The sequence below is a fragment of the Pseudophryne corroboree genome, chromosome 1 (assembly GCF_028390025.1).
Source record: "Pseudophryne corroboree isolate aPseCor3 chromosome 1, aPseCor3.hap2, whole genome shotgun sequence".
NCBI lineage: Eukaryota > Metazoa > Chordata > Amphibia > Anura > Myobatrachidae > Pseudophryne > Pseudophryne corroboree.
The window spans coordinates 310119059-310407416 of record NC_086444.1 but is presented as its reverse complement, the minus strand read 5'-3'; the positions used below and the strand labels follow the sequence as shown (position 1 = coordinate 310407416).

General features: G+C 46.5%; 1 protein-coding gene and 2 pseudogenes across 1 annotated transcript; 1 reads left to right on the top strand and 2 right to left on the bottom strand.

The window, feature by feature from the left end:
* The first annotated feature begins 84779 nt into the window (after positions 1-84779).
* On the top strand, positions 84780-267597 carry ATP6V0A2 (ATPase H+ transporting V0 subunit a2). Its single transcript, XM_063964483.1, has 20 exons — positions 84780-85188; positions 86736-86814; positions 124733-124830; positions 150993-151127; positions 151519-151619; positions 153827-153953; positions 154965-155047; positions 170732-170825; positions 172272-172484; positions 200739-200889; positions 202000-202139; positions 203070-203227; positions 203388-203469; positions 221312-221430; positions 237314-237536; positions 244754-244873; positions 246936-247058; positions 247146-247263; positions 260477-260651; positions 265080-267597. The coding sequence occupies exons 1-20, from the start codon at positions 85072-85074 to the stop codon at positions 265180-265182; spliced, it is 2559 nt and encodes an 852-aa protein (XP_063820553.1). The 5' UTR covers positions 84780-85071; the 3' UTR covers positions 265183-267597.
* LOC134936637 (5S ribosomal RNA) lies at positions 96535-96653 on the bottom strand (annotated as a pseudogene).
* Positions 102547-102665, bottom strand: LOC134936633 (5S ribosomal RNA; annotated as a pseudogene).
* Positions 267598-288358: the final 20761 nt, after the last annotated feature.

Below are 288358 nucleotides of genomic sequence, written 5' to 3'. Positions count from 1 at the left end.
CCCCTGAGTCCGCTTGTAAGGTCCCAGCGTCATGCTGAGGCCTTTGCAGAAGCCGGGGAGGACTTCTGCTCCTGGGAAGGGGCTGCTTGCTGCAGTCTCTTACCCTTTCCTTTGCCTCGGGGCAAATATGAATGTCCTTTTGCTCGCTTGTTCTTATAGGAACGAAAGGACTGCGGCTGAAAAGACTGGGTCTTTTTCTGCTGGGAGGGGACTTGAGGTAAAAAGGTGGACTTCCCGGCTGTTGCCGTGGCTACCAAATCCGATAGACCGACCCCAAATAATTCCTCCCCTTTATACGGCAATACTTCCATATGCCGTTTGGAATCCGCAGCGCCTGACCACTGTCGTGTCCATAGACTTCTTCTGGCAGATATGGACATCGCACTTACTCTTGATGCCAGAGTGCAGATATCCCTCTGTGCATCTCGCATATAAAGGAATGCATCCTTTAATTGCTCTATAGTCAATAAAATACTGTCCCTATCCAGGGTATCAATATTTTCAGTCAGGGAATCCGACCAAGCTACCCCAGCACTGCACATCCAGGCTGAGGCGATTGCTGGTCGCAGTATAACACCAGTATGTGTGTATATACTTTTTAGAGTATTTTCCAGCCTCCTATCAGCTGGATCCTTGAGGGCGGCCGTATCAGGAGACGGTAACGCCACTTGTTTGGATAAACATGTGAGCGCCTTGTCCACCCTAGGGGGTGTTTCCCAGCGCGCCCTAACCTCTGGCGGGAAAGGGTATAACGCCAATAACTTCTTTGAAATTAGCAGTTTTTTATCAGGGGTAACCCACGCTTCATCACACACGTCATTCAATTCCTCTGATTCAGGAAAAACTACAGGTAGTTTTTTCAGACCCCACATAATACCCCTTTTTGTGGTACTTGCAGTATCAGAGATATGCAAAGCCTCCTTCATTGCCGTGATCATATAACGTGTGGCCCTACTGGAAAATACGTTCGTTTCTTCACCGTCGACACTAGATTCGGTGTCCGTGTCTGGGTCTGTGTCGACCGACTGAGGCAAAGGGCGTTTTACAGCCCCTGACGGTGTTTGAGACGCCTGTACAGGTACTAACTGGTTTGCCGGTCGTCTCATGTCGTCAACCGACTTTTGCAGCGTGCTGACATTATCACGTAATTCCATAAACAAAGCCATCCATTCCGGTGTCGACTCCCTAGGGGGTGACATCACCATTACCGGCAATTGCTCCGCCTCCACACCAACATCGTCCTCATACATGTCGACACACACGTACCGACACACAGCAGACACACAGGGAATGCTCTGATAGAAGACAGGACCCCACTAGCCCTTTGGGGAGACAGAGGGAGAGTTTGCCAGCACACACCAAAGCGCTATAATTATATAGGAACAACCTTATATAAGTGTTGTTTCCTTATAGCTGCTTAAATATATATATCGCCAAAAAATGCCCCCCCTCTCTGTTTTTTACCCTGTTTCTGTAGTGCAGTGCAGGGGAGAGCCTGGGAGCCTTCCTAGCAGCGGAGCTGTGTAGGAAAATGGCGCTGTGTGCTGAGGAGATAGGCCCCGCCCCCTATTCCGGCGGGCTCTTCTCCCGGTTTTTCTGAGACCTGGCAGGGGTGAAATACATCCATATAGCCTCATGGACTATATGTGATGTATTCTTTTTAGCCAGAAAGGTATTAACATTGCTGCCCAGGGCGCCCCCCCCAGCGCCCTGCACCCTCAGTGACCGCCGGTGTGAAGTGTGCCTGAGCGCAATGGCGCACAGCTGCAGTGCTGTGCGCTACCTCATGAAGACTGAAAAGCCTTCAGCCGCCGATTTCTGGACCTCTTCTTACTTGGGCATCTGCAAGGGGGTCGGCGGCGCGGCTCCGGTGACCCATCCAGGCTGTACCTGTGATCGTCCCTCTGGAGCTAGTGTCCAGTAGCCTAAGAAGCAAATCCATCCTGCACGCAGGTGAGTTCACTTCTTCTCCCCTAGGTCCCTCGTTGCAGTGAGCCTGTTGCCAGCAGGACTCACTGAAAATAATAAAACTATCAAAACTTTTACTCTAAGCAGCTCTTTATGAGAGCCACCTAGATTGCACCCTGCTCGGACGGGCACAAAAACCTAACTGAGGCTTGGAGGAGGGTCATAGGGGGAGGAGCCAGTACACACCACCTAGTGGTCAAACTTTTAAATTTTGTGCCCTGTCTCCTGCGGAGCCGCTATTCCCCATGGTCCTGACGGAGTCCCCAGCATCCACTAGGACGTCAGAGAAAATTGACAGGGATCCCCCGTATTTTTAAAACCAGCACCGGGCTCTGCACCTGATGCTGGTGCAAAAAATATGGGGGACAAAAAGAGTAGGGGTCCCCCGTATTTTATACACCAGCATCGGGCTCCACTAGCTGGACAGATAATGCCACAGCCGGGGGTCACTTTTATACAGCGCCCTGCGGCCGTGGCATTAAATATCCAACTGGTCACCCCTGGCCGGGGTACCCTGGGGGAGTGGGGACCCCTTCAATCAAGGGGTCCCCCCCCCCAGCAACCCAAGGACCAGGGGTGAAGCCCGAGGCTGTCCCCCCCATCCAAGGGCTGCGGATGGGAGGCTGATAGCCTTGAGTAAAATGACAGAATATTGTTTTTTTTCCAGTAGTACTAAAAGTCCCAGCAAGCCTCCCCCGCAAGCTGGTACTTGGAGAACCACAAGTACCAGCATGCGGGAGAAAAACGGGCCCGCTGGTACCTGTAGTACTACTGGAAAAAAAATACCCAAATAAAAACAGGAGACACACACCTTGACAAGTACAACTTTATTACACACTGCCGACACACACATACTTACCTATGTTGACACGCCGACTGCCACAGTCTCCGACGATCCGAGGTACCTGTGAAAAAAATTAGACTCACCTCAATCCAGTGTCCGGGAGATAATCCACGTACTTGTTAAAAAAAAAACATGAACACCCGTACCATGCCGACTGAAAGGGGTCCCATGTTGACACATCAGACCCATTTCCCCGAATGCCGAGACACCACGTGACTCCTGTCACTGAGGTCCCTTCAGCCAATCAGGAAGCGCTACTTCCGTGGCGCTCACCTGATTGGCTGTGCGCGTGTGACCTCAGACAGCGCATCGCAAAGCCTCTCCCATTACTTTCAATGGTGGGAACTTTGCCGTCAGCGGTGGGGTTACCTGCGGTCAGCCGCTGACCGGCGGGTGGCCCCACCGCTAGCCGCAAAGTTCCCACCATTGAATATAATGGAGAGGCTTTGCGATGCGCTGTCAGCTCAGACGCGCACAGAGCCAATCAGCAGAGTGCAAGGACGTTGCGCTCGCTGATTGGCTTACGAGACCTTGCAGTGACAGCTGTCACGGGGGGGTCTCTCTGCATTCGTGGAAAGGGGTCCCATGTGTCAACATGGGACCCCTTTCAGTCCGTGTGGTACGGGTGTCCGGTTTGTTTTTTTGACAAGTTCGTGGATTTACCTCTGGACCATGGATGAGGTGAGTGTATTTATCTTTTCTTTTCAGGTACCCCTGGATTCTACTTGGAGAAGAGGACCGATGTCGGCGTGTGAACATAGGTATGTGTGTGTCGACGTATGAAATAAAGTTTTACTTTCACGGTGTCGGTCTCCTGTTTTTATTTGGGTATTTTTTTTCCAGTAGAACTACAGGTACCAGCGGGCCCGTTTTTCTCCCGCATGCTGGTACTTGTGGTTCTCCAAGTACCAGCTTGCGGGGGAGGCTTGCTGGGACTTGTAGTACTACTGGAAAAAACAATATTCTGACATTTTTCTCAAGGCTATCAGCCTCCCATCCGCAGCCCTTGGATGGGGGGGGGGGGGGACAGCCTCGGGCTTCACCCCTGGCCCTTGGGTTGCTGGGGGGGGGTGACCCCTTGATTGAAGGGGTCCCCACTCCCCCAGGGTACCCCGGCCAGGGGTGACTAGTTGGATATTTAATGCCACGGCCGCAGGGCGCTGTTTAAAAGTGACCCCCGGCTGTGGCATTATCTGTCCAGCTAGTGGAGCCCGATGCTGGTGTATAAAATACGGGGGACCCCTACTCTTTTTGTCCCCCGTATTTTTTGCACCAGCATCAGGCGCAGAGCCCGGTGCTGGTTTTAAAAATACGGGGGAACCCCTGTCAATTTTTTCCCCGCATTTTTAGAACCAGGACCAGCTCGAAGAGCCCGAGGCTGGTTATGCTTTGGAGGGGGGACCCCACGCCATTTTTTTCAGGGATTTTACCATTCCATCCAAAAAAAAATATATATATTATTTTTAAAAATATATAAATAATACTTGTGCCTCCAAAAAAGACAAACCAAGTACCTAATCCCTTCTAATATAAATAGATATGATATTACCAAGAAAAAAAAACACAAAAAAAACATGTTTTAATTTTTTTTTATTAGTTTCACCCTCCAAAGTGTGGCGGATTGAAAATTACGAATTTACTGTCTAAAAGCACTGTTGTCGAATTTCCAAACTTCCATTGAATAGACTTTGGTCGAATTGCAGCATGTGTATCATTGCAAAAAAGTTGAATTTGTCAAAAGTCGAATTTCAAAAAGTCGAATTTTGAAATTCCGTTTTTTTGTCGGAAAGTACTGAATTGCATTGTCGATTTTTTTTTTTTGGCGAAAAATTCCCGAAATTCGACAATTTCGGGAATTCGACCGCAATTGCATATACCCCATAGACACTAACATACTTTTGGTAGTCCCAGCACTTTTAATGCCAGTGAAGGAGAATAAAAACCTGCAGCAATGTATTGCTAGTGGAACAATAAAATTAATATATAGTTTCAACATTAAATACATCCACATGATTACATGTTCTTAATACTGCTGTCAAAACCCAGAAGATTGTAAGAAGCAGATGACATAAACAGTTCAGTGTGAAGTACAGTTTACCAGAGTCTAGGGAGCCTAATCCTGCACTTGATGGCCCATCTGTTTGGCGGCTGCTCATAAATACTTGTGAGATGTGGCTGCTGAACTGTTATGATAATATCCATCGAAGCTCCACAGAGGTAAAATGACAGTGTTCTCAGGCTAAGCTGCTGTAAGCCGGGCTATATATTATAGTTTATCTCCCCAGAGTCAACACAGAAGTAACAAACTAGTTTATCCCTGTGGGCCACCAGACACAAAATAGTGGAGTAAGGGCCTAATGACACGAAGGGGGACGCCCAGCACAGGGCTCCCCCCCGCAGAAGTACATGCACTTCAGGAGTAACTCCCGCCAGTGCAGTTTTTGCGTGCTGGACGGGACTACTCGTCGATGCCTGGGTCGCAAGCGGCTGCGTGTAACGTCACGCAGCCGCTGCGACCCGCACAGTCCGGCCATGCCTGCGTTGACCGGACCGCGCCCACAAAACGGCGGCCAAATGCCGCCCCCTCCCACCCAGCGACCTGTCAATCAGGTAGTGGCGATCGCTAGGCACCGACAGCTGTCGGCTGTCAGCCATGCGCCGCCACACTGCGGTGCTGGTGCATGCGCACTTCTGACCTGATCGCTGCGCAGAGCGGCAGCGTGCGATCAGGACAGAATGACCCCCTAAAGCCGCTCCAATTATATGCGGCTAGGCTGACTGCCAGTGATAGCAGTCATGGAGCCAATTAATGCCAGTTAATGCCTAGGTAAGTGGTAATTAATCAGACCCTATATGCCCATATTTTGAGTAAGATGCATCTTTACGATCATCTGTGAGAACAGTCATCATCAATAGCATTTACACCTATCCCATACTAGGTGCAGAAGATGTCACTGAAAATAGCCTGCACTGTGCACATGCATGGCTCACAAGAGGTTACAACTCTGGCTATGTATCCACAGGACATTCCTCTTACGTGCGAACACCCCATTGTCACCCAGTAAGGTTGATGCGTACAAGTCAATCACTCAGAATAGCTATGACCAAGCAGTCTCAGTCACACAGAGAATGGTCTCCTGAGGCCACCCAAGCTTTTCATCAAATCTGCTTTTGTGTCAGCTCCTATTTTACAACAACATGCTCGAAATATTATGTTTTACTTGGAAGTAGATCATACAGTAGTAGGAGCTGGGGCAGTTCTCACTCCAAGGGGGAATTCAATTAGCTGCAATAATGTGGTAATATACCGCAATCTTTTTGCAGACATCACCAAAAAATGACAGCAAAAAGTATTTTATCGTTGTGTTGTGCACTCCCAGGACTCGCCCTATTCGATGCAATTTTGCCTCAAACGGGATACTTGCGATCAGTGGCGGCTACATAGTGCAGGGGAGCACCCGGAACGTCGCATTAGGCATAACTCTCCTTCTAAATCCACCCCCAGACTAACATTGCCTAGATTTCACAGGTGTCCGGGGAGCGGGGCTTTGAAGGAGGGTGAAGCCGAATGCTGCTTACAAGGTGCAGTGATGGCTGTGATAGATGCAGCACTGACTGCAGCCAGCACATATGTTACAACATCTCTGCAAGTACTGTATGTTTATATGTGCTAAGTAGCTGCCCCCCTGCAAAGTGTGGTGTGAGCTGCAGCCCAGGGGCTAAAGCCGCCCGCCACTGCTTGAGATAATTCTTGCCATCAAAACCAGAGAAAAATGTAGGAGAAAATGGGGAATTCTGCCTGTACCCACCAATAAGCCAAACTAATATAGGAAAAGAGTATAGAAGTCTATTAGTGGTCATAATAAAAAGATTTAGGGTTCTTACAAATGGCTGTTATAAGCATATCTCTAAAAAAGTAAAAAAAAAAAAAGAATACAAAGCAAGTGTTTTTTGGCAAAATATGTCCTCAAATTAAAATGGGAGTATGTGGGTCATTTTAAGCCACTTCTAGGAAAACAAACAAAAACGGTTACTCCCACCTGCAAGTTAAATCACTTGTCCCAATCATAAAGCACCCTAATATACCTGTCCCATACCCAGGGCCGATGCAAGGTCTCTCTGCACCCTAGGCAAAGCTTCAGCCTGGCGCCCCCTATCCTACACACACAACACCCCCCCCCCCCCTTCCCACACACACACAAAAATCCATCTCCAAGTGAGGAGATGCAGATGGCCACTAGGGGGAGGGGCTGGGGTTAATTGCATCATTATACATATACAACACTCAGGCATTTTTAAAGTGATAAAGTATATTGTAAGCAAGTCACAAAATTTTGTGACTTTGTTCACAATATACTTTGACATTAAAAGTCCTTTGGCTGGATGTAATGGCTTGTGAGACAGCCGGAGCTCTGAGACTCCGGACGAACTTGTAGGTTTTTTTCAAGCAGCAAACATTTACAAGGCAAAACCTGGTTGGTTTTGCTTTGTAAACGTTTGCTGCTTTAAAAAAATGTACAAGTTCAACCGGAGTCTCAGAGCTCCGGCCATCTCGTAAGCCACTACATCCGGCCCCTTGAGTGCCATCTATTCTTGATATACTGTATAATACTGTATTTGGGGTCTGCTGGGAATATTGGGGTTGGGTATGGGATGCCGCTGGTCAGAATACCTACAGCAGCATCCCGACCACCATAATACCAACATTTTGAATGAAATATATTAACCCTTGAAATTACTGATCCCTTACCCTAACCTTCCCTGGTATACTAAAATTCAGGATACCGGCTGTCGGGATTTTGGCACCAGTATTCTGAACGCCAACATCCCATCCACTGGGATGCCATCTACATCTCTTTAATTGTATGTGTATACATACATATACTGTATACTCACAGACATATATTTGTATGCTCCATACCCCCATCTGTAAGTTCATTACCAACCCGCATAAAGAGACATCCTTCAGTTTTTTGCTAGATGAAATCAGTGGTGCCCTCCAGTGGCCGGTGACCCTAGGCAGTCGCCTAAAGCTGCCTAATGGTAGAGCCGGCCCTGCCCATACCTTATACCTCAATTTCCATCATTTCTCTAGCATCCATAAGGGATATTGGGGAATCTAGTACGATGGGTATAAACGGGGTCCAAAGGAGCCAGTGCACTTTAAACTTCTTCAACTGGGTGTGTGCTGGCTCCTCCCCACTATACCCCCTCCCACAGGCAGTTTAGAAAAAAGTGCCCTCAGGAGAGGATGCACATCTCTGAGCTCCAGAGAGTTTTCTTCAATTTCTTTTTCATGTTGTTATTTTCGGTATGCTGTCTGGGCAACAGCATACCTGCACCGTGGGAGTTAGGGGGGGCAATCACCGGCCTTACAGAGGTGCAGGTCCGCTTCCCCACTGCAGGACCACCGTCCTGAGGGGTTGTTGTTCAGCGGGGCACTGCACCTTGGCTCTCACAGCCACAGCACACCCCTCACTTTGCGGCTGACCACGGGCGCGACTTACGGGACCCTCCCAAGGAGGAGGGGTCCCGCTAAGAACCCCTGTGTAGACTGGCACAAAACCGCTTAGACTATCACTTGTTGTGATGTTTTTAAGCTATAAGGAGACTTTGCCAGTATAATATCTAACTGTAGCTCCGACGCCATTGGAGGGGGCGGAGCTACCTCAGAGCAGGGCCAGAGCCATTTTGGCACCTTCCTCTGCTTACTGCCGCCATCCACAGCACACACAGCGCTTCCTGACTCCTCAGTCACGCTAGATATCTGGTACAGGGTGTAGCAAAGGGGGAGACCCGCTATTGTACACTATCTGGGTACTGTACAGGACAGGCATTATTAGTGTTTACTGTGATATAGTTAGCTGACAGCCTCACTGGGGCTGTACAGCTAGGGGTGTGCTGGAGTCCTTCTCTCTGTGTGTCTCCTCTCACATACAGTAGGGCAGGATTGCAATATAACTGTCTGGGTGTATGTGTAGGTTATTGTGCTTACTGTGAAACATGAGTAAACAGAAGCTGTGCAGTGTATGCCACACTAGATACTCTCCATTATCATCTGATTCTATTTCATGTGAACAATGCAGCCAATCTTCACAAATCAGTGAAGGGGCTGGGGGAGAGGGTCCAGAGCCCCAATGGCTAGGGTCTCTTAAAACTATGATGTCAAATATGTCATCCCAGCTCACTGCCAATGTGCAGTAACTTCAGCTACTGCAACAAGCTATTGCAGATTTAGCTGCTAGGGCAGATGCGGCACTGCCCTCTTCCTCTCATGCAGGACCACAAAAACGTGGTTTACCTGATACAGATGAGGATATACAGGAGGATGGGGAGGACTTAGACCAAGTTAGTGGGGATCCCGATTCTGCTCAGGGTATTGAACCCCTAATTCTGGCTATATGGGTCGTGTTAAAGCTCCCTCTAGAGGACGCTGCATCACAGCAGTCGTATTTCTTTATACAAAACAAGCCTAATGTCACTTTCCCTGATTCTACAGAGTTAGATGACCTATTCAAGCTGTCCTGGAAAAATCCAAGAGTCCAAAAATTTTTTGCGCACTTTCCCATTCGCTCCTGAAGGTAGGACATTTTGGGAGGAACATCCAAGGGTTGATGTCTCAGTCTCTCGTCTGTCCAAATAGGCGGTGCTGCCTGCCCCGGGCTCCTTTACCATAAACGATCCCGGAGATAGGAAAACAGAGTCTGCACTCAAATCTATTTACATGGCAGCAGGTGTATCGCAAAGGCCAGTCATTGCGGGTTGCTGGATGACACATGCCATTCATTCCTGGGCTTCTCAAATTCAGGGGGGGCTCTCAGGGGATATGCCCTTGGTCACTATGGTGACCCTCCTAAAACACATTCAGGACACTACACGTGTCCTCTGTGATTCGCTCAAGGAGATGGGGAACATTAATGATAGGACTTCTGCCATGGCAGTGTCGGCGCGCAGGGCCTTGTGGTTGCATCAGTGGATTGCGGACTCAGAATCCAAAAGTAGTGTGGAATCCCTCCCCTTTTCTGGGGATTGGCTCTTTGGGGTTAAATTGGATACCTGGATTTCCAAAGTTTCGACTGGTAAATCCATGTTTCTCCCTCTGGGGCCCCGCCGGCGAGACGTTCCTACACGGGGCCGTCTGTACAGTCCTTTCGGTCTCACAGATTTCGAGCTAAGGCCAGAGGTGCCTCCAATGTGACTAGAGGCACCAGAGGTAAGTCTAAAAAGCCTGCAAACACCAGCTCTCAGGAACAGACTACCAGTTCTGCTTCCACTAAGGCCTCAGCATGATGGTGCCCACCCACTCAGAGGGGATCTCGAGGTGGAAGCTCGACTGCGCCACTTCAGCCGCATCTGGGAGGCTTCATGCCAGGATACCTGGGTCAGAGATCTCGTTTCTCAGGGTTACAAGCTGGAGTTCGACTGTACTCCTCCCCAATGATTTTTCAAATCTAGTTTACCACCTTTAGAGGCTATGCAAGTTACGTTGCAACAGGCCATCCTGACATTGGTCCAGTCCCACGTGATTGTTCCAGTACCAATACCACAATGCGGAATAGGGTTTTACTCAAACCTGTTCATGGCGCCGAAACCGGACAGTTCGGTAAGACCCATTTTGAATTCTTACCTGAAGGTGTTCAAGTTCAAAATGGAATCCCTGCGAGCAGTGATTGTGGGCCTGGAAGAATGGGAATTCATGGTCTCCTTGGATATCAAGGATGCCTACCTCCATATTCCGATTTGACCACCTCATCAGGTGTACCTGCGGTTTGCCCTGCTGGACAATCATTTCCAATTCCAGGCACTGGCCATCGGCCTGTCCACAGCTCCGAGGGTGATGGTGGAGAGGATGTTCCAGCTCCGGGTCAAGGGAGTCAACATTGTTCCTTACCTGGATGACCTTCTGATCAAAGCAAGATCCAGGGAGCTTTTGTTGCTCCATATCGACTACACTATCCAACTTCTGTCACGCCACAGGTGGATTCTCAACTTAGAGAAATCCCACCTGGAGCCAACTCAGCGGCTTCTGTTCCTGGGGATGTTGATGGATACTATGGCCCAGAAGGTGTTCCTACCAGAGGACAAGGCAAGAACACTTCAGGAGACGGTCCGCCTGGTACGCCAACCTGCTCGAGTGTCCATCCATCTTTGCATAAGCTTGTTGGGGAAGGTGGTCGCTTCCTACAAGGCGATCCAATATGGCAGGCTCCATGCCAGAACTTTTCAGTTTATTGATTTATGGAATAAGATATACACAGTAGTGATATATATACTAATTATTTATCTAATGCTTCCTTAGTTATATAACATAAAACAACATGACATAAGTTTCACAAACAGTTTCAATTACTATCATAGTTTATACTTGCAAGTTACATGGTTGCCATCTCAAGGATCATGTCTCCTTCTCCTCCTGCTCCTTCTCTCCTTCTGACTGACTTCCTTCTCCTTCTTCCTTCTAACCCCTAACTATCAGACCTACCTCTTTTTATCCTATATTTTACCAATTCAAACTATCATATTCTCATAGTTCTCAGTGCAAAATATAATTATAGGTGTGCCATTTACATTCCAAGGTGTCGTAAAACATGCTCTGCTCCAAATTGGATATTCTGCTCAAGCAGGTTTGGTGCCATAAAACGTGTCCTTTCCTTATACTGTACATCAAAGACCTTCCTTTGGTTATTTGAAGTGTAACAATATTTGTTTGCCTGAAGCATGTTTTATCAATGGATGTGATCTCTTTTTGTAGTAGCTAATGTAAGCTACTGTTTTATGACCCATGATCTGACCTACAACTGGACCATTGACCAGCTAGTTTTATAATTACTAGAGGTATTGCAAATCTTGATTCTGATCTAAATGTACAACTGTGGATTCTAGTGTCCATTTGATTGTAAATGCTTTCTTTGTTATACTGTGACCTCTCTAGCCTTATTTATGGTTAGAGCAGAATAAACCTGTTCCCTACACTATGTTTTACCATCTTGCAGTAAAACACAAATATACAGTTAAATATATAAACACATATACAAACCTAATTTCTTAAATCAGCTACACATTACCTCATACATTCAAACTTATTTCATATCTATTCCTTACTATATATATCCAGTATACTGTTCACTATGGTTATATCGCCTATTTATAATGAATTATATTTTGATTCAGACAACATCTATTGGCCTAATATTAAACTAAGTGCAGACAATTACCCATATGGCAACAGTCGCCCCCTTGTGGCCATGAGAAATTATTTTGATTGGCCACACATTAAACTAGCGTAATTGCTTCCAAATACATTTCAAAATATTTCTTCAAAACATAACTTTTGTTGTAACCATAATATAAACCATAAGTGTAATAATAATAACCATTGTGATTTTAAAAATCTCAAAAAATTCTTAGCTTACCTAACCTTATTTTACTTTTTAACTAAAGCAGACAAGACTGAGGTTTTTATTCAGTATTCATGAGGAAAACTAATTTCTACAGACATTTGGAATACCATAGCCCAATTGTAGACCTTTTTTCTGTATCTGGATCAGTACGTTTGGACATTTTTGCTGTTCTTGGCTGTAGCAATTTACTGGGATAAGACTGTCATCTGCGTGGTTTGCTTGTCATTGGGGACGCCTTGCGTTTGCATTATGGAGGCAGTTGAAGTGGAATTCTTCATAGCAGCTGCTCCTTTGCTTGCCATTTCGCTGTTTGAGGCAGAGGGCTGTGTACGTCGAGTGCTGTGTCTTGAACATTCAGTACTTGTGACGACCCTCGGTAATGGTCTTTATACAGTCCTTAGCAGTTCTGTTTCCTTTGCGTTTATCCAATGCCGCAGTTGTGACAAGTGTCCATATTGCTTTGCACAAAACAGGTTGTGATTTTGAATAGAACAGGCATATATGAACCAGTCTTTTTTTTTCTTTCTTTCTTTCCTTGCTTGTTAATAGTAGGTCTTAATTGTCTTCGGGCAATAGTACTACAAATGGCTGTGAGTAGTGCACCTACTCTGTTTACTGTATTTCCTCACTGAATTAATTACCATGCAGTCTTAAGTCTCCTTATTCTACCTTGAACCTATTTATACATCTCAATCTTAAATAACCTTATACCAGTTTAACCCATATAAAGGCGTTTCCTATCCTACCTATATTTTGACTAATAATGCTATTTAAATGATTTGACATGTCTATGGCAACATCCTATCAATACAATAAATGAATACAATTTTGCTTCAAACAGATATTAAATATCATTTAGGAATGGCTTTGACTATATCTAATTCCATCCAGTATCATTTTATATGCAGCCATGTGCATATACAGAGACCCTGTTATGCTACAATTAATTCTCTTAGACATGTTACAGTCTGTATTAAGAGAATTAATCATCCCACTTAATAATCTTGTCCCAATTTGTTACAACGGGGTATGCCATCCTTTATTAGATATTTAATTACTTTTGAAGCTTTGTGAAGGAAGCATAGGTAGTATCTACTGTGTAATATAAAAGAAAAACAAAAAATATTTACAAGGTATATAATACAATTATATAATATATATATATATATATATATATATCAGACAAATGTTTACATATATTTGATTAAGGTATATGAAGGGATGAGACAGTTCTGTATAATCACAGTGATGAGATGTGCTGTACACTGTTGTGGGGGTGTACATGTAGTTTGAAAGACAAGTAATGATTACTTGTGATGAAAGGTTTAATGAAAACCTTCCCCTTTCTTGTGAAACTGGAAAACTCCTTGAGGATTTGTCCATATATCAGTCTTTAGGGATGCTATGTAGATTTTGCTGGATAGCAGTGATGAAAGGGTTAATGAAGACCTTTTCCCTTGTAAATTGGAGTCTTGCACCAGTCTGTATACAGGTTGCCAGGATTACTATGAATCAAACAAAAAGACATACAATGAATATCACAGATATTTATACAGTGATTTAACATAGCTTGCTATGCATTCTGTCCTATCTGCTGCATGTTATCAGGTACAGAATTTACAAATGTGTCTTTAAAGATTGAATAACAAACAAACAATTGTTTCTGGCCTGTGCCAATCTTTCCTGTCACATTGTGTGTCAATGACAGCACAATTGTCGCTGCAGATATGATGCAGGTTTAATTTGGAAACTGTGGCTGTTTGAACATCAAAGCAAACAATGGCTACATTGGATCTAACAAGTAAAGGAATGATACTACCGTATTCACTTGTGACCATACTCCCTTGTGACGCAGCCTGGGCCCAGACTGTCTTCAACCATAGCATTTGCTGCTTGGTGTGGCTCCTTAGTCTGGAAGAATCTTGGAGCTTCTGAAAAATATTCTTGTGGGGGGAGAAACTTGTTAGACTTTGCCAAATATGTTTTGTAGGTTCCAGGGCCTTCTGTTTGTCCATACTTTTGATAAAATGGTTATGGCACCAGTGCATAAAAACATTTTCATCCTGGTGATCCTTTTTGTCATTGTTAATTGGTGTGTGGTTTGCAGAATGACACTCTGCATGTGGTCTCTCTGAGAGCCTGCAAACATTTGCACCATCACTAGATGTCTCTGAGTGTTGTGTGGGGGTTACAAAAGTTTGGGAACTTTGGCCCTCATTCCGAGTTGATCGGTCGCAAGGCGAATTTAGCAGAGTTACACACGCTAAGCCGCCGCCTACTGGGAGTGAATCTTAGCTTCTTAAAATTGCGACCGATGTATGCGCAATATTGCGATTACTAACTACTTAGCAGTTTCAGAGTAGCTTCAGACTTACTCTGCCTGTGCGATCAGTTCAGTGCTTGTCGTTCCTGTTTGACGTCACAAACACACCCAGCGTTCGCCCAGGCACGCCCACCGTTTCTCCGGCCACTCCTGCGTTTTTTCCGGAAACGGTAGCGTTTTCAGCCACACGCCCCTGAAACGCCGTGTTTCCGCCCAGTAACACCCATTTCCTGTCAATCACATTACGATCGCCGGAGCGAAGAAAAAGCCGTGAGTAAAAATACTTTCTTCATAGTAAAGTTACTTGGCGCAGTCGCAGTGCGAACTTTGCGCATGCGTACTAAGCGGATTTTCACTGCGATGCGATGAAAAATACCGAGCGAACAACTCGGAATGAGGGCCTTTGTTTGTAAACATGCATTCTAGTGATGAGCGGATTCGGTTTTACTCGGTTCTCAAAACCGAATCTTATTGGCTATCCAAAACACGTGACATCAGTGAGCCAATAAGGATTTTCCCTTTAAACATGTTCCCAGGTGAATACATTTCAGGGTTTTCAACTCTGGTTACCATTGGATTTTTCACCATGGAGAACTTCTCCACCCCTGTGTGCACTGTACTGCAGCTATCCGTGTTTAAGTCTGCTGACAATTCACCTTTGCCTAAGGGCATAACAAATTCTTCATCCACATTGGGAACTCTGAGAGTGCATTCAATAGGACACTCATAATCTGAGTTACACTGATCTTCCCCCTTGCTAGAAAAGGTATACGGGACATCTCCTATTGTTACCTCCTTTTCATTAGTGGATAATTCCTGCACATTGTTAATTTCTTCCTTTATCAAAGAGGCTGTTCTGCTTGTGGTCTGTGTGACCATAGCAGACTCTGTGTGCTGTACATGGACAATGCTGTCCTGAGTCTCACCTACATCTACAATGTTCTCCCTTGTACTTTCTTTTATCTCCTCCTGAGAGGTCATGACAGTTTGCTTACAATCTGCCAGGCTTTTTGCTTCTGCCCCAATCTTTTTCTGTTTATTTTCCTGTTTAAGGGACTTAAATAATGAATGCATTTTTGCATTAATGGTCAGGCACGCCTTACGAAGACGCGAACCTGATTCTTCTTTACATTTCTGTTTGGCTTCTAAAGCCGCAGTTCTGCGCATTTTCCTTAATGCTACAGAAAACTTTTGCATTTTTAACAATGTAATCATTTACAATGCTAAATTTTTATATTCTTTGTTTTTAGTACCCACGGTATCCTCTCCTTAAGATTGACCGGTGTCTTAAGGTTAAACTCTAATACCTGGTACATATATTCATTTATTTGGAAATACTCATTTCCACTGTGCACATTTTCTATTCTAGGCCTTTAAATTCTTTATTCTCATTTGTAACCTATTCCACTGTGATCTTGTAATTTGCCAGCGAGCTTATAGCCCTTGGTGCTGCTTCCTAATAAATGTTATGTTAGTTAAAATAATGTATATTGCACTAACACATTTATCCTAGGTTATACAGAATACAAGATAACATTATACAATGGTAATACGTGTTCATAGATACATCCCCACCGTGATTCTGCAGATTTGGTAGCCAGCTTATAGCATTTGCTACTCCTCATAAATATTATAATCAGATACTCAGATACAGTAATAACAAGTCCAATTCGTGGTCGCCAATATTGATTTATGGAATCATATTATGAATATTAATATTTAATATATCATATATGGTATTTAATATATGGATATATTTTAATTAATATGTGTTAATCATATATATCTGCAAATATATTATGTCAGGCTTACAAAGTGGCTGATAAATATATGCAGTTCTTATACATATGACTTATGAAGTTAAGATTCCTTAAAGAGAGTTCAAGCTTGAATATTACCGCTCTTTTTATATGATTATTTATTTACAGGCAGATCAAATCGTACAGAATAAGATATACACAGTAGTGATATATATACTAATTATTTATCTAATGCTTCCTTAGTTATATAACATAAAACAACATGACATAAGTTTCACAAACAGTTTCAATTACTATCATAGTTTATACTTGCAAGTTACATGGTTGCCATCTCAAGGATCATGTCTCCTTCTCCTCCTGCTCCTTCTCTCCTTCTGACTGACTTCCTTCTCCTTCTTCCTTCTAACCCCTATCAGACCTACCTCTCTTTATCCTATATTTTACCAATTCAAACTATCATATTCTCATAGTTCTCAGTGCAAAATATAATTATAGGTGTGCCATTTACATTCCAGGGTGTCGTAAAACATGCTCTGCTCCAAATTGGATATTCTGCTCAAGCAGGTTTGGTGCCATAAAACGTGTCCTTTCCTTATACTGTACATCAAAGACCTTCCTTTGGTTATTTGAAGTGTAACAATATTTGTTTGCCTGAAGCATGTTTTATCAATGGATGTGATCTCTTTTTGTAGTAGCTAATGTAAGCTACTGTTTTATGACCCATGATCTGACCTACAACTGGACCATTGACCAGCTAGTTTTATAATTACTAGAGGTATTGCACATCTTGATTCTGATCTAAATGTACAACTGTGGATTCCAGTGTCCATTTGATTGTAAATGCTTTCTTTGTTATACTGTGACCTCTCTAGCCTTATTTATGGTTAGAGCAGAATAAACCTGTTCCCTACACTATGTTTTACCATCTTGCAGTAAAACACAAATATACAGTTAAATATATAAACACATATACAAACCTAATTTCTTAAAATCAGCTACACATTACCTCATACATTCAAAGTTATTTCATATCTATTCCTTACTATATATATCCAGTATACTGTTCACTATGGTTATATCGCCTATTTATAATGAATTATATTTTGATTCAGACAACATCTATTGGCCTAATATTAAACTAAGTGCAGACAATTACCCATATGGCAACAAGTTGGATCTCCTGGGCAAATGGTCCGGTTCACATCTTCAGATGCATCGGATGATACAGCTGTCGCCTCAGGCCAAGATTTCCCTTCTGTGATTGGTGCAGTCCTCCAATCTACTGGAGGGCCGGCGTTTCGGAATTCAGGATTGGACCATCCTCATGACAGATGCGAGTCTACGAGGATGGGGAGCTGTCACCCAAGGGGCACAGTTCCAGGGCAGGTGGTCAGCCCACGAAAGTCTTCTCCCAATCAACATTCTGGAACTTTGGGCGATCTACAATGCTCTGCTTCAGACCTCTCCTCTGCTCAAGGATCACGCAATCCAGGTGCAGTCGGACAACGTCACAGCAGTGGCGTACATCAATCGACAAAAAGCAGAGCCTGCATCCGAGAGGTGTCAAAGATACACCTCTGGGTGGAAAGAAATGCAAGAGTAATGTCAGCAATCTTCATTCCGGGTGTGGACAACTGGAAAGCGGACTTCCTGAGTCGTCACAATCTCCACCCGGGGAGTGGGGACTGCACCAGCAGGTCAACAACCGGTGGGGCTGCCCAAAAATGTACACGATGGCTTCTCGTCTCAACAAGAAAATTCCCTGGTATTGCTCACGAACCAGAGACCCTCAGGTGAGGGTAGTAGACGCACTGACGTCGCCTTGGCCTTACCGGCTGGTCTACTGTTTCCTCCAATTCCGCTGCTCCCAAGGGTACTCAAGCGCATCAGAAATCAGGGAGTCCAGGCAATTCTAATTGCCCTGGATTGGCCTCGGAGGGCGTGGTACGTGGATCTTCTGGACATGTCCGTCAAAGACCCTTGGCCACTACCACTACGAAGAGATTTTCAACAAGGACCGTTCGTCTGCCCGGACTTACGGCGTCTTTGTTTAACAGCATGGAGGTTGAGCGGAACATCCTAGCTCACAAGGGCCTTTCCAAAAAGGTTATTGCTACCATGGTTCAGGCCAGGAAACCTGTGACGTTAAAACACTATCATCATATCTGGAGAAGGACTGTCTCCTGGTGCGAGAAACGCATGTATCCACCTGCCGAGTTCCACTTGAGATGTTTCTTACGTTTCCTGCAGGCTGGTGTGGGTAAGGGCTTACGTCTGGGTTCCATTAAGGTCCAGATTTCTGCTCTCTCCATTTTCTTCCAGAATGAATTGGCACTGTTGCCAGAAGTTCAGACCTTCTTGCAAGGGGTACCCCACATATAACCTCCTTTGTGCCGCCTATGGTGCCCTGGGATTTGAATGTAGTGTTGGAATTTCTACAGTCCTCCTGGTTTGAACCTCTGATGACAGTAGAAGACAAGTACCTCACATGGAAGACGGTGATGTTACTGGCCCTGGCTTCTGCTCGACATGTCTCGGAATTGGGGGCTTTGTAGTGTAAATGTTCGTACTTGGTCTTTTACGAGGACAGAGCGGAGCTCCGGACTAGGCAGCAGTTCCTGACTAAGGTTGTCTCTGCGTTTCACTTGAATCAGCCTATTGTGATTCCGTCCAGTTCTGGCGCTTCTGCTCCTCCAGAGGCATTGGATGTTGTGCGAGCGTTGAAGATCTATGTCAAGAGAATGGCTTGGATCAGAAAGACGGATTCTTTGTTCATGCTCTATGATGCAGAGAAAAAGGGTTGTCCTACTTCAAAGCAGTCCATTGCTCGTTGGATTAGGCTTACTATTCAACAGGCCTATGTGTCGGCAGCCTTACCTGTTCCTAAGTTTCTGAAGGCCCACTCTACAAGATCAGTGGGTTCTTCCTGGGCGGCTGCCCATGGATTCTCGGCCTTCCAACTTTGCTAAGCTGCTACCTGGTCGGGGAAGAACACTTTTGTGAAGTTCTACAAGTTTGATACCCTGGCCAAAGAGGATACCCAGTTTGGGCATGCGGTGCTGCAGCAGTCTCCGCACGTTCCTCTCCGTTCTGGAAGCTTTGGGACGTCCCCATCGTACTACATTCCCCAATATCCCTTATGGATGCTAGAGAAAATAATAAGATTTTACTCACCGGTAAATCTATTTCTCGTAGTCCGTAGTGGATGCTGGGAACTCCGTAAGGACCATGGGGAATAGCGGCTCCGCAGGAGACTGGGCACAACTAAAATAAAGCTTTTAGACTACCTGGTGTGCACTGGCTCCTCCCACTATGACCCTCCTCCAAGCCTCAGTTAGGATACTGTGCCCGGAAGAGCTGACACAATAAGGAAGGATTTTGAATCCCGGGTAAGACTCATACCAGCCACACCAATCACACCGTATAACTTGTGATACTATACCCAGTTAACAGTATGAAATATAACTGAGCCTCTCAAGAGATGGCTCAACAATAACCCTTAGTTAGGCAATAACTACATACAAGTATTGCAGACAATCCGCACTTGGGATGGGCGCCCAGCATCCACTACGGACTACGAGAAATAGATTTACCGGTGAGTAAAATCTTATTTTCTCTGACGTCCTAGTGGATGCTGGGAACTCCGTAAGGACCATGGGGATTATACCAAAGCTCCCAAACGGGCGGGAGAGTGCGGATGACTCTGCAGCACCGAATGAGAGAACTCAAGGTCCTCCTCAGCCAGGGTATCAAATTTGTAGAATTTTGCAAACGTGTTTGCCCCTGACCAAGTTGCAGCTCGGCAAAGTTGTAAAGCCGAGACCCCTCGGACAGCCGCCCAAGATGAGCCCACTTTCCTCGTGGAATGGGCTTTTACTGATTTAGGATGCGGCAATCCAGCCGCAGAATGCTCCAGCTGAATTGTGCTACAAATTCAGCGAGCAATAGCCTGCTTAGAAGCAGGAGCACCTATTTTGTTGGGTGCCTACAGGATAAAAAGCGAGTCAGTTTTCCTGACTCCAGCCGTCCTGGAAATATAAATTTTTAAGGCCCTGACTACGTCCAGTAACTTGGAATCTTCCAAGTCCCTAGTAGCCGCAGGCACTACAATAGGTTGGTTCAAGTGAAAAGCTGATACCACCTTAGGGAGAAACTGGGGACGAGTCCTCAATTCTGCCCTATCCATATGGAAAATCAGATAAGGGCTTTTACATGACAAAGCCGCCAATTCTGACACACGCCTGGCCGAAGCCAAGGCCAATAACATGACCACTTTCCACGTGAGATATTTCAAATCCACAATTTTAAGTGGCTCAAACCAATGTGATTTTAGGAAACTCAACACCACGTTGAGATCCCAAGGTGCCACAGGAGGCACAAAAGGGGGCTGAATATGTAGCACTCCCTTTACAAATGTCTGAACTCCAGGCAGTGAAGCCAGTTCTTTCTGGAAGAAAATCGACAGAGCCGAAATCTGGACCTTAATGGAACCCAAGTTTAGGCCCATAGTCACTCCTGACTGTAGGAAGTGCAGAAAACGACCCAGCTGAAATTCCTCTGTTGGGGCCTTCCTGGCCTCACACCACGCAACATATTTTCGCCAAATACGGTGATAATGGTTTGCGGTTACTTCTTTCCTGGCTTTTATCAGCGTAGGAATGACTTCCTCCGGAATGCCCTTTTCCTTTAGGATCCGGAATTCAACCGCCATGCCGTCAAACGCAGCCGCGGTAAGTCTTGGAACAGACAGGGCCCCTGCTGTAGCAGATCCTGTCTGAGCGGTAGAGGTCATGGGTCCTCAGATATCATTTCTTGAAGTTCTGGGTACCAAGCTCTTCTTGGCCCATCCTGAACCACGAGTATCGTTCTTACTCCTCGTTTTCTTATTATTCTCAGTACCTTTGGTATGAGAGGCAGAGGAGGGAATACATAACCCGACTGGTACACCCACGGTGTCACTAGAGCGTCCACAGCTATTGCCTGAGGGTCCCTTGACCTGGCGCAATATCTAGTTTTTTGTTTAGGCGGGACGCCATCATGTCCACCTGTGGCCTTTCCCAACGGTTTACCAACAGTTGGAAGACTTCTGGATGAAGTCCCCACTCTCCCGGGTGTAGGTCGTGTCTGCTGAGGAAGTCTGCTTCCCAGTTGTCCACTCCCGGAATGAACACTGCTGACAGTGCTAAGACGTGATTTTCCGCCCATCGGAGAATCCTTGTGGCTTCTGCCATCGCCATCCTGCTTCTTGTGCCGCCCTGTCGGTTTACATGGGCGACCGCCGTGATGTTATCTGATCGGATCAGTACCGGCTGGTTTTGAAGCAGAGGCCTTGCCAGACTTAGGGCATTGTAAATGGCCCTCAGTTCCAGAACATTTATGTGTAGGTAACGACTCCTGACTTGACCAAAGTCCTTGGAAATTTCTTCCCTGTGTGACTGCCCCCCAGCCTCGAAGGCTGGCATCCGTGGTTACCAGGACCCAGTCCTGTATGCCGAATCTGCGGCCCTCTTGAAGATGAGCACTCTGCAGCCACCACAGTAGAGATACCCTGGTCCTTGGAGACAGGGCTATCAGCCGATGCATCTGAAGATGCGATCCCGACCACTTGTCCAAGAGGTCCCACTGAAAGGTTCTTGCATGGAACCTGCCGAATGGAATTCTGCTTCGTAAGAAGCTATCATTTTTCCCAGGACTCGTGTGCAGTGATGCACCAATACCTGTTTTGGTTTCAGGAGGTCTCTAACTAGAGATGACAGCTCCTTGGCTTTCTCCTGCGGGAGAAATACTTTTCTCTGACGTCCTAGTGGATGCTGGGAACTCCGAAAGGACCATGGGGATTAGCGGCTCCGCAGGAGACTGGGCACAAAAGTAAAAGCTTTAGGACTACCTGGTGTGCACTGGCTCCTCCCCATATGACCCTCCTCCAAGCCTCAGTTAGATTTTTGTGCCCGGCCGAGAAGGGTGCACACTAGGGGCTCTCCTGAGCTTTCTTAGTGAAAGTTTTAGTTTTAGGTTTTTTATTTTCAGTGAGACCTGCTGGCAACAGGCTCACTGCATCGAGGGACTAAGGGGAGAAGAAGCGAACTCACCTGCGTGCAGGGTGGATTGGGCTTCTTAGGCTACTGGACACCATTAGCTCCAGAGGGACCGAACACAGGCCCAGCCTCGGAGCTCGGTCCCAGAGCCGCGCCGCCGGCCCCCTTACAGAGCCAGAAACAAGAAGAGGTCCGGAAAAATCGGCGGCAGAAGACATCAGTCTTCAACAAGGTAGCGCACAGCACTGCAGCTGTGCGCCATTGTTACTCAGGCACACTTCACACTCCGGTCACTGAGGGTGCAGGGCGCTAGGGGGGGGCACCCTGAGCAGCAATGTAAAACACCTTGGCTGGCATAAATACACCACATATAACCCCCAGGGCTATATGGATGTATTTTAACCCCTGCCAGAACTTACAAAAAAGCGGGAGAAAAGGCCGCCGAGAAGGGGGCGGAGCCTATCTCCTCAGCACACAGGCGCCATTTTCCATCACAGCTCCGCTGGAAGGACGTCTCCCTGACTCTCCCCTGCAGTCCTGCACTACAGAAAAGGGTAAAAAAGAGAGGGGGGGCACTAATTTGGCGCAGTTTTGATACTAACAGCAGCTATAAAGGAAAAGCACATTTTATAGTGGTATTCCTGTTTATATATAGCGCTCTGGTGTGTGCTGGCATACTCTCCCTCTGTCTCCCCAAAGGGCTAGTGGGGTCCTGTCCTCTATCAGAGCATTCCCTGTGTGTGTGCGCGGTGTGTCGGTACGATTGTGTCGACATGTTTGAGGAGGAAAATGAGATGGAGGCGGAGCAATTGCCTATTATACAGTTGTCACCCCCTGGGGAGTCGACACCTGAGTGGATGAGCTTATGGAAGGAATTGCGTGACAGTGTCAGCTCGTTACGACAGACAGTTGACGACATGAGACAGCCAGCTACTCAGCTTGTGCCTGTCCAAGGGTCTCAAACGCCATCAGGGGCTTTAAAACGCCCGTTACCTCAAATGGCAGACACAGACACGGATACTGACTCCAGTGTCGACGATGATGAGACAAACGTGACTTCCACTAGGGCCACACGTTACATGATTGAAGCAATTAAAAATGTATTGCATATCTCTGATAATACAAGTACCACTAAAAAGGGTATTATGTTTGGTGAGAAAAAACTGCCTGTAGTTTTTCCTGTATCCGAGGAATTAAATGAAGTGTGTGATGAGGCGTGGGTTTCCCCCGATAAAAAACTGATAATTCCTAAAAGGTTATTGGCATCGTACCCTTTCCCGCCAGAGGATAGGGCACGTTGGGAAACACCCCCTAGGGTGGATAAAGCGCTCACACGTTTGTCAAAACAGGTAGCACTACCCTCTCCTGATACGGCCGCCCTAAAGGAACCTGCCGATAGAAAGCTGGAGAATATCCTAAAATGTATATACTCTCACACGGGTGTTATACTGCGACCAGCAATCGCCTCAGCCTGGATGTGCAGTGCGGGCCTGGCGTGGTCGGATTCCCTGACTGAAAATATTGATACCCTAGATAGGGACAGTATATTACTGACTATAGAGCATTTGAAGGATGCATTTCTATATATGCGTGATGCACAGAGGGATATTTGCCGACTGGCATCAAGAGTTAGCGCGCTGTCCATTTCTGCTAGAAGAGGTTTATGGACGCGGCAGTGGTCAGGTGATGCGGATTCTAAAAGGCACATGGAAGTATTGCCTTATAAGGGGGAGGAGTTATTTGGGGTAGGTCTATCAGACCTGGTAGCCACGGCAACTGCTGGAAAATCCACATTTTTACCCCAGGTAGCTTCTCAACCTAAGAAGACGCCGTATTATCAGGCGCAGTCCTTTCGGCCCCATAAGGGCAAGCGGGCAAAAGGCGCCTCATTTCTGCCCCGTGGCAGAGGGAGAGGAAAAAGGCTGCAACAAACAGCCAGTTCCCAGGAACAAAAGCCCTCTCCCGCCTCCGCAAAGTCCTCAGCATGACGCTAGGGCTTTACAAGCGGACTCTGGCACGGTGGGGGCCCGTCTCAAGAAGTTCAGTGCGCAGTGGGCCCACTCGCAAGTGGACCCCTGGATCCTTCAAGTGGTATCTCAGGGGTACAAATTGGAATTCGAGACGTCTCCCCCTCGCCGTTTTCTAAAGTCTGCTTTACCGACGTCTCCCTCAGACAGGGAGGCAGTAATGGAAGCCATTCACAAGCTGTATTCCCAGCAGGTGATAATCAAGGTACCCCTCCTACAACAGGGAAAGGGGTACTATTCCACACTATTTGTGGTACCGAAGCCGGACGGCTCGGTGAGACCAATTTTAAACCTAAAATCCTTGAACACTTACATACAAAGGTTCAAATTCAAGATGGAGTCACTCAGAGCAGTGATTGCAAACCTGGAAGACGGGGACTATATGGTGTCTCTGGACATCAAAGATGCTTACCTACATGTCCCAATTTGCCCTTCTCACCAAGGGTACCTCAGGTTTGTGGTACAGAACTGTCACTATCAGTTTCAGACGCTGCCGTTTGGATTGTCCACGGCACCCCGGGTCTTTACCAAGGTAATGGCCGAAATGATGATACTCCTTCGAAGGAAGGGAGTTTTAGTTATCCCTTACTTGGACGATCTCCTGATAAGGGCAAGATCCAGGGAACAGTTGGAAGTCGGGGTAGCACTATCTCAGATAGTGCTGCGCCAGCACGGTTGGATTCTCAATATTCCAAAATCTCAGCTGATCCCGACTACCCGACTCCTATTCCTAGGGATGATCCTGGACACAGTCCAGAAAAAGGTGTTTCTCCCGGAGGAGAAAGCCAGGGAGTTATCCGAACTAGTCAGAAATCTCCTAAAACCAGGCCAAGTCTCAGTGCATCAATGCACAAGGGTCCTGGGAAAGATGGTGGCTTCTTACGAAGCAATCCCATTCGGCAGATTCTACGCAAGAACCTTCCAGTGGGATCTGCTAGACAAATGGTCCGGGTCGCATCTTCAGATGCATCAGCGGATAATCTTGTCACCAAGGACAAGGGTGTCTCTCCTGTGGTGGTTGCAGAGTGCTCATCTTCTAGAGGGCCGCAGATTCGGCATTCAGGACTGGGTCCTGGTGACCACGGATGCCAGCCTGAGAGGCTGGGGAGCAGTCACACAGGGACGAAATTTCCAGGGCTTGTGGTCAAGCCTGGAGACATCACTTCACATAAATATCTTGGAGCTAAGGGCCATCTACAATGCTCTAAGCCTAGCAAGACCTCTGCTTCAAGGTCAGCCGGTGCTGATCCAGTCAGACAACATCACGGCAGTCGCCCACGTAAACAGACAGGGCGGCACAAGAAGCAGGAGGGCAATGACAGAAGTTGCAAGGATTCTTCGCTGGGCGGAAAATCATGTGATAGCACTGTCAGCAGTATTCATTCCGGGAGTGGACAACTGGGAAGCAGACTTCCTCAGCAGACACGACCTCCATCCGGGGGAGTGGGGACTTCACCCAGAAGTCTTCCACATGATTGTGAACCGTTGGGAAAAACCAAAGGTGGACATGATGGCGTCCCGCCTCAACAAAAAACTGGACAGGTATTGCGCCAGGTCAAGGGACCCTCAGGCAATAGCTGTGGATGCTCTGGTAACACCGTGGGTGTACCAGTCAGTGTATGTGTTCCCTCCTCTGCCTCTCATACCCAAGGTACTGAGGATCATAAGAAGGAGAGGAGTAAGGACTATACTCGTGGCTCCGGATTGGCCAAGAAGGACTTGGTACCCGGAATTTCAAGAGATGCTCACAGAGGACCCGTGGCCTCTACCTCTAAGAAAGGACCTGCTTCAGCAGGGACCCTGTCTGTTCCAAGACTTACCGCGGCTGCGTTTGACGGCATGGCGGTTGAACGCCGGATCCTGAAGGAAAAAGGCATTCCGGATGAAGTTATCCCTACCCTGATCAAAGCCAGGAAGGATGTAACCGTGCAGCATTATCACCGTATTTGGCGTAAATATGTTGCGTGGTGCGAGGCCAGGAAGGCCCCTACAGAGGAATTTCAACTGGGTCGTTTCCTACATTTCCTGCAAACAGGACTGTCTATGGGCCTAAAATTAGGGTCCATTAAGGTTCAAATTTCAGCCCTGTCGATTTTCTTCCAGAAAGAACTGGCTTCAGTTCCTGAAGTTCAGACGTTTGTCAAGGGGGTACTGCATATACAGCCTCCTTTTGTGCCTCCAGTGGCACCTTGGGATCTCAATGTAGTTTTGGGGTTCCTAAAATCACATTGGTTTGAACCACTCTCCACTGTGGACTTAAAATATCTCACTTGGAAAGTGGTAATGTTGTTAGCCCTGGCTTCAGCCAGGCGTGTCTCAGAATTGGCGGCTTTATCCTATAAAAGCCCTTACCTAATTTTTCATACGGACAGGGCAGAATTGAGGACTCGTCCTCAATTTCTCCCTAAGGTGGTTTCAGCATTTCACTTGAACCAGCCTATTGTGGTGCCTGCGGCTACTAGGGACTTGGAGGACTCCAAGTTGCTGGACGTAGTCAGGGCCCTGAAAATATATGTTTCCAGGACGGCTGGAGTCAGGAAATCTGACTCGCTGTTTATCCTGTATGCACCCAACAAGCTGGGTGCTCCTGCTTCTAAGCAGACTATTGCTCGTTGGATTTGTAGTACAATTCAGCTTGCACATTCTGTGGCAGGCCTGCCACAGCCAAAATCTGTAAAAGCCCATTCCACAAGGAAGGTGGGCTCATCTTGGGCGGCTGCCCGAGGGGTCTCGGCTTTACAACTTTGCCGAGCAGCTACTTGGTCAGGGGCAAACACGTTTGCTAAATTCTACAAATTTGATACCCTGGCTGAGGAGGACCTGGAGTTCTCTCATTCGGTGCTGCAGAGTCATCCGCACTCTCCCGCCCGTTTAGGAGCTTTGGTATAATCCCCATGGTCCTTACGGAGTTCCCAGCATCCACTAGGACGTCAGAGAAAATAAGAATTTACTTACCGATAATTCTATTTCTCATAGTCCGTAGTGGATGCTGGGCGCCCATCCCAAGTGCGGATTGTCTGCAATGCTTGTACATAGTTATTGTTACAAAAATCGGGTTGTTATTGTTGTGAGCCATCTTTCAGAGGCTCCTCTGTTATCATGCTGTTAACTGGGTTCAGATCTCAGGTTGTACGGTGTGATTGGTGTGGCTGGTATGAGTCTTACCCGGGATTCAAAATCCTTCCTTATTGTGTACGCTCGTCCGGGCACAGTATCCTAACTGAGGCTTGGAGGAGGGTCATAGGGGGAGGAGCCAGTGCACACCAGGTAGTCCTAAAGCTTTTACTTTTGTGCCCAGTCTCCTGCGGAGCCACTAATCCCCATGGTCCTTACGGAGTTCCCAGCATCCACTACGGACTATGAGAAATAGAATTATCGGTAAGTAAATTCTTATTTTTTCTGTTCTGTGTCCAGAACCATCCCCAGGAACAGTAGGCGTGTGGTAGGAACCAGCTGTGACTTTGGAATGTATAGAATCCATCCGTGCTGTTGTAGCACTTCCCGAGATAGTGCTACTCCGACCAACAACTGCTCCTTGGACCTCGCCTTTATAAGGAGATCGTCCAAGTACGGGATAATTAAAACTCCCTTTTTTCGAAGGAGTATCATCATTTCTGCCATTAACTTGGTAAAGACCCTCGGTGCCGTGGACAGTCCAAACGGCAGTGTTTGGAATTGGTAATGGCAATCCTGTACCACAAATCTGAGGTACTCCTGGTGAGGATGGTAAATGGGGACATGTAGGTAAGCATCCTTGATGTCCAAGGATACCATGTAATCCCCCTCCTCCAGGCTTGCAATAACCGCCCTGAGCGATTCCATCTTGAACTTGAATTTTTTTATGTATGTGTTCAAGGATTTCAAATTTAACATGGGTCTCACCGAACCGTCCGGTTTCGGTACCACAAACAGTGTGGAATAGTAACCCCGTCCTTGTTGAAGTAGGGGCACCTTGACTATCACCTGCTGGGAATACAGCTTGTGAATTGCCTCTAGCACAGCCTCCCTGCCTGAGGGAGTTGTCGGCAAGGCAGATTTGAGGAAACGGCGGGGGGGAGACGCCTCGAATTCCAGCTTGTACCCCTGAGATATTACTTGAAGGATCCAGGGATCCACCTGTGAGCGAGCCCACTGATCGCTGAAATTTTTGAGGCAGCCCCCCACCGTAACTGGCTACGCCTGTGGAGCCCCCGCGTCATGCGGTGGACTCAGAGGAAGCGGGGGAAGAATTTTGATTCTGGGAACTGGCTGACTGGTGCAGCTTTTTCCCTCTTCCCTCGTCTCTGTGCAGAAAAGAAGCGCCTTTGACCCGCTTGCTTTTCTGAAGCCGAAAGGACTGTACCTGATAATACAGTGCTTTCTTAGGCTGTGAAGAAACCTGAGGTAAAAATTTTTCTTCCCAGCTGTTGCTGTGGATACGAGGTCCCAGAGACCATCCCCAAACAATTCCTTACCCTTATAAGGCTCTATGTGCCTTTTAAAGTCAGCATCACCTGTCCAGTGTCGGGTCTCTAATACCCTCCTGACAGAATGGACATTGCATTAATTCTGGATGCCAGCCGGCAAAATATCCCTCTGTGCATCCCTCATATACAAGACGACGTCTTTAATATGTTCGCAAAATAGTATCCCTGTTTGACAGGGTCACAGACCACGCTGCAGCAGCACTATCTGCAGGTCTCAGTCTAGTACTTGAGTGTGTAAATACAGACTTCAGGATAGCCTCCTGCTTTTTATCAGCAGGTACCTTCAAAGTGGCCGTATCCTAAGACGGCAGTGCCACCTTTTTTGACAAACGTGTGAGCGCCTTATCCACCCTAGGGGATATCTCCCAGCGTAACTTATCCTCTGGTGGGAAAGGGTACGCCATCAGTAACTTTTTAGAAATTACCAGTTTCTTATCGGGGGAACCCACGCTTTTTCACACTTCATTCACTCATTTGATGGGGGAACAAAACACTGCCTGCTTTTTCTCCCCACACATAAAACCCTTTTTTAGTGGTACTTGGGTTAATGTCAGAAATGTGTAACACATTTTTTATTGCCGGGATCATGTAACGGATGTTCCTAGTGGATTGTGTATATGTCTCAACCTCGTCGACACTGGAGTCAGACTCCGTGTCGACATCTGTGTCTGCCATCTGAGGGAGCGGGCGTTTTTAAGCCCCTGATGGCCTTTGAGACGCCTGGGCAGGCGCGGCTGAGAAGCCGGCTGTCCCACAGCTGTTACGTCATCCAGCCTTTTATGTAAGGAGTTGACACTGTCGGTTTATACCTTCCACCTATCCATCCACTCTGGTGTCGGCCCCCCAGGGGGCGACATCACATTTATCGGCATCTGCTCTGCCACCACATAAGCATACCCTCCAACTGTACCTTTTTAATAGGTACAGTACCTTTTTTTCATGGTCTGTACCGATTTTTGCCTCTCCAAACTTCCATTGAAAGTATAGGAAAAGGGACGTGGCCACGCCCCCTTTACACGCGGCCACGCCCCTTTTTCGGATTTGTACCGATTTTTCTGTGTAAAATGTTGGAGGGTATGCATAAGCCTCCTCATCAAACGTGTCGACACAGCCGTACCTACACCCGCACACACACGGAATGCTCTGACTGAGGACAGGACCCCACACAGCCCTTTGGGGAGACAGAGAGAGAGTATGCCAGCACACACCAGAGCGCTATATAATTTAGGGATTAACACTATATTGAGTGAATTTTTCCCAATAGCTGCTTGTATATACAATATTGCGCCTAAATTTAGTGCCCCCCCCCCTCTCTTTTTAACCCTTTGAGCCTGCAAACTGCAGGGGAGAGCCTGGGGAGCTGTCTTCCAGCTGCACTGTGAAGAGAAAATGGCGCCAGTGTGCTGAGGGAGATAGCTCCGCCCCTTTTTCGCGGACTTTTCTCCCGCTTTTTTATGGATTCTGGCAGGGGTATTTATCACATATATAGCCTCTGGGACTATATATTGTGATATATTTGCCAGCCAAGGTGTTTTTATTGCTGCTCAGGGCGCCCCCCCCCCCAGCGCCCTGCACCCTCAGTGACCGGAGTGTGAAGTGTGTATGAGGAGCAATGGCGCACAGCTGCAGTGCTGTGCGCTACCTTGGTGAAGACTGATGTCTTCTGCCGCCGATTTTCCGGACCTCTTCTTGCTTCTGGCTCTGTAAGGGGGACGGCGGCGCGGCTCCGGGAACGAACACCAAGGCCAGTTCCATGCGGTCGATCCCTCTGGAACTAATGGTGTCCAGTAGCCTAAGAAGCCCAAGCTAGCTGCAAGCAGGTAGGTTCGCTTCTTCTCCCCTTAGTCCCTCGATGCAGTGAGCCTGTTGCCAGCAGGTCTCACTGTAAAATAAAAAACCTAAAATAAACTTTCTTTCTAGGAGCTCAGGAGAGCCCCTAGTGTGCATCCAGCTCGGCCGGGCACAGAAATCTAACTGAGGCTTGGAGGAGGGTCATAGAGGGAGGAGCCAGTGCACACCAGGTAGTCTAAAAGCTTTCTTTTAGTTGTGCCCAGTCTCCTGCAGAGCCGCTATTCCCCATGGTCCTTACTGTCAAAGTCAGAAAAATATCACACTACACACTGCCATATTTGCACCTCATGCGAGTGCCTGTTGCACGTTCATAAGCCCTGCCGTGCGTGCGCATACTCGCCGTTGCGGGCACCCGCAGGCGCGCGGTGTGCGCATTTACGGTAAAGTTTATGTGCGTCTAGCGGGCGACTCGTTCATAACATATTTTAGCTGTATAATGTATTTTGTAGATCATGGTCCCTTTGATAGATTCTGAAAGTTTAGTTAATGTAAGAAGTTTATGTCCATTTACTATTATTTGCACTTACTTATCCATGCGGCGGGAAACCTAGTTTCCCACCCATCTGAGCAGTTGGAAGTAGACTCAGCCCACCTGTATGAATCAACCTATGACCTTTTGTATTAGTGCGAAGACGAATTCCTGTGTCCAATGAACAATGAGATTGTAGGGACCATTGAATTGTATTGTGTGTGGGGCATAAATAGACAAGCCGATCACATCCAGCTCACTCTTCAACGGTTCTCATTGCTGATAATCGGGAGCTGGATGTCCAGAGGCGCATGCGATCGTTCCCCTTTGTGCGTAAGTTTTTCTCCGCAATCATATTGTCTTTTCTTATTGTTCTGAGCCATCTCTCTCTCTCTTCTCTTTCTCTCTCGTTTCTCTTATATAGTTATTGTACTGATATTGTATTTCATGTTTAGTTATCTGGTTAGGTAGTCTATGTTATATTGGTAGTGTATGACTTGTATTGTATCATTCTTTTGAACGTTCATTCATTTCCTTAAAAGGCGTTGGACCCTTAGACCGGTATTGTGTGTTCATTATATTGCAGTGGGTAATAGGAGCGTCTCTATCGCTCAAACAGCTTTAGTGTGAACCCGCTTACATTGTGTTGCATCTACACCCCACCATTACACCAAGGTTTACTGCATAATACACTGTTTTATGGTATAGTTATAAAGGTTTAACATTGTGAGCGTTAGCGCCGCTGGTGATCTCCTCGTGGTCCCGAGCGTTCGCTACGCTATAGCGAACCATTACATTAGTCGGCAGCCAATAGCGTGCCTGTCTGTGATCTCTTGGCCGTGAGCGAACGTAACGCGTGAGCGTCTCGACTACGGCTAAGCGATTGTTACGCAACGTGCGTACCCTTACGGTACTCCAGACGTCAATAGCGTACAGTGTTCTTAGGCCTCTTAAAGGGTTTTAAGTAAGATAAATATTTAGCTTTATCAATTGGCGGCTCGTCCGTCCTTCACATATCTCTGCTAGGTAATTTCAGCAGACATTATCCATCAGCAAAGGGCGGGAGATCATATTCCTCGTAGTGCTGTCTGGATAAGCGTCTGCTTCACTTAGTAAAGGGTGCTGAGGGAATCCGGAACCGGAGGTAAGAACAACACGCTAGTGTCTTTTAAAACTGTTTATTTCTGTCTTGCGTACGCACGCACGCACATATCTGCATTTCTTTTCATTCGTGTATTTTCATATATCACTCTCCTGTTTGCCATTCTATAATTGATAAACGTGCTAAGAGAGATTTGCCGCTATTTCATAGTTAAAGTGTAAAAGTAATACATTAAGGGATAAATTGCAAAGCACGCACGCAGCTCTACCTAAAGATACAAGGAGAGATTGGTGTGGTGTTCGGTAGATGATCGAGGATCATCTACATTGATAAACGTGTAAAATTGTGTTACGGTGGATATTTGCTTTGCGTACACGTGTCTCTAACAAAGGGTGAGACTCGCGTACGCAACTCAAAGGCCGACGCACGCAGCGTGTATTACGCAACGTAGCATCCGGGTACGCCCACGTAACTCAAATCACACGCTAGTATTATTGTAACAGGCGAAAAGCTGGCAACGCGATAAATAGCGCAAGTCTATTTTAGTGTCCGAAATTTAGACTAACAGATCCTTCTCCAAATTTACAACACATCTGGTCTAAAGGAAAGAAAATTTCTGCGCAGAAATAGAAATAGAAACAAAAGTGTACATGTGGTGAGTGAGTGTTTGTATATATAAGTTTATACAATTTTTGAGGTTGAACCACAAGAAGTCGAGTTCTCGCAGGGTACATACATGTAAGTGACGTGCATGGTGGCAAGGGAGGCATCCTTTGTTAAACATAAAATCTGAGCATTAGAGTATAGCAGACCAGGAGGTCTATTGTAGCACAGACCAGGAGGTCCGGAATTGACCAGGAGGTCCAGGTACAGCAGACAAGGAAGTCCGCTATAAATAGAGAAAAGAGCACAACCCAGGGGGTTGGTGCAGAACCCATATAGGCCAATAAAGCTCATGCTGAAGGAATTCGCAGCCGCAATTTTCGATTCCACTGGTCACTCCGCACATAAGATTAGTTGCTTATGTGCTGAACGATTGTACCGCACGTAATTGTGTGCATTAGTTAATCTGACCAGTACCATTTGTGTACGAAACGGGTCACAAACACTATTTGTACATTCTGACGTGATTTGTGTAATTTTTTCTTTTCTAAAGGGAAGTTCGCTGGTCACTCAGGAATTATCCAACAGCCAACAGTTACTGGAAAGGGTCAATGCTCTGCGAAACACACTCACATGTTCCAGTAAACGAAGGTTCATAGGGGCCCTGGGTCGAGTACGCCAGCACTAGGGCAGTGTGTAGGTCGTATTGGTCGGCGTGGGCGAGTGAGTGGGGTACTCGGTAAACCGCCACCATCAGCCTATCTTGAACATTTTGGTTTTGTAAGGGTTCGCTGAAGACCCTGATTGAAGGTCAGAGGTGGTGAAAGCAACACCTACAGGTATGGGGGCCAATTGTTCAGGTAGGGGGCGATCAACCTCGGTTCGGGTTGATTCAGTAAACCGACCAGTCGGGTCGGCAAGGTACGTAATGTGTGAAAAATACGGTTCACACACAGAGGTTTTATGTGATGAATGGGAGAGAATGACTGTACATGACGGGGAGAAATTCCCAAGAGTAGATAGCTTTAGCCCAGAAGTGTTACAAAATCTAAGGAGGAGGATATGTCTCATTAAATCAACAAAGAGACGAATCAAACATTATGATTATTTGCAGTTGTGGCAACAGGAGGGTGAAATACAGAGAGGATTGGCTCAGGCGGCGGGATCTAATCCTATCAAGAAACTGATAGCCACGGCCCCGCCGCCACCATACATATCAGGAGAGAAATTGGTTGCGGAGAATGACGCATTAGGGTGTAACAAACAAACACTTAGCAACTGTGTAAATGTTAATAAGTTAACCAATGCAAGTATTAACCCGTGCAAGTTGTACCCTGTTTTGAACTTTCCCCAGGAGTGTGATCAAGAGGACGAATCGGCAACAATATCGGCTCTCTCTCTAGCAGCCACCATATCAGAAACTACAGTAGGCACGGCCCAACCCTTAAGATTAGTAACAAAGGCCCCTAGCGGAGGGACAGGTGAGGTCGTATCTACGGGTAAGTACGGCACCATACACTATGCTGAAACCATTTCACCACAGGCTGTAGAATCTACACAGAATGATGTTGCTAGACTTAATCCTGTTAGGGTGATAGCTGTTCCAAATGGGAAAACAGACACCACAGGAGTCACTCCCATTAGGAACATTGCCATGTATAGCCCATTTTCCCGAATGGAATTAAGAACCTTAGTGTCTGAATTCCCTGACCCTAGGAAAGACTTAGTTGCTAGCCAGAAATACATCAGAGACCTAGGGAACACTTTAGAGCCCAATAACAAAGACTGGCAGGTATTGCTGAGGGCTTGTTTACCCTCCAATGTCGACTCGGCTCAATTTTTAGCTGACTGTGGATTGGATCAGGATGTACCTCTTACAGATGTGTACAACAAAGACAATGTAAAAAGGATAAGTTTACAGTTAAAGGAGTATTTTCCAGCTGTAGTTAAATGGAACAAGATATTCTCCATTAAACAAAAGGAGTCAGAAACAGCTGCAGAGTATTTTCACAGGGCATTACTAGATATGGCTAAATACACAGGCATAGAGGACATTAAAACAAACATAAACCATCGAGAAGTAGCAGTATCTGTACTAATGGATGGTTTAAAAGAGGCATTAAAGACAAGGGTACAGACCACGCAACCATGTTGGCGAGGTCTGTCGGTGGCTACTTTGAGAGAGGCAGCTGTGGATCACGATCGGAATATCACCAGACACAGGGAGTCACAAAGTGATAAGTTAATGGCCGTAAGTATACAGGCCCTGACCACAAGGCAGCCTTTGTATAGATCACCAAACCCTGTGGGTAAGTCAAATGTGGTAACCTGTTATTACTGTCATAGAGAGGGACACTTTGCACGAGACTGTAAATCGAGAAACATACTAAAGTCTTATCAACCCCCTAGACAACGACACGACACACGACACTGGGAGCAGGGTCCGCAGAAACGGAGTTATGAGCCACATGCAGGGGAAACAAAAAGATACCCCCCGAACAGAGACTGGCAAGCCTCTGGTAGTTCCCATTTAACCCCTTCACAAGTAGTTGCTGCCAGCGGGATTCAGGGAGGTCACCATACCCAATAGGGGTGTGGCCATACCTGTAATCTGCAGCCAGTAAAATTGATTGCAAGTCTTGGTAGTGAACCCGAAATTGCAATTAATGTAGCTGGTAAATCATTAAACTTTCTTGTAGATACGGGGGCGGCCAAATCAGTGATAAATTCGACAGTAGGCATGAGAACCACTGGTAAGAAAGTTCCAGCCATAGGGGTAACGGGAGTAGTCCATCATTACCCTGTTAGCAAACCAGCCGAGATTACAGTAGGGCCTTTACATACCAAGCATTCCTTTTTGCTGGCTGCATCGGCACCGACTAATCTCCTGGGAAGAGACTTATTGTGTAAAATGGGGTGCGTCATTTATTGTACTCCTGAAGGTGTATTCTTGGATATACCTGAGAATCACGCTCAGGAAGTGCGAGACATGTTAGACTCCCCATCAAAATTAATGTCACATACCATTATGACAAATAGGACTCCATCCCAAGTAGAAGAAATGACATCCCAGATACCAGAGTCACTTTGGACTAAAGATGGACAGGACACTGGATTAATGGCAAACGTAGCTCCGGTAGTTGTACAAGTAAAAGATGGTAGGATAGCTCCAAAAATCCCACAGTACCCTCTGAAGCCAGAGGTGGAGTTAGGAGTATACCCAGTAATAGAGCGCTTGCTACAACAGGGCATTCTGGTAAGAACATCCAGCACTGCCAATAGTCCCATCTTCCCTGTGAAAAAGAGTGGGGGGAGGGGTTACAGGCTAGTGCAGGATCTAAGGGGGATTAACAAAATAGTCGAGTCAGTTCCCCGTAGTGCCAAATCCAGCTGTCATCCTTATGCAAATCCCTCCCACTGCGAAATTTTTCACTGTTATTGACCTCTGCTCTGCTTTCTTCTCGGTACCTCTGCACCCTGACAGCCAATATTTGTTTGCATTTACATACAGAGGAGTCCAATACACATGGACTCGATTACCACAAGGTTTCATAGATAGTCCAAGTATATTTTCTCAGGCTTTGCATGATTGTTTACAGTCTTTCCAACCAGAGAGTGGATCAATATTGATACAGTACGTGGATGATTTACTACTGTGTTCAGATTCATTGGAAGCATCCCTGAAGGATACGAAACAGCTCCTGTTTCATCTTTCAGACACAGGACACAAGGTTTCCAAAGACAAGTTACAATTATGCCAAACTAAAGTAAAATATTTGGGACACTGTCTAACACAAGGACTGAGACACCTGACCGTTGATAGAATTCAAGCAATTAGAGACATGACTCTGCCACAAACCCAGCAACAGATCAGAACGTTTTTAGGAATGTGTGGGTATTGCCGTAACTGGATCCCAGGGTTTTCCATTCTAGCGTTACCTTTGCAGGAGATGGTCTCCTCAAACAAACCGGATCGGATTTCGCATACAGACGAGTCCGAGATGGCATTTGAGAGACTTAAACAGTGCCTAACGCAGGCGCCAGCATTAGGTATGCCAGACTATGGGAAACCCTTTGAGCTGTACGGAACAGAAAGTGCTGGTTGCGCGGCAGGCGTCCTAACCCAAAAGCACGGTGATGCCAGCAGGCCAGTAGCATACTACAGCGCTCAGCTAGATACGGTAGCGCGATCCCTCCCCACATGCTTGCGAAGCGTTGCTGCGATAGCATTGCTAGTAACGAAAAGCGAAGATGTAGTGCTAGGACACAACCTCACAATTCATACACCACATGCAGTGTCAGCCTTGCTAAATTCTGCCCAAACCAGGCACGTCTCATCAGCGCGGTTTACAAGATGGGAATTGGCACTAATGGCCCCCGTAAACATCACCATAAGGAGATGCAGCGCATTAAATCCTGCAACATATCTCCCAGGTGTGCCTGGACAGGCACAAAGGGTGGAGGATGAGAGTGGTGGGGAAGGAGGATTTAATACAAAGGAGGACACACATGATTGTATGGAATATTTGACCCAAAATTTTACCGCAAGGCCTGACATCAGTGACAACCCACTGGAAGATGTAGATCTGACCTTCTACACGGATGGTAGTTGTCACAGACAGTTGGACTCGGGAGACTTGTGTACTGGATACGCAGTCGTAGATGACCAAGGCACCATAGAAGCAGAACCGCTAGGCCCACCTCACTCAGCCCAGGTTGCTGAACTGGTCGCCCTAACCAGAGCATGTGAATTGGCTAAGGGCAAATCAGCCAATATCTACACCGACTCTAGATACGCTTTCGGGGTAGTCCATGATTTCGGAGCCCTATGGCGCCTCAGAAATTTCATGACGGCAGCTGGTACACCGGTAGCGCATGCAGCTCACATCAAAAGGCTTCTAACAGCGATACAGGAACCCGACAGAGTGGCTGTTATCAAGTGTAAAGCACACACATATAGCCAGGACCCAGTATCACTTGGTAACAGCCGAGCAGACGAAGCTGCTAAGTTAGCAGCCGGTACCCCCAGACAGACAGACACCACACAATTGATGGTATTCAATACCGTCAACACACAGAAGTTGTGTGAGATGCAAAATTTGTGTTCCACACAGGAAAAGGCAGTCTGGAAGGCAAAGGGATATGGCCAGGAGTCCTCAGGACTCTGGACGGATGGACAAGGTAAACCAGTGGCCCCCAGAGCATATCTTCCATGTTTAGCTGAGGCAGCACACGGGCTGACTCATCTGGGCAAGGAAGGAATGTGTAAGTTGGTAAGAGCATATTGGTGCGCCCCAGGATTTTCATCTCATGCAGGTAAGAGAGCAATGTCATGCCTTACCTGTTTGAGAAAGAATATCGGAAAGGCAATACCAACAGAACCATCTCATATCCCACCTACAGGCGGACCTTTTCAGGTAATACAGATTGACTTTATCCAATTACCCCCTTGTCGAAATTTGAAATATGTACTTGTTTGTATAGATGTATTCTCAAACTGGGTCGAAGCATCTCCTGCGGCCACAAATACCGCTATGTTTACTGCTAAGAAAATTGTGCAGGAATTTGTATGTAGATATGGTATCCCTAGAATAATCGAAAGTGATAGGGGTACCCATTTTACAGGTGATGTCTTTCAAGGAATGTGTAAGTTGATGGGAATTGATAGCAAGCTGCACACTCCATACCGTCCACAGGCGAGTGCGAAGGTGGAAAGAGTGAACAGCACTATTAAAAATAAACTGAGCAAAGTTATGGCAGAAACAGGATTGACATGGCCAGAAGCTTTACCCATTGTACTGTACAGCATCAGAACCACTCCCAGGTCCCCTCTTAATCTGTCTCCCTTTGAAATCTTGTTTGGTCGACAACCGCATGTTATGATTAACCCTCAGGATGATTTGAAGTGTAACAATGAAGTGACTGTAAAATACTTGATTAACATGAGTAGACAGCTAAGGAATCAAAATGATAATTTGAAGTTAGTGATTCCTGATTTACCAGATAGTAATTGTCATGACATTGAACCTGGGGATTATGTAATGATACGGAATTTTCTACGCTCAGGTTGCCTTATTGACAGATGGGAAGGACCATACCAAGTCTTATTGACTAGCACTACAGCATTGAAGGTTGCCGAGAGAGAGACTTGGGTTCATTCGTCCCATTGTAAGAAGGTTGCTGATCCAGAGAGGTCCCGTGATAAGGAACAGACGGTAGAGGAAGTTGTATCACTGGAGTGTCTGTTCCAGGAGGACTGAGGCGGCACCTGAGCTTTGAAAAATCATAAGATCAAAAGCAGTTGTCGATTCCCTGTTCCCTTTTATTGTTTTTCTCCACTTCCCATCCCCTCTCCCTCAAATTATTTTTCCCCCCTTCTCATTCTTCTCCGTTTCCTCCTATAAGATGGACTTGCCCCAAGAGACTGTGATCCGGATTTTCCTGTTGACCATGATGTTGACCAGAGCAGTCTGTTCCGGCGAGAGTACCATGGAGGTCGAGAGAGGTTCTGGAATGGGTTCTGATGACAAAGATGGAGGCGTAGTTTTCCAAGACCAACTTAACCAACAAGTAAAGGCGAGTATCAGAAAACGATCCGATAGCATTGACAATAGAAGGAATTGTGAAGGATTGTTAGCGGAAGAAAACTGTATCTGCAGGCTCTGTGACAATGTGGTTGAGGACGGGTGTATCAAGAAATGTCAGTCCAGTTTTAATATCCACATGGACCGGCATCCATTGAGTGACTATCACTCCTTAGTGGGTAATGTGTTAAATCAGACAGATTGTTGGGTATGCTCTCAAGTACCTCAAGGCCATAGTAAATCAGGACTAGTACCGTTTCCTTTAACGATAGGGGAGGTACTTGAGCTAAGTGGTGGGAGGCCGGTGGACAGGAGGTTTAATATCTCCAGTCCTCCTAGTTTGAAGCTCCACCAATACCATGTGGATAGATCCCTAATATGTTTTAACATTTCCAATCCCCGAAAGCCGGGAAATTGGGAAGTGTCATGGAGTAACCAAACCATGGCCTTTTCATATAGAGCAGATAGAATGCCGACAGATACAGAGCTTATACGCCACATAGCCAGTAGAGGAAAATCTTTCCGATATAGGTATACCCTAGGAAGTAGGATTACGAGAGTTGGAGAGGTATCACCAGGATACTGTGCACATATCGTACAAGCTGATACGTGTACTAGACAGATGGGAGAATTAGGGTTAGGAGATTTCACATGGAAGATGTGTAATATGGTTATGTCCTACTCCGTCCCATATGTTCTCCCCGATGATGCATATTTCATATGCGGGAGGAAGGCGTATAAGTGGCTTGCCCCAAACTCTGAAGGATTGTGTTATATTGGAAAGGTACTGCCTGAAGTAATGACTGTATCACATGCCAAAATGAAAGATATACACCGTGTTGCCCAAGCTCCTTATACTCACACTCATTACGAGCACGTAGTTAAACGGCACCTGATAGAAAGAACAGAGCATCCGGCCTCTGACATGATCCATGAATCCACCGGGATTCAGGTTCTACTCGCGTTAGACATCACTCGCATCGCCAGAGGAGTGTTGAATTATAAATACATATCCGCGCTCGCAAATTTGTTAGACAATATCACAGAAATGTATGATGACACGTTTAGGTATACTGGAAGAGAGCTTCAAGCTTATAAAACAGAACTGGTTCAGCATAGAATGGTTCTCAATTATCTCACGGCAGTGACAGGTGGATATTGTGTCACACTGGCAACGCAGTACGGCGTGAAATGCTGCACATATATAACGAATAGCACCGAGGACCCGGTCGAGGTCATAGACCAAAAGATGGACGATATTCTCCAATTAAAGTGGGAATTTCGCAGGAGACACAATCTCACCCTTGCTGCTGTGGGTAATGAGCTGACTGGTTGGGTGTCATGGTTGAACCCGCGAAATTGGTTCTCTGGTTTAGGAGAATGGGCTCAAGGAGTCATAATGGATGTAGGGAAGTTTCTCCTATGTATCTTAGGTGTTGTCATATCGATTGGCTTGATATTTAGATGCGGTCAGGCTTTAATGAAGTGCAAACGTAGTACCAGGGTAATGAGTCTAAGGAGTGAGGAAATTGTAATTCCAATGGATTTGATTTATGACCCAACGGTAGAAACAATGATGAGATGAAAATGCGATTATACGGTCCGTTTCTTTCACCTGTTTTTCCGTTTTCTCCAAGGTAAAAAGACCCACTTGGACGAGAAGTTTGACGAGCCTGTATACAGACAACTGATGGATTAAAGAAGAAGTTTTGACAACCTTATACACAGATATTTGATGAACTATGCCATAGACCCCCAGTTTCCCTAGAAATTTTAAAATTACGCTAGCCCAACACTTTTGTAAGTCTATGGACATTGACAAAGCTTTTTGCCCACACCTTTTTGGCAAAAGCCCAAAGAAGACTGCATTCAACAGACACCGAACAAGACTTCAACCGACAAATGTTCATTAACCTGACATAGAATACCACTGCATTTACCATAAGTGTTCTTTATCTTCATCTCTACAACCTTCAGGTAATGACACACATAGTCGATAGGGAATACAGGCACAGATATCAGCAATCACATATTCCCCCATTCATGTATCATCAACTAAAATGTGCTTCCCCATTTTGTTACAACCACAGCCGAAAAGAGCTCGGTAAAGTTTGACAGCCCATCCACAGACCCGTACCACGGGATAAGAAGGAATTCAAATGTATACTTCGCAATACCTCGAAGCTTGATCTAAAACACGTACGGCACGATGATACGTGACCCCCCCCCCCAAAACATGGATTCATACACACATGCTTCTGCTATCTCACTAGGTCATACCCTTTTCCTACCTTCTCCTCTCCACCCTTACCCAATCATGGAAATGTATTTACACTAGACATATATTTTTCTCGTTTTGAAATGTTTTAGGAAGTGGCAGTTATTGTTGACTGCCAAAGGGTGGACTGTCAAAGTCAGAAAAATATCACACTACACACTGCCATATTTGCACCTCATGCGAGTGCCTGTTGCACGTTCATAAGCCCTGCCGTGCGTGCGCATACTCGCCGTTGCGGGCACCCGCAGGCGCACGGTGTGCGCATTTACGGTAAAGTTTATGTGCGTCTAGCGGGCGACTCGTTCATAACATATTTTAGCTGTATAATGTATTTTGTAGATCATGGTCCCTTTGATAGATTCTGAAAGTTTAGTTAATGTAGCATGTTCATGGACAGAGAGATCCCTCTTTGTCTGATACAAAGGGTCAGACAGGGATTATACAGTGGTGTTTAGTATCCATCGGAAGAGTATTTAATTAGCAATATTCCGGTGTTAGTTTGGAGCGGATTAATCGCTCGTGCGAATAGTTATGGACATAAGAAGTTTATGTCCATTTACTATTATTTGCACTTACTTATCCATGCGGCGGGAAACCTAGTTTCCCACCCACCTGAGCAGTTGGAAGTAGACTCAGCCCACCTGTATGAATCAACCTATGACCTTTTGTATTAGTGCGAAGACGAATTCCTGTGTCCAATGAACAATGAGATTGTAGGGACCATTGAATTGTATTGTGTGTGGGGCATAAATAGACAAGCCGATCACATCCAGCTCACTCTTCAACGGTTCTCATTGCTGATAATCGGGAGCTGGATGTCCAGAGGCGCATGCGATCGTTCCCCTTTGTGCGTAAGTTTTTCTCCGCAATCATATTGTCTTTTCTTATTGTTCTGAGCCATATCTCTCTCTCTCTCTTCTCTTTCTCTCTCGTTTCTCTTATATAGTTATTGTACTGATATTGTATTTCATGTGTAGTTATCTGGTTAGGTAGTCTATGTTATATTGGTAGTGTATGACTTGTATTGTATCATTCTTTTGAACGTTCATTCATTTCCTTAAAAGGCGTTGGACCCTTAGACCGGTATTGTGTGTTCATTATATTGCAGTGGGTAATAGGAGCGTCTCTATCGCTCAAACAGCTTTAGTGTGAACCCGCTTACATTGTGTTGCATCTACACCCCACCATTACACCAAGGTTTACTGCATAATACACTGTTTTATGGTATAGTTATAAAGGTTTAACATTGTGAGCGTTAGCACCGCTGGTGATCTCCTCGTGGTCCCGAGCGTTCGCTACGCTATAGCGAACCATTACATTAGTCGGCAGCCAATAGCGTGCCTGTCTGTGATCTCTTGGCCGTGAGCGAACAAAACGCGTGAGCGTCTCGACTACGGCTAAGCGATTGTTACGCAACGTGCGTACCCTTATGGTACTCCAGACGTCAATAGCGTACAGTGTTCTTAGGCCTCTTAAAGGGTTTTAAGTAAGATAAATATTTAGCTTTATCAATTACGGAGTTCCCAGCATCCACTAGGACGTCAGAGAAAGGATTTTAATTACCTACCGGTAAATCCTTTTCTCGTAGTCCATAAGGGATATTGGGCACCCGCCTCATTGCGTGGACCTTTCTGCAGGTTCTTGTTATGTGATTAACTGTGCAGCTGATGCTGTTGTTGATACCGAACCATTGCTGGTTGTTATATGTGGCGGGAGTGGGCAGAACGGCAGCATTAAGCCGCCGTTTAGAGGGAGCGGTCCGGCCAACGCAGGCATGGCCGGACCATTGGGGTGGCGGGCTGCGGTGGCTGCGTGACATCTCACGCAGCCGCTGCGGCCAGCGGGAGCGACGAGCAACTCCCGGCCAGCTGCAGGAGCTGCGCTGGCCGGAAGTTACTCCTCAAATACAAAGGCATCGCCACTGTGTGATGCGTTTGTATATGTGCGGGGACGGGAGCCGGACTGACATGCGGGGCGGACTAGCCCTGTGCTGGGCGTCCCCCCGCATGTCAGGGAACATGATCGTAGCTGTGCTAAATTTAGCACAGCTATGATCAACTCGGAATGACCCCCCAAATCATGTCATTTTTACTTTAAAATAGGGATTTTCCCCAGTCTTATCGCTTGCACAGAGGTAGTGAATTGAAGTTAGCTGTAAACCTATGTAGAATTATTGCCATAAATTTATGCCCCATTTTTACAGCAAAAACAGGTTATAGCGGCTAATTGAATTCCCCCCTAAAGCTGTTACTGGTAAATTCCAGCCATGTAGTGTTTACTTCCAAGCTGCTGATTAATATTATGCTACTGTTAATAAGGAATTGTTGGCCACTAAAGTGGCATTAACCAAACAGAGACCCATTCTGGAAGTAGCAAGACAACATGTGGTGTCTATAAAGAACCTGCTATACCTTCAATCTGCTAATTGTGTAAATCCAAGCCAAGCCTGCTGGTGCCCACCTCAAAAGACTACCTTCCAACAAGGGGAAAAGACCCCCAAAAAAACCCAGATGTTCATTCACACTCTTTTGATTCACATTCTGAAGATCCTCCAGATAAATGTAAACCATTCCTGTCCCCGGAGTGCCTTGCATCGGTTACTTCAGTGACCAACTAGAAGATACTTGTGGGTAAAACTTTTGTTCTGTAGAGGTTGCACGCCAAGATCATATATTGGGGGCACGCTTCTCATTCTTCGGGGCACTTCAGGATTAGGAAGATAACAGAATTTATTCTACCAATATATTGGTGGCCAACGGGCCAACTGTAAAGATTCTGTATCAGCATATACAGGTTGAGTATCCCTTATCCAAAATGCTTGGGACCAGAGGTATTTTGGATATGGGATTTTTCCGTATTTTGGAATAATTGCATACCATAATGAGATATCATGGTGATGGGACCTAAATCTAAGCACAGAATGCATTTATGTTTCATATACACCCTATACACACAGCCTGAAGGTAATTTTAGACAATATTTTTTATAACTTTGTGCATTAAACAAAGTGTGTCTACATTCACACAATTCATTTATGTTTCATATACACCTTATACACACAGCCTGAAGGTCATTTAATACAATATTTTTAATAACTTTGTGTATTAAACAACGTTTGTGTACATTGAGCCATCAAAAAACAAAGGTTTCACTATCTCACTCTCACTCAAAAAAGTCCGTATTGCGGAATATTTGGATATGGGATACTCAACCTGTACTTCATGTGCACAGCACAAAGAAGCCAGACATTCCCCTGAGGGTACGTCACATGAAAGTTCCAGAGCATCCATGAACTTAATGGATTTTATAACATCTATCATTGCTTCTAAACTATTTAATGGATATATTTTCCAAGGCTGCTCACTTTGTACCCTTCAAAGGACTTTATTTGGGTCTCAAATTAGGTGCATGTTTTATATTGTATGGGCTTTCAATTGAGATAATATAAGACCTAGGCCAGTATTTACTAAAAATCCGAGTTTGCCCGATTTGTGTTTTTTTTTTCTAAGTCCCAATCCGGGAATTCACTAAGCACCAATCTCGGCAGTGTTTGGACTATTCGTAATGGTTTGAATGACAACGTTCACAAATACGAATGAATAGACCATCGGTCAAACGCGGCTGTTATTTCATAGAATACGGGCATTCACTATTCATTCGTATTTGGGTGTTAGTTTCTGAGTGCTCAAGTGCGGGTCTGTTTTTTTTCGATTCGTAAAAAAAAGCAGCAATAAAATAGACCTGCTTTTTCCAGTCGAGTTTGGATAACCATGCACGGATCAGTGAGATCTGTGCATGGCTATCTATGGGAAAGGGTCTGTTTAGTGTAAAAACGGGAAAAAAAATTGCGTGGGGTCCCCCCTCCTAAGCATAACCAGCCTCGGGCTCTTTGAGCCGGTCCTGGTTGAAAAAATATGGGGGAAAAAATGACAGGGGTTCCCCCATATTTAATCAACCAGCACCGGGCTCTGCGCCTTGTCCTGGTTCCAAAAATACGGGGGACAAAAAGTGTAGGGGTCCCCCATATTTCTGAAACCAGCACCGGGCTCCACTAGCTGGGGAGATAATGCCACAGCCGGGGGACACTTTGATATCGGTCCCTGCGGCCGTGCCATTAAAACCCCAACTAGTCACCCCTGGCCGGGGTACCCTGGAGGAGTGGGGACCCCTTCAATCAAGGGGTCCCCCCCTCCAGCCACCCAAGGGCCAGGGGTGAAGCCCGAGGCTGTCCCCCCCATCCAAGGGCGGCGGTTGGGGGGCTGATAGCCAAGTGTGAAATTGTGAATATTGTTTTTAGTAGCAGTACTACAAGTCCCAGCAAGCCTCCCCCACAAGCTGGTACTTGGAGAACCACAAGTACCAGCATGCGGTGGAAAACCGGGACCGCTGGTACCTGTAGTACTACTACTAAAAAAATACCCCAATAAAAACAGGACACACACACCGTGACAGTACAACTTTATTACATACATGCACACCAACATACACACATACTTACCTATGTTCCCACGAGGCTCGGTCCTCTTCTCCATGTAGAATCCTAGGGGTACCTGTGTAAAAAATTATACTCACAAAATCCAGTGAAGAATCCGGCCTTTGAATAATCCACGTACTTGGCAAAAAACAAAACGCAAACCCGACCACGCAAACCCGACCACGCACTGAAAGGGGTCCCATGTTTACACATGGGACCCCTTTCCCCGACTGCCAAAGAGGGTCCCTTCAGCCAATCAGGGAGCGCCACGTCGTGGCACCCTCCTGATTGGCTATGTGCTCCTGTAGTGTCTGTCAGGCAGCACACGGCAGTGATACAATGTAGCGCCTATGCACTCCATTGTAGCCAATGGTGGGAACTTTGCGGTCAGCGGTGAGGTTACTTTCGGTCAGCCGCTGACCGCAAAGTTCCCACCACTGGCTACAATGGAGCGCATAGGCGCTACATTGTATCATTGCCGTGTGCTGCCTGACAGACACTACAGGAGCATACAGCCAATCAGGAGGGTGCCACGACGTGGCGCTCCCTGATTGGCTGAAGGGACCCTCTTTGACAGGAGTCAGGGGGGGTCCTGGCAGTCGGGGAAATGGGTCCCATGTATAAACATGGGACCCCTTTCAGTGCGTGGTCGGGTTTGCGTTTTGTTTTTTGCCAAGTACGTGGATTATTCAAAGGCCGGATTCTTCACTGGATTTTGTGAGTATAATTTTTTACACAGGTACCCCTAGGATTCTACATGGAGAAGAGGACCGAGCCTCGTGGGAACATAGGTAAGTATGTGTGTATGTTGGTGTGCATGTATGTAATAAAGTTGTACTGTCACGGTGTGTGTGTCCTGTTTTTATTGGGGTATTTTTTTAGTAGTAGTACTACAGGTACCAGCGGGCCCGGTTTTCCACCGCATGCTGGTACTTGTGGTTCTCCAAGTACCAGCTTGCGGGGGAGGCTTGCTGGGACTTGTAGTACTGCTACTAAAAACAATATTCATAATTTCACACTTGGCTATCAGCCCCCCCATCCGCCGCCCTTGGATGGGGGGGACAGCCTCGGGCTTCACCCCTGGCCCTTGGGTGGCTGGAGGGGGGGGACCCCTTGATTGAAGGAATCCCCACTCCTCCAGGGTACCCCAGCCAGGGGTGACTAGTTGGGGTTTTAATGGCACGGCCGCAGGGACCGATATCAAAGTGTCCCCCGGCTGTGGCATTATCTCCCCAGCTAGTGGAGCCCGGTGCTGGTTTCAGAAATACGGGGGACCCCTACGCTTTTTGTCCCCCATATTTTTGGAACCAGGACAAGGCGCAGAGCCCGGTGCTGGTTGATTAAATATGGGGGGACCCCTGTCATTTCCCCCCCCATATTTTTTCAACCAGGACCGGCTCAAAGAGCCCGAGGCTGGTTGTGCTTAGGAGGGGGGACCCCACGCAATTTTTTTCAGATTTTTAAAGACTTTAATCAACTTTTTAAGGTACACAATGAAGCCCTGCACGGATCTCACAGATCCGGACGGGATTCCTTGTGTTTTTTCAGGCAGTGTTTTACTCATCACTCCCGTAAAACACTGCCTGATATTACGAATCACATCGACATCGGAAAAAACGATTGTGCAAAACTCGGCAGCTTAGTGAATGATCGTATCAGGATTCAAAAAGTTGCAGTAAAATGCACCCGATACCATTCGAGTTCAAACACCCTGCAAAACGGCCAAAACACGAATATTAGTAAATATTGCCCCTAGAGTACAGTTGATTCAATATTCTTGTGGGTTCTGTGTAAATACTTTAATTTCAAACTGAACTATTCATCTGCCTGCAAACCTCAGTCAAATGGTTGGTACAGTACAGAAGTAAATCCATTTTACAGCACACTATTCAACAGTACAACACAGAAATAATACATTTCATCATAGCAGAATAATAACATGTTGCTTCAAAGGGTTAAAGTGTTAAATAGTGTAATTGCCCCCTTGAAACAGCTGGGAAAGGAACACACGAAAATATTTAAACAGCTTTGGCAGGGAGAGTGAGAGTCTAGTGAGCACCTTGTTACATCATCTATGAAACCGGAAGTGAACTTTGGTCATTATGGTAGGTGTTATGAATTCCTGATGAACCTTGACGGGGGGATCAGTTATATTAACTTAAATAAGGTAGAGGAGATACATATGCAGTGAGGTTAAAACATTGAATTTAGAAAGTCCAGATTGCAAATAGTTAGTAAATGAGTTGCCAAGACTATCTCTCTGCCTTCCTGCCCTATCTGACTCAAGATGAGAACTAGAACACCAGACCCATCTGTTTCAATCTGTGTCCAGGACACACACCTGGTAGCAAAAACAACATTGGGATCTGGCTCAAATCGAATAGCATAATAATATTTGTTATTTACTGGAAGACTACTGTCTCTACTTACAAAGTTCCTAAATAGAATTGAAAATTTTAATCTAGCTTTATCTAGACAGATACATTTAAAAATAAGTTTCTGCACTTGATACAGGACATCTTTTAGGACATGTACAGGGATTGACTGATAAAACTGTAAAATAATAAGATTTTACTTACCGGTAAATCTATTTCTCGTAGTCCGTAGTGGATGCTGGGGACTCCATAAGGACCATGGGGATAGACGGGCTCCGCAAGAGACATGGGCACTTTAAGAAAGAATTTAGGTTCTGGTGTGCACTGGCTCCTCCCTCTATGTCCCTCCTCCAGACCTCAGTTAGAGAAACTGTGCCCGGAAGAGCTGACAGTACAAGGAAAGGATTTTGGTAATCCAGGGCAAGATTCATACCAGCCACACCAATCACACCGTATAACATGTGATAACAACCAGTTAACAGTATGACAAATAACAGAGCATCAGGTCAAACCCTGATGCAACCATAACTTAACCCTTATTGAAGCAATAACTATATACAAGTATTGCAGAAGAAGTCCGCACTTGGGACGGGCGCCCCCGCGTCCACTACGGACTACGAGAAATAGATTTACCGGTAAGTAAAATCTTATTTTCTCTAATGTCCTAGTGGATGCTGGGGACTCCGTAAGGACCATGGGGATTATACCAAAGCTCCCAAACGGGCGGGAGAGTGCGGATGACTCTGCAGCACCGATTGAGCAAACAAGAGGTCCTCCTCAGCCAGGGTATCAAACTTGTAGAACTTTGCAAAAGTGTTTGAACCTGACTAAGTAGCCGCTCGGCAAAGTTGTAATGCTGTGACCCCTCGGGCAGCCGCCCAAGAAGAGCCCACCTTCCTAGTGGAATGGGCCTTAACTGATTTTGGCAGCGGCAATCCAGCCGCAGAATGAGCCTGCTGAATCGTGTTACAGATCCAGCGAGCAATAGTTTGCTTTGAAGCAGGAGCACCAAGCTTGTTGGATGCATACAGGATAAACAACGATTATAGAAAAGGTTTGTCAGTTCCGCACTAGCCGTGAGCTATATAGCCACACCTAAGTATCGATACGTCTGAAAATACCAATATACACAGTGCTAATAATCAAATCTTTAGACAGCACTTTACTTATTGGTGGTGCTCCCAAATACTTTTGTAGATTAACTACACACACAGAGGGAAAGAAAAGACAAAAGAAATCCTTTTTGGGAGCACTCTTATTTGAAAATTATTGCAGTATTAAATCATGATATGCAGTAAAATGATGTAAAAATGAATAATCTAAAACTTAACATTTATTCTGTTCCTTAAGATATTGACCAGTGTGGTCTTCTGTTCATAGAAATATCGACCTATGTGGTCCAAATAATTAATATCTCTATCTAAATTTTTAAATAAGGAGATAGGAAGGTGAAAATATAGATTAAAATAGTGAAAGTGAGCAGCATAGAGTTGCTCCACCAGTGTTGTTCAATTGAAAATATAGGTGATCATCTTGGTGATATCCACAGTGCCTGGTATTCCTGAGTGGTCCCCCTTCAGAGTACTAGCCAGGTCTATCCTATCAGCTTCCGAGGTTGAAGATCTGGCTACTTTCAGGATAGTACGACCTTGAATAGTAAAGATGATATATGAAGGAAGAAAGAACCCACTTCTGCTGTCTGTACTCTGCCTGCTATGCGTCACTGGAAAAATTGTCCCCAGGCTTTTCCAGATGAGAGAGTGTTGGAAAGAAGAACCAAAGGCTGTCTTTAAGTGAAATAGGATTGAGTACAGAAATTTTCTTCCCTCTTGAATAGGAGATAGAAAAAGGGAAGGAAGAAAGAAACACTTCCGCTTTCTGTTGTGACAGTAAAATGTACGCTGAAGAGGGCGGAGCCCTTGCCAGCACTACTGTCAGCCAGATGAGAGAGTGATGAAAAAAGGAAAAGGTATAGCACAAATGGATTCATTTTATTTAATACTAAATAGTATGGAGAACAACAATGATTGGTCTAATATTTCTGAATGAGGAACTGGCCAATATTCACACACTATTAAGTTCAGTTGTGTTGCCTAGGTATTGGTCATTCAGCAATTAGTAGTAATCCAGTTAATAATCAAGGCAAGAGTAATGATATCTGTGGAGATGAATGAGCTAATGTTCACCTAGAACGCATTAAAATGGTGGATCATTTGTAAAAACTCTGGTCTCTCACATAAAAATGAGACAATGGGGTATATTTACTAAGGTCCCGATTTTGATCGAGATGCCGTTTTTTCTTCAAAGTGTCATTTCGGTAATTTACTAAGCAAAAATCTCGGCAGTGATGAGGGCATTCGTAATATTTTGGAAGTGCTAGGAAAAAATCACGAATCAATACACCATCGGTCAAATACGCCTGCAATTTGGTAGAAATCGGTACTTTACTAAAAAGTGCAAATCACAAACACTGCCGACAATAGCCAAACACTGCCGTGCAGAAATACAATTCGTGAAAAAGTGCTAAAAAAACCAGACCTGCTTTTTTATCCCGTGTTTGGATAGGCATGCAGGGATCCATGAGATCCGTGCATGTTTATCAGTGGGAAGGGGATGGGAAAGTGTTTATTTTTTGAAAAAAAAATTGCGTGGGGTCCCCCCTCCTAAGCAAAACCAGCCTCGGGCTCTTTGAGCCGGTCCTGGTTGCAAAAATATGGGGGAAAAAATGATAGAGGTTCCCCCATATTTAAACAACCAGCACCGGGCTCTGCGCCTGGTCCTGGTTCCAAAAATACAGGGGGACAAAAAGCGTAGGGGTCCCCCGTATTTCTGAAACCAGCACCGGGCTCCACTAGCCAGATACATAATGCCACAGCCGGGGGACACTTATGTAGCTCCCGGCGGCCCTGGCATTACATAACCAACTAGTCACCCCTGGCCGGGGTACCCTGGAGGAGTGGGGACCCCTTCAATCAAGGGGTCCCCCCCCCTCCAGCCACCCAAGGACCAGGGGTGAAGCCCGAGGCTGTCCCCCCCATCCAAGGGCTGCGGATGGGAGGCTGATAGCCGTTTGGAAAAAAAATGAATATTGTTTTTAGTAGCAGTACTACAAGTCCCAGCAAGCCTCCCCCGCAAGCTGGTACTTGGAGAACCACAAGTACCAGCATGCGGAGGAAAACCGGGCCCGCTGGTACCTGTAGTACTACTACTAAAAAAATACCCCAATAAAAACAGGAGACACACACCTTGAAAGTATAACTTTAATACATACATACACACCTCCATATACACATACTTACCTCATGTTCACACGAGGGTCGGTCCTCTTCTCCATGTAGAATCCATGGTGTACTTGTGGAAAAAATTATACTCACATACTCCAGTGTAGAAGCCTCTTCTTCTTGTAATCCATTTGTAATCCAGGTACTTGTCAAAATAAAAAAAACGGACACCCGACCTCGCACTGAAAGGTGCCCCATGCTGTCACATGGGACCTTTTTCCCCGAATGCCAGAAACCCCCTCTGACTTATGTCTAAGAGGGTTTCTTCAGCCAATCAGGGAGTGCCACGTTGTGGCACCCTCCTGATTGGCTGTGTGCTCCTGTACTGTATGACAGGCGGCACACGGCAGTGTTACAATGTAGCGCCTATGCGCTCCATTGTAACCAATGGTGGGAACTTTGTGGTCAGCGGTGAGGTTACTTTCGGTCACCCGCTGACCACAAAGTTCCAACCATTGGTTATAATGGAGCGCATAGGCGCTACATTGTAACACTGCCGTGTGCCGCCTGTCATACAGTACAGGAGCACACAGCCGATCAGGAGGATGCCACAATGTGGCGTTCCCTGATTGGCTGATGGAACCCACTTAGACATAAGTCAGAGGGGGTTCCTGGCATTCGGGGAAAGGGGTCCCATGTGAAAACATGGGGCCCCTTTCAGTGCGAGGTCGGGTGTCCGTTTTTTTATTTTGACAAGTACCTGGATTAAAAGAAGAAGAGGCTTCTACACTGGATTTTGTGAGTATAATTTTTCCCACAGGTACACCATGGATTCTACATGGAGAAGAGGACCGACCCTCGTGTGAACATAAGGTAAGTATGTGTATATGGAGGTGTGTATGTATGCATTAAAGTTATACTTTCAAGGTGTGTGTCTCCTGTTTTTATTGGGGTATTTTTTTAGTAGTAGTAATACAGGTACCAGCGGGCCCGGTTTTCCTCCGCATGCTGGTACTTGTGGTTCTCCAAGTACCAGCTTGCGGGGGAGGCTTGCTGGGACTTGTAGTACTGCTACTAAAAACAATATTCATTTTTTTCCCCAAACGGCTATCAGCCTCCCATCCGCAGCCCTTGGATGGGGGGGGGGACAGCCTCGGGCTTCACCCCTGGTCCTTGGCTGGCTGGAGGGGGGGGACCCCTTGATTGAAGGGGTCCCCACTCCTCCAGGGTACCCCGGCCAGGGGTGACTAGTTGGTTATGTAATGCCAGGGCCGCCGGGAGCTACATAAAAGTGTCCCCCGGCTGTGGCATTATGTATCTGGCTAGTGGAGCCCGGTGCTGGTTTCAGAAATACGGGGGACCCCTACGCTTTTTGTCCCCCGTATTTTTGGAACCAGGACCAGACGCAGAGCCCGATGCTGGTTGTTTAAATATGGGGGAACCTCTATCATTTTTTCCCCCATATTTTTGCAACCAGGACCGGCTCAAAGAGCCCGAGGCTGGTTTTGCTTAGGAGGGGGGACCCCACGCATTTTTTTATTTAACACTGATTTTTTTTTAAAAAAAAGTGCACAATGAAGCCCAGCACGGATCTCTCAGATCCTGCCGAGATTCACTGTATTAAAGTCGGCAGTGTTTTACAATTCACTCACGTAAAACACTGCCTAAAAAAACGAATGACATCGACATCGGTAAAACCGAAAATGCAGAATACGGCAGCTTAGTAAATTAGTCGTACTAAATTCAAAAAGTTGCATATTTACACTTTCGATGTCATTCGTGATTGAACTTTGACCTCAAACGGGAAAATACGAACTTTAGTAAATATACCCCATTGTTGCAAAAACATCCTCAATCATTTGGTATGTAGACTTAATTCATTGATCAAATGCAATAGATCTGTGTTGATTCCACAAAACAGTATCCACATATGCAAAAAATGTTTAATTGAACTCGTTGAATAGCACAGTATGGTACAAGATGTATCATCAGAAATAATTAATTAGGTTAAATTAATTCAATTCAAAAATTAATTTATCCTCTGATGAACCAAATATAAATTTATACAAGTTCAGACACTTTGGAAATGCTGATCAATATAGAGGTATCAATGTACATGAACTCTGGTCTCTCACATAAACATGAAGCACTGTTGCAAAAGCATCCTCAATCATTTAATATGCAGAATAAATTCATTGATCAAATGCAATGGATCTGTGTTGATTCCACAAAAAAGTATCCACATATGCAGAAGTGCTTAATTGAACTCGTTAGATAGCACAGTACAGCAAAAGATGTATCATCAGAAATAATTAATTAGGTCAATTAATTCAGTTCAAAAATTAATTTATCTTCTGATGAACCAAATAAATCTATACAAGTTCTGACACTTTGAAAAATGCTGATCAATATAAAGGTATCAATGTACATGTATCCTTAAATTGTATTCATGAAATATCACTTTATTGCTAAAGGTATATAATCAGAGATCATAGGGCTAATTGATTCACATAATTCATTCATCAGATAACAAATTAGGTCTGTAGGGATTCGGGCGCTTTTTAAATGCTGATCAACAGTGTAAACAGTTCTAAACCAGAGTCTCTTGCAAGGAGAATTGCAACATATGTACCAGTATAATAAAGCACCTCAGTGGTGATAAAGGGATATGTGTAAATAAACATAAATCCCAGGTGGTGATCCTGAGCATAGAGTAAGGGAGGAGGGAGGAGGGAGCAAGGACAAATACAGCCGTGAATGAGCACTACATGGTGACAAGCATTACGTTACCAATCGCAGCTCCAAGCACGTTTGGATGCTGGCGTTTAGTCAGTCTCCTCTGCTGCTTCGGCGTGGCCTACTTCCACTTGACCTCACACACCTCTCACGTACACAGAGGTGCAGCGGCTACCCGAACCGGAGAGGGGGGGCGTGGCCGCACGACGTCCTTGCTGTGGTGAAACTCTCATCTAGCGCCTGAGTAGGTATACCTTAGGGTATTTCTTTTCTCTGCTTGCCATACACATAGTCATACTCTAGGCTGCAAGGATGGGGAGTTTCTCCACATATAATGACAGACATACTAGGAGGATGGGATTTCTCAAGAAATGGGATAATCCCTCACAAACTGAATGTATAACTAGGACTAATCATTTGAAAGATGAATTTTACAAATTAGAAGACCTTATGAAATCAGAAACTAAACACTGGCTTGATGGGATTAACTTACAGAAATACTTGGACAAAAATATGATACCTCGAGGCCTTAGGCTATTCAAACCCTCCATTTTCAATGGTAATAGGGAGTTTGAGGAACTTTGGGAAAAGACACTTGACAAGTGCTCCCTTAGTCTTATGGAACTTGTGATTACATACAGAAACCAGAAGACTAAGGAAGTAGAACGAGAAATTGAAACTCTCAAAGCTAAATTAGAACCTCAAAGTAATACTAAAGAATATAAAGAGAGGGATCAGTTAGTCATGGAAAGAATGACCAAATTTGAACAGATGGTGGTGGATAATAAATGTAAAAAATGTCAAAGAGATTTAGAAGATTATAGTACAGGTCATGTCAGGAGTTACAGAACGCTCAACCGAGAAAGAAATAGAGATAATGCCCCTAGGGGTAGAGAAGAAAAACCCAGAGGCACCTATAGACCTTACCATACCAAACCCCAAGCGATAAGAAGAGACAGCTTTGATCATAGGCCCTATAGAACAGCCAAAGACAGGTCTGACCCCACAGACCGTAATGAATCAGTCTCCGATCTAGGAGCCAGACCCCGAGAGTCCAGAGTAGACCAACAACAGAATACCGAAGGATCTGAAGTTTTTTTAGAACAGAGGTACGAAAAAGGACGAGGGCCATCCCCCAAAACCAACTGGGGAATCCAAACACCAAAGAGGAGAAGATCAAGAAGCACCGAGGGTGCAGAGGGGGGAAAAAGAAGACAACCAAGAGGGTGGGAATAAGTAATAAGAGCAAGAAACCCACAAATATTTTTAATTTGTCCTCAAGAAATCTCACTGAGACTGAAAAATCGTTACTTACGAAGGGTCTAGGTTATGCTCCCACTAGCAATCCCAACATGTTTAATTTGTTTGTGGAACTTAATCGTTTTGTCCGTACATTGTGCAGGAAACGCTATTTTATACAGCGTAATATGCACAAACATAATGAAGAGGGTCTGGCCATAACCTTGGATTCAGGAGATGACCCGGCCCTCAATATTTTACAACAACTACTTGATGAAAATCCCAGTGGAACAATTGATGTTCCAAATAAGGTATTCGATATAAATAGGAATGTGTTCAGACAAAAGTCTGAATTTTATCCTCTCACATACAAGAGTAATATGGTGGAATGCTTTTACAAAAACACACTCAGTGATTTAAACAAATTGTGTCACCAAGAGAAGTAAAAAAATAGAAAACTTAAGACGAACCTCAATAAATGGGAATATAAAGCTCTGTTAGGTCTTACTAAAGACACCTCTTTAGTTTTTAGAGAGGCAGATAAGGGGGGCGGCCTGGTAGTGCAGGATAGGAGGGACTACATCCGTGAGGCAAACAGACAATTGGACAACAAGGAATTCTATACAAAATTAACTAACGATCCTACATCAAAATATTTGAAAGAATTACAACATATATTGGATGAAGCCTTGGCTGATGGAGTTATCTCCAAGGAGGAATTTAATTTTTTGTTTATTAAACACCCTACTATTCCTATCTACTACCACCTTCCCAAAATACACAAATCACTTGTTTCACCTCCCGGGCGTCCTATCATTTCTAGTATTGGTTCTCTATCTTCTAATTTATCTTTCTATGTGGATTCCTTTCTCCAGCCCCGTGTCTCGACTCTGAGGTCACACATCAAAGATACAACTCATTTTCTTCAGTTATTACAAGGCTTTGTTTGGAAAGAGACATATGCCTTTATGACATTAGACGTACAAAGTTTGTACACAAACATTCCACATGACCTGGGCCGTGATGCAATTGCAACCAGACTACAGGCTGATGGTGACCTCACAGCGAGACACGGGGAATTCCTACTGGATGCAATTTCGTTTATCCTTCAACACAATTATTTTCTTTTTTCTAACACATATTATTTACAGGTGATGGGAACGGCCATGGGGACCAGATTTGCGCCGAGCTATGCCAACCTGTACATGGGTGTATTTGAAGACATCCATGTGTGGGGCAGGGGCTTCGGCGCGAGTCTGGTCCTCTATGGCCATTATATAGATGATCTTTTTATCATTTGGGATGGGGATTTCACGTCAGCACAACAATTTGTTTCCAGTCTCAATTCTAATCACTTTAATCTTCATTTTACACATTTATATCACCCTTCCACCATTAACATTTTGGACATAACTCTAGAAGCCAGAGAAGGAAAAATCCACACCTCAAACTATATTAAGGAGGTTGCCACGAACTCCTACCTGCACTACCGGAGCGCCCATTATCCTCCGTGGAAGAAAAACATCCCTCGAAGACAGTTTCTGCGTTTACGACGAAACTGTACTGATAGAGAAAAATATATAGAACAAGCGGAATCCATGATAGAAGCATTTATCCTGAGAGGCTATCCAAGATCCCCTCTAAAAAAAGCCATGAGAGAAGTGGCCGATTTAGATAGAGACTCTTTACTTTGCTCAAAAGAATCATCTGTTAAAAATTCAATCAAGACAGATTGGACTACTGATCAACAAGACAATCTAGCCTTTATATCCACATTCAATAGGGACAGTATGCAAATTAAAAAAATCATTTGCAAGAATTTCAATATATTAAATCAAGATAACATACTCAGGGGTCATATACCATTAAAACCTAGATTTATTTTTAAGAAAAATCGTTCTCTTAAGAGTATCCTTGCACCTAGTTTCCTGAAAGAAGTTCACGACACCACACAAGTGGTCGAGACACAGGATACTTGGTTACCATCTAGACCAAAAGGTTTTTTTTGTTGTGGGGCCAACAGATGCACAACATGTAAATATATCCCGAGGAAAACGACACATATCCTCGTTGAAAATGGAGAAAAATATACACTAGCTAGCTTTATGAATTGTAACACGAATTACGTAATTTATCTCCTCACATGTGGCTGCAATCAGAGATACGTGGGACGTACTACCAGAAGTATTAAGGTTCGGTTTATGGAACACCGCCGCAATATTCTTAACAGACTCCCCACACATAGTGTCTCCAGACATTTTAGAGACAAACATGAAGGTGATCCCAGTTCCCTCAGTTTGGTAACAATTGAACAAATTATAATGACCAAAAGAGGGGGGGGGACCGATATAAAACCCTCTGCAATCAGGAACTATATTGGATGTATAGGTTAGATACCATATATCCATCAGGATTGAATGAGGTGGTGGAACTTAATTCAGTATTATAATTCTTCTTTATGAGTAGTGTTATATGTATATTTATACATGTGAAAAATATTAATTAGCCGTAATTTATATTTGCAATCCATCATATATATGTAGATCTTCTTGCTTTTGGAGACTTTTTTCAACATACATACATATTGTTGTTATTTATTTATATCCATTTATTTACTTACTTTCTTGGTTATTCCAGATAATATTAATTCATTTAAAGAATTAATGATATATAATAATGAATATTTTGATTGTATTTCCATTTGATGAATAGAGAATGATGTCAGATAGGATATATCCATTTATCACCATGTTTTACAGATAAATTTATTATTAATTATTATTTTCTTATTGTTCATATTTATTTTGATTTTACTCTCCAGTTATATAATTTTCTTTCTGCATTTATGGATATGTTTTTTTTTAGTATGCCAATTACCCCCTTGACGATTTATTATTGTTATCAATCAGATGGATTTGCGAACTATCCCATATATGAATGGAGTACCATTGGGGGTCGCCTGTTGCCCTGGCGACGCCTAACAATAGGCGTCGCCATGACAACTGGTTTGTCTCTGAGGATGTGTTTTGCCGGGACTTCCGGATGCGGGGAGACGACGCGACACATAGTCCACAGTGCCGCGTCGCTTCCGGGTCCGGCGGCAGATGGATGACGCGGTTACGTTGTCCTAGTAACAGATGTACATCGAGTGTGGGTTGACGCAGATGGATGACACAGCGAAGTGCCGCGCTCCATCCCCGTCATACACGTACGGACCATAAAGGGGAGGCGGGCCGGACTAAAATAAATTGGTATAATCAATCACAATAGCCTTCCTACTCCCGCGAGATTACAGGAGAGAGGGGGGATGTCCTCTGACCTCTGATGTGGCCTTCAATATATGGAGTATAATCCGGAATTTCCATACATGGTATTCACTTGCCAGTTAGATTCTACCATCTCGGGTTTTTTAAAAGACCAAAACTAATAGTAGTCAAGTGATTTTTTTCTTATTAAACCATCTCTGTAGATTTATTAAAAATTGATCTACAAAATAGATGTATACTTATAAATTTTAATTACTATAGATATGAACCTCCGTTGTCTGTCATTTTATGGTCACAAAATGCTAACAGGTGGTCACATGTAATTACATATGCTAATGAGCAACCATATTGGTAGGGTATATAAACCATTACCAGCAGGACTAATAGCACCTTGAAAAAGTTGCTTTAATGCAACGAAACGCGTTGGTGAGACCTGCCTGACTGTGTCAACTCCCTTCTTGTGGACGCTCTGGACCTGGACCAAGTCCCCGTTGGAAATTTCCATTGGATATACAAGGACATTCCCAATTCATCGTGGGAAGCCCATTTCCACCACATCACGAGGAACAGCCCTTTGCGGACGCAGATTCGCTTAATACCTCTGAAGATTCCGGTGGTAATTATGATCCATGGATAAGACATTGGGCCCTATGAATTAAAGGGGACTGTTATAGGAACAGGTCCATTACACCAGGCATTTACAATTAGAACACCTGCCATTGGGAGTTACGCAATCCATTATACGCTTGATTGATTTTATTTAGAATTTTTATGTGGTATTGACCACTTATATGCATTGCAGTTTGATGTTTTATGCTCATATATATATAATCTTTATTAAATTGTGAATTTACTTGTGATCCACCTTTGCATTTGTGACCACAATTTAGCGCTATATTTCTTTGTTTCTGCTATTATATCCAGGTGTCTGACCAGCCCCGGTTTTTATAGCTGCTGTGGTGAAACTCTCATCTAGCGCCTGAGTAGGTATACCTTAGGGTATTTCTTTTCTCTGCTTGCCCCACAAACTGAAACCCTTGGAGGAAAGAGGGGGGGGGGGGGGGGTGGACACTCTCTGCAAATTACCCAACCTTAACTTTTCGGCCAGGTTTGTGGCTCTGGATTCCGGGGCCTCTATGTTGTAGCTCAGAAGTGCAGCGTACACTTCATGACATTGTTACTTAGGGCCTAATTCAGACCTGATCACAGCAGCAAAGTAGTTAGCTAATGGGCAAAACCGTGTGCACTGCAGGTGGGGCAGATATAACATGCTGAGAGAGATTTGGGTGGGGTGTGTTCAAAGTGAACTTTAAATTGCAGTGTAAAAATAAAGCAGCCAGTATTTACCCTGCACAGAAACAAAACAACCCACCCAAATTTAACTATCTCTCTGCAAATGTTATATCTGCACCACCTGCAGTGCACATGGTTTTGCCCAACTGCTAACAAATTTGCTGTTGCGATCAGATCCGAATTAGGCCCCTAGTTGGGCAAGTCCTTCACTTTGCCAGGGGAGCACTGATCCCTTTATACACTACTGGTCTAAGGCAAAGTCAGAAATACAGTATCATCTACCATGTGTAGCGATTGGTCTGGCAGTCACACTTTGGGGTCGATCCTATTCGCTGCAATGATATTATGGGTGCAAATCATAGCGGCAGTGGATGCACATTACGGTGGTCCAAATTTGCATAAAAATGCTTGCTGCCCCATAGGGCTCCGAGATCTTTGGTGCGAATTCAGCCCGAAACCAGCCCGCAAAGGGTGCGAGATCAGGTGCTGTTGCTGGCATTTAAATGCAGCGGCAATGGCACATTGCACCCTTCGCAGGTAATAAGATCGACCCCTTTAAACTAGAGACCAGCATTGGGGATTGAGAACAAGCCAATAAATCTAAAGCCTTTTCAGGTCGCACAATACTGAGTAGAGCATACTTTCCAACATGGGGCCTAATTCAGACCTGATCGTAGATGTGCTAAATTTAGCACATCTACGATCAGTGACACAGACATGCGGGGGGAAGCCCAGCACAGGCAGGCCCGGCGGAACCCGCTCAGCAAAGGGATGCAGAGCAGGTATGCGCCGGACCGGGAAGGCGCTGTCAGTGTCTCTGCTCTGCATACCTTTGCTGTCTGTTGGTGCTGCCGGCTGCCACTGCGCCTGTCACACTATTACAGGCAGCGGCACCGGCAGCTATGTGTGATATGTATTTATTTATTTTTTTTAACAACAAACTATGTACAGTCAGTGGTGTCCTCTCCGGAGTCCAGAGTGGGCCAGGTCAGGATTCAGCAAACCCCACCGCACCAGCCCACCCAGTGTGATTGCAGCAAGCACTGCCCCCTCAAGCACTTCATATTGCTGCTGCTGCAATCAGCCACACTGTGCCCCTCCGCTGCCGCCATGAAGCACCCCCCCAGAGTCTTTATAGCTGCGGTGATCTCGCACAAGGGGAAACGTGCTCGCCTTGCCCCCAGTAAGTAGACCAGCAACATTGTGGTGGCTGCTATGGACAGAGAGAGACAGGCAGAACTGAGGCAGATATCTTTTATCCCGAGTTGGCGGCTCTGAGCGCTGCCCAGTAGGTCAGGTCATTCGGCAGGGGGAAGGTACGGCCCGGACTGCAAGTTCCTAGGGTAACATACCCACTGAGACTCCAGGATCTCGTGATATTACAGACACCCTGATGTCACGCTGTACCCCCTCCTTCTGTGTTCTGTCACTGTGTCACCCCCCCGTGTTCTGTCACTGTCACCCCGCGTTTTCTGTCGCTGTGTTACCCCCCCCCGTGTTCTGTCACTGTGTCACGCCCCCCGTGTTCTGTCACTGCGTCACCCCCCCTGTGTTTTGTCACTGTGTTACCCCCTCGTGTTCTGTCATTGTGTTTCCCCCCCATGTTCTGTCACGGTGTCATACCCAGTGCCGTAACTAGACATTTTAGCGCTGTGTGCAAGAAACAGTATCGCCCCCCCCCCCCCCCATCCTTACATACAAAGCAGGGCTGCTGCGCGCCTAAAATATATGGGGGCGTGGCTTCATGTGAAAGGGGCGTGACCACAGAGCTCCCTTTTACACATTACAGCAGGCAGGGCTCCCTTTTTTAATATTACGGCAGGCAGAGCTCCCTTTCACATATTACAGCAGGCAGAGCTCCCTTTCACGCATTACAGCAGGCAGAGCCCCGTTTTTACACATAACAGCAGGCAGAGTCCCCCTATTTTACATATTAGGCAGGCAGTCCCCATTTTTTACACATTTGGGATGGTTAGAGCAGGTGAGAGGAACGTGGGGGGGAGGGCTAGGGTGAGAGCAGGTGAGAGGAACGTAGGGGGAGGGCTAGGGTGAGAGCAGATGAGAGGAACGTAGGGGGAGGATTAGAGAGAGAGTGAGTGAGAGGAAACGCAGGGGGAGGATTAGAGAGAGCGAGTGAGAGGAAATGCAGGGGGAGGATTAGAGAGAGCGAGTGAGAGGAAATGCAGGGGGAGGATTAGAGAGAGCGAGTGAGAGGAAATGCAGGGGGAGGATTAGGGAGAGAGTGAGTGAGAGGAACGCAGGGGGAGGATTAGAGAGAGCGAGTGAGAGGAAATGCAGGGTAAGGATTAGGGAGAGAGCGAGTGAGAGGAACGCAGGGGGAGGATTAGAGAGAGAGCAGGTGAGAGGAACGCAGGGGGAGGATTAGAGAGCAGGTGAGAGGAACGCAGGGTGAGGATTAGAGAGAGAGCGAGTGAGAGGAATGCAGGGGGAGGATTAGGGAGAAAGCGAGTGAGAGGAACGCAGGGGGAGGATTAGGGAGAGAGTGAGTGAGAGGAACGCAGGGGGAGGATTAGGGAGAGAGCGAGTGAGAGGAACGCAGGGGGAGGATTAGAGAGCAGGTGAGAGGAATGCAGGGGGAGGATTAGAAAGAGAGCGAGTGAGAGGAATGCAGGGGGAGGATTAGGGAGAAAGCGAGTGAGAGGAACGCAGGGGGAGGATTAGAGAGCAGGTTAGAGGAACGCAGGGGGAGGATTAGGGACAGAGCAGGTGAGAGGAACGCAGGGGGAGGATTAGAGAGAGACTGAGTGAGAGGAACGTAGGGGGAGGATTAGGGAGAGAGCGAGTGAGAGGAACGCAGGGGAAGGATTAGGGAGAGAGCGAGTGAGAGGAACGCAGGGGAAGGATTAGGGAGAGAGCAGTTGAGGAACGCAGGGGGAGGATTAGGGAGAGAGCGAGTGAGAGGAACGCAGGGGAAGGATTAGGGAGAAAGCAGTTGAGGAACGTAGGGGGAGGATTAGGGAGAGAGCGAATGAGAGGAATGCAGGGGAAGGATTAGGGAGAGAGCAGTTGAGGAACGTGGGGGAAGGATTAGGGAGAGAGCAGGTGAGAGGAACGCAGGGGAAGGATTAGGGAGAGAGCAGTTGAGGAACGTGGGGGAAGGATTAGGGAGAGAGCAGGTGAGAGGAACGCAGGGGGAGGATTAGGGAGAGAGCGAGTGAGAGGAACGCGGGGGGAGGATTAGGGAGAGAGCAGGTGAGAGGAACGCGGGGGGAGGATTAGGGAGAGAGCAGGTGAGAGGAACGCGGGGGGGGCGGATTAGGGAGAGAGCAGGTGAGAGGAACGCGGGGGGAGGATTAGGGAGAGAGCAGGTGAGAGGAACGTGGGGGGAGGGCTTGGGATAGAGTTGAGCGGCATACAGAAGGGAGGAGAGGTATGGAGAGCAGGTGAGAGGCCCACAATGGGGAGGGAATGGGGGGGGGGGGCTGTAATAAATCCCTAACCTGCGGTGGTGGTATGCCCTCGTGTAAATTCGACTCCTGGTCCTGCGCTGACAGGTGCTGGTGTACGGGTCCCTCTGCTCCATGCCTTCCCCGGCTCTTCCGCGGCTCCAGCTCCCATGTCAGGCGCCGCACGCTGGCTGGGCTGGCTTAGTCAATAGAGGCTGTTTCTGGCTGCTCTGGGCGCACATGATGACGTCACGCCCGGCGTTGGGCAGCGCAGATGAGGGGGAGAAAGGATGCTCAGCGCCTCAGCCTCCTCCCCTCAAGATCAGCTGCTGCTGCCTGGTGATGCCTCCAGCCCTCCACAATAGTAAAGCTGGTGAGCGGAGCTTCGGCGGAGCGGCGCAGCCCAGTCGGGGGTGGGGGCGGGGGTGGTAGGAGGGGGAATGTAGAGGCGATCACAGCGCCTACCGAACTAGCAGTTCTCCATCTCCACCATGCTCCTCGGGCAGCAGGCGGTAGTGTCGCGTAGCCCTGCGGGTGCATGTGGAGATTTTTCCGCCACACAGCGCATAGCGCTGTGTGCAATGCCCCTCTTGCCCATACCTAGTTACGGCACTGGTCATACCCCCGTGTTCAGTCACTGTCAGCCCCCGTATTCTGTCACTGTGTCACACCCCCCCTCTGTGCCCTGTCATGTCACTGTGTCACCCCCCTCCCCCAGTTTGTGTTATGTCATTGTGTCACAATACCCCCCTCTGTGTTCAGTCACTGTGTAACTCAGTTGCTGTGTCGAACCCAGCCCCACGTGTTCTCTCAAAGCCACTGTGCCGCCCTCCCCTAGATACCCTGCACAGGGCCGTAACTAACACCGTGCCAGTGGTGCCTGGCACAGTGCATATGCATTGTGGGCACAGAGCCGCTGGCAGCAGCCTCACGGACTGCCACCGCTGCTCCATCAAACACATGGGAGGGACGGCGCAAATTAATAGTTTGCAGGTAGGCGCCGAACACCCTAGCACCGGCCCTGAGCACAGGGCTAGTCCACCTTGCATGTCAGGCCTGACTCCCGGCACAGCGGCGATGCTTTTGTACTTTAGGAGTAGCTCCCTGCCAGTGCAGCTCCTGCACGCTGGCAGGAGCTACTTGTTGCTGTGAGGGTCGCAGCGGCTGCGTGTGACATCACACAGCTGCCGCAGCTCGACCCCCCAATGATCCGTGCATGCCTGCGTTGCCCCGGACGGCGCCCCCTAAATAGCGGGCAAATGGCGCCGGTCCGCCCAGCGACCGCCTCTGCCTGTCAATCAGGCAGAGGCGATCGCAGGGCTGAGACAGCCGTCGGCGCATGCGCAGTTCAGACCTGCCAGCGCATGTGCAGTTCAGACCTGATCGGCTGCTGTGCAAAAACGCACAGCAGCGATCAGGTCTGAATTAGGCCCTTTACCCTCTCCAGGAGGTACAAAATGTTCTGTTCCTGGATTTCCCTCTTAATTTATGATTGCCATCACCTATGTTGAACTAGTTACTTGATAAGAAAGGTGTTTCACCACAGGTGATGGCAAATTGAAATTAAGAGGGGCGTCCAGGAAGAGCATTTTGTCCCTCCTGGAATTGGTTATGTTGGCAAGTATGTGGTAGAGTAGTAGAAAGGAAAAAAGAGAAATGGCCAACATACACAACGGGTGTGATACAGAAGTTAGACAGTATAAAGATAGACAGTCATTAGGTCTACACCATAGAGTCGACAGTCAAAAGGTCGACACAAATAAAAACATTTTGGGGGATTATTTTCTGTTTGTAAACATTTTTACCCAAATTTGTTGAAATGCTTCACTCACCGCGCTTCAGGCTCGGCGGCTCGCTCCGCTCCGCTTGCCACAAGGTTACTAAAGGTATTAGTTTGTGACATGGATAGTAAATGCAGCAAAAGTTGTAAAAACATGAAAAAAAAATCCTGAAAAACGTGTCAACCCTGTCAACCTTTTGACCCTGTCGACCTATTGACTGTCCACCTTCTGTCTATCGATCAACCAACTCCCATACATAACACAAACTCTCTAACTTCACGAACAATGCTCAAGGAGCAAATTAATATAATGTTTAGACGCACAAAGCATGACTGCAGCATCTGTAGACACTGAAAGTGGGTGTCTCAGTCCTTGCATATTCTGACGCATGGATGTACACCAGGGAAGGGCATTGAAGTGGCATCAGCTTGAAGTCGCAGACGCAACTGTAGCGAAAGACGCAAGGTTGGCCGTAACTGTGTCCAACTCAGAATCAGGCCCTGCAAGGAGGGATCTTGCCCCCAACAGACCCCACCCCCTCTACAGACCCTGCCCCCTCTACAGACCCTGCCCTTATTAGGGCTGCTTCTATAAGTTTCCCGGGCTGGTTTTCCATCCCAATCCGCACCTGGTAGTTCCCAAACTCAGTCTTCAAGGCAGTCCATTGTCCAGGTTTTAAGAATATCTACGGTTCCGCACAGATGGTTATTTCAAATTGAGTGAGGTACTAATTAAGCAAGGATATCCTTAAAACATGGACGGTTAGGGTACCTTAATCATACCTCCCAAAATGACCCTCTCCAGGAGTGACTGAATGCTCTGCTTCTGGACTTCCCTCTTAATATATGATTGCCATCACCTGTGAAGCACCTTTCTTATGCTGGATACACACTAGTAGATCTGCAGATATATCTATGGACGGACCGGACAGTGTGTTGAGCATACACACTGCCCGATCCGTCAGAACTTACGTCATGAACTGGGCGGGCGTTTACATGCACCCGCCCAGTTCAGCTGTCAGTCACTGCCGGCTGCTGCAGCATGTCTACGGGCAGTCGGCTGACTGCCTGTACACACACAGCGATGCACTCTCATCCACACGCATTACTTGTTCACACTCAAAATTACAGGACTTTATCCGGGCTTCACCCACTCTGTGGAATGCCCTCCCATGCACAATAAGACTCACCTCTAGTCTCCAAACCTTTAAACGTTCCCTGAAAACTCACCTCTTCAGAAAAACCTATCAAATTCCAGACCCACCCCCATAACCTTCAGTGATTCCCTATCTAATTTCATCCTCTCTATACAGTCCACATAACATCACATATCTTGTCTTTCTTTACTCTCACACCCTCCTGACACTTGGCCAACATTGCGGGGTGATCATATCATACAACCCATTAAGAACCTAGCAATCTGGTGGACCATTATGCAATAGGTAGCATCTATCCTTGTGTATCAATGCCTATTTCCCTATAGATTGTAAGATTGCGAGCAGTGCCTTCCTACCTCTGTGTCTGTCTGTCTGTTTTTACCCAGTTTTGTTCTATTACTGATGTTCTAATTGTAAAGTGCAACGGAATATGCTGTGCTATATAAGAAACTGTTAATAAATAAATATATCGGTAGAAACAGTATATTGGCCATCGGCTGTGCTGCAGGGCCAACATGATATTTCTGTGAATGATGGTGTTCGCAGACATATCGTTCGCACACACTGGCCAATGGACCCACGATATATAGGCCATTCAATAGAACGGCCGATATATCGGGCAGTGTGTATGCACCCATCTATTAACCTGTTCAAAAGAGGTCCTGGCAATCATACATTAAGAGGAAAGTCAAGGAACAGCGCATTTTGTCCCTCCTGGAGAGGGTCATGTTGTGAGGTATGATTTAATGACGAGGCTGAAGTTAGCTTCTTATTTGGCCGGTTTCAAATTCATTTCTTATTCAGCTCGTACCTAAGGACTGGGGTCCTTATTCAGAGATGGATACAGATCGCTGCAGATACAGCCAGATCTGTGTCATCTCACATGCTGGGGGCCGCCCAGCAAGTGTGAGGCCGCCTCCCGAAGCGTCTGCAATTAGATTGTGGACGCATCAGAACTACGGTTGACCACTGGCAGCACAGCCGCCATTTCTCTAACGTCCTAGTGGATGCTGGGGACTCTGTAAGGACCATGGGGATAGCGGGCTCCGCAGGAGACTGGGCACTCTAAAGAAAGATTTAGTACTATCTGGTGTGCACTGGCTCCTCCCTCTATGCCCCTCCTCCAGACCTCAGTTAGAATCTGTGCCCGGCCGAGCTGGGTGCTCCTAGTGGGCTCTCCTGAGCTTGCTAGAAAAGAAAGTATTTTGTCAGGTTTTTTATTTTCAGAGAGCTTCTGCTGGCAACAGACTCTCTGCTACGAGGGACTGAGGGGAGAGAAGCAAACCTACTCACGGCAGCTAGGTAGCGCTTCTTAGGCTACTGGACACCATTAGCTCCAGAGGGATCGAACACAGGTACCTAACCTTGATCGTCCGTTCCCGGAGCCGCGCCGCCGTCCCCCTCGCAGAGCCAGAAGAACAGAAGCAGCAGAAGCAAGAAGACATCGAAATCGGCGGCTGAAGACTCCTGTCTTCACTTAAGGTAGCGCACAGCACTGCAGCTGTGCGCCATTGCTCCCACAGCACACCGCACACTCCGGTCACTGTAGGGTGCAGGGCGCAGGGGGGGGGGGGGGGGGCGCCCTGGGCAGCAATTAAGTACTTTTTTGGCAAAAAGAGGCATATATACAGTCTGGGACTGTATATATGCCCGAGCCCCCGCCATTTTTATACATTAAAGCGGGACAGAAGCCCGCCGCTGAGGGGGCGGGGCCTTCTTCCTCAGCACACCAGCGCCATTTTCTCTTCACAGCTCCGCTGGAAGGACGCTCCCCAGGCTCTCCCCTGCAGTATACAGGTGCATTAAAGGGTAAAAAAGAGAGGGGGGGCACATAAATTTAGGCGCAGTATATATATATATTAACAACAGCTACAGGGTAAACACTAAGGTACAGTGTAATCCCTGGGTTATATAGCGCTGGGGTGTGTGCTGGCATACTCTCTCTCTGTCTCCCCAAAAGCCTTTGTGGGGTCCTGTCCTCAGTCAGAGCATTCCCTGTGTGTGTTGGGTGTGTCGGTACGAAACCTGTGTCGACATGTTTGATGAGGAAGGATACGTGGAGGCAGAACAAGTGCAGCCGCCGACGGTGCCGACACCTGATTGGATGGATATGTGGAAGGTGTTAAATGATAATGTAAACTCCTTGCATAACAGATTGGATAAAACTGTAACCGGGGGACAGTCAGGGTCTCAACCCATGCCTGATCCTACAGCGCAGAGGCCGTCAGGGTCGCAAAAGCGCACACTATCCCAGATAGTTGACACATATGTCGACACGGAATCTGACTCCAGTGTCGATGACGATCAGGCAAAGTTGCAGCCTAAAATGACTAAAGCCATCCGCTACATGATTGTAGCAATGAAGGATGTATTACACATTTCTGAGGAAAATCCTGTCCCTGACAAGAGGATTTATATGTATGGGGAGAAAAAGCATGAAGTGACCTTTCCCCCCTTCACATGAATTAAATGAATTATGTGAAAAAGCGTGGGATTCCCCTGACAGGAAGGTGATAGTTTCCAAGAGATTACTTATGGCGTATCCTTTCCCGCCAACGGACAGGTTACGCTGGGAATCCTCCCCTAGGGTAGACAAGGCGTTGACACGCTTGTCCAAGAAGGTGGCCCTGCCGTCTCCGGATACGGCCGCCCTAAAGGATCCTGCGGATAGAAAGCAGGAAGCTATCCTGAAGTCGGTTTATACACATTCTGGCACACTGCTGAGGCCAGCAATTGCTTCGGCCTGGATGTGTAGTGCGGTAGCTGCATGGACGGATTCTCTGTCTGAGGAGTTAGATACCCTGGACAGGGACACTGTTCTACTGACCCTGGCACATATCAAGGACGCGGTCCTATATATGCGGGATGCCCAGAGGGACATTTGCCTGCTGGGCTCTAGAGTTAACGCAATGTTCATTTCTGCCAGAAGGGTCTTATGGACTCGGCAATGGACAAGGGATACCGACTCTAAAAAACACATGGAGGTTTTACCGTATAAGGGTGACGAATTGTTTGGGGACGGTCTCTCGGACCTAGTTTCCACAGCTACGGCTGGGAAGTCAAATTTCTTGCCTTATGTCCCTCCACAACCTAAGAAAGCACCGTATTACCAAATGAAGTCCTTTCGTTCTCAGAGGAGCAAGAAGGTCAGAGGTGCGTCCTTTCTTGCCAAAGGCAGGGGTAGAGGAAAAAAGCTGCACCATGCAGTTAGTTCCCAGGAACAAAAGTCTTCCCCGGCTTCCACTAAATCCACCGCATGATGCTGGGGCTCCACAGGCGGAGCCAGGAGCCGTGGGGGCGCGTCTCCGACTTTCAGCCACCAGTGGGTTCGCTCACAGGTGGATCCTTGGGCTATACAAATTGTGTCTCAGGGATACAGGCTGGAATTCGAGGTGATGCCCCCTCACCGTTACCTAAAATCGGCCTTACCAACTTCCCCCATGGAAAGGGAGATAGTGTTGGAGGCAATTCACAAACTTTTTCTCCAGCAGGTGGTGGTAGAGGTCCCCCCCCCTTCAAAGGGGAAGGGGCTACTATTCCACTATGTTTGTGGTACCGGAACCGGACGGTTCGGTCAGACCCATTTTAAATTTAAAATCCCTGAACATTTATCTGAAGAAATTCAAGTTCAAAATGGAATCGCTCAGAGCGGTCATTGCAAGCCTGGAGGAAGGGGATTTTATGGTGTCTCTGGACATCAAGGATGCTTACTTGCACGTCCCCATTTATCCGCCTCATTAGGAGTACCTCAGGTTTGTGGTACGGGACTGTCATTACCAATTACAGACGTTGCCGTTTGGCCTGTCCACGGCACCGAGAGTTTTTACCAAAGTGATGGCGGAAATGATGGTGCTCCTTCGGAAGCAAGGGGTTACAATCATCCCATACTTGGACGATCTCCTCATAAAGGCGAGGTCCAGGGAGCAGTTGCTGATCAGCGTAGCACACTCTCAGGAAGTGTTGCGTCAGCACGGCTGGATTCTGAACATTCCAAAGTCGCAGCTGATTCCTGCGACGCGTCTGCCCTTCCTGGGCATGATTCTGGACACAGACCAGAAGAAGGTGTTTCTCCCGGAGGAGAAGGCTCAGGAGCTCGTGACTCTGGTCAGAGACCTCCTAAAGCCAAAACAGGTGTCGGTGCATCGCTGCACGCGAGTCCTGGGAAAGATGGTGGCGTCTTACGAAGCCATTCCCTTCGGCAGGTTCCATGCGAGGATCTTTCAGTGGGATCTGCTGGACAAGTGGTCCGGATCGCATCTTCATATGCATCGGATGATCACCCTGTCCCCCAGGGCCAGGGTGTCTCTTCTGTGGTGGCTACAAGGTGCTCACCTCCTCGAGGGCCGCAGATTCGGCATACAGGACTGGGTCCTGGTGACCACGGATGCAAGCCTCCGAGGGTGGGGGGCAGTCACTCAAGGAAGAAACTTCCAAGGGTTGTGGTCAAGTCAGGAGACTTGTCTGCACATCAATATCCTGGAACTAAGGGCCATATACAACGCCCTGAGTCAAGCGGAGCCTCTGCTTCGAAACCAACCAGTGCTGATTCAGTCAGACAACATCACGGCAGTGGCCCATGTAAACCGCCAGGGCGGCAGACTCGACCTCCACCCGGGAGAGTGGGGACTTCATCAAGAAGTCTTCACGCAGATTGCAAATCGATGGGAACTGCCACAGGTGGACATGATGGCGTCCCGTCTCAACAAAAAGCTAAAAAGATATTGCGCCAGGTCAAGGGACCCTCAGGCGATAGCTGTGGACGCACTAGTAACACCGTGGGTGTTCCAGTCGGTCTACGTGTTTCCTCCTCTTCCTCTCATACCAAAGGTGCTGAGAATTGTAAGAAAAAGAGGAGTGAGAACAATACTCATTGTTCCGGATTGGCCAAGAAGGACTTGGTACCCGGAATTGCAAGAAATGCTCACAGAGGACCCATGGCCTCTGCCTCTCAGACAGGACCTGTTACAACAAGGGCCCTGTCTGTTCCAAGACTTACCGCGACTGCGTTTGACGGCATGGCGGTTGAACACCGGATCCTAGCAGCACCGTATATGGCGAAAATATGTTGCTTGGTGTGAGGCCAGGAAGGCCCCTACAGAGGAATTCCAGCTGGGTTGATTCCTGCACTTCCTACAGTCAGGTGTGACTATGGGCCTAAAATTAGGGCCCATAAAGGTCCAGATTTCGGCCCTATCCATTTTCTTTCAAAAAGAACTGGCTTCACTGCCTGAGGTTCAGACGTTTGTTAAGGGAGTGCTGCATATTCAGCCTCCTTTTGTGCCACCAGTGGCACCTTGGGATCTTAACGTGATCTTGGCTTTCCTGAAATCCCACTGGTTTGAGCCACTTAAGACGGTGGTGCTAAAGTATCTCACGTGGAAAGTGGTCATGCTGTTGGCCCTAGCCTCAGCTAGGCGTGTGTCAGAATTGGCGGCTTTGTCATGTAAAAGCCCCTATCTGGTTTTCCATATGGACAGGGCAGAATTGCGAACTCGTCCGCAGTTTCTGCCGAAGGTGGTGTCATCTTTTCATCTGAACCAACCCATTGTGGTGCCTGCGGCTACTCGTGACTTGGAAGATTCCAAGTTGCTTGATGTAGTCAGGGCTTTGAAGATCTATGTTGCCAGGACGGCGGGAGTCAGGAAGACTGACTCGCTGTTTATCCTGTATGCATCCAACAAGCTGGGTGCTCCTGCTTCAAAGCAAACCATTGCTCGCTGGATCTGTAACACGATTCAGCAGGCTCATTCTGCGGCTGGATTGCCGCATCCAAAATCAGTAAAAGCCCATTCCACAAGGAAGGGGGGCTCTTCTTGGGCGGCTGCCCGAGGGGTCTTGGCATTACAGCTTTGCCGAGCTGCTACTTGGTCGGGTTCAAACACATTTGCAAAGTTCTACAAGTTTGATACCCTGGCTGAGGAGGACTTAGTGTTTGCCCATTCGGTGCTGCAGAGTCATCCGCACTCTCCCGCCCGTTTGGGAGCTTTGGTATAATCCCCATGGTCCTTACGGAGTCCCCAGCATCCACTAGGACGTTAGAGAAAATAAGAATTTACTTACCGGTAATTCTATTTCTCGTAGTCCGTAGTGGATGCTGGGCGCCCGTCCCAAGTGCGGACTTTCTGCAATACGTGTATATAGTTATTGCTTAATAAAGGGTTATGTTATGTTGGCATCCATTGGTTGATGCTCTGTTGGTTATTCATACTGTTAACTGGGTAAGTTTATCACAAGTTATACGGTGTGATTGGTGTGGCTGGTATGAGTCTTACCCGGGATTCCAAAATCCTTTCCTTGTAATGTCAGCTCTTCCGGGCACAGTTTCCTTAACTGAGGTCTGGAGGAGGGGCATAGAGGGAGGAGCCAGTGCACACCAGATAGTACTAAATCTTTCTTTAGAGTGCCCAGTCTCCTGCGGAGCCCGCTATCCCCATGGTCCTTACGGAGTCCCCAGCATCCACTACGGACTACGAGAAATAGAATTACCGGTAAGTAAATTCTTATTTTTTTTTATTGGATCGGCTGTGTGCGACGTCATGCAGCCGCCCCCGAAAACGGTCCTGGTCCGCTCCTATTCGGCCTGCCCTCCCAATGCCACATTGCCACCCCGCGAATGCCTGCCGCTGTCAATCACATTGCGGTTGCATCCGCAATAAGTGGAGTCACGCGCCCGCTATGCATGCGTGGTTTGCCTCCAACGGGTCTAAATTTGTAAACCTCTGTCTCAGGGCATATCAACTGAAGTCCTCTGTGTTACATGTTCTTAGTGCTACAAGGTCCACTACTATGCTGTTACATACATTAGAATAAGGTTCGCATATAAGTAGGCATACCATAAAGTAACGAATATAAAAACAGTGATTACGTGTGGCAGCTTCAAACATATAGTAAATTATCAGTAATCAACAGTTCTAATATATGTTATTAATATATAATCTAAATCAAACAGCAACTTTGAGACAGAATAAATCTAAAGCACATGTGACCATTTTTTAGCTATCGATTATTCTGGCAAAATGTTATATTTAGAAATCCATACCTCTCAACTATCCCGATTCCATCGGAACAGTCCCACTCTTTGGACACTGGGGGTTATTCCGAACTGATCGCACGCTGACGTTTTTCACAGCACAGCGATCAGGTCACTACTGCACATGCGTATATGCCGCAATGCGCAGACGCATCGTACGGGTACAAAGCGGATCGTTGCTGGGCGATGGATTTAACAAAGAATCCATTCGCACATCTGATTGCAAGAAGATTGACAGGAAGAAGGCGTTTATGGGTGTCAACTTTCCATTTTCAGGGAGTGGTTGGAAAAACGCAGGCGTGTCCAAGCGTTTGCAGGGCGGGCGTCTGACGTCAATTCCGGGACCGGACAGGCTGAAGTGATCACAGCGGGTGAGTAAGTCCTGGGCTACTCAGAGACTGCACAAACTGTTTTTGTACTGCTCGGCTGCATAGGCGTTCGCACACTTGCAAAGCTAAAATACACTCCCCTGCGGGCGGCTACTATGCATTTGCACGGATGCTAAAAACAGCTAGCAAGCTATCAACTCGGAACGACCCCCACCCCATCGAGCTGTGCCACCTCCGGCCACAATGTCCTACGGGCAGGGAAGGCCAGGGGAGCCTTTATCACCGCTGCTCAGCTCTGCAAAGCAGTGAGTGATTTCTGAATAGATCACACGCACGGCATCTAAACAGTGCAGAGAGATGAGCAAGGGGCTGTCCAGATGGTCCAGGAGTGCTGGGTGTGCCCCCAAAATGCCCAAAATAGGTCTGTGTTATGAAACCAAATCCCCTTTTTGGGCGCGTGGGGGTCCCGTCTCTGCAGTAGCAAAAGTTAGGAGGTATAGATATCTATGAGTGCATACAATAAAGTTATTATTTTTAGAAATAAAGATACTCAATTAGTACCGCAGTCAATTTGACGTAACCGTCTGGACTCGAGCATGGATATTATTAAAACCTGGACTGTAATGGCAGAGTTTGGGAAACTCTGCACTGTGGTGTAATCTACACCTATGGTCAGCTCACATTATACAGGTCACCTAGCAGGTGCTCAGGTAAATTCATTTAAAAGATACACGTGGAGCTATCTCACTTGTAATTTACGGGTCTATTCATAAAGCAGAGAAAAGTCCTGTTTTGCAGAAAACAGGGCTTTTCTTGGCTTTCTGCTACTCATTAAGCAGGATACCGTGGAGAAGTCCCTGGCTTCTCCAGCGGCACCGCCCCTCCGTGGATGAATCGCATTACCATACCTTAGCATGGTAAGTGCGATTCATGGAGCAATGGAAAGCACTACTTTACGCTTCTCCATGGAGTTCAGGTTCGCCATCTCAGGATGCGGTGCGGAGAAAGCTCAATACTTCCCTGCTCTCTGTTAGGCGCCTGTGCTGGCTCTGCCCCAAGCTACCAGCAGCCCCTGCGACCTCCCGGGAGGTCAGCTGGTGGTGCATGCACAGATGTACCCGCCAGCTGACTCCAATAATCGCAGATGAGACCGCCTAGAGAAACCCTCACTGCTGGATCCCAGAATGTAGGATTGCATCGCTGGAAGGGTAAGTATACATGAATTGCTACTTATTGCAGCTATATATCGCATAGAACCAATGCAGTGTATAGTGATAAGTAACAATTCATTTTTCATTTTTTACATGAATAGACCACTCTGTGAGGGTACCTGGAAACATATTTGTGATCCTTATACCCTTTTCAGACAGAAATGTCTGAATTACCCAGCAAGTGAGCAAGTGGATAAGTCGTCCATGGCTACTTATAACTTTATAGAATGCACTTTATAAATAATACGATTTTACTTACCGATAAATCTATTTCTCGTAGTCCGTAGTGGATGCTGGGGACTCCGTCAGGACCATGGGGATTAGCGGCTCCGCAGGAGACAGGGCACAAAAATAAAGCTTTAGGATCAGGTGGTGTGCACTGGCTCCTCCCCCTATGACCCTCCTCCAAGCCTCAGTTAGGATACTGTGCCCGGACGAGCGTACACAATAAGGAAGGATTTTGAATCCCGGGTAAGACTCATACTAGCCACACCAATCACACCGTACAACTTGTGATCTGAACCCAGTTAACAGTATGACAAACGTAGGAGCCTCTGAACAGACGGCTCACAACAATAACAACCCGATTTTTTTGTAACAATAACTATGTACAAGTATTGCAGACAATCCGCACTTGGGATGGGCGCCCAGCATCCACTACGGACTACGAGAAATAGATTTATCGGTAAGTAAAATCTTATTTTCTCTGGCGTCCTAGTGGATGCTGGGGACTCCGTCAGGACCATGGGGATTATACCAAAGCTCCCAAACGGGCGGGAGAGTGCGGATGACTCTGCAGCACCAAATGAGAGAACTCCAGGTCCTCTTTAGCCAGGGTATCAAATTTGTAGAATTTTACAAACGTGTTCTCCCCCGAACACGTAGCTGCTCGGCAGAGTTGTAATGCCGAGACCCCTCGGGCAGCCGCCCAGGATGAGCCCACCTTCCTTGTGGAATGGGCCTTGACAGATTTAGGCTGTGGCAGGCCTGCCACAGAATGTGCAAGTTGAATTGTGCTACAAATCCAACGAGCAATCGTCTGCTTAGAAGCAGGAGCACCCAGCTTGTTGGGTGCATACAGTATAAACAGCGAGTCAGATTTTCTGACTCCAGCCGTCCTTGAAATATATATATTTTCAATGCCCTGACAACGTCCAGCAACTTGGAATCCTCCAAATCGCTAGTAGCCGCAGGCACCACAATAGGCTGGTTCAGGTGAAACGCTGACACCACCTTAGCCAGAAACTGAGGACGCTTCCGCAGTTCTGCCCTGTCCGAATGGAAAATCAGATATGGGCTTTTATACGATAAAGCCGCCAATTCTGACACTCTCCTGGCTGAAGCCAGGGCCAGTAGCATGGTTACTTTCCATGTAAGATATTTCAAATCCACCGATTTGAGTGGCTCAAACCAATGGGATTTGAGAAAATCCAAAACTACATTAAGGTCCCACGGAGCCACTGGGGGCACAACCGGGGCTGTATATGTAGTACTCCTTTTACAAAAGTCTGGACTTCAGGAACTGAAGCCAATTCTTTCTGGAAGAAAATCGACAGGGCCGAAATTTGAACCTTAATGGACCCCAATTTGAGGCCCATAGACAATCCTGTTTGCAGGAAATGTAGGAATCGACCCAATTGAAATTCCTCCGTGGGGGCCTTCCTGGCCTCACACCACGCAACATATTTTCTCCAAATGCGGTGATAATGTTGTGCAGTCACCTCCTTCCTGGCTTTTACCAGTGTAGGAATGACCTCTTCCGGAATGCCTTTTTCCCTTAGAATTCGGCGTTCAACCGCCATGCCGTCAAACGCAGCCGCGGTAAGTCTTGGAATAGACACGGTCCCTGCTGAAGCAGGTCCCGTCTTAGAGGTAGAGGCCACGGATCTTCCGTGAGCATCTCCTGAAGTTCCGGGTACCAAGTTCTTCTTGGCCAATCCGGAGCCACGAGTATCGTTCTTACTCCCCTTTGCCGTATAATTCTCAGTACTTTTGGTATGCGAGGCAGAGGAGGAAACACATACACTGACTGGAACACCCACGGTGTTACCAGAGCGTCCACAGCTATTGCCTGAGGGTCTCTTGACCTGGCGCAATACCTGTCCAGTTTTTTGTTGAGGCGAGACGCCATCATATCCACCTTTGGTTTTTCCCAACGGTTCACAATCATGTGGAAGACTTCTGGATGAAGTCCCCACTCTCCCGGGTGTAGATCGTGTCTGCTGAGGAAGTCTGCTTCCCAGTTGTCCACTCCCGGAATGAACACTGCTGACAGTGCTATCACATGATCTTCCGCCCAGCGAAGAATCCTTGCAGCTTCTGCCATTGCTCTCCTGCTTCTTGTGCCGCCCTGTCTGTTTACGTGGGCGACTGCCGTGATGTTGTCCGACTGGATCAACACCGGCTGACCCTGAAGCAGGGGTTTTGCCAGGCTTAGAGCATTGTAAATCGCTCTTAGCTCCAGTATATTTATGTGAAGAGACATCTCCAGGCTTGACCATACTCCCTGGAAGTTTCTTCCCTGTGTGACCGCTCCCCAGCCTCTCAGACTGGCATCCGTGGTCACCAGGACCCAGTCCTGTATGCCGAATCTGCGGCCCTCTAACAGATGAGCACTCTGCAACCACCACAGAAGAGACACCCTTGTCCGTGGCGATAAGGTTATCCGCTGATGCATCTGCAGATGCGATCCGGACCATTTGTCCAGCAGATCCCACTGAAAAGTTCTTGCGTGAAATCTGCCGAATGGAATCGCTTCGTAAGAAGCCACCATTTTTCCCAGGACCCTTGTGCAATGATGCACTGACACTTTTCCTGGTTTTAGGAGGTTCCTGACTAGCTCGGATAACTCCCTGGCTTTCTTCTCCGGGAGAAACACCTTTTTCTGGACTGTGTCCAGAATCATCCCTAGGAACAGCAGACGTGTCGTCGGAAACAGCTGCGGTTTTGGAATATTTAGAATCCACCCGTGCTGTCGTAGAACTACTTGAGATAGTGCTACTCCGACCTCCAACTGTTCTCTGGACCTTGCCCCTATCAGGAGATCGTCCATTTTCTTTGAAGAAGAATCATCATTTCGGCCATTACCTTGGTAAGGACCCGGGGTGCCGTGGACAATCCAACCGGCAGCGTCTGAAACTGATAGTGACAGTTCTGTACCACGAACCTGAGGTACCCTTGGTGAGAAGGGCAAATTGGGACATGGAGGTAAGCATCTGTCCCGGGACACCATATAGTCCCCTTTTTCCTGGTTCGCTATCACTGCTCTGAGTGACTCCATCTTGATTTGAACCTTTTTATGTAAGTGTTCAAATATTTCAGATTTAGAATAGGTCTCACCGAGCCGTCTGGCTTCAGTACCACAATATAGTGTGGAATAATACCCCTTTCCTTGTTGTAGGAGGGGTACTTTGATTATCACCTGCTGGGAATACAGCTTGTGAATTGTTTCCACTACTGCCTCCCTGTCGGAGGGAGACGTTGGTAAAGCAGACTTCAGGAACCTGCGAGGGGGAGACGTCTCGAACTTCCAATCTGTACCCCTGGGATACTACTTGTAGGATCCAGGGGTCCACTTGCGAGTGAGCCCACTGCGTGCTGAAACTCTTGAGACGACCCCCCACCGCACCTGAGTCCGCTTGTACGGCCCCAGCGTCATGCTGAGGACTTGGCAGAAGCGGTGGAGGGCTTCTGTTCCTGGGAATGGGCTGCCTGCTGCAGTCTTCTTCCCTTTCCTCTATCCCATGGCAGATATGACTGGCCTTTTGACCGCTTGCCCTTATGGGGACGAAAGGACTGAGGTTGAAAAGACGTTGTCTTTTTCTCCTTTATACGGCAATACTTCCATGTGCCGTTTGGAATCTGCATCACCTGACCACTGTCGTGTCCATAAACTTACTTCTGGCAGATATGGACATCGCACTTACTCTTGATGCCAGAGTGCAAATATCCCTCTGTGCATCTCGCATATATAGAAATGCATCCTTTAAATGCTCTATAGTCAGTAAAATACTGTCCCTGTCAAGGGTATCAATATTTTCAGTCAGGGAATCCGACCAAGCCACCCCAGCGCTGCACATCCAGGCTGAGGCGATCGCTGGTCGCAGTATAACACCAGTATGTGTGTATATACTTTTTAGGATATTTTCCAGCCTCCTATCAGCTGGCTCCTTGAGGGCGGCCCTATCTGGAGACGGTACCGCCACTTTTTTGATAAGCGTGTGAGCGCCTTATCCACCCTAAGGGGTGTTTCCCAACGCGCCCTAACTTCTGGCGGGAAAGGGTATACCGCCAATAATTTTCTATCGGGGGAAACCCACGCATCATCACACACTTCATTTCATTTATCTGATTCAGGAAAAACTACAGGTAGTTTTTTCACACTCCACAAAATACCCTTTTTTGTGGTACTTGTAGTATCAGAAATATGTAACACCTCCTTCATTGCCCTTAACAAGTAACGTGTGGCCCTAAAAGAAAAATATGTTTGTTTCTTCACCGTCGACACTGGAGTCAGTGTCCGTGTCTGTGTCGACCGACTGAGGTAAAAAGACGTTTTAACGCCCCTGACGGTGTTTGAGACGCCTGGACAGGTACTAATTGGTTTGCCGGCCGTCTCATGTCGTCAACCGACCTTGCAGCGTGTTGACATTATCACGTAATTCCTTAAATAAGCCATCCATTCCGGTGTCGACTCCCTAGAGAGTGACATCACCATTACAGGCAATTGCTCCGCCTCCTCACCAACATCGTCCTCATACATGTCGACACACACGTACCGACACACAGCACACACACAGGGAATGCTCTGATAGAGGACAGGACCCCACTAGCCCTTTGGAGAGACAGAGGGAGAGTTTGCCAGCACACACCAAAACGCTATAATTATACAGGGACAACCTTTATATAAGTGTTTTTCCCTTATAGCATCTTAATATATATATAATCATATCGCCAAATAAGTGCCCCCCCTCTCTGTTTTAACCCTGTTTCTGTAGTGCAGTGCAGGGGAGAGCCTGGGAGCCTTCCCACCAGCATTTCTGTGAGGGAAAATGGCGCTGTGTGCTGAGGAGAATAGGCCCCGCCCCCTTTTCGGCGGGCTTCTTCTCCCGTTTTTCTGAGACCTGGCAGGGGTTAAATACATCCATATAGCCCCAGGGGCTATATGTGATGTATCTTTTAGCCAGTATAGGTATTTCATTGCTGCCCAGGGCGCCCCCCACAGCGCCCTGCACCCTCAGTGACCGCTGGTGTGAAGTGTGTGACAACAATGGCGCACAGCTGCAGTGCTGTGCGCTACCTCATGAAGACTGAAAAGTCTTCTGCCGCCGGTTTCTGGACCTCTTCACTTTTCGGCATCTGCAAGGGGGTCGGCGGCGCGGCTCCGGGACCGGACTCCATGGCTGGGCCTGTGTTTGATCCCTCTGGAGCTAATGGTGTCCAGTAGCCTAAGAAGCCAATCCATCCTGCACGCAGGTGAGTTCACTTCTTCTCCCCTAAGTCCCTCGTTGCAGTGAGCCTGTTGCCAGCAGGACTCACTGTAAAATAAAAAACCTAAAAACTTTTTCTAAGCAGCTCTTTAGGAGAGCCACCTAGATTGCACCCTGCTCGGACGGGCACAAAAACCTAACTGAGGCTTGGAGGAGGGTCATAGGGGGAGGAGCCAGTGCACACCACCTGATCCTAAAGCTTTATTTTTGTGCCCTGTCTCCTGCGAAGCCGCTAATCCCCATGGTCCTGACGGAGTCCCCAGCATCCACTAGGACGTCAGAGAAAATAACAGAATTCACCAAGCGCTTGATCTAATTAATTCCTGTTGCAGCCAGTAGTTCAAGGGTTATTCAGCCCTTGAAAAATAAAGCATATAAAATGAAATTGTTACCAGGGCTGGCAACAGAAATCTTGGGGCCCCATACAGTGACATCTCTGGGGTACCTTCAAATTATAAATGTGCAACGGAATTTGATGCACTATATAAGAAACTGTTAATAAATAAAAATATACTTATCCAAATATATCAATACCAGTCTGTCTTCCTTGCTCCTTCCTCCCATACACCCCACGGTCTGTCTCTCCCCAATGACTCCATGCTGCATTTTCAGCACCCCACATAATCCCAAAGCCCTGTTTCTCCTCTCCAATCCACTCTTATAGGCCCTACACACTGGCCGATCCGCCGCTGAGCTGCCCGACGGCGGATACAGCCGACGGGCGACCCGGCGGCGGGGGGGCAGTGACGGGGGGAGTGAAGTTACTTCACTCCCCCGTCACACGGCTCCATAGAACTGCAGGCAAATATGGACGAGATCGTCCATATTGGCTTGCACGCACAGCCGACGGGACACCAGCGATGAACGAGCGCAGGGCCGCGCATCGTTCATCGCTGGAGCCTCCACACTGCACGATATGAACGTTATCTCGTTCATTAATAAACAAGATCGTTCATATCGTACAGTCATGTCGGCCAGTGTGTAGAGCCCATTACCTTGGGGAGAGAACCTGATCTCCATTGAGAAGCGAAAAGCAGACCTTTCTGCTCCTTCGTGAATCTCACTCACCATACAAAAGTATGGTGATGCGATTCAGTCATAGGGGGTCATTCCGAGTTGTTCGCTCGCTAGCTGCTTTTAGCAGCATTGCACACACTAGGCCGCCGCCCTTTGAGAGTGTATCTTAGCATAGCAGATTTTCGAACGAAAGATTAGCAGAATTGCGATTAGAAATTTCTTAGCAGTTTCTGAGTAGCTCGAGACTTACTCCTACACTGCGATCAGCTCAGCCCGTTTCGTTCCTGGTTTGACGTCACAAACACGCCCTGCGTTCGGCCAGCCACTCCCCCGTTTCTCCAGACACTCCCGCGTTTTTCCCTGACACGCCTGAGTTTTTTAGCAAACGCCGGGAAAACGCTGAGTTGCCACCCAGAAATGCCCCTTTCCTGTCAATCATTTACCGAACACCAGTGCGACTGAAAAGCGCCGCAGACGCTACAGCAAAACAGCTAAGTTTTTAGTAAAATAACTAAGCGCATGCGCTCTGCGTACCATGCGCATGTGCAGTTTGCGACTAATCGCAGTATAGCGAAAATCGGCAACGAGCTAACAACTCGGAATGACCCCCATAGAGCGTGGGTGCTGTTGGAGAAGTCAGGGACTTCTCCACGTAACCCACTCTGTGAATTGGACTAGGCAGAGGAAAGCCCTGTTTATGCAAAATACTGAACGTTTGTTTATGGATCAGTAAAATTATATGTGGAAACTAAAAATCGGTCACAGTGGATCCAGATTACAGCGCTGACTTTATCAGCAGTTTCATGCGCGCTACATAAACGAGGATTTTAGTTTAATTGATCTAAGCAATTTGATACAAATTGGATGTAACATTTTCCTGTACACAACTATCAGTGGGGGTAATTCCAAGTTGATTGCAGCAGGACTTTTTATAGCAATTGGGCAAAACCATGTGCACTGCAGGGGAGGCAGATATAACATGTGCAGAAAGAGATAGATTCGGGTGGGTTATTTTATTTCTGTGCAGGGTAAATACCGGCTGCTTTATTTTTACACTGCAATTTAGATTGCAGATTGAACACACCCCACCCAAATCTAACTCTCTCTGCACATGTTACATCTGCCTCCCCTGCAGTGCACATGGTTTTGCCCAATTGCTAACAAAAATCCTGCTGCGATCAACTTGGAATTACCCCCGTGTACGGACAAAGCCGGCCCTAACCAATATGATGCCCTAGGCAAGATTTTGGCTAGTGCCCCCTAGCACCACTGCTGGTTCTGCCTCTGACCTTGCACTTCTTTCCCAGAACCATCACCCCTCAGCCATAGCAGTCCTTATTTTGGTGTTTGTACCCCCTATATTTTAAATAGGAACAGTTCGCACATTTGGCGCACAGCCCAAAAAGGGGTGTGTTTTTGCTGGCAAGGGGCATGGCCACACAATAGTAACCCCAATTCCAAATACGCCACACAGTACTGCACTTTATTCACATTTGATCATGCGATAGTTTCCATAATTCATATTTCATCCCACAGTAGTATCACTTTACCTTATAAACGTTACTCCTCACAGTAGAGCCCCTTATTCACATTACATCACACTGAATTGCTACTTATTCACATTACACTACACCCTATTGCTCTTTATTCATATTAGACGACACAGTAGTGCCCTTTCTATACGCAACACCACATAGAAGAGCACCTTAAACACATAATTCCACACAGTAATGCCCCTAAGACATATGAGACACATTATTAATGTCCTTCTAAACATAATGTGCTTACACATTATGACAACCTTTATTAATGCCCTTTTACACATAATGTCCCTTACACATATGCCGCACATTATTAATGCCCTAATACACACAATGACACACATAGTGCCCCCTACACATTTGCTGCACATTGTTAGTGCCCCTATACACATAATGACACATACATTAGTGCCCTGTTACACATACAGTATGCCACACATTATTAATGCCCTTATACACATAATGACACACATAGTGCCCCTTATACATATGTTGCACATTATTAATGCATTTTTACATGACACACATAATGCTCCTTACACATATTCTGAACACTACTGCACAACCAACCCACTCACACACAGCACTCATACTGCCACTAACACTGTGACCTCTGCCTCTGCTTGGATACAGATGTGTCCTCATAAATCTTGCCTCAGTGCTAACGTTGGGAATTTTTTTAATGAAAATGCATCTTATTTGCATTATGTGGCTAGAATTCACAAGCAGCTTCTGCTGATTAAAATGATATGCAGCATGCCTATATACTGTGTGAGACTGTGGCTGTATCTGCATATGAAATGCTACACACAGAATATAGGCATGCCGCATATCATTTTAATCAGCAGAAGCTGCTGATGCCCCTGGGCATATCAAATGCCCTAGGCAATTGCCTAGTTTGCCTATAGCTATGGCCGGCTCTGTGTACGGAGATCAATTACAAAATAGCAAGCAAAGTGAAACTGTTGTTAATTGTGTTACAACTGCTACACCTGCTGCTGGATCAATTGCTTTATTTGTAATAAATATACAGGGTAAGAATCCATTTGTTTTAAAAAAGTGAATCTATACATATTTTATTTTTATCGTGTCTATGTAAAGATACCGGCCAGTGGTTGTTCTTTAAAGTACATGTGTATCTTAAATAAATTAAATAATATGGTTAAAACTTCATTCCTGTGCGCTGTAACAATTTCCTTTTATATGCACTTTATAAATGTTACCTCAACACTGGTGTCTATGGACAACTTCTTCACTGGCTCACTTTTCTGCCCTTTTCACTGCTTCATGAATAGAGGGTGTGCCAAAGACGTGGAGCACAATGACAGTATTCGATTTATTTTTATTTTTATGGGAACATTAACAAATTCAAAGCAGTTTACTACAATGTGAAATCAGTGCGCAAAGCAGACACAGAATAATAATAGCTGGTAGAGACGTGGTAGATGACCAGCAGAGCAGGTACAGCATGTACAGTACATACGACACTAGTATAACCATACCGCCCCGGATCCTGCACAAGTGCACACACAGGCAGGCAGTACACGGCGCAGCAGCGACCCACATGGTCTACACTCTCGATTCGCTGCTTCCTCTACACGTGAGCGACGGAGCCGGAACTTCGCAAGTCCCGGAAACACGGCGCTGTCAGTCAGTGTCCGTGGGTAGAGACTAGAGAGCCGGAGAGGGGAAGCGACGTGTAGACAGCAGCAGCAGGAAGTGAGACGGCCGGTAGTCACTGTGACAGCGCTGCTGATGCCACTGGCAGGGACTCCAGCCCGGATATACCTACAGAATGGGGTCTCTGTTCCGCAGCGAGACGATGTGCTTGGCACAACTCTTCCTCCAGGCAGGCTCTGCTTATGACTGTGTCAGCGAGCTGGGGGAGATGGGTCTGGCTGAGTTCAGAGATGTGAGTATTCCTTATGGTCTTCTTTGATGAAACTTTCTGTCTTTGGGAGACAACTTTTTAAAATGATTGTGGCCACTCACATTTCTATGTTATGACTGAGGATCTTCTCCATCATATGTGATATCTGCTGCAATCCGCCGGTTTCTACTTTCTACTGCAAAAGAAACATAATATAGAGCTCATATAGGGGCGGCTTTCTTGTTGACTTTACTAAGTGCCAGAATGCAAAACATACGATACCTTGTGCCATCTAAAGGTGCGTACACACTATGCAATATCACTTAGGATCTGGCTGATATCGGCCGGTTCCTAACGATATTGTATAGTGTGTACACTAGATATAGTGTACGATGCGTGCTCCCGCGGGTCGTATGCTACATCGGACCTGCATGCAGGTCTGATGTGCAATGTTGCTTACGAGGGCAATGCTACCGAATGCAGCATGGCCCGAATCCTCAACCCGCCGCCGCTTGTCGCAGCCGACATCGGCAAGTGTGTATGCACTTGCTGTAGTCGGAGTCCCGTCACGGGTGATGTTGCATTGTGCGGACATCGCACTGATGTGTACATAGCCTAAGATGGCGTTAGCCATTGCAGCCTATGGGCTACGCTCTGGAAAAGTACTCTCCGCAGCCCGCCACTTGTACATTCACGGTCATTTTTAGGAATACCCCTTTTCCACTAGCTGTTTTTGCACGGGGGCGCGCATCGACACGGGTTTTTAGTAGGTGGAAACGGGTCAACACTGGTTGAGTGACCCGGGAATCCAACCCGGCTATTTACCTGGGTAGAACACGGTAATGACACGGATAGCGGTGCAGTGGAAACGGTCATTACACGTGTTTTCAGACCCGAGTAACGCTCTGAGACGCTGATTGGTGCTTCTGGGGCACTGGAAGATGATGTCATCCCTGGGAGACACGCTGGGCACATGCAGGCAGCGCAGCAGCAAACAACACTACGCTGGGCACATGCAGGCATTGAGGCTGCATCAAGCTGTCTGTAGCAGAAAGCAGCAGTAAACTGCAAACAGTCTGCGACTCCATGCTAGACACAGCTACTGCACCGGCGTCCATTGCTGCAATGCTGTGAGCAGGCCCCACCACTCCGTTTTGGTCCTTTTGATGACATCATCTTGATGAGACAGTAAAAAGTCCATTTGTAATGACGGCAATAGGCTTTTACAGAGCTTACCCGGGTTAGGTGGAAACAGATCAGACACGGGAATAACCCGTGTCGAAGTGTAGTGGAAACGGGGGAGCCGACACGGGTTGTAGCCGTGTTAAACATCCCGGATCGGACACGGTACGTAGGTGGAAAAGGGGTAGAAATATGACTCAAGGTATACAAAAGTTCAGATGTGAATACAAAGAGCCCTGTTTGTGAGCGCTTACAATCTCATGGTGTGGTACTACCTAGTGTAGGGATGTCATCAGTGTGGTGGTTGGGCCAGAATATCTGACCTATTCTTATTTTTCTTCTGGTTATCAGGAAAACCCTGTATCTGTTACTAATAGTTTTCTTTTTTTTGCCTCTTTTTATTACAGCTCAACCCTCATGTAAGTGAGTTCCAGAGAAAATTTGTTGGTGAAGTAAAGAAGTGTGATGACCTGGAACAAATATTACGTATGTGCTGTAGACAGAACACTGTTTTGCATAATGTTAGGTGATTGCACCTAGTTTGTAATTATGTGGGTCCCAGGGAGCTATAATTAACAGAAATAAATTATCATGTTGACCTCCCCAAGTACCCTTTAAATCCCCATCAGACCACTTCACATGACTCTTAAATGCCCATCAGACCACCCCATATACCTTTTATTTGTCCAGCAGATAGCATATTCCTCCAGGTTTCCCCAAGTAGCTATTCTAATACAAGGGTGGTTCAGTAAGTACGGTAACAAGACCTTGTGTAATGTTCTCTATTTAATTCTAAATTACCGCCAGGCCAGAGCAAGTAGACCACTACTTACCCTCACAGTCATTACACTGCGCTTTGTACCAGTCATATTGTCCCATCATCAGCAACAGATGGTGGGTGTGGCGGAAACATGGTCAAACATTGAGATCCATAATGTGATCAGATTTATGCGTTTAAAGGGCACATCAGAAGCAGCAGAAATGAATTGTCAACTTGTTGAGGTTTACGGTGATTGCGTCATGTCACAGACACAGGTTTGGTTTTGGTGGCATGCTTGGCTGGCCAGATCACTGCTCATCTTGAACATCTGTCCTACCATTATCAAAGTCAGTGCACTAAACCCAAACCTGTTTCCGTAACATGAAGTTCTCACTGTACATGCCCCCAATATGGTATCAAACATTCTCCACATGCCCTCAAGTTCTTCCAGTTACAAGATTGATTAGTACTCTCTATGAGGAAAGCGCCACATAGACTCTGCATTTGTATTTTTCGAGAAACCATGGAAACGTTATAATGTTAACACTTTAGAACAGTTGAACTATTTCCTGCACAGCAAATGCTAACTAAACGGCACTTTTATTCCGAAGTGGAACGCACTGTGCGGCATTGCATCTGCTGTTGCAACAAAACTATATACTCAAAATGAAATACAATTAAGTGCTTAATAAAGGATTTGAAGCCCACATATAACCATAAAAAGGGTGCTGCAGAATCTGGCTTAGTGTTTAATTGTAAATTCTACTATTGAATCTATGTATGAACATATATGTAGTTGATAAACAAGGTATAAAATAATGCCTCAAGAGAATACTTACGGTAAGTACATCAACAGTAGTAGTGATCTAGCTTGGTCACAATACATATCCATAAGTACTTTGCTTGTTAGTGTTAGAGGCTTGGTATGTTGTGTCTATAGTTACAATGATGACAGCATAGATCCGACACAGTAGTAATATTATTTAAAGCATTTAACTGTGTCGGCACTAGAATTATTTTTTCTTGTTTAAAGATCTGTTTATTATGTTTTGTTAAACGAGTTGGGAAAGGACTACAGCAGTGGTTCTCAAACGTTTTTAAATCGCGGCACCCTAGAGTATCAGAATTTTTTCACGACACCCTTAGGCCAAAAGTTTCTTATTGAGAAATTTAGAAAGAAATATTAAATTAAGTAAATTGTGTTTCTATGTCATCATTAAGGTGTGTACACATGGTGAGATCCCTGCTATGCTCGATTTTGACTATGCGATTTCCCTTGATCTCCCCCAGAGCCCAGATAGCGCAGATTTTGACTATCTGTACTTTCGATTTTGTCTATGTATGATTTTGACTAAGTGCCAATTTTGACTATACTTTGTACTAGATAGTACACTAGATAGTCAAGATTGACTTGCCTGCACAGTTTATCTAGCCTTACGATACCGACCCCACGGGAGCGCGCATCGGGATCGAATCGGTATCACAAGCTGCCTAACACCTTGAGATGCGCACTAACTTTCTTTAACATTTTGACTATATAGTCAAAATGTTACAGATTTATCTCACCTTGTGTACACACCATTAGGGTCAATTGTGTGGTGAGGGACAAGATTTGCTTCTGTTTATCCACATATTTTATGATTGGCAGCCACCAGCACTGGTTTTATCTATTACATTGACCATAAATGATTTTAATTGGTCCCTGACCACCAACCTAGGGCACCCCTGCAAGTGTCCTGTGGCACCCAGTTTGAGAACCACTGGACTACAGACAGATGTCAAAAACATAAAAATAGAACATTAGGTGGTTGTTCAATGACAAATTAAGGCCACCATGTGTGTGTGTGTGTATGTGTAGAGATATATATATACACACACACGTGGTAAAGAAATCAGTCTAGGAAACAAAACATTAGTCCCCATTCAAATGATGGTCTTATAGTACCACAAATAAAATCAAGAAGTAATTCCATAACATCAAAGTAATCGTGCATAGAAGTGTCTAAACCAGGACAAGGGGAAAATGAAAATGTGGGTGAGGGAGGGGAGAGAGGTAGAGAGGCAGCATCGCAGTGTAATTGATACAAAAGTTAGGCAATCATGACTAGGCAGAGGGACTTGATCAACGATTATACATAAATAAAGACCTCCAAGCCTAGAGCTTACTTAAAACAAATTCTGTTTTAAGTCTCACAATATGTAAATTTCAAGAAGTAGTTTCAAACACGTTTAGGATCTGAGATTGTGTAGGGGGGGGGGGGGTCGAGCGATTCAGTATATGCGCCCCACTTCTTGTAGACGGATGCAACTCCAGCCTCTTACGCAGCGGTGGCCAACCTGTGGCTCTTGAGCCGCATGTGGCTCTTTCTTTATTCAAATGTGGCTCCCAAAACTCTAAAACATGTGACCACAACAGATATAGAAACCGCTGCACTCCAGCCAGACACGCAGCAGCACTACAGGGACTGAAAACTGAAGGAGCCAGAAACTAGAGGTTAGACACCCACAAGCAGAGCCGTAACTAGGTGTGTGCCGATGGTGCCTTGCCCACAGCGCAAATGCACTGAGGGCGCACCATCGGGCATCACACATGCTAGATCCGAGCCCAGACTGCTGAAGGCGGCGCCGCCTGTGTCCCGCCGCCACCTGCCCACCTGTGTTCTGCAACTTCCTCTGAACTTGAAGCTGCCACCGCCCGCCCGCCTGTGTCCAGCTGAAGCCGCCGGCTTCAGCTGGACACAGGCGGGCGGCTTCAAGTTCAGTGGAAGTTTTCAAGCCGCTGCGGTGTCTGTGTGACAGGCAGGCTTCTCAATGGGCCAGTGGCAGCCCGGCCCCCCTTCCCTGCAATTCGGAAGCCGCTGCCGCCCACAAGACTCCTGCTGCTGAAGCCCCTACCCGACCTCCCGTGTCCCGGTGAAGCCGCTGCCGCCCGCCCTCAACAGCACGTAAGTGACTACACTACACTACACTATACTATACTACACTACACTACATTTCACTACAGTACACTACAGCACAGTACACTTTACTACACTACACTACACCCTAAGGGTAGGAGGGGGTGTAAGTGGGAATCTGCCTGCCGTACTGTGTTAAAGGGGGACTCTGCCTGCCATAATGTGTAAAAGGAGGAATCTGTCTGCTGTAATGTGTAAAAGGGGATGCTGTCTGCCGTAACGTGTAAAAGGTGGACGCTGTCTGCTGTAATGTGTATAAAGAGGACGCTCTCTGCCGTAATGTGTAAAAAAGGGGACGCTCTCTGCCGTAATGTGTAAAAAAGGGGACGCTGTCTGCCGTAATGTGTACAAAAGGGGGACGCTGTCTGCCATAATGTGTAAAAAAAAAAAAAAAAAAAAAAAGGGGACTTTGCCGTAGTGACACATGGGAGACCTGGCTTGAGTGAAATGAGGGAGCTGGCTGGAGTGACATAGGACGGTGCTAGCAGGAGTGACACATGGAAGAGCTGGCTGGAGTGACAGGAGGGTGTTGGCTGGAGTGACACATGGGAGAGCTGGCTGGAGTGACAGGAGAGTGTTGGCTGGAGTGACACATGGGAGAGCTGGCTGGAGTGACAGGAGGGTGTTGGCTGGAGTGACACATGGGAGACCTGGCTGGAGTGACACAGCAGGGTCTTGGCAGTAGTGACACATGGGAGAGCTGGCTGGAGTGACATAGGAGGGTGCTAGCAGGAGTGACACATGGAAGAGCTGGCTGGAGTGACAGGAGCGTGTTGGCTGGAGTGACACAGCAGGGTCTTGGCAGTAGTGACACATGGGAGAGCTGGCTGGAGTGACACGAGGGAGCTGGCTGTAGTGACATAGGAGGGTGCTAGCAGGAGTGACACATGGGAGAGCTGGCTGGAGTGACACGGGGGAGCTGGCTGGAGTGACAGGAGGGTGTTTGCTGGAGTGACACATGGGGGAGCTGGCTGGAGTGACACAGCAGGGTCTTGGCAGTAGTGACACATGGGAGACCTGGCTGGAGTGACACGAGGGAGCTGGCTGGAGTGACATAGGAGGGTGCTAGCAGGAGTGACACATGGAAGAGCTGGCTGGAGTGACAGGAGGGTGTTGGCTGGAGTGACACATGGGAGAGCTGGCTGGAGTGACAGGAGGGTGTTGGCTGGAGTGACACATGGGAGAGCTGGCTGGAGTGACAGGAGGGTGTTGGCTGGAGTGACACATGGGAGACCTGGCTGGAGTGACACAGCAGGGTCTTGGCAGTAGTGACACATGGGAGAGCTGGCTGGAGTGACATAGGAGGGTGCTAGCAGGAGTGACATTTGGAAGAGCTGGCTGGAGTGACAGGAGCGTGTTGGCTGGAGTGACACATGGGGGAGCTGGCTGGAGTGACACAGCAGGGTCTTGGCAGTAGTGACACATGGGAGACCTGGCTGGAGTGACAAAGCAGGGTCTTGGCAGTCGTGACGCATGGGAGAGCTGGCTGGAGTGACACGGGGGAGCTGGCTGGAGTGACAGGAGGGTGTTTGCTGGAGTGACACATGGGGGAGCTGGCTGGAGTGACACAGCAGGGTCTTGGCAGTAGTGACACATGGGAGACCTGGCTGGAGTGACACAGCAGGGTCTTGGCAGTAGTGACACATGGGAGACCTGGCTGGAGTGACACAGCAGGGTCTTGGCAGTAGTGACACATGGGAGACCTGGCTGGAGTGACACGAGGGAGCTGGCTGGAGTGACATAGGAGGGTGCTAGCAGGAGTGACACATGGGGGAGCTGAAGTTTATTATGTGAAAGTGGCTTTTTCAATGGATTTGGCTTAAAAAAAAATTATTTTATGTCATTCTGGCTTTTCCAATGTATTTTATACCAGGGGTGTGGTCTAGCAGGCACAAGGCCACATTCCATTTTTGCATGCGCGCCATTGGCTCGATGTCGGCTCTTTGACGTACCTAACAAGGTTTTTTGGCTCTTTGTCACTGACTGGTTGCCACCCCTGCTCTAACGCAAGAAAAACTGCTTGCCTGTCATAATATAAAGTATAATTTCTCTGACGTCCTAGTGGATGCTGGGAACTCCGTAAGGACCATGGGGAATAGCGGCTCCGCAGGAGACTGGGCACAAAAGTAAAAGCTTTAGGACTACCTGGTGTGCACTGGCTCCTCCCCCCATGACCCTCCTCCAAGCCTCAGTTAGATTTTTGTGCCCGAACGAGAAGGGTGCACACTAGGTGGCTCTCCTGAGCTGCTTAGTGAAAAAGTTTAAGTATAGGTTTTTTATTTTCAGTGAATCCTGCTGGCAACAGGTTCACTGCACCGAGGGACTAAGGGGAGAAGAAGCGAACTCACCTGCGTGCAGAGTGGATTGGGCTTCTTAGGCTACTGGACATTAGCTCCAGAGGGACGATCACAGGCCCAGCCATGGATGGGTCCCAGAGCCGCGCCGCCGGCCCCCTTACAGAGCCAGAAGACAGAAGAGGTCCGGGAAATCGGCGGCAGAAGACATCCTGTCTTCAATAAGGTAGCGCACAGCACCGCAGCTGTGCGCCATTGCTCTCAGCACACTTCACACTCCGGTCACTGAGGGTGCAGGGCGCTGGGGGGGGGCGCCCTGAGACGCAATAAAAACACCTTAGATGGCGAAAAATACATCACATATAGCTCCTGGGCTATATGGATGCATTTAACCCCTGCCAGTTTTTCCTTAAAAAATTGGGAGAAAGGCCGCCGAGAAGGGGGCGGAGCCTATCTCCTCAGCACACAAGTGCCATTTTCCCTCACAGCTCCGTTGGAGGGAAGCTCCCTGGCTCTCCCCTGCAGTCCTGCACTACAGAAACAGGGTAAAACAAGAGAGGGGGGGCACTAATTTGGCAGATTAATCAATACAGCAGCTATATAAGGGAAAAACACTTATATAAGGTTATCCCTGTATATATATATATATAGCGCTCTGGTGTGTGCTGGCAAACTCTCCCTCTGTCTCCCCAAAGGGCTAGTGGGGTCCTGTCCTCTATCAGAGCATTCCCTGTGTGTGTGCTGTGTGTCGGTACGTTGTGTCGACATGTATGAGGAGGAAAATGGTATGGAGGCGGAGCAATTGCCTGTAATAGTGATGTCACCCCCTAGGGAGTCGACACCTGACTGGATGGTCTTATGGAAGGAATTACGTGATGGCGTCAGCACTTTACAAAAGACTGTTGACGACATGAGACAGCCGGCAAATCAGTTATTACCTGTCCAGGCGTCTCAAACACCGTCAGGGGCTCTAAAGCGCCCGTTACCTCAGATGGTCGACACAGACCCAGACACGGACACTGACTCCAGTGTCGACGGTGAGGAAACAAACGTGTTTTCCAGTAGGGCCACACGTTACATGATCACGGCAATGAAGGAGGTTTTGAACATTTCTGATACTACAAGTACCACAAAAAAGGGTATTATGTGGAGTGTGAAAAAACTACCCGTAGTTTTTCCTGAATCAGATGAATTAAATGAGGTGTGTGATGAAGCGTGGGTTTCCCCCGATAAAAAACTGCTAATTTCTAAAAAATTATTGGCATTATACCCTTTCCCGCCAGAGGTTAGGGCGCGTTGGGAAACACCCCCTAGGGTAGATAAGGCGCTCACACGCTTATCAAAACAAGTGGCGTTACCGTCTCCTGATACGGCCGCCCTCAAGGAGCCAGCTGATAGGAAGCTGGAAAATATCCTAAAAAGTATATACACACATACTGGTGTTATACTGCGACCAGCAATCGCCTCAGCCTGGATGTGCAGTGCTGGGGTGGCTTGGTCGGATTCCCTGACTGAAAATATTGATACCCTGGACAGGGGTTCACTACGGCTGGCCGGCGGTCGGGCTCCCGGCGACCAGCATCCCGGCGCCGGGAGCCCGACCGCCGGCTTACCGACAGCTTGGCGAGCGCAAATGAGCCCCTTGCGGGCTCGCTGCGCTCGCCACGCTACGGGCACGGTGGCGCGCTACGCGCGCCACACTATTTTATTCTCCCTCTATGGGGGTCGTGGACCCCCACGAGGGAAAATAAGTGTCGTATGCCGGCTGTCGGGCTCCCGGCGCCGGTATACTGAGCGCCGGGAGCCCGACCGCCGGCAAACAGAAGACCACCCCCTGGACAGGGACAGTATATTATTGACTATAGAGCATTTAAAGGATGCATTTCTATATATGCGAGATGCACAGAGGGATATTTGCACTCTGGCATCAAGAGTAAGTGCGCTGTCCATTTCTGCCAGAAGAGGGTTATGGACGCGGCAGTGGTCAGGGGATGCGGATTCCAAACGGCATATGGAAGTATTGCCGTAGAAAGGGGAAGAGTTATTTGGGGTCGGTCTATCGGACCTGGTGGCCACGGCAACGGCTGGGAAATCCACCTTTTTACCCCAGGTCACCTCTCAGCAGAAAAAGACACAGTCTTTTCAGGCTCAGTCCTTTCGTCCCCATAAGGGCAAGCGGGCAAAAGGCCACTCATATCTGCCCCGGGGCAGAGGAAGGGGGAAAAGACTGCAGCAGGCAGCCTCTTCCCAGGAACAGAAGCCCTCCCCCGCTTCTGCCAAGTCCTCAGCATGACGCTGGGGCCTTACAAGCGGACTCAGGTACGATGGGGGGTCGTCTCAAGAATTTCAGCGCGCAGTGGGCTCACTCACAAGTGGACCCCTGGATCCTGCAGGTAGTATCTCAGGGGTACAAATTGGAATTCGAGACGTCTCCCCCTCGCCGGTTCCTGAAGTCTGCTTTACCAACGTCTCCCTCCGACAGGGAGGCGGTATTGGAAGCCATTCACAAGCTGTATTCCCAGCAGGTGATAATCAAGGTACCCCTCCTACAACAGGGAAAGGGGTATTATTCCACGCTGTTTGTGGTACCGAAGCCGGACGGCTCGGTGAGACCTATTTTAAATCTGAAATCCTTGAACACTTACATACAAAGGTTCAAATTCAAGATGGAGTCACTCAGAGCAGTGATAGCGAACCTGGAAGAAGGGGACTATATGGTGTCTCTGGACATCAAGGATGCTTACCTCCATGTCCCAATTTGCCCTTCTCACCAAGGGTACCTCAGGTTTGTGGTACAGAACTGTCACTATCAGTTTCAGACGCTGCCGTTTGGATTGTCCACGGCACCCCGGGTCTTTACCAAGGTAATGGCCGAAATGATGATTCTTCTTCGAAGAAAAGGCGTCTTAATTATCCCTTACTTGGACGATCTCCTGATAAGGGCAAGGTCCAGGGAACAGTTAGAGGTCGGAGTAGCACTATCTCAAGTAGTACTACGACAGCACGGGTGGATTCTAAATATTCCAAAATCGCAGCTGATTCCGACGACACGTCTGCTGTTCCTAGGGATGATTCTGGACACAGTCCAGAAAAAGGTGTTTCTCCCGGAGGAGAAAGCCAGGGAGTTATCCGAGCTAGTCAGGAACCTCCTAAAACCAGGCCAAGTGTCAGTGCATCAATGCACAAGGGTCCTGGGAAAAATGGTGGCTTCTTACGAAGCGATTCCATTCGGCAGATTCCACGCAAGAACTTTTCAGTGGGATCTGCTGGACAAATGGTCCGGATCGCATCTTCAGATGCATCAGCGGATAACCCTGTCTCCAAGGACAAGGGTGTCTCTCCTGTGGTGGTTGCAGAGTGCTCATCTTCTAGAGGGCCGCAGATTCGGCATTCAGGACTGGGTCCTGGTGACCACGGATGCCAGCCTGAGAGGCTGGGGAGCAGTCACACAGGGAAGAAATTTCCAGGGCTTGTGGTCAAGCATGGAAACGTCTTTTCACATAAATATCCTGGAACTAAGGGCCATTTACAATGCCCTAAGTCAAGCAAGGCCTCTGCTTCAGGGTCAGCCGGTGTTGATCCAGTCGGACAACATCACGGCAGTCGCCCACGTAAACAGACAGGGCGGCACAAGAAGCAGGAGGGCAATGGCAGAAGTTGCAAGTATTCTTCGCTGGGCGGAAAATCATGTGATGGCACTGTCAGCAGTGTTCATTCCGGGAGTGGACAACTGGGAAGCAGACTTCATATGCAGAAGAAAAAGTATGACTCTTGTTTGGGCGCACTCTTGTTTTAACTATCTAACAATAGATAAGTAAATTCATATAGGAGTAATAACAGTGTAGTAATTGTTTCTACTCTTTCAAGCGCATGAAGGTTGGACATGACTGGTTGGAGATAGGATAGGTGTTGAATGATCAACAGGAGACAACGGTCTCGTAATTAAATGTTCAGATCTTAATATTCCTGGATAATTGCATGTCGGAAGTTGGCTATAGACTGAGCCACTTCCCTCTGCCCAAGATCTGTACAAACTGTGTTTGTATTAATGCAGCCCTGATTGAGGTACGATCGTGAAGTGGGAAACCCATATGCTAGGTCCCACTTCTGAACGATAGTCTGGGTGAAGAAGAAAGAGATATTGTGGTGTAAGTGGTGATACTGCTGTTGGTATCTTATCCACAGGAAGGAGAGTTTCCTACTTCACTGGGTATTCCCTAGTGGTCGCCCATCTAGGTACTGACTCAGCCCACCTGCGTTTAGCTTCCAAGATCGGACGAGATTGGGCGTGAACGCAGGGGTATGGTCGTAGGAAAGTTCAGACCTGCAGTGCCAATGAGAGTGCACCGAAATGGGAGGATAAAATCCACCTAGGAAGGATATTGGTGGGAAATGCGTGCTGGGACAGAAAGATTGAAAAAGAGGAGATACCAGAAAAAGTTGAGGAAAATGTGTGAATCTGCTGTCCACGTTAGACCGAAGAAGCGTGTCTCCTGTGGGGACACGCTCTTCTGAATCGTGGATGAGAGTTCACGGAAGAAAGGACAGTGGGAGAGATGAGGGAGAAAAAGGAGGCAAAGGAGGAGAAGGGTCCCTAGGGGGTTGCCTGGGTGTATGACTACTGCTGGAACCAGGTCCAATGAGTCAATTAATGCCAAGCCCCAGAATATTTTAATTTTACACAGATGATATGGGCAAAATATCCCAATGAGGACAGGACTCAGTGGTTGGCACAGGGTTGAACCTGAGGCTGAGAAAAGAGATGTCACAGAACACTTCACAAGAACATCCAATGCATTTTGGAGATAGCCTATAACAGAGTGGTTGTAAAATCACACAATGTCTTTCTGATTGATTCCACTCCGATTATCAGAGAGGTCAAGTGCTTACAGGGATGCAAGAGAAGCGTGTGTTTATCGTTAATGGTACATTTGAGATGTATAACGGTCAACAGTGTCAGATATCAGGACATATCTCTAGTAATAAGAATACAGAGTTATAACTGAGGCAAAGTATAATGACGTGCAAGAAAATAAGACGAGAATATGCTGCACACAGTTTGGGATTACCAAGGGCAGGGTACATATAGGATAATATCGCACCTATACCTGTTATTGGTTGGGTATTGGAGAGAAGTTGTGGAAATTATATACTGGGGCTGGAGGCACCAATTAAGGATTTGGGGCAGTTACTGCGTTATGATAATGGTGCTTGCCCTAAGTATTGATTATAACATAACAACAAACGCCTCTCCAGATATGAGGCAGGTTTAGGTGTAAGCAGGAATACAAGAAAGATCACAGTGTATCTATCGGTAATTTATGCTAAGGCTGATAGCACCAGTTTAATAACTGGGGACAAATCTCTGCACTCAAGCAAAAAGTGCAAGGTTTTAGCAATAAATATAAGAAGAATTATTAATGTCACCAATCCGAGTATCAGACAAGTTAAGTGCTTGCAGGATTGCAGGAAAAAAAATTTTTCTGCACTAAAGCAAAAGTGCTTGGTTTAAGCAATAAGCTTGGTATAAGGAAAATTAACGTCACCAATTCGAGAATCAGGCAGGTTAAGTGTTTACAGGATTGCAGGAAAACGCGTTTCACCCGGTCTCGGGCTTGTTCACTTCCATCCTGAACAGCTGCTTGGAGTCTCCATACCTTGGTGTTTAAAAGCCCTGAATGATTAGCGTCAGCCAATGCCTGATTGTGTGGGCGGAAGTATTGTGGGCATATGGTCCAATCCAGGGCCTTGGAAATGGGTCATGTGGACGGGTCTTACTGGGGAAGGTAAATTGAACTAAGTGGGGCGGAAGTGCCGCTTCTCGGTTCCGCCCTGGTTGTGGATCGCATAAGAGACATACGTGGGAATAAAGTCACTAACAATGTTAGACTGGGCAGGCTGATTAGTATGAGTATAGCGGGATATGATCCCATCTGGTTGGCGTGATCGTATGTTGCTGTTGGCGTAGCGTTAGCCAGTGTGGGCGGAAGCTGTCATCCGAGCTTCCGCCTGCTGGGAGTTTATCCCGTTGCTAGGATACCCATGTACGTGCGGCCGGAGCGAAGGTGTGGGGGAGGCTGGATTGGATTAGTGACGTATTCGCCCAAACATTGAGAGGCATTTGGAAAGGAGTCAGGGTTCCTCGTCCACCCTCATTATTAGAGATTAGGTGAAATGAAAGGTTTGAAAAATGAGTGTGCCATGATGTGAATGACATGAATGACAGAGGGGTGTTGATCCTGAATGGGGGTGCAGGTGTATTGAATGAGATTGAGGGATGTGCAAGATGAGTAGATAAGGGAAGCTTGACAATTAAAGAAAAAAAGGGGGAAATAGAAAAATATATAAAAATATGTAAAAATATATATGAAAAATGGTAAATGAATATATAAAGAAATAAAAATGAGAATTGAAATGACACACAGTTATCACGGTAATAAGAATGAATATACAAGAATAATGAAATAATAAAATGAAAATATATAATGAAAATTGTTGAAAATAATACATAAATTGGAAAAATATATGTGATGCTTGCTGTTATAAGTGGAAGGATACAAATAAAAATGAAGATTAAGGAAATGTATAAATATGAGAATGTGTGAAATGTGAAATGAAACAATGTGTGAAATAGGTGAAGGTGGTAGTGAAAGTTGGGATTGGGGATGATAGGCTGGATGAACGATTGTGAACTAATGAATGAATGGGAGTGTGAATAGAAGGAGTGTGGTAGCAGCGGTGTGGCAGGAGATTGGGTTGAGTAAGAGAAAAAAAAAAAAAGTTGCATTTAATTGGGTGCAAATGAGGGCTGGGTGTGTTGGTGAGTGTGTATATAATTGCGTGTGTGAAAGAATGGGATGGCTGGGAGGTGAATGGGATGCTGGTTGCTGAAGGTATAGGTTGGGGGGGGGGGGAGGAGGGGGGGTGGAGAGGGAAAAAAGGTGGAAGGGAGGAAGAGGGATGTCATGGGATTAAGGATGATTGTGATGGAGGAGGGGAAAAGAATGAGGTGAAATGGTGGGTGTTTTACCTGGGTGGGGATGTGGTATTAGTGGGGTGAAGGTGGTGGGGGACAGTTAGAAGAAGGAGGGAATTGAGAAACCCTATTGATGAGGAGGTTATCTGAGGTGCAACCCTCAGGGGTGTTATAATAAATGAGGGAATAAAAGGGGAGGGGAATCAAGAAAGGAATTGAGGGAATGGGATGGGTAAAAAAATTTAATTTGGGGTAGGTAGGGATTATAAGAATACACTGTAATTGATACTCTCATTCAGGCCTTTTGGTCGGAGTCCGTTGAGTTTAAAGGTCCACTCGCTTTCTTTCTTCAGGAGTTCTTTGGTAATATCACCTCCCCTGATACCCAGATGGATTTGCTCCAGACCAAAAATCTTAAAGTCCTTCTGATGATCCTTATGTCGGGTATGAAAATGTCTAGCAACTGTGGTTATCTGCTTCATCCGGGCAAGATCCGTGGCGGCGTTGCGGCAGTTACCAAGATGTTCCAAAGCTCTTTCTTTGAGTTTGCGAGTTGTCATTCCTATGTATCTGATGTCGCAACTGCAGGTGACGCAATAAACGAGTGCTTGCGTGTCGCAATTAAAGAATTGTTTGATCCTGATGGTCTTGCCATATTTGTCCTCCACTGAGTTGGTTCTCAGAATATGGGGGCAGGCTTTGCACTTGCCACAAGGGAAGGAGCCCGTCACAGTTGTGTTTGCTGGTATTCTGCTTGCCATAAAGTCCGTAATATGGCTTTGGGTAGGTGTCTTTTTGATGAAGTGACTCCTCACCAGATGGTCTTTAATATTTTGCGACCTGCGCCAACTCATGTTGACTTTTGAGTCTATGAATGGCGATAAGTCCTCGTCTGTCTGTAAGATAGGGAGATGTTTTTCAATCGCCTGTTTGAGAAGTTTCCATTCAGGACAAAAGGTTCCGATAAACCTGATTTTATTCTCATCCTTCTTACTCTTAGGTAGGCGTTGTGAAATTAGAGTATCTCTGTTGGTGTCGAGTGCTTCTTTGCGGGCCCATTTCAACGAGCGCTTACTGTATCCCCTCTCATGGAGCCGGTTGATCAGTTGAAGGCTCTTCACCTTGTAGAGCTCTAGCTCCGAGCAGTTCCGCCTTAATCTCAAAAATTCCCCTTTGGGAATGTTCTCTATGGTAGGGGGAAAATGTGCACTTGTTTGAAGGAGAATACTGTTTGTCGCTGTTTCTTTTCTGTAGAGTTCCGTTGCTACCGTGCCATTTGTGGACTTGTAAACCCTTAGGTCCAAGAAGGCAACCATGTCTTTGCTGATTGTGTGTGTTAGTTTGATGTTCAGGTTATTATTGTTAAGAAGGTGAAAAAATGATAGCAGAAGTTCCTCTGTGCCGTCCCAGATAATAAAGATATCGTCTATGTATCTGAGCCAGATTAGCACATGTTCTGTATATTTGTCATTTTGTTCATTAAAGACATGCGTTTGCTCCCATCTCCCCAAAAATAAATTGGCATACGTCGGTGCACACGCTGCGCCCATGGCGGTGCCCCTAACCTGTAGGTAGAACCGATCCTGAAATGTGAAATGATTTTTCTCCAGTACAAATTTCAACAGATTGTAAAGTAGTAGGTTGAAATTACCGTCATTCCCGCTGGAGTCCAAGAAGTATTCAACTGCTTGTAGGCCCATCTGGTGATCGATGCTCGTGTATAGGGCTTCCACGTCCAGTGTGGCTAGCAGGAAATGTTCCTCGAAGTTGATATCTTGAATCTTACGAAGCAGATCCGATGTGTCCTGTAAATAAGATGGTAGTAGTAATACAAACTCCCGAAGATGCAAGTCCAAGAAACGACTTGGTTGCTCCAGCAACCCTCCGTTACCAGACATGATGGGTCTTCCTGGTGGTCTACGGATGTTCTTATGGACCTTGGGAAGAAAATAAAAGGTGGGCATCCTGGGGTTGGTAACGGAGAGATATTTGTGTTCCTGCTTGGTTAGGGTACCAGTGGACACTGCTTCATTGATCAGCTGAGAATATTCTCTCAGGAACTGTGGGATCGGATTATAGGGAAGTTTTTTGTAACAGGTCGTCTGATTCAATTGGCGAAGTGCCTCAATTGTATACATCTCTGTTGGCCAAAGGACGATGTTACCGCCCTTGTCGGACGGTTTGATGACCACGTCATTCCACAAATGCAGTTCCTTAAGTGCTAGTCTTTCTTCTTTCTTCAGATTATCCGGGAATGCAGATCTTCTGTTGATATTTTGCATATGGATGTGGTCAAATTCCTTGGCAACCAAGTTCAAGAAAACTCGCACCTCAGGACTGTGGTCATCGGAGGGAAAAAATGTCGATTTGCCTTTGCAAATTGGACGTCGGTCTGTTGTCAAATCTGTATTGGATTCCGCATAGAGATCTTCCAGGATGCTAAGTGTGTTCCTGTCTTCCTCTGTTAGGGGCGCATCCATGGTACCCTCATTGAGTTGGGTCCTTTTTGAAAAAAATTTTTTTAATAGAAGCTTACGACCGAAGAGTCTTAAATCTTTTTCCCACTGGAACCTGTCAAAGGACTTTGTGGGAGAGAAGGAAAGGCTCAGCATAGGAGACTGCTAGCACAAAAACGAAAAAGGTTTTTGATCCTGCACCGACTTAGGTTTGGAAATAAGTATCAATGTCAATATATAAACCACATAGTGGACAATGATGCTAACTAGTAGCAATGATATCAGTCCGTGTGGCGGTGCGCCCAGAGTCAAAGAGAGGAATGTACATATGCAGAAGAAAAAGTATGACTCTTGTTTGGGTGCACTCTTGTTTTAACTATCTAACAATAGATAAGTAAATTCATATAGGAGTAATAACAGTGTAGTAATTGTTTCTACTCTTTCAAGCGCATGAAGGTTGGACACGACTGGTTGGAGATAGGATAGGTGTTGAATGATCAACAGGAGACAACGGTCTCGTAATTAAATGTTCAGATCTTAATATTCCTGGATAATTGCATGTCGGAAGTTGGCTATAGACTGAGCCACTTCCCTCTGCCCAAGATCTGTACAAACTGTGTTTGTATTAATGCAGCCCTGATTGAGGTACGATCGTGAAGTGGGAAACCCATATGCTAGGTCCCACTTCTGAACGATAGTCTGGGTGAAGAAGAAAGAGATATTGTGGTGTAAGTGGTGATACTGCTGTTGGTATCTTATCCACAGGAAGGAGAGTTTCCTACTTCACTGGGTATTCCCTAGTGGTCGCCCATCTAGGTACTGACTCAGCCCACCTGCGTTTAGCTTCCAAGATCGGACGAGATTGGGCGTGAACGCAGGGGTATGGTCGTAGGAAAGTTCAGACCTGCAGTGCCAATGAGAGTGCACCGAAATGGGAGGATAAAATCCACCTAGGAAGGATATTGGTGGGAAATGCGTGCTGGGACAGAAAGATTGAAAAAGAGGAGATACCAGAAAAAGTTGAGGAAAATGTGTGAATCTGCTGTCCACGTTAGACCGAAGAAGCGTGTCTCCTGTGGGGACACGCTCTTCTGAATCGTGGATGAGAGTTCACGGAAGAAAGGACAGTGGGAGAGATGAGGGAGAAAAAGGAGGAGAAGGGTCCCTAGGGGGTTACCTGGGTGTATGACTACTGCTGGAACCAGGTCCAATGAGTCAATTAATGCCAAGCCCCAGAATATTTTAATTTTACACAGATGATATGGGCAAAATATCCCAATGAGGACAGGACTCAGTGGTTGGCACAGGGTTGAACCTGAGGCTGAGAAAAGAGATGTCACAGAACACTTCACAAGAACATCCAATGCATTTTGGAGATAGCCTATAACAGAGTGGTTGTAAAATCACACAATGTCTTTCTGATTGATTCCACTCCGATTATCAGAGAGGTCAAGTGCTTACAGGGATGCAAGAGAAGCGTGTGTTTATCGTTAATGGTACATTTGAGATGTATAACGGTCAACAGTGTCAGATATCAGGACATATCTCTAGTAATAAGAATACAGAGTTATAACTGAGGCAAAGTATAATGACGTGCAAGAAAATAAGACGAGAATATGCTGCACACAGTTTGGGATTACCAAGGGCAGGGTACATATAGGATAATATCGCACCTATACCTGTTATTGGTTGGGCATTGGAGAGAAGTTGTGGAAATTATATACTGGGGCTGGAGGCACCAATTAAGGATTTGGGGCAGTTACTGCGTTATGATAATGGTGCTTGCCCTAAGTATTGATTATAACATAACAACAAACGCCTCTCCAGATATGAGGCAGGTTTAGGTGTAAGCAGGAATACAAGAAAGATCACAGTGTATCTATCGGTAATTTATGCTAAGGCTGATAGCACCAGTTTAATAACTGGGGACAAATCTCTGCACTCAAGCAAAAAGTGCAAGGTTTTAGCAATAAATATAAGAAGAATTATTAATGTCACCAATCCGAGTATCAGACAAGTTAAGTGCTTGCAGGATTGCAGGAAATTTTTTTTTTCTGCACTAAAGCAAAAGTGCTTGGTTTAAGCAATAAGCTTGGTATAAGGAAAATTAACGTCACCAATTCGAGAATCAGGCAGGTTAAGTGTTTACAGGATTGCAGGAAAACGCGTTTCACCCGGTCTCGGGCTTGTTCACTTCCATCCTGAACAGCTGCTTGGAGTCTCCATACCTTGGTGTTTAAAAGCCCTGAATGATTAGCGTCAGCCAATGCCTGATTGTGTGGGCGGAAGTATTGTGGGCATATGGTCCAATCCAGGGCCTTGGAAATGGGTCATGTGGACGGGTCTTACTGGGGAAGGTAAATTGAACTAAGTGGGGCGGAAGTGCCGCTTCTCGGTTCCGCCCTGGTTGTGGATCGCATAAGAGACATACGTGGGAATAAAGTCACTAACAATGTTAGACTGGGCAGGCTGATTAGTATGAGTATAGCGGGATATGATCCCATCTGGTTGGCGTGATCGTATGTTGCTGTTGGCGTAGCGTTAGCCAGTGTGGGCGGAAGCTGTCATCCGAGCTTCCGCCTGCTGGGAGTTTATCCCGTTGCTAGGATACCCATGTACGTGCGGCCGGAGCGAAGGTGTGGGGGAGGCTGGATTGGATTAGTGACGTATTCGCCCAAACATTGAGAGGCATTTGGAAAGGAGTCAGGGTTCCTCGTCCACCCTCATTATTAGAGATTAGGTGAAATGAAAGGTTTGAAAAATGAGTGTGCCATGATGTGAATGACATGAATGACAGAGGGGTGTTGATCCTGAATGGGGGTGCAGGTGTATTGAATGAGATTGAGGGATGTGCAAGATGAGTAGATAAGGGAAGCTTGACAATTAAAGAAAAAAAGGGGGAAATAGAAAAATATATAAAAATATGTAAAAATATATATGAAAAATGGTAAATGAATATATAAAGAAATAAAAATGAGAATTGAAATGACACACAGTTATCATGGTAATAAGAATGAATATACAAGAATAATGAAATAATAAAATGAAAATATATAATGAAAATTGTTGAAAATAATAATACATAAATTGGAAAAATATATGTGGTGCTTGCTGTTATAAGTGGAAGGATACAAATAAAAATGAAGATTAAGGAAATGTATAAATATGAGAATGTGTGAAATGTGAAATGAAACAATGTGTGAAATAGGTGAAGGTGGTAGTGAAAGTTGGGATTGGGGATGATAGGCTGGATGAACGATTGTGAACTAATGAATGAATGGGAGTGTGAATAGAAGGAGTGTGGTAGCAGCGGTGTGGCAGGAGATTGGGTTGAGTAAGAGAAAAAAAAAAAGTTGCATTTAATTGGGTGCAAATGAGGGCTGGGTGTGTTGGTGAGTGTGTATATAATTGCGTGTGTGAAAGAATGGGATGGCTGGGAGGTGAATGGGGTGCTGGTTGCTGAAGGTATAGGTTGGGGGGGGGGAGGAGGGGGGGTGGAGAGGGAAAAAAGGTGGAAGGGAGGAAGAGGGATGTCATGGGATTAAGGATGATTGTGATGGAGGAGGGGAAAAGAATGAGGTGAAATGGTGGGTGTTTTACCTGGGTGGGGATGTGGTATTAGTGGGGTGAAGGTGGTGGGGGACAGTTAGAAGAAGGAGGGAATTGAGAAACCCTATTGATGAGGAGGTTATCTGAGGTGCAACCCTCAGGGGTGTTTATATATTGACATTGATACTTATTTCCAAACCTAAGTCGGTGCAGGATCAAAAACCTTTTTCGTTTTTGGGAAGCAGACTTCCTCAGCAGACACGACCTCCACCCGGGGGAGTGGGGACTTCACCCAGAAGTCTTCCACATGATTGTGAACCGTTGGGAAAAACCAAAGGTGGACATGATGGCGTCCCGCCTCAACAAAAAACTAGACAGATATTGCGCCAGGTCAAGGGACCCTCAGGCAATAGCTGTGGACGCTCTGGTAACACCGTGGGTGTACCAGTCAGTGTATGTGTTCCCTCCTCTGCCTCTCATACCCAAGGTACTGAGAATCATAAGAAGGAGAGGTGTAAGGACTATACTCGTGGCTCCGGATTGGCCAAGAAGGACTTGGTACCCGGAACTTCAAGAGATGCTCACGGAGGACCCGTGGCCTCTACCTCTAAGAAAGGACCTGCTCCAGCAGGGACCCTGTCTGTTCCAAGACTTACCGCGGCTGCGTTTGACGGCATGGCGGTTGAACGCCGGATCCTGAAGGAAAAAGGCATTCCGGATGAAGTCATCCCTACCCTGATCAAAGCCAGGAAGGATGTAACCGTGCAACATTATCACCGTATTTGGCGTAAATATGTTGCGTGGTGTAAGGCCAGGAAGGCCCCTACAGAGGAATTTCAACTGGGTCGTTTCCTGCATTTCCTGCAAACAGGACTGTCTATGGGCCTAAAATTAGGGTCCATTAAGGTTCAAATTTCGGCCCTGTCGATTTTCTTCCAGAAAGAACTGGCTTCAGTTCCTGAAGTTCAGACGTTTGTCAAGGGGGTACTGCATATACAGCCTCCTTTTGTGCCTCCAGTGGCACCTTGGGATCTCAATGTAGTTCTGGGGTTCCTAAAATCACATTGGTTTGAACCACTCACCACTGTGGACTTAAAATATCTCACATGGAAAGTGGTAATGCTGTTAGCCCTGGCTTCAGCCAGGCGTGTCTTAGAATTGGCGGCTTTATCCTATAAAAGCCCTTACCTAATTTTTCATACGGACAGGGCAGAATTGAGGACTCGTCCTCAATTTCTCCCTAAGGTGGTTTCAGCGTTTCACTTGAACCAGCCTATTGTGGTACCTGCGGCTACTAGGGACTTGGAGGACTCCAAGTTGCTGGACGTAGTCAGGGCCCTGAAAATATATGTTTCCAGGACGGCTGGAGTCAGAAAATCTGACTCGCTGTTTATCCTGTATGCACCTAACAAGCTGGGTGCTCCTGCTTCTAAGCAGACTATTGCTCGTTGGATTTGTAGTACAATTCAGCTTGCATATTCTGTGGCAGGCCTGCCACAGCCAAAATCTGTAAAAGCCCATTCCACAAGGAAAGTGGGCTCATCTTGGGCGGCTGCCCGAGGGGTCTCGGCTTTACAACTTTGCCGAGCAGCTACTTGGTCAGGGGCAAACACGTTTGCTAAATTCTACAAATTTGATACCCTGGCTGAGGAGGACCTGGAGTTCTCTCATTCGGTGCTGCAGAGTCATCCGCACTCTCCCGCCCGTTTGGGAGCTTTGGTATAATCCCCATGGTCCTTACGGAGTTCCCAGCATCCACTAGGACGTCAGAGAAAATAAGAATTTACTTACCGATAATTCTATTTCTCATAGTCCGTAGTGGATGCTGGGCGCCCATCCCAAGTGCGGATTGTCTGCAATACTTGTACATAGTTATTGTTACAAAAATCGGGTTATTATTGTTGTGAGCCATCTTTTCAGAGGCTCCTCTGTTATCATGCTGTTAACTGGGTTCAGATCACAGGTTGTACGGTGTGATTGGTGTGGCTGGTAATGAGTCTTACCCGGGATTCAAAATCCTTCCTCCTTGTGTACGCTCGTCCGGGCACAGTATCCTAACTGAGGCTTGGAGGAGGGTCATGGGGGGAGGAGCCAGTGCACACCAGGTAGTCCTAAAGCTTTTACTTTTGTGCCCAGTCTCCTGCGGAGCCGCTATTCCCCATGGTCCTTACGGAGTTCCCAGCATCCACTACGGACCATGAGAAATAGAATTATCGGTAAGTAAATTCTTATTTTTAAGCTGATGGTAAAGCATTATGTTTAAAGCTATAATGGTGACACTGTTAAAATGCTTTAATTAGCATTAGTAGTGCATCTGCATTAAGTTGTCCACAATTGTGAAATCAAAAGTTTTCTCACTGTTAGTAAATAAGCATAATTAAAGTGAACCCAAAAGATGGTGATTACTTTTTAGGGTACTTGTGAGATCTCTCGTCAAAACCTCTCTTTAAATTATTATTATTATTATTATTATTATTATTATTATTATTATCACTTTCTTATATGGCATAGCAAATTCCATTACGCTTTACAATGGGATACAACAGTGACAGAACAAAACTGGGTAATAACAGACAGTCACAGAGGTAGGAAGGCTCTGCTTGCAAGCTTACAATTTATAAGGAATTAGGCACTGATACACAAGGACAGGTGTTATATATTGCATAATGTACTTATCCACCAGATTACAAAGGTTCTTATTTTCTTATTTGGCTGTATGATATGGTCACACAGCAATGTTGGCCAGTGGTCCGGAGGATGTGAAAGGAAAGAAAGAGAAAATATGTGAGGATATGAGTCAACTGTACAGTAGGGATGTAATTGGATAGGAAAGTTTATGAACGTTATGTGGGCAGTTCCAGAATTTGATAAAGCTTGATTGAAGATGTGAGTTTTCAGGGAACGCTTGAAGGTTTAGAGACTAGGGGAGAGTCTTATTGTGCTTGGTAGTGCATTCCACAGAGTGGGTGCAGCCTGAAAAGTCCAGCAATCATGATTGAGAGAAAAAAATGAGTATGGATTAGAGACCTGGGTGGTCATTCCGAGTTGTTCGCTAGCTGCATTCGTTCGCTGTGCAGCGATGAGGCAAAAAAAGTCACTTCTGCGTATGCGGCGCAATGCGTACGCGCGGCCTACTATTACAACAAACGACGTAGCTTCACACAGGGTCTAGCGAAGCTTTTCAGTCGCACTGCTGGCCGCAGAGTGATTGACATGAAGTGGGCGTTTCTGGGTGTCAACTGACCGTTTTCAGGGAGTGTTTGAAAAAATGCAGGCGTGCCAGGAAAAACGCAGGCGTGGCTGGGCGAACGCAGGGCGTGTTTGTGACGTCAAAACAGGAACTGAACAGTCTGAAGTGATCGCAAGCGCTGAGTAGGTATTGAGCTACTCTAAAACTGCACAAAAAAACTTTGTCGCCGCTCTGTGATCCTTTCGTTCGCACTTTTGCTAAGCTAAAATACACTCCCAGTGGGAGGTGGCATAGCTGCTAAAAACTGCTAGCGAGCGAACAACTCGAAATGACCACCTTAGTTCTTCTGAAAAGTGAAGAAGTTGGGTTGGGAGATATTTTGAGATAAGCGAAGAGATGTACGTTAAAATCAAGAACAGAAAGTGTTAAGGCAGAGGTTCCCAAACTGTGTGCCGTGGCTCCCTGGGGTGCCTCGGGACACTTGCAGGGGTGCCCTGGATTGGTGGTCCAGGACCAATTCAAATTATTCATGGTCAATATAATAGGCAAAACCACTGCTGGTGGCTGCCAGTCATAAAATATGTGGCCAAACAGAAGCAAATCTTGTCCCTCACCACACAACTGACCCTAAGGATGATATATAAACGCGATCTACCTAATGTAATATTTTTTTCTAAATTTCTCAATAAGAAATTTTTGGCCTAGGAGTGCCGTGAAAAAAAATTCTGAAATTCTAGGGCGCCGTGATTCAAAAAAGTTTGGAAACCACTGTGTTAAGGGGATTCTGGCCCAGCAGAAAGTACTCTGAGAAGTGTTGGTTATAAAGAATGTTATTCCTGTTAAATAGCACCGTAAGGGAGTTTAACTGTTGGTTATAATACCAATTTGTTTGACCATTTTTGTGTTTTTTAGTGTTTGAAAACAAATGGTCAATTGTCATTTGCTCCCATACATTACCAGATTTTCGCTCCAACCAGCCAGATTGGACAATAAATCTTTAGCCGTATGGGCAGCTTTAGCCTTACTGTAAAATTGGAAAAAAATGGGTGTCATCATTATGTAATTATGTTCACAATGTATGAAATTATGTTCACTGTCGATCTCTCATTCATGTTGATATTCTGATGTATCCTTTTGTGTCAGTGGTGCCCTTTTCCAATTAGATTGCAACCTTTCTGAATTACAGGGCCCTCCCTACTCTTTGTTACGTTCCTGGTGCTCAGAACAGGAGAGATGTTGCGTAGTGAGTCCAGAGCACCAGGACGTGACGCTGAAATAAGGTGTGGTATGGAAATAGCCCCTAGCACCCTACCTCCATTGTTTCACCCGTGTGGTCAGTTCACGCCTGCGTGACTATGGTTTCTTGGGCCCACGGCAGCCGCGTTTGAAGGGCGGATTAGGTCTGCCCAACTCCGATGCCCCCAGGTCTTAGAGTGAGACAAGGCGTGAACCGAGACAGGATAATAACAAGGGGACCTCTAACTAAAGCAAACAGAAGGCTAAGGGCTACTAACTACCCTAAAACTAAATATATGTGCGGCACGCCGCCAAAGGAAAAGAACAACAAAAGATACCACTGTCCACACCCCACACGGCACCGTCGTGTACCGGGGAGGACAGTGAAAAGCGGAAACCTCCGCAAAAACACCATTACGAAACAAACGCTAGGATTAAGCGGCCTAGGCCGCAACACGCGGCAGAAGCCGCTACTCACGGAACCGGGAGAGAAGCCCAATCAACAAGAACCCCCAGATGACTGCAACAGGTTCACTTGGACTGGAAGGATTCCCAGGACCGGCTTTAGAACTCCAGGACTCAGGAGCACGGGGAGCAGGATCGACCAGATACAGCAGACCAGGAACAAACTTTGCATGGCAGGAACAGCGTACAGGAAGCTATCACCGGCGAGGCTGCAGTGTGCTGGCTCCCATAAAAAGGCCCTGCTGGCTGTCACGATCCAGGTAATTCCTTATTAGTATTTACCTTCCAAATGCCTCCTGAGACTGTCCCAGTGTCCCAAGCCTGGATTCCATCTGCGCTGTCTGTGTGCAGCATGCTGCATCTCATTGTCTCAAATCTCTTTACTATGATTCTGGCAGCTTCATGGTTAAAACTCACATGCAAGTTACAAACAGTCTTTCCCTCCAAGTTCAAACATGGGCGCAGCCATGTTTGTTTTAATCACATGTTACTTTTCAGCCAATCAGCTGCACTCTGCTCTCAGCCTGATTACACAGCAGCTGCACTCTGGTCTCTGTATAATTGCCCACCAATCCCTGCTAACCTGTGGGTTTAAATAGCCTGTCCCAGCACTGAAGGATGTCAGTGCTTCAATGGTCTTCAGTGTTTCCAGTGAGCAGTTCTTCCATGGACTTTCTCTGCAGTGCTTCATTTGTCTCCAGTGGTTTCTGTGTGCAGTCTTCTACAGATTCTCCAGTGAACTCTCCTGCATTCAAGCCTGACTCCTCTGTGTTACACTCTGTGGTGTAACACGACACCTCTGTGATTAACCGTCTACAACATCACATTACTCATCTGTGTCTGTATCCCGGCTTTCCAGCAGCCACTCTTCAACAACTACAGTTTTCCAGCGAACCCTAGTTCATTTACAGTTTACAGAACTTTTCTCTACATTCCAGGTTACTGGTATTAACCAGTTGCACGCCTAAATTTCCACTTGTGACTTTCTATTGTTTTTGCAAGTTTTATGACTTTTCATTTAATAAAATCACTGAAAGATATTTCCAGTTGTCGTGGTCACGCCTTCGGGCATCCTTGCTACTGTCTTTACGCATGTCCAGGAGTCACATGGCTCCTCCTAAGTTCAAGTACCCGTCAACCCCTACAACTGAGGCTCCCAGTCACGGTCATCAGCCCTCAGTTGTGACAGTAAGCACTGACCTAATGGATCTGGCCAGAGACCAGGCCCAAGCGTTTAACCCGATGCAACGACTTGCAGCACGCTTAGAACTTCTGGAGGCTGCACAGGGTCAAGTTTTTCGCTGTCTCCAGGGCCTTTCCACCCGGCTGGATGGAATCCAAGTTACCCTTAATGGTTCAGGGGCATCCAGTGTCCTGACTCTCAGTCAACTGTTGGTTCAGTTACAAGACCTTCTTTCTAGCATCGTTCCAGTTATTTCAAAGTGTCTCTGTGATACTCCTATTATCTCTGCTCCCGTCTCCATGAAAGCCTTCCCACAGTCTGCTGAGAACACAGATGCAACAGCTGCCAATCTCTCTATGTCCAAGTCGTTTCCCCTTGCTCCAAGTAAAGATAAGTTCCGGAGTAAGCCACGGTCTAGACTTTCTGAAGAGGAACGCAAGCGTCGCATGCAGTTTCAACTCTGCTTCTACTGTGGGGGTTCTGATCACTTTATTAAAGACTGTTCTCTCCGTAAGCCGAGGAAGTGGGATAGATCTCCACATCACAGCATTCATAGTTACAAACCTTCCTATGTGGAATCTTCAGCTCCTTCTGAGCCGGTCAAGAAAAATATAAAAGTTGATAAAAAAAAAAACCCAATTCTACAATTGGGGTCCTGTGTCCAGGAGCCGCATTTCCAATTCCGGGAAACAAAAGAGATTTAATGAGACTTTCTTCACCAAAGGAAAATCTAATTCTGCAACCCAAGACGTGGCGTCTGTTTCTACAGCTCCAGGAAAGGTATCCAATGTTCAAGCTCTACTAGGGGCATATGAGTCTTCTCAAAAAGGAGTTTCTGATCTGTCAACCCCAGGAGGGGTGCTGGAGATAACAACCCTGAGAGAGGTGTCTGATTTGTCAACCCCAGGAGGGGTCACCGAAATTTCAGCCCCAAGGGAAGTATCCAGAGCCAAGTTCCCAGATGGAAATTGTTGTGCTACAGATGCAGTTATGAACTCCTGTTTGCCATTTTCAGAGAGCACCACCCTGTTGGCATCCAGCATGGACCAGGTCCAGGATGGTCTAACTGAACACTTGGATACCACTCATTCCGGTTCCAACCGGATTCTGACTCCTTCGGTTCCAGCCGATTCCAGCACCTTCGAATCTAATCAAGTCCTATCCGTCAGTCCAAAGACTCCTCTGGTTCCAGCCAGTTCAAGTTCATCAGGATTCAATTCAGGTTCCGAAGGTGAATTTGTTGATAACTCAAGCTACATTATGGGAGGTCCTGCTCTTTCCTGTTACGCTTTCACGCATGAAGAGGTTCCAGAATTACCAAAAAGCTCTACAGGTCTCTGTATGAAAAGTCCTCGTTCTAGAACAAGATTTAATTTAAGACTTATTGGAGTGCTAGCTTCAAAAGCACGATTTTCTCGTACTTCTAATCCAGGAAAGGGACCTTCTACATGTTATTCCTCAGTCCTTTCAGATGAAGAAGATTGGGAGGACTTCTAGCAATCCAGTTGCTTCAGGCTTTCCACGCCAGATTTCCTCCTCAAGCCCAAGAAGTGTCCTGGGGCCACTCCTAAAGGGGAGGGTACTGTCACGATCCAGGTAATTCCTTATTAGTATTTACCTTCCAAATGCCTCCTGAGACTGTCCCAAGCCTGGATTCCATCTGCGCTGTCTGTGTGCAGCATGCTGCATCTCATTGTCTCAAATCTCTTTACTATGATTCTGGCAGCTTCATGGTTAAAACTCACATGCAAGTTACAAACAGTCTTTCCCTCCAAGTTCAAACATGGGCGCAGCCATGTTTGTTTTCATCACATGTTACTTTTCAGCCAATCAGCTGCACTCTGCTCTCAGCCTGATTACACAGCAGCTGCACTCTGGTCTCTGGATAATTGCCCACCAATCCCTGCTAACCTGTGGGTTTAAATAGCCTGTCCCAGCACTGAAGGATGTCAGTGCTTCAATGGTCTTCAGTGTTTCCAGTGAGCAGTTCTTCCATGGACTTTCTCTGCAGTGCTTCATTTGTCTCCAGTGGTTTCTGTGTGCAGTCTTCTACAGATTCTCCAGTGAACTCTCCTGCATTCAAGCCTGACTCCTCTGTGTTACACTCTGTGGTGTAACACGACACCTCTGTGATTAACCGTCTACAACAGCGGTGGCCAACCTGTGGCTCTTGAGCCTCATGTGGCTCTTTCTTTATTGAAATGTGGCTCCCGACACTCGAGGTCCACAACAGTTCCAGAAACCGCTGCACTCCAGCCAGACACGCAGCAGCTCTATGGGGACTGACAACTGAGGGAACCAGATACTAGAAGTGAGACACCCAACGGCAAACAGAGGACAAATAAGGTGCTACTGCAATGGCAAGAGTTGGGGGGCTGTAGTGACACATGGGGGAGCTGGCTGGAGTGACACAGGAGGGTGCTGGCTGGAGTGACATATGTTGGAGCTGGCTGGAGTGACACAGGAAGGTGCTGGCAGGAGTGACACATGGGGGAGCTGGCTGGAGTGACACAGGAGGGTGCTGGCTGGAGTGACATATGTTGGAGCTGGCTGGAGTGACACAGGAAGGTGCTGGCAGGAGTGACACATGGGGGAGCTGGCTGGAGTGACACAGGAGGGTGCTGGCAGGAGTGACACATGGGGGAGCTGGCTGGAGTGACACAGGAGGGTGCTGGCAGGAGTGACACATGGGGGAGCTGGCTGGAGTGACATAGGAGGGTGGTAGCAGGAATGACACATGGGGGAGCTGGCTGAAGTAACAAAGGAGGGTGCTGGCAGGAGTGACACATGGGGGAGCTGGCTGAAGTGACACAGGAGGGTGCTGGTAGGAGTGACACATGGGAGAGCTGGCTGGAGTGACACAGGAGGGTCCTGGCAGGAGTGACACAGGAGGGTCCTGGCAGGAGTGACACAGGAGGGTCCTGGCAGGAGTGACACAGGACGGTCCTGGCTGAAGTGGCACATGGGGGAGCTAAATGGAGCGACACAGGAGGGTGCTGGCAGGAATGACACATGGGGGAGCTGGCAGGAGTGACACAGGAGGGTCCTGGCAGGAGTGACACAGGAGGGTGCTGGCTGGAGTGGCACATGGGGGAGCTAAATGGAGCGACACAGGAGGGTGCTGGCAGGAATGACACATGGGGAGCTGGCAGGAGTGACACAGGAGGGTGCTGGCAGGAGTGACACATGGGGAGCTGGCTGGAGTGACACAGGAAGGTGCTGGTAGGAGTGACACATGGGTGGAGCTGGCTGGAGTGACACAGGAAGGTGCTGGCTGGAGTGACACATGGGGAGCTGGCTGAAGTGACACAGGATGGTGCTGGTAGGAGTGACACATGGGTGGAGCTGGCTGGAGTGACACATGGGGAGCTGGCTGAAGTAACACAGGAAGGTGCTGGCTGGAGTGACACATGGGGAGCTGGCTGAAGTGACACAGGATGGTGCTGGTAGGAGTGACACATGGGTGGAGCTGGCTGGAGTGACACATGGGGAGCTGGCTGAAGTGACACAGGAAGGTGCTGGCTGGAGTGACACATGGGGAGCTGGCTGACGTGACACAGGATGGTGCTGGTAGGAGTGACACATGGGTGGAGCTGGCTGGAGTGACACATGGGGAGCTGGCTGAAGTGACACAGGAGGGTGCTGGCTGGAGTGACACATGGGGAGCTGGCTGAAGTGACACAGGATGGTGCTGGTAGGAGTGACACATGGGGGAGCTGGCTGGAGTGACACAGAAGGATGCTGGCAGGAGTGACACAGGAGGGTGCTGGCAGGAGTGACACAGGAGGGTGCTGGCAGGAGTGACACAGGAGGGTGCTGGCAGGAGTGACACAGGAGGGTGCTGGTAGGAGTGACACATGGGGAGCTGGCTGGAGTGACACAGGAAGGTGCTGGCAGGAATGACACATGGGGAAGCTGGCAGGAGTGACACAGGAGGGTGCTGGCAGGAATGACACATGGGGGAGCTGGCTGGAGTGACACAGGAGGGTGCTGGCAGGAGTGACACATGGGGAGCTGGCTGGAGTGACACAGAAGGATGCTGGCAGGAGTGACACATAGGGGAGCTGGCTGGAGTGACACATGGGGAGCTGGCTGAAGTGACAGGATGGTGCTGGCTGGAGTGACACATGGGTGGAGCTGGCAGGAGTGACACATGGGTGGAGCTGAAGTGTATTATGTGAATCTTTTTCAATATATTTGATTGTGGATCTGGTTTTTAAATGTATTTTATGTGGATCTAGCTTTATAAATGTATTTTTTTTTACCAGGGGTGTGGCCTAGCAGGCACAAGGCCACACCCCATTTTTGTACACGCAAGTTTGGTTCGATGTCGGTTCTTAGGTGTACCTAACAAGATTTTTTGGCTCTTCGTCTATGACTGGTTGGCCACCCCTGGTCTACAACATCACATTACTCATCTGTGTCTGTATCCCGGCTTTCCAGCAGCCACTCTTCAACTACTACAGTTTTCCAGCGAACCCTAGTTCATTTACAGTTTACAGAACTTTTCTCTACATTCCAGGTTACTGGTATTAACCAGTTGCACGCCTAAATTTCCACTTGTGACTTTCTATTGTTTTTGCAAGTTTTATGACTTTTCATTTAATAAAATCACTGAAAGATATTTCCAGTTGTCGTGGTCACGCCTTCGGGCATCCTTGCTACTGTCTTTACGCATGTCCAGGAGTCACATGGCTCCTCCTAAGTTCAAGTACCCGTCAACCCCTACAACTGAGGCTCCCAGTCACGGTCATCAGCCCTCAGTTGTGACACTGGCCAATGACAGGAGGGCCAGCAAGACCAGCCCCCAGACACTAATTAATAGTTGTCGTGCAGCTGCCCTGCTGCACGAACAACTAATCAGTCTTATCTGGCAACGGGGAACGCGGTCCGCCAATGGCGTCCCCGTTGCCATGGACCCGGCGGCTGAGGACGCCCGACGTCCTAGCGTTGCCAGGGACCCGGCAGCTACAGTACGCACGGCGTCCTGGCGTTGCTAGGCGCCGGGCGGGCAGCGTGGGAGGTGCGGCGGCCGTGAGCGTCGCCCGGAAGCAGACCGAGCGGCGCCGCGGACCGCGGCACCTAACAGTACCCCCCCTTGAGGAGGGGTTAAAGAACCCCTAAAGCCGGGTTTCTGAGGAAATTCCTGAAAGAATAATTTCTTAAGTTTAGGGGCATGTAGATCCTTATCCAGGACCCAAGACCTTTCCTACGGGCCATAGTCTTTCCAGTGAACTAAAAAATACAGCCGGCCTCGAGAAACTTTGGAATCTAAAACCTTCTCCACCAAAAACTCTTGTTGCCCCAGAACATCCACCGGAGGTCTACCCTGAGAAGTTTTCCGAGGGAATCTCCTGGAAGAAATATATTGCTTCAGAAGGGAACAATGAAAAGTATTGCCAATTTTGAGTGATTTAGGCAAGCGTAGCCGAAAAGCAACTGGATTGACCTTCTTTACGATAAGGAACGGTCCAATAAATTTGGGTCCCAATCTAGCCGAGGGTTGTCGGAGCTTGATGTTGCGGGTTGACAACCACACCTTATCTCCCACCTTAAAAGTGCATGGGCGTCGGAACCTTTCTGAAAAAATCTTTCCTCGGAAGGCAGCCTTCTTAAGGGCAAGGTGCACCTTTTTCCAAATCATTCTGAGACGGGAAGTTAAGGTCAACGAAGAGACTGGAAAATGAGGGTAAAAAGAATTGGCTCTAGGATGAAAGCCCAGGGCCGAAAAGAATGGAGACTCCTTGGTGGAAGAATGACAAGAGTTATTATAGGCAAACTCGGCCAAAGGAAGAAATTCAGACCATTCTGAAGTTTGGACGAGTATAGTCGTAAATACTGTTTTAATGACTGATTAACACGTTCAGTTTGTCCGTTAGACTGTGGATGATACCCAGATGTTAAAGAGAGTTTCATATTTAAAGAGGCACAAAAACGTTTCCAGAAACGGGCAATGAATTGTGGTCCCCGATCAGAGACAATATCCATGGGTAAACCATGGAGCCTGAAGACATGGCGGAGAAACAAAACTGACAACCCTTGAGCGGAGGGTAATCGGGGAAGAGCAATGAAGTGGGCCATCTTACTTAAACGGTCTACTACCACCCAAATGACTCTGAACCCAGCTGAAAGCGGAAGGTCCACCACGAAATCCATGGATATATGTGACCATGGCCTGAGAGGAATGGCTAGAGGCATGAGTTGCCCGACCGGCAACGATCGAGATACCTTGTACTGAGCACAAACCTGACAGGAACGGACAAATTCCCTCACATCTTTAGAAAGATTAGGCCACCACACTGAGCGAGAGATAAATTCCAAGGTCTTAGAGATACCCGGATGACCAGAAACCTTATTATCATGAAACTCAGCTAGAACAGTGCCTCTCAGAAATTCAGGGACGAAGAGACGATCTGCAGGAGTGACACTGGTAGCCTGCTGCTGAAGCTGGACTAGCTGTGTAAATAAATCCTGAGTGAGGCCAGCCCGGATGACAGACGATGGAACTATGGGGGTAGTAGCCGAGTGTTTATTGTGAACCGGAAGAAAACAACGTGACAGGGCATCAGCTTTCGTATTCTTGGAACCGGGCCTGAAGGTGATGATAAACCTGAAACGAGTAAAAAACAGCGCCCAACGTGCCTGTCGAGCATTAAGCCGTTTAGCTGACTCAATATACTGCAGGTTCTTGTGGTCAGTGAACACAGTAATGGTATGCCTTGCTCCTTCCAACCAGTGCCTCCACTCCTCGAAAGCCCATTTAACTGCCAACAATTCTCGATCACCAACATCATAGTTGGATTCTGCGGAGGAGAATTTTCTGGACATGAAGGCACATGGGTGTAATTCCCGTGACTCCGGGTCTTCCTGAGAAAGAATAGCCCCACTTCAACCTCTGAGGCATCTACCTCGACAATAAAGGGGAGATCCGGGTTAGGGTGTCTGAGTACTGGAGCTGAGACAAAGGCCTGTATCAAGGCCAGGAAGGCAGACTTGGCTTTAGGCGACCAATTGGAAGGGTCCGCTCCTTTTTTAGTCAATGCCACAATAGGAGCAACCAAATCTGAGAAGGTATGAATAAAACGCCTATAATAATTTGCAAACCCTAAAAAGCACTGGATTGCTTTTAAGTTTGTGGGTTGTGCCCAATTTAGGATTGCCTGGAGTTTTTTTGGTTCCATAAAAAACCCCTTTGGAGAAATAATATACCCCAGGAAGGACACTTCTGTGATGTGGAAATCACATTTCTCCAGTTTGGCGTACAAATGATTTTCCCGTAACCTCTGAAGGACCAGTCGCACATGGGTAATATGTTGTTCAAAGGACTCCGAGTAAATCAAAATGTCGTCTAAATAAACGACTACGAACTTTCCTAGAAAGTCGTGAAGGACGTCGTTAATAAGATCTTGAAATACAGCAGGAGCATTAGACAGCCCAAACGGCATCACCAGGTATTCATAATGTCCCGACTGTGTGCTGAAAGCCGTCTTCCACTCATCCCCAGATTTTATTCGGATGAGATTGTAAGCCCCTCTAAGATCAATTTTGGAGAAGATAACGGCAGTACGGAGCTGATCAAATAGTACCGAAATCAGTGGCAAGGGGTAGGTGTTTTTAACAGAGATCTTATTCAGAGCCCGATAATCAATACATGGTCTGAGCGACCCATCTTTCTTCTCAACAAAAAAGAACCCTGCACTCAATGGAGATCTTGAGGGCCTAATGAAGCCCTTCTTCAGACTCTCCTGTACATACTCATCCATTGCCGTTTCCGGCCCAGACAGGGCATATAGTCTCCCTTTAGGCCAGGCCTGGCCAACCTGTGGCTCTCCAGCTGTTGTAAAACTACACATCCCAGCATGCCCTGCCACAGTTTTTGAATTCCCTAATAGCAAAACTGTGGCAGTGCATGCTGGGATTTGTAGTTTCACAACATCTGGAGAGCCACAGGTTGGCCAGGCCTGCTTTAGGCAAAGAGGCACCGGGAACTAAGTCAATGGCGCAGTCATAGAACCGATGAGGGGGCAGAATATCCGCATTACCCTTGGAGAAAACAACGGCAAAGTCCTGATATTCCAAAGGAATAAGATCTGGGGTGACTGCCGCAACCCGGACTGGACGGGAAATACATTCCTTAACACAAAAGGGACCCCATCGGGAAATCTCCCCAGACCGCCAATCTATGGTGGGATTATGAAAGGCAAGCCAGGGGTGACCCAAAACTACGGGGACTGCCGGACAATGAGTAAGGTAAAACTCTATTTTCTCCGAATGTAGGGCCCCCACTGTCAGTTGTACTGGAGGTGTGCGGTGAGTGATTACCCCATTAGAAAGCGGACCACCATCCAATCCGTGCATGGTGATACGTTTATCCAAAGGTATCTGTGGAACGCCCAATGCCTGAGCCCAACCAAGATCCATGAAATTTCCCGCAGCTCCACTGTCGACAAAGGCCGACACCAACGAACTGAGACTACCAAAGGAAATTTTTACAGGAACTAATAAGGAAGTGAACCCCCTCACAATTCACTTGGTCAGAGCGTTTCCCTGCTTATTCGGGCAATTGCGTGCGACATGTCCCTTGCCACCACAATACAAGCAGAGACCAGAATTTAGCCTTCTGGTTCTTTCCTCTGGGGACAGCCGGGAGAGACCCATTTGCATGGGCTCCTCAACGTCCTCAGGGAAAGTATACACACATGGACTAGGCCTGAAACTAGCTCCTCTTTCAGCCCTCCGCTCCCGGAGACGACGATCAATTTTAATAGCAAGCTCCATGAGTTTGTCTAAAGTCTCTGGAGCGGGGTACTGAAGGAGACTGTCTTTAATAACTTCAGACAAACTGAGGCGAAACTGACTGCGCAGGGCCGGGTCATTCCAGCCACAGTCGTTCGACCAACGGCGAAACTCAGTACAATACGCTTCTGCTGGATTTTTCCCTTGCTTTAGTGCACGCAGGTGGCTCTCAGCCGATGCTTCTCTATCAGGGTCATCATACAAAAGGCCTAAGGACTTAAAAAAGGCATCTACCGATAGCAAGGCTGCGTCATCGGCTTTTAACCCAAAAGCCCAGGTTTGCTGGTCGCCTTGAAGCAAAGACATCACAATCCCGACCCGTTGAGACTCAGTACCAGACGATCGGGGCCTTAACCGAAAATAAAGTTTACAAGCTTCCTTAAAATTAAAAAAATCCTTTCGGTTACCCGAAAAACGGTCAGGAAGATGCATCTTTGGTTCTGGAATCATACTCGGGGAGGCTCGCAAAAGATCTTCCTGCGATCTCACCCGAAGAGTAAGATCCTGAACCATCTGAGTTAGTTCCTGAATCTGGTTGGCCAAAAGCTGGCTGGGATTCGGTCCTAATACTGCCGGATTCATGAGGCCGAATCCCAAGGCCCACCAAATACAAATAACTCTTTATTCTTTTTGGGCCGGTGATAATGTTACGTTCTTGGTGCTCAGAACAGGAGAGATGTTGCGTAGTGAGTCCAGAGCACCAGGACGTGACGCTGAAATAAGGTGTGGTATGGAAATAGCCCCTAGCACCCTACCTCCATTGTTTCACCCGTGTGGTCAGTTCACTCCTGCGTGACTATGGTTTCTTGGGCCCACTGCAGCCGCGTTTGAAGGGCGGATTAGGTCTGCCCAACTCCGATGCCCCCAGGTCTTAGAGTGAGACAAGGCGTGAACCGAGACAGGATAATAACAAGGGGACCTCTAACTAAAGCAAACAGAAGGCTAAGGGCTACTAACTACCCTAAAACTAAATATATGTGCGGCACGCCGCCAAAGGAAAAGAACAACAAAAGATACCACTGTCCACACCCCACACGGCACCGTCGTGTACCGGGGAGGACAGTGAACAGCGGAAACCTCCGCAAAAACACCAGTACGAAACAAACGCTAGTATTAAGCGGCCTAGGCCGCAACACGCGGCAGAAGCCGCTACTCACAGAACCGGGAGAGAACCCCAATCAACAAGAACCCCCAGATGACTGCAACAGGTTCACTTGGACTGGAAGGATTCCCAGGACCGGCTTCAGAACTCCAGGACTCGGGAGCACGGGGAGCAGGATCGACCAGATACAGCAGACCAGGAACAAACTTTGCAAGGCAGGAACAGCGTACAGGAAGCTATCACCGGCGAGGCTGCAGTGTGCTGGCTCCCATAAAAAGGCCCTGCTGGCCAATGACAGGAGGGCCAGCAAGACCAGCCCCCAGACACTAATTAATAGTTGTCGTGCAGCTGCACGAACAACTAATCAGTCTTATCTGGCAACGGGGAACGCGGTCCGCCAATGGCGTCGCCGTTGCCATGGACCCGGCGGCTGAGGACGCCCGGCATCCTAGCGTTGCCAGGGACCCGGCGGCTACAGTACGCACGGCGTCCTGGCTTTGCTAGGCGCCGGGCGGGCAGCGAGGGAGGTGCGGCGGCCGTGAGCGTCGCCCGGAAGCAGACCGAGCGGCGCCGCGGACTGCGTCACCTAACATTTGTGGTCGTGGCTGCATTTAATTTGTCTACCTTGTCTACATGTGTTATGTTTGCCTTGTTTTCCCCGATTTGGCAAGAACAATAATAATCAGGAACCCTACACAGGTCTCCAATTCTATAGATTCAGCAAAATACTTTGCTAGTTTGAGTGTTCTCACTATTTTTCAATTAATCTTTTCATATGCCTTTAGTATAGAAACGGCTTCTTTGTCAGTGGTTCACTTGATGTCATTGGTCACAAGTTCTAGCTTAAGCTCTGAAGCCGACTCATGACCTGTGTTATCTAATCTCTTCCGCAGCAACTTGGAAGCAGTTATATGATATGGGTTATTTTATCAGTGTGGAAATTATTTAGGCAGTAATTCATACCTTAGGAGATATGTTAACTAGTTTTAATACTATGAGCATCAACTAGCGTATTGTATGTGTGCATCTTTAAAGCACTAACTTATAAAAGATGCATATCACAGAAGAACTGTTGCTTTACATAACACATCTACAAACTGTTACTGTTTTTTACTTTTCAGAATAGTACACTGATCAGCCATAACATTAAAATTACTGACAGGTGAAGTGAATAACACTGATTATCTCGTTACAATGGCAACTGTCAAGGGGAGGGATATATTGGGCAGCAAGTGAACACTCAGTTCTTGAAGTTGATGTGACAGAAGCAGCAAAGTGTAAAGCTGGGTACACACGGTACAATATTTCTTTAGATTTTGACTATATAGTCAAAATCGTAAGAAAATATAGGGCCTAATTCGGACCCGATAGCAGCAGCAAATTAGTTAGCAAATGGGCAAAACCATGTGCACTGCAGGGGGGCAGATGTAACATGTGCAGAGGGGTGGTCTTCAGTATGCCGACTGTCGGGGTCCCGGTGCAAAGTATACCGGCGCCGGCATCCCGACAGCCGGCATACCGACACTTTTTCTCCCTCGTGGGGGTCCACGACCCCCCTGGAGGGAGAATAAAATAGCGCGCCATCGTGCCCGCAGCGTGGCGAGCGCAGCGAGCCCGCAAGGGGCTCATTTGCGCTCGCCACGCTGTCGGTATGCCGGCGGTTGGGCTCCCGGCACCGGTATGCTGGTTGCCGGGAGCCCGGCCGCCGGCATACCATACTACACCCGTGCAGAGCCAGTTAGATTTGGGTGGGGTGTGTTTGAACTGAAATCTAAATTGCAGTGTAGACCAGATGGAAGCTCCAAGAGACCAACCTGGCGCTTACCAAATATGTCTTTGGATCCCTTCCATCTTGCAGTTAACAGAGGGTCTAATTCATGATTGCACGTAATGCTGATGTTCATGCCACGGAGAAGTTATCGTCAGACTACGCATGTGCCGCGATCACACAGTGCACGTGCCAAGGTGCTGTTGCGCTTGCGCTGAGTAATTGACAGGAAGGAACTGTTTGGGGGAGGTAATGGGGAGTGGCAGCGAAAACGCAGAAGTGTCATGGCCGTTTACGGGGTGTGTATATGCCATCAGCTGCAATTATGTACGTAGAAAAGCAAAGAGTCTGTGTCGCTATTGCCATGTCCAGTTTGCAGAGCCGGAGTGCATACTCTTTAACTAGCACTGAAGAGTGACAGGCTCCCCCCAGTCTGGATAAAGGAGCATAGACATCTAGTAAGAACACCCTCTGGACAGAGGTAGGATAAAAAATCCCAGGGTGAACATCCATTGGGAAGGTGTTTAAGCTGGAGTTCTTAGATGAACTAACCATTAGGCAGTGTTCGGAACCTGCGCTTGAAAGCGAAGTCAAGAATCCTGCCTTGATCAGCAGCTTATTTATGTAATATATAATCGTCGCCCCACTGGAACGGAGAAGGGAAGCCAGCACTACACTGATCATTGTGAACTCCCACCCAGTAGCCCGGCCAAGAGGCGGAGCCCAAGAGGTTTAAAGAATAAAGAGAAAAACTTAATTCTCCTATTCATCTGAAACTGAAATAACTACCCCACTGAATTGTTTCTCTTAAAGCCAAAATGCAAGGTATGTTTCCAGAAAGACTGGAGAAAAAGTCTGCTTGGGGACTGCATATCTATGATGTAATCCTAACTTACAGTTCCTCCCAATCAGGTGCTTGTTCTGTAATAAAAAAAAACAACAACCCAGAAACCCACTGGACTTTAAAGAGAAAGAGACAGGCTTTCTCTATAGGAAATCCGGGCAGGTGGCCTGCCAAAAAGCAGATGGTTTCATTTGAAGACTTGGAAGCTGTATACAGCTGCTCCCTGTGGACCACCATGAAGATCAGAGGATGGTCTTCACCTTACTGCAGATAGAAAGACGTACCAAAGGCTATTAGGTCTGAGAACATAGCAGGTAGATAGAAACCCTTCTCTTCACATGGCCAGTAAAATAATGTAAATATCCCAAATAAGTTACCTCCAGAAAATGGAGAGTACTTTGCACTCTGTGTGCAGCTTCCAGGCCCTGAGCATGACTCTAAGGATGATTTGCGCCATTTTATTGTTCAGCCGTGTGACTGTAGAAGATCCACTGTTACTTGTAACCTGTGCAGAGAGTTAGATTTGGATGGAGTGTGTTCAAACTGAAATCTAAATTGCAGTGTAAAAATAAAGCAGCCAGTATTGACCATGCACAGAAACAATATAACCCACCCAAATCTAACTCTCTCTGCACATTATAGCTGCCCCACCTGCAGTGCAACATGGTTTTTCCCAATTGCTAACTTCTCTAGTTTGCTAACAACTCTGAATAACCCCCATAGACCTATCTTGACTTGAGAAGTAATAAAGTTGTAAGAGTTTTAAAAAGTTTTTTAGTAGGTATTCAGAATCATATGTTTAAAAGCGCTCCTTTCTCCTAATTCTAGGATATCTAGTCCAACAAATCCTCAAAGCTGACATTCCTGTCCCAGAGGGAAGTGTGTTGCCAGCAGCCCCACTCCCGAAACATGTGATGGAGATTCAGGTAATCTGCCTTCGGAAGAATTTTCCTAGTTACTGTACTTTTATGATGCATGTGTGGAATGTGACTCGTGATTAGAGACTGATCACCTGACTTGCACAAATGACTGTAAAGGTAAATCTGTGACATATTAATCTTCTTTTTTTTTTCTACTTGCTATTAAACATGGGATATTGTTAGATATTGTATTGGTTATTTTTATGTTTACGATATTCTTCTACTACTGGAAGAGCATTACAGGTTGAGTCTCTTATCCGTAATTCCAGAATATTCCAAAAACCTTAGTTTGTGGGCAGCCGTGGCATCTTCTGCTTTCAATAACATAGGGAACAGGCTCTTGACTGTTGCATCTGCTGGTTGTGCCCATCACCTCATGTGCCATGTCTCCTGCCCGCCCACCTTCTCCTGTGGCCCCTCCACGCAGACTACTCCCTCCCAGAGCCGGACACAAACCGGCTCCCTTAGTCTACCAACACCGCTGGCGCCTGATCTTGGGGCTCCTGGCTGGGGGCAAGGCAGCACACTGTCTGCAATTTCTTGTAACTACCTTACAGTTGACTGACCCCTGGAGGTTTTAGCACCCAGGAGCATGAGACTACACTTTTTACTCCAACCCACACCATACACCTCTAAGATGGAGACTATTGCTATATCAGACCATGCCGGTACTTTGTTTACTTTGTCCCTCTATACCCCTTAAGTTTCCTCTTCTAATTGGCATTTTCCCACATTCTTATTCACGACACCTAATTTGAAATTGTATTTAGAAAGACAATTTTTTAATTATGTAGAATGTAATATTCAGTACACTGAAGATGTGAATTTTTGTTTTGGGCGGCTTCAAAACCTGTATTGTAAGGACATATAATTGCATATGTTGCTGGTAAATGAAAACATCTCAACCAAAGATTTCAGGAATTAAAATCTGGCGGCGTCAAAATTTTATGCAGATCTGTTAAGGTTTGATACTCCTGACGCTTGTCAGATGTATACTGACACTAAACAGTTGTACGACACTCTATGTACTGAATTTTCAAAAGCCTCGTTATTTCAGGCGGGCTAATAAGGCTGATAAATTATTGGCTAATGTAGTTAGGTGCCAATGCCCTCTCATTGTGCAGCCTTTAAGGTTTCTTTTGATTACCTTTGTTCGAGATGCATGTTTGCTATGCTGCTAAGTGGTGCACTTGCAGTTCTCTCACTTCATATGTTTATTTTTGTGTTATGTGGATAATACTACTTATTTCTCTGACGTCCTAGTGGATGCTGGGACTCCGTCAGGACCATGGGGAATAGCGGCTCCGCAGGAGACGGGGCACAAAATTTAAAAGTTTGACCACTAGGTGGTGTGTACTGGCTCCTCCCCCTATGACCCTCCTCCAAGCCTCAGTTAGGTTTTTGTGCCCGTCCGAGCAGGGTGCAATCTAGGTGGCTCTCCTAAAGAGCTGCTTAGAAAAAGTTTGTTAGGTTTTTTATTTTCAGTGAGTCCTGCTGGCAACAGGCTCACTGCAACGAGGGACTTAGGGGAGAAGAAGTGAACTCACCTGCGTGCAGAATGGATTTGCTTCTTAGGCTACTGGATACTAGCTCCAGAGGGACGATCACAGGTACAGCCTGGATGGGTCACCGGAGCCGCGCCGCCGACCCCCTTGCAGATGCCGAATAGAGAAGAGGTCCGGAAACCGGCGGCAGAAGACGTCTCAGTCTTCATGAGGTAGCGCACAGCACTGCAGCTGTGCGCCATTGCTCTCCGCACACTTCACACCAGCGGTCACTGAGGGTGCAGGGCGCTGGGGGGGGCGCCCTGGGCAGCAATGTAATATACCTATTCTGGCTAAAATATATCACATATAGCCCCTGGGGCTATATGGATGTATTTAACCCCTGCCAGGTTCCAAAAAAAAACGGGAGAAGAAGCCCGCCGAAAAGGGGGCGGGGCCTATTCTCCTCAGCACACAGCGCCATTTTCCTGCCCAGCTCCGCTGCGAGGAAGGCTCCCAGGACTCTCCCCTGCACTGCACTACAGAAACAGGGTAAAAACAGAGAGCGGGGGCACTTATTGGCGATATTTATAATATTTGAGCTGCTATAAAGGGAACACACTTATTAAGGTTGTCCCTATATATATTTATAGCGCTTGGGTGTGTGCTGGCAAACTCTCCCTCTGTCTCCCCAAAGGGCTAGTGGGGTCCTGTCTTCTATCAGAGCATTCCCTGTGTGTCTGCTGTGTGTCGGTACGTGTGTGTCGACATGTATGAGGACGATGTTGTCGTGGAGGCGGAGCAATTGCCTGTAATGGTGATGTCACCCCCTAGGGAGTCGACACCAGAATGGATGGCTTTGTTTATGGAATTACGGGATAGTGTCAGCACGCTACAAAAGTCGGTTGACGACATGAGACAGCCGGCAAACCAGTTAGTACCTGTCCAGGCGTCTCAGACACCGTCAGGGGCTGTAAAACGCCCTTTACCTCAGTCGGTCGACACAGACCCAGACACTGACACTGAATCCAGTGTCGACGGTGAAGAAACAAACGTATTTTCCAGTAGGGCCACACGTTATATGATCACGGCAATGAAGGAGGCTTTGCATATCTCTGATACTGCAAGTACCACAAAAAGGGGTATTATGTGGGGTGTGAAAAAACTACCGATAGTTTTTCCTGAATCAGAGGAACTGAATGAAGTGTGTGATGAAGCGTGGGTTACCCCAGATAGAAAACTGCTAATTTCAAAGAAGTTATTGGCATTATACCCTTTCCCGCCAGAGGTTAGGGCGCGCTGGGAAACACCTCCTAGGGTGGATAAGGCGCTCACACGCTTATCAAAGCAAGTGGCGTTACCGTCTCCTGATACGGCCGCCCTCAAGGATCCAGCTGATAGGAGGCTGGAGAATACATTAAAAAGTATATACACACATACGGGTGTTATACTGAGACCAGCAATCGCCTCAGCCTGGATGTGCAGTGCTGGCGTGGCTTGGTCGGAGTCACTGTCTGAAAATATTGATACCCTGGATAGGGACAGTATTTTACTGACTATAGAGCAGTTAAAGGATGCATTTCTTTATATGCGAGATGCACAGAGAGATATTTGCACTCTGGCATCAAGAGTAAGTGCGATGTCCATATCTGCCAGAAGAAGTTTATGGACGCGCCAGTGGTCAGGTGATGCGGATTCCAAACGACATATGGAAGTATTGCCGTATAAGGGGGAGGAATTATTTGGGGTCGGTCTATCGGATCTGGTGGCCACGGCAACGGCCGGAAAATCCACCTTTTTACCCCAGGTCACCTCCCAGCAGTAAAAGCCGCAGGCTTTTCAGCCGCAGTCCTTTCGTTCCTATAAGAACAAACGAGCAAAAGGACATTCCTATTTGCCCCGAGGCAAAGGAAAGGGTAAGAGACTGCAACAAGCAGCTCCTTCCCAGGAGCAGAAGCCCTCCCCGGCTTCTACAAAGGCGTCAGCATGACGCTGGGACCTTACAAGCAGACTCAGGGGCGGTGGGGGGTCGCCTCAAACATTTCAGCGCACAGTGGGCTCACTCGCAGGTGGACCCCTGGATCCTGCAGGTAGTATCTCAGGGTTACAGGTTGGAATTCGAGAAGTCCCCTCCTCGCCGTTTCCTAATGTCTGCTTTGCCAACGTCTCCCTCCGACAGGGCGACGGTATTGGAGGCCATTCACAAGCTGTATTCTCAGCAGGTGATAGTCAAGGTACCCCTCCTACAACAGGGACAGGGGTATTACTCCACGCTATTTGTGGTACCGAAGCCGGACGGCTCGGTAAGACCGATTCTAAATCTAAAATCTCTGAACCTGTACATACAAAAATTCAAGTTCAAGATGGAGTCACTCAGAGCAGTGATAGCGAATCTGGAAGAAGGGGATTTTATGGTGTCCTTGGACATCAAGGATGCTTACCTTCATGTTCCAATTTGTCCTTCACACCAAGGGTACCTCAGGTTCGTGGTCCAAAACTGTCATTATCAGTTTCAGACGCTGCCGTTTGGATTGTCCACGGCACCCCGGGTCTTTACCAAGGTAATGGCCGAAATGATGATCCTTCTTCGAAGAGAAGGCGTCTTAATTATCCCTTACTTGGACGATCTCCTGATAAGGGCAAGATCCAGAGAACAGCTGGAGGTCGGAGTAGCACTAACCCAAGTAGTGCTCCAACAACACGGGTGGATTCTGAATTTTCCAAAATCCCAACTGATCCCGACGACACGTCTGTTGTTCCTAGGGATGATTCTGGACACTGTTCAGAAAAAGGTATTTCTTCCGGAGGAGAAAGCCAGGGAGTTATCCGATCTAGTCAGGAACCTCCTAAAACCAGGAAAAGTATCTGTGCATCAATGCACAAGAGTCCTGGGAAAAATGGTAGCTTCTTACGAAGCGATTCCATTCGGCAGATTCCATGCACGAACTTTTCAGTGGGATCTGCTGGACAAATGGTCCGGATCGCATCTGCAGATGCATCAGCGGATAAAATTGTCCACAAGGACAAGAGTGTCTCTGCTATGGTGGTTGCAGAGTGCTCATCTGTTAGAGGGCCGCAGATTCGGCATACAGAACTGGGTCCTAGTGACCACGGATGCCAGCCTGAGAGGCTGGGGAGCGGTCACACAGGGAAGAAACTTCCAGGGCGTGTGGTCAAGCCTGGAGACGTCTCTTCGCATAAATATACTGGAGCTAAGAGCAATCTACAATGCTCTAAGCCTGGCAAAACCTCTGCTTCAGGGTCAGCCGGTGTTGATTCAGTCGGACAACATCACGGCAGTCGCCCACGTAAACAGACAGGGCGGCACAAGAAGCAGGAGGGCAATGGCAGAAGCTGCAAGGATTCTCCGCTGGGCAGAAAATCATGTGTTAGCACTGTCAGCTGTGTTCATCCCGGGAGTGGACAACTGGGAAGCAGACTTCCTCAGCAGACACGATCTGCACCCGGGAGAGTGGGGACTTCATCCAGAAGTCTTCCACATGATTGTGGTCCATTGGGAAAGACCAATGGTGGACATGATGGCGTCCCGCCTCAACAAAAAACTGGACAGGTATTGCGCCAGGTCAAGAGACCCTCAGGCAATAGCTGTAGACGCTCTGGTAACACCATGGGTGTACCAGTCAGTGTATGTGTTTCCTCCTCTGCCTCTCATACCAAAAGTACTGAGAATTATACGGCAAAGGGGAGTAAGAACGATACTCGTGGCTCCGGATTGGCCAAGAAGAACTTGGTACCCGGAACTTCAGGAGATGCTCACGGAAGATCGGTGGCCTCTACCTCTAAGACGGGACCTGTTTCAGCAGGGACCGTGTCTATTCCAAGACTTACCGCGGCTCCGTTTGACGGCATGGCGGTTGAACGCCGAATCCTAAGGGAAAAAGGCATTCCGGAAGAGGTCATCCCTACCCTGGTAAAAGCCAGGAAGGAGGTGACTGCACAACATTATCACCGCATTTGGAGAAAATATGTTGCGTGGTGTGAGGCCAGGAAGGCCCCGACGGAGGAATTTCAACTGGGTCGATTCCTACATTTCCTGCAAACAGGATTGTCTATGGGCCTCAAATTAGGGTCCATTAAGGTTCAAATTTCGGCCCTGTCGATTTTCTTCCAGAAAGAATTGGCTTCAGTTCCTGAAGTCCAGACTTTTGTAAAAGGAGTACTACATATACAGCCCCCGGTTGTGCCCCCAGTGGCACCGTGGGATCTTAATGTAGTTTTGGATTTTCTCAAATCCCATTGGTTTGAGCCACTCAAATCGGTGGATTTGAAATATCTTACATGGAAAGTAACCATGCTACTGGCCCTGGCTTCAGCCAGGAGAGTGTCAGAATTGGCGGCTTTATCGTATAAAAGCCCATATCTGATTTTCCATTCGGACAGGGCAGAACTGCGGACGCGTCCTCACTTTCTGCCTAAGGTGGTTTCAGCGTTTCACCTGAACCAGCCTATTGTGGTGCCTGCGGCTACTAGCGATTTGGAGGATTCCAAGTTGCTGGACGTTGTCAGAGCATTGAAAATATATATTTCAAGGACGGCTGGAGTCAGAAAATCTGACTCGCTGTTTATACTGTATGCACCCAACAAGCTGGGTGCTCCTGCTTCTAAGCAGACGATTGCTCGTTGGATTTGTAGCACAATTCAACTTGCACATTCTGTGGCAGGCCTGCCACAGCCTAAATCTGTCAAGGCCCATTCCACAAGGAAGGTGGGCTCATCTTGGGCGGCTGCCCGAGGGGTCTCGGCATTACAACTCTGCCGAGCAGCTACGTGGTCAGGGGAGAACACGTTTGTAAAATTCTACAAATTTGATACCCTGGCTAAGGAGGACCTGGAGTTCTCTCATTCGGTGCTGCAGAGTCATCCGCACTCTCCCGCCCATTTGGGAGCTTTGGTATAATCCCCATGGTCCTGACGGAGTCCCAGCATCCACTAGGACGTCAGAGAAAATAAGATTTTACTTACCGATAAATCTATTTCTCGTAGTCCGTAGTGGATGCTGGGCGCCCATCCCAAGTGCGGATTGTCTGCAATACTTGTACATAGTTATTGTTACAAAAAAAATCGGGTTGTTATTGTTGTGAGCCGTCTGTTCAGAGGCTCCTTCGTTTGTCATACTGTTAACTGGGTTCAGATCACAAGTTGTACGGTGTGATTGGTGTGGCTGGTATGAGTCTTACCCGGGATTCAAAATCCTTCCTTATTGTGTACGCTAGTCCGGGCACAGTATCCTAACTGAGGCTTGGAGGAGGGTCATAGGGGGAGGAGCCAGTACACACCACCTAGTGGTCAAACTTTTAAATTTTGTGCCCTGTCTCCTGCGGAGCCGCTATTCCCCATGGTCCTGACGGAGTCCCAGCATCCACTACGGACTACGAGAAATAGATTTATCGGTAAGTAAAATCTTATTTTCTCTGACGTCCTAGTGGATGCTGGGAACTCCGTAAGGACCATGGGGAATAGACGGGCTCCGCAGGAGACTGGGCACTCTAAAGAAAAGATTAGGTACTATCTGGTGTGCACTGGCTCCTCCCTCTATGCCCCTCCTCCAGACCTCAGTTAGAATCTGTGCCCGGCCAGAGCTGGGTGCTCCTAGTGGGCTCTCCTGAGCTTACTAGTAAAGAAAGTATTTATTAGGTTTTTTATTTTCAGTGAGCTTCTGCTGGCAACAGACTCACTGCTACGTGGGACTAAGGGGAGAGAAGCAAACCTACCTGCTTGCAGCTAGCTTGTACTTCTTAGGCTACTGGACACCATTAGCTTCAGAGGGTTCGAACACAGGCACCTGTCCTCGATCGTCCGTTCCCGGAGCCGCGCCGCCGTCTCCCTCGCAGAGCCAGAAGAACAGAAGCTTGAAGATGACGAAATCGGCGGCTGAAGACTCCTGTCTTCATTGAGGTAGCGCACAGCACCGCAGCTGTGCGCCATTGCTCCCAGCACACTTACACACTCCGGTCACTGTAGGGTGCTTGGGGGGGCGCCCTGGGCTGCAATTGAAGTACCTTTTGGCATAAAAATACATATATACAGTCTGGCACTGTATATATGTAAAAACCACCGCCATTTTTTCACACAGAAAGCGGGACAGAAGCCCGCCACTGAGGGGGCGGGGCCTTCTTCCTCAGCACACCAGCGCCATTTTCTCTTCACAGCTCCGCTGGAAGCAGCTCCCCAGGCTCTCCCCTGCAGTATCCAGGTACAAGACGGGTTAAAAAGAGAGGGGGGGCACATAAATTTAGGCGCAAATAAGACTTATAAAGCAGCTATTGGGTAAATCACTTATTATCAGTGAGAATCCCTGTGTTATATAGCGCTGTGGTGTGTGCTGGCATACTCTCTCTCTGTCTCCCCAAAGGACTTTGTGGGGTCCTGTCCTCAGTCTGAGCATTCCCTGTGTGTGTGCAGTGTGTCGGTACGGCTGAGTCGACATGTTTGATGAAGGTTACGTGGAGGCGGAGCAAGGGCAGATAAGTGTGGTGTCGCCCCCGTCGGGGCCGACACCTGATTGGATGGATATGTGGAAGGTATTAAATGACAATGTAAACTCCTTACATAAAAGGTTTGATGACGCTGCAGCCTTGGGACAGCCGGGGTCTCAGCCCGCGCCTGCCCAGGCGACTCAGAAACCGTCAGGGGCTCATAAACGCCCTCTATCTCAGATGTTTGACACAGATGTCGACACGGAGTCCGACTCCAGTGTCGACGATGATGAGGCACATTTACAGTCTAAAATGACCAAGGCCATCCGATACATGATTATTGCAATGAAAGATGTATTACACATTTCTGAGATTAACCCTGTTAATACCAAGAGGGTTTATATGTTTGGGGAGAAAAAGCAGCCAGTGACTTTTCCCCCATCTGATGAATTAAATGAATTGTGTGAAGAAGCGTGGAGTTCCCCTGATAAGAAATTAGTGATTTCTAAGAGGTTACTGATGGCGTACCCTTTCCCGCCAACAGACAGGTTACGTTGGGAAACATCCCCTAGGGTGGACAAGGCACTGACACGCTTATCTAAAAAGGTGGCCCTGCCGTCTCAGGATACGGCCGCCCTAAAGGAGCCTGCGGATATAAAGCAGGAAGCTATCCTGAAGTCAGTGTATACACACTCTGGTACTCTACTGACACCTGCTATTGCTTCAGCCTGGATGTGTAGTGCTGTAGCAGCGTGGACAGATACTCTGTTAGACGACATAGATTCCCTCGACAGAGATACTGTTTTGCTAACCCTGGGCCATATCAAAGACGTCGTCTTATATATGCGGGATGCTCAGAGGGACATTTGCCTGCTGGGCTCTAGAATTAATGCTATGTCCATTTCTGCCAGGAGGGTCTTATGGACTCGGCAATGGACAGGAGATGCTGATTCTAAAAAACACATGGAGGTTTTGCCTTATAAGGGTGAGGAATTGTTTGGGGACGGTCTGTCGGACCTCGTGTCTACAGTGACAGCTGGAAAGTCGACTTTCTTGCCTCAGGTTTCCTCACAGCCTAAGAAAGCGCCGTATTATTAAATGCAGTCCTTTCGTTCCCAAAAAGGCAAGAGGGTCAGGGGCGCATCCTTTCTTGCCAGAGGCAAGGGTAGAGGTAAGAAGCTGCACCATGCAGCCAGTTCCCAGGAACAAAAGTCCTCCCCTGCTTCCACTAAGTCCACCGCATGACGTTGGGGCTCCACAGGCGGAGCCAGGTGCGGTGGGGGCGCGTCTCCGAAACTTCAGCAACCAGTGGGTTCGCTCACAGGTGGATCTCTGGGCTATACAAATTGTATCTCAGGGATACAAGCTGGAATTCGAAGCGACTCCCCCCCGCCGTTACCTCAAATCAGCCTTGCCAGCTTCCCCCATGGAAAGGGAGGTAGTACTGGCAGCAATTCACAAGCTGTACCTCCAGCAAGTGATTGTCAGGGTCCCCCTCCTTCAACAGGGAAGGGGTTACTATTCCACAATGTTTGTGGTACCGAAACCGGACGGTTCGGTGAGACCCATTCTGAATTTAAAATCCTTGAACACTTATATAAAGAAATTCAAGTTCAAAATGGAATCGCTCAGAGCGGTTATTGCAAGCCTGGAAGAGAGGGATTTTATGGTGTCGCTGGACATCAAAGATGCTTACTTGCATGTCCCCATTTACCCACCTCACCAGGAGTACCTCAGGTTTGTGGTACAGGACTGTCATTACCAGTTCCAGACGTTGCCGTTTGGCCTGTCCACGGCACCGAGAATATTTACCAAGGTAATGGCCAAAATGATGATACTCCTTCGGCAGAAGGGAGTTATAATTATCCCGTACTTGGACGATCTCCTCATAAAGGCGAGGTCCAGGGAGCAGTTGTTGATCAGCGTAGCACTCTCTCAGGAAGTGTTGCAACAGCACGGCTGGATTCTGAATGTTCCAAAGTCGCAGCTGATTCCTACGACGCGTCTGCTTTTCCTGGGCATGATTCTCGACACAGAACAGAAGAAGGTGTTTCTCCCGGTGGAGAAGGCCCAGGACTTAGCATCTCTGGTCAGGGACCTCCTGAAACCAAAACAGGTATCGGTGCATCACTGCACGCGAGTCCTGGGAAAGATGGTGGCTTCATACGAAGCCATTCCCTTCGGCAGGTTCCATGCGAGGATCTTTCAGTGGGATCTGTTGGACAAGTGGTCCGGATCGCATCTTCAGATGCATCGGCTGATCACCCTGTCCCCAAGGGCCAGGGTGTCTCTTCTGTGGTGGCTGCAGAGTGCTCACCTTCTCGAGGGCCGCAGGTTCGGCATACAGGACTGGGTCTTGGTGACCACGGATGCAAGCCTCCGAGGGTGGGGGGCAGTCACTCAGGGAAGAAAACTTCCAAGGGCTGTGGTCAAGTCTGGAGTCTTCTCTACACATAAATATAGTGGAACTAAGGGCCATTTACAACGCCCTGAGTCAAGCAGAGCCCCTGCTTCGAAACCGGCCTGTACTGATTCAGTCAGACAACATCACGGCGGTCGCCCATGTAAACCGCCAGGGCGGCACAAGAAGCAGGATGGCAATGGCGGAAGCCACAAAGATTCTTCGGTGGGCGGAGAATCACGTGCAAGCACTGTCAGCAGTGTTCATTCCGGGAGTGGACAACTGGGAAGCAGACTTCCTCAGCAGACACGACCTCCACCCGGGAGAGTGGGGACTTCATCAAGAAGTCTTCACACAGATCGCAAAGCGATGGGAACTGCCACAGGTGGACATGATGGCGTCCCGCCTCAACAAAAAGCTAAAGATATTGCGCCAGGTCAAGGGACCCTCAGGCGATAGCTGTGGACGCCCTAGTGACACCGTGGATGTACCAGTCGGTATATGTGTTTCTACCTCTTCCACTCATATCCAAGGTACTGAGAATAGTAAGAAAGAGAGGAATAAAAACAATACTCATTGTTCCGGATTGGCCAAGAAGGACTTGGTACCCAGAACTACAAGAAATGCGCACAGAGGACCCATGGCCTCTGCCTCTCAGACAGGACCTGCTGCAACAAGGGCCCTGTCTGTTCCAAGACTTACCGCGGCTGCGTTTGACTGCATGGCGGTTGAACTCCGGATCCTAGCTGAAAAAGGCATTCCGGATGAAGTTATTCCTACGCTGATAAAGGCTAGGAAAGACGTGACAGCAAAGCATTATCACCGAATATGGCGAAAATATGTTGCTTGGTGTGAGGCCAGGAAGGCCCCAACAGAGGAATTCCAGCTGGGTCGATTCCTGCACTTCCTACAGTCAGGGGTGACTATGGGCCTAAAATTGGGGTCCATAAAGGTCCAGATTTCGGCCCTATCCATTTTCTTTCAAAAAGAACTGGCTTCACTGCCTGAGGTTCAGACGTTTGTTAAGGGAGTGCTGCATATTCAGCCCCCTTTTGTGCCACCAGTGGCACCCTGGGATCTTAACGTTGTGTTGGATTTCCTGAAATCCCACTGGTTTGAGCCACTTAGGACCGTGGAACTAAAGTATCTCACGTGGAAAGTGGTCATGCTGTTGGCCTTAGCATCGGCTAGGCGTGTGTCGGAATTGGCGGCTTTGTCATGTAAAAGCCCATATCTGATCTTCCATATGGACAGGGCAGAATTGAGGACTCGTCCCCAATTTCTCCCAAAGGTGGTATCATCGTTTCATTTGAACCAACCTATTGTGGTGCCTGCGGCTACTCGGGTCTTGGAGGACTCCAAGTTACTGGACGTAGTCAGGGCTTTCAAAATATATGTTTCCAGAACGGCTGGAGTCAGGAAGACTGACTCGCTGTTTATCCTGCATGCACACAACAAGCTGGGTGCTCCTGCTTCAAAGCAAACTATTGCGCGCTGGATCTGTAGCACGATTCAGCTAGCTCATTCTGCGGCTGGATTGCCGCATCCAAAATCAGTAAAAGCCCATTCCACAAGGAAGGTGGGCTCTTCTTGGGCGGCTGCCCGAGGGGTTTTTGCTTTACAGCTTTGCCGAGCGGCTACTTGGTCGGGTTCAAACACATTTGCAAAGTTCTACAAGTTTGATACCCTGGCTGAGGAGGACCTTGTGTTTGCTCATTCGGTGCTGCAGAGTCATCCGCACTCTCCCGCCCGTTTGGGAGCTTTGGTATAATCCCCATGGTCCTTACGGAGTTCCCAGCATCCACTAGGACGTCAGAGAAAATAAGAATTTACTCACCGGTAATTCTATTTCTCGTAGTCCGTAGTGGATGCTGGGCGCCCGTCCCAAGTGCGGACTTTCTGCAATACGTGTATATAGTTATTGCTTAAATAAGGGTTATTGTTATGAGCCATCCGTTGAGTGAGGCTCAGTTGTTGTTCATACTGTTAACTGGGTAAGGTTATCACAAGTTGTACGGTGTGATTGGTGTGGCTGGTATGAGTCTTACCCTGGATTCAAATTTCCTTTCCTTGTAATGTCAGCTCGTCCGGGCACAGTTTCCCTAACTGAGGTCTGGAGGAGGGGCATAGAGGGAGGAGCCAGTGCACACCAGATAGTACCTAATCTTTTCTTTAGAGTGCCCAGTCTCCTGCGGAGCCCGTCTATTCCCCATGGTCCTTACGGAGTTCCCAGCATCCACTACGGACTACGAGAAATAGAATTACCGGTGAGTAAATTCTTATTTTTCTTCAATATCCCCATGTACACGTTTACTTTTTTAGACTGAACACTTTCTTATGTGATATACAGTTCTCCAAGAAAATAAATATCTGTCTATCTAGAGATATATAATTTCTTATACGTCCTAGAGGATGCTGCGGTCCACTTCAGTACCATGGGGTATAGACGGTTCCGCAGGAGTCATGGGCACTTTAAGACTTTTCTAGAGTGCGATCTGGCTATTCCCTCTATGCCCCTCCTCCAGACCTCAGTTTAGAAAATGTGCCCATGCAGACTGGTCGCACTCGAGTGGAGCTCTACTGAGCTTCACTAAAAGACTTTATGTTAGTTTTTTTATTTTCAGGGAGACTGCTGGCAACAGTCTCCCTGCTTTGTGGGACTTAGGGGGAAGAAGTAGGAACCAACTTCCTAAAGAGTTTCATGGCTCTGCTTCTTGCTGACAGGACACCGTTAGCTCCTGAAGGGTACTGAACACTAGCTGCAGCTACGCGCTCACTCCCACAGCATGCCGTCACCCCCCTAACAGAGCCAGAAGTCAGAAGACTGGTTAGTATTATTACCGGTGGTCTGCAGAGAGGGATCTCCGGTCATCGTTACGGCTTAAGGTACTGCGCAGCGAGCGGGAACGCTGCGCGAATATGCTATCCATAACACAAAACACGGGGGGAAGGGGGGTGGGCACCCTGGGCAGCATGAAACCTACTCGCACTGGCAAAAGGTAGCATACTTTGTGTTTACACTGTCCTACATCCCCGCCAGTATAAATATCTATTCTAAAAGCTGAGGAAAAACGCGCCATTCCGGGGGGGCGGGGCTCCTTCCTGCTCAGCGCCATTTTCTCTTACGTCCTAGAGGATGCTGGGGACTCCGTAAGGACCATGGGGTATAGACGGGCTCCGCAGGAGATAGGGCACCTAAAAAGAACTTTGACTATGGGTGTGCACTGGCTCCTCCCTCTATGCCCCTCCTCCAGACCTCAGTTAGGTCTTGTGCCCAGAGGAGAATGGGTGCACTGCAGAGAGCTCTCCAGAGTTTTCTGTGGAAAAAGAATTTTGTTAGGTTTTTTATTTTCAGGGAGTCCTGTTGGCAACAGGCTCCCTGCATCGTGGGACCGAGGAGAGAGAAGCAGAGCTGGCTTGTCAAGTTGGGCACTGCTTCTAAGGCTATTGGACACCATTAGCTCCAGAGGGAGTCGGAACACAGGTCTCACCTGGGGTTCGTCCCGGAGCCGCGCCGCCGTCCTCCTCACAGATGCCGAAGATAGAAGCCGGATAGAGAAGGCAGAAGACATCTTAGGCGGCAGAAGACATCAGATCTTCATGAGGTAAGGCGCGCAGCGGTCAGCTGCGCGCCATTGCTCCCAGTCACACACACACAGAGCAGCACTGAAGGGTGCAGGGCGCAGGGGGGGTGCCGTGGGCATCAATAAACCTCACATTTTGGCACAAATACAGTTGGATTAGACTGCGGAGGCAGTAAATCTATGATCCCCCTCCATTTTATTGAAAAATCACTGGGACTGAAGCCCGCCGTCGGGTGGGCGGGGCTTGATCCTCAGCACTAACCAGCGCCATTTTCTCCACAGAAGCTGCATGAGAGAAAACGCTGGCTCCTTGGTCTCTCCCCTGCTGAACTCACAGGCTGGAATAAAGAGGAGGGGGGCACATTAGCGACGCAGTGAGTGGGAATTGGCATAATATATATAAAAAAGCGCTATCTGGACATATTTTTTCCAGTGTTTTTAAGCGCTGGTGTGTGCTGGCATACTCTTTCTCTGTCTCTCCTTAAGGACCTGGTTGGGGTTTTGTCCCCTTATAGGGTAATCCCTGTGTGTGTGGGGTGTCGGTACGTGTGTGTCGACATGTCTGAGGCGGAAGGCTTCTCCAAGGAAGAGGTGGAGCAAATGAGTGGTGTGTCCCCGTCGGTTGTGCCGACTCCGGATTGGATGGACATGTGGCATATGTTGAATGCAAGTGTGGCATCTTTACATAAAAGGCTTGATAAGGCTGATTTAGGGGGGACATCAGGGGGTCAATCTTCAGATTGGACCGACTCACAGGGCCCTTCGGGGTCTCAAAAGCGTCCCTTAACACAAGACACTACTACCGACACGGATTCTGATTCCAGTGTCTACTATGACGAAGTAAAATTGCACCCTAGGGTGACTAAAACCATTCAGTGTATGATTGTGGCAATAAGGGATGTGTTGCATATTGTGGATGAACCCTCGGTCCCCGACACAAGGGTACACATGTTTAAGGAAAAGAAACAGATTATTAACTTTCCCACATCTCATGAATTAAATGAATTCTTTGGAAAAGCTTGGGAGACTCCGGATAAGAGACCGCAGATCCCCAAAAGAATTTATATGGCATACCCTTTCCCTAAGCAGGACAGGGAGATTTGGAAATCACCCCCCACTGTGGACAAGGCCCTGACGCGCTTGTCCAAGAAAGTGGCGCTACTGTCTCCTGACACAGCGGCCCTTAAGGACCCTGCAGATCGCAGGCAAGAAACTACCTTAAAGGGTATTTATTCTCATACGGGTGCTGTGCTAAGACCGACAATTGCGTCGGCATGGGTGTGTAGCGCAATTGCAGCTTGGACAGATGAGCTGACAGATCAATTTGATAATATGGATGAGGATTCTATATTCCTAACTCTAGCCCATATTAAAGACGCAGTCTTATTTATGAGGGATGCTCAAAGGGACATTGGATTGCTAGCTTCTAGGGCCAATGCCATGTCTGTCTCAGCGAGAAGATCCTTATGGACTCGCCAATGGACGGGTGATGCGGATTCCAAGAAACATATGGAAGTACTACCCTATAAAGGGGATGTATTGTTTGGGGATGGGCTGAGGGACCTGGTTTCCACAGCTACAGCAGGTAAATCAATTTTTTACCATATATTCCCCAACAGCAAAAGAAAGTAACACCCTATTAGATGCAGTCCTTTCGGTCGCACAAGTCCAAAAGAGGTCGGGGATCCTCTTTCCTCGCCAGAGGTAAGGGCAGAGGCAAGAGAGCACCTGCTTCGGCAGGTGCCCAGGAACAAAAGTCCTTCCCGGCTGCTCCAAAACCCACAGCATAACGCTGGGGCTCCCCTGAGGGAGTCCGCACCGGTGGGGGCACGTCTTCGACTTTTCAGTCAGGCCTGGGTCAGTTCGGACCTGAATCCCTGGGTGTTGGAAATAGTTTCCCAGGGTTACAAATTGGAATTCGAGGAGGTGCCCCCGCGCCGATTTTTCAAATCGGCCCTACCAGCTTCCACATCGGAAAGGGATGTAGTGTTAGCTGCAATTCAAACGCTGTGTATACAGCAAGTGATAATCAAGGTTCCCCTGCACCAGCAGGGAAGAGGTTACTACTCAACCCTATTTGTGGTCCCGAAACCGGACGGTTCGGTCAGACCTATTTTGAATCTGAAATCCCTAAATCTGTACATAAAAAGATTCAAATTCAAAATGGAATCTTACAGAGCGATAATAGCCAACATGGAGGAGGGGGAGTTTATGGTGTCTCTGGACATAAAGGATGCGTACCTTCATGTCCCCATATATGCCCCCCATCGGGAATACCTGAGATTCGCTGTACAGGATTGTCATTACCAATTTCAGACGTTGCCGTTTGGACTCTCCACGGCCCCGAGGATTTTCACCAAGATAATGGCGGAAATGATGGTGGTCCTGCGCAAGCATGGAGTTACAATTATCCCATACTTGGACGATCTCCTGATAAAAGTGAGATCAAGGGAGAAATTGCTGAGCAATGTGGCGCTCTCTCTAAGGGGTATATTTACTAACATTCGTAATTTTCGGAAAAAGGTCAAAGTTCAATCACGAATGACATCGACAGTGTAAAATTGCAACTTTTTGAATTGATTACGACTAATTTACTAAGCTGCCGTATTTTGCCTTTTCGGGTTTTCCGATGTCGATGTCATTCGTGTTTTTTTTCTGTTTTTTACGGCAGTGATTAGCAAAACACTGCCGACTTTTTCAAAATGAATCTCGGCCGGATCTGTGTGATCCGTGCTGGGGTTCATTTTTTTTTTTTAAATAAACACTGTAAAACTTTTAAAAAAATTGCGTGGGGTCCCCCCTCCTAAGCATAACCAGCCTCGGGCTCTTTGAGCCGATCCTGGTTGCAGAAATATGGGGGGAAAAATGACATGGGTTCCCCCATATTTAAGCAACCAGCATCGGGCTCTGCGCCTGGTCCTGGTTCCAAAAATACGGGGGACAAAAAGCGTAGGGGTCCCCCGTATTTTTAAAACCAGCACCGGGCTCCACTAGCTGGACAGATAATGCCACAGCCGGGGGTCACTTTTATGTAGTGCCCTGCGGCCGTGGCATCAAAAATCCAACTAGTCACCCCTGGCCGGGGTACCCTGGGGGAGTGGGGACCCATTCAATCAAGGGGTCCCCCCCCCCAGCCACCCAAGGGCCAGGGGTGAAGCCCGAGGCTGTCCCCCCCATCCAATTGGCTGCGGATGGGGGGCTGATAGCCTTTTGTGAAAATGAAAAGATATTGTTTTTAGTAGCAGTACTACAAGGCCCAGCAAGCCTCCCCCGCATGCTGGTACTTGGAGAACCACAAGTACCAGCATGCGGCGGAAAAACGGGCCCGCTGGTACCTGTAGTACTACTACTAAAAAAATACTCAAAAAAAGACAAGACACACACACCTTGAAAGTAAAGTTTTATTACATCCATCCACACAAACATACATACATACTTACCTTATGTTCACACGCAGGTCGGTCCTCTTCTCCAGTAGAATCCAAGGGGTACCTGTTGAATAAATTATACTCACCAGCTCCAGGGTCCCAGGCTCCTCGTAGCATCCATTTGTAATCCACGCACTTGAATAAAATAAAAAAACGGACACCCGAGCCTCGCACTGAAAGGGGACCCATGTTTGCACATGGGTCCCCTTTCCCCGACTGCCAGAAACCCACTCTGACTTCTGTCTAAGTGGGTTTCTTCAGCCAATCAGGGAGCGCCACGTTGTAGCACCCTCCTGATCGGCTGTGTGCTCCTGTACTGACTGACAGGCAGCACGCGGCAGTGTTACAATGTAGCGCCTATGCGCTCCATTGTAACCAATGGTAGGAACTTTCTGCCCTGCGGTTGACCGAAAGTGACCTCACCGCTGAGCAGAAAGTTCCCACCATTGGTTACAATGGAGCGCATAGGCGCTACATTGTAACACTGCCGTGTGCCGCCTGTCAGTCAGTACAGGAGCACACAGCCGATCAGGAGGGTGCTACAACGTGGCGCTCCCTGATTGGCTGAAGAAACCCACTTAGACAGAAGTCAGAGTGGGTTTCTGGCAGTCGGGGAAAGGGGACCCATGTGCAAACATGGGTCCCCTTTCAGTGCGTGGCTCGGGTGTCCGTTTTTTTATTTTATTCAAGTACGTGGATTACAAATGGATGCTACGAGGAGCCTGGGACCCTGGAGCTGGTGAGTATAATTTATTCAACAGGTACCCCTTGGATTCTACTGGAGAAGAGGACCGACCTGCGTGGGGCCATAGGTAAGTATGTTTGTATGTTTGTGTGGATGTATGTAATAAATCTTTACTTTCAAGGTGTGTGTGTGTCTTGTCTTTTTTTGGGTATTTGTTTAGTAGTAGTACTACAGGTACCAGCGGGCCCGTTTTTCCGCCGCATGCTGGTACTTGTGGTTCTCCTTAATTTTGCTTAAATATGGGGGAACCCATGTCATTTTTTTCCCCATATTTCTGCAACCAGGATCGGCTCAAAGAGCCCGAGGCTGGTTATGCTTAGGAGGGGGGACCCCACGCAATTTTTATTTAGAAAATAACAATTTTCCCACCCCTTCGCACTGATATACATGCACGGATCTCATGGATCCCTGCATGCCTATACAATCACGGATTAAAAAAGCAGGTCTGTTTTTTTTTAGCACTTTTTTACGAGTTGTAATTTTTCACGGCAGTGTTTTATTTTTTTTTGCTTTGCACTTCTTAGTAAATGACCGAGATTCATACTTACACAGCCGCGTTTTGACAGATGGTGTATTCATTCGTAATTATTTTCATGGACTACCCAAAAAATACGAATGCCCTCATCACTGCCGAGATTTGAGTTTAGTAAATTCCCGAGATGACACTTTGAAGAAAAAACGGCATCTCGGTCAAAATCGGGACCTTAGTAAATATACCCCTGAGAGTGCTCCAGCAACACAGTTGGATTCTAAATCTACCGAAGTCACAGTTGATTCCGACAACTCGACTACCGTTCCTAGGTATGATACTGGATACGGAACAAATGAAGGTCTTCCTCCCAATAGAGAAAGCCCAAGACATCCAGAACATGGTCAGAGACCTGCTAAAACCGAAAAGGGTGTCAGTTCACCAATGCACTCGAGTTCTGGGGAAAATGGTGGCGGCCTACGAGGCCATTCCCTTCGGAAGGTTCCATGCAAGGACTTTTCAATGGGACCTTCTGGACAAGTGGTCCGGGTCCCATCTGCACTTACATCAGAAAATAACTCTGTCCCCAGGGACCAGAGTGTCCCTCCTGTGGTGGTTGCAAAGTGCTCACCTTCTGGAGGGTCGCAGGTTCGGAATTCAGGATTGGATCCTGGTTACTACGGACGCGAGCCTCCGAGGATGGGGAGCGGTCACACAGCGAAAGACGTTTCAGGGTCTTTGGTCAGACCAGGAGTCCTGTCTACACATCAATGTGTTGGAACTCAGGGCCATTTACAACGGCCTTCGACAAGCGGAGAGTTTTCTTCGAAACCTACCGGTTCTGATTCAATCAGACAATGTCACAGCAGTGGCTCATGTGAACCGCCAAGGCGGGACAAGAAGCAGAGTCGCGATGGCGGAAGCCACAAGGATCCTTCGCTGGGCGGAAAATCATGTAAGCGCTCTGTCGGCTGTCTTCATTCCGGGAGTGGACAACTGGGAAGCAGACTTCCTCAGCAGACACGATCTCCATCCAGGAGAGTGGGGACTTCATCAAGAAGTCTTTGCAGACATAACACGTCTTTGGGGAACTCCTCAAATAGACATGATGGCGTCACGCCTCAACAAAAAACTTCGGAGGTATTGCGCCAGGTCGCGGGACCCTCAGGCAGTAGCAGTAGACGCTCTGGTAACAACGTGGGTGTTCAAATCGGTCTACGTGTTTCCTCCTCTTCCTCTAATCACAAAAGTGTTGAGGATCATAAGACGAAGAAGAGTACAGACGATACTCGTTGTCCCAGACTGGCCTTGAAGGGCCTGGTACTCGGATCTACAAGAGATGCACACAGGAGATCCCTGGCCTCTTCCTCTGAGGGAAGAACTGTTGCAGCAGGGGCCCTGTGTATTTCAAGACTTACCGCGGTTACGTTTGACGGCATCGCGGTTGAACGCCGAATCCTAGCGAAAAAGGGGATTCCGGAAGAGGTCATCCCTACTTTAATAAAGGCTAGGAAGGAGGTGACGGTAAAACATTATCACCGTATCTGGCGAAAGTATGTGTCTTGGTGTGAGACCAAGAATGCACCTACGGAAGATTTTCATCTGGGTCGTCTTCTCTACTTCCTACAGACAGGAGTGGATATGGGCCTGAAATTAGGCTCTGTTAAGGTACAGATTTCGGCCCTCTCGATTTTCTTTCAGAAGGAATTGGCTTCTCTTCCAGAAGTCCAGACGTTTGTAAAGGGAGTGCTGCACATCCAGCCCCCTTTTGTGCCTCCAGTGGCACCATGGGACCTGAACGTGGTGTTGCAGTTCCTAAAATCACACTGGTTTGAACCGCTTAACAAGGTTGAGTTGAAATTTCTTACCTGGAAGGTGGTCATGCATCACCAAGGCGAGTGTCAGAATTGGATCGAGCTGAATTGAGGACACGTCCGCAATTTTTGCCTAAAGTGGTTTCTTCGTTCCATATGAATCAACCTATTGTGGTACCTGTGGCTACTAGTGACCTGGAGGATTCCAGATCCCTGGACGTAGTCAGGGCCTTAAAAATTTATGTAGCCAGGACGGCTAGAATTAGGAAAACAGAGGCTCTGTTTGTCCTGTATGCGGCCAATAAGATTGGCGCTCCTGCTTCCAAGCAGACTATTGCTCGCTGGATCTGTAATACGATTCAGCAGGCTCACTCTACGGCTGGATTGCCGGTACCAAATTCGGTTAAGGCCCATTCCACTAGGAAGGTGGGCTCTTCTTGGGCGGCTGCCCGAGGTGTCTCGGCATTACAACTTTGCCGAGCGGCGACTTGGTCGGGGTCAAACACTTTTGCTAAATTCTACAAGTTTGATACCCTGGCTGATGAGGACCTAGCGTTTGCTCAGTCGGTGCTGCAGAGTCATACGCACTCTCCCGCCCGATTGGATGCTTTGGTATAAACCCCATGGTCCTTACGGAGTCCCCAGCATCCTCTAGGACGTAAGAGGAAATAAGATTTTAAACCTACCGTTAAATCTATTTCTCCTAGTCCGTAGAGGATGCTGGGCGCCCGTCCCAGTGCGGAAACTCTGCAAGACTTGTATATAGTTGTTGCTTACATAAGGGTTATGTTACAGTTGACATCGGTCTTGGACCGTTACTGTCGTTTGTTCATACTGTTAACTGGTTATGTATGTTCCAGGTTACATGGTATGATTGGTGTGGGCTGGTATGAATCTTGCCCTTGGATTGCTAAATCCTGCCTTGTATTGACCATCTCCTCTGGGCACAGTTCTCTAACTGAGGTCTGGAGGAGGGGCATAGAGGGAGGAGCCAGTGTACACCCATAGTCAAAGTTCTTTTTAGGTGCCCTATCTCCTGCGGAGCCCGTCTATACCCCATGGTCCTTACGGAGTCCCCAGCATCCTCTACGGACTAGAAGAAATAGATTTACCGGTAGGTTTAAAATCTTATTTTCTCCCAGCAGCTGCAGGGCAAGAATTGCTGATCCTCCTCTCCGGCACACCACGAATCATATCAGTGAGAGATTGGATAAGTCTGAGTCTCATGCAGAAAACTGGAGAAAATCTGTCAAAGATGTAATTTTTAATAGTTCTGCCTTTTCATCCACAGGGGACCCCTCTGGGTCACATAAAAGGTAATTTGCACAAATAGTACAAACTGATACCGACACGGACTCTGATTCCTGTGTCGACACTAGTGATTCCAGGGGAATAGATCCAAAATTAGCGAAAAACATTCAATACATGATTGTTGCTATAAAGGAGGTGTTAGAAGTAACGGAGGCCCCTCCTTTACCACAGGAGAAGGCTTACTTTTGTAAAGAAAAGAAAATGAATGTAACTTTTCCTTCATCTCATGAGCTTGAACAGTCTCTTTGAGGGAGTCTGGACAAATCCTGAAAAGAAATTTCAGGTTGCCAAAAGAATTCAGGTAGCTTACCCTTTCCCTGCAGAGGACAGGAAAAGGTGGGAGTCACCCCCGTTTTAGACAGTGCCCTGTCGCGGTTTACAAAAAAGGTGATTCTCCCTGCGCCTGGGACAGCTTCACTAAAGGAGCCGGCAGACCTCAAGTTAGAGACTACGTTGAAATCTATTTATGTGGCCAATGGAACACTACTCAGGCCTACCATTGCCTGTGCGTGGGTGAGTAGTGCTATTGAAAAGTGGTCAGAAAACTTGTCATTAGACATAGACACAATAGATAGAGACGAGATACTCCTAACGTTAGGTCATATCAAAGACGCTGCTGCGTACATGCTTGAAGCCATGAAAGATATTGGGCTCTTGGGATCAAGAGCCGCTACCATGGCAATCTCAGCAAGGAGGGCGTTGTGGATTCGCCAATGGAATGCTGATGCAGATTCCAAAAGGAATATGGACGCCCTCCCGTATAAAGGTGAGGCCTTGTTTGGAGATGAGCTTGATGCTTTAGTCTCTGCGGCTACCGCAGGTAAGTCGACATTCTTCCTTATGCTCCTGCTCCGGCGAAAAAGAGACATCACTCTCAGATGCATTCCTTCCGGCCCAATAAATACAGAAAGGGTAAAGGTTCCCCTTTCTTTGCTGGTAAAGGAAGGGGAAAAGGAAAATAGTCCACAGTGTCTCCAGGATCACAGGTGCAGAAATCAGCCTCTGCTTCTGCCAAATCTTCAGCATGACGCTGGGGCTCCCTTGCGGGAGTCCGCTCAGGTGGGGGCACGTCTGAAACTCTTCAGTCAGCTCTGACCTGGACCCGTGGGTCTTACAAATAGTGTCCCACGGGTACAAACTGGAGTTTTCAACACATTCCCCCATGCCGATTTTTCAAATCGACCATACCAGCTTCTATCCCAGACAGGGAAGTGGTAGCAGCAGCAATACAAAAATTGTGTCAGGACCAAGTCATTGTCCTGGTTCCCTTGTTACAACAAGAAGAAGGGTTTTATTCAAGTTATTCGTAGTTCTGAAGCCGGACAGCTCGGTCAGACCGATTCTAAACCTGAAAACTCTGAATCTCTACCTGCAACGGTTCAAGTTCAAGATGGAATCTCTGAGGGCAGTGATTTCCAGTCTGGAGGAAGGGGACTTCATGGTATCAATGGACATAAAAGATGCCTACTTACATGTTCCCATTTATCCTCCACATCAAGCTTATCTGAGATTCGTGGTACACGATTGTCATTACCAATTTCAGACGTTGCCGTTTGGACTTTCCACGGCACCGAGGGTGTTCACCAAGGTGATGGCGGAGATGATGGTCCTCCTTCGACAGCAAGGAGTCAATATAATTCCTTACCTGGACGATCTCCTGATAAAAGCGAGGTCCGGGGAAAGGTTGGTGCAGAACATTGCACTCTCCCTGACAGTACTTCAACAACACGGTTGGATCATAAATTTTCCAAAATCACAGTTGGAACCAAAGACAAGATTGTCTTTTCTGGGGATGATACTGGACACAGAACTACAGAGGGTATTTCTTCCAGTGGAAAAGGCTCTGGAAATCCAGAGACTGGTCCAAACAAATTCTTAAACCAACAAGAGATTCTACAGAGTGGGGAGAGATAGCGCTCACTCGGGGGATAGTTGGGATTAGCGCTGCTTGACCTGGAGGTGTCCTACCTCCTTTGGCAGATAGTTGAGAGGAAATGGTCAGCGCGCTCTGGGGGTGTGGCTGTCTGGGAAGGGGGGGGGGAAATGGGAGGAAGGAGGGGGGGAGGTTATCTTTGTACTTGAAAGAGGATTGCTGTTGATATGTATTGATGAGTGTTGATTCATCAATGCATTCAGTTGTTGGGAAAGATGGTAGCGGCCTACGAGGCCATACAGTTTGGCCGATTCCATGCCAGAGTATTCCAGTGGGACCTGTTGGACAAGTGGTCTGATTCCCATCTACACATGCATCAGAGGATAATCCTGTCATCCAAAGCCAGAATTTCGCTCCTGTGGTGGCTACACAGTTCTCACCTCCTAGATGGACGTAGTTTCGGGATTCAGGACTGGGTCCGAGTAAACACGGATGAAAGTCTCCGAGGCTGGGGAGCAGTCACACAAGGGGAAAGCTTCCAAGGAAGATGATCAAGTCAAGAAACTTGTCTTCACATAAACGTTCTGGAGTTGAGAGCCATTTACAACGGCCTTCTACAAGCGGTGCATCTTCTTCAAGATCAACCCGTACAGGTCCAGTCGGACAATGTAACAGCAGTCGCATACATAAACCGTCAGGGTGGAATGAAAACCAGAGCGGCAATGGCAGAGGTGTCAAAGATCCTCCTCTGGGCAGAAAGGCATGCAAAAGCTCTGTCGGCAATTTTCATTCCAGGAGTGGACACCTGGGAAGCAGACTTCCTCAGCAGACACGATCTCCATCCAGGAGAATGGGGCCTCCACCAAGAAGTCTTCGCAGAGGTGACAGGTCTTTGGGGAGTTCCTCAAGTAGACATGATGGCATCTCGTCTCAACAAGAAGTTCAGAGATATTGTTCCAGGTCGAGAGACCCTCAAGCAATAGCAGTGGATGCACTAGTGATCCAGTTACCTACCGGTAAATCCTTTTCTCCAAGTCCGTAGAGGATGCTGGGCTCCCAGCCCAGTGCGTACTTTACCTGCAGTTGTTAGTTTGTTAAAAATGTTTCAGCATGTTTGCTGTAATGTTCATACTCGTTTTTTTGTTGAATGCCATGTTGTGCGGCATGGTTGAAGTGTAGGCTGGTATGAATCTCACCATTAACTTAAAAGTAAATCCTTTTCTCGAAATGTCCGTCTCCCTGTGCACAGTTCCTGTACTGAGGTCTGGAGGAGGGGCATAGAGGGAGGAGCCAGTTCACACTCTAGAAACGTCTTAAAGTGCCCATTGCTCCTGCGTAACCGTCTATACCCCACGGTACTGAAGTGGACCCCAGCATCCTCTACGGACTAGGAGAAAAGGATTTACCAGTAGGTATTAAAATTATATATAGATAGATATATATATATATATCTATCTATTTATTATATTATATTATACACACACACACACGTATATAATCTGAAAATAAATAAATTAATCTGGTGTCAAAGTTATGGTCCCAGAATGGAGACATGACTCTCCCAGTCCTCAAAAAAATATTCAGCCTTTGCCTCCTTGCGAAATAAAGGGTCTGTCCACTCCATTTGGAAAATATGAAAGAGCTTACGGTGGTATAACTGGACAGGTGGAGGAGAAGGCTGAACCCAATGTTGGAGACTCTGTTTTTCTTGACCGATGCACTTAGTGCCATCAGTAGCTTCAGCCTCCCCTGGATATTCTCTGACCTTAGGCGAGATGCGGACAAAATGTATCAAATCAGCCTCAGCATGACGTTTTTATCGGCAGCCAGAAACCTCTGATAACTGGGCAGTCCCAGAGGCAGTGAAACAAGTTGACCGTGGGTGTGGAACATTTGGGATACACAGGTGAGGTCAGAGAACCCATCCAGAGTTGACAATGGGGGGGATAAATAGGAATAGTGAAAAGTGTTACGGAATAATTCAACATATATACAACGATTTACAGTTCTACGATTAGTTGGTAAGTCTTTAAGAATGTCGAAAGCTGATACAGAGGGGAAGTGGGAAAGCCATTTTATTATTCACATTCAAAGGGGTCCATGATCCCACTTTTCTTTAAGGAAAATGTAATGAGTGGAGATGGCTTTAGAAGATGGGAGAGGGAGCAGCAGTAGCCTGCCCAGGGGATTGGACCAATCTGTGGCGGAAAACAGTCTAATACTGTTTTGATTATGTGCATATGTACTCTCTAATTGGGCGCTGCGGAACCCTTGTGGCGCCATATAAATAAAGGATGATGATGATGATGATAATAATAATACTGAGTTCATGTAGTGTTTAGCTTGCATAAAGGCCAAGGGGTAAGCATGGATAACTAAGTATAGGGCAGAAGCGTCAGTATAGACATTGGTTTACGGGCCCATATATCAATCAACTGCCTGATGGAAGAGACACCACCCAGTCTCCAGAAATTGAACCGATGGGAAGCTGTCCAGGAAAGCAATTAATGCATTCTCAGTGACACTGTATAATGTACACTGTCACCAGAGGAATAATCACTCAGTAGTGCATCTTTCCAAATCTTGGCATAAATTTTTACTAAACTTTAACTTTCTTTCCAGGAAAAGTTACAGAAGCTTAACTCAGAGCTGAGGGAAGTAAATAGGAACAAAGAGAAGTTGCAGAGAAACTTTCTGGAGTTGACAGAGTATAAACATATGTTGCGGGTGACAAAGTCTTTCGTTCAAAGATCTGAGGTACACCACTATGAAAATTTACAAGCATTGAAATTCATGGGACAGGTGTTGTAATGTATAAGGTGTTGTAAATGTACTATTTGTTAAAATAGTTATGTGATAGCTTTGTTCAATGGTTTATAGATTGATTTCTGAAAAATGGCCATGTCAAAACTTTAAAAACTGCATATAATTTTATTTAAATAAAAAGACAATACTTTTTTTTACATTTTGTCCATATAAGCCAATAAAAAAAATAAAAATCATTATTTTAACCATGTAAATCGAACACCAAAATAAGTTTTGACATGTTACATCAAAGTAAAATCATTGTGGTAAATAAACCCTTATCCTATATATCCTTGCGATTTTGTATTATTTGTGTTACATGCAAAGTCTGTTTTCCCTCTAGCATGAAACGTCGCCCCTAACCAGTTATGAGGAATTCCCCACTTTAGAAAAGGACAACTTAATGGACTGTTCCTCTATGCAGAGACTTGGAGCAAAACTAGGGTAAGTATGGCTGTCTAATGATCACACAAACTCACTTTCTTAGGATGCAGAGAACTATAATAAAAGCCAAGCAAAGGTGTTTTTTATCATCGTTATGCTTAAACAGCTGTAACGTTTTTGTAAGCCGCAGTAATCAGACTTATGAAGTATAATGCAATGGACACAATACCGTCTCTGTTATTCTGCCTGCTCCCTCCATATACTCGCTTATCTATGCTGGTGAGGTGCATATGGAAATTTAGTAATACAGGGGGAAAAAAGTGGACAACACAATTTGGAATTATGTAATATAATTGTGAGAAAATTTTCACAATAGCAGGCTCGCACTGCAGTTCCTAACTGAGTCATACTGCTTAACCTGCTTAATTCCAGGTGGTGTGGTCAGAGCAATTATTATGCAGAGAAGACGCAACACTGCAAGTACAAACCAGATAATTAGCACCAGCAGATTTATTATCTGCAGAGTGTAATGACCTAAGGGGCAGATGTATTAACCTGGAGAAGGCATAAGGAAGTGATAAACCAGTGAAAAATGCAAGGTGATAAACGCACCAGCCAATCAGCTCCTAACTGTTAATTTACATATTGGAGCCAATTGGCTGGTGCCTTTATCACCTTACATTTATCACTGGTTTATCACTTCCTTACGCCTTCTCTAGGTTAATACATCTGCCCCTATGTACTCTATACAGCTATATTCTATAGTGCTATAAATCACCCTGTAGGGGAATTCACCATATGGGTTACATTGTATATCTTCAGTGGAACTGTGGAATTTACTTCCTCTGCTCACAGTCTCATTTATGTAACAGGGTTCACTACGGGTGGCCGGCGGTCGGGCTCCCGGCGACCAGCATCCCGGCGCCGGGAGCCCGACCGCCGGCTTACCGACAGCTTGGCGAGCGCAAATGAGCCCCTTGCGGGCTCGCTGCGCTCGCCACGCTACGGGCACGGTGGCGCGCTACGCGCGCCACACTATTTTATTCTCCCTCTATGGGGGTCGTGGACCCCCACGAGGGAAAATAATTGTCGGTATGCCGGCTGTCGGGCTCCCGGCGCCGGTATACTGAGCGCCGGGAGCCCGACCGCCGGCAAACAGAAGACCACCCATGTAACAGTGGGAAACTTTTAATCTTTGCATTTACTGGAACTATTGCTGCTGTTACTGTTATCTCGCTTTATATAAAACAGAAAAGGTGTATGCACATAGGGGTACATTTACTATGCAGTGATAAGAGCGGAGAAATTAGTCAGTGGAGAAGTTGCCCATGGCAACCAATCAGCACTGAAGTAACATCTATAATTTGCATACTATAAAATGATACAGAGCTGCTGATTGGTTGATGGGGAAATGTCTCCACTGGCTCACTTCTCCGTTCTTAGCACTGCTTAGTAAATGTACCCCATAGTCTGTTGTATGTCCTGCAAAAAAAGGGTAACCTTTCGCTTCTGAATATAGGCCCTCATTCCGAGTTGTTTCGCTCGCTAGCTGCTTTTAGCAGCATTGCACACGCTAGGCCGCCCTCTGGGAGTGGATCTTAGCTTAGCAGAATAGCGAACGAAAGATTAGCAGAATTGCAAATAAATAATTCTTATCAGTTTTTGTGTAGCTCGAGACTTACTCCTACACTGCGATCAGCTCAGCCCGTTTCGTTCCTGGTTTGACGTCACAAACACGCCCTGCGTTCGGCCAGCCATTCCTCCGTTTCTCCAGACACTACCGCGTTTTATCCTGGCACGCCTGCGTTTTTCCGCACACTCCCAGAAAACGGTCAGTTTCCGCCCAGAAACACCCACTTGCTGTCAATCACACTCCGATCACTTCAACGATGAAAATTCTTAGTTCGGACGTGAGTAAATCTACTACGTTTTGTGCTAAAATACTTAGCACATGCGCGCTGCATACCATGCACATGCGCATTTTTGCCTTAATCGCTCCGTTGCGAAAAACGGCAACGAGCGAACAACTCGGAATGACCCCCATAGTGAGATACTGATAGTGTAGCTGTTTAAATATTTACCAGCCCGTTCACTTACCAAAAATAATTTCTAAATGTTTCAAAGTCACATGATTATAATATTATAAAAAAGTATTTTGATTATTTTGCATATAGAACAACATCTGTATTTCACCTGGTACAGCTCATTATGATCCTAGGAGGCAATGCATTTTGCATTATAAAATACTGCTTTCTTCTTGTCTGCAGATTTATTTCCGGCTTAGTTCACTGTTCAAAACTACAATCCTTTGAGAAAATGCTGTGGAGGGTATGCAAAGGCTACACCATCCTCACATACCGGGAGCTAGATGAGTTACTGAAAGACCCCACCACTGTGAGCTGAACTATGTCTATTTATTTATGTCTTTACTATGCAGTGGTATCTGAAGAATCTTGAGTAGACGTAAGGTGCATACACATTTGCCGAGAAAATGAGCGACATCGCTCATTTTCCCCGTTCCTGAGCGACGTCACTCATTTTCTCGGCAAGTGTGTATGCCACCAGCGGTGATCGATGCGTGGCCCTGCGGGTCAGTAACGATCCTTGCTGTCGGCAGCGCATGCATGCTCGATCTGGGCCGTCGTCCGGGAGCTGCATGCACGTCCGGCCGCTGCGTAACGTCACTGAGCGATATGAATGGTCATATCGCTCAGTGTGTACGCGCGGCCGGGAGGGGGAAACACTAGATGACATCGCTCATGGACTTTGACCTTTTCTCCTTCTCTCCCAGAATGTCCACGAGACTCCTACATTTTCGGGGACTGACCTGGACTCCAGAGAGAGTGGTGCAGTCTCCCACTCGCTGCCCTCTTCCCAAGTGAAGTTGGTGGTCTGGGGACTTCATGACTCAGTTTGCATTGAATCGTGTCACTCCCCACTTTGCAGTGCCACAAATCATACAACGCTGCTTGGGTCTCTCCAGCAGTGAGATGCAGCGTCTATGAAAGCTGGCTGCTGATTGGAAGACTCAGTTGAAATAACTCTTTAATGCAATCTGATCAGGATGAAAATGGAAATCCGTTACTGTGCTTTGACCTTTCTGGCCCTATGTAGGATTTTGCCAATCTCCTGCTTGTAAAGTGCAATTATGTTATATAAGAAACTTGTTAGCAAATACATTCATACGTTTTTGCTATGCACTCTTGAAGATCTAGAACTACAATCATTTTAAGCAAGGAATGTGTTTTCTACTGAAAGAAGCAGACTACATCTGGAATATTTGGTTGTTTTTTCGTAATTCCAAGTATATTATTTAGCTCAGTTATCCATGAATAATCCTTTAGCATCACCAAAAGTACCATTTTATTTTTTATGACGTGTCAATTATCTTTATTAATTTTATAGGAAGAACCAACTAAGTGGTTTGTGTTTTTAGTTTCTTATTGGGGAGACCAAATTGGACAAAAAGTCAAAAACATCTGTGAATGGTGAGTAAGCCTTTATTTAAAACTGTGGCAAACCAAGAAAGTCCCCCATTGAATAGAAATATTTATACTCATTAATTGTGTAATTTAAAGTGTATGCATCCCTTTCCTTTTACCATGTTCAGGGGTCTATTCGTGAAGCAGTGACAAGTGTGGAGAAGTTGCCCATGGCAACCAATCAGCATTAGGTAACATTTATAATTTGCATATTATACAATTGTACGGAGCAACTTCTCCAAAGGCTCACTTCTCCACTCTTTTCACTGCTTCATGAATAGACCACTTAAAGTGAAGGTTCTTCTTTATTGACGGTCTGACTATTCTTTACATCAGTATGGACACATATTTCAAGGTCTGATGTGACATTGGTTATCTTTCTTTCCTTCCCAATAAAGTTAAAGAATAAATATGTATGCAATGTAACTTCATATCTGTACTTTTGTCGGCTAGTTCCTGCCAGTGTCTGGTATTCACACAGTAAACCTACAGCATCCAGTATCTTCGGGTGTAGTTTACAACATTATTATTATTATTATTATTATTATTATTATGTGTGTTGTTCTAATGCAAGTGTTACAATCTCATAGAAATTTTCTTTCATCCTTGCTGGAGGACACTACTACCTTGGTAGGTGTAGAGGGTGCCGTCTGGGGTGTGCAGCATCTTCTTCAAATTTTTAATTTTTTGCTTTACTAATAGTATTTCAGTTTGTGTGTCCTGTGAGGCAGCATCTTCTAAAGAAGCTGCACTGCACTAAGTCTTCAGAAAAAGAGTCCGTATGATCTTTCCCCCCCCCCCCCACCCAGTCACTTCTGTGGTGGGGGGACTATCTTCTGCTCTTTTTTTAGACTAGTGGATGGCTTCCACTTCCAATCGATGGGTGATAGAAATCACCAGGGGTTACACATTGGTAAGACCTTTATCCAAGCGTTTCTTTGCTACTCCAGTTCGAGCAGTTGGTGCAAAAAGCCTTTTTCTCCAGAAGGTCATTCAAGCTTACTACTGGCTGAAGTAATCACCCCTGTTCCAAAAAACAAGAATTGGGAATCTATTCCAATCTTTTTCTTGTTCAAAAACCAGATCGGTCAGTTTGCCCCATTCTGAATCAAAACTTCCACAATCTCCTTTTAAAAATTGCAGAATTCAAGATCATTCCGAGTTGATCGTAGCTGTTCTAAATTTAGCACAGCTACGATCATACACACTGACATGCGGGGGGACGCCCTGCACAGGGATAGCCCGCCCGCATGTCAGTGCCGGCCCCCCGCAGAAGTGCAAAGGCATCACACAGCGGCGATGCCTTTGCACTTCAGGAGTAGCTCCCGACTAGCGCAGCTTTAGCGTGCTGGCCGGGAGCTACACCTCGCTCCCCGGCCCGCAGCGGCTGCGTGTGACGTCACGCAGCCGCTGCGGCCCAACCCCCCGTTCGGTCCGGCCACGCCTGTTTTGGACGGACCAAACCCACGACACGGCGGGCAAACGCTGCCCTTCCGCCCCCTCCTGCCCAGCGATCACCTCTGCCTGTCAGTCAGGCAGAGGCGATCGCATCCCTGCTACGGCCTTAGGCTGGCGCATGCGCAGTAGGGACCCGTTCGCTCTGCTGCGTTAAAACGCAGCGAGCGAACGCATCAGAATGACCCCCATAGTCTCTTCAGTCAGTGACAAATGGCATGGAGGGAGGAGGCTTTCTGACATTATATATCAAGGGCGCTTAACTGCATGTACCAGTATGAGTAGGGTCATCACTGCCTGCTAAGGTTTTGCCGTGGACAGATGACCTTTCAGTTTTGCGCACTTCCTTTCATACTCTGGGGCCAGAACACAAGAGCCACAGGCAATCATAGTATATGCCATGATGATTCCGTGGTATTATCTCCTAGCGAACATCTTCTACCATGTTTCCACTCATGCTTCATAAAGATCTAGATGGGCCAATACCATCCATTCTCTTGGCACAGAACTGCCTTCAACTATATAGTACATGGACATTCTCAAACTCTCCATGGCATCTTCCCGCATGGCCAGACTTTCAAAGTCATTAACCTACCTAAAGACATATCTCTGTGGGTTTTAATGGCTTGTTTATTGAGTCCGTGATCCTCCAGGCAAAATAGCAGGATCACTTCTCTACATAAAACAGGATATGATTACTACTGTACTACCTCAGCACAGAGGTTCTTATCAGGTGTCATGTATGTGTTGGAGAAACTCCCTATTTCTTGTTGCCTGATGGCACATTTTACCATCTGTGGAGGCTTCCTGGGCAGCGTAGCTTGGGGCTTTAGTGAACAACTGTGCAGAGCTGTTACCTGGTTCATACTTTCACAAAGTTCCTACAGGTTCAACATGTTTGTATCTAAAGATATCTGCTTTGGCAACAAAGTTCTGCATGCTGCTAAGGCTGAGCATTCCTCCCCTGAGTGGCTGCTTTTAGAAATCCCCAAGGTAGGAATGTACCTCGGCACAGATGATATAGAAAATAGCATTTGTCGTACTCTCCGTTAAATACAAATCCAGCTGGGGAATACTGCGTTCTCGCCTTCTGTAATTCCTCTCCCCTTCCCTCATTGTTTTGCTGCTGTTTTGTTTGAGTTTCTTCTTTCTACTCAGCTTGGTTGATTAAACTCTACTATTATTAGATGTTAGAAGTAGGTGGGGTGTAGCGAGGAGTAGTTTACGATCCAAATAATTCTAGTTTAAAGATGTGCACTTATCTACAGCATCCAGGATAGCAGTGTTCCCTGGCTGGATTCAGAGAAATGGATTTAAAGGTTCCAAAAATCCTCTTACACAGCCATCAATGGAAACTGATGTATGGTCTGGATAATCTTTATTTAATTTGCTTGCCATGTTTGTTATACCAATATAACATAATGCTGTGGATTGTAGTTGCAAGATTATATATATATTTTTTCGCTAACGTCCTAGTGGATGCTGGGGACTCCATAAGGACCATGGGGAATAGACGGGCTCCGCAAGAGACTGGGCACTCTAAGAAAGATTTAGTACTACTGGTGTGCACTGGCTCCTCCCTCTATGCCCCTGCCCCAGACCTCAGTTAGAATCTGTGCCCGGACAGAGCTGGGTGCATTTTAGTGAGCTCTCCTGAGCTTGCTAATAAGAAAGTATTTTAGTTAGGTTTTTTATTTTCAGAGAGCTTCTGCTGGCAACAGACTCTCTGCTACGTGGGACTGAGGGGAGAGAAGCAAACCTACTAACTGCGGCTAGGTTGCGCTTCTTAGGCTACTGGACACCATTAGCTCCAGAGGGATCGAACACAGGAACCTAACCTTGGTCGTTCGTTCCCGGAACCGCGCCGCCGTCCCCCTCACAGAGCCAGAAGACAGAAGCCGGCGGGTTGAAGCAAGAAGACGTCAAAATCGGCGGCAGAAGACTCCTGTCTTCATATGAGGTAGCGCACAGCACTGCAGCTGTGCGCCATTGCGCCCACACTAACCCACACACTCCGGTCACTGTAGGGTGGGGGGGGCGCCCTGGGCAGCAATTAAGTACCTCCTGGCAAAAGCAGCATATATACAGTTGGACACTGTAATATGCATGAGCCCCCTCCATTAATTTTACACAAAATCGCGGGACAGAAGCCCGCCGCTGAGGGGGCGGGGCCTTCTTCCTCAGCACTCACCAGCGCCATTTTCTCTCCACAGCTCCGCTGAGAGGAAGCTCCCCAGGCTCTCCCCTGCAGACTCATGGTAGAAAGAGGGTAAAAAGAGAGGGGGGGCACATAAATTTAGCGCATTATTCATATATACAGCAGCTACTGGGTAAACACTAAGTTACTGTGTGATTCCTGGGTCATATAGCGCTGGGGTGTGTGCTGGCATACTCTCTCTGTCTCTCCAAAAGGCCTTGTGGGGTCCTGTCCTCATATAGAGCATCCCCTGTGTGTGTGGTGTGTCGGTACGCGTGTGTCGACATGTTTGACGAAGAGGGCTATGTGGAGGCAGAGCAAGTGCAGATGAATGACGTGTCTCCGCCGACGGCGCCGACACCTGATTGGATGGATATGTGGAAGGTGTTAAATGATAATGTAAACTCCTTGCATAAAAGGTTGGATAAAGCTGATGCCTTGGGACAGTCGGGGTCTCAGCCCATGCCTGATCCTACAGCGCAGAGGCCGTCAGGGTCTCAGAAGCGCCCACTATCCAAAATTGTTGACACAGATATCGACACGGATTCTGACTCCAGTGACGATGATGCAAAATTGCAGCCTAAAATGGCTAAAGCCATCCACTACATGATTATAGCAATGAAGGATGTATTGCACATATCAGAGGTAAACCCTGTCCCTGACAAGAGGGTTTATATGTATGGGGAGAAAAAGCAAGAGGTGACTTTTCCCCCTTCACATGAGTTAAATGAGTTATGTGAAAAAGCGTGGGATTCCCCCGATAGGAAAGTGCTGATTTCCAAAAGGTTACTTATGGCGTACCCTTTCCCGCCAACGGACAGGATGCGCTGGGAATCCTCCCCTAGGGTAGATAAAGCTCTGACACGCTTATCTAAGAAGGTGGCCCTGCCGTCACAGGATACGGCCGCCCTAAAGGATCCTGCAGATAGGAAGCAGGAAAGTATCCTGAAGTCTGTTTATACACATTCAGGTACTCTACTGAGGCCGGCAATTGCGTCGGCCTGGATGTGTAGTGCTGTAGCAGCATGGACAGATAATCTGTCTGAGGAACTGGATACCTTAGACAAGGATACCATTTTACTGACCCTGGGGCATATAAAAGACGCTGTCCTATATATGAGGGATGCCCAGAGGGACATTTGCCTACTGGGCTCTAGAATAAATGCAATGTCAATTTCTGCCAGAAGGGTCTTGTGGACTCGGCAATGGACAGGTGATGCCGACTCCAAAAAGCACATGGAGGTTTTACCTTACAAGGGTGAGGAATTGTTTGGGGACGGTCTCTCGGACCTAGTTTCCACAGCTACGGCTGGGAAGTAAAATTTTTTGCCATATATTCCCTCACAGCCTAAGAAAGCACCGTATTACCAAATGCAGTCCTTTCGATCACAAAGAAGCAAGAAGGTCAGAGGTGCGTCCTTTCTTGCCAGAGGCAGGGGTAGAGGAAAGAAGCTGCACCATACAGCTAGTTCCCAGGAACAGAAGTCCTCCCCGGATTCCACTAAATCCAACGCATGACACTGGGGCTCCACAGGTGGAGCCAGGAGCGGTGGGGGCGCGTCTCCGAAATTTCAGCCACCAGTGGGTTCGCTCACAGGTGGATCCCTGGGCTATACAGATTGTGTCTCAGGGATACAAGCTGGAATTCGAAGTGATGCCCCCTCACCGTTACCTCAAATCGGCCCTGCCAGTTTCCCCCATAGAACGGGAAGTAGTGTTAGCGGCAATTCACAAGTTATATCTCCAGCAGGTGGTGGTAAAGGTTCCCCTCCTTCAACAGGGAAGGGGTTACTATTCCACAATGTTTGTGGTACCGAAACCGGACGGTTCGGTCAGACCCATATTGAATTTAAAGTCCCTGAACATTTATCTGAAAAGATTCAAGTTCAAAATGGAATCGCTCAGAGCGGTCATTGCAAGCCTGGAAGAGGGGGATTTTATGGTGTCTCTGGACATCAAGGATGCTTACTTGCATGTCCCCATTTATCCACCTCATCAGGAGTACCTCAGATTTGTGGTACAGGACTGTCATTACCAGTTCCAGACGTTGCCGTTTGGGCTCTCCACGGCACCGAGAATATTTACCAAGGTAATGGCGGAAATGATGGTGCTCCTTCGAAAGCAAGGAGTCAAAATTATCCCATACTTGGACGATCTCCTCATAAAGGCGAGGTCCAGAGAGCAGTTGCTGATCAGCGTAGCACACTCTCAGGAAGTGTTGCAACAGCACGGCTGGATTCTGAACATCCCAAAGTCGCAGCTGATTCCTACAACGCGTCTGCCTTTTCTTGGCATGATTCTGGACACAGACCAGAAGAAGGTGTTTCTCCCGGCGGAGAAGGCTCAGGAGCTCGTGACTCTAGTCAGAGACCTCTTAAAACCGAAACAGGTGTCGGTGCATCGCTGCACGCGAGTCCTGGGACAGATGGTGGCATCATACGAAGCCATTCCCTTCGGCAGGTTCCATGCGAGGATCTTTCAGTGGGATCTGTTGGACAAGTGGTCCGGATCGCATCTTCAGATGCATCGGCTGATCACCCTGTCCCCGAGGGCCAGGGTGTCTCTTCTGTGGTGGCTGCAGAGTGCTCACCTTCTCGAGGGCCGCAGGTTCGGCATACAGGACTGGGTCCTGGTGACCATGGATGCGAGCCTCCGAGGATGGGGGGCAGTCACTCAGGGAAGAAACTTCCAAGGGTTGTGGTCAAGTCAGGAGGCTTGTCTGCACATAAATATCCTGGAACTAAGGGCCATATACAATGCCATGAGTCAAGCGGAGCCTCTGCTTCGCAACCAACCGGTGCTGGTTCAGTCAGACAACATCACCGCAGTGGCTCATGTAAACCGCCAGGGCGGCACGAGAAACAGAGTGGCGATGGCGGAAGCCACCAGGATTCTTCGTTGGGCGGAGAATCATGTGCAAGCACTGTCAGCAGTGTTCATTCCGGGAGTGGACAACTGGGAAGCAGACTTCCTCAGCAGGCACGACCTCCACCCGGGAGAGTGGGGACTTCATCCAGAAGTCTTCACTCAGATTACAAATCGATGGGAACTGCCACAGGTGGACATGATGGCGTCCCGTCTCAACAAAAAGCTACAAAGGTATTACGCCAGGTCAAGAGACCCTCAGGCGATAGCTGTGGACGCACTGGTAACACCGTGGGTGTCCCAGTCGGTCTATGTGTTTCCTCCTCTTCCTCTCATACCCAAGGTGCTGAGAATCGTAAGAAAAAGAGGAGTGAGAACAATACTCATTGTTCCGGATTGGCCAAGAAGGACTTGGTACCCGGAACTGCAAGAAATGCTCACAGAGGACCCATGGCCTCTGCCACAGGGGCCCTGTCTGTTCCAAGACTTACCGCGGCTGCGTTTGACGGCATGGCGGTTGAACGCAGGATCCTAGCGTAAAAAGGCATTCCGGATGAAGTTATTCCTACGCTGATAAAGGCTAGGAAGGACGTGACAGCAAAACACTATCACCGTATATGGCGAAAATATGTTGCCTGGTGTGAGGCCAGGAAGGCCCCTACAGAGGAATTCCAGCTGGGCCGGTTCCTGCACTTCCTACAGTCTGGAGTGACTATGGGCCTGAAGTTGGGGTCCATAAAGGTCCAGATTTCGGCCCTATCCATTTTCTTTCAAAAGGAACTGGCTTCTCTTCCTGAAGTTCAGACGTTTGTTAAGGGAGTGCTGCATATTCAGCCCCCTTTTGTGCCACCAGTGGCACCTTGGGATCTCAACGTGGTGTTGGGTTTCCTGAAATCCCACTGGTTTGAGCCACTTAAGACCGTGGAGCTAAAGTATCTCATGTGGAAGGTGGTCATGCTATTGGCCTTAGCTTTGGCTAGGCGTGTGTCAGAATTGGCGGCTTTGTCATGTAAAAGCCCCTATCTGGTTTTCCATATGGACAGGGCAGAATTGCGGACTCGTCCACAATTTCTGCCGAAGGTGGTGTCATCTTTTCATTTGAACCAACCTATTGTGGTGCCTGCGGCTACTCGTGACTTGGAGGATTCCAAGTTGCTTGATGTTGTCAGGGCTTTGAAGATCTATGTAGCCAGGACGGCTGGAGTCAGGAAGACTGACTCGCTGTTTATCCTGTATGCATCCAACAAGCTGAGTGCTCCTGCTTCAAAGCAAACTATTGCTCGCTGGATCTGTAGCAGGATTCAGCAGGCTCATTCTGCGGCTGGATTGCTGCATCCAAAATCAGTGAAAGCCCATTCCACAAGGAAAGTGGGATCTTCTTGGGCGGCTGCCCGAGGGGTCTCTGCATTACAGCTTTGCCGAGCAGCTACTTGGTCGGGTTCAAACACATTTGCTAAGTTCTACAAGTTTGATACCCTGGCCGAGGAGGACCTTGTGTTTGCCCATTCGGTGCTGCAGAGTCATCCGCACTCTCCCGCCCGTTTGGGAGCTTTGGTATAATCCCCATGGTCCTTACGGAGTCCCCAGCATCCACTAGGACGTTAGAGAAAATAAGATTTTACTCACCGGTAAATCTATTTCTCTATCGTCCTAGTGGATGCTGGGGTTCCTGAAAGGACCATGGGGAATAGCGGCTCCGCAGGAGACAGGGCACAAAAAGTAAAGCTTTAGGATCAGGTGGTGTGCACTGGCTCCTCCCCCTATGACCCTCCTCCAAGCCAGTTAGATTTTTGTGCCCGGCCGAGAAGGGTGCAATCTAGGTGGCTCTCCTAAAGAGCTGCTTAGAAAAGTTTAGCTTAGGTTTTTTATTTTACAGTGAGTCCTGCTGGCAACAGGATCACTGCAACGAGGGACTTAGGGGAGAAGAAGTGAACTCACCTGCGTGCAGGATGGATTGGCTTCTTGGCTACTGGACATCAGCTCCAGAGGGACGATCACAGGTACAGCCTGGATGGTCACCGGAGCCTTGCCGCCGGCCCCCTTGCAGATGCTGAAGTAAGAAGAGGTCCAGAATCGGCGGCAGAAGACTCCTCAGTCTTCTAAAGGTAGCGCACAGCACTGCAGCTGTGCGCCATTTTCCTCACAGCACACTTCACACGGCAGTCACTGAGGGTGCAGGGCGCTGGGAGGGGGGCGCCCTGGGAGGCAAATGAAAACCTATTTTGGCTAAAAATACCTCACATATAGCCTCCGGAGGCTATATGGAGATATTTAACCCCTGCCAGAATCCGTTAAAAGCGGGAGACGAGGCCGCCGAAAAAGGGGCGGGGCCTATCTCCTCAGCACACAGCGCCATTTTCCCTCACAGAAAGGCTGGAGGGAAGGCTCCCAGGCTCTCCCCTGCACTGCACTACAGAAACAGGGTTAAAACAGAGAGGGGGGGCACTAATTTGGCGTTAGAAATATATAAAAAAGATGCTATAAGGGAAAACACTTATATAAGGTTGTCCCTATATAATTGTAGCGTTTTTGGTGTGTGCTGGCAAACTCTCCCTCTGTCTCTCCAAAGGGCTAGTGGGTCCTGTCCTCTATCAGAGCATTCCCTGTGTGTGTGCTGTGTGTCGGTACGTGTGTGTCGACATGTATGAGGACGATGTTGGGAGGCGGAGCAAATTGCCTGTAATGGTGATGTCACTCTCTAGGGAGTCGACACCGGAATGGATGGCTTATTTAGGGAATTACGTGATAATGTCAACACGCTGCAAGGTCGGTTGACGACATGAGACGGCCGACAAACAAATTAGTACCGGTCCAGACGTCTCAAAAACACCGTCAGGGGTTTTAAAACGCCCGTTTACTTTAGTCGGTCGACACAGACACAGACAGGGACACTGAATCCAGTGTCGACGGTGAATAAACAAACGTATTCCTTATTAGGGCCACACGTTAAAGGCAATGAAGGAGGTGTTACATATTTCTGATACTACAAGTACCACAAAAGAGGGTATTATGTGGGATGTGAAAAAACTACAGTAGTTTTTCCTGAATCAGATAAATTAAATAAAGTGTGTGATGATGCGTGGGTTCCCCCCGATAGAAAATTATGGGCGGTATACCCTTTCCCGCCAGAAGTTAGGGCGCGTTGGGAAACACCCCTTAGGGTGGATAAGGCGCTCACACGCTTATCAAAACAAGTGGCGGTACCGTCTATAGATAGGGCCGTCCTCAAGGACCAGCTGACAGGAGGCTGGAAAATATCATAAAAAGTATATACACACATACTGGTGTTATACTGCGACCAGCGATCGCCTCAGCCTGGATGTGCAGAGCTGGGGTGGCTTGGTCGAATTCCCTGACTAAAAATATTGATACCCTTGACAGGGACAGTATTTTATTGACTATAGAGCATTTAAAGGATGCATTTCTATATATGCGAGATGCACAGAGGGATATTTGCACTCTGGCATCAAGAGTAAATGCGATGTCCATATCTGCCAGAAGATGTTATGGACACGACAGTGGTCAGGTGATGCAGATTCCAAACGGCAAAAAGGTGTATTGCCGTATAAAGGAAGAGGAGTTTTTTGGGGTCGGTCCATCGGACCTGGTGGCCACGGCAACTGCTGGAAAATCCACCGTTTTTACCCTAAGTCACATCTCTGCAGAAAAAGACACCGTCTTTTCAGCCTCAGTCCTTTCGTCCCTATAAGATCATATCTGCCCAGGGATAGAGGAAAGGGAAGAAGACTGCAGCAGGCAGCCCATTCCCAGGAACAGAAGCGTTCCACCGCTTCTGACAAGTTCTCAGCATGGCGCTGAGACCGTACAGGACCCCTGGATCCTACAAGTAGTATCCCAGGGGTACAGATTGGAATGTAGAGACGTTTCCTCTTCGCAGGCTCCTGAAGTCTGCTTTACCAAGGTCTCCCTCCGACAAGGAGGCAGTATGGGAAAAAATTCACAAGCTGTATTCCCAGCAGGTGATAATTAAATTACCCCTCCTACTACAAGAAAAGGGGTATTATTCCACACTATATTGTGGTACTGAAGCCAGAAGGCTAGGTGAGACTTATTCTAAAAAAAATTTTGAACACTTACAAAGGTTCAAATCAAGATGGAGTCACTCAGAGCAGTGATAACGAACCAGGAAGAAGGGGACTATATAGTGTCCGGGGACATCAGGGATGCTTACCTCTATGTCCCAAATTTGCCCTTCTCACTAAGGGTACCTCAGGTTCGTGGTGCAGAACTGTCACTATCAGTTTTAGACGCTGCCGTTTGGATTGTCCACGGCACCCCGGGTCTTTACCAAGGTAATGGCCGAAATGATGATTCTTCTTCGAAGAAAAGGCGTCTAAATTATCCCTTACTTGGACGATCTCCTGATAAGGGCATAGTCCAGGGAACAGTTGGAGGTCGGAGTAGCACTATCTCGGATACTGCTACAACAGCACGGGTGGATTCTAAATATTCCAGAATCGCAGCTGATCCCGACGACACGTCTGCTGTGCCTAGGGATGATTCTGGACACAGTCCAGAAAAAGGTGTTTCTCCCGGAAGAGAAAGCCAGGGAGTTATCCGAGCTAGTCAGGAACCTCCTAAAAACAGTGCATCATTGCACAAGGGTCCTGGTAAAAATGGTGGCTTCCTACGAAGCAATTCCATTCGGCAGATTTCACGCAAGAACTTTTCAGTGGGATCTGCTGGACAAATGGTCCGGATCGCATCTTCAGATGCATCAGCGGATAACCCTATATCCAAGGACAAGGGTGTCTCTCCTGTGGTGGTTATAGAGTGCTCATCTTCTAGAGGGCCGCAGATTTGGCATTCAGGATTGGATGCTGGTGACCACGGAGCCCAGCCCGAGAGGCTGGGGAGCAGTCACACAAGGAAAAAATTTCCAGGGAGTGTGATCAAGTCTGGAGACTTTTCTCCACATAAATATACTGGAGCTAAGGGTAAATTTATAATGCTCTAAGCTTAGCAAGACCTCTGCTTCAAGGTCAGCCGGTATTGATCCAGTGGGAAAAACATCACGGCAGTCGCCCACGTAAACAGACAGGGCGACACAAGAAGCAGGAGGGCAATGGCAAAAACTGCAAGGACTTTTCGCTGGGCGGAAAATCATGTGATAGCACTGTCAGCAGTGTTTCATCCCGGGAATGGAAACTGGGAAGCAGACTTCCTCAGCAGGCACGACCTCCACCCGGGAGAGTGGAAACTTCATCGGGAAGTTTTTTTCCACATGATTATAAACCGTTGGGAAATACCAAAGGTGGACATGATGGCGTCCCGTCTGAACAAAAAACGGGACAGGTATTGCGCCAGGCCAAGAGACCCTCAGGCAATAGCTGTGGACGTTCTGGTAACACCGTGGGTGTACCAGTCGGTGTATGTGTTCCCTCCTCTGCTTCTCATACCTAAGGTGCTGAGAATTATAAGACGTAGAGGAGTAAGAACTATACTCATGGCTCCGGATTGGCCAAGAAGGACTTGGTACCCGGAACTTCAAGAGATGCTTACAGAGGTTTTATGGCCTCTGCCGCTAAGAAGGGACTTGCTTCAGCAAGTACCATGTCTGCTCCAAGACTTACCGCAGCTGCGTTTGTCGGCATGGCGGTGGAACGCCGGATCCTAAGGGAAAAAGGCATTCCGGAAGAGGTCATTCCTACCCTGGTCAAAGCCAGAAAGGAGGTGACCGCACAACATTATCACCACATGTGGCGAAAATATGTTGCGTGGTGTGAGGCCAGGAAGGCCCCACAAAGAAATTTCAACTCGGTCGTTTCCTGCATTTCCTGCAAACAGGAGTGTCTATGGGCCTCAAATTGGGGTCCATTAAGGTTCAAATTTCGGCCCTGTCGATTTTCTTCCAGAAAGAATTGGCTTCAGTTCCTGAAGTCCAGAAGTTTGTCAAGGGAGTATTGCATATACAACCCCCTTTTGTGCCTCCAGTGGCACTGTGGGATCTCAACGTAGTTCTGGGATTCCTCAAATCACATTGGTTTAAAACCAGTCAAATCTGTGGATTTGAAGCATCTCACATGAAAAGTGACCATGATCTTGGCCCTGGCCTGGACCAGGCGAGTGTCAAATTGGTGGTTTTTTCTCAAAAAAGCCCATATCTGTTTGTCCATTCGGACAGGGCAGAGCTGCGGACTCGTCCCCAGTTCTCTCCCTAAGGTGGTGTCAGTGTTTCACCTGAACCAGCTTATTGTGGTGCCTTGCACCTACTAGGGACTTGGAGGACTCCAAGTTGCTAGATGTTGTCAGGGCCCTGAAAATATGTTCCAGGACGGCTGGAGTCAGGAAAACTGACTTGCTGTTATCCTGTATGCACCCAACAAACTGGGTGCTTTTGCTTCTAAGCAGACTATTGCTAGTTGGATGTGTAATACAATTCAGCTTGCACATTCTGTGGCAGGCCTGCCACAGCCAAAATATGTAAATGCCCATTCCACAAGGAAGGTGGGCTCATCTTGGGCGGCTGCCCGAGGGGTCTCGGCTTTTACAACTTTGCCGAGCGGTTATTTAGTCAGGGGCAAACACGTTTGTAAAATCCTACAAATTTGATACCCTGACTAAGGAGGACCTGGAGTTCTCTCATTCGGTGCTGCAGAGTCATCCGCACTCTCCCGCCCGTTTGGGAGCTTTGGTATTATCCCCATGGTCCTTTCAGGAACCCCAGCATCCACTAGGACGATAGAGAAAATAAGAATTTACTTACCGATAATTCTATTTCTCGGAGTCCGTAGTGGATGCTGGGCGCCCATCCCAAGTGCGGATTATCTGCAATACTTGTACATAGTTACAAAAATCGGGTTATTATTGTTGTGAGCCATCTTTTCAGAGGCTCCGCTGTTATCATACTGTTAACTGGGTTCAGATCACAGGTTGTACAGTGTGATTGGTGTGGCTGGTATGAGTCTTACCCGGGATTCAAAATCCTTCCTTATTATGTACGCTCGTCCGGGCACAGTATCTAACTGGCTTGGAGGAGGGTCATAGGGGGAGGAGCCAGTGCACACCACCTGATCCTAAAGCTTTACTTTTTGTGCCCTGTCTCCTGCGGAGCCGCTATTCCCCATGGTCCTTTCAGGAACCCCAGCATCCACTACGGACTCCGAGAAATAGAATTATCGGTAAGTAAATTCTTATTTTCTCGTAGTCCGTAGTGGATGCTGGGCGCCCGTCCCAAGTGCGGACTTTCTGCAATACGTGTACATAGTTATTGCTTAATAAAGGGTTATGTTATGTGGGCATCCATTGTTGATGCTCTGTTGTTGTTCATACTGTTGACTGGGTAAGTTTATCACAAGTTATACGGTGTGATTGGTGTGGCTGGTATGAGTCTTACCCTGGATTCCAAAATCCTTTCCTTATAATGTCAGCTCTTCCGGGCACTGTTTCCTTAACTGAGGTCTGGAGGAGGGGCATAGAGGGAGGAGCCAGTGCACACCAGTAGTACTAAATCTTTCTTAGAGTGCCCAGTCTCCTGCGGAGCCCGTCTATTCCCCATGGTCCTTACGGAGTCCCCAGCATCCACTACGGACTACGAGAAATAGATTTACCGGTGAGTAAAATCTTATTTATTCTGTCATGTGAACCTCGTTAGTTGAATAACTTGTGTTTTCAATCTGCTTGCTTTTTACTTTGCTCTTAATGTGTGATGGAAGTACCCCAATAACCATTATCTCCTTATACACTTAGGGTCTGTATTCTGAGTGGGAACAAAGTAAAATTGTCAATGCAAGGGGTGCAAATACAGTTGTTTTTGCATGCAGGGTAAATACTGGCTGCTTTTGCATGTAGCCCACAAATGCTGGTCAACTTTACTTTAACACTGCATTTAGATCTGAGGTTGGACACACCACTTCCAAATCTAAATCTCTGCACATTTTAAATCTCTACCACCTGTAGTTACTTGCTCTTTTCTGCTTTGCTTCCCACTCAGGATCAACGCATTAATCCCTATTTTATGCATTTTAACTGTGTAATCCTGATATGCATCACGTATTACTGTCTCAGAGAAATAGATTATGGGGGGTATTCAATCCTTGTCAGAAACTGCCGTCTTGTCGGAAAGACGGTAGTTTCCGACAGGTTTAGGTCGGAAGGGGTTCCGACCTATTCAATGCAGCCCCTTTTTTCCCGACTTGTCGGAATGTACGTGGAAGCCGCTGATCCACGTGTATTGTCGGAAGTGCGGCCATACCTGACAGGTTTTAGCCCCGTTTCCGACAATGTCAATCCGACTTTAAAAAAGTCGGATTGCCATTGTCGGGAATGGGCCAAATATGGTGGCCAATCCTGGGATCGGCAGGATCCCGGGATTTAGGGCCAAAAATGGCCGGTATTCAATCCCGGGATTGGAAGCTCCAATCCCGGGGATTGAGGGATCAGCGTTGAGCGTCCACAGGATGCTCAGACGCTGCCCGGCTTCCTCCTTCCGGGTTCCCAGCGCAGCATGAGAGGTCACGCTGCTCTGTAAGCCGCTGCTGGGAGCCGCCAGCAGCGTTCAAAGGATGTTCCCTGCCCGCCCCCGGTATATAGTGAGTTATATGTGCGGGGCGGGGTTGGGCGAGGGGGCGGCCACCTAGCTAAAAGCCAATCCCGGGTATCCCAGGAATCCCGGGACTGGCCATTTTTCAATCCCGATACCCGGGATTGAAAAAATGGCCCGGGATTGGCTTCCCTAGGGCCAAACCTGTGGGATTTGGCGGTGCATTGAATACTCACGTCGGATCCTTTCCGTCGGAAAGGATCCGACATGAATTGAATATACCCCTATATATTACTGCCTGCAACTAAAGACCAACCCTGTATAACTAATACTATTTTTACAGCTGTAGCAGTATTTAGTTACAAAGCTACATCCATAGTCTAGCAATGTCTTTCTTTGATTTTATCTTCAAAATGTTATTGCTTTTTTCTGTTAGTCTTTAAATTAGCTTACCATTCCATGGGCCTGATTATTCATTTTCATCGTATCCCTCTTAAATGTAATCTAATTTTCCTTTAACATAGAAATAAATTGCTTATTTGTTTTACTGGGCTAACGCACAGTATATTATTATAATCAAATATGTTTGCAAATTACACTATTTATAGTTTATATAGCTTTTAGTGTGTATTTAAATGCTTCAAATGATGGTATTTTTAATTGTCTTCAGTTATCATTGCCATGTGTATCCTTACCCAAATTCTTCTGAGGAACGGGAAGACATTATATCAGCCCTGAACATACGAATTCAAGACTTGCACTCGGTGAGCATGATTGCAAAAAAATGTTAACGTCTAATGGCCCTCATTCCGAGTTGATCGGTCGCAAGGCGATTTTAGCAGAGTTACACACGCTAAGCCGCCGCCTACTGGGAGTGAATCTAAGCTTCTTAAAATTGCGACCGATGTATTCGCAATATTGCGATTACTAACTACTTAGCAGTTTCTGAGTAGCTCCAGACTTACTCTGCCTGTGCGATCATTTCAGTGCTTGTCGTTCCTGGTTGACGTCACAAACACACCCAGCGTTCGCCCAGGCACTCCCACCGTTTCCCCGGCCACTCCTGCGTTTTTTCCGGAAACGGTAGCGTTTTCAGCCACACGCCCCTGAAACGCCGTGTTTCCGCCCAGTAACACCCATTTCCTGTCAATCACATTACGATCGCCGGAGCGAAGAAAAAGCCGTGAGTAAAAATACTTTCATCATAGTAAAGTTACTTGGCGCAGTCGCAGTGCGAACATTGCGCATGCGTACTAAGCGGATTTTCACTGCGATGCGATGAAAAATACCGAGCGAACAACTCGGAATGAGGGCCAATGTTCTTTCTGTTTTGGGGAGAATCTAATCCTATGGAATTGGTATATAGCAGGCTGGACCACCTGTGGCTCTAACTGATACATGGCAGGTATGCTGGAGCTTATAGTTTTGCAACGCTTTAAGATCCATAGGTTGTCCAGGCTTGGTTTATAGCATAGCAAAAACCTATTTGACAGTATCTATTTTTAAATGTTCTGTCTACATATATAGCCATTTTGGATATTATAATTCTTATAAGACTCTGGGGCATATGTAATAGGGTTTACTAGATGCGCGGTATGCCGGCTGATCTCAAGCCGAAACAATGCCTTGTAAATGACTGACACTTTAAAAAAAAATTTTTAATTCAGAGAGTGCCTGGAATCCCGCACCTCCAGCAAACTCGGACCCTATTACATATGCCCCTATGTAATAAATATTTTGTTGTACTTGCGTTTAGGCATTATATATACCAAATGCCTAAATGAAGAGTAGAGGAGAAGATCAAGTGTGGATAAAACAGCCACACAAGAGTTCTTGGTGGCGTAAGGGATTAAAAGCCAAACAGATGTATAAAACCAATGTTCTAGCCAACCACTATGCCTCAAATTTCCATTATTTGTTCTTTTTTTTTTTTCCATTGGTTTTTTTTTCAGTTTATCTCACAATACAATAGCTTTGGGGTGTTGTCTAATGGCAAGGATTGAATTTTGTTATTGATTCTGGTATGGTTTTAATGGGGAGTCTGGATATGTCCAGAAATATAGCAGAGTAGGTGAAGTAGCAACTTAGCCTGCTTGTAAGGGTAACTTGAGACTGTTAGAATATAAATGTCCATGTGCTATGCACAATTAATCACCACAGAATTAAATGTTAGTGTCTCTTTAACACTTGTTTTGCTTTGTTTCATGTAGGTGATGTCTCAGACTGATGATTATCTGAGACAAGTTCTTTTCAAGGCATCAGAGTCCATCTACAAGTGGGTTATTCAGGTTAAGAAGATGAAAGCTATTTACCATGTCCTGAATTTGTGCAGTTTTGATGTCACAAACAAGTGCCTGATTGCAGAGGTTTGGTGTCCTGTGGCTGATCTCCAGAAGCTGAGGCGAGCGCTTGAAGAAGGCTCGGTGAGATTATTTTATTGTTGTTCAAGAACATTGACCTGTTGCAATCCAACTTCTTACACGTTTCATGGTACTTGGACAGCCTCTTTCCCTGATATGTGCAAGGCTAGGTTTTCTAGGATTGTTTTTTAGTTCTCTTCTACAAAATTGGTATTATTGGATTTGTTACAGTATATCCTTCTCTAAGTACATTGGGCCTTATTCAGGTTTGTTAGCAAACCAATAAAACAAGCAACTGGGCAAAACCATGTTGCACTGTATGTGGGGTAGATGTCACATGTGCAGAGAGATTTAGATTTGGGTGGGTTATATTGTTTCTGTGCAGGAAAAATGCTGGCTGGTTAATTTTTACACTGCAGTTTATTAGATTTCAGTTTGAACACAACCCAGCCAAATCTAAATCTCTCTGGTTTTGCCCACTTGCTTGCTTTTTTGGTTTGCTAACAAACAATAACCCCCATAGTCCATAACAGACAAAAAGCTCAGTTTCCGCTCTCTGTTTGGTACCAAACTTAAAACAATGATTACTTTTACTTACTTCATGGCAGCCACACTATGGGTTAACGACCCATTCCCCTAGCATAGACAGGAGGTTTTTTTCCTCTAGTACCTGCCCACCTTGATATATAAGCGTGCCCCTCCTCTTCCTCCCTGGTTTCCCCCCCCCCCCCTGTTTCCTAGGTATAGACAGAGGTAGGTTTTTCGTTTTGCAGAGAGCAGTGGTGCTGCTGTTATGGGGCAGGCTCGTAAAGTGGATGCTGGTGGTTACAGCCTTTAAGCATTTTTTCCCCTGTACCTGTTTAGCTGTGTGAAGGGGATAGCAGCCACTGGTATTCGCGCCGGGATGGCTGCGGAGATATGTGGATCTCTTTCCCTTCATGGCGGCTGGTTGACCCGTGAGCGGCGTCAGGGCAGCGAGCTCACGGCGTCAGCGCGACTTCCGGGGGGGGTCAAATGATTGGTCCCTGAAGTTTGCACGACGCCAGTCTGCGCATGTGCCGGCAGTCAATGGCTGGCAGGTCCGGGAGTTCACGGGATTAGCGTGACTTCCGGGTCAGGTGTTCAATCCCGGAAGTCTGTGTGGCGCTTGTGCCCAGCGAGAGTCTAGGGGCTTTTTAAAGAGGCTGAAGCGGGATGCTTTCTCAGCACTGTTTGTGTACATGACAGCAGAGTCAAGCAGCATGGATGAGCCTGTGTCCCAGAAGTCTGATAAAGTCCAGTTGAGGTAAGTCCTCATAGAGAGCTGGTTATGTTTGTTTCTTTCAGTTAGTTAGGTTAGTGATTATGTCCTTTTTTAAAATGTATTTTTCAGTGTGTCTGATCCAATTAAGAAGAAGATACGCAAGAAAAAAAATGTGTCTAGGAAATGCCCTACATGTGATCAATTGTTCACTGGGAGTCAAGAAGATGTTATGTGCAGTACTTGTGTTAAAGAGCCTGCACCTCCAGTTAAATTATCTGAACAGCTGGCTGAGCTTATGGAATGGATGAAAAAATCCTTTGTGACCAAAGATGAATTTGTGCAGGGATCTAAGCGTTCTAGGTCGCAATCCAGCTTGGGCTATGATTATGAGGCATCTCCAGATTTGTTGTCACAGGATGATTGTGACATGGAATCCAGCACAGAGTCTGGAGAAATTCAGGAGGATGATAGATCATTTAATACTGAATTGGTTGACGTTATGTTAAAAAATATTTACAAGACGATGAAGTATAAGGAAGCTGTTCAGGAGAGTGAGCAAGATCCCTTGTTTGAGGACAGAACAAAGAAGCTAGGTCCTTTCCTGTGCATAAAGTGGTAAAGGACATTATTCGTAAAGAATGGCAGCAGCTGGATAAAAGGGTCGGCAGTTTTAAGAGGATTAACCGTATGTATCCGATTGTTGATGAGGAATTTCTTGCTTGGTTTAATATTCCTAAAGTAGATGCACCAGTGGCAGAGGTAACTACCAGAACTACAATACCTCTCGAGGATGGTGCTGTGTTGAAGGATTCAATGGATAAGAAAATGGAAAATGTGGTAAAGAAGTTGCATATTTCTACGTCCGTTTCCTTGAAGTCTGGTGTGGCTATAGTCTCTGTGGCCAGGGCCTTGAGATTGTGGTGTTCTACTATGCAAACAGATGTGCAAGACAAGATTTCTAGAGAGAATTTTTTTAAGGAATTTGAATATCATGCAGAGAGCAGTGGATTATCTCTGTGAAGCCTCACTTGATGTGTTGGAGTTCTCAACTAAGTCTATGACCTCAGGTGTTATGGCCAGAAGGGCTCTGTGGTTGCGGTCATGGGCAGCGGATACTCACGCTTCCTTATGAGGGATCGCTATTGTTTAGAAACAAGCTGGAGACTATGGTTCAGAGATGGTCGGGTGGTAAATCTGTGAGATTGCCACAGGATAAGCGTGGTTGATATGCAACTTCGTCTTCAAGACAGCAATTTAGACAAGCCAGATCGTATAGACCAGGCCGTCCTTATGGGGATAGAATTGGACGTCAATATGTAGACAGGTATGGTTCTGGCATGACACTCCAGTCCTTTCGTAGAGGATATAGGATAGGTAATCAGAGGCAATGACGGTGCATGTCCTCTTGCATCAACACCTGTAGGGGGCCGGATTTCAGAATTCAGTGCTCAGTGGGAGGAAAATGTCCGGGACAGATGGGTTCTGGATATTGTGTCGGAAGGATACCAGCTGGAATTCACGAGAATGCCAAGGAGGGACAGATTTGTAGAATCAAGAACACCGCTCCTAAGTCAAGAGATGATTGCCTTAACAGAAAGTCTCTAAACACTGTGTTCCTCAAGGGCAGTGGAAGTAGTTCCATTCTTAGAGAGAAAGATAAGGTTCTATTCTCGTCTTTTCCTAGTACAGAAGTCCTCCGGTGGTTTCAGAACAATACTGGATTTGAGGGATCAGAATAAAAGAATAAGAAAGAGCAAGTTTCATATGGAGACCCTGAAAACAATCCTGTTGGGGATAAAGAAAGTAGATTTTTTGGCTTCAATAGATCTCAAGGATGCTTATTTCCGTATTCTAATCAGAACAGAAGACAGAAGATTTCTAAGGTTCAGCATAGGAGGAAAACATTTCCAATTCACGTGTCTTCTGTTCGGTCTCACGTCCTCTCCGTGGGTCTTCACAAAAGTCCTGGTGACTCTGATAGCTTGTCTCAGAGAGAAAGGAGTGACTATTTGGGCCTATCTCAATGATTTACTTCTGGCAGGAGAATCAGAAGAAATAATACAGGAAATGTTAGCTCAGGCATTGACTTTTTTACAGTTGCACGGTTGGTTAGTAAATTGGGACAAGAGCCGATTGAAGCCAAAGCAAGTTCTACAGTTTCTGGGTGTCCGCATAGATAATCTTCAGTATGTAGTCATGTTATCAGAAGAGAGTTGTGTAAGGATTCGGGATCTGGTCCTCTTCATTCAGAAACAGGACAAAGTACCGCTTTGTATAGCGTTACATCTGTTGGGAATGACCTCTTCCACGACAGAGGTGATGCCGTGGGCAAGATGGAGAATGAGTACATTACAGTGGGACACCCTGAAGTATTCAAGGAAAAAAATACCTTTGCACCATCAAATAAGGTTGACAAAAGAGACCAGAGAATCGCTGTCTTTGTGGAAGGTCAGTCAAAATTACGAGCAAGGGGTGTCGTTACTAGAGCCCCAGTATTTGATTTTAACTACAGACACAAGTCTGACAGGTTAGGGTGCACATCTGCTGCAACAAAGTTGTCAAGGAAAATGGTCGTCATTAGAAGCAGGATATTCGTCAAACAAAGGAGAAATGAGAGCAGTGGGATGGCGATGTTTGAGTTTCAGGATCAACTCAGAGGAAATCATCTAAAAGTCTTTTCAGACAACGCAGCAGTGGTGGCTTATTTAAATCACCAAGAGGGAACAAGAAGTCGTATATCATGCAGTGGGCAGCAAAACACTTAAAATCTCTGACGGCTCTACATGTTCCTGGCAGGGACAACGTGTTGGCAGATTATCTAAGTCATAATCAGATCCAGTCTGAAGAATGGGAGTTAAACGTGCAAATATTAGAAATTATAGAAGAAAGATTCGGGCAACCAGAGATAGATCTCATGGCTACCAATCTGAATACAAAGCTGCCTCACTTCTCCTCGAGGTATTCTCTTCCAATGTCAGAGGGAGTAGATGCTCTATCCCTAAAATGGGAATTAAAGCTGGGATATGTGTTCCCTTCTTTTCCTCTAATAGCCAGGACATTGAAAAAGATCAGACAAGAGAGAGTGGAGGTGATAATGATAATTCCTTATTGGCCAAGAAGGACTTGGTTTCCAACAGTACAGAGAATGTCGGTTGGGAGGATGTGGAGGCTGCCAGTGGTGCCGAGGCTGTTACATCAAGGTCCCCTAGAGTACCCAAATCCGCAGAATCTTCAACTTACGGCATGGAATTTGAGCGCAATTTACTAAAAAAGAAAGGTCTGTCTGAGTCTGTGATTCAGCTACTGTTGCAAGCCAGGGAGAAGATTTCTTCGGACATTTATTATAGAATATGGAGAACCTTTATCGTCTGGTCGCAGAATAGGTTTAATGTATTGAACGCTGAAACAGCTCAAGTTTTGCAGGTTCTTCATGGTGGATTTGTCAACGTTTTGGTAGTTTCAACTCTTAAAGTGTAGATATCGGCTTTGAGTGTTTTGTTAGACAGAAAGTTATTTGAGGATGATTTAATTAAAAAATTCTGCCAAGCCGCAAAAAGAATAAGGCCAAGAATTAGATCAATAGTGCCGCCCTGGGATCTAAATTTAATTTTGAATGCTTTGATGGAACATCCGTTCGAGCCATTACAAGAAGTCTGTATGAAGTTTGACATGGAAAGTGGTTTATCTTGCGGCTGTTATTTCAGCAAGGAGAGTTGGGGAGTTGCAAGCCCTTTGGGCGGAAGAGGCATACTTAAAACTCTTTTTTGATAGGATTGTTCTAAGAACAAACCCATCTTTCCTACTAAAGGTGGTGTCAACGTTTCATGTTAATCAAGAGGTCATCTTGCCATCATTCTTTCCTCAACCGAAAAATGAGGAGGAGGAAAGATTCCATATGTTGGATCTTGTGAGAGCGTTAACTATTTATGTGGAGAGTGTCAAGGTTTTCAGGAAGGAGAAAAGTCTGTTCCTAGTATCTATTGGATCTTGGAAAGGGTGTACACCAACGAAACAAACCATTGCAAGATGGATTAGAGAAGTAATCACATTCGTGTACCAGAAGGATGGGCGTGAAGCTCCAGAGAATATCAAGGCACACTCGATTAGGGCAGTGTCCGTCTCGTGGGCTAGGAAGGCACAAGTGGAGGTGGAGGACATATGTGCAGCAGCTACGTGGTCATCTATACACACCTTCTCTAAACATTATGCTTTGCATATTGTTAAAGCTCACTTTGGTAACCAGGTTTTTCAGCAAGCCTTGGTATAATTAAACATTAAGCATCAGTTTATTTGTGGTTGTCCCTCCCGTAATTCGGCTTTGGTAAATCCAATAGTGTGGCTGCCATGAAGTAAAGAAAAGAAAACAGGGAATTATACTTACGATAATTCCATTTCTTTGAAGTACTTTAGGCAGCCCATTAATTAACCACCCTGTGGGGAGTGTTTTTTTTTTTTTTTTTTCTTTGTAGATAATGGGAGTCATTCCGACCCGATTGCACGCTGCGCTTCTTCGCAGCTGTGCGATCAGGTCGGAACTGCACCTGCGCAGAGGCAGCATTGCGCAGGCGCATCGTTGCCCGACGACGGCTGTCACCGGGCAGCGACACCACTAATGAAGAAAGGCCGCAAGAAGATTGACAGGAGGAAAGTGGAACTAGGCGTCAATTCGCTGTTTTCTGGGCGTGGAGATCCAAACGCAGGCGCGTCGAGGCGTTTGGAGGGTGGATGTCTGACGTCGATTCCGGGACCTGCAATGCTGGATTGATCGCACAGGGTAAGTAACTCTTACCCTGGTCTTGTTCTACACAAAACCTTTTTTTGCATAGCAGGGCTGCACAAGTGATCGCAGCCTTGCTATGCAAAAATACACTCCCCCCATAGGCGTCGTCGAGTTGATCGCATGGGCTGCAAAATGTTGCATCGTGCGATCAACTCGGAATGATCCCCAGTATCGGAGACACTCAAAAAGACAGGGAGGAAGAGGAGGGGCACGCTTATATATCCAAGGTGGGCGGGTATTAGAAGAAATTTTTTTCCTGTCTAAGCTAGGGGAATGGGTCGTTAACCCATAGTGTGGCTGCATGAAGTACTTCAAAGAAATGGAATTATCTGAAGTATAATTTGCTGTTTTTTCCTGCAGGGTCCACAGGTTATCGACAGGATAAACATTGGGATATGAGGTAGCGACAGCAGATTGGCACCAACGATCAAAGCTTTCGGCCTCCCAGAATGCAACGGGCTAGTCCCCTATATCCCTGCCTCCTGGCTCAGGCAATTCAGTTTTTTGTTTGGTGCGGCAGGAGCCGCACAATGGTCAATGGGCTGCTGGTTTTTAGCAGCCATAAGCTTTTTATTATTCTATTTTTATAGTCTTACAATTTTTTTGAGCGATCTTTCTAAAAAGTGTCTTATACGTTCCTTAGAAATTGTCACTCCAACAACTCCCCGCCGGGTCGCGACATCGCTTACCCACGTGTACAGTGCTGTTTCGGCGGGCATCTGTGGCCGGAGCACGGGGGCAAGGTAAGGCATCGGTTCCGCTTAGCTGGGGAAACACGAGACACAGCCGCACTGTTTCGGGATGGAGACTGCCGAACAGTCGCTGACGTGGCTGCCACCTTGGGTGCACCAGCGCTAGGCCTCAGGGATCATAGACTCCAGGGGCAGTATGATGCCACGATCCCTGGGGTTGATATCTGCAGTGGGGAGTAATACGCTCCCTTGGACAACTCTCCCCTTAGTTCATGACAAGTTTCCTCCGAGTTTCCTGCCATGAACTGATTTTTCGCTTCCGTCTGAGACGCTGTGTATCTAAAAGGACCCAGTTTCAGCATAGGCGGCTGTATGACTGGTGCGTCTGTGTTCACTTGGGCGTCTGTGTTCACTGTAGGTTCACGGGGCGGTTGTGTACACTAATAGCATCTAGATCCTCTCAGCGTTCACAAACGTTTTGATCAATCCTGGAAGCAGGGTGAAGTCTCCCTGTATCCCACTCTCCTGAGCCGGGTGATACAGCACTAAGGGCGTCATTCCGAGTTGATCGTAGCTGTGCTAAATTTAGCACAGTCACGATCATCTTCCCTGACATGCGGGGGGACGCCCAGCACAGGGCAAGACCGCCCCGCATGTCAGTCCGCCCCCCCTCCCCCCGCGCACAAATACAAAAGCATTGCACGGCAGCAATGCTTTTGTATTTGTGGAGTAACTCCCGGCCAGCGCAGCTCCTGCGGCTGGCCGGGAGTTACTTGTCGCTGCCACTGGCCGCAGCGGCTGCGTGAGACGTCATGCAGCCGCTGTGGCCCGCCCCCCCAACGGTCCGCCCCGTTCCCCCTAAACTGCGGCTTAACGCCGCCGTCCAGCCCCCCTCCCGCCCAGCGACCCCCTCTGTCTCAGAGGTGATCGCTGGGCAACGACGGCTGCCATGCGCCAACGCACTGCGGCGCCAGCGCATGCGCAGTTCCGACCCGATCGCTGCGCTGTGACAAACTGCAGCGATCGATCGGGTCGGAATGACCCCCTAAGTCTCTATCTACCACTGAGTACGAATAGTTGGATAAGTGCCTGATGCATACGAGTCTGTAAACTATTGCTTCTGTTTCTTTCGCTGTGTGATTGAATACGTTTAAAGTCCTATATAAGGTAATGAAGTAATATGTTTCTCCTACATACTTGAATTGTACCTGTAGTTGAATATGTGCTCATATTGCTTATTATACTAATGTATAACTTGTGACTGATTGCCAGTGTGATTGCTGACTTTACTATTTTCTGTCAGTTTCTGTGTATTCCGATCCTCAATGCTGCAAAGCAGGGAGGGATCGGATTGTATGTCACTTTAACAAGTTTTAAAGTGATTTCAGTCATAAATTGTGTAAGTTAACACTGAACAGGTGTGTGATTTGTTTATCTTGTCTAAGAGAGGCAAGGCTGAGAAGGAAACACTCTCCACAATGGCACCAACACTCATTTCATATTTGTTAACCTCTTAGGATCTGGTTCAAAATGGATTATGTGCAAACTGTTTTAGTTTTCACCAAAGCCTCCTGAATAATCCAAGGCAGACACAAGTTCAAGTTGAGCCCCTATGGGCTACGTTTGCACAGACAGTATCCAGTGTAGCTGAGTGGATAATGGCAGCTTCTATACCAGGGAATAGGTTACCCTATTAACCCTTACAACATTCCACCTGGGGTTTATCACATCCAGTACAAGAATCTGCAGCCTTTCAACAAAAACAGGCCGATGGAAAGCAAATCACATAGACATGAAACAACATCTTCACGGGCTACATGTTTCAGATGGGGACTCATCAGAGGATGAGAACTCATCGCACTCCGGGTCTGCATACAGAGATGAGGATGAAGGTCTCAGCTCAGTGGACATACCTGAGATAATTATTGCTATGAAAGCCATTCTATCCTTAGAGGAAGCAGCAGAGCCTTTGTTAAAATCTAAGGCACCTTTGTTTAAATGTCCAAAAACAGTTAGGACTGAATTTCCTAGGTCAGAACAGCTTACTGAAATTATGCAAGAGGCTTGGGTAACACCTAGTAATAAGTTTAGTATTCCAAAGAAATGGAATTCCCATTATCCTCTTCCGGCTGGGACTGTTTAAAAAGGTATGTGGCTCTCAAAGTACATACACATGTCATTCGATTGGTGCGAAAATCTACATTACATCTGCCTTCAGCAGGCATGTCAAACTCATGGTCATCCAGCTGTTGTGAAACTACATGTCCCAGCATGCTTTACCAGCTGATCAGTGGAAGGTATGCTGGCAAAGCATGCTGGGACTTGTAGTTTCACAACAGCTGGATGGCCACAAGTTTGACATGCCTAGCCTTCAACATCATTAAATGATGTCATGGATAGGAAAATAGATTGTTTTCTAAAAAACATTTTCTCCTTATCTGGGGCAATCATAAGACCAGCCATGGTTTCAGCCTGGCTGGCAAAAGCAGTGGGAGCCCGGGCTGATGCATTAGAGGATGATCTTTCAATGGCATCTAGAGAGCAAAAATCCCATATTGCACATATCAAACAGGCGGCTATTTTTATGGAAGAAGCAGCCTCGGATATGGTTACAATTGCCTCTCAGGCATCAGCTTCAGCAGCGCTCAGAGCAGTTTGGCTACGTACGTGGAAAGCTGACTCAGACTCCAAGAAGGTTCTGGAGTCTTTGCCTTTTTACGGGAGATATTCTTTTTGGTAAAGAATTAAACAGTATTTTGAAGTCAAAAGCAGACTCCAAGAAAGTGAAGTTTCCTTCCACACACAAATCCAAGCCTAGATTTCCAGCTTTTCTGCCCTTTCGTACTCAAGGAAAAGCAAAAGGAAAGGGTTATGGCAAACAGTCTCAATCTGACAAGTCTGGTAAGACTAAAAAGCATTGGGCTACCAGAGGGCCGGCTTCCAAGTCAGAAGATAAGCCATCAGCCTGATGGTGCCGTCCTCCACCTGGGGGACCACAGGGTGGGATGCCAACTTCTTAATTTTGCACAGATCTGGCAGCACTCTACCACAGATGCCTGGGTGCTAGAAGCGGTATCTCACGGGTATGCGTTTGCTTTCAAGAAACACCCTCCTCCAAATGTTTTTTTTTGTACCAGCCCATATTCAGTGGAAACGAAGGCCAGGGCTTTGCAAGATGCAGTTCAGAAGTTGCTTCAGTCAGGAGTCATAATTTCAGTTCCTCCTGCGCAACGAGGACAAGGTTTTTATTCCAACCTGTTTCTAGTCCAGAAGCCAAATGAGTCTTTCCGGACCATACTCAATCTCAAAGTGCTGAACAAGTACATTTGGGTGCCTCGGTTTCATATGGAGACTTACGTTCCATTATTTTGGCCATGGAGCTGGAGGATTTTATGGTATCCCTGGATATCCAGGATGCTTACCTACATGTTCCTATAGCACTTTCCCATCAGCGCTGTCTCGGATTTTCTATCCTCAAGCAATATTTTCAGTTTCAAGCCCTACCATTTGGACTGGCCACAGCTCCCAGAGTATACACCAAAATTATGGTGGTAATGGCAACTTATCTCCGTCAGTAGGGGATAAGGATTTTTCCATACCTTGACGACTTATTAATCCTGGAACAATCTCAGGAATTGCTTCAGTGTCATCTGCACCAGACAATAACTTGTTTGCAGAGACACGGATGGCTCATAAATTGGGCAAAGTCGTCTCTGGTTCTGTCACAACAGATGACTCACTTGGGGTCTGTGTTGGATTCGGGTCTTCAGAGAGTAATTTTACCTCTGAACAAAATATCCAAAATTCACTCAAGGATTCAGGAGCTGTAACACAATCAAAGTGCATCCATTCACGCAGCAGTGCGTGTGATGGGACTGATGGTGTTGATATGGTGGAGTATGCTCCGTTCCACTTGAGGCCTCTGCTAGGTCTGATTCTTTCCAAATGGAATGGTTTTCATCAGACAATAAAAACGCAGACTATGGTCCTTCCTCTTGAAGTAAGGAGTCATTAGCCTGGTGGCTACAGACATCTCATCTGGACAAGGAGAGACCCTTTTGGATATCAGATTGGGAAATTCTGACAACAGATGCCAGTCTTCAGGGCTGAGGAGCAGTGTCAGGAAGAAGTTGCTTCCAAGGACAGTGGACCAAGGAGGAAAGTTGCCTGCCAATAAATATATTGGAACTTCGGGCCATTTATATGGCACTCATGCAGGCAAATAACATTCTTCAGGGGAAGCCAGTTCAAATTCGCTCAGCCAATGCAACAGCAGTAACGTACCTCAATCATCAAGGAGGAACTAGCAGCCAAAAAGCAATGGAGTAGGTAAGCCGCACGTTAAGGTGGGCAGAACTTCATCATCCAGCCTTGTCTGCAGTGTTTATTCTGGAAGTCCTAAACTGGGAAGCGGATTTTCTCAGTCTAGACCCCATTAATGCAAACGAATGGGCTTTACACCCCGAGGTCTTCCAGACTCTGGTAAACAAGTGGGGTTTACCGGAGATAGATCTCATGGCGTCCCGTCAGAACAACAAAGTTCCCGCGTATGGGTCAAGAACAAAGGATCCCAGAGTGACCTTTGTGGATGCCCTGTCAGTGAGATGGGAATTTCATCTGGCCTATCGCCCTGTTGCCCAGGGTGATGCGAAAAATGAAACAAGGAAAGGGCGCCGTGATACTAATAGCTGCGGCTTGGCCCAGAAGACATTGATACACAGATCTGCAGAGGCTGTCGATTGATGCTTTCTACTCCCTCAACGTCCAGATCTACTGATGCAGGGTCCTTGCTATTACAAGCACCTGGATCTTTGACAGCGTGGCTCTTGAGACTTCAATTCTAACAGCAAGAGGATTCTCACCACAGGTAATTCAAACAATGCTCAGAGCAAGGAAACCATCCTCGGCTCGCATTTATCACCGAATATGGCAAGCCTATATTCAGTGGTGCAGTGACTGGAAATTTGACCCTAGGTCTTTCAGAGTTTTCAGAGTCCTAGCATTCCATCAGGCAGGAATGGACAAAGGTCTACGAGTGGCTTCCTTGAGAGTACAGGTGTCAGCATTGACTGTATAGTTCCAAAAGAAAATTGCTAACCTACAGGATGTTTGCATACTTTTTTCCAGGGAATGCTTCACATCCAACCTCCCTTTGTTCCTCCTGCAGTGCCTTGGGATTTAAGGTAAATCCTAAAGGCGCTTCAAGTTGCTCCATTTGAACCACTACAGCAAGTGGATCTTAAATGGTTGACAGCTAAAGTTCTCTATCTACTGCTTCAGCTAGAAGAGTTTCATATTTAGGGGCATTATTATGTCGCCCTCCTTTTCTGATTTTCATCCAGATAGAGCGGTTCTTAGAACCAAATCTGGTTATCTTCCTAAGGTGCTGTCTAAATTCCACCTTAACGAAGAAATTGTTGTCCCGGCCAGACCTTACTGTGGGAGATGCATCAATGGACGTAGTCCATGCCTTAAGGATCTACGTGGATCGTACCAGTGCCATCAGAAAGACAGACACTCTCTTTGTTCTCTATGGATTTCACAAGAGAGGATGGCCTGCTGACAAGCAGACACTGGCGAGGGTGGCTTCAGATGACTATTTCAGAAGCATATTCTCAAGCTCATCTTCCTATTCCGGCTAATGTCTCTGCTCACTTTACTCATAAGGTAGGTCCATCATGGGCAGCACAACGTGGTGCTTCAGCAGAACAGATATGTAAGGCAGCCACATGGTCTTCCATTAACACATTCATTAGACATTATGCCTTGGATATCTTTGCCTCTCATGACGCTGAATTCGGGTGAAGGATTCTCCTGTCCAATCAGTAGCGTCCCCACCACTAAATTGCTTTGGGACATCCCAATATTTATCCTGTGAATAACCTGTGGACCCTGCCGTAGAAATATTTGTTATGGTAAGAACTTACCGTTGATAACGGTATTTCTCCTAAGTCCACAAGTTCCACAGGGATCCCACCCTGACTCACTTGATTTGAGGATCCTTTTACTCACTAACTTCTTCCTTCTTGTACAGAAGGGTGTGCATGTGTGTTCTTCTCGCCTGATTAGGGCTGCCTGTGATGCTCCTGCCTTGAGCTTTGGAAAACCAACTGAATTCCCTGAGCCAGGAGGCGAGGATATAGGGGACTGGCCCGATTGCATTCTGGGAGGCCAAAAGCTTTGATCATTGGTGCCAATTCGCTGACACTACCTCATATCCCAATGTTTATCCTGTGGATTTAGGAGAAATAGAGTTAACAGTAAGTCTACCATAATTATTATTTTCAAGGCCAGTGCCCACAGACCCAGTGGAACATTTCTATAGTTCCTATGGGAAGTCAAGAAGTCAAACTTCCACGGGTCATTTCTCTGCTTCCCATCTTGGGCTGCAAAGAAGTTAACGGGCTTGGCAGGTAATAGTTTAGCTCCCAAATATTGTGACAAACAATTGGCATGACTGGCAGGAGACCTACCCTGATACTCCTATGGTGGGGTCCATCTTGCTTCTCTCCTGGAATCAGTGGTTCATTATCCACAAACGTCAGGGGGAGAGGCATCCTTAGTCAGGAATACATTATACATCCAGCGAACACCCCACCCAGGATCTTTGTCCTACAGGTCTTCCCTTGGACAAAACAAAATGATTTGAAGTTTGTTAAGCCTTTGAATCCCTTCTATATACATCAGTAGTCATTCCAATCCTGCAACAGTAGACTGATAAAGCTAAATATTTATCTTATTTAAAACCCTTTAAGAGGCCTAAGAACACTGTACGCTATTGACGTATGGAGTACCGTAAGGGTACGCACGTTGCGTAACAATCGCTTAGCCGTGGTCGAGACGCTCAAGCGTCACGTTCGCTCACGGCCAAGAGATCACAGGCAGGCACGCTATTGGCTGCTGACTAACGTAATGGTTCGCTATAACGTAGCGGACGCTCGGGACCACGAGGAGATCACCAGCGGCGCAGACGCTCACAATGTTAAACCTTTATATCTAAACCATAAACAATGTAATATGCAGTAAAACCTTAGTGTAGAGATAGGGTGTAGATGCAACACAGTGTAACCTTATTAATTTAAAAGCTGTTCGAGCGTCACCGACGCTCTGAGAATACTTAACACTATAATGAATACACAACTACCGGGCTTAGGGTCTAACGCCTTATGAATATGTTATACTTGCAAAAAAGAATAATACAGTACAAGTCATACACTACAATATAACATAGACTACCTAACCAGAAAACTACACGTGAAATACAATATCAGTACAATAACTATATAAGAGAAACGAGAAAGAGAAGAGAGAGAGATATGGCCCACAATAACAAGAAAGACAATATGATTTCGGAGAAAACTTACGCACAAAGGGGAACGATCGCATGCGCCTCTGGACATCCAGCTCCCGATTATCAGCAATGAGAACCGTTGAAGAGTGAGCTGGATGTGATCGGCTTGCCTATTTATGCCCCACACACAATACAATTCAATGGTCCCTACAATCTCATAGTTCATTGGACACAGGAATTCCTCCTCGCATTATAACAAAAGGTCATAGGTTGATTCATACAGGTGGGCTGTGACAATTTCCAACTGCTCAGGTGGGTGGGAAACTAGGTTTCCCGCCGCATGGATAAGTAAGTGCAAATAATAGTAAATGGACATAAACTTCTTATGTCCATAACTATTCGCACGAGCGATTAATTCGCTTCAAACCAACACCGGAATATTGCTAATTAAATACTCTTCCGATGGATACTAAACACCACTGTATTACTCCTGTCTGACCCTTCGTATCAAACAAAGAGGGATTTCTCCGTCCATGAACATTCTACATTAACCAAACTTTCAGATTCTATCAAAGGGACCATAATCTACAAAATACATTATATGGTGAAAATATGTAACGAAAGAGTCGCCCGCTAGACGCATACAATCTCTACCGTAAATGCGCATACCGTGCGCCTGCGGGTGCCCGCAAGAGCGAGTATGCGCACGCACGGGAGAGCGCACGCATGCGCAGCAGGGACACATATGAGGTGCAAATATGGCAGTGTGCATCGTGATATTTTTCTGACTTTGACAGTCCACCCTTTGGCAGTCAACAATAACTGCCACTTCCTAAAACATTTCAAAAAGAGAAAAATATATGTCAAGTGTAAATACATTTCCATGGTTGGGTAGGGGAGGAGAGGAGAAGGTAGGAAAAAGGGTATGACCTAGTGAGATAGCAGAAGCATGTGTGTATGAATCCGTGTTTGGGGGTCATGTATCATCGTGCCGTACGTGTTTTAAATCAAGCTTCGAGGTATTGCGAAGTATACATTTGAATTCCTTCTTATCCCGTGGTACGGGTCTGTGGATGGGCTGTCAAACTTTACCGAGCTCTTTTCGGCTGTGGTTGTAACAAAATGGGGAGCACATTTTAGTTGATGATACATGAATGGGGGAATATGTGATTGCTGATATCTGTGCCTGTATTCCCTATCGACTATGTGTGTAATTACCTGAAGGTTGTAGAGATGAAGAAAAGACATAATTACGGTAAATGCAGTGGTATTCTATGTCAGGTTAATGAACATTTGTCGGTTGAAGTCTTGTTCGGTGTCTGTTGAATGCAGTCTTCTTTGTGCTTTTGCCAAAAGGCGTGTGGGCAAAAAGCTTTGTCAATGTCCATAGACTTACAAAAGTGTTGGGCTAGCGTAATTTTAAAATTTCTAGGGAAACTGGGGGTCTATGGCATAGTTCATCAAATATCTGTGTATAAGGTTGTCAAAACTTCTTCTTTAATCCATCAGTTGTCTGTATACAGGATCATCAAATTCCTCGTCAAAAGTGGGTCTTTTTACCTTGGAAAAACCAGAAAAACAGGTGAAAGAAACGGACCGTAGAAATCGCATTTTCATCACATCATTGTTTCTACATTTGGGTCATAAATCAAATCCATTGGAATTACAGTTTCCTCACTCCTTAAACTCATCACCCTAGTACTTCGTTTGCACTTCATTAAAGCCTGACCGCATCTAAATATCAAGCCAATCGTTATGATAACACCTAAGATACATAGGAGAAACTTCCCTACATCCATTATGACTCCCTGAGCCCATTCTCCTAAACCAGAGAACCAATTTCGCGGGTTCAACCATGACACCCAACTAGTCAGCTCATTACTCACAGCAGCAAGGGTGAGATTGTGTCTCCTGCGAAATTCCCACTTCAATTGGAGAATATCGTCCATCTTTTGGTCTATGACCTCGACCGGGTCCTCGGTACTATTCGTTATATATGTGCAGCATTTCACGCCGTACTGCGTTGCCAGTGTGACACAATATCCACCTGTTACTGCTGTGAGATAATTGAGAACCATTCTATGCTGAACCAGTTCTGTTTTATAAGCTTGAAGTTCTCTTCCAGTATACCTAAACGTGTCATCATACATTTCTGTGATATTATCTAACAAATTTGCGAGCGCAGATATGGATTTATAATTCAACACTCCTCTGGCGGTGCGAGTGATGTCTAACGTGATTAGAAACTGAATCCCGGTGGATTCATGGATCATGTCAGAGGCCGGATGCTCTGTTCTTTCTATCAGGTGTTGTTTAACTACGTGCTCGTAATGGGTATGAGTATAAGGAGCTTGGGCAACACGGTGTATATCTTTCATTTTGGCATGTGATACAGTCATTACTTCAGGCAGTACTTTTCCAATATAACACAATCCTTCAGAGTTTGGGGCAAGCCACTTATACGCCTTCCTCCCGCATATGAAATATGCATCATCGGGGAGAACATATGGGACGGAGTAGGACATAACCATATTACACATCTTCCATGTGAAATCTCCTAACCCTAATTCTCCCATCTGTCTAGTACACGTATCAGCTTGTACGATATGTGCACAGTATCCTGGTGATACCTCTCCAACTCTCGTAATCCTACTTCCTAGGGTATACCTATATCGGAAAGATTTTCCTCTACTGGCTATGTGGCGTATAAGCTCTGTATCTGTCGGCATTCTATCTGCTCTATATGAAAAGGTCATGGTTTGGTTACTCCATGACACTTCCCAATTTCCCGGCTTTCGGGGATTGGAAATGTTAAAACATATTAGGGATCTATCCACATGATATTGGTGGAGCTTCAAACTAGGAGGACTGGAGATATTAAACCTCCTGTCCACCGGCCTCCCACCACTTAGCTCAAGTACCTCACCTATCGTTAAAGGAAATGGTACTAGTCCTGATTTGCTATGACCTTGAGGTACTTGAGAGCATACCCAACAATCTGTTTGATTTAACACACTACCCACTAAGGAGTGATAGTCACTCAAGGGATGCCGGTCCATGTGGATATTAAAACTGGATTGGCATTTCTTGATGCACCCATCCTCAACCACATTGTCACAGAGCCTACAGATACAGTTTTCTTCAGCTAACAATCCTTCACAATTCCTTCTATGGTCTATGTTATCGGATCGTTTTCTGATACTCGCCTTTGCTTGTTGATTATGTTGTTCTCGGAAAACTACGCCTCCATCTCTGTCATCAGAACCCATTCCAGAACCTTTCTCGACCTCCATGGTACTCTCGCCGGAACAGACTGCTCTGGTCAACATCATGGTCAACAGGAAAATCCGGATCACAGTCTCTTGAGGCAAGTCCATCTTATAGGAGGAAACGAAGAAGAATGAGAAGGGGAAAAAATAATTTGAGGGAGAGGGGATGGGAAGTGGAGAAAAACAATAAAAGGGAAACGGGGGATCGACAACTGCTTTTGATCTTGTGATTCTCAATGCTCAGGTGCCGCCTCAGTCCTCCTGGAACAGACACTCCAGTGATACAACTTCCTCTACCGTCTGTTCCTTATCACGGGACCTCTCTGGATCAGCAACCTTCTTACAATGGGACGAATGAACCCAAGTCTCTCTCTCGGCAACTTTCAATGCTGTAGTGCTAGTCAATAAGACTTGGTATGGTCCTTCCCATCTGTCAATAAGGCAACCTGAGCGTAGAAAATTCCGTAACATTACATAATCCCCAGGTTCAATGTCATGACAATTACTATCTGGTAAATCAGGAATCACCAACTTCAAATTATCATTTTGATTCCTTAGCTGTTTACTCATGTTAATCAAGTATTTTACAGTCACTTCATTGTTACACTTCAAATCATCCTGAGGGTTAATCATAACATGCGGTTGTCGACCAAACAAGATTTCAAAGGGAGACAGATTAAGAGGGGACCTGGGAGTGGTTCTGATGCTGTACAGTACAATGGGTAAAGCTTCTGGCCATGTCAATCCTGTCTCTGCCATAACTTTGCTCAGTTTATTTTTAATAGTGCTGTTCACTCTTTCCACCTTCGCACTCGCCTGTGGACGGTATGGAGTGTGCAGCTTGCTATCAATTCCCATCAACTTACACATTCCTTGGAAGACATCACCTGTAAAATGGGTACCCCTATCACTTTCAATTATTCTAGGGATACCATATCTACATACAAATTCCTGCACAATTTTCTTAGCAGTAAACATAGCGGTATTTGTGGCCGCAGGAAATGCTTCGACCCAATTTGAAAAAACATCTATACAAACAAGTACATATTTCAAATTTCGACAAGGGGGTAATTGAATAAAGTCAATCTGTATTACCTGAAAAGGACCGCCTGTAGGTGGGATATGAGATGGTTCTGTTGGTATTGCCTTTCCGATATTCTTTCTCAAGCATGTAAGGCATGACATTGCTCTCTTACTTGCATGAGATGAAAATCCTGGGGCGCACCAATATGCTCTTACCAACTTGCACATTCCTTCCTTGCCCAGATGAGTCAGCCCGTGAGCTGCCTCAGCTAAACATGGAAGATATGCTCTGGGGGCCACTGGTTTACCTTGTCCATCCGTCCAGAGTCCTGAGGACTCCTGGCCATATCCCTTTGCCTTCCAGACTGCTTTTTCCTGTGTGGAACACAAATTTTGCATTTCACACAGCTTCTGTGTGTTGATGGTATTAAATACCATCAGTTGTGTGGTGTCTGTCTGTCTGGGGGTACCAGCTGCTAACTTAGCAGCTTCGTCTGCTCGGCTGTTACCAAGTGATACTGGGTCCTGGCTTTATGTGTGTGCTTTACACTTGATAACAGCCACTCTGTCGGGTTCCTGTATCGCTGTTAGAAGCCTTTTGATGTGAGCTGCATGCGCTACCGGTGTACCAGCTGCCGTCATGAAATTTCTGAGGCGCCATAGGGCTCCGAAATCATGGACTACCCCGAATGCGTATCTAGAGTCGGTGTAGATATTGGCTGATTTGCCCTTAGCCAATTCACATGCTCTGGTTAGGGCGACCAGTTCAGCAACCTGGGCTGAGTGAGGTGGGCCTAGCGATTCTGCTTCTATGGTGCCTTGGTCATCTACGACTGCGTATCCAGTACACAAGTCTCCCGAGTCTGACTGTCTGTGACAACTACCGTCCGTGTAGAAAGTTAGATCTACATCTTCCAGTGGGTTGTCACTGATGTCAGGCCTTGCGGTAAAATTTTGGGTCAAATATTCCATACAATCATGTGTGTCCTCCTTTGTATTAAATTCTCCTTCCCCACCACTCTCATCCTCCACCCTTTGTGCCTGTCCAGGCACACCTGGGAGATATGTTGCAGGATTTAATGCGCTGCATCTCCTTATGGTGATGTTTACAGGGGCCATTAGTGCCAATTCCCCATCTTGTAAACCGTGCTGATGAGACGTGCCTGGTTTGGGCAGAATTTAGCAAGGCTGACACTGCATGTGGTGTATGAATTGTGAGGTTGTGACCTAGCACTACATGTTCGCTTTTTGTTACTAGCAATGCTATCGCAGCAACGCTTCGCAAGCATGTGGGGAGGGATCGCGCTACCGTGTCTAGCTGAGCGCTGTAGTATGCTACCGGCCTGCTGGCATCACCGTGCTTTTGGGTTAAGACGCGCTGCCGCGCAACCAGCACTTTCTGTTCCGTACAGCTCAAAGGGTTTCCCATAGTCTGGCATACCTAATGCTGGTGCCTGCGTTAGGCACTGTTTAAGTCTCTCAAATGCCATTTCGGACTCGTCTGTATGCGAAATCCGATCAGGCTTGTTTGAGGAGACCATCTCCTGCAAAGGTAACGCCAGAATGGAAAACCCTGGGATCTAGTTACGGCAATACCCACACATTCCTAAAAATGTTCTGATCTGTTGCTGGGTTTGTGGCAGAGTCATGTCTCTAATTGCTTGAATTCTATCAGCGGTCAGGTGTCTCAGTCCTTGTGTTAGACAGTGTCCCAAATATTTTACCTTAGTTTGGCATAATTGTAACTTGTCTTTGGAAACCTTGTGTCCTGTGTCTGAAAGATGAAACAGGAGCTGTTTCGTATCCTTCAGGGATGCTTCCACTGAATCAGAACACAGTAATAGATCATCCACGTACTGTATTAATACTGATCCACTCTCTGGTTGGAAAGACTGTAAACAATCATGCAAAGCCTGGGAAAATATACTTGGACTGTCTATGAAACCTTGTGGTAATCGGGTCCATGTGTATTGGACTCCTCTGTATGTGAATGCAAACAAGTATTGGCTGTCAGGGTGCAGAGGTACCGAAAAGAAAGCGGAGCAGAGGTCAATAACAGTGAAAAATTTCGCAGTGGGAGGGATTTGCATAAGGATGACAGCTGGATTTGGCACTACGGGGAACTGACTCTCAACTATTTTGTTAATCCCCCTTAGATCCTGCACTAGCCGGTAACCCCTCCCCCCACTCTTTTTCACAGGGAAGATGGGACTATTGGCAGTGCTGGACGTTCTTACCAGAATGCCCTGTTGTAGCAAGCGCTCTATTACTGGGTAAACTCCTAACTCCACCTCTGGCTTCAGAGGGTATTGTGGGATTTTTGGAGCTATCCTACCATCTTTTACTTGCACAGCTACCGGAGCTACGTTTGCCATTAATCCAGTGTCCTGTCCATCTTTAGTCCAAAGTGACTCTGGTATCTGGGATGTCATTTCTTCTACTTGGGATGGAGTCCTATTTGTCATAATGGTATGTGACATTAATTTTGATGGGGAGTCTAACATGTCTCGCACTTCCTGAGCGTGATTCTCAGGTATGTCCAAGAATACACCTTCAGGAGTACAATAAATGACGCACCCCATTTTACACAATAAATCTCTTCCCAGGAGATTAGTCGGTGCCGATGCAGCCAGCAAAAAGGAATGCTTGGTATGTAAAGGCCCCATTGTAATCTCGGCTGGTTTGCTAACAGGGTAGTGCTGGACTACTCCCGTTACTCCTATGGCTGGAATTGTCTTACCAGTGGTTCTCATGCCCACTGTCGAATTTATCACTGATTTGGCCGCCCCCGTATCTACAAGAAAGTTTAATGATTTACCAGCTACATTTATTGCAATCTCGGGTTCACTTCCAAGATTTGCAATCAATTTTACTGGCTGCAGATTACAGGTATGGCCACACCCCTATTGGGTATGGTGACCTCACTGAATCCCGCTGGCAGCAACTACTTGTGAAGGGGTTAAATGGGAACTGCCAAAAGTTTGCCAGTCTCCTTTTGGGGGATATCTTTTTGTTTCCCCTGTATGTGGCTCATAACTCCGTCTCTGTGGACCCTGATCCCAATCTCGTGTGTCATGTCATTGTCTAGGGGGTTGGTATGATCTTTGTGAATTTTTCGCTCTACAGTCTCGTGCTATGTGTCCCTGTTTATGACAAAAATAACATGTTACCACATTCGACTTACCCACAGGGTTTGGTGATCTATACAAAGGCTGCTTTGTGGTCAGGGCTTGTATACTTACGGCCATTAACTTATCACCTTGTGACTCCCTGTGTCTGGTGATATTCCGGTCGTGATCAATAGCAGCCTCTCTCAAAGTAGCCACCGACAGACCTCGCCAACATGGTTGCGTGGTCTGTACCCTGGTCTTTAATGCTTCTTTTAAACCATCCATTAGCACAGATACTGCTACTTCTTGATGATTTGCATTGGTCCTAATGTCCTCTATGCCAGTGTATTTGCCATTTCTAATAATGCCCGGTGAAAATAATCAGCAGCTGTTTCTGACTCTTTTTGTTTAATGGAAAAAATTCTATTCCATTTGGCTACAGCTGGGAAATACTCCTTTAACTGTAAATTTATTCTTTTTACATTGTCTTTGTTGTACACATCTGTAAGAGGTACATCCTGATCCAGTCCACAGTCAGCTAAAAATTGAGCTGCGTCGACATTGGAGGGTAAACATGCCCTCAGCAATATCTGCCAGTCTTTGTTATTGGGCTCTAAAGTGTTCCCTAGGTCTCTGATGTATTTCTGGCTAGCAACTAAGTCTTTTCTAGGATCAGGGAATTCAGACACTATGGTTCTTAATTCCATTCGGGAAAACGGGCTGTACATGGCAATGTTCCTGATAGGAGTGACTCCTGTAGTGTCCGTTTTCCCATTTGGAACTGCTATTACCCTCACGGGAGCAAGTTTAACAACATCATTCTGTGTAGATTCTACAGTCTGTGGTGAAATGGTTTCAGCATATTGTATGGTGCCGTACTTACCCGTTGATACGACCTCACCTGTCCCTCCGCTAGGGGGCTTTGTTACTAATCTTATGGGTTGGGCCGTGCCTACTGTTGTTTCTGATATGGTGGCTGCTAGAGAGAGCGCCGATATTGTTGCCGATTCGTCCTCTTGATCACACTCCTGGGGAAAGTTCAAAACAGGGTACAACTTGCACGGGTTAATACTTGCATTGGTAAACTTATTAACATTATCCTTAACATTTATACAGTTGCTAAGTGCCTGTTTGTTACCCCCTGATGCGTCATTCTCCGCAACCAATTTCTCTCCTGATATGTATGGTGGCGGCGGGGCCGTGGCTACCAGTTTCCTGATAGGATTAGATCCCGCCGCCTGAGCCAATCCTCTCTGTATTTCACCCTCCTGTTGCCATAGCTGCAAATAATCATAATGTTGGATTCGTCTCTTTGTTGATTTAATGAGACATATCCTTCTCCTTAGATTTTGTAACACTTCTGGGCTAAAGCTGCCTACTCTTGGGAATTTCTCCCTGTCATGTATCGTCATTCTCTCCCATTCATCACATAAAACTTCTGTGTGTGAGCCGTATTTTTCACACATTACGTACCTTGTCGACCCGATTGGTCGGTTCACTAAATCAACCCGAACCGAGGTTGATCGCCCCCTTCCTGAACAACTGGCCCCCATAATTTGCAGGTGTTGCTTGCTCTACCTCTGACCTTTATATCAGGGTCTTCAGCAAACCCTTACAAAAAACCAAAATATTCAAAGATAGGTTGACGGTGGTGGTTTACCGAGTACCCCACTTACTCGCCCACGCCGACCAATACGCCCACACACTGCTTTAGCGCTGGCGTACTCGACCTAGGGCCCCTATGAACCTTTGTTTACTGGAACATGTGGGTGTGATCCGCAGAGCATTAACCCTTTCCAGTAACTGTGGGGTTGTTGGATAATTCCTGAGTGACCAGCGAACTTCCCTTTTAAAAAATAAAAAATTACACAAATCACGTCAGAATGTACAAATAGCGTTTATGACCTTTTTTTTTTTTTTTTTTTTAATACACAAATGGTACTAGGTCAAGTTACTAACTAATGCACACAATTACGTGCGGTACAATCGTTCAGTACATAAGCAACTAATCTTATTTACGGAGCGACCAGTGGAATCGACATTCAGCAGCTGCGAATTCCTTCAGCCTGAGCTTTATGGCCTATATGGGTTCCTGCTCCAACCCTCCTTGGTGTTGGGCTACTTGACTCTATAGCGGACTTCCTTGTCTGCTGTACCTGGACCTCCTGGTCTGTTATGCGACCTCCTGGTCTGCTACACTCTAATGCTCTTTATATGTTTAACAAGGGATGCCTCCCTAGCCACCATGTATGTCACTTACACGTATGTAATTTCACGAGAACTCGATGATTTCTGTGGTTCAATCCCCAAAATTGTAAAAACTTATATAATTGCAAACACTCACTCACCACATGTACACTTTTGTTTCTATTTCTATTTCTGCGCAGAAATTTTCTTTAAACCAGATGTGTTGTAAATTTGGAGAAGGATCTGTTAGTCTAAATTTCGGACACTAAAATAAACTTGCGCTATTTATCGCCTGTTGCGCTATTTATCGCCTGTTGCGCTATTTATCGCCTGTTGAAAATCAACACTATCGTGTGACTTGAGTTACGTGGGCGTACCCAGACGCTCCGTTGCGTAATTTACGCTGCGTGCGTCGGCCTTTGCGTACGCGAGTCTCAGCCCTTTGTTAGAGACACGTGTACACAAAACCAATGTCCACCGTAACACAATGTACACGTTTATCAATGTAGATGATCCTCGATCCTCTACTGAACCCCACACCAATCTCTCCTTGTACCTTTAGGTAGAGCTGCGTGTGTGCTTTACACTTTATCCCTTAATATATTACTTTTACACTTTAACTATGAAATAGCGACAAATCTCCCTTAGCACGTTTATCAATTATAAAATGGCAAACAGGAGAGTGATATATGAAAATACACGAATGAAAAAGAAATGCAGATATGTGCGTGCGTACGCAAGACAGAAATAAACAGTTTTAAAAGACACTAGCGTGTTGTTCTTACCTCCGGTTCCGGATTCCCTCAGCACCCTTTACTAAGCGAAGCAGACGCTTATCCCGTCAGCACTGCGAAGAATATGATCTCCCGCCCTTTGCTGATGGATAATGTCTGCTGAAATTACCTAGCAGAGATATGTGAAGGACAGGACGAGCAGCCAATTGATAAAGCTAAATATTTATCTTATTTAAAACCCTTTAAGAGGCCTAAGAACACTGTACGCTATTGACGTATGGAGTACCGTAAGGGTACGCACGTTGCGTAACAATCGCTTAGCCGTGGTCGAGACGCTCAAGCGTCACGTTCGCTCACGGCCAAGAGATCACAGGCAGGCACGCTATTGGCTGCTGACTAACGTAATGGTTCGCTATAACGTAGCGGACGCTCGGGACCACGAGGAGATCACCAGCGGCGCAGACGCTCACAATGTTAAACCTTTATATCTAAACCATAAACAATGTAATATGCAGTAAAACCTTAGTGTAGAGATAGGGTGTAGATGCAACACAGTGTAACCTTATTAATTTAAAAGCTGTTCGAGCGTCACCGACGCTCTGAGAATACTTAACACTATAATGAATACACAACTACCGGGCTTAGGGTCTAACGCCTTATGAATATGTTATACTTGCAAAAAAGAATAATACAGTACAAGTCATACACTACAATATAACATAGACTACCTAACCAGAAAACTACACGTGAAATACAATATCAGTACAATAACTATATAAGAGAAACGAGAGAGAAAGAGAAGAGAGAGAGAGAGAGATATGGCCCACAATAACAAGAAAGACAATATGATTTCGGAGAAAACTTACGCACAAAGGGGAACGATCGCATGCGCCTCTGGACATCCAGCTCCCGATTATCAGCAATGAGAACCGTTGAAGAGTGAGCTGGATGTGATCGGCTTGTCTATTTATGCCCCACACACAATACAATTCAATGGTCCCTACAATCTCATAGTTCATTGGACACAGGAATTCCTCCTCGCATTATAACAAAAGGTCATAGGTTGATTCATACAGGTGGGCTGTGACAATTTCCAACTGCTCAGGTGGGTGGGAAACTAGGTTTCCCGCCGCATGGATAAGTAAGTGCAAATAATAGTAAATGGACATAAACTTCTTATGTCCATAACTATTCGCACGAGCGATTAATTCGCTTCAAACCAACACCGGAATATTGCTAATTAAATACTCTTCCGATGGATACTAAACACCACTGTATTACTCCTGTCTGACCCTTCGTATCAAACAAAGAGGGATTTCTCCGTCCATGAACATTCTACATTAACCAAACTTTCAGATTCTATCAAAGGGACCATAATCTACAAAATACATTATATGGTGAAAATATGTAACGAAAGAGTCGCCCGCTAGACGCATACAATCTCTACCGTAAATGCGCATACCGTGCGCCTGCGGGTGCCCGCAACAGCGAGTATGCGCACGCACGGGAGAGCGCACGCATGCGCAGCAGGGACACATATGAGGTGCAAATATGGCAGTGTGCATCGTGATATTTTTCTGACTTTGACAAGACAGTTTGGGGTTTCAGTCAAATCTTTTTCTGGTCCAGAAATTACATGTATCCTTTTTACCTATTCTGAATCTGAAATCCATCAATTGTCCTGTTGAGGGTGGACGGGTTCAAGATTGAGTCCTTGCGGACATTCGTTAAAGTCATTATATAGGAAGAGTTCATGGTGTTCAGGGACATCAGTAAAACATACTTGCATGTTCCAAACTGAGAAGGACAACTTTGTCTCCTCAGGCTTGTTGTTCATTTCTTTCACTTTCAACTTTGATCTTGCTAGAGTGCTGAAGCGATATACAAAAACCATGGCAGTTATGGCTGCCCTTCTCAGATCCAGGGGCTGACTATCCTCCCTAAGCAGGCCAATCTGCAGATGAGGGGAATTCTCTGGCTTGCTATAGAGTTGTTTTGTGGAGAAGATGTAAACGTTGGTGGATCACTATTGGATTGTCAGGGTCAAGAAATCCAACCTGGCTCCTTCCCATTTGATGATCTTCATGAGCTATCTGTTCGACACCCATTACCAGAAGATTTTTTTTTTTTTTTACGGTGTACAAGTGGTCTCCTGTTTTTCATCTGATGGTGGGCAATTGTGACCATGCATGCCAACCTACATGGCTTTGTTGCCATTGCTCTTAAGTCCCCCAGTACAAGTACTGGAGCTCAGATTTTCAACATCCTAGGTAGTGGACCAAGGGTTACATAAATCACAAAGGGGGCACAAATAGTAACCTGGCTGTAAGAGAGACAATCAGGGTCATGCATCTCTAGAGCAAAACTCCAGTAGTAGACTTCCCAGCAGACATGCTTTCTACCTTTGAGGTCTTTCTGAAACTGGTGGGCCCGATGGGGGTAGACTGATATCTACATGATAGCATCTTGTTTAAAACACATGGTGGAGTACTTCTATAGGCTTTTCTGGCAAACCTCATGTTGGTTTCTTGGAGCTTCCATCTAATCTACTTGTTCTCTCTGGAAGCAATTCATATGTCCTCAAAAAGAGAGTTTGTTCTGGTATGTGTACAACAATGTTCTAAGCATGGCAGAGGGTCCAGCTTGGCGAATGCCTCGAAGACCCAATCACTTTTATGGATGGCCTCATCAGCAGTGTTTACCTTGGCTGTCTATAACAGTATGGCTATTTAGGCCGTAATCTTTTAAGGCAATACTTTTCTGACATTTTAGCATCTGACAATGCTCAAGACAGAAAAATCTTTTTCAGACAAGAATTGCGACAGTGTTTGGAGGATTTACTTAGCTGATGTGACGAAAATGGGTTTCCTAACTCTTCTTTTGCTTGGTCTATTAACTGCTGTTTCTGCAGGATGGATTAGTGGGGGAAAGGGGGGTTTAAAACTCAGCTCTTTAAAAGTTCAGTTCCCAGTGTCCATGCAGTTCCCATCCGCTAACTCATTGGGATTTCAACCAGGTGTCGACTTCTTTGCAGCACTTTAATTTCAATTATTGTATGTGAGTTGTAGTTTCTTTTTTTGGGAGGTTGATGCTCTGTTAGCCATATGCTCTTTGAGGATAGTTTATGACCTAGGAGCTCTATCTTGTCTGATTTGTCTCCTAATCTGTGGGGTTGAGTTTAGAATCAAACCTAGCTCCCAGCCGAATGTGGTCTCAGGGTACCTTTTGAATTAGGACATTGTGAGCTCAATCTTATGCCAACATAGGTCTTCCACACAAGGAGAGCTCTCTTTAGTATAAGGATACTATCAGAGAATTGCAGACCTATATCCATATGATTCAGGATTTTGCAGTATGGATGATTTGTTGATTCTTTATGATTTTCACAAAACAAACAGGCCTACTTCCAAACAAACCATTTCCAAGTGGATTATATCAGTAATTTTCCAGGCTTACAGTTGTGCACTTCTGCCAATTCCTGAACCTGTGAGGTTGCAATCCACCAGATAGGTGGTAGTCTCTTGGGGGGGCGTGGCACAGAGTCTGAGTAGTTGTGCTGGGTGGCCATGTTGTCTTCAGTGCACACCATTATCAAATTTGACAGGTTTAATACTTTTGCGTGTAAAGATGCCTGCTTTGGGTGTAAGAAGCAACGCACTCTACGGGGTATATGTACTAAAGTGCAGGTTTTCAGAAGTGGATATGTTGCCCATGGCAACCAATCAGATTCTAGCTACTATCTTCTAGAAGGTGCTAGATAAATCTTAAATAGAATCTGGTTGCTGTGGGCAACATCTCTTCTTCTGAAAGCCCGCAGTTTAGTAAATATATGTATCTATCATCCATTAGGAAAAGACACACAACAGGCTGAATATCTCTTTTCTGTAACCCAATGGTTAAGCACAATTTTATGTAAAATGTACCTGAACATTGATTGAATGTGTAGCCTTATATGCCAGTGCCACTAAATTCTGTCTCCTTTCATTAGAGAAAAAGTGGTGCTACTGTAGCTTCCTTCATAAATCGCATTCCTAGCAATGAAACCCCTCCAACATTAATCCGTACCAACAAATTCACTGCTGGTTTTCAGAACATTGTGGACTCATATGGAGTGGGGGACTACAGAGAAATAAATCCAGGTGCGTTAAGTAGGGTCTAAGCCTTTTTTATTCTCAAATCTGTTTACGTAACCGTTTGGTTTATATTTTACTCTAAAGCCCCATACACACTGGGGGTAATTCCAAGTTGATCGCAGCAGGAATTTTGTTAGCAGTTGGGCAAAACCATGTACACAGCAGGGGAGGCAGATAGAACATGTGCAGAAAGAGTTAGATTTGGGTGGGTTATTTTGTTTCTGTGCAGGGTAAATACTGGCTACTTTATTTTTACACTGCAAATTAGATTGCAGAATGAACACACCACACCCAAATCTAAAGGTCCATATACACTTAACGATATAATGAGCGACGTCGCTCATTTTCCCCCTCCTTGAGCGACGTCGCTCATTTTATCGTTAAGTGTGTATGCCGCCAGCGACGACCGATGCGCGGCCCCGCGGGTCGACAACGATCGTCGCTGTCGGTAGGGCATGCATGAAGGATGTGGACTGTCGTCCACGACCTTCATGCAGGGCTGGCGGGGGCGTGACGTCACTGAGCGATATGAGCTGTCATATCGCTCAGTGCATACAGGCGGCCGCCGGCCGGCCCGGGAGGGGGAAACGTTAGATGATGTCGCTCACAGAGCGACATCGTCTAATGTGTATGGGCCTTAACTCTCTCTGAACATGTTATATCTGTCCATCCTGCAGTGCACATGGTTTTGCCCAACTGCTAACAAAGTTCCTGCTGCGATCAACTTGGAATTACCCCCACTGTGCGATACACTTGACGATATGAATGATAACGATCTTTCTTAATAGATCGATTGTTCAAATCGTCTAGTGTGTATGCCTGAACGATGCGCGCACCCGCAGGTCATTCTTGTTCAGGCATTATCTACCGAACATTCAGCTCAATTTCGAGTATGTAGTTGAGCTGCTTGTTGGGGGAATGCAGGAGGTTGAGGTCACTGAACGATATAGTTCAGTGTGTATGCTCTGGCGATCTTCCCTAATTAATTAGCAATCTGTGATATAGCGCTGATAACTAATTAGGCAAGGTCGCCCAGTGTGTACAGGGCTTAATACAGTATTCAAACATCCCAACATAAAAGATATGTATTTTTTTTTTCTTCCTTTCAAATAATAGCTCCTTACACCATCATCACATTTCCTTTCCTATTTGCTGTCATGTTTGGAGATTTTGGACATGGTCTTCTGATGTCTCTGTTTGCTCTCTTCCTGGTTCTCTATGAAAACAGTCCAAAACTACAACGCACTCAAGATGAAGTAAGAAAATGTATATTCCTTCTCCAGATCTGTGGTTCTCTGTTTTGAAACTGGCAAACATAGGAAAATTGACATACAGACAGACCTAATATCAAATACACAAGCCCTTATATTGAAAGATGTTTAAGTGGTGCAGAAGTTGGTTAAATGCTTCAAGCAACTTGCCCAGTTATTTGGGTTATCTATCTATAATACACCTAAACTAGATGTTATCCTTCCATATAGCAGTTTATTTGTATGGGGAAGAGGCGGGGGGCTATTATACAGAATCTGGTATATGTATGTTATGTTTTTATAAATTAATATTACAATAAAAATTAGGTGTGTAATATTTTAGGAAACATACAGTTCTTTTGAAGGTATCTGGTCTCTAGGTCGACCACACTTAGGTCGACATGCATTAGATCGTCATGGTTACTAGGTGCGTTTTTCACATTTTTGAAACTTTTTAATACTTTACGATCCATGTGGACTACAATTGGGAACGGTTACCTGTGCCAAGCGCAGCGGTAGTGGAGTGAGGCACCTTGCCCGAAGCATGGCGAGCGAAGCGGTGCACTGATTAGGGTTCCCGGTCACTCTAAGAAGAAAACTACACTATTAAAAAAATAAAATAAATCATGTCGATCTTGCTCATGTCGACCTAATGCTTGTGTCGACTTATTTTAGGTGTCGACTTAGTTGCTGTCGACCAATAGTGGTCGACCTAAGTATGGTCGACCCTATTAACCACACCCCTTTTGAATGTGACTAACAAAATTATGAATTAAAGGTCTTTATAAGCTTCAGTAGCTGTTGACATGTTCATCCACTTCAGTGCCTGATTGTCAAATGTTTCTTCCCCTTTGAGTTAAAGGTTTTAGGGATCATCAGCATACAGTATGCGCAGGTTATGGTGATTACATGTTCCTTCTCGTTACTATTTTACAGATTTTGAAGACCTTTTTTGAGGGGCGCTACATTATCCTTCTAATGGGGCTCTTTTCTGTCTATACTGGGCTTATTTACAATGACTGCTTTTCTAAGTCGGTTAATATATTTGGTTCTAGTTGGAGTGTGTCCGCAATGACTAAATCTGAAGCTTGGAAGTGAGTATATAGAAGTCGTTTTTGGCCTATAATAGTTTGACATTTTGAAAATGTAAATAAAGTTATATTTTTCTATATATTTGAATAGGAAAAAAACGTTCAATACTTTTTACAGAAAGAGTTGCTGTTTGTTTTATACATGTTTTTTTTATACCTTTAGAAATACTTCACATCAGTCCTTGACACTGGATCCCAATGTAGCAGGAGTTGTAAATGGAGTTTATCCTTTTGGCATAGACCCAGTGAGTACAATTTACATACTAGTGATAATTACTATATAGTAGCAACATTATTTCCATAATTTTTGCAACTTTTTATTTATTAAAACACATCATACCAGACTTTGCTTTAAAACTTTTCTTGCTCCGGCATCCCTTTCCTGTCTCGAGTTACTTGGATCCTGAGTATTTCTTTTCTTAAGGTGCATACACACGGTGCAATTTTTACGTGCTATATGGACTATACAGTCCATATCGCACGGAAACATAGTGCATATCGCATTGTGTGTGTATAAGATTGCTATGCTGATGCGTAATCCCGCATCGCAAGAAAATACAGTGGGTGCAGGCAAGGCCGATACAGACTACATGCCTCCAATCACAATATAGTCCGTAACGGCCACTACACCCCGTCGCACGGTGTGTATGCACCATTAAGTTTTATGTTTAGTTTTTGTTTGTTTTCTTTTGGGGGGGGGGGGGGGGTTGTTTGTTTTTATCTCTGGGTGCATGTTCTTATCTGTCTTGCTGTATCTCTACATTTTATGTTGCCTGAAGAACAATGTAAACCCAATTGGCGCTTAATAATACATACAAACAGCAGTATATTAAAAATATACAGTTTATTGACACACAGTAATCATGAACCTCCTGGGGGTATAATATATGTAATGATTTATAAAGCTGTGGTAACTAAATTTCTCTGACGTCCTAGTGGATGCTGGGAACTCCGAAAGGACCATGGGGAATAGCGGGCTCCGAAGGAGGCTGGGCACTCTAGAAAGATTTATGACTACCTGGTGTGCACTGGCTCCTCCCACTATGACCCTCCTCCAAGCCTCAGTTAGATTTTGTGCCCGGCCGAGGTTGGATGCACACTAGGCTCTCTCCTGAGCCCTTAGAAAGAAAGTATAGATTTAGGTTTTTTATTTTCAGTGAGACCTGCTGGCAACAGGCTCACTGCATCGAGGGACTAAGGGGAGAAGAAGCGAACTCGCCTGCTTGCAGCCGGATTGGGCTTCTTAGGCTACTGGACACCATTAGCTCCAGAGGGATCGACCGCAGGCCCAGCCTTGATGTTCGGTCCCGGAGCCGCGCCGCCGTCCCCCTTACAGAGCCAGAAGCAAGAAGAGGTCCGGAAAATCGGCGGCATGAAGACTTCTGTCTTCACCAAGGTAGCGCACAGCACTGCAGCTGTGCGCCATTGCTCCTCATACACACTTCACACTCCGGTCACTGAGGGTGCAGGGCGCTGGGGGGGGGGGCGCCCTGAGCAGCAATAAAAACACCTTGGCTGGCAAAAATACCACAATATATAGCCCCAGAGGCTATATATGTGGTAAATACCCCTGCCAGATTCCACAAAAAAGCGGGAGAATAGGCCGTGGAAAAGGGGCGGAGCTATCTCCCTCAGACACACTGGCGCCATTTTCTCTTCACAGTGCAACTGGAAGAAAGCTCCCCAGGCTCTCCCCTGTAGTTTTCAGGCTCAAAGGGTTAAAAAGAGAGGGGGGGGCACTAAATTTAGGCGCAATATTGTATATACAAGCAGCTATGGGGGAAAATTCACTCAGTTATAGTGTTAATCCCCACATTATATAGCGCTCTGGTGTGTGCTGGCATACTCTCTCTCTGTCTCCCCAAAGGGCTTTGTGGGGTCCTGTCCTCAGTCAGAGCATTCCCTGTGTGTGTGCGGTGTGTCGGTACGGCTGTGTCGACATGTTTGAGGAGGAGGCTTATATAGTGACGGAGCAGATGCCGATAAATGTGATGTCGCCCCCTGTGGGGCCGATACCAGAGTGGATGGTTAGGTGAAAGGTATTAACCGACAGTGTCAACTCCTTACATAAAAGGGCGGATGACGTAACAGCTGTGGGACAGCCGGCTTCTCAGCCCGCGCCTGCCCAGGCGTCTCAAAGGCCATCAGGGGCTCAAAAACGCCCGCTCATTCAGATGGCAGACACAGATGTCGACACGGAGTCTGACTCCAGTGTCGACAAGGTTGAGACATATACACAATCCACTAGGAACATCCGTGACTTGATCCCGGCAATAAAAAATGTGTTACACATTTCTGACATTAACCTCTAAAAATGGGTTTTTATGTTGGGGGAGAAAAAGCAGGCAGTGTTTTGTTCCCCCATCAGATGAATGAATGAAGTGTGTGAAAAGCGTGGGTTCCCCCTGATAAGAAACTGGTAATTTCTAAAAAGTTACTGATGGCGTACCTTTTCCCGCCAGAGGATAAGTTACGCTGGGAGATATCCCCTAGGGTGGATAAGGCGCTCACACGGTTGTCAAAATAGGTGGCACTGCCGTTTTAGGAACGGCCACTTTGAAGGTACCTGTTGATAAAAAGCAGGAGGCTATCCTGAAGTCTGTATTTACACACTCCGGTACTAGACTGAAACCTGCAGAGCGTGCTGCTGCAGCGTGGTCGGTGACCCTGTCAAACATACTAGTTTGCTAACATGAGAACATATTAAAGACGTCGTCTTATATATGAGGGATGCACAGAGGGATATTTTGCTGGCTGGCATCCAAAATGAATGTAATGTCCATTCTGTCAGGAGGGTATTAGAGACCTGTCACTGGACAGGTGATGCGGACTTAAAAGGCGCATAGAGATTCTGCCTTATAAGGGTGAGGAATTATTTGGGGATGGTCTCTGGGACCTCGTATCCGCAGCAACAGCTGGGAAAATTTTTTTTTACCTCAGTTTTCCTCACAGACTAAGAAAGCACTGTATTATCAGGTACAGTCCTTTCGGCTTCAGAAAAGCAAGCGGGTCAAAGGCGCTTCCTTTCTGTACAGAGACAAGGGAAGAGGGAAAAAGCTGCACCAGTCAGCCTGTTCCCAGAATCATAATTCTTCTCTCGCTTCCTCTGAGTCCACAGCATGACGCGGGGGCTCCACAGGTGTAGCCAGGTACGGTGGGGGGCCGTCTCAAAAATTTCAGCGATCAGTGGGCTCGCTCACAGGTGGATCCCTGTTTCATTCAAGTAGTATTTCAGGGGTACAAGCTGGAATTCGAGATGTCTTCCCCCCGCCGTTTCCTCAAATATGCCTTGCCGACAACTCCCTCAGGCAGGGAGGCTGTGCTAGAGGCAATTAATAAGCTGTATTCCCAGCAGGTAATACTTAAGGTGCCCCTACTTCAACAAGGACGGGGTTACTATTCCACACGGTTTGGGGTACCGGAACCGCATGGTTCGGTGTGACCCTTTTTTATATTTAAAATCCTTGAACACATACATAAAAAAATTCAAGTTCAAGATGGAATCGCTCAGGGCGGTTATTGCAAGCCTGGACGAGGGGGATTACATGGTATCCCGGGACATCAAGGATGCTTACCTGCATGTCCCCATTTACTATCCTCGCCAGGAGTACCTCAGATTTGTGGTACAGGATTACCATTACCAAGTCCAGACTCTGCCGTTTGGACTGTACATGGCACCGAGGGTGTTACCAAGGTAATGGCCGGGATGATGATACTCCTTCGAAAAAGGGGAGTTTTAATTATCCCGTACTTGGACAATCTCCTTATAAGGGCGAGGTCCAAGGAGCAGTTGCTAGTCGGGGTAGCACTATTTTGGAAAGTGCTACAACAGCACGGTTGGATTCTAAACAGTCCAAAGTCACAGCTGGTTCCTACGACACGTCTACTGTTCCTGGGGATGGTTCTGGACACAGACCAGAAATAAGTGTTTCTCCCGGAGGAGAAAGCCAAGGAGCTGTCATCTCTAGTCAGAGACCTCCTGAAGCCAAAACAGTTATCGGTGCATCATTGCACGCGAGTCCTGGGAAAAATGATAGCTTCCTATGAAGCAATCCCATTCGGCAGGTTCCATGCACAGAGTGCCCATCTTCAAGAGGGCCGCAGGTTCGACATACAGGACTAGGTCCTAGTGACCATGGATGCCAGCCTTTGAGGCTGGGGGGCAGTCACACAGGGAAGAAACTTCCAGGGACTTTGGTCAAGTTAGGTGACTTCCCTACAGAAATATTCTGGAACTGATGGCCATTTACAATGCCCTAAGTCAGGCAAGGCCTCTGCTTCAAAACCAGCCGGTCCTGATCCAATCAGACAACATCACGGCAGTCGCCCATGTAAACCAACAGGGCGGCACAAGAAGCAGGAGGGCGATGGCAGAAGCCACAAGGATTCTCCGATGGGCGGAAAATCATGTGTTAGCACTGTCAGCAGTGTTCATTCCCGGAGTGGACAACTGGGAAGCAGATCTTCTCAGCAGACACGACTTCCATCCGAGAGAGTGGGGACTTCATCCAGAAGTCTTCCAAAGGATTGTACACCATTAGGAAAGGCCACAGGTGGACATGAAGGCGTCCCGCCTCAACAAAAAGCTATAAAAGATATTGCGCCAGGTCAAGGGAACTTCAGGCGATAGCTGTGGACGCTCTGGTAGCACCGTGGGTGTACCAGTCGGTTTATGTGTTCCCTCCTCTGCCTCTCATACCAAAGGTACTGAGAATAATAAGAAGGCGAGGAGTAAGAACGATACTCGTGGTTCCGGATTGGCCAAGAAGAGCCTGGTACCCAGAACTTCAAGAAATTATATCAGAGGACCCATGGCCTCTGCCGCTCAGACAGGACTTGCTGCAGCAGGGGCCCTGTCTGTTCCAAGACTTACCGCGGCTGCGTTTGACGGCATGGCGGTTGAACGCCGGATCCTGAAGGAAAAGGGCATTCCGGAGGAAGTTATCCCTATGCAGTCGGAAGGCGCAATGCCTCTCAGGCCCTGTTTCTTTCTTTCTTTCTTTCTTTCTTTCTTTCTTTCTTGCTTTCTTGCTTTCTTGCTTTCTTGCTTTCTTTCTTGCTTTCTTTCTTTCTTGCTTTCTTGCCTTTTGCTTGAGGGGCCTGAACATTGTATTACTCGTTTAGGGAGATGGCCCTACATCTCTACCATAGTTTATACTGCTTTACAATAGTTTGGGTTGTGTATTGTTATCATTGTATTGATAAGTTGTGTTTGCATTCCTGTGGTCGCTAAATGTTTTTCTCTGACGTCCTAGTGGATGCTGGGAACTCCGTAAGGACCATGGGGAATAGCGGCTCCGCAGGAGACTGGGCACAACTAAAGAAAGCTTTAGGACTACCTGGTGTGCACTGGCTCCTCCCTCTATGACCCTCCTCCAGACCTCAGTTAGAATTTTGTGCCCGGCAAAGCTGGATGCACACTAGGGGCTATCCTGAGCTCTTAGAAAAGAAAGTTATATTTAGGTTTTTTATTTTCAGTGAGATCTGCTGGCAACAGACTCACTGCTATGAGGGACTTAGGGGAGAGAAGCGGACATACCTGCTTGCAGCTAGCTTGGCCTTCTTAGGCTACTGGACACCATTAGCTCCAGAGGGATCGAACACAGGCCCAGCCTCGGTCGTCCAGAGCCGCGCCGCTGTCCCCCTTGCAGAGCCAGAAGCAAGAAGATGTTCCTGAAAATCAGCGGCAGAAGACTTCGGTCTTCATTAAGGTAGCGCACAGCACTGCAGCTGTGTGCCATTGCTCCCCATGCACACCACACACTCCGGTCACTGATGGGTGCAGGGCGCTGGGGGGGGGCGCCCTGGGGCTGCAAGAAGAGTACCTTACTGGCAAAACAACACATAATATAGTCATTAAGACTATATATGTGTAAAATCCCCTGCCATATATTCCATAAAAAAGCGGGAGAAGTCCGCCGGAAAAGGGGCGGGGCTATCTCCCTCAGCACACTGGCGCCATTTTCCCTCACAGCTCCGCTGGAAGGACGCTCCCCAGGCTCTCCCCTGCAGTTTCCAGACTCCACAGGGTAAAAAAGAGAGGGGGGGCACTAAATTTAGGCGCAATCTGTGTAATATCAGCAGCTATAGGGGAAAAATCACTGTGGGTAGTGTGAATCCCTATATATATAGCGCTCTGGTGTGTGCTGGCATACTCTCTCTCTGTCTCCCCAAAGGACTTTGTGGGGTCCTGTCCTCAGTCAGAGCATTCCCTGTGTGTGTGCGGTGTGTCGGTACGGCTGTGTCGACATGTTTGATGAGGAGGCTTATGTGGAGGCGGAGCAGGTGCCGATAAATGTGATGTCACCCCCTGCGGGGTCGACACCTGAGTGGATGGTTATGTGGAAGGAATTACGCGACAGTGTCAACTCCTTACATAAAAGGTTTGACGACATAGCAGATGAGGGACAGCCGGCTTCTCAGCACGTGCCTGCCCAGACGTCTCAAATGCCATCAGGGGCTCTAAAACGCCCGCTACCTCAGTTGGTAGACACAGATGTCGACACGGATACCGACTCCAGTGTCGACGATGATGAGACTAGTGTACATTCCAATAGAGCCACCCGTTACATGATTACGGCAATGAAAAATGTGTTTCATATTTCTGATATTACCCCAGGTACCACAAAGAAGGGTATTATGTTTGGGGAGAAAAAACTACCAGTGGTTTTTCCCCCTTCTGATGAATTAAATGAAGTGTGTGAAGAAGCGTGGGCTTCCCCCGATAAGAAACTGGTAATTTCTAAAAAGTTACTAATGGCGTACCCTTTCCCGCCAGAGGACAGGTCACGTTGGGAGACATCCCCTAGGGTGGATAAAGCGCTCACACGTCTGTCAAAGAAGGTGGCACTACCGTCTCCGGACACGGCCGCCTTAAAGGAACCTGCAGATAGAAAGCAGGAGGCTATCCTGAAGTCTGTATATACACACTCAGGCATTATACTGAGACCAGCTATTGCTTCTGCATGGATGTGCAGTGCTGCAGCTGCGTGGTCAGATTCCCTGTCAGAAAACATTGATACCTTAGACAGGGACTCTATATTGCTAACCGTAGAGCACATTAAAGACGCAGTCTTATACATGAGAGATGCACAGAGGGATATTTGCCGGCTGGCATCTAAAATAAACGCAATGTCCATTTCTGCCAGGAGAGGATTGTGGACTCTGCAGTGGACAGGTGATGCTGATTCTAAAAGGCACATGGAAGTTTTGCCTTACAAGGGTGAGGAGTTGTTTGGGGATGGTCTCTCGGACCTCGTTTCCACAGCTACAGCTGGGAAATCAGCATTTTTACCCCATGTTCCCTCACAGCCAAAGAAAGCACCGTATTATCAGGTACAGTCCTTTCGGCCCCAGAAAGGTAAGCGGGTTAAAGGCGCGTCCTTTCTGCCCAGAGGCAGAGGTAGGGGGAAAAAGCTGCAACATACAGCCAGTTCCCAGGAACAAAAGTCCTCCCCCGCTTCCTCTAAGTCCACCGCATGACGCTGGGGCTCCACAGGCGGAGCCAGGTACGGTGGGGGCCCGTCTCAAGAACTTCAGCGACCACTAGGCTCGCTCACGGGTGGATCCCTGGATTCTACAAGTAGTATCTCAGGGGTACAAGCTGGAATTCGAGACGTCTCCCCCTCGCCGTTTTCTCAAATCTGCCTTGCCGACGGCTCCCTCGGACAGGGAGGCAGTGCTGGAGGCAATTCACAAGCTGTATTCGCAGCAGGTGATAATCAAGGTACCCCTCCTTCAATAGGGATGGGGTTACTATTCCACAATGTTTGTGGTACCGAAACCGGACGGTTCGGTGAGACCCATCTTAAATTTGAAATCCTTGAACACTTATATACGAAGGTTCAAGTTCAAAATGGAATCGCTCAGGGCGGTTATTGCAAGACTGGACGAAGGGGATTTCATGGTATCACTGGACATCAAGGATGCTTACCTGCATGTCCCCATTTACCCCCCTCACCAGGAGTAGCTCAGATTTGTGGTACAGGACTGTCATTACCAATTCCAGACGTTGCCGTTTGGTCTGTCCAGGCACCGAGGGTATTTACCAAGGTAATGGCAGAGATGATGATACTCCTTCGAAAAAAGGGAGTTATAATTATCCCGTACTTGGACGATCTCCTTATAAAGGCGAGGTCCAGGGAACAGTTGTTGATCGGAGTAGCACTAGCTCGGGCAGTGCTACAACAGCACGGCTGGATCCTGAACATTCCGAAGTCGCAGCTGGTTCCTACAACGCGTCTACTGTTCCTGGGGATGGTTCTCGACACAGAACAGAAAAAAGTGTTTCTCCCGGAGGAGAAGGCCAAGGAGTTGTCATCTCTAGTCAGAGACCTCCTAAAACCAAAACAGGTGTCGGTGCACCACTGCACGCGAGTCCTGGGAAAGATGGTGGCTTCTTACGAAGCAATTCCATTCGGAAGGTTCCATGCAAGGATCTTTCAGTGGGATCTGTTGGATAAGTGGTCCGGATCGCATCTTCAGATGCATCGGCTGATAACCCTGTCTCCAAGGACCAGGGTGTCGCTGTTGTGGTGGCTGCAGAGTGCTCATCTTCTAGAGGGCCGCAGATTCGGCATACAGGACTGGGTCCTGGTGACCACGGATGCCAGCCTTCGAGGTTGGGGGGCAGTCACACAGGGAAGAAACTTCCAAGGACTATGGACAAGTCAGGAGACTTCCCTACACATAAATATTCTGGAACTAAGGGCCATTTACAATGCCCTAAGTCGGGCAAGACCCCTGCTTCAACACCAGCCGGTGCTGATCCAGTCAGACAACATCACGGCGGTCGCTCATGTAAACCGACAGGGCGGCACAAGAAGCAGGATGGCGATGGCAGAGGCCACAAGGATTCTCCGATGGGCGGAAAATCATGTGTTAGCACTGTCAGCAGTGTTCATTCCCGGAGTGGACAACTGGGAAGCAGACTTTCTCAGCAGACACGACCTCCACCCGGGAGAGTGGGGACTTCATCCAGAAGTCTTCCAAATGGTTGTACACCGGTGGGAAAGGCCACAGGTGGACATGATGGCGTCCCGCCTCAACAAAAAGCTAAAAAGATATTGCGCCAGGTCAAGGGACCCTCAGGCGATTGCTGTGGACGCTCTGTTAACACCGTGGGTGTACCAGTCGGTGTATGTGTTCCCTCCTCTGCCTCTCATACCCAAGGTACTGAGAATAATAAGAAGGAGAGGAGTAAGAACTATACTCATTGTTCCGGATTGGCCAAGAAGAGCTTGGTACCCAGAACTTCAAGAAATGATCTCAGAGGACCCATGGCCTCTGCCGCTCAGACCGGACCTGCTGCAGCAGGTGCCCTGTCTGTTCCAAGACTTACCGCGGCTGCGTTTGACGGCATGGCGGTTGAACGCCGGATCCTGAAGGAAAAGGGCATTCCGGAGGAAGTTATCCCTACGCTAATTAAAGCTAGGAAAGAAGTGACCGCAAACCATTATCACCGCATATGGCGGAAATATGTTGCGTGGTGTGAGGCCAGGAAGGCCCCAACGGAGGAATTTCAGCTAGGTCGATTTCTGCACTTCCTACAGTCAGGGGTGACTATGGGCCTAAAATTGGGTTCCATTAAGGTCCAGATTTCGGCTCTATCGATTTTCTTCCAAAAAGAACTGGCTTCACTACCTGAAGTTCAGACATTTGTTAAGGGAGTGCTGCATATTCAGCCCCCTTTTGTGCCCCCAGTGGCACCTTGGGATCTCAACGTGGTGTTGGATTTCTTAAAGTCGCATTGGTTTGAACCACTTAAAACCGTGGAACTAAAATATCTCACGTGGAAAGTGGTCATGCTGTTGGCGTTGGCTTCGGCCAGGCGTGTGTCAGAATTGGCGGCTTTGTCATGTAAAAGCCCTTATCTGATTTTCCATATGGATAGGGCAGAATTGAGGACTCGTCCCCAATTTCTCCCAAAGGTGGTTTCAGCGTTTCATTTGAACCAGCCTATTGTGGTGCCTGCGGCTACTCGTGACTTGGAGGACTCCAAGTTGCTGGACGTATTCCGGGCCCTAAAAATCTATGTTTCCAGGACAGCTGGAGTCAGAAAGACTGACTCGCTATTTATCCTGCATGCGCCCAACAAGTTGGGTGCACCTGCTTCAAAGCAGACTATTGCTCGCTGGATCTGTAGCACGATTCAGCTTGCACATTCTGCGGCTGGACTGCCGCATCCTAAATCTGTGAAAGCCCATTCCACGAGGAAGGTGGGCTCTTCTTGGGCGGCTGCCCGAGGGGTCTCGGCTTTACAACTTTGCCGAGCAGCCACTTGGTCGGGGTCAAACACGTTTGCTAAATTCTACAAGTTTGATACCCTGGCTGAGGAGGACCTAGAGTTCGCTCATTCGGTGCTGCAGAGTTATCCGCACTCTCCCGCCCGTTTGGGAGCTTTGGTATAATCCCCATGGTCCTTACGGAGTTCCCAGCATCCACTAGGACGTCAGAGAAAATAAGATTTTACTCACCGGTGAATCTATTTCTCGTAGTCCGTAGTGGATGCTGGGCGCCTGTCCCAAGTGCGGATTGTCTGCAATACTTATATATAGTTATGGTTTAACTAAAGGGTTATTGTTGAGCCATCTGTTGAGAGGCTCAGTTATATTTCATACTGTTAACTGGGTATCGTATCACGAGTTATACGGTGTGATTGGTGTGGCTGGTATGAGTCTTACCCGGGATTCAAAATCCTTCCTTATTGTGTCAGCTCTTCCGGGCACAGTATCCTAACTGAGGTCTGGAGGAGGGTCATAGAGGGAGGAGCCAGTGCACACCAGGTAGTCCTAAAGCTTTCTTTAGTTGTGCCCAGTCTCCTGCGGAGCCGCTATTCCCCATGGTCCTTACGGAGTTCCCAGCATCCACTACGGACTACGAGAAATAGATTTACCGGTGAGTAAAATCTTATTTTTTTATTATTATTTCTGTATGCCAATATGTGGTTTGTGTCGGAGGGTGGATCCGTTCCTCCCTTGTTACCCCGTTTGCACCGCAATGTCTGGTCCCGGATCGATCGGTGAGATTACTGTCTCTACTGCTCGAACAACCGGGAGCGGTGTCTTGTTTCCACTATGGTTTCTTGTTCGATTTGTTTTATAATGTTATGTCTTTTTGTTCTGATGTTCTTCTTCTGCCCTCTTCTTCTCTTTTCTCTATTTTCCTTCTGGTTCTCTCCCACCTTCCTGACCTACCTGGATCCGCTTGTGCCCGATTCCTACTTCATGCTCTTGGAATCTTTGAGGCTTGATTCACTATTTCTTTTTGAAACATATATATGGCGCTATTGAAGGTGGTTTCTATTAACGCCCGGGGACTCAACATTCCTGAGAGACAGTCAAGGGCCTTACGAGAACTAAAGGCAAAGAAAGTAGATGTCGCCTTTGTGCAAGAAACCCACTTTAAGGAGGGGGCGGCCCCTTCTCTCAGGAATAGGGACTTCCCTACAGGTTATTATTCTAATAATACTGAAGGTAAAACCTTAGATGTAGCAATATTGTTTGCCAAACACGTTGCCCTTGCTGATGTTGTATGCCATCAACTTATTCCCGGCAGGGCTCTGCTTATTACTTGCAATGTGGCCAATAGGGCTCTCACCTTTCTAAACATCTATGCCCCGAATAAGGTACAACCGGCCTTTTTAGAAAGGGTCCTTACCCTAGCCCAGCCCCATATTAACGGAATTTTGCTCTTTGGCAGGGACTTAAATTGGTCCCTAGAACCTCGTTTAGACTCCTCTAACCCCTCGCCCAGGTACTCTGATAAACTCCATCGCAGGGTCCGGATAATTCTCCATAACTTCCAACTCATTGATGTATGGAAGATACAACACCCCTCTACTTGTGACTTCACTTTCTACTCACACCCGCACAACACTTACACTAGGATTGACTACTTATTTATCCCTTATAGGTTTTTACACTTGGCTGAGGTCTCTGCTGTGGGTAACATATCCTGGGCTGATCATGCTCCAGTTTCTTTGGGGGTTCGTTTGTCCCCTCCACGCCTAAATTCTTACACGTGGAGATTGAACGAGCTGATTCTTCAGGATCCTTATTGTAAGCAGCAGATTAAGGAAGCTATAACTGAGTATATTGCCGTTAACTACACTGTCGAGATCTCTAAAGTGGTAGTCTGGGAGGCCCACAAATGCTTTATATGGGGCAAACTCATACAATTGGGGGCTCAAAGGAAAAAACAACACATGGCGGCACGGGTGGCTTTGATTAAAAAAATTCAAGCCTTAGAACTTCTCCACAAATCCGCCTTGTCAGATGATACCCTTCAGCCTTTATTATTGGCTCGGTAGGAACTGGACTCGCTTATGTCTCATAGACTGAAATTGGAGGCGAGAAAATGCCGTAGTAGTTATTTTCTATGGGGGAATAAACCTGGGAAGCTGCTGGCGCGGGCACTCCAGGCTCAGCGGGCAGCATCTTTTATATCCAAAGTTAAATCACATACTGGCACAACACAGAATACCACGGCAGAGATAGCGGCAGCCTTCCGACGTTATTACACCGAGTTATATAATCTCAGAGGTTCTACTGAGGCCGGGCTTGACCTCTCACGTAAGGCCTCTATTGCTGAGTTCCTATGTGAAATTAATTTCCCCACACTTACACCAGAGGAAGTCGAATCACTCGAGACCCCCTACACTATTTCGGAGCTTGAGGAAGCTATTAAAACAACCCCTAATGGCAAGAGACCGGGTCCTGACGGTTTCTTGTTAGCATATTATAAGACATTTGGAGATGTTTTGTTACCACTGATGCTTAGAGCCTTTAATCAGGTCTCGGACCAGTCCCCCTTCTCTCCCCAGTCTATGCTTGCACACATTATGGTGATCCCTAAAGAGGGTAAGGACCCGGCCCAATGCTCCAGCTATAGGCCCATTTCCCTGTTAAATGTTGACCTAAAGCTCTTCGCCCCTACGAGAAAAGGATTTACCGATATGTAATTAAAATCCTATTTTCTCTTACGTCCTTGGGGATACTGGAAATCCATTTATTACCATGAAGCTTCCAAACCGGGTGGGAGAGTGCTGATGTTCCTGCAGAACTGATTGACCAAACTGAAGGTCCTCAGAGGCCAAAGTATCGAACTTGTAAAACTTTGCAAACGTTTTCGAACCTTAGCAAGTAGCTGCTCGGCAGAGCTGTAAAGCCGAGACACCCCGGTCAGCCACCCAAGAAAGTAGAGTAGGCCTGTACAGATTTTGGAACCGGCAATCCTGTCGTGGAATAAGTATGCTGGATAGTGAGCCTGATCCAGCGTGCAATAGACTGCTTTGAAGCAGGACACCCAATTTTATTGGGATCATAGAGAACGAACAGCGAGTCGGATTTCCTGTGACGAGCTGTCCTCTTTACGTACACCTTCAAAGCCCTCACAACATCCAAAGACTTGAAGTTGTAGAGGTGTCCGTAACAGCCAGAACCACAATAGGTTGGTTGATGTGAAACGCGGACACCACCTTAGGAAGAAATTGATGACGAGTTCTGAGTTCCACTCTGTCCTCATGGAAAATTAAGTAGGGGGTCTTGTGAGACAATGCCCCTAGCTCTGACACACGTCTTGCTGAAGCCAAGGCCAGCAGTGTGACGGTCTTCCACGTAAGGTACTTTACATCAACCTCCTGTAACGGATGTGCAGAACACCTTTCAAGAACATCTGGACCTCAGGGAGAGAAGCCAATTGTTTCTTAAAGTAAATAGACAAGTCCGAAATCTGGACTTTAATTGAGCCTAGGCGTAGACCCACTTCCACCCCCGACGTCCAAGATGAAATTCCACCGCAGAATATTGTCTGCCCTCACACCAAGAGACCTACTACTTTCATATACAGTGGTAATGTTTAGATGTTACCCCCTTCCTGGCTTGGAGCATAGTCGGGATGACCTTGTCAGGAGTACCTCTCCTGGCTAGAATCAGCCGTTCAACTTCCATGCTGTTAAACGTAGCCGCTGTAAGTCTTGATAGACGAACGGGCCCTGTTGCAGAAGGTCCTTACGAAGAGGTAGAGGCCACGGATCTTCGATCAGCATTCCGAGAAGATCCGCATACCAGCCCTTCGAGGCCAGTCTGGAGCAATGAGGATTGCTTGAACCTTTTCCCTTTTTATTCTCCCTAGAATTCTTGGGATCAGAGGAAGTGGAGGAAACACGTACACCAGCTTGTAGACCCATGGAGTTGTCAGAGCATCTACCGCCACTGCCTGTGGGTCTCTCGACCTGAAACAATACCGCTTGAGCCTCTTGTTGAGTCGAGAGGCCATCATGTCGATCTGTGGATATCCCCACCGACGTGTCAACTCCCGGAACACCTCCGGGTGGAGGTCCCACTCCCCCGGGTGCAGGTCGTGTGTGCTGAGGAAGTCTGCTTCCCAGTTGTCTACTCCTGGAATGAAGACCGCCGACAATGCCACGGCGTGTTTTTCCATCCAGAGGAGAATTCTTGACACCTCTGACATTGCTGCTCTGCTTTTCGTTCCGCCCTGTCGGTTTATGTAAGTTACCGCCGTTACATTGTCCGACTGGACTTTGATGGTCTGATTCCAAAGTACAGATGAGGCCTGTAGAAGGGCGTTGTATATGGCCCTGAGTTCCAAGATGTTTATTGGAAGGACAACTTCCCAATTTGACCATCTTCCTTGAAACTGCACCCCCTGGGTGACTGCTCTCCAACCTCTGAGGCTTGCGTCTGTGGTTAGCAGAATCCATTTCTGAATTCCGACCCTCGACGAGGTGAGAAGTCTGTAGCCACCACAGAAAGGAGATTCTGGCTCTTGGCAACAGACAGATCCTCTGGTGCATATGAAGATGCGATCCGGACCATTTGTCCAACAGATCCAGCTGGAAGGGCCTTGCATGAAACCTTCGGTACTGAAGCGCCTCGTAAGAGGCCACTATTTTCCCCAGAAGGCAAATGCACAGATGCACCAGGATCTGGGTTGGCGTCTCCGTACCCTCATGCCGCCCTAATGGCCGGTGACCTGATAACCGGGATGCCAGCTTAGTATTCACCACTCCTATATCTTCTGGCTCTGTTAGGTGTGGCGGCGTGCTGTGGGAATGTACGCTTGCCATGATGGTGCTTGCGAATAGTTCCCTCAGGAGCTAGTGTCCTGTCAGCGGGGAACGGGACCATTAACCCTTCAAGAGGTTGGGGCGTACCACCATTACCCCCCACCCCACCCAAGTCCCACAAAGCAGGCAGGCTGGTGCCATCCAGTCCTGCCTAAAAATAACAAGCATATAAAATAAATGCAGAAAACTCTTCAGGACTTCCATAAGCGTGACCGGCTCCTCCGGGCACATTTTCTAAACTGAGTCTGGTAGGAGGGGCATAGGGGAAGGAGCCAGCGCACTCTATCAAATTCTTAAAAGTGCCCAAGGCTCCTAGTGGACCCGTCTATACCCCATGGTACTAAATGGATTCCCAGTATACCCAAGGACGTAAGAGAAATACCTTGTATCAGTGTAATAAATTTAGTTTTTAAACTTGATGAAAAGTGCCTTCTGTCATTATAATGCGCTACAGCTTAAGACTTAATATTCCTCCAAGTTGGAATGGTAATTATAAGGTGTTTGATAGATGGCAATGCAGCTTGATACCAGTACCTTAGTTAAATTGAAATTATGAGATCCAAAGTTTATAAGTGCCAATAGCGGTGGTGGAGGCACTAATCTTACCCGGTGTAGCTTTACTTGTGCATATGAAGTATAGTGCGAAAGCAGCATCAGAATACCCTCCTACTTAGAGCACTCTACTCAAGCTGTGGTAACCTCTTGGATGAAGAAGGCTCAGGCCTGTGGGACAGAGCTTTGTAAGGCAGTAAGCCAGATACCTAGAGTTCTATTGAAGATGGGATATTGCCCATAGCAGCCAATCAGATTCCAGCTTGGTCATTCCATGTCCGTTCAACCAGATGTGGCAACCACCCATCTCAGATTTTTATTCATTTATTTTGGTTAAGAGAGGATGTCAATAAAAAAAATTCTGACAAATATTTTGACTGTCTGACAATTTGTTTATTAAATATTGATTAAATAAGCGCGAGCCGCGCCTTTACGGGGCTAATTGGATAGCCCCCGCTGGACAATTAGCCAAGTTAATTTATCATGGCTAATTGCATAACCCCTTTAGTGTCACTATGACCATAGTCACAAAAAATGTAGACAAAATAATCTGCAACCTGGAACATACATAGCAGCGGTGTATGATAACATCTGGTATATTGAGTATATCATTCAACATAATGAGGAGAAACAAGATGTGCTGGTACGCTTCATGACACGAAACCAATCAACAAATGTGTTGTCCTGGCCTTCAGTGTTTTATTCTTTTTATTCACATCCCCTGTGTAACAGAAGTGCCCATTATCCAAAGAAGTATTGCAAGGCACTGTCTGTTGACACTGTAAAGAAAATGACAGACCATTATAACAGGTTCCAAACAAGGGCAAGATAATGTGATTGTTGACTCAACGTAAGTTATGGACTCAAGTTATGTTTACGTTTTTACATTTCATGGTTTCTTGTGTTAATTATGTATGCGGTACATCAGTAATTGAGCGTCAACGTCATAATTTTTTTTTCTCCACTATGAAACAGAGTACCATGCTGATTTTGTGTGTGGTAATAATGTATACCTCTGTTAAGCACTAACAAAAATTGAGATCTCTAATGTTGATTGAAGCTAGCGTTTTTAAATCTTTTCGAAAAACGTGCGTTTTTACCATAACTCGAAACATAAAGCAGATAAAGTAATTTGGTTTGGATTTTTAGATTCGGGAGGATGAGTTACCTTAGGGGTCCAAATTTTATGGTGAATACTTAATAAACAACCGTGATACTTCAAATAAACTGGATAAAGAAGCTGCGATTAGTAAATATAATTAAGTGAAAAATCAATATTTAATAAACAAATTGTCAGACAGTCAAGATATTTGGCAGAAACCGTTGTTTTGACATCCTCTGTTAACTAAAAAAAAAATATGTAAAAATCTGAGATGGGTGGTGGACATTTCAATTTTTTGGGGGGTGATTTTATGTGGAAAGACCCAGCTATTATCTTCTAGAAGGTGCTAGATAAATGCAAAGTAGAATTTGGTTGCTCTCGGCAACATCTCATCGTAAATAGAACTGCCATCTTACTAAAAAAATGTACCCCCTAGTTAGATATTTTATCCTCTACTGACTTTGGCAAACATGTTCTCCACACTTAAGGGCCCTACAGACTGGCCGACCCGCCGCTGAGCTGCCCGACTACCGATACGGCAGATGGGTGACCCGGCGGCATGGGGGGGAGTGAAGTTACTTCACTCCCCCCTACACCCGGCGCCATAGCAATGCATGCTAATATGGACAATCTCGTCCATATTGGCCTGCATGCATAAGCGACGGGGCACCAACAATGAACGAGCGTGGGGCCGCTCATCGTTGGTGCCTACACACTGCACGGTATGAACGAGTTCTAGTTCATTAATGAACGAGAACGTTCATATCGTGCAGTGTTATCTGCCAGTGTTTAGGGCCCATTATATAAACGTTTGATGTTTACAGCATATTTGGCTTAATATTTTTTTGTTGCCCCATCTATGGTTTCGCTTCGGAACATCCATTGTAAGGGCTGCCATGGATCATTGAAAGAGAAAACAAGGGAATACATTTACTTTATAATAGTTTTTGTTCTAAATGCTTCATGGCAGCCCGGGTTTCCCACTCATGTTACAGATGTCCCTTTTTAGATACTGCTTGAGGAGTTATTTGAAGGCAAAGGGAAAGAGGAGGAGCTCAATTATATACGGTCAGGGGGTATGTTTTTAAACTACCTAGACCTACCTATCTAGAATAAAGCTAACTCATTGTCAGAGCTGCCATTGAAGTATTCAAGGAGAAGATTAATTACCAGTGAATATAATCCATCACCATGTTGCATACACTTCTAAATTTAAATTTCAACCTCCATCCAATTAAGAATGTACATTTGATAGCCATTTATATGCTATTTAGTATTCTTTTATGTAGTTCATTTTTTTAATGACTTTTATGGGATTTTCTGACTCTTAATCCTTTTCCTCTAGATATGGAATTTGGCCACAAACCGCCTCACTTTCCTGAATTCTTTTAAGATGAAGATGTCCATTATTCTAGGAGTGGTACATATGACATTTGGAGTTGTTCTGAGTGCTGTAAACTTCATGTAAGTGAACAGTAGCTCTCCATCCACCCACTTTTGAACTGCAGTGATCCCAGTATCCTGTCAAGCCTTTTTTGCATGTAGATTTACAGAAGGAGGTGGCCGTGGCCCTCCAGTACAGATGCCATAGTTTTGTTTTTGTTTTTTAATATTGGATTTTTATTGGGATTTTGCATTTAAACGTAGAGAAAATAAAAGGGGGGGTTACAAAAAGGAAAAAGGAGGAGGGAAATGGGGGTACACACAGTGTTAAATATAGCTATACAAGGTACAAAAATCGACAGGCGATAGTGAACTTTAGGCTAGCTGCACACGTCAACATGGCAAATAGTCACAGTACAAAAATGCAACATGCAGTCAGCTCAGATACAATGACAGAAGAACATGTGGAATCATAGATTAGGAGGCAGCTGAGTTTAGTAACAGCGAGTTATCAATTAAAGCAGGAGATCTAAGCTTCCTATAATTGCTCCAGGAAAACCAACGCATTGTATTGTAACGAATTGTATAGCATTTTCAACAGCTTCAATTGTCGGGATCGTAGGCGTCCACTAATGGCGAGCAATCAGTAATTTCGTTGATACGAGTATCTGGCCCAATGTCTATTGATCACTAGGTTAGAGATCACCACAATATAAATGGAGGATATCCAATTTTGGTTGTGGGGCTACATAGAATGCCAAAACTTTAGCAGTAGGAGCAAACACAGAATTCCAAAGGCCAACAAGGGTAGAACAGTCCAAGAAGATATGGTATAGCGTACCCACCTTGCCACAGTTGCGCCAAGACAAATTAGAAATAGAATGTTTCACAATGCGTGCGGTGGTGAAATATAGACTGTGCAAAAGTTTTTAGAACAATTCCACATGGGATATACATTTAGTTTGTCAAACATGCTTTCGAGTGTCTAATTTCCATTCCTCCTCTGAGACTATACTCCCTAGTTCTACCTCCCATTTTATCTGGGAAGGATATTTCTGTGAAGAGTGAGAGGTAATGATAAGGTTGTACCATCAAGATATGCCCCCTCTGCCATCCTGTTTACTGAATCGTTCTTAAATGAGTTTAGGTAGAGGGGATAGTCTATGGGGGGGGGGCTGCGTAACTTCCATCAACCAATGTCTCAGTTGTAAATACTTGTAAAATTCCTTATGGGATAGGGAAAACTGAGATTGGATTTGGGCAAATGGAAGTAAAGACCCATTTGCAATAACCTCATTAAGAGATAAAATCCCTTGGGACATCCAAGTGTCAAACCTTAGATCTGGAATTAGACAAGCTAAACTCTTTAGTGTAAGGTCAGAGGGAGGAAGGGAAACAGTATCCAATTTTGGTACTAATTCTAACCATGCGTTCCGAGCAGACTGTACCATGAGTGATTTAGCGGTCAGCAGTTTGCCTTCGTTTGGCTGGGTGCGACAGAATGTCTGAGGGGGAATGGGGACAACAATCCTCGTACTAGCTGGACCCATGTCCTGGAGTCATCCCTTGAAAACCATGCTCCCATCTGGGAAAAAATACACGCTAATTGATAGGAGTGTAAGTCCAAATACGCCAAGTCCCCCTCCGTTTTAGGAAGGGACATCGTCTTTCGGGCTAATCTCTGCGTCTTACCTCACCTTACCTTACCTCTGCGTCTTACCAGACATATTTAGTGCAAAGAGATGAAAATTTGGACAATAGCTAATGTGGTAGGAGTATTGGGATCGTTCTAAACAAATACGCAAGTTTGGGGAGAATCATAATTTTTAGGGCTGCTATGCGCACCATCCATGATACATGTTGCATCATCCAGTCAGAGGTCAATTGGGTGAGCTTACATAATAAGGGGGGATAATTAGCCAAAATCAGATCTGCCGCCTTTGGTGTGATCTGGACCCTGAGATATTTAAGACTACTATCCTTCCAGGCATACGAATAAGTGGCTTTCAGCGTGTGCAGTAGGGGAGGGGAAAACTTTACTGGGAGTGCTTCCGTTTTAGTGTTGTTCAATTTATAATAGGACACCTTGGAATACTTGTCTAAAAAGTCATGTAGACTTTGTAAGGACGTGGCTGGATCCGTTAATATGAGGAGAACATTGTCCGCAAATAAGCAGACCTTGTATGGTTTCCCAAAAAATTCTGTGCCTTTTATCGAATCAGTGGATCTTATTTGTTTGGCAAGGTGTTCGATAGCTAGGGCCAAAACTAATGGGATAAGGGGCAGCCTTGGCGCGTACCATTGGAAATCTAGAAGCTTGGAGAGAGCATTCCGTTCCCATACACCCGTGCCGACGGATTAGAATAGAGCACTAGGATAGAGGTGAGTACTTTACAAGTAAATCCAAATTTACGCAACACCTCCTGGAGGTATCCCCAATGTAAGCGGTCAAATGCCTTCTCCGCATCCAACGAAAGCAATAGAAGGGGTTCAGCAGAAGCGGAGAAGGCATCCAAGACATTAATAACCCCCTGGTGTTATCGGAAAATTGCCAACCAGGTACAAAGCCCACCTGATCTTGATGTAGGAGAAATGGGAGCAGAGGATTGAGTCTGTTCGCGATGAGTTTTGCGTAGATTTCTCTATCGTCCTAGTGGATGCTGGGGTTCCTGAAAGGACCATGGGGAATAGCGGCTCCGCAGGAGACAGGGCACAAAAAGTAAAGCTTTTCCAGATCAGGTGGTGTGCACTGGCTCCTCCCCCTATGACCCTCCTCCAGACTCCAGTTAGATTTTTGTGCCCGGCCGAGAAGGGTGCAATTCTAGGTGGCTCTCATAAAGAGCTGCTTAGAGAAAGTTTAGCTTAGGTTTTTTATTTTACAGTGATTCCTGCTGGCAACAGGATCACTGCAACGAGGGACAGAGGGGAGAAGAAGTGAACTCACCTGCGTGCAGGATGGATTGGCTTCTTGGCTACTGGACATCAGCTCCAGAGGGACGATCACAGGTACAGCCTGGATGGTCACCGGAGCCGCGCCGCCGGCCCCCTTGCAGATGCTGAAGTAAGAAGAGGTCCAGAATCGGCGGCTGAAGACTCCTGCAGTCTTCTAAAGGTAGCGCACAGCACTGCAGCTGTGCGCCATTTTCCTCTCAGCACACTTCACACGCAGTCACTGAGGGTGCAGGGCGCTGGGGGGGGGCGCCCTGGGAGGCAAATGTAAACCTATATAAAGGCTAAAAATACCTCACATATAGCCCCCAGAGGCTATATGGAGATATTTAACCCCTGCCTGTATTCACAAAATAGCGGGAGACGAGCCCGCCGAAAAAGGGGCGGGGCCTATCTCCTCAGCACACGGCGCCATTTCCTCTCACAGCTCCGCTGGTCAGGACGGCTCCCAGGTCTCTCCCCTGCACTGCACTACAGAAACAGGGTAAAACAGAGAGGGGGGGGCAAATTTAATGGCAATATCTTGATATATATAAAGCAGCTATAAGGGAGCACTTATTATAAGGCTATCCCTGTCATATATAGCGCTTTTTGGTGTGTGCTGGCAGACTCTCCCTCTGTCTCCCCAAAGGGCTAGTGGGTCCTGTCTTCGTTTAGAGCATTCCCTGTGTGTCTGCTGTGTGTCGGTACGTGTGTGTCGACATGTATGAGGACGATATTGGTGTGGAGGCGGAGCAATTGCCAAATATGGGGATGTCACCTCCTAGGGGGTCGACACCAGAATGGATGCCTTTATTTATGGAATTACGGGATAGTGTCAACACGCTAAAGCAGTCGTTTGACGACATGAGGCGGCCGGACAATCAATTAGTGCCTGTCCAGGCGCCTCAAACACCGTCAGGGGCTGTAAAACGCCCTTTGCCTCAGTCGGTCGACACAGACCCAGACACAGGCACTGATTCCAGTGGTGACGGTGACGAATCAACCGTATTTTCCAGTAGGGCCACACGTTATATGATTTTGGCAATGAAGGAGGCGTTACATTTAGCTGATACTACAGGTACCACTAAACAGGGTATTATGTGGGGTGTGAAAAAACTACCTATAGTTTTTCCTGAATCAGAAGAATTAAATGACGTGTGTGATGAAGCGTGGGTTGCCCCTGATAAAAAGCTGATAATTTCAAAGAAATTATTGGCATTATACCCTTTCCCGCCAGAGGTTAGGGAGCGCTGGGAAACACCTCCTAGGGTGGACAAGGCGCTAACACGCTTATCAAAACAAGTGGCGTTACCTTCTCCTGAGACGGCCGCACTTAAAGATCCATCAGATAGGAGGATGGAAAATATCCAAAAAAGTATATACACACATGCAGGTGTTATACTACGACCAGCTATAGCGACTGCCTGGATGTGCAGTGCTGGGGTAGTTTGGTCAGAGTCCCTGATTGAAAATATTGATACCCTGGACAGGGACAATATTTTACTGTCGTTAGAACAAATAAAGGATGCATTTCTTTATATGCGTGATGCACAGAGGGATATCTGCACACTGGCATCACGGGTAAGTGCTATGTCCATTTCGGCCAGAAGAGCTTTATGGACGCGACAGTGGACAGGCGATGCGGATTCAAAACGGCATATGGAAGTTTTGCCGTATAAAGGGGAGGAGTTATTTGGAGTCGGTCTATCAGATTTGGTGGCCACGGCTACAGCCGGGAAATCCACCTTTCTACCTCAAGTCACTCCCCAACAGAAAAAGGCACCGACTTTTCAACCGCAGCCCTTTCGTTCCTTTAAAAATAAGAGAGCAAAGGGCTATTCATATCTGCCACGAGGCAGAGGTCGAGGGAAGAAACAGCAACAGGCAGCTCCTTCCCAGGAACAGAAGCCCTCCCCGGCTTCTACAAAAGCCTCAGCATGACGCTGGGGCTTCTCAAGCGGACTCGGGGACGGTGGGAGGTCGTCTCAAAAATTACAGCGCGCAGTGGGCTCACTCGCAGGTAGATCCCTGGATCCTGCAGATAATATCTCAGGGGTACAGGTTGGAATTAGAGACAGATCCACCTCGCCGTTTCCTGAAGTCTGCTTTACCAACGTCCCCTTCCGAAAGGGAGACGGTTTTGGAAGCCATTCACAAGCTGTACTCTCAGCAGGTGATAGTCAAGGTACCTCTTCTACAACAAGGGAAGGGGTATTATTCCACTCTATTTGTGGTACCGAAGCCGGATGGCTCGGTAAGGCCTATTCTAAATCTGAAGTCCTTGAACCTGTACATAAAGAAGTTCAAGTTCAAGATGGAGTCACTCAGAGCAGTGATAGCGAACCTGGAAGAAGGGGACTTTATGGTATCCTTGGACATCAAGGATGCGTATCTCCACGTTCCAATTTACCCCTCACACCAGGGGTACCTCAGGTTCGTTGTACAAAACTGTCACTATCAGTTTCAGACGCTGCCGTTTGGTTTGTCCACGGCACCTCGGGTCTTTACAAAGGTAATGGCCGAGATGATGATTCTTCTTCGAAGAAAAGGCGTATTAATTATCCCATACTTGGACGATCTCCTAATAAGGGCAAGGTCCAGAGAACAGCTAGAGATGGGATTAGCAATATCTCAAGAGGTGCTAAAGCAGCACGGATGGATTCTGAATATTCCAAAATCCCAATTAATGCCGACAACTCGTCTGCTGTTCCTAGGGATGATTCTGGACACGGTTCAGAAAAAGGTTTTTCTTCCCGAGGAAAAAGCCAAGGAGTTATCCGACCTGGTCAGGAATCTCCTAAAACCAGGAAAGGTGTCTGTACATCAATGCACGCATCTTCAGATGCACCTGCGGATAACCCTGTCTCCAAGGACAAGGGTATCTCTTCTGTGGTGGTTGTAGAGGGCTCATCTATTGGAGGGCCGCAGATTCGGCATACAGGATTGGATCCTGGTGACCACGGACGCCAGCCTGAGAGGCTGGGGAGCAGTCACACAAGGAAGAAACTTCCAGGGAGTGTGGTCGAGCCTGGAAAAGTCTCTTCACATAAACATTCTGGAACTAAGAGCAATCTACAATGCTCTAAGCCAGGCGGAACCTCTGCTTCAAGGAAGACCGGTGTTGATCCAGTCGGACAACATCACGGCAGTCGCCCATGTAAACAGACAGGGCGGCACAAGAAGCAGGAGTGCAATGGCAGAAGCTGCCAGGATCCTTCGCTGGGCGGAGAATCACGTGATAGCACTGTCAGCAGTGTTCATCCCGGGAGTGGACAACTGGGAAGCAGACTTCCTCAGCAGACACGATCTTCACCCGGGAGAGTGGGGACTTCATCCAGAAGTTTTCCACATGCTAATAAACCGTTGGGAAAGACCAATGGTGGACATGATGGCGTCTCGCCTCAACGGCAAAGCGGAGTAAGAACGATACTAGTGGCTCCGGATTGGCCAAGAAGGTCTTGGTACCCGGAACTTCAAGAGATGGTCACGGACGATCCGTGGCCTCTACCTCTAAGACAGGACCTGCTTCAGCAGGGACCGTGTCTATTCCAAGACTTACCGCGGCTGCGTTTGACGGCATGGCGGTTGAACGCCAGATCCTAAAAGGAAAAGGCATTCCAGAAGAAGTCATTCCTACCTTGATTAAGGCAAGAAAGGAAGTCACCGCGAAGCATTATCACCGCATTTGGCGGAAATATGTTGCGTGGTGCGAGGATCGGAGTGCTCCGACGGAGGAATTTCAACTGGGTCGTTTCCTACATTTCCTGCAATCAGGATTGTCTATGGGTCTCAAATTGGGATCTATTAAGGTTCAAATTTCGGCCCTGTCAATATTCTTCCAAAAAGAATTGGCCTCAGTTCCTGAGGTCCAGACTTTTGTCAAAGGAGTACTGCATATACAGCCTCCTGTGGTGCCTCCGGTGGCACCGTGGGATCTAAATGTAGTTTTAGATTTCCTCAAATCCCATTGGTTTGAACCACTAAAAAATGTGGATTTGAAATATCTCACATGGAAAGTGACTATGTTACTGGCCCTGGCGTCCGCCAGGAGAGTATCTGAACTGGCGGCTTTATCTTATAAAAAGCCCTTATTTAATTTTCCATTCGGATAGGGCAGAGCTGCGGACGCGTCCGCATTTTCTCCCTAAGGTGGTATCAGCGTTTCACCTGAACCAGCCTATTGTAGTGCCTGCGGCTACAAGCGACTTGGAGGACTCCAAGTTGTTGGACGTTGTCAGAGCTTTAAAAATATACATTTCAAGGACGGCTGGAGTCAGAAAATCTGACTCGCTGTTTATACTGTATGCACCCAACAAGTTGGGTGCGCCTGCTTCTAAGCAGTCGATTGCTCGTTGGATTTGTAACACAATTCAACTTGCACATTCTGTGGCAGGTCTGCCACAGCCTAAATCTGTTAAGGCCCATTCCACAAAGAAGGTGGGCTCATCTTGGGCGGCTGCCCGAGGGGTCTCGGCATTACAACTCTGCCGAGCAGCTACGTGGTCAGGGGAGAACACGTTTGTAAAATTCTACAAATTTGATACCCTGGCAAAGGAGGACCTGGAGTTCTCTCATTCGGTGCTGCAGAGTCATCCGCACTCTCCCGCCCGTTTGGGAGCTTTGGTATAATCCCCATGGTCCTTTCAGGAACCCCAGCATCCACTAGGACGATAGAGAAAATAAGAATTTACTTACCGATAATTCTATTTCTCGGAGTCCGTAGTGGATGCTGGGCGCCCATCCCAAGTGCGGATTATCTGCAATACTTGTACATAGTTATTGTTAACTAATTCGGGTTATTGTTTAGGGAGCCATCTTTCAGAGGCTCCTCTGTTATCATACTGTTAACTGGGTTTAGATCACAAGTTGTACGGTGTGATTGGTGTGGCTGGTATGAGTCTTACCCGGGATTCAAAATCCTCCCTTATTGTGTACGCTCGTCCGGGCACAGTACCTAACTGGAGTCTGGAGGAGGGTCATAGGGGGAGGAGCCAGTGCACACCACCTGATCTGGAAAAGCTTTACTTTTTGTGCCCTGTCTCCTGCGGAGCCGCTATTCCCCATGGTCCTTTCAGGAACCCCAGCATCCACTACGGACTCCGAGAAATAGAATTATCGGTAAGTAAATTCTTATTTTTAACGTCCGAGTTGAGTAGGGCTATGGGACGATAGTTTGACATAATAGCGGTGTTTTTCCCAGGTTTTGGGAATGCAACTATGCAGGCTTCCAACATTTCTGCTGAAAAGGACTCAGTGGAGGAAGCACAATTATAGACTGACGCTAAGATGGGTATTAGTGAATCTTTGAAGCATTTAGAAAAATTATTGATGAACCCATCAGGACCACGTGCTTTATCCGACGGGAGGGAATCTATAACCATACCTATTTCCTCGTGGGTCCAAGGTTGCTCAGGTGCTTGGAGAGTATCTGGATCTGTGACAGGGACATCTATGTCATTTAAGAAGGCTACAATAGATTCGAACTGAGGTTGCCGGGTGGACAAATCATCCCTCAAATTATAAAAGGTAGAGTAGTAAGTGGCGAAAGCATCAGCAATTGCGGACTGTTCCGTTACCTTAACATTATTCAGGTTGACGATCTCCTTCATTCGTTCCCTTGTGGTTTGCCCTCTTAATTTTCTGGCTGGCGTTCTGCCTGCCCTGTCCCCTTGTGTATAAAATTTCGGTTTCAATTTGAATAAAGTCTTATGAACCTCTTGAAGGGTCAATTTATTCAATTCATCCCTAACAGTAAGTAATTCCCGATAAATATTTTTATTAGAAGGGGAGACTTTGAGATGGCACTCCAGCTCTGTAAGACACATTTCAACATCTGCCTGATCTTTACGAGATGTTTTTTACGAATATGCGCCGCTACTTGGATAGCTGCACCTCTGACAACCGCCTTGAGAGCACACCAGTGAGTGAACTGGTAAGTATCTGCAGGGTCATTTGTATCTACAAATAGGGAAAGTGTTTGGGAAATCGACTGCTTTGCCTCCACATTTGAAAAAAGGTGTTCTCCTAGCCGCCAGTGAGTGGGTGGGCGGGGGGTTAACTCGATCAACATCCCAACGTAAAGAGAGCTCCGAATGGTCAGACCATGACACTGGCAGGATATAAGCCTTTCTAATTTGTTGGAGCGTCCATTTATCTGAGAGCACCAGATCCATTTGTGAGTAGGAGCCATGAACTGGGGAGAAGAAGGTATAAACCCTACAGGTGGGGTTCTTGGCCTACCAGATATCATAAAGGTCGTATTTGTATAGGACATTCCTAAAAATATGGGAATGGTCATGGGTCAGAAGTGCTCGAGAGGCATGGTGGGGGGAGGAGAAGCAATCTATATATGGATCAAGCACCATATTGAAATCCCCAAGTAGCAATAATGCACCCGATCTACAAGTCTGAATAACTTTAATAAACTTTCTGAAAAAGGGAATTTGTTTGGAATTGGGCGCGCATACTGTTGCCAGAGTTGCCGGTTTATCCCCCAACCTACCCACCAGGATCGGGTATCTACTTTCCCGGACTGTGATTTGCATGTCCCAGGAGAAGTTACAGGGGTTATATAGCAGTATAGCTACCCCTGCTTTTTTACTAGGACCATTGGCCATATAACAAAATGGGAACTTGTTATTCATGAAAACTGGTGGCGATGTACTTATAAAATGGGTTTCCTGCAGAGCAACCACATGGGCTTTACATTTAGCAAAGTGACTTAAGGCCAATCGTCGTTTGTTAGGCGAATTCAAGCCCTTAACATTCGGTGACAAGACATTAACCATTAGGAATCATAGGAAGGTAGCTATTATTCAGATCGCACAAATATGCTATTTGATGACATATATGTCCTAGAGTGTGTACCGGGACCTGTGGGGATAAAGCAAGGGAAAAGGCTAAATAAAGAAAAAAAACAAAAGGAGCACCACAAGGGGGCCATTTGGAGGTTGCCTAGAGAGGCAACACCTGGGGGACAAGGCGAAGGGAGACACCCTACGTTGCTCCTAGAAACAGCCAGAAAATACGAAAACTGGTGAGTACAACAAACAAAGGGAGCTAAGGCTAGTGTGATATGAAAAGGACCACAGCTAGCAGTCATAGTGTTACCAAAAAGCGTGGTAGTTACAGTGTTCAGGGATCATAAACTTAGTGCAGCGAGCAAAACATGAGGTAGGTGGGCTTAAGTGTTATATTGGAGGCAAACACAGCAACCAAAGCTACACACTCAAACACATAATTGGCCCCTAAATAAGAAAAAGAATAAAAAGAAACACCTAGGAGAATGTCCACCGGGACCACAATAACCCAAGCAAATAGAACATGAGAAAACCCAGTAACATGTGCAGGATATATGGTAACACAATAATCAAGAATAAGTAAAAATACGGTAATACCTGAGAAACCTATTATGTTGAGAGCGCCCTCGCATTGGGACAAATTTAATTATATGAAGCACTATGAAAAAAGGCATCTAAAAATACTCTGTTAGGAAAAGTAATTCTACCATAACGTTCGTGAATACATAAAAGGGAAACAAAATGGAATAACATAATATTATAAATGGAACAGTCTAATAGACTGTCATTCAGGTGGGCACATATGACCTGCTCGATGTTGTGTTTCTTCAAGTTGAACTACCAGCAATAGCTCAGTCCTGAGCCACTTTAAGGCTTTGAGGAGCCCTTGTAGAAATGCCCTCTATATTCCAAGAGACCAGCTGTTGGGTACCCGCTGCCGGCGAAGTGACCACGGAGGTAGATCCGTTCCGTCTGATGAGCTTAGTCAGAAAACCCCATCGGTAAGGTATATCAGCTTTACGTAGTGCCTTGGTAACCAGATAGAAAGACCTACGTAGGGCCAACGTAGCAGCTAATAGGTCGCCAAAAACTTGGAGGTCATCCATTGTAGAGGTCAAGGCATCCGATTGCATAGTCATCCGGAGGATTTGCTCCTTAATGTGAAAATAATGCAGCCACATCAGTATTCCTTGGTACATCTTTCGGGGCATTTTGTGCTTTCGAGAGGTGGTGAATATTGTCAATAAGAAAGTAATTAATGGAGAAGGTGGGGAGGAGCTTCATAAACAGGTCCGTCAGAAATTGCTTAAGATCAGCATTGGAGACGGACTCAGGAATACTCCGTATCTTTATATTATTACGGACCGACCTGTCCTCCAGGTTACTGGCTTTCCATCTTAGGTCCAAGACCTCAGTCTGTAAATCCTCGTACCTAGTGATTAGCTCATTATGGGATTTCACCACTTTCTCCAGCTTGTTTTCAAGATGGTCTGTACACTGTCCAATAGCGTCAACCGATTGCTGGCAACACTGCAACACCACTTTAAAATCAGCAGATATATCAGCCTTAAAGGTGGGCAAGAGTTGCTTCATAGCGCCCAGAGTTAAAGGGGCATCATCGACCAAATCAGGTGCCGTCATAGGGTCTGTGGATGGCTAGTTTGAGAACGTAGTTAAGTCCTGTGAATTTTAGGTAGAGTATCCGGCATCCCTGAGCCCTTAGAGGCCTCAATCGGGGGAGAGTACTTGAAAAAGTTCACTGGGTGAACAGAAGGTGGCTCCTTCTGGCACTTAGGCGGCATAATCTTAACATGCGTATCTCGTAATCAGCTGTAAAATTGTAATAAGTTTGGAGTATAAGGATGAGCAATATTATTCTAAGCTTACGAGTATACAGAGAAATATTGCAGCATGTAGAGTGAAGGAGGGGACGGAGCATGTTTTATAGGATAAACATTGCTCTAGTTACAGTTCACTGGCGCACCGCATGCAGCCCTGGACTAATATCTGTAAATCTGGGAGTTGCCACTTGGTTCTAGAAGCAATCGAACAAGGAATTGTTAGCAGAAGAGACCACACCTGCGTAGGTCCCACTCTCCCGACTCTCCAGAAAGTAGATCCGGACAGAAATGCCTGTGGCTGTGAAATAAGTTGTAGTGCACTTCTCCAGGGCGGAGCTACTGCAGACAGAGACCACCATTGCAGCTACCAATATGCCCCTGCTCTGCTGCCTGAGTCCTGGATAGGACAGGGAGATCAGCCTCAGCTCCCCTCTCAGGATCCCAGATGGCGGACGGAGGTATCCACGGCCCATTCATCGGGGTCACCGCCGCCTGTATCCCTCTTAATGGCACCCTGCAAGAGTGCCCACTGGTCAGCACCGTTCCGTGTGGTCGAGCAGCGGCCACAAAATAGCTGTTCGTGGTCTGGAGGTCTCTGTGCGGTGTCCAAACCGCCGGGTCCAGATGGAAAGTGTGGCCGCGGCTTCACTGTCGGGTAAAGCCTTGAGCGCGGAGGGTGCCGTCTAACGCACCTAGCAGCTGTTGAACTGGCCCAAGGGGAACAGGCAGTCTTTGGGAGAGAGAGGGGGATTTGAGGCTGGGAAATTGGGTAATTGTGCCCCAAAAGTTAGTCAACAGCGGGAGCTGTTCAAGGGTGCTGCTGCTCCGATTACCAGCCAGGCGACTGGGGGTAGTGCTAAAACCCAGGGTGCAGCTACTCACTGTTTGTGGGCTTGATTGTGAAGGGCACCGTTGGGAGATGCAGGAGGGAGAAGTTCAGTGACCGGCACACAGTTGGCTGTGCCCCACGCATGCAGCCTTCTTAATGTGGAGAGTGAAGGCGGGAGCAGGTGATCCGCGTCAGGCGCAGCCACAGCAAGATGACGGCGGGCGTCCCCGCCATGCTGAAGCTCCAACCTCTGTCCGGCCAATGTCAGCTGGCCCGTCCGGAGCTAGAGTCCTGAGATGGAGGCAGCCGCGGGAGACCTCATAATGCCACGTCTGGTAGAATGGAAGGTGACCCAGTTCTCCCCCCTGGAGGCACCGCTGAGAAGGATGCTGGGGAGATCTGGTAGCCGAAGTCGCTGCTGCGGGACGGAGGTAAAACACCAGCACTGCACAGGGGATGTCAAATGAAGCCGCAACTGTTCCACCATACACAGGAGGCCAGACGGATGAGCTGGGGGAGGAGGATTCCAAGATTATAGCCTCCGCAGCGACCCAACTGCGAGAGCAGAGGAGAAGCACATCTTCTTCCTTTGCTAGCTAAGCCTCAGATGCCATAGTTTAAGGAGATGTTTGCCTGTTCTTTTATCTTAAGCAGATTCTCAGAATTTATTATTATTATTATTATTTTTTTATACACTTTATTAAGAAAACAAGACATACAAGAATATATTGCAAGTTAACAAAAGTAATGCCAGGAACAGCATTTGGGGCTAAATGTAACCAAACCAACCTGGGGGTAAATTTACTAAGATGGGAGTTCTATTTAAGATGGGATGTTGCCCATAGCAACCAATCAGATTCCAGGTATTATCTTCTAGAAGGTGCTAGATAAATGAGAAGTAGAATCTGATTGGTTGCTATGGACAACATCCCATCTTAAATAGAACTCCCATCTTCGTAAATTTACCCTCTGGTTTTGCCTTGTAAATTATTGTTGCTTTAAAAATATTTGTATTCATGCACAAAGTCCTGCACCTACGGCTTAATGATCTCTTCAGCGGCAGAAAAGTAAAAGACATGGGTCACAGTACCAGGGCAGCCCATAGTAAAGGGGGTAAACATAATTATGTTTATGCTGCGTCAGACAAACTAAAAGCAAGTGACACAATGTCCAGGGGCTAGAAAGGAGGGCCGCCATCAAGGCCCTCCAGACTATACAGTACCATGTGGTGAGTTGAAAAACTGTCTGCAGAGAATCGTTCACAGTTGAGAAAAGTGTATATACATAGGGCAGCCAGATACCAAAAAATGTTTAGTTAGGCGTTCAAAGTGCAGAGATGTTTCAACCCAGTCCGTCATGAAAATAAATCGAATACTGGGGTGCACTAAGGTTAATGGGGTTGGGTCACAGGAATCCACTGTGATAGTATGGTTTTCTTGGTTGAGGTTTTTAGAATTTATCACAGACAATACTTGAATGGTTTGGCCCTGTTTAGCAAAATGATAGGGACTCAAGCTGCTGAAATTCCATAATTTCCAAGACCCATTTAGACATGTGATGTCACCCATAGCCTATAGTACCTGTCCAACGGGTTGTGTCTGCATAACTAGATCTAGTGGTGCATCTGTCTCGGGGGCAGGCTGTGCAGTGCACAGGAGCGAGCAAAGACTCTGCACTGGGCCGTAGTATTTGTCTCTTCTCCGCTAGCGCCATATTTCTTAATATATGACTTGGAAGACAGGTCTCTGGGGACAATTTTGAAGCCACCCCTGATTAGATTGATTTAAAATGTTAACGTTTGACTTCTTTATTCATTTCACACTTGCGTATGGCTTACAGGTGTGCCCCCATACACTGTTGCAGCAGTTGCGCCATACATCCCTTCTTGGCGTACTATTTCCCATGTAACTGTACTTGAATGTGCATCTTAACCGCTATACTATGTTACAGAACCACTTCACATGACGGCACTGATTAATTTGACATGAAACACTTGTATATCTGTGTGCGACTATATGAGGAGCAATGATGCAGCAGCAGCTTTTTTTCACATTTGTTGTGCTTCTCTCACACCAGGCATGTCGAGATGCATTGTATATTGAGGTTTATGAGAACACATCTGAATGTCAGAATATATGTTGCTACACGCATTGGGCCTGATTTAGATGCATTTACGATGCAGCAGTGATCCTTTTCAGTGACGGAACTGCAAGGCAACGCAAGTGTAGCAGCCATCCAAAAGTGAACAGAGCTTCTCACTGAAGCCATCGCTACATGCGCAGCAACTACGTACTCCATCATAACTGCGATGCTGATGCAAGGAACATCGACTCCCTGAGTGCCTCCACGGCCACAAAGAATGGGAGCTGCAACGCTAGCGCCATGTTTTATGTGTACAAGATCGCAATCGCACACTTAGACCCCCCCCCCCGAAAACACGCCTTTGTTCTTGCAGACACTCCCCGTTACCTCCCCTAAAAGGCCTCTTCATGTCAATCACACGCCATCTGATTCCTCACTGTGAGCGGCATCGCAAATGTACCTTGGCGTGCGTGTACACTGCAGCCGTGACGCATGCATAGTCTTATATAATCACTCAGTTGTGACATCCTCAAAGTTGCCACTGCATCTGAATTGGGCCCATTGTTATGACAGATGTAATGAGAACACTACTTCTCTCTGAGTGCTGTCTGTCAGAACAGAAACTTTTGACAGTGGAACATTGAGCCAGTTCTATATTGTTCTTCATGGTCAAATTCATAACAGAATGAGCTCTACAAATGTACTTCATATAATATAAAATAACGTAATGTTAACCACTTGTCTGGCATGGTCGCATCAGATGCGACCACGCCAGGCAATGCTCTATCTGACCTGGTCGCACAAGATGCGACCAGTCAGATAAACGGTGTTAGCAGCGGCAGGTAAGGGAAACTTCCCTTCGCTGCTGCTCTCGGAGGGACCAGAAAGGTCCTGCTGCCTCCCTACACCCTCCCCTCAATGTTGCAGTGCTGCCGATCATTGCTGATCGGTCAGCACGGCAGGACCCCCCACCCAGCGGCAGCAGACTATGGCAGCCGCTGGGAAAGTGTAAAGCAAGCCACCCCCCAGAACCCCCCTTTCCTGTGTGTACCTGCCAGCTGTCTTGTAGGTAAAAGTAACGTCGCGATGGTCACAATGTTAACGATCTTCCCGACCGATGTTCCGATGTTTGATAAAAATTATTATTATTTTTATAAATAAAAAAAATAACTTCTTATAATTTTTTTTTTTTTTATAACTATAAAATCATTTTGAATAAGGTTAAATTCATGTTCTTCACCTAATTCACTAATAAAACCCCCCAACAATTTCGGAGCCTTTTTTTGGTGAAAAAATCGTCGGTTAAGTGGTTAAGTAACACATATCCCATTATCTCTGCCCGATATTAAACCAATGTTATTTAGTTTGTATTTATTTTTTTCTACACTTACTGAATAACCGATAAATGTATTACTATAAGCTAAATAAATACTTGTACATACATTTCATTTTTAATTTAATCATGTGCTTCTTGTTCACAGGCACTTTAAGAAAAAGTTCTGTGTGTTCCTGGTCTTCATCCCCGAGATCCTGTTTATGATGTGTATCTTTGGTTACCTTGTGTTCATGATTGTGTATAAGTGGCTGATGTGGTCTTCAGTGCAATCCAGGGAGGCACCTAGTATTCTTCTTCACTTCATAAACATGTTTATGTTTACTGGTGGTGATGGCAAAATAACTAACCTTCCTCTCTACCCGGGGCAGGTGAGTGATGGTAATAATTAGGGGTGTTATCATGTTGTAAACCAGGCTGGGATCTTTTGTATTTTAAACATGTTGGGCATACTACATGTATGCTTCCTTATGTATTATGATACTACTGCTTCTAATCTAGTACTCCTTTCGGATTTAGTAATTTGTTTTATACCTTTTTATTTTATTGCAAAAACAATAACTTTTTGTATTATTTATGACTTTTTAAGTTTTCCATTTTTCATTAGAATAAATATATATTCACTTATAAGTCTGTCAAAATGACGGAACAACTTACCCGTAATGTCAGCTCCGGCAGCTGTGCCTGCCCAAACGGAGCAACAATTGATTTGCTCCGCTGGGTACCATCTAGTGGCCACTGGCACGCAGAACACTTGAATTCTCCCCATAGAGGTGAGGTCCAGCATATTAGCCTTTTATTATATAGGATTTTAGAGGGGTGCAGGGTTGTGCTTTAAGGGTTTTTTTTTTTGTCTCTTTTTGTTTGACATTACAGTATTATACTATTTTATTGTACAGCATATGCATAATTAAATCTGAATTGTATTTAAAACAGGATAGATATATTTTCTATGGCTTTTTTTTAAATGTATTTTCTTTAACTGCATTGTTCTCATGAGCGTGCTCCTCCCTTTTGTTCACATACCTTTGTCTGCAACTTTGGCGCTTCCTTTTATATTGTTTCTATATGCTCTATCCTCACCACTGTCATGCTCTGCAGATTATTTTCACTCCCCAGAAATTATGATTTATGTGTCCCTTTTATAATTAAAACTTTTCATGTTCCTATGATATTTTGTCTGAACTGTGTTCACTACTTGGGGAATGCAGCAAAAACAAAACTTCAGATACACATCAGCATGCAGTTCACATGACTTGATGAAAACTAGACTTTTTGACTACAACATACAATTGTCCTGAATCAATGACACCAATTTTAAAGTGTCAGTTACACTTGTTTTCTTGGGGCACTATTTGCAGCTCAGACAGGATGTGTCATGCACAGGAAGCACTGGCTTATCTATAATGGGTGCAGTGTGTGCGGGGCACACGGGCCCCTATGTCCAGAGGGGGCCCACACAGTGCACACTACACCCATTTCTTCTATACACTTACCTTTGTGCTGTCCAGGGTTGTGGGTTCCCCTCCTCTCCCGAGTCCTATAGCCGGCAGCCGCAGCAGTGCTGTTAGTGCTCTGTCTGAGCACTAGAGACTCTGGCACAGTGCCAGAGTCTACAGCGCATGGGCAGAGCTCCGAAAAAATGCCCGCCGCTCCATTTTTTGGGAGATTTGCGCATGCGCTGTAGACTCTGGCACTGTTCCAGAGGCTCTAGCGCTCAGACAGAGCGCCAACAGCACTGCTGCCGGCTACGGGACGGGAGAGGAGGGGGCCCACACCCGGTGACTGTACACGGGTCCCCTCCTCTCTAGAGACGCCGCTGACAGGAAGAGTACTTGAAATGATCTTTAAGATTTTGTGATGCAAGTTTTAATGATATCAGATAACCCAAACACAAATGATGGCGATTACAACAGAAAACATGATTTTATCCCCCTTAGGAATATGCAAGTGCTTGGAGGTCTGTTTGTAGATATCCCTTTATGTTTCTCTGATGTCCTAAGTGGATGCTGGGGACTCCGTCAGGACCATGGGGATCAGCGGCTCCGCAGGAGACAGGGCACAAAAGTAAAAGCTTTAGGATCAGGTGGTGTGCACTGGCTCCTCCCCCTATGACCCTCCTCCAAGCCTCAGTTAGAGTTCGATTTTTGTGCCCGGCCGAGAAGGGTGCAATCTAGGTGGCTCTCCTAAAGAGCTGCTTAGAGTAAAAGTTTGTTAGGTTTTTTATTTTCAGTGAGTCCTGCTGGCAACAGGCTCACTGCTACGAGGGACTTAGGGGAGAGAAGTGAACTCACCTGCGTGCAGGATGGATTGGCTTCTTAGGCTACTGGACACCATTAGCTCCAGAGGGAGTCGGAACACAGGTCTCACCCTGGGGTTCGTCCCGGAGCCGCGCCGCCGACCCCCCTTGCAGATGCCGAAAAGTGAAGGTCCAGAAACGGCGGCAGAAGACTCTTCAGTCTTCATAAGGTAGCGCACAGCACTGCAGCTGTGCGCCATTGTTGTCAGCACACTTCATAGCAGCGGTCACTGAGGGTGCAGGGCGCTGGGGGGGGGTGCCCTGGGCAGCAATGATAGTACCTTATTCTGGCTAAAAATAAATCACATATAGCCCCTGGGGGCTATATGGATGTATTTAACCCCTGCCAGGTCTCAGAAAAACGGGAGAAGAAGCCCGCCGAAAAGGGGGCGGGGCCTATTCTCCTCAGCACACAGCGCCATTTTCCCTCACAGAAATGCTGGTGGGAAGGCTCCCAGGCTCTCCCCTGCACTGCACTACAGAAACTGGGTTAAAACAGAGAGGTGGGGCACTTATTTGGCGATATGTATATATATATTAAAATGCTATAAGGGAAAAACACTTATATAAAGGTTGTCCCTGTATAATTATAGCGTTTTTGGTGTGTGCTGGCAAACTCTCCCTCTGTCTCCCCAAAGGGCTAGTGGGGTCCTGTCCTCTATCAGAGCATTCCCGGTGTGTGTGCTGTGTGTCGGTACGTGTGTGTCGACATGTATGAGGACGATGTTGGTGAGGAGGCGGAGCAATTGCCTGAAATGGTGATGTCACTCTCTAGGGAGTCGACACCGGAATGGATGGCTTATTTAAGGAATTACGTGATAATGTCAACACGCTGCAAGGTCGGTTGACGACATGAGACGGCCGGCAAACAAATTAGTACCTGTCCAGGCGTCTCAAACACCGTCAGGGGCTGTAAAACGCTCATTTACCTCAGTCGGTGAAGAAACAAACGTATTTTCCTTTAGGGCCACACGTTACATGTTAAGGGCAATGAAGGAGGTGTTACATATTTCTGATACTACAAGTACCACAAGAAGGGTATTATGTGGGGTGTGAAAAAACTACCTGTAGTTTTTCCTGAATCAGATAAATTAAATGAAGTGTGTGATGATGCGTGGGTTTCCCCCGATAGAAAATTATTGGCGGTATACCCTTTCCCGCCAGAAGTTAGGGCGCGTTGGAAAACACCCTTTAGGGTGGATAAGGCGCTCACACGCTTATCAAAACAAGTGGCGGTACCGTCTCCAGATAGGGCCGCCCTCAAGGAGCCAGCTGAGAGGCTGGAAAATATCCTAAAAAGGTATATACACACATACTGGTGTTATACTGCGACCAGCGATCGCCTCAGCCTGGATGTGCAGCGCTGGGGTGGCTTGGTCGGATTCCCTGACTGAAAATATTGATACCCTTGACAGGGACAGTATTTTATTGACTATAGAGCATTTAAAGGATGCATTTCTATATATGCGAGATGCACAGAGGGATATTTGCACTCTGGCATCAAGAGTAAGTGCGATGTCCATATCTGCCAGAAGATGTTTATGGACACGACAGTGGTCAGGTGATGCAGATTCCAAACGGCACATGGAAGTATTGCCGTATAAAGGGGAGGAGTTATTTGGGGTCGGTCCATCGGACCTGGTGGCCTCGGCAACAGCTGGAAAATCCACCTTTTTTTTACCCCAAATCACATCTCAGCAGAAAAAGACACCGTCTTTTCAGCCTCAGTCCTTTCGTCCCCATAAGGGCAAGCGGGCAAAAGGCCAGTCATATCTGCCCAGGGATAGAGGAAAGGGAAGAAGACTGCAGCAGGCAGCCCATTCCCAGGAACAGAAGCCCTCCACAGCTTCTGCCAAGTCCTCAGCATGACGCTGGGGCCGTACAAGCGGACTCAAGTGCGGTGGGGGGTCGTCTCAAGAGTTTCAGCGCGTAGTGGGCTCACTCGCAAGTGGACCCCTGGATCCTACAAGTAGTATCCCAGGGGTACAGACTGGAAATTCGAGACGTCTCCCCCTCGCAGGCTCCTGATGTCTGCTTTACCAACGTCTTCCTCCGACAGGGAGGCAGTATTGGAAACAATTCACAAGCTGTATTCCCAGCAGGTGATAATCAAAGTACCCCTCCTACAACAAGGAAAGGGGTATTATTCCACACTATATTGTGGTACTGAAGCCAGACGGCTCGGTGAGACCTATTCTAAATGGGAAATCTTTGAACACTTACATACAAAGGTTCAAATCAAGATGGAGTCACTCAGAGCAGTGATAGCGAACCAGGAAGAAGGGGACTATATGGTGTCCCTGGACATCAAGGATGCTTACCTCCATGTCCCAAATTGCCCTTCTCACCAAGGGTACCTCAGGTTCGTGGTACGGAACTGTCACTATCAGTTTCAGACGCTGCCGTTTGGATTGTCCACGGCACCTCGGGTCTTTACCAAAGTAATGGCCGAAATGATGATTCTTCTTCAAAGAAAAGGCGTCTTAATTATCCCTTACTTGGACGATCTCCTGATAAGGGCAAGGTCCAGAGAACAGTTGGAAGTCGGAGTAGCACTATCTCAAGTAGTTCTACGACAGCACGGGTGGATTCTAAATATCCAAAATCGCAGCCGTTTCCGACGACACGTCTGCTGTTCCTAGGGATGGTTCTGGACACAGTCCAGAAAAAGGTGTTTCTCCCGGAGGAGAAAGCCAAGGAGTTATCCGAGCTAGTCAGGAACCTCCTAAAACCAGGAAAAGTGTCAGTGCATCATTGCACAAGAGTCCTGGGAAAAATGGTGGCTTATTACGAAGCGATTCCATTCGGCAGATTCCACGCAAGAACTTTTCAGTGGGATCTGCTGGACAAATGGTCCGGATCGCATTTTCAGATGCATCAGCGGATAACCCTATCTCCAAGGACAAGGGTGTCTCTCCTGTGGTGGTTACAGAGTGCTCATCTTCTAGAGGGCCGCAGATTCGGCATTCAGGATTGGATGCTGGTGACCACGGAGGCCAGCCTGAGAGGCTGGGGAGCAGTCACACAGGGAAAAAATTTCCAGGGAGTGTGATCAAGTCTGGAGATTTTTCTCCACATAAATATACTGGAGCTAAGGGCAATTTACAATGCTCTAAGCTTAGCAAGACCTCTGCTTCAAGGTCAGCCGGTATTGATCCAGTGGGACAACATCACGGCAGTCGCCCACGTAAACAGACAGGGCGGCACAAGAAGCAGGAGGGCAATGGCAGAAACTGCAAGGATTTTTCGCTGGGCGGAAAATCATGTGATAGCACTGTCAGCAGTGTTCATTCCGGGAGTGGACAACTGGGAAGCAGACTTCCTCAGCAGGCACAACCTCCACCCGGGAGAGTGGGGACTTCATCGGGAAGTCTTCCACATGATTGTGAACCGTTGGAAAAGACCAAAGGTGGACATGATGGCGTCCCGCCTGAACAAAAAACTGGACAAGTATTGCGCCAGGTCAAAAGACCCTCAGGCAATAGCTGTGGACGTTCTGGTAACACTGTGGGTGTACCAGTCGGTGTATGTCTTCCCTCCTCTGCTTCTCATACCCAAGGTATTGAGAATTATAAGACGTAGAGGAGTAAGAACTATACTCGTGGCTCCGGATTGGCCAAGAAGGACTTGGTACCCGGAACTTCAAGAGATGCTCACAGAGGACTCATGGCCTCTGCCGCTAAGAAGGGACTTGCTTCAGCAAGTACCATGTCTGTTCCAAGACTTACCGCGGCTGCGTTTGACGGCATGGCGGTTGAACGCCGGATCCTAAGGGAAAAAAGGCATTCCGGAAGAGGTCATTCCTACCCTGGTCAAAGCCAGGAAGGAGGTGACCGCACAACATTATCACCACATGGGGCGAAAATATGTTGCGTGGTGTGAGGCCAGGAAGGCCCCATGAAGAAATTTCAACTCGGTCGTTTCCTGCATTTCCTGCAAACAGGAGTGTCTATGGGCCTCAAATTGGGGTCCATTAAGGTTCAAATTTCGGCCCTGTCGATTTTCTTCCAGAAAGAATTGGCTTCAGTTCCTGAAGTCCAGAAGTTTGTCAAGGGAGTACTGCATATACAACCCCCTTTTGTGCCTCCAGTGGCACTGTGGGATCTCAACGTAGTTCTGGGATTCCTAAAATCACATTGGTTTAAACCGCTCAAATCTGTGGATTTGAAATATCTCACAGGGAAAGTGACCATGCTGTTGGCCCTGGCCTCGGCCAGGCGAGTGTCAGAATTGGCGGCGTTTGTCTCAAAAAGCCCATATCTGATTGTCCATTCGGACAGGGCAGAGCTGCGGACTCATCCCCAGTTTCTCCCTAAGGTGGTGTCAGTGTTTCACCCGAACCAGCTTATTGTGGTACCTGCGGCTACTAGGGACTTGGAGGACTCCAAGTTGCTAGATGTTGTCAGGGCCCTGAAAATATAGTTTCCAGGACGGCTGGAGTCAGGAAGACTGACTTGCTGTTATCCTGTATGCACCCAACAAACTGGGTGCTCTTGCTTCTAAGCAGTCGATTGCTAGTTGGATGTGTAGTACAATTCAGCTTGCACATTCTGTGGCAGGCCTGCCACAGCCAAAATATGTAAATGCCCATTCCACAAGGAAGGTGGGCTCATCTTGGGCGGCTGCCCGAGGGGTCTCGGCTTTACAACTTTGCCGAGCTGATACTTGGTCAGGGGCACACCCTGACTGAGGAGGACCTGGAGTTCTCTCATTCGATGCTGCAGAGTCATCCGCACTCTCCCGCCCGTTTGGGAGCTTTGGTATAATCCCCATGGTCCTGACGGAGTCCCCAGCATCCACTTAGGACGTCAGAGAAAATAAGAATTTACTTACCGATAATTCTATTTCTCGTAGTCCGTAGTGGATGCTGGGCGCCCATCCCAAGTGCGGATTGTCTGCAATACTTGTACATAGTTATTGTTACAAAAATCGGGTTATTATTGTTGTGAGCCATCTTGTCAGAGGCTCCGCTGTTATCATGCTGTTACCTGGGTTCAGATCACAGGTTGTACAGTGTGATTGGTGTGGCTGGTATGAGTCTTACCCGGGATTCAAAATCCTTCCTTATTGTGTACGCTCGTCCGGGCACAGTATCCTAACTGAGGCTTGGAGGAGGGTCATAGGGGGAGGAGCCAGTGCACACCACCTGATCCTAAAGCTTTTACTTTTGTGCCCTGTCTCCTGCGGAGCCGCTGATCCCCATGGTCCTGACGGAGTCCCCAGCATCCACTACGGACTACGAGAAATAGAATTATCGGTAAGTAAATTCTTATTTTTTTTCCTATCTAGATTGGTTTCCAAATATTCCTGGTGGTTGTCGTGTTCCTCTGTGTTCCTGTGCTGATGTTTGGGAAACCTCTGTATCTTTACTGGCAGCACCATGGAGGTCAGACGTTTGGCAATTACAGGGTACATATATTGCATTCTTTATGTTTTTAATGTAGCATAATTGTAAAGTATTTCAGTGAATTATAGCCCAGTTGTTATTCTTTTGCTGAATTTTATGTAATTGCATTATACTTTTGCACTTAAGTGTATGCGTTTTGTAAGAGTTTCACATGTTGTTTAACACTGTTTATAAAGAGAAAGTTTCATTTGTGATGTAAAAGAAAGTTAAGGTAATGCAAGAGGGACATTGTCCACTACTACCGCCCCTATTCTAATGTTTTACCTCGCAGCTAGCACTAGGGGGCGTAAAATCGAGCAATTCAACTGTAGCTCCGTTTAGACTCCCGGTAGCCACAGGGATGACATTTCTTCTCTCAGCCTTCTGAGGTGCGAGAAGAAATGTATTCTAAATCTGCACTTTGGGAGTCTGAACAGGAGTTTGGACACCCAAAGCAGGACTTTAGATGGGTTTAGCCATTTCACACGGCTAAAACCTGTCTGTTTGGGCGCAACATTACAATGTGCATGGGCACCCAAACAACAATTCAATTGTGACAATTGTCTGGGCGTCTAAACAGTTTCATTTAGACGGGAAAATTAGTTGCCCAAAACAATTAAATCGGCCCCTTAGATTACAATTATGTATAATTTTGTTTAAAAAAATATATATATCATTACGATAAAAATTACTGATTTCTCTTTTTATTTTAAGGGGGATTTTTTTTTTTAAAGTTAATGGAACAGATTGGAAATTAGTTAATGGAGGTGTAATATAGATCAGTTAATGAAACGATCATTTCTGCTTATGGACAGAGCCAGTCATAGGCATAGGCAAATGCCTAGGGCATTTGGTATGCCATGGAGCACCAGCGGATTCTGCTGATTAAAATGTTATGCGGCATGCCTATATTCGGCTGAATCTGCATACGAAATGCTACGTTACAGTGTATCCCTGGAAATCACTGTAATGTAGCATGTCGTATGCAGATACAGCCACAGTGTGGTGTTATGTGAATAAGGAGCAATTCAGTGTGATGTAGTGTGAGGAGTAACGTATATAAGGTAAAGTGGTACTACTGTGTGATGTAACATGAATTAGGGACACTATCGCATGATAAAATGTGAATAAAGTTGCACTACTGTGTGGTGTGATTTGAATTGGGGGTACTATTGCATGGCCATGCCCCTTCCCAGCAAGAACACACCCCTTTTTGGGCTGTGCGCTGAATGTGCGCACTGTTCCTATTTAAAATATAGGGGATAGGAGCACCAAAATGAGGACTGCTATGGGTGAGGGGTGATGGTGCTGGGAAAGGGATGCACGGTCAGAGGAGGAACTAGCGGCATTGCTAGGGAGCACCAGCCAAATTCTTGCCTAGGGCATCTTATTGGTTAGGGCCAGCTCTGCTCATGGATAATTAGGTCTGCATACTATTTTTGCCATATCGAATCAAGATCTATCATTGCCAGTGAAGCTATTTTTTTTTAATTGCTGTACTTGATATAGAAATATCTTCAGCATTTAGGATTGAATATATTACAGATCTAATACATTAATATCATCATATGTATCAAAACCTGCTAATTTACTGCTAATAGTGTTTTTTAGTATTGTCTTCACTTATTTTTTGGTCAGTATTGAATTGTTTAGTTAATGTGTTGTATGCATGATATGCATATCAGCTGTCTCCTCTGCATAAGGTTTAAAGGAATAAAGATGATTTACTGGTAGACGTGATGCCGGCTGTCACTATACCGACAGCAGCATACCGTCTATCAAAATCCCTGCAGCAAGTCCCCTCGTGGGTTCGCCACAGGTTATATTCCCACTCGGTTAGTGATGTGGACCCACCAGCCTAGTAGAAATACCCAGCTTTTGTGAGGATTCTGTCTGCGGCATGTCACTGGCTGTTGGTATTTCACTCTCCTGAACGCCGGGATCTCGACAGCCAGTATATTAACTGCATCCCGATTTAAATTGTTCAGTATGTGTTTAGTAGTGGATGTTTAATTGGGCGATGAGCCTTTCTATCACCTACAGATCTGCCTGTGATATTGTTCATTACCCTCATTTTATCTGCAGAAAGGATATTCCTTAGTGCGTCACGGAAGTGAGGAAGAGCTGTCATTGATCAGGTCACATGATTTGGAAGAAGGTGAGAACCATACAAGCCATGAGGCCCAAAGAGAAAGAGACCGTGAGAAGGTGAGTCAATGGCTGTCCTCCAGCCCCCTGTCTGTTCTCTCATCTGTGATTATATGCTTATGAGTCGTTTCTTGATTTGTTTTGCAGTTTGATGTGGCAGAAGTATTTATGAATCAGGCCATCCACACCATTGAATACTGCCTTGGTTGCATATCTAACACTGCTTCTTACCTGCGTCTCTGGGCTTTAAGCTTGGCTCATGCCCGTAAGTATTTGCCCTTATTTCCCTTGGAAAAAAAAGAAAATGTTTCATGCACATAATTTGTGAAGACATAATATTCGTTCTTATGGATTCAGAATTGGAAGAAATCCTGCCGCGCCCTCTGAACTGCTGCGAAAGGTGGGTAGAGGGAGATGTCACACAATCTCCAAAGGGGCAAATGGACAAAAAGAGAAATACTACCACCTTACCGCGCTGTACAACACCATATAACAAAAAGGCATATGAGTAGGATGGGAATGTTCCAATGGTGGGTGTGGAATGATAGTGTCCCAAATGGTGGAGGGGTCTCTGCTCTTGAAAGGAGGTATGCAGGGAAGACAGTTCCTAAATGTGAAGAGCAGTTTCACGGGGTACACACTGTACTCACGTTGACGAAGGAAAGTCAATATTCATAAAGGTTTCTTTTCCCCATCAGAAATTCATTGGATGGATGTCCTTGGAGAAGGGGTTCTTCCCAGAATGGTGGATAATTTCCTCGAAAATACAAATGATGGGGGGAGACTGATAGTGTAGTATGTCTCAACAAATATATGGGGGTAGATGATGGAGGAGACTAGTTTTATTCTGAACAGTGAGGAGAAATTTAACGTACCAAACTTACGTTGGTACGTGTGTGAATCCTCATATAAAGGTATCTTTAGTGGATCATTTCAAAGGAAGGGATATCCTAAGGAACAGGAGTGATAGATTTTTTCTGGGTACACACCGTACTCGCGTAGATTCAAGGTGATTGAAGCTCATAAAGGTTTCTTTTTCGGTCAATGGTTCATCAGGTTGGAGTCCTCTTGGTGGTACTTTGTTATATCAGTGGAAAATCTCCCAGACGGACCGGAAACCTAAGCAATGAAGAAACCAATGATGTGGTGTATCCCACCCGTATAGAAAGGGTAAGGGTGAAGTGGAGATAAATGCAGACGATGAAAACGTACCAAACTTACATAAACTTTAAGTAAAAGTTCTCATATAGAGGTATCTTTAACAGATGAGGACAAATCTCATATTTGTATAAATTTCTTTATTGTTCCGCACTGTTAACAAATGCTGCTTATCATTTTATAAAGTTAGTACAAAATAACAAAAACCGGTAACAAAATTGGCCACTGCACACTGTGTGTATGATAATAAAGAAAATACAACATCAGTGTTATGACAGTACAAAACCTTTCATGAAATTCATAGCCAACAACAAGAGAATAATACAAAATGGGATATTTCAAGACAACAGCACTAGTACCTTGCTGCCAAACTGTTTGCTGATATTATGGCCTGGTATCGTTAGTTAGGGTATGGATTCAACTAGATTGATAAACGTTCCTAAGGAATATTTGGTCATTCCCTAAAGCACTGAAAAAAGTATCCTGGTCTGATTACTCTTTTGTCATTACACAAGTGCCTAGCTTTTCCCACAAGTGCTTTTCCTACAAGTGCTCAATGGTATTTAGGTTGGGACTTTGACTTGGGCACTTCAGTAAATAGATTTTCTCTTTGTAGAAGTAGTCTGGAAAGATGATTGGGACCGTTGTCATGTTGGATAATCCATTTTCGGGGCACGTTTTTTCTGCAAACAGTAGTATTTGTAAACTAAGATTTCTTTTTCATCCACTAGGGGGTCACTGGAGTACTCTTGGATATGGACGGTGTTAGCAAGGACAGGCACTGAATATTTAAATTTCAGTAACTCTCCTCCCTTCCATACTTCCAGAATACCTCAGTGTTTTTTCGGTGCTCACATGTATAGGAAGCACAAGTGTGGACCTCCAGGGGGGGGACGACATACATATTTTACTTTTAGATATTTTTGGTTTTATTTTTTTCTACTTTTTTCTGATTACAATCCCTTCCCAGCTTACACAATAGCTATGGGTCCGGGATTACAGAAGCTGCTGCGTGCAGCTCTTGGCTTGTCGGGCCTCACAATAGGAGCCCCCTCACAGCCACAAGCAGCTCAGCTAACTTCAGCTGAGGCTGCAGAAGGGACTGGACGGAGCTTGCTGGAGAAGCCCCGTCAGAGCCCAAGAGCACAGGTCAGCTACAAAGCCCCGTCACAGCACAGGACTCACAGGTATTTATGACAGGGGCGGTCAGCTGCCGCCCCACCGTGTGTGGGGACTGCGCGCCGCCATAGCTGTTGCCCGCCGCCGGCCGCTAATCCCCTGCTGCCTGCCACTCTTCACAGGCTCCCTAGCGTCCGCTCTAGCCGCCGCTCCCGACCCGCACGCCACTGTAAGCATCCGGCGCTGAGGGGAGTCAGCCAAATGATACCTGTTGCCGCCGCCCGCTAATACCCGCTCCACACCGCTCCCCAATATTACAGAGCGCCCGTTACACAGTACGGGAGCTCACGCTGGGGGGGAGTTGCGGCGGCTCAGCCCTCACTCAGACCGCGGACATCGCTCAGGGCTGCCACGGTCTGTCCCCTTTACATGCAGCGCAGCTGAAGGGGGGGACATAATGCCCACAGCAGCAGTACTAGACAGGCTGTTAAGCCTAGATTCTAAGTTATTTAATATGTGCTTTAATTGAGAAAGGCTGCATTATATTGTGAATTGCTGCTTTACATTAAGAAAGGCTGCATTATATTGTGAATTGCTGCTTTACATTAAGAAAGGCTGCATTATATTGAAAAGGCTGCTTTATATTGTGAAATGCTGCTTTATATGAAGAAAGGCTGCTTTATATTGTGAAATGCTGCTTTATATTGTGAAATGCTGCTTTATATTAAGAAAGGCTGTATTATATTGAGAAGGCTGCATTATATTGAGAAGGCTGCATTATATTGTGAAATGCTGCTTTATATTAAGAAAGGCTGCATTATATTGAGAAGGCTGCATTATATTGTGAAATGCTGCTTTATATTAAGAAAGGCTGCATTATATTGAAAAGGCTGCTTTATATTGTGAAATGCTGCATTATATTAAGAAAGGCTGCATTAGATTGAGAAGGCTGCATTATATTGTGAAATGCTGCATTATATTGAGAGAGGCTGCTTTATATTGAGAAAGGCTGCGTTATATTGAAAAAGGCTGCGTTATAGTAAGGCTGCTTTATATTGAGAAACGCTGCATTATATTGAGAGTATAAGGGCACGTCTTTATAACCTAGTATGCTATGTTATACAATGTAAGCACATGGCTGGAAGCCATTTTAACCATGCTTCCTGGTTTTTTTTTCCAGAAAGGGCTGTCCTACAACAATACTCCACCGGATGACGTATGGGTGTTGGTAGGACTTTTGGATCGGTTTTTTCTATAGTCTGGCCACGTGCACTGCCTTCAGCCGTACAACATAATAAATAAGGCACCAGCAAACACAAAGATGCAGTGTAACTGCAATGTCTGTCAGTGTCTGTTGCCTCACATAATGGGCGCTGCTCGACAAGAGAGACACGCGGAAAAAAATTGAGGGTCTCAGAATAGGTCTCGGTCTTTGCACAGGTCCCAGTCTAGTTCGGGTCATAAAGATAATTCTCATTTGTCTTATACTTTCCCAGTTTCTGCTATATTGCATCCTGGCGACTTCGCAGGATGAGCATGAGGAAGGTGAATTGGACCAGCAGTCATATAGTGAGGATATTGACAGCCGGCATTGATAATCTCATCAGGGCGGTACGTCAGTCTCTGTCTCTCATTTTTACAGACACTGAAGAACCGCTGACAAATAATGAGGTATTTACTAAACAACAGAGATCTTTAGTGTGTTTTCAGACTGTTAATAGAGGCATGGCAGAATCCGCATAAACGGGTTTCTATACCTCGCCGGTTTAAGTCTAGTTACCCGTTTTCAGAGTCTGACATCTACATAGGAGAATCCGCCAATGGTGGATTCGAATGTGTCAAAACTTATTAAAAAAAATAAAAAAAATTTAACCTTTCCAGTAACAACTGCTACTACGCTTCAAGACCCGTCAGAGCGTAAGCTAAAAGTCCATGTATACAGCAGCAGGGGTGCTGCTTAGACCTGGTTTGGTTGGAATTTGGGTACATGAGGCGGTGATTATATTGATAACACAACTCAGATCCGCCTGCAAGTCATCCACCTTATACTTCTTGCTGATCACATCGGTGAAGCTGCTGAGTATTTACTTACAGCTTCTACGGACGTCTGTCAGGTCAGTTCTCGCCTTTCAGCGTCACTAGTTCGGCACAACGGGCTCTCTGAAAGCATTACCTTCCGCTAGCAAGAAGTTGTTTAATTCTAAATTAGAGACCTCAGCCTTTTCGAGGCCGTGGTAAAGGAACACCCACACCTAGTAGAGGTGGTAGAGGACGTGGTTTACAACGCTAGGGCCACCAAGAAGCCTGGGGCATGAGTTCTGGAAATCGCAATTCAGTCTCTACTAGATTCAGCAGTTTATTTACAGTCCCTGTTCACTAACAAGGTCAGGGTTGTTATTCCAGGTTTTTGTAGGACCAAAGCCGGATGGCTCGGTCAGACCAATATTGAACTTAAAGGGTCTAAATCAGTACGTCACTTACTACAGCTTCAAGATGGAATCCCTGCGGTCAGTAATTGCAGGTTTAGAGCTACAGGATTACAATTTGGCCACTTCATCAGAGGTTCTTGCGTTTGCGCTACGGCGAAACTATTACCAGTTTCAGACTCTACCGTTTGGCCTCTCGTCAGCGCGTCGGGTAGTCACCAAACTGATGTCTGTGATAATAGCTCATCTCAGATCCCTGGGAGTGATAATAGTTCCGTACTTGAACCATCTAATCATCAAAATCTGTCTCAACAGATGATCCTCCAACATAATTTACCTACCAGAACAGAAAGTACAGAGTATTCGTCATCTGGTACAATTAGTGCTCAAGCCACGCACAGTCTTGGTACATTTGTGCATTCGATTGTTCGGAAATATGGTGCCAGCCTTTGAAGCGCTTCAGTTCGAAGTTTTCACTCACGTCCTTTTCACCTGGATGTGCTCGCACAGTGGTCGGCCTCGCATCGGCAGATTCACCAGATGGTGGTGATGTGGCCACGGGCCAGAGTATCTCAGCTCTGGTGGCTCAAAGTACACACGCTAACCGCAGGAAAACGGTTCGGCGTCTGGAATTGGATAATTCTAACGACGGACGCGAATCTCAGAGGTTGGGGAGCTGTGGTTCAAAATTGTCAGCTCCAAAGTCTCTGGGCAGATCACGAAAGATTGCGGTCTCTAAATGTCCTGGAACTCCAGGTAATTTACAATGCGCTACGACAAGCAGTGCACATGCTTCGGTCTCAGACTGTCAGAAGTGCAGTCAGACAACGCGACGGCGGTCGCATACATCAACAAACGAGGAACGAGAAGCCGCATGGCCATGCGGGAAGTAGCTTGAATCCTCAATTGGCCCGAGCATCACCAAGTGATATTGTCGGCAGTGTTCATTCCGGGAGTGGACAACTGGGAGGCGGTTTATCTAAGCCATCGGGATTTTCATCAAGGAGAATGGTCATTAAATCCAGAAGAGTTTCACATGTTGGTCCAGAGGTGGGGTTACCCTCAAGTGGACCTGATGGCATCTCGCCACAATCACTAAACGCCCCAGTATGTGTCCAGAACGCGAGATCCAAAGGCAGTGGCTATGGATGCTCACAATCGCGTGGCCGTACAGCCTCGTGTATCTGTTTCCACCGTTTCCGCTGCTCCCTCTGTTGCTACAACGGATTAAAAGAGAGTCATACAGTCATACTAGTGGCGCCTCATTGGCCTCGGAGAGCTTGCTTCTCGGATCTCCGCGGACTACTCGCAGACGATCCTTGACCGCTCCCGCTACGTCCGGACCTGTTACAACAGGGTCCGTCCCTTTACCCCGATTAGCGCGGCTGCGTTTGACGGGGTGGCTGTTGAGACCGCCCTCTTAAGAAGAGAGAGCATTCCATAATCGGTTATACCAACCATGTTACGTGCTAGGAAGTCAGTTACGGCAGCTCATTATTACAGAATTTGGCGTGCCTATATAGGTTGGTGTGAAGCTCGGAAGTTTCCGACATCATATTTCAAGTTATCCCGACTTGTTATTTCTACAAACGGGGTTAGATGGAGGACTGCGTTTATCTACACTAAAGGTGCAGCTATCTGCTTTGTCAATTTACTTTCAAAGACGATTAGCTCTATTGCCGTCGGTACACACTTTTCTGCAAGGTGTCCTCAGAGTACAGCCTCCATTCATTCCACCTACAGCGCCATGGGACTTGAATCTGGTTTTAGTTTTTTTACAGTCTTCATATTTTGAACCCTTACAACAAGTAGTTATTAAGTTTCTCACTTGGGAAACAATTTTTCTCCTAGCCTTAGCTTCGGCAAGGCGTGTTTCACATTTGGGTGCCTTGTCATGCAAGCCACCGTATTTGGTGTTTCATGATGACAGCGGAACTTCGAACGAATCCTGCTTTCTTGCCAAAGGTAGTGTCATCTTTTCACATCAAACAACCAATAGTAGTTCCTGTGTTAACAGAAGATTCTGGAACTTTGAATGTGGTACGCGCATTACGCGTTTATGTATCCCGAACATCTGCAGTTCATAAGACGGATACGTTGTTTGTTCTCTATGAGCCTGCCAAGATGGGTTGGCCAGCTTCTAAGCACACCTTATCCAGACGGATTAAACTGACCATACGTCAGGCTTGCCTTCATGTTAGGTTACAGCCGCCTACATCAGTAACAGCTCATTCCACACGTTCTGTGGGAACTTCATGGGCAGCTGGTCGTGGGGTTTCTACGACGCAGCTTTGCCGTGCGGCTACATGGTCATCAGTGCACACGTTTGTGCGCTTTTACAAGTTTGATACGTTTGCGGCATCAGCGTCTAGCTTTGGCCGCCTAGTGTTACAGGTGCCAAACAGCTCTCCCGCCCACGAGGGAAGCTTTGGTACGTCCCAAGAGTACTCCAGAGACCCCTAGTGGATGAAAAAGAAAATAGGATTTTGGTACTTACCAGGTAAATCCTTTTCTTTGAATCCATAAGGGGGCACTGGACGCCCGCCCAGAGCAGTTTTACCTGGTTTGTGGTAAGTTCAGTGGATCTTATGGTAACACATTCTCACAGATTTATCGGTTATGGTGTTAACTGTTTAGTTGTCAGTTACGTTATGTGTCAACTTTATTGTTGTCCGTTATGTTATAATGTTATAGGTAATTCTCCATTGTTCATCCTCTCTATCGCTCCTGTTCGCCTCAGGAAAAAACACTGAGGTATTCTGGGAGTATGGAAGGGAGGAGAGTTACTGAAATTTAAATATTCAGTGCCTGTCCTTGCTAACACCGTCCATATCCAAGGGTACTCCAGTGCCCCCTATGGATTCAAAGAAAAGGATTTACCTGGTAAGTACCAAAATCCTATTTTCTCTTTAAACAAAATAATCCAGGATACCCTCTGCATGGTATAGAGGACTGATGCCCTTGCTAGAATCACCCCCAAAACCATGACGTACACCCTACCATGTTTCACAGTGATTACTTTGCATTGTATATTTGAAATTTATGGCAACGGCCATACTTTAAAGGACGCCAGATTAAATTTGCTCGTCAGTAAAGTATGTGGAAAGGTCACCTTTGACGCTCAAAAAGCAGCCACTGCTTTTTGTTGTGGTTAACACCCTATTACCTATATCTGATAAAGCTAAAGTGAGTAATAATATTTCTGCTGGGGGGTACACTGGGCTCCACAGGGAATGACATTGGGGTGTAGAGTAGGATCTTGATCCGAGGCACCAACAGGCTCAAAGCTTTGACTGTTCCCAGAATGCCTAGCGCTGCCTCCTCTATAACCCCGCCTCCATGCATAGGAGCTCAGTTTTGTAGTTGGTGCCATGCAGTAGGCAGGTACTTAACAGGGGGGCTGCTCCAGCAGCCCTGAAAGAAGCTTTTAAAGTATTTTGAAGACTTGAAGGGCTGCAGCAGAGACACTGACTATGTTAGATGTCAGTCAGACATCTCCTGCTGCAGCTCCATCACCTCCCCCAGCGGCACTGTACACTCCCGCGCCCTGGTTGCAGGGTACCTACTGCGGAGGCTCCGGTTTTCTTCATTGTTAGTCACACACACTACCGCTGCTCTCCCGGATCGCGTGGCCGCACTACAGGGAGGAGGTAAGGGGTCCCCTCAATGGGACCCGCTGTTAATCGCAATCCCACGTGGGAGGCGGGCGCTGGCGTGGACACTGTGGTAGTACAGGGACCCCACTAGACCACCATGGCATGTTTTCTTTTATAAAACCGTTTTACTAAGCCCCCAGTACCCGGTGGTGAAGTCCAACAGGGGGATAAGGCTTTGACCTGTAGCCCCTCCCCCAGCTCCAGGGCTCCATTTAGAGTAAATGTTCTCGCCCTGGAGCTGCATCTCTCTCTCTCCCTCACTCCGTCAGCGTTTGGGCGCCAGCCCGCTTCCAAAACTGACTGCCGCATGATGGGGGGGGGGGCCGACTTCTAGGGTTTGCACAGGAATGGTTGAAGACCGCTTCTGATGCCTGGGTACGGGAAGTCGTCACTCGAGGTTACGCCGTATCCTTCAAGATTCGCGCCCCTCATCGATTTTGCCTGAAGGACGTCCCTTCGGATCAGGTGAAGGCAAAGACTCTTCATTCAGTGGTACAGTCCCTTCTGGACACAGGAATGGTAGTACAGGTGCCTCTGGCTCAGAGAGGCAAGTGGTTCTATTAACCGCTGTTCCTAGTCCCGAAACCAAATGGGTCTTCCCGGCCCATTCTCAATCTCAGGTCCTTGAACAAGTTTGTGAAGGTCTCCAAGTTTCCTATAAGTTTCGTATATGGAAACTCTTTGCTCTGTTGTTCTGGCCTTGGAGCCTGGGTACTATATGGTCTCACTGGACATACAGGATGCTTACCTGCATATTCCCATTGCAGTGTCGCATCAGCAGTACCTGAGGTTTGCGTTTGGTAACCTCCATTACCAGTTTTGGGCGTTACCTTTTGGTTTGACCACGGCTCCGCAAGTCTTCACCAAGGTAATGGCGGTAATGATGGCTGTACTCCGCCATCAAGGGGTCAGGATCCTACTGTACTTGGACGACTTGTTGATCCTGGCAATTTCCCCAGAGATTCTCCTACGTCATCTAGATTTAACTGTCCGGTTCCTGCAAGCCCACGGGTGGTTCATCAACTGGAAGAAATCCTCCCTGGTCCTTGCTCAGAGCATGGTGCACCTGGGAGCGTTGTTGGACACTCACAACCAACGGTTGTTCTTGTCTCAGGAGAAAGTCTTGAAGCTTCAGGACAGGATTCGATGCGTCCTATCTCGTCCGCAAGTGTCGATACATTCGGCAATGCAAGTGCTAGGTCTCACGGTGTCAGCTTTCAACATGGTTGAGTACGCTCAATTCCATTTCCGCCCTCTCCAGAGGCTAATTCTTGCCAAGTGGGACGGCCTGCCTCACCGGATCAGAGCTCATATGATCTCATTATCTCCGGAGGTCCGTCTGTCACTAAGCTGGTGGCTTCAGGACCAACGATTGAGGGGTCATCCCTTCTGGATCTCCAACTGGGTCCTTATGACGCCAGTCTAAGGGGTTGGGGCGCGGTGTTGGAGCAACACTCCCTTCAGGGTCGGTGGACCAAGGAGGAGTCTCTCTTCCCAATAAACATTCTGGAATATTGGGCGGTGTTCAACTCATTGAACTTGGCCCAGTGTTTGATATAGAACAGACCTGTTCAAGTACGGTCGGACAACGCCACCATGGTGGCGTACATAAATCATCAAGGCGGCACTCGAAGCCGCATGGCAATGAGGGAAGTATCACGGATTCTTCAGTGGGCAGAACACTACCTGCCAGCCATATCGGCAGTGTTCATTCTGGGGGTCCTAGACTGGGAAGCGGACTTTCTCAGTCGTCAGGACGTACACGTCGGAGAGTGGAGCCTCCATCCAGAAGTGTTTCAACTCCTCGTGGACAAGTGGGGTCTTCCAGATGTGGACCTGATGGCATCTCGACACAATCACAAGGTCCTGGTCTTTGGGGCAAGGACAAGGGATCCTCAAGCAGCGTTTGTGGATGCACTGGCAATTCCATGGAACTTTTGGCTGCCATACGTGTTCCCTCCAGTGTCACTCCTGCCCAGAGTAATAAGGAAGTTCAAGCAAGAAGGAGGAATCCTACTTCTGATCGCTCCAGTGTGGCCCAGACGGCATTGGTTCTCAGACCTTCAGGGTCTCTCGATAGAGCGTCCCCTTCTACTTCTGCAGCGCCCAGATCTCCTCGTTCAGGGCCCCTGTGTATATCAGGATTTAGCCCGATTAGCTTTGACGGCGTGGCTCTTGAAGCTTCCGTCTTGAGGGCCAAAGGATTTCCTGAGGCGGTCATTCAAACCATGTTGAAGGCCCGGAAACTGGCTTCTGCTCGGATTTACCATAGGGTCTGGAACTCTTACTTTGCTTGGTGCGCATCTAACAATCATGACGCTTACAAGTTTAGTACGGCCAAACTTTTGGCCTTTCTACAACAGGGCCTGGACTTGGGCCTTCGTATGGCCTCCATCAAGGTTCATATTTCTGCCTTGTCGGTTCGGTTACAGAGGAAAATTGCGACCTTACCTGATGTGCATACATTCACTCAGGGTGTGTTGCGGATTCAACCTCCTTATGTCCCGCCGGTGGATCCTTGGGACTTGTCGGTGGTTTTGGAGGCCTTGCAAGTGTCTCCGTTCGAGCCTCTTGAATCTGCAGACCTTAAGTGGCTTTCTCTTAAGGTGGTGTTTCTGCTGGCTATAGCCTCTGCTAGACGAGTGTCGGATTTGGGTGCCTTGTCTTGTAGGTCACCATATCTGATTTTTCACTGTGATCGGGCGGTTCTTAGAACATGCCCTGGGTATTTACCAAAGGTGGTGTCATCTTTCCACCTTAATCAGGAGATTGTGGTTCTGGCCTTTGCCTCTCCTGAATTGTCTTCCAAAGAGCGGACTATAGTAACAGGCTGGTCGTCCAGCTCCTGTTACTATAAAGGCCCATTCTACTCAGTCTGTTGGACCTTCTTGGGCGGCCCGCCGTGGTGTGACCCTTGAACAATTGTGCAAGGTGGCTACGTGGTCCTCATTTAACACGTTTTATAAGGTTCTATGCCTTTGATACTTCCGCCTCCCAGGATGCTTCCTTTGGATGCCGGGTTCTTGTGCCCGCTACAGTGCGTCCCCTCCCATAAGGAACTGCTTTAGGACATCCCCAATGTCATTCCCTGTGGAGCCCAGTGTACCCCGCAGCAGAAAATGAGATTTATGGTAAGAACTTACCATTGTTAAATCTCTTTCTGCGAGGTACACTGTGCTCCACCGTGACGCACTTAGCTTCTTTGGGTTGGTATGGCTTTAGCCGCTGACACCCTCTCCTGTCGTGAGAATGTGGTGTTTGTGGCTACTAACCGTTGTCGTCTCTTTTACCTGCTACTGCATTGGACTGGTTAACAAAAACTGAGCTCCTGTGCACGGAGGCTGGGTTATAGAGGAGGCGGCGCTAGGCATTCTGGGCTAGGCTAGGCAAGCTTTCAGCCTGTTGGTGCCTCGGATCAAGATCCTACGCTACACCCCAATGTTATTTCCTGTGGAGCCCAGTGTACCTCGCAGAAAGATTTAACAACGATGATTTCTTACCATATATATATATATATATATATATATATATATATAGAGAGAGAGAGAAGACTGGCACCTCCCTTTCCAGACTGCATCTTATGATTCCTTCATCATATAAGGTCCAGACAGTGGAAGGAGTTGTGCTTATGTAAAACAAGGATGAAAAAAAACAAAATAGTGCAATAATGTTGAAAAAGAATATCTTCCGTAGTTAAAATCAGAATATGCTAAAAACAAGAATTCAAATTTGCTCGTCATTCCTTAACATGGTTGCACATGATCCTTCAGTTGACTATTTCCACTTGAAATGTGGACATTTTATTTTTTCCCATAAATCTTTGGCAATTTGTGGTGCAGACTTGTAGGAGATTACTACCAACTTGTATCTAATCATTCTGTCCACCCTGGATGCCATGGCTTATTATTGACATGGCCCCGGGCACTCTTAAGATGATTCCAAACATTGACAGTTCGAAACGGGATGCCAAAATTGTGCGCAACGCTTGCTGAGTACGTCTCTGCCTTAGAGCACGTATGATGTTCTCCCTCACATTTGCTGAGTATTCCTTTCTGCCTGCCTTAACAAAGTCTGTGTTGTAAATTCATGTTTGGTAGAGACGGAACTTACAAAACATAGACGTCAAAAGACTTTTGACCCTTCGACGCCAAGGTATTTCTCTGGTAAATATCTTTCTCACCAATATCCTGTGAAGTCCCTGTGCTGTAAAATGTGTGACGATCGCACCATTTTCTATCAACTCCAAGCACGAAAACTGGTCTTTCAAAAGGCTTTTGTGGTGTTTCATCAGATGTCTAGGTTGACATTGCTTATTTTTATACTGTCTTTGGGCAAAGAAGAATAATAACTTTCCTTATTGTGCACACTATAAATTGGGCTCTTATTTTGTGTACTCTTCCAGTAATGTCAATAGGTAAACATAACACACACATTAATGTCTGACCTCTAATTATGCTGCATAATTTTATCATTTGTGCAGTCATTTCTGTCCCTTGCCTCTCCGTCATACATACAAACATCCCTTAACATTATCATCTTTTATTTATATGCCGCCACCAAATGCCTGCATTGTCGTGCAGAGCAAAATGACAATTAGAACTATACAATATTATTAAACGACCAATACAACGGGAAAATAAAACATTGAGATACAATACACAAATTCAGTGACCATTAATAGCAATAGCACTCATTGACTCTGTGCCCTGGGAGGCCGGATAGAAAGGAGTTGATATTATGCTTATTGAACATTATAAGTCAAAAAATGTGTGTACTGCTCTGTTTTTTTTTATTTTTGTTTTTTTTTATTGCATTCTTATCTGCCTCTGTGATTTAATTTAATTCCCATTTAAAAATATAAAAATAGTAAAAATAAGTTTCTAATATTCATTAAACCATAGGGAGCCATATGCTGCCAATGTTTTTTATTGTACCTAAATTGTTAGATTTAGTAATGGTTCTGATTTACAAAAAAACACGGGCTTCTGTGCTGAGCTCATATTTTGTTTGTGTTCTAATCCTCTTCCAATCATAACATTTTCATTTCATTCCTGTGGTTTTATGGTTCTATAATCCATATACTGTATTAATGTTCATTTCTTGTCTTGACACTTTTCAGAGCTATCCGAGGTCCTATGGACAATGGTATTAAGAAAGGGTCTGCATGTGCTGCCCCCCAGCGTTGGGGTGTTTCTGCTGGTACCTGCCATGGCTGCTTTTTCTGTGCTGACTATTTTTATTCTTCTTGTCATGGAGGGCCTGTCTGCATTCCTGCATGCACTCCGGTTACATTGGTGAGTTGCTTTTGGCAATATGTTAGCTCTGTATAACCTTACTGTATTGTTTATCATGTAGCGAAATCACATTTTAATATTTTGTACAGAATATTTTTGTAAGTATACTGAGCCAATTCATATCTGTACTCGGGCAAATATATGTGCAACATGAAAAATTGCTGATACAATATTATATATTAGATTTCATGCAAGTCTGATACTCTATGGAAATACTATATCTCTGGGCCTGTAGCACATTCATGGTTGTGGTGTGCTTAGTTGATCTCTGATACCTTGTTGGTCTTCTCCTTTTGTGGCTCTCTGCCTCCATCTTATTTGCTTGCCGCTGCAAGTGTATGCTAAGCAGTTGGATAAAAATGTATTCTAAACATACAATTCTGTTTGAAACCTGCTTAGTTAAAAGTCTCCAGTCTAGGAAAATACAGAAAGCGCTCCATCAAATAACCTTTAAACAGTCGGGGTCTGTATACACTTTTTTTTTGTAATTGCAGGTGGCCGGGGTCTCTATACACTATTGTTTGGTAATCGCAGGTGGCCGGGGTCTGTATACACTATTGTTTGATAGTCGCAGTTCGCCAGTGCCTGTATACACTATTGTTTGGTAATCGCAGTTGGCTGGGGCCTGTATACACTATTGTTTGGTAATCGTAGGTGGCCGGGGTCTGTATACACTATTGTTTGATAGTCGCAGTTCGCCAGTGCCTGTATACACTATTGTTTGGTAATCGCAGTTGGCTGGGGCCTGTATACACTATTGTTTGGTAATCGCAGGTGGCCAGTGCCTGTATACACTATTGTTTGGTAATCGCAGTTGGCTGGGGCCTGAATACACTATTGTTTGGTAATCGCAGGTGGCCGGTGCCTGTATACACTATTGTTTGGTAATCGCAGTTGGCTGGGGCCTGTATACACTATTGTTTGGTAATCGCAGTTGGCTGGGTCCTGTATACACTATTATTTAGTAATTGCAGGTGGCCGGGACCTGTATACACTATTGTTTGATAGTCGCAGTTCCCCGGTGCCTGTATACACTATTGTTTGGTAATCGCAGGTGGCCGGGGTCTATATACACTATTGTTTGATAGTCGCAGTTTGCCGGTGCCTGTATACACTATTGTTTGGTAATCGCAGTTGTCTGGGGCCTGTATACACTATTGTTTCGTAATCGCAGGTGGCTGGGGCCTGTATAACACTATTGTTTCGTAATTGCAGGTGGCTGGGGCCTGTATACACTATTGTTTGGTAATTGCAGGTGGCTGGGGCCTGTATACACTATTGTTTGATAGTCGCAGTTCGCCGGGGGCCTGTATACACTATTGTTTGGTAATCGCAGGTGGCCGTGGCCTGTATACACTATTGTTCGGTAATGGCAGGGCCCTGTATACACTATTGTTTGATAATCGCAGGTAGTCGGGGCCTGTATACACTATTGTTTGGTAATCGCAGGCGGCCGGGGTCTGTATACACTACTGTTTGGTAATTGTAGGTGGTCAGAGCCTGTATAAATTATTGTTTGGTAATCGCAGGTGGTCAGAGCCTGTATAAATTATTGTTTGGTAATCGTAGGTGGTCAGAGCCTGTATAAATTATTGTTTGGTAATCGTAGGTGGTCAGAGCCTGTATAAATTATTGTTTGGTAATCGTAGGTGGTCAGAGCCTGTATAAATTATTGTTTGGTAATCGTAGGTGGTCAGAGCCTGTATAAATTATTGTTTGGTAATCGTAGGTGGTCAGAGCCTGTATAAATGATTGTTTGGTAATCGCAGGTGGTCGGAGCCTGTATAAATTATTGTTTGGTAATCGTAGGTGGTCAGGGCCTGTATACACTATTGTTTGGTAATCGCAGGTGGTCAGAGCCTGTATAAATTATTGTTTGGTAATCGCAGGTGGTCAGGGCCTGTATACACTATTGTTTGGTAATCGCAGGTGGTCAGAGCCTGTATAAATTATTGTTTGGTAATCGCAGGTGGTCAGAGCCTGTATAAATTATTGTTTGGTAATCGTAGGTGGTCAGAGCCTGTATAAACTATTGTTTGGTAATCGTAGGTGGTCAGAGCCTGTATAAACTATTGTTTGGTATCAGTTGGCCGGGGGGCCTGTATACACTATTGTTTGGTAATCGCTGGTTGCCGGGGCCTGTATACACTATTGTTTGGTAATCGCAGGTAGTCGGGGCCTGTATACACTATTGTTTGGCAATCGCAGGTGGCCGGGGCCTGTATACACTACTGTTTGATAATCGCAGGTGGTGAGGGCCTGTATACACTATTGTTTGGTAATCGCAGGTGGTCTGGTCGGTGTCTGTATACACTAAGGTGGTGAGGGCCTGTATACACTATTGTTTGGTAATCGCAGGTGGTCGGAGACTGTATACACTATTGTTTGGTAATCGCAGGTGGTCAGGGCCTGCATACACTATTGTTTGGTAATCGCAGGTGGTCAGAGCCTGTATAAATTATTGTTTGGTAATTGCAGGTGGTCAGAGCCTGTATAAATTATTGTTTGGTAATCGTTGGTGGTCAGAGCCTGTATAAACTATTGTTTGGTAATCGTAGGTGGTCAGAGCCTGTATAAACTATTGTTTGGTATCAGTTGGCCGGGGGGCCTGTATACACTATTGTTTGGTAATCGCTGGTTGCCGGGGCCTGTATACACTATTGTTTGGTAATCGCAGGTAGTCGGGGCCTGTATACACTATTGTTTGGCAATCGCAGGTGGCCGGGGCCTGTATACACTACTGTTTGATAATCGCAGGTGGTGAGGGCCTGTATACACTATTGTTTGGTAATCGCAGGTGGTCTGGTCGGTGTCTGTATACACTAAGGTGGTGAGGGCCTGTATACACTATTGTTTGGTAATCGCAGGTGGTCGGAGACTGTATACACTATTGTTTGGTAATCGCAGGTGGTCAGGGCCTGTATACACTATTGTTTGGTAATCGCAGGTGGTAGAGCCTGTATAAATTATTGTTTGGTAATCGCAGGTGGTCAGAGCCTGTATAAATTATTGTTTGGTAATCGTAGGTGGTCAGAGCCTGTATAAACTATTGTTTGGTAATCGTAGGTGGTCAGAGCCTGTATAAACTATTGTTTGGTATCAGTTGGCCGGGGGGCCTGTATACACTATTGTTTGGTAATCGCAGGTGGTCTGGTCGGTGTCTGTATACACTAAGGTGGTGAGGGCCTGTATACACTATTGTTTGGTAATCGCAGGTGGTCTGGTCGGTGTCTGTATACACTAAGGTGGTGAGGGCCTGTATACACTATTGTTTGGTAATCGCAGGTGGTCGGAGACTGTATACACTATTGTTTGGTAATTGCAGGCAGGTACAGGCACACAGCACTGGTATGTAAGGATAGGTGAGTAGAAATAAAGTACAGGGCTGATGTATCAAATAGTGAATAGAGTGGACAAGTGTAGAAGTTGCCCATAGCAACAAATCCACGTCAAGGTAGCATTTATCGAGGACATTCTATCAAATGACTGGTAGAAATGGGTTTGTTACTATGGCAACTTCTCTATTTTGGCTGCTTAATGCATCAACCCCATAGTATTTAATAGCAGATGCCCACAATTTATTCTAAAAGCAATGAATGAGTGAAGAAACATTTTTAGCCCCAGGTAAATTGGTGACTCTACCTTAAATGTGAATACTGTTTAATGAGTACATAACATTGAAAATATATACAATTTACTAATTCGTCTAATTACAATGGCAAATTATTGAAGGTTATCAGTTAATATTTAAGGATGATTGCACTCAAACCCCCAAACTGAGCTGGGAGGATGAAGTAGAATATGTCCAGCATTGCGTGGCTTTCCTTGTGCAGCAAATTGTCCAGTAACAGTGCTGCTGGCACGTACCTAACATGTTACAGATCTGATTGGAAACCTGACTTTAGGCAATTAGCATTCTGTGATTGGATTATACTTGTGATATGACTAGGCCACCCTTTTAAAAGTCCATACAGTATATTTAAAATGGTCTTTTTCTTACTCCTATATCATCAGAGAACAGAAATGTTGTATTTATCAACCATTTGAGGAACACAGATTAACTAATTGGATCTTTTACAAGTTTTCTAAGTAAAATATGATTTTATGATTTCTGTTCAGTGATACTGAGCGCTTCACTGCTTCCCTCTTTACAGTATGTACAATGGTGCTATCCTAATGAAAGAAAGGGGGGAGAGGAAGTCTCTAGGGGTTACTAGTTACTCTTTGTTACCTCATAGACTTGAGGAAGAGTGGATTTATTGGTACATAAACATCTTTTCTAATTAAGTTGTTTTCATTAAGCTGTTTTAATTATAATTGTAGATTTAATATCTTCATTTTTAAATATGTTTGTAACATTATAGCTATATTTGATGAACTAATCATGTAATGTTTATGTAACATTATATTATTTATCTACTTTAACAGGGTGGAGTTTCAGAATAAGTTTTATTCTGGTGCCGGATACAGATTTACACCTTTCTCCTTTAAGCACATGTCTTTGCATCTGGACAGAGAAGATTTTCTGTAGGTGGCTTCTGATTTATCCTACAGAGGCATGGATAAGAACTCTTCACTTGATAAACATAGTTTACACCAGGTTTTTCAACTTTATGGTATCACGCCGCTTCATAATAACTGCAACTGTTGTAATTCCCTTCCATCTATTACATTTTAAAAATACTGAAAGTCATTTTAAGTTTAATCCACTAGAATGGAATAAAACTTTTACAACTCAAATTGAATTAACAATTGGATCTGCCTAATGGGCCCTACACACTGGGCGATATTACTGAAAGATATGAACAATCTAATTTATTAATGAACGTGATACCGTTCATATCTTTCAGTGTGGAGGCACCCCCAGGAGCCGGGTGACTGAGGGGGGGGGGGGTAGTGAAGAAACTTCACTCCTCCCGTCACCTCCTCCCACGTATCGGCGGTCGCGCAGTGTGTAGGGCCCTTTAGGCTGAGTACACACTATGCAATAAATTGTTCGTACAGCTAACAAATGATATATCACTAATGCACCGGCGTTTGTTTACAGCCATTAAGTCTTTGAACAACATAATTCACAGACATATTGGTTGGCTGTGCAGCACGGCAGATGATGCTATGGGGAACATTTATTAATCAGTGATAAGAGTGGAGAAGTGGCCCCATCAACCAATCAGCAGCTCTGTATCATTCCATAGTATGCAAATTATAGATGTTATTTCAGTGCTAATTGGTTGCCATGGGCAACTTCTCCACTGGCTCACTTCTCTGCTCTTATCACTGCTTAGTAAATGTCCCCCTATATCTTGTAGATATAACTGTACATCTGCCTGTGTGTGCGGGCGGCCGACCCACCTTTTATGCTGGCCGCAGAAATTGCCAACCGTTGCATCACAGCTGGGCGGGCAGTTGTAATGTCTAGCCAAGCATATATAACAGCCGATTGGTAGGTATAGCTTGCCAAATTTGTCGGTCAGCCAAGTGTGTACTCAGCATGAGGATGCCCTTGTACATACCTCCCAACATGACCCTCTCCAGGAGGGACGCAATGCTCTGCTTCTGGACTTTTCTGTTATTGTATGATTGGCATCACCTGTGTTGACCAGATAAATGGATAAGAAAGGTGTTTCAGCACAGGTGAGGGCAATTATACATTAAGAGAAAAGTCCAGGAACAGAGTATTCTGTCCCTCCTGGAGAGGGTCGTGTTGGGAGGTATGCTTGTAGGTTGGGAAATCCTGGTTTTTCGCATGAGAGCATTACTGCATTTCATTCCTTAGCTTTTGTTTTCATTTTGTATTTCCAGTATTTTTATCGATTATGACATAGGTCTGCAAACTCGTCCTCATTACCCCACACAGTGCATTTTTTGCAGGTAGCCCAGCAGGTGCACAGGTGTATTAATTACTCACAGACACATTTTACAAGGTCTGCAGGTGGAGTTAATTATTTCACTTGCGATTCTGTGAGGAGACCTGCAAAACATGCACCGTGTGGGGTAAAGAGGACCGAGTTTGCAGACCTATGTATTATGATAACATTAAATTAAGCATTTTGTTAAAAAGTAAGGTCAAATTGGCACGCATAAAATTGTAATATAACATTCAAGAGCTCCCCTTTTTTATCATTGTTTATTGAACACAAGTGAAGGGATGAAGTCCTCCAGCTTTAGTGATCTGTTACAAGTTTGGAACATGGAAGGTGTAAGAGGACAATTTTCAGAAGTGGACAAAACCTGTACGGGTTTAAAAAGAAAAACATACAACAGAAACCGCAAAATATTATCCCTTTTTAATAATATTTGAAGTTCAAACTAAATACTGTATTATTTCCTACACAAAAGCACTCTGCAAGTATTCTTAACACATGCAAAGACAAGCTCATTTAAGAGGGCTTCCCTAAAAGATTTCCTACCTCTTCAGACACATGCTAAATTGACTGTCATATGAATTTATGTATATTTGTTATAATTTTGAAAAGAATTTGGGTTATGCAAGTACTGAGAAATGTGACATACCAATACTTGCAGTTCTCCTGAATAATATAATGCTAATTATATTAAACCTTGATAACTTAAGCCAAGAGTGAGATTTAGATGCTGTGTGAAAAAAGTTTAATGAAGATTTTATATATTTGCAAGATGTATGTATGAAAACATGTGAGAATTTTAACGTGTAATGTACAGAATTTCAAATTGCACTCCTGTAAATCTTATTTTTAAGTGAGAAAAAATTGTTTTATTTTGTTTTGTTTTTGAGGTGAGTAACAAAGGATAAAGCAGGATATTAAAATGATTTACCTGACATTTTCTTACAGGTGTTTCTATTGTACAAAATTTTCAGCTCTCATGTCATTTGCTATGCCTCCTCTTGAGTTTGCCTATTTGTTGATGACTTTTTTTTCGTAAATAGACAAATAATTAAAATACAGTGACCTGTTTCAAAGATTAATTGGCCTCCATAAACAGATTGATATATTTTTTTTATCACAAATGTGTGCACGGTTTTCTTTTTATGTTGTACCTGCATCCTCATTACAATAACAAGCACAGCAGAACATACTGGAGCATGTAGAACTACAAGCACCAGCAACCCCTGCATCCAGTGGCTACTGGAATACTAAGTTCCACTAAGAACTACCTAACATAAAAAGGAACGCCCATTTCATTTGTTCACCATATATTGAGCTGCTAAATACAAATGGAATCTTCTTTGTGTGGCACTCCATAGGGAATCTGCCTCAACAATGTACAGCAAAGGGATTTAAATGAAGAAACATACCGTAAGTAACTAAATCAAGTGCTCCTTATAAATGGAAGAGCCTTATGTCATCTACGTTAGTAAGGTTCTACTTTGCACCGACACATCCATAATATGCCACAATTAAGTACAATATTGTAGTATGTGATCTACCAAAGAGTAGTGTAATACAGATGGTGCAACTTTCCATACCTGCTATATCTCATAGCTAAATGAAACTGGACTGAAGGAGCCAAACAAACCTTTTATCATCTACTCAGAGGCAGAACTCTGGGAGGCAACGGAGTCATCTGCCGCCGGGCTCCTGCTCTGTAGGGGGGCACCTCTCCTCCTATTCTGTGACACCATTGAATGAAGTTAATTGATAGCTGTCGCTGTCATTTCAGTGGCCGACTTCCTCACTGGTCCCTGCACCTTACAAATCACACCCTCTTTATTATACTGAATATACACATTTTACAAGTATCACACCCAGGATTAGAAACCACAACCTATTACACTGGAAACAGACACCTTACTGATGAAGCTGTTTGCTCCTGTATAGGAAATATGAGAATTTTAACTATATGAAGATACTTCTCTGACAATTACATGTAACTTTATATAGTTAGAATTCTCATGCTTCCACTACAGGAGCATATAACTCCATCAGTAAAGTGTCTGCTGTTAGTGTTACAGGTCATGGGTTCTAATCCTGGGTATGACTGCTAAGAAATGTGTGATTTAAAATAAAAGACAATCAAATGTATAAATACAGTATATAATTTTTTTTCAGAACACTCCATATACACACACACATAGATAGATAGATAGATAGATAGATAGATAGATAGATAGATACACGCACACATACATACATATATTTATCTTAATATAGGAAATAGTGGGGCACCAATATTTATCTTGCCTCCGGGCAACTGTGACGAACTTACGCCACTGCATCTACTCAAGTGGTGTTTTATGATGCATGATGTATTCTGTGTATGATGCATATTTGCTCATGAAGTTAAATGCCAGTAACTACAATGCAATGCAATATTACTGTATGTTAATAACCTAGAGGCCAGTATATTATACAGTTTCCAAACGTACTGTATGTGCTGGACATGAGGGTGGAATGAGCTAACCCAAAAGCACAAAGCTTGTCCCATATCAATTCGATATGATCTTTTAAGAGTAACTAACACATGTAAGAGCTGCTTTTGGTTATTATTATTCTTTTTACATTTATTTGTGAACACAAATGCTAGTTATTTATAATCAGATTGCATTTATTAAATTAATTTTTCATAATGAGTCAGATAATCCAGGAAATGCCTTTTCCACAAGATATAAGACGCACTATTTAGCGGTTAGCACTGATTTCTGATGCAAAATGCAGGTGCATCTATATCTCCATCCCAAGGTCTTCAGTTTATGGGGATAATTATGGACACGACATCACGTGTTTTTCTCCCGCCAGACCAGGTTCAGGATATCCAAAGGATATTTAGGCTAGCACTAACGTGGGCGGTGTCAGTGCACCTCTGCATCTGCCTGTTGGGGAAGATGTTGGCCTCTTTTGAGGATCTTCAATTCATCAGGTTTCACTCTTGTCCCTTCCAGTTGGATCTCCTGTCGCAATGGTCCGGTTGTCATCTGCAGATGCATCGAATGATACAATTGTCGCCTTAGACCCAGGTCTTGCAACTGTGGTGGCTTCAGCCTCACAATCTAAACACAAGCTGGCAGTTCGGAGTTAAGAACTGGGTCACTGACAACAGACGCCAGCCTCAGAGGTTGGGGCGCAGTCGTTCTGGACAACCAGTTCCAAGGTCGTTCGTCATGTCAGGAACAGAGGCTGCCCCGAAAGCTCAGATGGGCGGGGCTTCAAGATATGATCCACTTGGTGGTGTTCATTTCGGGACTACCTCAGTCATCAGGACTTCCATCCAGGAGAATGGGCTCTACATCCAGATGTGTTTCAGCAGTTGGTCCGGTGTTGGGGTTGCCCACAGGTCAATCTGATGGCCTCCTGGCTTATTCATCAACTGCCTAGGTATGTCTCCAGAACATGGGATCCAGCAGCGAAGGCAGGGGACACTGATAATTCTCTGACAGTACTGCCTTGTCTATCTGTTTCCCTCTTTTTTCCCTTCTTCCTCAAGTGCTCAAACGCATCAAGCGCGCATCTGCCATGGTCATCTTGGTGGCCCTATATTGGCCTTGACAGGCATGGTTTTCGTATCTTCACATGCTACTTGCAGTCGATCCTTTGCCATTGCCTCTTCGTCCTGATCTCCTACAGCAATGTCTGTTCGTTCACCCCGATTTCTCTATCGTCCTAAGTGGATGCTGGGGTTCCTGAAAGGACCATGGGGAATAGCGGCTCCGCAGGAGACAGGGCACAAAAGTAAAGCTTTTACAGGTCAGGTGGTGTGTACTGGCTCCTCCCCCTATGACCCTCCTCCAGACTCCAGTTAGATTTTTGTGCCCGGCCGAGAAGGGTGCAATTCTAGGTGGCTCTCATAAAGAGCTGCTTAGAGAGTTTAGCTTAGGTTTTTTATTTTACAGTGATTCCTGCTGGCAACAGGATCACTGCAACGAGGGACAGAGGGGAGAAGAAGTGAACTCACCTGCGTGCAGGATGGATTGGCTTCTTGGCTACTGGACATGAAGCTCCAGAGGGACGATCACAGGTACAGCCTGGATGGTCACCGGAGCCACGCCGCCGGCCCCCTCACAGATGCTGAAGCAAGAAGAGGTCCAGAATCGGCGGCTGAAGACTCCTGCAGTCTTCTTAAGGTAGCGCACAGCACTGCAGCTGTGCGCCATTTTCCTCTCAGCACACTTCACACGGCAGTCACTGAGGGTGCAGGGCGCTGGGGGGGGGGCGCCCTGGGAGGCAAATGAAAACCTTTAAAAAGGCTAAAAATACCTCACATATAGCCCCAGAGGCTATATGGAGATATTTACCCCTGCCTAAATGTACTAAATAGCGGGAGACGAGCCCGCCGGAAAAGGGGCGGGGCCTATCTCCTCAGCACACGGCGCCATTTTCTGTCACAGCTCCGCTGGTCAGGAAGGCTCCCAGGTCTCTCCCCTGCACTGCACTACAGAAACAGGGTATAACAGAGAGGGGGGGCAAAATAAATGGCAATATATTAATATAAAAGCAGCTATAAGGGAGCACTTAATCATAAGGCTATCCCTGTCATATATAGCGCTTTTTGGTGTGTGCTGGCAGACTCTCCCTCTGTCTCCCCAAAGGGCTAGTGGGTCCTGTCTTCGTATAGAGCATTCCCTGTGTGTCTGCTGTGTGTCGGTACGTGTGTGTCGACATGTATGAGGACATTATTGGTGTGGAGGCGGAGCAATTGCCAAATATGAGGATGTCACCTTCTAGGGGGTCGACACCAGAATGGATGCCTTTATTTGTGGAATTACGGGATAGCGTCAACTCGCTTAAGCAGTCGTTTGCCGACATGAGGCGGCCGGACACTCACTTAGTGCCTGTCCAGGCGCCTCAAACACCGTCAGGGGCTGTAAAACGCCCCTTGCCTCAGTCGGTCGACACAGACCCAGACACAGGCACTGATTCCGGTAGTGAAGGTGACGAATCAACCGTATTTTCCAGTAGGGCCACACGTTATATGATTTTGGCAATAAAGGAGATGTTACATTTAGCTGATACTACAGGTACCACTAAACAGGGTATTATGTGGGGTGTGAAAAAACTACCAGTAGTTTTTACCGAATCAGAAGAATTAAATGACGTGTGTGATGAAGCGTGGGGTGCCCCGATAAAAAACTGCTAATTTCAAAGAAGTTATTGGCTTTATACCCTTTCCCGCCAGAGGTTAGGGAGCGCTGGGAAACACCTCCTAGGGTGGACAAAGCGCTAACACGCTTATCAAAACAAGTGGCGTTACCCTCTCCTGAGACGGCCGCACTTAAAGATCCATCAGATAGGAGGATGGAAAATATCCAAAAAGGTATATACACACATGCAGGTGTTATACTACGACCAGCTATTGCGACTGCCTGGATGTGCAGTGCTGGGGTAGTTTGGTCAGAGTCCCTGATCGAAAATATTGATACCCTGGACAGGGACAATATTTTACTGTCGTTAGAACAAATAAAGGATGCATTTCTTTATATGCGTGATGCACAGAGAGATATCTGCACACTGGCATCACGGGTAAGTGCTATGTCCATTTCGGCCAGAAGAGCTTTATGGACACGACAGTGGACAGGCGATGCGTAGAGGAGTTATTTGGGGTCGGTCTATCGGATTTGGTGGCCACGGCTACGGCCGGGAAATCCACCTTTCTACCTCAAGTCACTCCCCAACAGAAAAAGGCACCGACCTTTCAACCGCAGCCTTTTCGTTCCTTTAAAAATAAGAGAGCAAAGGGCTATTCATATCTGCCACGAGGCAGAGGACGAGGGAAGAGACAGCAACAGGCAGCTCCTTCCCAGGAACAGAAGCCCTCCCCGGCTTCTACAAAAGCCTCAGCATGACGCTGGGGCTTCGCAAGCGGACTCGGGGGCGGTAGGCGGTCGTCTCAAGAATTACAGCGCGCAGTGGGCTCACTCGCAGGTAAATCCCTGGATCCTGCAGATAATATCTCAGGGGTACAGGTTGAAATTAGAGACAGAGCCACCTCGCCGTTTCCTGAAGTCTGCTTTACCAACGTCCCCCTCAGAAAGGGAGACGGTTTTGGAAGCCATTCACAAGCTGTATTCTCAGCAGGTGATAGTCAAGGTACCTCTTCTACAACAAGGGAAGGGGTATTATTCCACTCTTTTTGTGGTACCGAAGCCGGATGGCTCGGTAAGGCCTATTCTAAATCTGAAGTCCTTGAACCTGTACATAAAGAAGTTCAAGTTCAAGATGGAGTCACTCAGAGCAGTGATAGCGAACCTGGAAGAAGGGGACTTTATGGTATCCTTGGACATCAAGGATGCGTATCTCCACGTTCCAATTACCCCTCACACCAGGGGTACCTCAGGTTCGTTGTACAAAACTGTCACTATCAGTTTCAGACGCTGCCGTTTGGTTTGTCCACGGCACCTCGGGTCTTTACAAAGGTAATGGCCGAGATAATATTTCTTCTTCGAAGAAAAGGCGTATTAATTATCCCATACTTGGACGATCTCCTAATAAGGGCAAGGTCCAGAGAACAGCTAGAGATGGGTTTAGCACTATCTCAAGAGGTGCTAAAGCAGCACGGATGGATTCTGAATATTCCAAAATCCCAATTAATGCCGACAACTCGTCTGCTGTTCCTGGGGATGATTCTGGACACAGTTCAGAAAAAGGTTTTTCTTCCCGAAGAAAAAGCCAAGGAGTTATCTGACCTGGTCAGGAACCTCCTAAAACCAGGAAAGGTGTCTGTACATCAATGCACAAGAGTCCTGGGAAAAAATGGTAGCTTCTTACGAAGCAATCCCTTTCGGCAGATTCCATGCAAAGGGATCTGTTGGACAAATGGTCAGGGTCGCATCTTCAGATGCACCTGCGGATAACCCTGTCGCCGAGGACAAGGGTATCCCTTCTGTGGTGGTTGCAGGAGGCTCATCTATTGGAGGGCCGCAGATTCGGCATGCAGGATTGGATCCTGGTGACCACGGATGCCAGCCTGAGAGGCTGGGGAGCAGTCACACAGGGAAGAAATTTCCAGGGAGTGTGGTCGAGCCTGAAAAAGTCTCTTCACATAAGCATTCTGGAACTAAGAGCAATCTACAATGCTCTAAGCCAGGCGGAACCTCTGCTTCAAGGAAGACCGGTGTTGATCCAGTCGGACAACATCACGGCAGTCGCCCATGTAAACAGACAGGGCGGCACAAGAAGCAGGAGGGCAATGGCAGAAGCTGCCAGGATCCTTCGCTGGGCGGAGAATCACGTGATAGCACTGTCAGCAGTATTCATCCCGGGCGTGGACAACTGGGAAGCAGACTTCCTCAGCAGACACGACCTTCACCCGGGAGAGTGGAGACTTCATCCAGAAGTTTTCCACATGCTATTAAACCGTTGGGTAAAACCAATGGTGGACATGATGGCGTCTCGCCTCAACAAAACACTGGACAGGTATTGCGCCAGGTCAAGAGATCCGCAGGCAATAGCTGTGGACGCGCTGGTAACACCTTGGGTGTACCAGTCGGTATATGTGTTTCCTCCTCTGCCTCTCATACCAAAGGTATTGAGGATTATACGGCAAAGAGGAGTAAGACTAGTGGCTCCGGATTGGCCAAGAAGGACTTGGTACCCGGAACTTCAAGAGATGGTCACGGACGATCCGTGGCCTCTACTTCTGAGAAGGGACCTGCTTCAGCAGGGTACTTGTCTTTTTCAAGACTTACCGCGGCTGCGTTTGACGGCATGGCGTTTGAATGCCAGATCCTAAAAGGAAAAGGCATTCCAGAAGAAGTCATTCCTACCTTGATAAAGGCAAGGAAGGAAGTCACCGCGAAGCATTATCGCCGTATTTGGCGAAAATATGTTGCGTGGTGCGAGCAGCGGAGTGCTCCGATGGAGGAATTTCAACTGGGTCGTTTTCCTACATTTCCTGCAATCAGGATTGTCTATGGGTCTCAAATTGGGATCTATTAAGGTTCAAATTTCGGCCCTATCAATATTCTTCCAAAAAGAATTGGCCTCAGTCCCTGAGGTCCAGATTTTTATCAAAGGAGTACTGCATATACAGCCTCCTGTGGTGCCTAAGGTGGCACCGTGGGATCTAAATGTAGTTTTAGATTTCCTCAAATCCAATTGGTTTGAACCACTAAAGAAGGTGGATTTGAAATATCTCACATGGAAAGTGACTATGTTACTGGCCCTGGCTTCGGCCGGGAGAGTATCTGAACTGGCGGCTTTGTTTTATAAAAGCCCTTATTTAATTTTCCATTCGACATAGGGCAGAGCTGCGGACGCGTCCGCATTTTCTCCCTAAGGTGGTATCAGCGTTTCACCTGAACCAGCCTATTGTAGTGCCTGCGGCTACAGACGACTTGAAGGACTCCAAGTTGTTGGACGTTGTCAGAGCCTTAAAAATATACATTTAAAGGACGGCTGGAGTCAGAAAATCTGACTCGCTGTTTATACTGTATGCACCCAACAAGTTGGGTGCACCTGCTTCTAAGCAGTCGATTGCTCGTTGGATTTGTAACAAAATTCAACTTGTACATTCTGTGGCAGGCCTGCCACAGCCTAAATCTGTTAAGGCCCATTCCGCAAGGAAGGTGGGCTCATCTTGGGCGGCTGCCCGAGGGGTCTCGGCATTACAACTCTGCCGAGCAGCTACGTGGTCAGGGGAGAACACGTTTGTAAATTTTTACAAATTTGATACCCTGGCAAAGGAGGACCTGGAGTTCTCTCATTCGGTGCTGCAGAGTCATCCGCACTCTCCCGCCCGTTTGGGAGCTTTGGTATAATCCCCATGGTCCTTTCAGGAACCCCAGCATCCACTTAGGACGATAGAGAAAATAAGAATTTACTTACCGATAATTCTATTTCTCGGAGTCCGTAGTGGATGCTGGGCGCCCATCCCAAGTGCGGATTATCTGCAATACTTGTACATAGTTATTGTTAACTAATTCGGGTTATTGTTTAGGAAGCCATCTTTCAGAGGCTCCTCTGTTATCATACTGTTAACTGGGTTTAGATCACAAGTTGTACGGTGTGATTGGTGTGGCTGGTATGAGTCTTACCCGGGATTCAAAATCCTCCCTTATTGTGTACGCTCGTCCGGGCACAGTACCTAACTGGAGTCTGGAGGAGGGTCATAGGGGGAGGAGCCAGTACACACCACCTGACCTGTAAAAGCTTTACTTTTGTGCCCTGTCTCCTGCGGAGCCGCTATTCCCCATGGTCCTTTCAGGAACCCCAGCATCCACTACGGACTCCGAGAAATAGAATTATCGGTAAGTAAATTCTTATTTTACAGCATGCTGTGTTTATCGTGGAGGCTGCTATCTTAAGGCGCAGAAGCATTCCGGAGCCTGTCATTCCCACAATGCTTCGTGCCCAGAAACCGGTCATGGCTGCCCACTACCACCGTATATGGCATTCATATATTTCTTAGTGCGAAGGTAGGGGATTCCACGCAACGCCTTTGGTGGTTGCTGCTGTTCCTACAGGAGGGGCTGGATGCTGGTCTACGTTTTGGTTCCTTTAAAGGTCCAGGTTGTTAGCTTTGTCGTGTAGGCCGCCATACCTCATCTTCCATAATGATAGGGCAAAGCTCCATACACTGGCTGTTTTATTTGCCTAAAGTGGTTTCCTCTTTCCACATTAATCAGCCGATTGTGGTTCCGGTCTTAGCAGGGGACTCTGGATCTCAGCCTTCCCTGGTTCGGGCTCTTCGTATTTACGTATCCTGTATGGCACACTTGCGCAAAAGACTGGTGCCTTGTTCGTTCTCTATGATGCTGCCCAGACGGTTTGGCCAGCCTCCAAGCAGCCGTTGGCCAGGTGTATCCTTCTGGCTATCCATCCGCCTGCCACCATTTTGGTGCACTACACTCCTTGGTGGATATGTCTTGGGTTGCTCATAGAGGTGCCTCTACACTGCAGCTTTGCTGTGTGGCCACTTGGTCCATTGTGCATACATTTATTCAGTTTTACCAATTCAACACTTGTGGCTTCTGATTCCAGTTTTGGCCATCACGTTTTGCAGGTTCACCAGGGCTCTCCAGCCTGTGGGGAAAAGTTTTGGTACATCCGCTGTGTCTTAAGCCTCCACTGTCCCCTAGTGGATGAAAGATAAAGTAGGATTTCTCTTACGTCCTAGAGGATGCTGGGGTCCACATTAGTACCATGGGGTATAGACTGGTCCACCATGAGCCATTGGCACTTTAAGAGTTTGAGAGTGTGGGCTGGCTCCTCCCTCTATGTCCCTCCTACCAGACTCAGTTTAGAAAATGTGCCCGGAGTAGCCGGTCACAGTTAGGGGAACTCTACAGAGTTTCCCTAGAAAAGTTTTATTTAGAGTTTATTATTTTACAGGGAGGCTGCTGGCAACAGTCTCCCTGCTTCGTGGGACTAAGGGGGGGGGGGGGTAGTGTCCGCCCTGCAGGGGCTGAGCCACTTACTCCGCTGACAGGACACTGAGCTCCTAAGGGGTCAGATTGCTCGCCCCAGCAGCATGCCGCCACCCCCTTACAGAGCTGAAGAATCTGTGGCGAGTGAGACACCGACCCCCCTAGCAAGAGGGGGGTCAGTGTGAAGATGGCGGCAGCAGGGTAGGAGCACAGGAGGCTCAGCGGTAAATGGTGCGGCGCCCTGAGCCAGCGCTACACCCTACACTGGTCCCAAAGCCTGTCGGGGTCCTCGGATCTCAGCCAGCACTCAATCCTCAGGCCAGTATAATCAGTGGAAGAGCGGGAAGACAGCGCCATTTTGGAGGCGGAACTTCTCAGAGCGGACCCAGCAGCGTTCAGCACAATTTTCCTGCCTGCACAGCGCTGCTCAGGAGAAACAGGTCCCTCCACAGCAGCTCCAGCTATCTGTAAACGGTACCAGGGGGTTGTAGAAGGGGGGGGGGGGGGGGGGGCTGCAATACGACTGTGTATCCTATTAAGGTGTACAGTCAGCGCTGACCAGGGGTCTCCCTTTTGATTCAGGACTGGGTTCTTCTGACCACGGATGCAAGTCTCCGGGGCTGGGGCGCAGTTTCTCAGGGAGAAACCTTGTAAGGAGGGTCGTCAAGTCTGGAATCCGGCCTGCCAATAAACATTCTGGAACTAAGAGCCGTCTACAACGGTCTTCTCCAAGCGGCCCATCTTCTGCAAGATCGGACCATTCAGGTGCAGTCGGACAATGTAACGACTGTGGCTTACATAAACCGACAAGGCGGAACGAAGAGCAGAGCTGCAATTCAGAGGTAACAAGAATCATCCTCTGGGAGGAAAAACACGCTTTGGTGCTGTCAGCAATCTTCATTCTGGGAGTAGACAACTGGGAAGCGGACTTCCTCAGCAGACACGATCTCCATCCAGGGGAGTGGGGACTACATCCGGAGGTGTTCGCAGAGGTAACAGATCTTTGGGGTGTACCTCAAATAGACATGATGGCCTCTCGTCTCAACAAGAAGTTTTGGCGGTATTGCCCCAGGTCGAGGGACCCGCAAGCCGTGGCGGTGGACGCCCTAGTGACTCCGTGGGTTTTCCAGTCAGTGTACGTGTTTCCTCCACTTCCTCTCATTCCAAGAGTTCTAAAACTCATAAGGAGAACAAAAGTTCAGGCAATCCTCATTACTCCGGACTGGCCAAGAAGGGCTTGGTACGCGGATCTTCTGGATCTACTGCTAGAAGAGCCGAGGCCTCTTCCTCTTCAGGAGGACCTGCTGCAGCAGGGGCCGTTCGCTTATCAAGACTTACCGCGGCTACGTTTGACTGCATGGAGGTTGAACGCCAGATATTAGCTCAGAAGGGCATTCCGAACAAGGTTATTCCTACCCTGATACAGGCTAGGAAAGGTGTAACGTCTAAACATTACCATCGTATTTGGAAGAAATATGTATCTTGGTGTGAGTCCAAGAAATTTCCTACGGTGGAGTTTCAACTGGGACGGTTTCTCCTCTTCCTGCAAGCAGGTGTGGATATGGGCCTCAGGTTGGGATCCGTAAAGGTCCAGATTTCGGCCCTATCCATTTTCTTTCAGAAACAATTGGCTTCCCTCCCTGAGGTTCAGACTTTTCTGAAAGGTTCTGCACATCCAGTCTCCCTTTGTGCCACCTACGGTGCCCTGGGATCTTAACGTGGTGTTACAGTTCCTCCAGTCGGATTGGTTCGAGCCTCTACCAGAGGTTGAGGTCAAGTTTCTCACATGGAAGGTTGTCACTTTGATGGCCTTAGCTTCTGCTAGACGTGTGTCGGAGCTGGTGCTTTGTCTTGTAAGAGGCCCTACTTGATCTTCCATGAAGATAGAGCTGAGCTTCGGACACGTCCGCAGTTCCTTCCAAAGGTTGTATCGGCATTTCATCTAAACCAACCTATTGTGGTGCCAGTTGCTACTGACTCCTCAGTTTCATCAAAGTCCTTGGATGTTGTAAGGGCTCTGAAAATCTATGTGAAGAGGACTGCTCGTCACAGAAAATCGGACTCTCTATTTATCCTGTATGATCCCAAGAAACTTGGGTGTCCTGATTCTAAGCAGACAACCTCTCGCTGGATCAGGTTCACTATCCATCATGCGTATTCTACGACAGGATTGCCGTGTCCTACGTCTGTTAAGGCCCTCTCTACTCGTAAGGTGGGTTCTTTCTGGGCGGCTGCCCGGGGTGTGTCTGCTTTACAGCTTTGCTGAGCGGCTACTTGGTCTGGGTCGAACACATTTGCAAAGTTCTACAAGTTCGATACTTTGGCCTCTAAGGACCTGAAGTTTGGTCAATCAGTTCTGCAGGAGCCTCCGCGCTCTCCCTCCCGTTCTGGGAGCTTTGGTACATCCCTATGGTACTGATGTGGACCCCAGCATCCTCTAGGACGCAAGAGAAAATAGGATTTTAATTACCTACCGGTAAATCACAGTTTCTTGACTGAGTCTAGTAGGAGGGGCATAGAGGGAGGAGCCAGCCCACACTCTCAAACTCTTAGTGCCAGTGGCTCCTAGTGGATCCGTCTATTCCCCATGGTACTAATGTGGACCCCAGCATCCTCTACGGACTACGAGAAAAGGATTTACCAGTAGGTAATTCAAATCCTATTTTCACACTGCAATTTAGATTTCAGTTTGAACACACCACACCCAAATCACACACTCTCTGGATGTTATATCTGCCTCCCCCCACCAACACCCCTGCAGTGCACATGTTTTCGCCCATTAGCTAACAAATTTGCTGTTGCGATCAGATCTGAATTAGGCCCTAAGTCCATTGGACATCAAGGCATCTAACAGATCCACTTTGTTTCATTTTGTGAGAGGATCCTGACTCGATCTCCTCTGTTGGGCATTGGTACGTGATCTGTGATGGTATATTTCAGTAATGCTAGAGTATGGGCAGTACGGATGGTGTAATGGTTAGCATTTACTGCCTCACATGTCTGAGGTCATGGGTTCAATTCCCACCATGGCCCTAAATGTGTGGAGTTTGTATATTCTACTTGCATGGGATTCCTCCGGGTGCTCCGGTTTCCTCCCAAAATCTAAAAATATACTGGTAGGTTAATTGGCTCCCAACAAAATTAACCCTAGTGTGAATGTGTGTGCATGTACATGTGGTGTGAAATATTGATTGTAAGCTCCACTGGGGCAGGGGCTGATGTGAATTTCCAAATATTCTATGTAAAGCGCTACGGAATATGTGTGCGCTATATAAATAACTGGTAATAAATAAATAAATGGTTTGCTTATTTAAAGTGTCGTGCCACAGACTGATCATTTCTTTCCCCCTCCAACGCCACTCTAATGGCCGATCTGTGGAGCGCCATCCGCTCTGAGAAGGTCCTCGTCTGACCCACATAGATCAATCCACAGGGACACATTACTGCGTATATCACAAACTGGAACATACAGGTAAGATAGTATCTGATGTCATACACTTTATTGGTGAGTGGGTGTTTAATATTTAGTCCCGGATACATGTAGTTACAGGTCTCACATTTAAGGTATTTGTAGCATTCCTTCTAATGTATTCCAGCTTGCTGTTAAAATTCTGTCTAATACAATGTGATTTTGCATTGAAAACTTACAAGAAGTGCCACCTGGTTCTTGATGTAAGGGTTGGACACGCCAGTCACTCAAGGTTCCTGTACACTTTGAGGAAGGCACCACGGTCAAAAATTGAGTGCCATAAGAAGTAATTCATATATATATATATATATATATATATATATATATATATATATATATATATATATATATATATATATATATACTGCAGAATGGCTTGGCACACCAGACAAACAAACAATAGCTCAGGTGCCTTCCCGCTAGATTAAATAGCTTCTTATATCTTACCAGTAAGAACGAGGCGGCACTCCAATGATTTAAAGTTCAGATAAGTTTAGTGAGTCTTCATAATTAATCCGTCAACGTTTCAAGGTCCGCAGAGCTTTTCGTCAGGACGTGTAACATAGGTGGTAAAAGTTAAATAATAAAGCATAAAGAACAATTGTCCGTGTCTTACCTTTATAAGATGTAAGTGTCAATGTCCACACGCCCACTGTTTCCACCCGGACGGCGAAGGAAGGGACTTCCAGGAATGACAGATTGTAGCCCGCACAGCCGGTAACTACGTGCGCATAGCAAAATCATCGGTCCTCTCCATTACTATACCATCCGTGGAGGAACAGCAGTGCCGCATGTCCACTATGGTCACCACAATAATGTAAACAACATTGTATCAATCTATGTAAAAGACAAGTGCAATCAAAAGCGTAGTTAGAATGTGAAAATACATTAAAAATGTGTTACAATAAAAAGTGAGTATGTATTATATATATATTGCTACTATTGTGTTCATTCTAAACAGCATGACAAATGTTACAACATTTCAATTTTTCTCTTACGTCCTAGGGGATACTGGGAATCCATTTAGTGCCATGGGGTATAGATGGGTCCACTAGGAGCCACGGGCACTATAGAAGTTTTATTACGTGGGCTGGCTCCTTCCTCTATGCCCCTCTTAAAAGACTCCGTTTAGAAAATGTGGCAAGAGGAGCCGGTCATGTTTCTGGAAGCTACTGAAAAATATTCTACAATTATTTCAAAAGTCTATTTTCAGGCAGGGCGTGGGACTTGGGGGGGATTAAACTTAGAATTTTCCATCCCACATAATAGCATGTACGCTTTAATACAGATTCAACATTTTGCCCACTCCTTGGCCTCAATTAAGGTGATGCAACCTTCCTAAGATCCTTTGGAATCAATTATTACCAGTTTTGTCAGTAATCAATACAAACCCAAATTACTTTACTCACTTTTATTAAAACACTCTCCACATAACCCGTCATTCGCAGATGATGTGGGTACGGGATATCCCTACTTTACCCCAAGATGATGTATTATTTAAGTATTATGACACCACTCTCCGTATAGTTAGAACATCTATTCTCCAAGAGGTTCATATTAAGACCGTACACAGGGCTTATGTGTCACAGAGCCAACGGAAGCACTATGTGGAGGAGGAGTCTGGCAGATGTCCGAAATGTGGTGCTTCTTCTGCGTCTGCTTTCCATAACTTGTGGTCCTGTGGTAAAATAAAAAAATATTGGTATAAACTCTTACACTATGTGAATACTACTTTTGGGCTGTCTTTGCCCTTAGATCCAATACCATTGCTTTTTGCCAACTTTGACAATTGGGCACTGCCGGACTCTAGGAGACCCCCTAATACCTTTCTTGTCTATACTGGTGACGGTGGCAAAGAAAGTTATTCTTAATTCCTGGATAGTTCAACATACTCCTACGCTGAGAGAGGTGGATGCTCTAATGCTGAAATATATGTATTATGATAGGTACGAAGTGCTCTCTGAACCATATCGTACCAGTTACCAGTTTTTTAGGAAGTGGGGGGTGTTCATTGAGACCAAACCGGTTGCTGAACAACTTAAAATATATACTTTGCTTACCTACCCATCCCCGTCACAAGCGTAACTTCTTGACGTTAGATAGGATAATATAAGATATATGGTCTCTTGCCAAATACCTGTATACTCTTGTACCTGATTTCTCTCATCTCATCTCTGCTAGTTATGGGGGTATTTCTGAGTTGATCGCAGCAGGAATTTTGTTAGCAGTTGGGCAAAACCATGTGCACTGCAGGGGAGGCAGATATAACATGTGCAGAGAGAGTTAGATTTAGGTGGATTATATTGTTTCTGTGCAGGGTAAATACTGGCTGCTTTATTTTTACACTGCAATTTAGATTGCAGATTAAACACACCACACCCAAATCTAATTCTCTCTGCACATGTTATATCTGCCTCCCCTGCAGTGCACATGGTTTTGCCCAACTGCTAACAATGTTCCTGCTGTGATCAACTCAGAATTACCCCCTATGTGGATGTAGATACCGTTATGGCCTACACTAATTGCACTACTCACATATATATATATATATATATATATATATATATATATATATGTACTATAACAGCCTCTCTGTTTGAAGATCCCCCCCATTATTCTTCTTCAAGCATGTATACTCAGTCACAGACATGTTTCCGATCACAGCAGCTCCTTTGATAATTGCGCTACAATACACCATGATTTATAGCGTATTAAGTCTAGGATTAGGACTGTATGCAATGATAGACAGGATGTTCTCCCTTTATTTCCTTCTATGTCCCCCCCCCTTCCCCCTCCACCCCCCTTTTTTCTATATCCTTTTCCTGGTTTTCCCCCTATATGCTCTAATTTCTCTATTCTACATTGACTATTGTTGTAAGGACAATTGATCGAGGTATACTTTACATGTATGGTTTTATATACATTTGTTTACATCTGTTTTTCCATGTCAAACCTGATCTTTTGCCTTCTGATTTGCCGCCGTGTGTGGCATTTGTTCTATCTTTATTGTTCTGTCGATGTTTAACTTGAAAACCCAATAAATATATTTTTTTTAAAAACCTTATTATGCAAATAAGCCAACCAATGAAGTAAAAAAGTGCATGTGATAAATGTGTACAAAAACTTTTTTTTAAGTTTTTTTGCTCTGTACTCCCATATTTACCCTCCCCCAATTGAATTTTTTATTTGGTTACTCATTAATATTGCGTTCCTGATATATTTATAGTTACTGCTCGGTGGGTCCTGAGCTGGTTACTTGGGCCACTGGCTTTACTCATTAATCTTTGGAGTTTATGCTCCTTTCTGTACTGTTTGTAAAATCCTCACTTAGGGTCTAATTCAGACCAGATTGCAGCAGCAAATTTTTTCTCTAATGGGCAAACCATGTGTACTGCAGTGGGGAAAGGGCGAAGGAATATCATGTGCAGAGAGAGTTAGATTTGGGTGGGGTGTGTTCAAACTGAAATCTAAATTAGTGTGTAAAAATAAAGCAGCCAGTATTTACCCTGCACAGGATCAAAATAACCCACCCAAATCTAACTTTTTGTGACACCTATTACAAATTTTAATATATACCTCAAAGTTACAATTTTAATTGTTACTGTCAGTACACAGAACATAACCATTTTTTTTCAGTTAATGAGTGCGCCAAAAAAGTCTTATTTTTCTCCGTTTTTGATTTTAGCAAAGTGGTCAGCTACTGCTCAAGCCAGGATCAGTACAAGATCCCGGCGGTCAGATGACAGACGCAGGGAGCCTGACAGTCCCGGCAGCGAGCACAACGTGTCCACTCGCCATGATTCGGGCCCGGTGGTGACCTTCGGTTGCCACAGGTTTCTATTCCCCTCCGGGTGGTGGCGTGGACCACCACCCAAGAGGAGTAACTAGCCGGCGGTCAGGACTCTGACCGTTGGTATTTCAGCTGGTGACGGGATTCCGGTGTCTCTATCCTGACCGGCGATCAATTGACTGCCTCCCCTCAAGCCAGTGGTAACTGCTTTACGATTAGCCTGATCTGTTAAGAGGCATCCTTTTATGGACAGTGCATTCTATATTTCTCTAACGTCCTAGTGGATGCTGGGGACTCCGTAAGGACCATGGGGATAGACGGGCTCCGCAGGAGATATGGGCACTTTAAGAAAGGATTTAGGTTCTGGTGTGCACTGGCTCCTCCCTCTATGCCCCTCCTCCAGACCTCAGTTTGATACTGTGCCCAGACGAGCTGGGTGCTTTTCAGTGAGCTCTCCTGAGTTCGCTGAGAGAAAGTATTTTGTTAGGTTTTTTATTTTCAGGGAGGTCTGCTGGCAACAGACTCCCTGCATCGTGGGATAAAGGGGAGAGAAGCAGCCCTACTCTCTGAAGCTAGGTCCTGCTTCTTAGGCTACTGGACACCATTAGCTCCAGAGGGATCGTACGCAGGATCTCACCCTCGCCGTCCGATCCCAGAGCCGCACCGCCGTCCCCCTCGCAGAGCCGGAAGACAGAAGCCGGGTGAGTATGAGAAGCAAGAAGACTTCAAATCGGCGGCAGAAGATTCCGTTCTTCACTGAGGTAACGCACGGCACTGCAGCTGTGCGCCCACACACCTCACATACTCCGGTCACTGTAAGGGTGCAGGGCGCAGGGGGGGGCGCCCTGGGCAGCATTTGGAACCTCTTTTTGGCAAAAGTAAACATATACAGTTGGGCACTGTATATATGTATGAGCCCCCGCCAAGAAAATGCATATTTAAGCGGGACAGAAGCCCGCCGTCGAGGGGGCGGGGCTTCTTCCTCAGCACTCACCAGCGCCATTTTTTCTCCACAGCTCCGCTGAGAGGAAGCTCCCCAGGCTCTCCCCTGGAGATTCACGGTAGAAGAGGGTAAAAAGAGAGGGGGGGGGCACATAAATTAGGCGCAAAAACACAATATAAACAGCAGCTACTGGGTTAACATTAAGTTACTGTGTTATTCCTGGGTTATAGCGCTGGGGTGTGTGCTGGCATAGTCTCTCTCTGTCTCTCCAAAGGGCCTTGTGGGGGAACTGTCTTCAAAAAGGGCATTCCCTGTGTGTGTGGTGTGTCGGTACGCTTGTGTCGACATGTCTGATGAGGAAGGCTATGTGGAAGCAGAGCGGGAGCAAATGAATGTGGTGTCTCCGCCGACGGCGCCGACACCTGATTGGATGGATATGTGGAAGGTTTTAAATGATAATGTTAATTCCTTACATAAAAGGTTAGAAAAAGCTGAAGCCTCAGGACAGTCAGGGTCCCAACCCATGCCTGATCCTATGTCGCAGAGGCCGACAGGGTCTCAGAAGCGCCCACTATCCCAAATTGTTGACATGGATACCGACATAGATTTTGACTCCAGTGTCGATTACGATGATGCAAAATTACAGCCAAAATTGGCTAAATCCATCCGTTATATGATTATAGCAATTAAGGATGTGTTGCACATCACAGAGGAAACCCCAGTCCCTGACAGGAGGGTACATATGTATGGGGAAAAGAAGCCACAGGTAACCTTTTCCCCCTCACACGAGCTAAATGAGTTATGTGAAAAGGCTTTGGAATCTCCAGATAAAAAACTGCAGATTTCCAAAAGGATTCTTATGGCGTATCCTTTCCCGCCAACGGACAGGTTACGCTGGGAATCCTCCCCTAGGGTGGACAAAGCTTTAACACGCTTATCCAAGAAGGTAGCCCTGCCGTCACAGGATACGGCTACCCTCAAAGATGCTGCTGATAGAAAACAGTAGGGTACCCTGAAGTCCATTTATACACATTCAGGTACCTTACTGAGGCCGGCAATCGCGTCGGCCTGGGTGTGTAGTGCTGTAGCAGCGTGGACGGACACCCTGTCTGAGGAACTTGATACCTTAGACAAGGATACTATATTATTGACCCTGGGGCATATTAAAGACGCTGTCCTATATATGAGAGATGCTCAAAGAGACATTAGTCTACTGGGTTCTAGAATAAATGCTATGTCGATTTCTGCCAGAAGGGTCCTGTGGACTCGGCAATGGACAGGTGATGCCGACTCAAAAAGGCATATGGAGGTTTTACCTTACAAGGGTGAGGAATTGTTTGGGGAGGGTCTCTCGGACCTGGTCTCCACAGCTACTGCTGGAAAGTCAAATTTTTTGCCATATGTTTCCTCACAGCCTAAGAGAGCACCGTATTATCAAATGCAGTCCTTTCGATCACAGAAAAACAAGAAAGTCTGAGGTGAATCCTTTCTTGCCAGAGGCAGGGGCAGAGGAAAGAAGCTGCACAACACAGCTAGTTCCCAGGAACAGAAGTCCTCCCCGGCCTCTACAAAATCCACCGCATGACGCTGGGGCTCCACAAGCGGAGCTAGGCCCGGTGGGGGCACGTCTTCGAAATTTCAGCCACAAGTGGGTTCACTCCCAGTTGGATCCCTGGGCAATAGATATTGTGTCTCAGGGATACAAGCTGGAATTCGAGGAGATGCCCCCGCACCGATACCTCAAATCGGCCCTGCCAGCTTCCCCCCACGAGAGGGAAATAGTGTTAACTGCAATTCACAAATTGTATCTTCAACAAAAGGTGGTGGTCAAGGTTCCCCTCCTTCAACAAGGAAGGGGTTATTATTCGACCATGTTTGTAGTCCCAAAACCGGACGGTTCGGTCAGACCTATATTGAATTTAAAATCCCTGAACATATACCTGAAAAGGTTCAAGTTCAAGATGGAATCGCTGAGAGCGGTCATCGCAAGCCTGGAAGGGGGGGATTTTATGGTGTCTCTGGACATAAAGGATGCATACCTTCATGTCCCCATTTATCCACCTCATCAGGCGTACCTCAGATTTGTGGTACAGGATTGTCATTACCAATTTCAGACGTTGCCGTTTGGTCTCTCCACGGCACCGAGAATATTTACCAAGGTAATGGCGGAGATGATGGTACTCCTGCCGAAGCAAGGAGTCACAATTATCCCATACATGGACGATCACCTCATAAAAGCGAGATCAAGAGAGCAGTTGCTGATCAGCGTAGCACTTTCTCTGGAAGTGTTACGGCAACACGGCTGGATTCTAAATATTCCAAAGTAGCAGTTGGTTCCTACGACTCGTCTGCCTTTCCTGGGCATGATTCTAGACACAGACCAGAAAAGGGTTTATCTCCCAAAGGAGAAAGCTCAGGAACTCATGACACTGGTCAGGAACCTATTAAAACCAAAACAGGTGTCAGTGCATCACTGCACTCGTGTCCTGGGAAAGATGGTGGCATCATACGAGGCCATTCCCTTCAGCAGGTTCCATGCAAGGACTTTTCAATGGGACTTACTGGACAAGTGGTCCGGATCACATCTTCAGATGCATCGGTTAATCACCCTATCCCCCAGGGCCAGGGTATCACTCCTGTGGTGGCTGCAGATCGCTCACCTTCTCGAGGGCCGCAGATTCGGCATTCAGGACTGGGTCCTGGTAACCACGGACGCAAGCCTCCGAGGTTGGGGTGCAGTCACACGGAAGAAATTTCCAAGGTCTGTGGTCAAGTCAAGAGACTTGCCTTCACATCAACATCCTGGAACTAAGGGCCATATACAACGCCCTACGTCAAGCGGAGACCCTGCTTCGCGACCAACCGGTTCTGATTCAGTCAGACAACATCACTGCAGTGGCTCATGTAAACCGCCAAGGCGGCACAAGGAGCAGAGTGGCGATGGCGGAAGCCACCAGAATTCTTTGCTGGGCGGAGAATCACGTAAGCGCACTGTCAGCAGTGTTCATCCCGGGAGTGGACAACTGGGAAGCAGACTTCCTCAGCAGACACGACCTCCACCCGGGAGAGTGGGGACTTCATCAGGAAGTCTTCGCACAGATTACAAGTCGGTGGGAACTGCCACAGGTGGACATGATGGCATCCCGCCTCAACAAAAAGCTACAGAGGTATTTCGCCAGGTCAAGAGACCCTCGGGCGATAGCTGTAGACGCCCTGGTGACACCGT

What these genes read in the sequence shown, in the direction of transcription:
- ATP6V0A2 (XM_063964483.1), top strand. Translation starts at nt 85,072, where the DNA reads ATGGGGTCTCTGTTCCGCAGCGAGACGATGTGCTTGGCACAACTCTTC. An exon ending in TGACCTGGAACAAATATTAC is followed by an intron (nt 86,815 to 124,732) that starts GTATGTGCTGTA and finishes TCCTAATTCTAG; the next exon opens with GATATCTAGTCCAACAAATC. An exon ending in GAGAAAGAGACCGTGAGAAG is followed by an intron (nt 247,059 to 247,145) that starts GTGAGTCAATGG and finishes TTTGTTTTGCAG; the next exon opens with TTTGATGTGGCAGAAGTATT.